This window comes from Tenrec ecaudatus, chromosome 8 (assembly GCF_050624435.1).
Source record: "Tenrec ecaudatus isolate mTenEca1 chromosome 8, mTenEca1.hap1, whole genome shotgun sequence".
Lineage (NCBI taxonomy): Eukaryota > Metazoa > Chordata > Mammalia > Afrosoricida > Tenrecidae > Tenrec > Tenrec ecaudatus.
The window spans coordinates 8,288,579-8,541,586 of NC_134537.1; the positions used below are offsets into that span (position 1 = coordinate 8,288,579).

Below are 253,008 nucleotides of genomic sequence, written 5' to 3' on the forward strand. Positions count from 1 at the left end.
CGGGAAGACCTGTATTAAGATGGACTGAGGCATTGGCTGCGCCCAGGGACGTCAACAGAGCAAGAGCTGTGCGGGTGCCACAGGACCGAGCACCCGTTGCCCTGGATTAGAGCGGACATTCTGAGCACCCAGCTTGCAGGTGTCTATGGATGACGGTGGAAAACCAACATCCAGTGTGCAGAGACCCCACGTAGATTAAGCCTACACTCAAGTCCTTTTGATTGTTAACCCAAAGCGGGAGATAGTCTGGCCCCCACACAGAACACATTACAAAGTGGATTCATTCCACTCTCTCGCCAGCCAACCCAGAAAGGGGTGATCTCTCTCAGGGGCTGGCTTGGGATCACTGCTTGTTGAGATGATTGTACTGGGACAGTACTGGGGTCACCTAGGCTTGAGTCATCCAGTCATGCCCTGACTGCCTTGGTCAGAAGGCCCTGAACCAATCTTGTAAGCTCTCTTTGGAAATCCTATAGGACAGTCTGCTCTACGTAAGAATGAAGTGCTCAGCGGATAGAAGGCCCTGGACGAATCTTGGTGCTTCACAATATTCTTCAACAACATCCTAATTCAAATGCATCAATTCTTCTATGGCATTTCTTGTTCATTTTCAGCTTACAAAGTGTGTTAGTCTGGGTAGACTAGAGAAACAAATTCATAGACACTCATGTGTATAAGAAAGAGCTTTATATAAAAGAGCAATTGAACATTGAAAAAGCATCCCAGCCCAGTTCAGATCAAGTCCAAAAGTCCGATATTAGCCCATATGTCCGATACCCATCTATAAAGTCCTCTTCGGGCTCACAAAACACATGCAATAATGCCAAATGCAGGAAGATCACAGGCCAGTGGGTGCAACGTCTGGTGGATCCAGTGGTGGTACAACCATCTCAGCGCTGGCAGGGGTCTCCACGTGGCTCCTCCAGTTCCCAGGGCACAGGGTCTGTCAGGGTAGTACCATGTGTCTTGTCAGTAGAGCGTGTCTCAGGCAGTGAGCAGAGAAAGAATGTCTCCCACCTCCAAGGAGGAAATCCAGAGTTCCCAGAATCCTCAGGAGAAGCCTATGTCCATACAGAGACCTCATTGACTATGACCTGATTGGCAGGCTAAACTCCACCCCTTCACTCTTAAACCTCTCAAACTGACAAAGGATTACATAACTGCCACACAAGACCATTGAAAATACCATTGCTCTGGCCGGGCACACTGTGGCCCTCAAAGTGACATTATCTAATGTAATGTGCGTGTCCCCAACATGGTCCTGCTCCAGCTTCTGTCGTCCCGCCTGGACCTGTGATGTACTGATCAGCCACCAATCATGAATCTGTGACAGTTTCCTTTGTCCCGTGCTGTATTGAATTACTTTCCTGACTGTAAATCCTTGGCACCATTTTGGCTTCATGCTAATGGTCTTCCTCATCTTTGTTCTGTTTAAAACTTAATACCTGTTCTCCTTAAACTATATTTGAGAGCGAGGTTTCTTTTGTACCCTAAAACAATACATTACCAAAGCAAAACAAAGCTGACTGCCATTGAGTCGATGCTGACTCACAATGACACACACACACACACCCCCCATGGGTTTCCAAGACTGTCACTGTTTATGGGAGCAGAAAGCTGTCTTCCTTCCTTGGAGCTGCCAGTGGTCTTGAACGGCTGAGTGTACAGATTGCAGCTCACCACAAAAGCACTCACTATGAATGGAAGCTGATCCGATGGCACCTACCTCACATTATTTGGCTAACAGGTGACCTCCAAGAGTGACTTCGGTTTCAAGTTAAAAAGCTGTCTCAGGGCCAGAGTCTCCGCTATTCCAATAGTCCCTTTCAGAGCAGGAAGCCCAGTCTTTTCTCCCCCATACATCTTTAATCCATTCTCCCTGGACATTGGTCTTGGTCAGAGTGATATTTCTGGCTCCGGTTAGAGAGGACTGAGTGGGGTTCACGAGGGGCGGAAGTGCTTTGAGTTAACTGCTTCCTTCAGTCTTTATCGGTCTCCATTCTCCTTTTCTGCAGATGGAAAGGGACCAGTAGTTGCTTCCTGGATGGCAGTTCACTGGTGTTGAAGACCCCGGAAACTACCCACCCACGTGGGTACAGAACACTTCCCTCAGCAACTGTGTTTTGCCGATGGACCTCTGTGTTTGCTGAGCTCGTGGTCCGCGGCTTTCAAGTCCAGTGGTTCAGTCCTGATGGCGAAGTCATGTTTAGTCATGCCACCTGCGACCTACAGGCGTACACGTGCAGCACTCACAAACACGCGTCATACCTATCTATGAGGGGCTTCAAAAGTTCGTGTGAAAGGGCTAAAAGGATAATGGAATTTTTTTACAAACTCTCCCAAGCCCCTCAGACGTACTCAGTAATATTCCCACATGACCTTCCTCACCTACTTAGCGCATATATTTTCCCATGTGTCTACTGTTGCAAGATTGTGTACGTTACAGTATTTACCGTGGTGGTTGCTTAGGTTTGAATATTTCTCAGTGTCTTCTTTTGCCTTATTCATATTCTACTGACGTCTCCGAGATTGAGTAGGGCTTCTCCCTTCACCAGAATTAACCCTTGCCTATCTGGTTACTGCTTCTTCCTCCCTCGCCTTCCCCTCCCTGGCCACCAGAAATACGTGTGTGTGTGTGTGTGTGTGTGTGTGTGTAACTATATAGAATATATATGTCTGTGTAACTCTACCCTTGGCTTTTTATAGTAGTAGCCTCCTGTAGTACTTGTCCTTTTGTGCTTGACTTCGTTCACCCGGCGTACTGTCCTCCAGCTTTGGCTGTGGTAACATTCACTGTTGCACAGTATCCCATGGTGTACGTGTAACACAGTTTCCGCCGGTGCAGGTAATTCTGCAACGAGCATGGGTGTGCAGGTGTGTCCAGCTCTGAGTGCTGGCGTGTTGGGCATTCTTGTTTTAGCTTTCAAAGCAGTGCCGTTCGTTTCCCAGAGTGATGCCATTCTGTAGTCCCCTCGGAAGAAGGGCACTTAGAGGGGACAGGAAGAAAACCACGCTTTTTACAGATTACATGATTGCATATGTAGAAAACCCTAAACCATGTGTGTATGGTGGGGAGGATGGGGACAAACAGAAATGAGTTCAGCCTTGACTGTATGATATAAAATCAATTAACAAAAATCATGTCTATTTCTTTATACGGGAATGAGGATGCTGAAGATAAAATTAAGAAAATCAACTGTTTAGAATAGCATTAAAAAGATAGATACTTAAGGGCAAAATCAACAAATGAAGAACAAGACTTGTACTCTGAAAATTAGGAAACATCACGGAAGGGAGTAAGGAAGCACTAAATACATGGAAAGGCATCCTGGGTCCGTGGGTCGGGAAACCGTCTTGTGAGACGGCAATACTCCAGCATCGAGCTACTGATTCAATGCAGTTCCCATCACAGTTCCAGCTCGCAGACACGAACAAATGAATCCCATAATTCGTATGGAACTGCCAGGGACCCAGGATAGCTATTTTTTTTAAAGTTGTAGGACTCAACTCCCTGACTTCAAAGCTTACTGCAATGCTACACTAATCAAGACTGTGTACTACTGTCCTAAGACCCTATCAGCCATTGGTTCCCAAACTTATCTGGCCTGTTGTACCCTTTAAAAAATTACTCATCTCCCACTTAGAATTGTTTTAAAATTACACAATAGCCCATAATCCAGGACCAAGTGTCGGTATCTACTATTGTAACTCCCCTGCTGGTTCCAGTGGCCCAGGGGGTGGCATCACCCACTTTAGATAATACTCATGTAAACCAATAGAAGAGAATTAAGAGTCCAAAATTAAACCCATACTTGTACAGTCAATTCATTCTCAACATGAGTGTCAATGAGTAATCTTTCCAGGAAACAGCTCGGGGACAGTGGATTATCTACCAGCAGAAGCCTGACGTTGGATTTCCTACCTCACATCATATATGAAAATTAACTGAAAGTACCAAGGACAGAATGTTAAGGACTAAAACAATGAAATTCTTAGAAGAAATCACAGGTGTAAACCTCTGTGATCTTGGATCGGGCAATGGTTTCTTAGATATGACACCAGAAATTCAAGCAATAAAAGATGCAACATCTAAAATGGACTTGGTGAAAACTAAAAAGTGTTTGAACTTTAAAAGATACTATCGTGAAAGTGAAAAGACAACCCAAAGTATAAGAAAAACTATGTACAGCTATCTATAGATCTAAAACACCAATTTGTCTATTCTAGATACTAGTCTCTATAGCTACCTGCACATGGGTTTTTTTTATTTATAGACAAATCTGTCAGGGGAAGCCAGCCTGTAACACATCATTATGGGTCCGGTAGGCGCAATTGTACAGCAATAATAAGAAAAGATCATAGTAAAGTTATAGAGAGCATGAGAGATAGAAGTGAAGTATTGAAATAAATGGAGTCAGTCACGAGTCATGGTAGTATGCTCACCTCAGCTCCGCTGATGGTCCACGTGGAGGGAGAGAGTGATTTTTAATGCTAGCCCAGGCTTTTTATATTCTCCGGGGACGTGCAAGCCACCTATTTACAGGTGAGTACATACATCACAGGGAGGGGTTGTGCTATAGGTAATATAGTAATGAGAGGGGGTGATCTAGGGATATCCACGTAATAAGAAGAGGAGGGATTGGGGGCATACATGTGGCAAGATGGGCGGATGCTGGATTTAGGATGGCAACTTAACTTTGGATGTCACAGAGTCAGTTCGGCCTGTTCCCTGGCTCAACTGTTAGAGACCATCATTGGTAGGGTGTGAACCCTTGGTCGGCCTCAAGGAGAAATAGTTTATTGTCCCCACAGCAGGGAGAGAGACTTACCCTGCAGTCTGGTGACTAATTGCCCTCAGGGAGGATGTCTGTAAGAGTCTGACCTCCCCCCACACAAATCAATGAATTTCAACTGTGGTGTGGGAGAAGAATATTGAGGGTACCATGGCTGCTAAAAGGACAAACAGATCTGTACCAGAAGAAGGAAGGCCAGAGTGCTCCTTAGAGGCATTTCTAAAGGGTGAGTTTTAGGATATGCAAGTTAGATCAGAATTTTAAAAAGAAAAGAAAACTCATCTAAGTAATGGATACAGAATCTTGGTGTGATGCAATTAGTACACTATGTAGGATTAATTACTTTCATTTGATTGTTTACTGCAGTAATGAACAGAGCACACAACTCAATAGATCTCGGTCATTAATTCTGCAAATGTCTATGGCATCCTTGCCACCCTCTGCTGAGTGTCAGAGAGACCCAGACAGGCGTCTTTGAGAAGCGAATGATGAACAAGAGAGGCTGACACGGCGCCCAGGAGTAGAAACTTTAACAGGTCACGGGATGAAGTCATATCGTGAGCTCTCAGGTACTGCACCTAACTGCACTCACCTGTGCAGCAAGAGAGAGCAGATGAGGACCACCTTTGCCCCGAAGCAGAGAGCGAGGAATGGGAGGGTCTGGACAAGTCCCTGTCACTCTGACCTAGCTTAGAACAAATTCCTCTAGACCAGGGAGCCCAGGAAGCATGCTTGTGAAAAACAGAAAGATTTCTTCCAAGTTGTCTCCCCCAAATATATGCCAACCTTAGCTGCTTGCTACACATGGTAAATGACAATACACTTGGAGGTCAATGAAAAGTAGGCCAGGGGTTATTCTCTCTAAGGGTTATCAGTTATCTCCAGCAATCAGACTGTATAGTCTGTCCCACCCTAAGTAGGGCCCACTCCCTTCTGATAAGGATAGTAGATTGTTTCCTTGTAGGAGAGCCCAGAGAGGGCAAGCCCACTCACGGGTGACCAAAGTTAGGCCGAATTCATGAATCTAGGGTCCGCCCTTCTTGTCCTAAGTATGCCCTTAGTCCCTCCCCTTCCTGCTGCGTGCACACCCCTACCTAGCTCATCCCCTTCCTGTGACGTGTGTGGTTACCTGTAATCATGCCCCCTAAGTAGATATAAGCCTTGGTTAGCAATAAAGACAGGCTTTCACCTACACTCCCCACCTCGCCTCACCCTCCTGTTCTCGGCCCACGCTGTGCACGGTCCTGGCGGGTAAGATCATGGCCATCCAGGAGGTGAGCATGCTACCATGCAATGTGGCTGACTTCTTTACTTGACTCTCCCATTTCTCTATGACTTTATTATAATCTTTACATATATCTCAACCATATAATCGCGCCCATCGAACCCGCGATTAGTTGTGGGGGCTGGCCTTTCCCCCACAGATGCTGAAAGAAGCGGAAGGAAAAACTTCAAGCAGCAGGCCAGACGAGGCGGCACACGGGAGATGTGGCCACGATTTTGAAAAGCAGAGAGGGACAATAGGACTTTTCAAAGTGCAGCCTGAGAGAGAGGGACGGTTCTTCCCCCACTGGAGCAAAGTGAACAGGAAGAGGAGAGACAGACAGACAGCACCAGTGGGGCCTAGGGATGGCAGTGGTGAGAACTACCAATTTTCCAAGATTCACGTTTGACGCATTCCACATTCCAATTAGTAATAGATGCCTGCAGCTGTTTCTTCTCTTATGGAGCCAGGCCCATCAGCAAATGAAGGTCCCGAAAACGCTGCCCCATCCAGCCCTTTGAGGAGGCAGCTCTTTGGTTGGTTGGGAAGTGGGGGGGCCAGGCTCTCCTACCTAGCTTGTTAGTAGTCTGGAAACTCTGCAGAACCCTGTCTACCATGAGTGACACTGCTGGTATTTGACCCCAAAAGTGCCACAGCTTCCAGGGTGACAGCCGCAGGCAAGCCAGCACAGTGTGATGAACTGACAGGCACACTCAGCCTGTCTCCAACGTGACGGAAAAACTCCAGCTTCCGGTTGCAATACGGAAGAATTCTACAGTCGTACGGAAGAACTTGGGAAAGCATCTGAGGATGATGGAAGGAATATAGAGAGACAATGGACCAGCGTTCCACGACTTCAAGAGGTAGCATATGATCATGGTGCTTCACCTGGAAGCTACACTCAGGTATCGGCGAAACGCGGTTCCAGGAATTGACAGCATCACAACGGAAATATTTCAACAACTACATAAAGCACTGGAAGCACTCACTTGTCCAGGTCAAGAAATTTGGAAGATGCTGTGGTTTGAATTGGGGGGGGGGCAGCCCCCACCACTAATCACAGGTTCAGTAAGCACAATTGTATGGTTGAGACATATAAATATTATATTAAAGTCATCCAGAGCATGAGAGATAGAAGAGTCCAATAATGGGGTCAGACACATTTCATGGTAGCAATGCTCACCTCAGCCCCGCTTGGTGGTCCACGTGGAGAGAGGGGGAAGGGAAGGAGGACAAGGGAAAAGGGAACAGGGGAGCGAGGAGGAGAGGAGGGACCAACGAGGGGAGCCAGAGCGAGCTCTTTATTGCTAACCAAGGTCTATATACCTTTGGCGGGGAGTGCAAGCCCACTAATTACAGGTAAAGACATATGTCACAGGAAGGGGTTGCACTATAGGTTATACAGCAATGAGAGGGGGACAATCTAGGGACATACACACAACAGGAAGAGGAGGGATTGGGGGTATACATGTGATAAGATGGGCAGATCCTAGATTTAGGGTGGCAGGTTAACTTTGACCTGTTCTCTGGATCTCCATAGGAACCATTATCAGTAGGGTGTGAACTCCACCTACAGGAACCAAATGGATGACTGCAGGCCTGTCCATTGTCCTTAACAGCAGGGAGGGGGGCCCACTGCAGTCTGGCAATTGATCCTTCTCAGGGAGGATGCCTGCAAGCTTCTGACCTCCCAGTCCTTCACCCCCAAGACAGTTACCTGGCCAACCAACTGGGAGAGAGAGAGACATCCATATTCATGCCCATTCCAAAGAGAGGTGACCCAAAAGAGTGTGGAAATAATCTAAGGTGGTGTTGCCTAGTGGTGACGAATTGGGCTGCCAACCACAAGTTCAGCAGTTCAAAGCCACCAGCTGCTCTGCTGGAGAGAGATGAGGCTTTCTACTCCCATAAAGAGTTACAAGCTTGGAAACTCACCGGCCCAGTGTAATAATGGAACAAAACACTTGCTGAAGCCACGCCATCCCCACAATTGTTCCTATGCTGTAGCCGCTGTGCCAATCCATTTTGTCAAGGGCCTTCCTCTTGTTTGCTGCCCCTCTACTTTACCAACCAAGGGACTGGTTTCTTCTGGTAATATGTCCAAAATGCACGAGATGAAGCCTTGCCGTCCTTGTCTCTATGGAGCACTCTGGCTGTACTTCTTCTCAGATCTGTTTGTCCTTTTACTAGCCCATGGTATTCTCACTATTCTTCTCCAGCACCACAATTCAAATGCACCAGTTCTTCTTCGGTCTTTCTTATTCGATGTCCAACTTTCACACGCAGAGGAGGCGATTGAAAATATCATGGCTTCAGTCTGGTGCACCTTCGTCCTCAAAGCCACCTGCTTGCTTTTCAATGCTTTAAAGTGGTCTTGTGCAGCAGATTTACCTAATGCAATGTGTCATTTGATTTCTTTCTCTTTTTAATTAATCATTTTATTGGGGGCTCTTACAAGTCTTATAACAATCCATCATTCAGTTGTATTAAGCACCCTTGTACATATGTGGCCATAAACATTTCCAAAACAATGGCTTTCTACTTGAGCCCTTCGTTTGATCTCTTGACCGCAGCTTCCATGTGCATTGATTGTGGATCCTTGAACAAATTCCATTTATTTTCCCTGTCGATCATGTTAGTGATTGGTCCATTTGCGAAGGCTCATTTTCTTTACACTGAGTTGTAGTCCATACTGAAGACTGTAAGCCTTGATCTTTACTAGCAAGTGCTTTGAGCCCTCATCTCTTTTAGCAAAGTTATATCAACTGTACAAGCCACCAAAAGTAGAAGCATCGACCACCAGAGGTGCTTAGCTGCTATATTTGACTAACTATACAAAGGCATTCAGCTACACGGATCATGACAAACAAGGGATCACACTGGGAAGAATGGGAATTCCAGACGCCTCATTGTACTCATTTAGAACCTGTCCATACACCAAGAGGCCGTCATTCAAACAGAACAAAGTAGTACTACCTGGTTTAAAATCCATAACGGTGTGCATCAAGGTTGTATCTTCTCGGCATACATATTCAATCCGTATGATGAATAAATAATTTGAGAAGCTGGACTGTATGAAGAAGCATACAGTGGGGAAGCGGGGAAGGAGGGGGGGGGGAAAGAGGACCTGATGCAAAGAGCTTAAGTGGAGAGCAAATGCTTTGAAAATGATGAGGGCAAAGAATGTACAGATGTGCTTTACACAATTGATGTATGTATGAATTGTGATAAGAGTTGTATGAGTCCCTAATAAAATATTTGGGGGAAAAAAGAATAAAATAAAAAGAAACATACAGCATCAGGACTGAGGAAAGACCCATTAACAACCTGCAATGTGTAGATGATACAACCTTGCCCTTACTAATGAATTTCAAATATGGATTACACCACAGCATGAAGTTTTTCAAATTCTCACAATTGGGGCAATAAGCAATATCATGAGAAATGATTGAAGTTGACAAGGATGTCATTTTGCTGGAATCCAGATTTCATTTCATTTGAGCCCATAATCAATACTCAAGGAAGCAGCAGCTAGGAAATCAAGGAGGATATTACATTGGACGATCTGTACCAAAGATCCCTTTAAGGTACTCAAAAGCAAAGATGTCATTCCAAAGACCAAGACCTGACTGAAGCCATATTTTCCAATTGCCTCCTATGCATGATGGAAGATTGACAGAACTGATGCATTTGAATTATATCGATCAAGAACATTAAATGTCCCGTGGGCTGTCAGAAGAACGAACAGGCCCGCATCGGAAGAAACACAGCCAGGATGCCCCTTAAGAGGTGAGGATGGCGAGACTTTGTCTCGTGCGCTTTGGATATGCTGATAGGAGGGTCCCGTCCCTGGAGAAGGACGCCATGCTCAGTAAACTAGAAAGGCAGCCAAAAAAGTGGAAGGACCTTGTGTGAGGCCAGGTTGACTAGAGAAACCATTCCAGTGACGCTCATAGATGTGTGAGAAAGAGCTTTATATCAAGACGTGAATCATTTATCAGGAAACCATCCCAGCCCAGTCCAATAAAAGTCCTTAAGTCTAGAAGTCATAAGTCACAAAATCTAGTCCATAAGTCATGAAGCCGCAAGCATGATGCCGAGTGCAGGTATCACCAGCCTGTAGGTACAAAGTCCCATGGACCCAATGGCAGTGGCTCTGGCAGGTCTCAGAATGACTTGCCAGCAAGAAGGTGAAGCTAGAGAGCAGGTAGGGGCGGGGGGGGCGGGGGGGGCGGGTGTGTGTGTGTGTGTGTGTGTGTGTGTAGGTTCCAAGGGCCACACCCACAAGGAGGCACCATCTATGGCCTGACTGACAGGCTAGACTCCACCCCTCCCCGTTTATGTCTCTTCAAGTTGGCATGAGATTATGTAACTACAACCAAGCTCCTGCTTTGTGGTACAACATGGATTGACAACTGCATGGATTATCACACTGGCTACAACGACGGGCTCAAACACAGGACAGACAGTGAGGAAGGCACGGGGTTGGGCCGTAGGCTGCTCTTGGGCACAGTGTCCCTGTAAGCCACAGGAGAGCTTCAGCGGCTGGCACCTGGCTGCTGAGTCCCTGAAGAAGCCTAGGCAGGGAAGGCAGCAAAGCTTACAGCTTCCTGAGCCCGAACAAAAGCCACAGCACCAGGAGAGGCTCTCGAAACACCCATTTAGGTGAAGTGTCTGTTTGCCTAATCTATTTTTCTCCCAGGAGTGCAGCAGGAAAAGTAATTGTCCATCCATCTCTGGCCACGGAGGCCATTACACTGTCATTACTGCGGCTGCAATCTCATTGAGATGTCAGCTGCATCTGTGAGCCCTCAATTCATTAAGCCATCAAGAGCAGCAGGCAGTGCCCTGTAATGAGTGTAGAGCTTGAAGAGATTAGTCAATAAAAACCTATTTGCAGCCTCATTGAGGGTGGCAGGGCGACTCGCAGAAGATGCATCTCTTTCTCAGAGAATTAGAAGGCTGGAAAAATAGCTCTAAGTGATGAGGCGTGACAGAGTCAGGAATCATGGTGGCAAATCTGTATCCTATCCGAGGAAATGGGAAGGAGAAGGCCCTGAAAGGGAAGCTGTGTAAATAATGGGGGAACATGGGGTTCACGCAGCCCCTGAAGCCTCATAAAAAAGGCAGGGTGATCTGCTTCCTACAGGACAGTCTTGGGGTGTCCTGTGGAGTGCCTGCCATTCCTCTCTGCAGGAGCGGGATCATCACAGTCAGGGTCAAGAGTCACAGGTCCTGTTTTGTCTCCTTTGGTTGTTATGGAGATGGGGAAGGGGCTTAGGGAGGGTTGGCCCTGCTTCTGCAGGCCCAGTCGCTGGGATGCAATTGGCCTCACTGATGCCAAGTGCTCACCTCAGCAGGCACAGCCTCGAGGCCCTACAACCAGTATCTAACGAAGGCTTCCTATGTGCAGGACACCTCAAAGAGCAACCCCAAGATGAACACAACACAGGTTCTGCAGTCAGAAGCCTGTAACCCCACACTCACACATGACCATGGGATCCAACACAAAATCAAGGAGCAGCGAGCGCGCGGGCAGAAAGTCAGAAGTTTATCCTAAAAAACAGCTGCTCCCACTGATCAATGCTCTTTTCGTGTAATCTATAAACACGTGTCATAAAAATAAGTCTGTCTTTTAGATCATGCCTACATCCTATCAGATGTCAAGATCTCAAACCAGGATATGACACATCCAAGCAGAATATTAAGAGGATCGAATGCTGCCTCAAGGGCAGCTGCAATAACAAGCTACAGGTGGCATTAAATTATGGAAGGTTTTAAGTAGAGATAGCTGCGTTGTTCATTCTAAATCCAAATGTTTTCAAAACCAGGAAAAGGAGACAGCCAAGTCGGGGACATTTCCTGCCCACTGCCCCACCAGCCCAACTCCCCACCCCACTCCGAACTAGGAACACGGAGCCGCTGCCGAAAATCCAAGATCCACATATTCAGTGACAGTCCCGTAGCTTTAAATATACACATTTCAAATGTTAGAAAATAAAGATACTAATATTAAATATATTTAGCATATTTTATAGATTAAAAAGATAAGAATTTAAATCTATATGAAAATATATTAATTTATTAAAATATTAATATCATGGACATATCTATAAATCCTGTGCCATGCCTAAAATGATGCAAATGTCTTTCCTTGTTTCATTTGCTTCCGTGCTTGCCATGCAAATGAGCTTCTACCGTAGGTACGCCCAAGAATTAGGCAAAGCTGGGCCTGAGTAGGAGAAAGAGGTGACGGGGAGACTGTGTGTGCTGTCTGACAGCAACGTCGTGGGACGGGGCTGGAGAATTGAAATAGGACCAATGAATTACACCCGAACTACTGAAGGAGATTCAGTGAGGTGCTAGGAATAAATAGGAGCCAGGAGATTGGTGTCCCAGCAGGAAGATGTGGAGGCAATACATACAATGTTCTTCCCTTAAGTTTGACAAGGGGTGGGGACATGGGGGGTCCTCAATACTCGAACAGGTCCTCAGGAGTGACTTTGCGATTGTGGAAAATACGACAGACAGACAGCAGGGCACAGGGGCTCCTTGTCCCTATGTCAGGACCGAGAGAGGGAATGTAGTTTACAATGAGTACATGTAATGGGCTTCCAGATCTTTCAAAAGGCATGCACATCATTCAGCAAACATATTACATGGTCAACGGACCATATCCTACGCAGGTAGCAGAATTAACCATCAATGAGGTGAGTCAACTTGACCTAGTACTAGTTGTCTTCGAACACCCCTGAGCCTTGGTTTAAATATGCATTTGCAGTTTGCCGGCCACTTCCCATAGACTAGATGTGGACAGCTATTTGGAGCATGAGAAATGTCAGAGGGTTTTTGAAGAGGCCAACTTGCAAAGCCGACAGGTACTACTTGTGCTGCCTTTCTTTCTATAAACTACAGGTGGGGGATTACATATTTGAGAATCCAAATCGTTGAGCTTCCCCGTCTGCACCCCCTCCCCCCAGTCTTCTGCATCACTGTGCTGGTATCAGTCTGAAGTATACTTCAAAATGATTTTTTTTAATGAAAAGGGGATAATATACATATATGGTATCAATTATGTGTTATAAAAGGTAATAATATATCACACCTCACTTATCGATATGGTTAGGTTCCAAAGACCAAGTCGTTATTTGAAAATCGGCCTTATGCAAAGATGGAGGGTGAACATATCAGATCACAAAATCTCGGGTGACTGTAGCATTCCTTAGCTGCCAGATTACATGGCATAACTAAGACATCTCATCATCACTTAACTGCCAAATCAGACCACTGTCAGGCCACTGGGTACCAGGACCCAGGCAAGGAACCACCTAACCTTAATCATCGCAGTCTGGGTACTCTCCCCACCCCACTATTTCATCACTATTTACAGTATGGCTGTAAATGCCCAAGCCAGAGATTTTATTATTGTATAGACACAAAATGTCAGATGAGAGAATCAAATCAGTGAGGAGTGAGCCTAATAGTTTGTCGATGGTCACTGTTGTTTTCTTATAACATGACATGAAGCAGAATCTCCGTTTCTGGTTTTCTACATTATTTTAGTATCTTCTGGATATTTTCCACTCATTTACTAAGATTGTGCACTCTTGGTGCTAATCTGAAAGAGTACTTTTTCATATTAAAATTAAAAAATTAGGGATCCTGAGTCCCAGATTAACCCTACATTATTTCTAAGTCTCCAACCCCTGCAGCAGGTTTCTCTTGATTTAATATTACAGATACCAAGGTGACTCAAACTATGCGCTTCCAAGTAGCAGAAAGCAAATCACATCATCAATGTATGGGGCTTTTCATTTACCATGCATAGCACGAACGCTTTCTACGTGCTTTATTTTTTTCATTTTTAATCATACTTTTATTTCTTTTTAATCATTTTATTAGGGGCTCATACAACTCTTTTCACAATCCGTACATACATCATTTGTGAGCAACACATTCGTATGTATGTTGCCATCATCATTCTCAAAACACTTGCTTTCTACTTGAGCCCTTGGTATCAGCTCATTTTCCCCTCCCTCCCCGCTCCCCCCCCCCCACGTGCTTCTTTATTCAATGTTGAAATAAAGTTTAAGCAATGTCAAGCTCTTATCAAGTTCTTACCTGTACAATAGCGCCCTACGAAATCTGCCATGTTTAAGATACTCCAATTTAGTCACAGATACTTGTATGCTGGGTAGGGCACAGCTCTCCTCGCCTTCCACCAATTCAATTTGTTACATAGCTACTGATTAGGTGGTGCCTGGGATTCAAAACGAACAAAATAGGGGTTCTGTCCCCCGAAGTTTACTGCCTTCTTGGAGAAGTCCCTCCCAGCCTCAGTGAAGGTCTTTTGCGGACCTCGGGGATTGTAAAGAACCGTTATCCTCGCCCCCTAAAGGGTAAGTTCCACGTAGATCCCGTGGCGGAAAAGCACCAGCAAACAGCAGAGAACAGATAGAGGCCCCCGTCGCCGCCCCCCGGGGGGGGTGCAGGCTCCCAGCGGGGGGCCACTACTGGAAACCCTCGTCCCGGGTACGCCCAGATGCGGCCCTGGGGGCACCGCCCGACCGGCAAGTCCAAGAGCAGTCAGCACCGCCAGGCCAAGAGCCAAGGGCACTGGGGCATCCTCGCGCGAACCCGGGGGGCCAGAACCCTCAACGTTCGACGACGTCCGTACTCCAGGGGAGACGCTGAACCACGCCTCCACGCACGCACGCACCGTTCCAACCAATCCAAGACGTGCTCTGAGCTGCCCCGCCCAGCGCGCACACGCACGCACGCACTCACCTGATTCGGTGGAATCAGGTGCCACCGCCCACTTACCAGTTCCTGGGTTCTGATTGGCTGGATCCGGGTGTGGGCGGGGCAGAGAGAAGGCAGCCGGGAAAGGAGAGAGGGCAGGGGACAGAAGCCGGTGAGAGTTAACGCGCTCCTCACCGTTGTGGTAAGTGGAGCATGAAGGGACCATCAGGAGCGGAAGGCTACCGACTACTGATCGCAATGAAGCGAGGGAACGCTCGGCGGGACCTCGGGCGGGTTGGGGCTGCGGCTGCGGGGCTAGACGTGGGGCGATGCTCTACTAAAGGGTCGGGGTCTGGAGTTTGGCGGGACCAGAGCGGGCCACGAGGATCAAGAGAGCGTAGGGGCCTGAGGACGAGGGGTGGGGGGTGGGGGTGGGTGGAGAGAGCACCCCGAGTCCTCCGGACGGCGCAGCACCGTCTCTCAGGGCTGTGTCCTGCCGCCCGGGCGCGGCCTGCCCGATGGAGGAGCCGGGAGAGACGGGCGAAGGCAGGCTGGGGCCGACGCGGGGAGCTGGGGCCCCGGACGCCCCTGTGCCTGCCCTGGAGAGCCGAGGCCGAGCGACGGGACAGGCCCGGGGCACTCTGGCCTTGGCGTCCTGACAAGGTCACCGGCTGCGAGAGAGGTTGGGGGAGGTTGCGAGATGGAGAGGAGCACGGAAATCGAGAGGGCTTTTTACCCATCCACCGCCTGGGGTTCGCAGGTGCTGGGCGCCCCGACTCTCCCCGTGACGGTCCCGGGTGCTGGGGGATGCATCTGTGACGGAACTCGAATTTCTTGAGAACGGACTGTGTACCAAGCGGGGTGTGAGTTTAGAATCGGGAGCAGCTCGGAATGATTCAGCAGTATTTAACTCGCCTCCCTTTCTGGGGTACGATGCAGCTTTCTACCTGTTCGGGATGATTCCTGCTTGTGCTTTCCGGAAGCCACCCAGGCACGTTGGTTTCCGCCCAGTTTGAATGAGAAGTTCTCTCTGCTCCAGAATCACCCGATTCCTCCGGCCCGGCTTAGACCTTCTTCAGGGTGGGGCTTGGGCATCTAGTTTAAACAAGTTTAACGAGTGCTTGATGCAAATCGAGGTGGTAGACTATGCTCTTTAGAGTCGTTCCTGGTCTGTCCCACGGCTTCCAGGTGCCCATGCATTGGGAATATCTCAGTAGTCATCGAGGAAGCTTATTGCTAACTCCTTTTCTCCAAACCGACCTGGAATATCTGGCGATTGGTGTCTCTTTTGGAACCTGCCCAGAGATCTGGGGCGATGGCAGCAGGTGAACCAGATAGTGACAGATTAAGGAAAATCTAGCAGAGATGCTAGTGACAGGGTATTTTCCAATCACCATCAATATTGCTGGGTAATTTTATGCTGATTAACTTTAGGCAGGAGCACATTTTTTCTTTTTTGTCAGTTCAGAAAGGGAGATGTGGGCTTCAGTTAAGAAATGGAATTTTAATGTTTGTTAGATTACATTGTTCAAAAGTCATATGGTTTGTTCCAAAAATCGTAACACGGATAGTTTGGCAACATGCGGTCAGGGCTGAATATCAAGAGAACTAGGTTTTAATCCTCTTCTGCCAGGGATGTAATTCTGCTGTAGAGATTCAAATGTAGGTAACCTTTCCGAACTCGTTTTCCCTATTTGTAAAATGATGCGATCGACTTAGATTAATTGGCTGGGTCGGCGCTTCTCAAATTATGAGACTTCTCTGTATCACCATAATAATTTAAAAGCTAATCATTTTCCATTTAAGTAGCTGTAATTTGTGAACGCATAGGAAACTTTAGGCAGTAATAAGGCAGTTATTAAAATCTTCTATCCATAGTTTACATATATACAGGAAGGCTTCAAAAAAAGTTCATGGGACAATAGAATGAAAAGATAGTGGATTTTTTTCCATGGACTTTTTGAAGTACCCATTTTGATATATACTATACAAGAAATTATATGATGGCATAAATACATCATTTGAGCTCCAGACTAACAAATAACTGATGGAGGTGTTGGACTTTGAATATTCTTCTTTATTAATATCCTAAATGTTTACATGAGGTATTCTGGATCATTACTCACTTAAAGCAAATTCTGACCACATGGTTCCCCACACTGATTCTGAAAGCCAGGTCAAATCTCCTTTCTGTACAGACTTGAGAGTCGTAGTAGGTGAGGGATTGAGAACAATGGATGGATGTTCTCCTGATGGATGCTCTCCTGATCTCCCTTCATACACAGAAAAGAGATGGGGGTTTCTTTCAGAAAGGGAAGAGGGGGGTCTCTTTGGCTCCATCGAGGCAAGATGGAAAGGATCCTGGGTAATCAGCTTAACCTTTTTGGATGTCGAAGCACCCTGCCTAGTGTCCAGATAAACGCTAGCCCCAGCTTTTACATTTTGAGATGTCTCCAGGGCTGGAGCTTCATGCTTTTGCCTTCAGCCATTCTTAAGGCTTACAATCAGGGCCAAATTTGGTCTGTGACTATTTGGCTTTCTCAGATCAGAGCAATTTAAATAAATTACTACAGATCTCATTCCCATGGCATGATATGATCTGAGTTGAACTGAATGTTTCTAGAGGAAGCTAAAGCAAATAATCGAGATTGTCTGCATTTCCTTCTTACACAGGCTTTTCACGGGAATACTGAGAAAATCAGAGCAGTTTTATTCCCGGACAAGAATTTAAATAAGTACATGTTGTATTCAGACATGGGAATAGGTAATAGGAAGAAGCCCTGGTGACTGCCAGCCAAAAGGTTGGCAATTCAAACCCACCTGTCAGTCTGGGAGAATGACATGACAGACTGAATCCAGAGTGCAGCCTTGGAAACCTGGGGGGTGGGGCAGTTTTATTCCATTCTATAGAGTCCCTGTGAGCTAGAATCTGCTCCTCGGCAGTGGGTTTCATAGGTAATAAAAATCCACCAGAATGTTGAGCCAAAAACAAAGGTATTTATTTAAGGCTGCATGTTGTGCAAACTTTTTTGTTTTAATTTTTCTGCCTATTAAGGTGCCAGTAACTAGGTATGATAGTCTGAGTAGACTAGAGAAACAAATCCATAGAAACTCATGTAGATAAGAGAAAGTTTTATATAAAGAGTAATTGTACATTAAGAAAGCATCCCCTCCCCCCAAAAAAGGAAAGCATCCCAACACAGTCCAGCTCCAGCCATAAGTCTGATATTAGCCCTTATGTCTGATAACAATCTATAAAGCCCTCTTCAGACTCAGGAAACACATTCAATGATGCCGAATGCAGGATGATCACAAGCCAGTGGGTAGAAAGTCTTTGGATCCAGTGCCGTTGTGAGCATCTCAGTTCTGTCAGGAGTCTCCATGTGGAGTCTCCAGGTCCAGAGTTCTCTGCATCAGGGTTGGTCCATGTAGCTTCTCAGGGATGTCTCACAGGGAGTCAGCCTGGTCAGTAGAGAGTCTCCAAGGAAGAAATAGTAAGAGAGAGGTGTCTCCCTCCAAAGAGGAAATACGGGATTTCCCACAATTCTCAGGAGAAGGCCAGGCCCACACAGAGGCCTCATTGGCTATGACCCTATTGACAGACTAGACTCCACCCCTTCGCTCTTAATCCTCTCAAGCCCCAGATTGACATCTGATGTAACTACCACACTGGAGTGGAGGTCTAATTAAGATCTGCAGCTGTCTGGAGGGGGTGTCCCCTTAACTCTGCTGAGGGAGGAAAGGCAAAGCTCCGAGATCGGTCAAAGTAGCCGCATCCCTGAAGGGAAGGACCAGAGAGGTCATAGACAGTCTCGGCTGGTTTTTAAATCTCTAGCAGTAGTAATGCGGCTTCAGAACTGGTTATATGTTACCAAACCAAATTTATTGCCATCCGGTCAGTTCCGGTTGGCAGTCAGAATCAGTATTAACATTCTTCTTTTAAAGAGAATTCCCAATTGATTTCTTACTTTAGGAAAAAGTGGAGCCAAAGAGGAAAACATACCTTTATATCTATAGAAGAAGTTGCTACTTTAAAAAAGTGGGTTATTATGTTTTGTTTCAGGGAGGCAAAAGAACTACCCTGGTGGTTGTATCTTCTCACAAATAGAATAGAAACAGTAGAAGGAACTACTGTATATACTCGGGTGTAATCTGACCCTCCGAATAGCACCCAAGGCACCCAATTGTACCACAAAATCTGCATTAAAAATGTGCTGGAAAAACTCAGCTTATACATGAGTATACATGGTAAATACATACATACATACATAAGTTTAGTATTTTTCTTACTGCTTAAACTCTCCAAATAGGTGTAGTTATTATTTTTCACTTAAGTAATACTTAAAGCATACTGCAGTGTACTTACTGCCTGCAAGACATCACAGCAGGCAAAGGAGACCGAGAGGACCAAGGAGGAGATGTAGGCCCCTGACTTCCAGGATCCCAGCCAGAGGCCAGGCAATGAAACTGGGTGGTAACAGACAGGACAGGGCCTGTTGTTGTTCGCTGCTAGCAAGCTGGGCCCTGACTTGTCAGAAGCATGCTTACTGAACAGAATGTTTCCTGGGCTTACTCCACCTCCATGATCCATTGTGGACTAAACTGTTTGGCTGGTTGTTGGATGTGCGTCTACAGGCCTTCCTTCTTGGTCTGTTCTAGTCTGGACTTGACACTGAAGCCTGTTGAGCATCAAAGGAACACACGTGTCTTCGCTGACAGTGGGTAGTGGCTGAGCGTTGGCCAGGCCCTTACACAGTAGCTGAGAATTCTACCGCTGCACTGCCAATGGCCACAAAGGGCCCCGTGACGCTACTGGGCCAGAGTACTTAGACATGTAGAGAGTCGAGGAAGATCAGTTAAAGGGGCAGAGTTGTCGAGAGCTTCGAAAGGTTTAGTGTGGGTAGGGCATATGATGGAGAGGAATGGAGATAGGAAAAGGCTTTGTGATCAACAGTTAGGTCTTTGAGGAGCTTATGACTTGATATGAAGGCAACTCATAAACATGTTGCCCTAAATGCAATACTCATCTCCATTTGGTCAGTCAGTGTACACAGATTCTTCGGGGCGAGTGTTACTGTTTTTCTTTTAAACCATCACTCCTTCGAAAATCAGTTCTAATGATCTCTGTTACTCTATTGACGATTCATCATACTCTGTCATCTTTTTAAAAATAATGTTTTATACCTCATTGCAGAGTTTATACTTCAGCTCCTCAACAGGAGGGACCTTAAAAAGTTTGTGGAAAAATTCCATTCTCCTTTCATGCCATTTTCCCACTAATTTTCAAAACCTTTCATTGTGAATTTGGTGAAGGTTTACAGAGCAGAACATCAGTTTTACATTCAACAATTCATACACATTTTGGGTTGCTCATTCATGGAAATCCCATCAATATAGGATGCTGTGCCCACTTCTGCCCTGTCTGCTGTTTCCGCTCCTCTTCCTCTCCTTTCATTCCTCCGAACTTTGCCCTCGGGTGGTAAATGTCCTCCTTTGGAGGTCACACAGTGGGTTATGTTAAGGTACGTGCCTCACTCGTGTTCCTGTTCGCCTATAGACCAACTGTGTGGCTGAGCCAGTTCCAGACCCGAAGGGCGTTCAAGGGCCTCCATTTCCGGGGTCCCGCCAATCTCTGTCATAAGCCTTGAGTTTTGGTCCACATTTTTCTTCCACTCTCTCCAGAACCTTCTAATGTGAACCCTTTCGTAGCCATTGGTAGTGGTGGCTTGCAACCATCTAGTTCTTCTGGCCTCCATATTGTTTTCCACACAAACTGTTTGAAACTCTTTCACATGTGTGAACTCCCTGAAGTTTCCTCCCTGGCCTCCTTGTCTCTTAAGAGCTCACGAAGTAGGAGCTGGATCAGCGGGGAGGAAATGGAGCAGAAAGGTCTAGTTCTGATTGTCGTTGGCGTTCTAGCTATGCGATACTGCTCAGCTACCCTGTGCTAAGGTTTTCTCTTCCGTCAGATGACAGGATTGAATCACTTCTCCATGGAGGTCCCAGGGAGTTAGAAAGATGACTTCACTTTCCAAATTAAGCACACACCCTTTACCCCTGAGTTTCTGCAACTTGGGGGGAAGCCTTAACCACACTAATGGCCACCCCCACCCCCTTGGATTGCAAGGTGTGGAAGCGCTATTACTGAGGGGGGTGTGATGCACGTGGGAAACCCCGAAGTAAAGGGTTTTATGAGCACAGTGGAACAGAAGTTGACAGTAATTGGGGACACGTGCAGTGATAAACGGTGGTTGCCTCCCTTATTTTATCAGTGGGTAAGGTTTACAGGCAGTTCAAATCAGTTCAGTTAAATATGACGTACATACAGTGTTACTATGACTAATGTGAAATTATATTTACATTAGCCTCCTTGTGACCGAATGCCTGCTAGCTTCCTGTATGAATGAAGATAACAGAAAAGGCACAAGGAGCTAAATCTTTTTTTTAACTGTCTCCTTCCTTATTAGTGTTTCTCCTTTGTGAGTCCACTTAAAGGAATGTGATAAAAAAAAAGGTGCAGGGAGATCACTGTCCACTATGGAGCCAGGAGCCTATAAGACATGTAAAAGAAGGCGCTGTTGAGTGGCTCCCCTTCACGGCGACCCAGGGTTGCATGCGACAGAACCCCATGCTGCCCAGGCCTGTGCCATCCTCACCCCTGTAAAGCCTGAGCCCATTGCCCCGTCACTGGGTCAGTCCTCTCTCACTGACCTTCCACGAAGCCTGACGCCTTCCAGTCCCTCCTGGTCACAGGTCCGAAATACACGAGCGAGTTCTCAATTAAGCGCCATCGTAGAAGATATTCATCAGAAAGGTCCTGCGGGGGTGTCCGTTTTCTCACACAGTAATGTCTAAAATTATAACGCCAAGTCAGGAGATAGAATAATATCATGCACTTCTAGTAACCATCCTTAAAATCCAAACTTGTTCATAAAAGGACTAAGTGAAGAGCTAGGGTGAAATTTTGACTACTCACAGTTGACTGCTCTTCCCCAAAGACGACCGCTATCAATAATAAAGCTTAGTTTAAGAATAATGAAAGTAAAGCTTAGCGTAATGCTTTGGGAATATGAGTGTTAAGAGTTGAGACCATGTAGCTTGGTGGAGCAAAGGGGTCAAAGCAATTGAGACTGTAGTACTGCACTGAAGTGCTTAGGATTTCCAACGTGGGAGCAATAAGGAATATCAATTTGGTCAGAATAAAGTTGCCAATATCGAAGTTGATTAAATATGAAGAAATCCAGAAAACTAATAGCTATTGTAATTGATAATAATTATTATTTAACAATATGGTTCTAAAAAGGAACGGGCTTTATGGGATGAACCTCAGAACTTTAGGGAGAATAAATGCATAAGATTCTCCCTCAGTGGTAGTCAAACCCCACTGCTATCAAGTTGATTCCGACTCTTAGCGACCCTACAGGACAGAGTAGAACTGTGCCTGAAGGTTTCCTGGACTGTAAGTCTTGATGGGCACAGAGAGCCTCACCTTTAGCTTGAGGAGCGATTGGTGGATTTGAACTGCTGAACCTAACAGTTATCAGCACAAAGTATAACTCACTATGCCACTAGGGTTCTTTCCTTGAGGTAATAAAATGTGTGTGTGTGTGTGTGTGTGTATGTGCATCCAGTGATGCCAGGTTTTACATAGAAACTAGGATTTTTAAATACAGCCAGACACTACATTATGTTCTAGATCACAGATTGCCAAACTTACTTGATCTACTGTTCCTTTTGCAGGGGGGCACCCCAAACTACTCACCATACCTCTAAAAGCTATACCCTATCCAGTATAAAGTGTAGCTTTCTGCTTTTGCCACCCCCACGAAGTGTGCTAGAGCCACCCGGGGGGTGGTACCCCCCCATTTTGCAAAACACTGTTGCAGATGCTTGTACTTACAAAACCTTATGAAAATTGTCTTTCAGGAAATTCTTCAATCTCGGAAAGATTCTTACCAACAGCTATGTCATCCAACACAGATCTTTCTCTTTCTTCATATGATGAAGACCAGGGATCCAAACTCATCAGAAAAGCTAAAGAGTCCCCATTTGTCCCCATTGGTAAGCTTACCTTTAACGTTCTACTAATGTGTGATAAGCCTGAATATAGTGGACATGGTGGTCAACTTGTTCACCAGCACATCCTGAAAGCATTTACTTCCAAGTATGTTTTCCCTTATTGTTGAAGTACGCTGAGATGGTTATGACGTAAATCTAACTGCGGGGTTCTGTGTTCATCCAGACTTACTTTGTTGATTCTTATTTCGTTGAGTGGGTAGCGAAGTGAAAAGAACACTGGCGTAAGCATCAGAAGCCCGAGTGTGGTCCTGGATCCGCTGTCGACTCTGAAACTTGCTTATGGTTGCAGAGCAGCTCACGAAAATGGAAGGAAAATGATTAGGAATTTTCAAAGGTCGCCTAGAAAGACACAGTCACATACGATGATGAAATGTGCAAAGACCTGAAGTTAGGAAACCAAATGGAAGCTCCTGGCCCGCGTATCTTAAGCTAAGAGAACTGAAGGGGCAATTGAGCCTCATTGCTGTATTGAAAGATTGTATTGGGAAAATACTGAAAGGTGATGAATGGAGTACCCAGGCACCGCCCCGAACGAGCTGGTGGACACTCAGCCAGTTTAAGAGACAGCGTGTGGTTAAGAGCCAGGTTTATTGTGCTAAATGCACTGCCTTCAGGACAGGACTGAACTACTGGATTGCCTCACGTGTTCATTACAGCTCAAGAAGAAAAACAAAGAGCCAAGGGTATTGAAGGGAAAAGTCCAAGCTGCCCTGAAGACATGTTCTTACCATGGAGTTCACCTTCTATTCATGACAACTTGGCCTTCGCTTATTCTATTGCTGTATTGGGCTACTTAGTGATTCATGAAACCTATGTAAGATGTGACTGGCTTTACTGTTCACCATCTTCTCTCACATGTTTATCGATCCATTTTTCACTTGATCGGGCTACTTCGTTGTCGTTCAGTGCTGTGGAGTTGATTTCAGCTCGTACTGTCTCGATTGACAGAGTCGGGTGCCCCTCGGGGTTTCCTGGGTTGGAATCTGTCTCTGGGCATCAAGCCACCAGGTCTTCCCCCAGGAAGAACGCCCGAGTAAGACGGCATCGCCGGGGCGGCAACAACGGGCACGTGCACGGAAGCAGTTGGGCGCACGGCCCGGGACCGGGCACTTTTTCACTGTGCCTACTGAGGGTCTCCAAGAGTCGGAACCCACTCGAGCCCACCCAACAGCAGTGGCGACAGTCTCCATGGGAGCCCATCACGAGGAGCCCCGCGTGGCTTCAAACACACAACCTTCGGGTTAGGAACCAAGTGCTCAATTACTGGACCACTGCAGCTCCTTTGCTTCCTCTAGTTTTTCAAGCATCCTGAGCACGTGGATGATGGCTCTGAAAACCTGCAGGCCATATCCTGAGTGGTTGGTCCTCACAGTGAAGGCGAGTGCAGCGAGGTAGGGTTCTAGGTCACGACGCCCTCATCTCAGAGCCCTCGCCCTGAGCTCTCAGTTTCCCCTGTGACATTTTTGCTTGCAGTCTGTAGTGCCTTATCTCAAAGGTGACGTTACAGACAGACCCACGCCTCTGTTTCTCAGTAATGGTGAGGTGTCGGGTCTTCTGGGCGGTTTTAACTGGAGGCTCTTCCGGAAGGGAGGGAGGGAGGGAGAGTGCTTCTGGTATTCTTAGCAAGTGGCGCACACGTTCACATTTCAAAGATAATCTGCTTCTTTAGGATATAGTACTATTTACCACCAATTATGGATTATTGGTTCTGAGAGAGGACATTAAGGGATTCGGTTTGTTTGTTTTGTTTTGACATGTCTGAAATGGTCTTTATTGTGCCATTATGTTTGAGTGCGATGCACGTCTGGGTATTCTCTATTGAAAATACCTTTCCTCCAGAGTTTTGAGGGGATTTTTGTCATAATTTTTTAGCTCCTAGATTATACCTGAAAAGTTCAACGTCATTCTGATCCATCAATCTGTTCTTCATAAGTGCAGTCCTCTCTTAACTCTCCAAAGATACCTATTCCTGTTGTTTCCCTGTGTTCTTTTTCTTTTAAAAATCATTGTACTGGGGGCTCGTACAGCTCTTCTCACGATCCATCCATCCGTCCATTGTGTCGAGCACATTTGTGCATTTGTTGCCCTCATGATCTTCAGAACAGTTTCTTTCTACGTGAGCCCTTGGTATCAGCTCTCCCTTCCCCCCCCCCCCCCCCCGGACTCAGTTTTTTGATAGCCGTTTGATTAATGGCCTGATAAAATAGTGGCGCGCAGACTGATGGATGGTGCAGCGTCTTCATCCCGCATCTGTTCCACAGGAATCGCGGGCTGTGCAGCAATCGTGGCGTACGGCTTGTACAAGCTGAAGAGCCGGGGAGACACCAAGATGTCCGTCCACCTGATCCACATGCGTGTGGCAGCACAAGGCTTTGTCGTGGGAGCCATGACTGTTGGTAGGTCTCTAGAGGAGCTTTTTCAACTGTGGTCACCTGTCAGTACATTTCTTTGCAAATTAAACATGGAGACATGTTGAGTTGGCAATTTGCAAATAGGTATATTCATTTTTTTAGCCATCGTTTTTCTTTTTGCGAATTGGGGTATTGTTATAGAGCAGAGCCATCTTCCATTCAGTAATGTGGACACATTTTGTTTCATCTCATTGACTGCAAGCCCCGCTGTGAATACCCCTTCTCCTTGTGTTTCCCGTCTCCATCCCTCTCTGAACCTTTCTGAGCTTTGTCCTTGGGCAGCTGCTGTCATTTTGATCTCAGATGGCTGATTTTTCTAAGGTGTGTGTCCCTCACCAGTATTATCGCTCCCCATACGGACTTAGTTGTCTATTGTTTGAGCTGACCATTGAGCCGTGGCGGTGAGTTCCTTTCTAAGCCTAAAGGATGGTTAAGGGCCATAGTGTTGGGGTTCCACAGGTCTCCCTCCTACCAGCGTGCCTGGGTTTTTGTTAGGTTTCTGGGTTCAGTTCCACTTTTTTCTCCCACTCTCTCCAGGACCACCTCTGTGGGCCCTTTTAGAGCCGTTGGTAGTGCCTACTGGGCACCATCTAGCTCTTCTGGTCTCACGCTTAGTCTCTGATACAGTGGACCGGCGTTTGCGAGGAAGAAGGGGATCATTCCAGTCACCACTGAGTTTACAGTGTCACTGCAGAGTCCACTCACAAATAGAGTCGGTGACCAGTGTCTGTGAGCACCGTGTGATTGCTCCTTCCCCGCGGTTTTGGAAAGTGTGGGCTAGTCTGTTAGCCATGAGCTCCTTGGGGAAGTATACATCAGACATTCCAGAAATTTAAATAATTAAATCTGCAAGAGCGTGACTAGGGTTGCTCTTTGTCTCTGTCCAAATAGCCTTTGCTAGCAAGGGTGCTGCGTTTAGCTGTTTTATGAACGGTTTTTCTTAAGACTGAAGCGTGTGCTTGAGTGTTTAACTCCCGTCCTTTCTCCTCAGGTATGGTCTATTCCATGTATCGGGAATACTGGGCCAAGCCTAAGCCGTAGAAGAAGAGATGCGGTCTCCTCCGTCTTGTCGGCGCTGCTGGAGGAGACACATCCTTTTGCGGTTCTGTGTTTATGTTGGAGATAAATGATTTACATGAGTTCACTGTTCTGAAGATAGGCTTTCTCTTTTGCAGGCTTGACTACCCCGGTGGCCAGATTACTCGTGTCTAGATCATGAATGAGGCCATTCCGGGGAGTCCAGTCTGCAAACAGAGGCAGGCCACCCAAATTCACTGGATAGTGATAAGATGCCCACATTCTTAAACTCTTGGGATGCAGCTAGTTCTAAAGCAGACGGTTGGCCAAGGCTGAAGGACGCCCAGCTGCTGCAGAAGGCCTTCTTCTTTGGGTGCTGTGCAGCGTGTTGTGGGCCCCAGTGGACTGGCTTTACTTTCTGCTTGCCTCGTGGACCGGCCGGATCCTTCCATTCCTAGGGCAAGTCTGCTCTCAAAGAACTGCAGAAAAATGGGTGGAATCTAACCTACAGCTGAAAACATGTGTGTTCAAATTAAACCTGAAAAGTGAACAAAAGCTGCTTAGATAACTTATTTTAGAATCATTCTTGTCCGCATGAGAATAACCTAATTATGGATTCCTGTTTAGCCCTTTTGTAATTGCAGAGTTATATTTTTGCTGCTGTCATGTTAGAATAATTTCTAATTGTCATTCTCAAGTAAGAATTGTGTATTTTAATTGCTAATCCAAGAGTAAAGAGCACTTTTTAAAGGTGTACAGTGTTTTTATTTTTTTCTGTTTCAAAGCATGAGTGTTGAAGCAAACACTTTGCCTGTACTGGAGGTAAAATGATCATGAGCTAACTTAACTGGTTTGGTCAGACATCGTACACAGATTTTGAAATCCTATACACTATACTTGTGAAATTCTCTTGTCTAAATTTACGTTCATGGTAATAACATGGTACATGTTATTAAAAGTAAATGTAACACATCTGATGTTTTGTGTTTATTTCCGTTTGACCAAAAGGAAAAATAAGTCATTCTTCAAATTAGCACAAAATTAGCACTTAATTTAGTTCCAGAAAAAGTGATGAAAGGTTTAGTGTTTTTGGTGGATACCACTGTTAAAAGGTACTTACCAAACAGAAGCTGTTGTTTACTGAGTACTTGCTATGTGCTCAATACACTCTGCTCTAGGCACCTTTCCTATGGAGTGTCACTGAAGCTCCCCGACCTCCTAGCAGGTAACGACTGTCCAACCCTCTCTTCACAGGGGATGAGCCATGGGCAGGTGAAGTCGCTTGCCCAGGTCAATAGCTCAAGAAGGCGGGAGGATTGGGGACTGGAACCCCAGCCGTGGGACTGAGCATCTAGGTAACAAGTCACAGTGACATCTGGTGGTGAGAGTTCTAAGTGCACTGAGCTGCTGCGCCCAAAGGCAGCAGGCTGAGTGAGTTAGGTCCGCCTGTTGCCTCACACATGAACTGCCCTGCTGAGAAGGTGAAGGACTTGATTTGGGGCTCTTTCACCATATACATCCACAACTAGTCACACATTTACCGGCCACAGCTGAACGGATGGCCATAATAAGGTATTTCTAACTTCTCATGTATCAAATACCGGAACTGCTGTTTGGAAGTGCATCCTGTAGAACGGGGACATGACAGGCGCCCCTCTTAGGCTGACTGCCTTACTGCATTAAATTCACTGTATTAAAAGGCACGGGGGCCCAGCCAGCCCTGTTTGATTCTCGGGGAGCCTACCCTCTCCACATCCACTGGATGGAGATGCAAAGAACGTGTTTCAGAAAGGCACGCACGTTCGGAGGTTCCGCCCAGTGCCATCGTGGTGGATGGCTCCAGAGGGTGGACCTGTGTCTACTCAGAGAAGCCACAGAGCGACCTGCTTTACAGTATCCCGGGGTGCTTAGTCCTCCTCTTGTCCCAGGGTCATTCAGAAGTGCGCCAAAGCAATGAGATGCTAACAGTGTGAAGGGGGAGTCCTTGGGACCACCTGAGTCTGTTACTGCCTACAACCAGATTTATTGTCTCCCCCATTGGTGTCCCTTCTGAACTCACATGTCTGCCTCCTGCCCCCAAACCCTCAGCTTTCCTCGCTCTGTGGGCTTGAAGCTCCGCTGCTGCTGCACCTCTGGTGCAAAGGCTGTCTCCTGGTTCCAGGAGGTTCGAGTACAGGAATCTTGGGGTCCAAAGGACACGCTCCACTCCTGGCAAGTCCCTCTTGCTGGTAGTGAGGTCTTCCCTCCCCAGCCCTCCCTTCGTGTTTCTGACATGGCTCATTTTATACCCAGCAGGATGCCAACCACGACCCCATTAACAAGCCTGACACTGGAATCCCATCAGTAGCTTCCCTACCTTCTTACCCAGACCCATCAGGAAAGAGGAGAGTCACAGGGACGATGGCCAGGAGAGTCACATTAAATAATTCACAGCCCCGCCCCTCCCCACTCTTGTCGACTAATGACCCAGCCCCCTTTCTACTCTCCGTAAAGCTTCCAGTTGCAATGAACAGCTTCTCTTGTTCATCATCTGGTATTTGAATTTTAGACAAAGGTAGGATATTAGTTTGCTCTTGTGCTTTGCTGCGTTTACAATGCTTTGATACTCACGAGCAGCCAACCCCCTCATGGGACTGGATCCTTGGTTTGGATATTCAAGGCCATGGTTCCAGGAGACATCCCAGTTCATCAGCCCACCTCCTAGTCTCATTGTATTGCAGTCACCCAAGGCACCAGTTGGTCTCTACTCACCTGCATGAGCAGAGGAAGAAGGGGATTCAGGGTTGGGAGGAGGAGGTGGACTAACGGCCTCATGAACACCTGCTTTCCTTACCACGAGACCAGAAGAGCTGCATGGTGTCTGGCTACCTTTACTCAACCTTCAATCAAGGATTTCATAGAAGAGTCCTAATCAAATGGGATTGGAAATTTTAATGGACTCTAGACTTCTTGGATCCAAGAATAGTGGATGAACCCCTAAAACTATTGCCCTTTAAACTTGAACCCTTTCTGACCCGTGGGACATCATCCATCGATAGGTTCAGCCTCTCAGATTTCTTAAGAGGCTGCTCTCCCAATTGTAGTGCATGCTATCACCCGACAGGGGCCTGTAAAATTGTGGGTCTGAGAAACCAGGCTTCATCCTACCAATTCTGCTACCAGAGTCCACCAGGGACTTAGGTGCCCTACATCATTGCATCCAAATCCATTTTGCCTGCATTTTCCCCTTGAAGTAAGCATGACTGAGGACACATGGTATGAACAAAACATTCAATGCAGACAATTATGTGGCCATGGGAGGAGTCAACCAAAAAACACCCTCCAAAGTCATCTTCCAATCAAACCCTGGGTAGCTTAATTAGTAAAACAAGGTCTGCCTTGAGCATTGTGCTTGTTAAAGAACTCTCTGCGAGATGAGATTGACAAGAGCAACTCGAAAGCTGTGACAGGACCCCCGGGGCACCGCGTTGATGCTCACAGGAAAGAAGAGCTCAGAAAAGGGGGAGAGTGTGCACACCGCTTAAGAGTCACGACTGTCACTGAATCGAACCGTCGAAGTAGAGTTCAGTTTAGCTGTGTTTAGTCTCAACAACAAAATAAGTTCAGGGGGAGATGCTGGAATATTTCTCTCATTGATGCCTTGAAAAAGGCCGTGGTTGACTCCTGCTTGTCCAACCACAAAAAGCAGAGCTGGGATGCAAACCCAGAACATGAGACTCTTGGTGCCATTGAGAGGATGCGAGACGGAAGAGAATCAAAAGCCAACCCCACTGGCGTCAAGTTAGCTTACTCAGAGCGACCTTCTTTGCACAGGTCCAGGAAGTCATGCTTGGACTTCTTTTTCCTTCACTTCCATCTTCCACTACACACACACAAACCTCCTCACTCTTTATCCAGGCCTCTAGTCCAATATTTCATCCCAATATAGCATAGCTACTTTGCCTCACATTTATATATACATGAAAATTCCCCCATCGGTATCTGCTTTGGTTTTTATAAGGATGTAACTGAAGAGACCCCTACATTCAAATGGTCTTTACTGTAGAGGGGGAAAATGAAATACTAGTAAGTGCCCATGTTGAAGGAAGACGTAGCTTCACTGAAAGCATTTGCTAAAAGCCCAGGATCCGGATGGAATACCAATTGAAATGTTTCAACAGACTGACGAAGCCCTGGAAGCACCTACTTGTCTATTACAGGAAATTTGGAAGACAGCTACCTGGCCAACTGATCGGTAGAGAACCATATTTGTACCCCATTCAAAAGAAAAGTGACCCAACAGTTTGTTCAAATTATTGAACGAAGTCATTGATATCACATGCAAGTAAAATTTTACTGAAGATCATCCAAAAATGGTTGCAGCAGTGCCTTGAGACAGGGAGCTGTCTTGAGGTTCGGGCCAGATTCAAAGGAGGACGTGGACCAAGGGATATCACCCCTGGTGTCAGATGGATCTGGGCTCAAAGAAGAGAACGCCACAGGGATGTTTACTTGTGTTTTATTGACTATGCCAAGGCACTGGACTATAGCTCATAGCAAATGCGGATAACCTTTGGAAGCATGGGAATTCAACACTTCATTATGCTCATTTTGAACTTGAACATAGACCAAGGGGCAGTTGTGTGAGCAGAACAAAGGAATCCTGAATGGTTTAGAATCAGAAAAGGTGTGCCTCAGGGTAGTATTCTCTCACTATACTCGGTCACTCTGTCTGCAGAGCCAGTCATCAGAGAAGCTGGGTTATATGGAGAAGAACATGGCATCAGGATTGGAGGAAAGCTTATTAACAACCTCCGATATGCAGATGACCCAACCTTGCTTGCTGAAGGTGAGGAGGACTTGAACCACTTGCTGACAAAGATCAAGGATTGCAGTCTTCAGTGTGGACTACAACTCAATGTAAAAAAGACCCAAATCCTCGCCACTGGACCACGAGGTGACATCCCGATAAATGAAGAAAAGACAACATGTCGAGGATTTTGTCTGGCTTGGATCCACAATCAATGCTCATGGAAGCAGTAGTGAAGAGATCAAAAGACAAGGTAAATCTGCTACACAAGACCTCTTTAAACTATTGAAAGGCAAAGATGGAACTTTGCGGACTAAGGTGCACCTGACCAAAGTCATGGTCTTTTCAATGGCCTCACATGCATGGGAAAGATGGGCATGAGGGAAGGAAACCGAAGAAGAATTGATGCATTTGAAGTGGGCGCTGGAGAGGAATATTGAAAGTGCCATAGACTGCTTAAAGAAGAAACCTATCTGTCTTGGAAGAAGTAAGGCCAGAGTGTTTCTTAGAGACAAGGATGGAAAGACCTTGTCTTACACACTTTGGAGATGCTGTCAGGAGAGACTAGTTCCTGGAGAAGGGCATCCTGCTGGGGAAAGTAGAGGGGCAGCAAAAAAGAGGCAGAGACTCCAGGGGATGGCAGGACACAGGGGCTGCAACAATGGGCTCAAACATAGGAGCAATTGTGAGGATGGCACAGAATGGGCAGTGTTTCATTCTGTTGTGCAGAAGGTCATAATGGGTCGGAACCAACTCAATGTCACAGAACAACAACAACAAAGTCCCCGTGTCTTTGGGGACTAAACCACAGAGCAGGAAACTAGTAATGACTGGGACCAGATAACCGTCACTGAGGGTTATGGGAAATCACGATTGAGCGGGGAAGCCCCAATACTACAGTCATCATCCATTTTCCCAATGACCCAGCACTCCAGACACTGTCAGTATGATGTCAGGCGTCTGTGTGAGTGTAGTTCCACCTTGCGCCACAGCCCACAAGTGTTGGTCCTGCACAGTTCAATCTCTCATTCGATTGGGCTCTGTAGACCCTAAGCATGGGGGTGAAGACAGTGGGGGTCTTCCTGGACCAGCTCCCCAAGTGTAGATCCCTGTTCAACAGATCCCAACCTCGGCCCAAACTTTTAAACACAATCGTTATCACTTCCATGAACACCTTCCTGAGAGATTGTTAATGATCACAGTGCAATCGACTTAGACCCCGGGGTGGGAGTGGGGACGGTGATTGACCATGCTGTACTTTTTTTATTTATGTGGAATTTTGCTTTCCTGCTTGTAGCTTGCTGTTTTGAGTCCTTGTTTTCCTTTTGGGGAGTGTGTGTTCTGTTTGTCTGGTTGCTGACTGGCTTATGGCTCTATGGATGCATTGATCTTACAGGGTGGGGATATTACAACCGCCAAAGAGATTCTTTACATCTTCATTAAACCAACCACTTGCCATCCGGTGGATTCCGACCCCCGGAGAGCCCCTGTCTGTCCACATAGAACTGAGCTCCGTAGGACTTCCAGCAGCTGGTTTGGGGAGAAGTAGACCATCAGGTCTCTCTCCCAAGAGGCTCTCAAACCTCCAAAGTTTCACTTAACAGTCCAACACCTTAATCATGTGCACCACCCAGGGGCTCTGAACCGGCGGCTGATAAGTCAATTCCAGCAGCTTAGAACAACTCTTTTAAGGATTTGCTAATAGGTATTACTTTCCATAAGTAATTCATTAATAATGACTTATATTAAACTGCTCCTATTTTTTAAAGGTAACTTCCTGAAATCTCTTTAAGAGCAGGGATACTTGACCTACTACGACTACCCTATCTGCTTCTTCATGAGCAATCCATGAGCACGCACTGAGGAATGAGCGCGTGGACTCTTCTGTACAGAGGCTGTCCCAGTTTGACTAGGAATTCTGCCTGAACTCTTCACGGGGCATTTATGAATGGTTGTACCCAAGGAGTAATTCCCAAAGGAGAGAAATAAGAGTCTCTCACTTGGACGGGAACAACTGCCACAGTCATTGGGGCCAAGGTGGCCAGGGGTCAGAAGGTGAAGTTCACTGGACAGGCAACTGGAGAACAGGAAAGGCCCTCCTTCCTTTATCAGCAAACGATGGGTTTATACCAGTAGTGCAGATGGCAAGCAGAGTGCCGTAGTCATGTATGTAGTCACGTATGTCTATACATGATACCTTAAAAGGAGAAAAAAAACACCTGAAGTTTACAGTAAAGGCCTGAATAAACTTGAATCACATTCTAGAATGCTATCAGTTTGGTAAGTTCTTCTTACCTCTTCTGCTCTGTGGTCATTATATAATTGTTTGTCAAGTTAAGAGGCTTAAGAGTGAAGGGGTGGAGTCTAGTCTGTCAATCAGGTCATAGCCAATGAGGCCTCTGTGTAGACATGGTCTTCTCCTGAGGATTCTGGGAAATCCTGTCTTCCTCCTTGGAGGTAGGAGACACACTCTCTCTCTCTGCTCACTCCCTGAGAGACATTGCAGCTAACAAGACACATGGAACTATCTAGTGTCCTGAGCTGGAGAAGCCACATGGAGACCTCTGCCAGCGCTGAGTTGCTTACGACTGGATCCAAAAACTTCCCACCACTGGTCTATGTGTTGCGTGAGTCTTCAGAAGACTTTATAGATTGGTATCGGACATATGGACTAATATCGGACTTATGGACTTGATCTGGACTGGGTTGGGATGTTTTCTTAATGTACCATTACTCTTTATATAAAACTCTTTCTTATTTACATATGAGTGTCTGAATATGTTTCTCTAGTCAACCAGACTAGCACACAGACTAACACATGCTCATTCGGTTTTCTTCTCTCTGCAGTGCCACCCCACTACACACACACACACACACACACACACACACACACACAGCATAAGCTGGGCTCCACCCTTCCTTGAATCTCCATTCATAGAAATGTGCCTCGATCCTCCATCAACTGCCTTCAGAGAGCACTGAAGCACAATAATGACAGGTTTCATTTCTTAACATCGAAGTGTTCTCCTTTATGGACATAAAGCACATTCATGGTTTTTTTTAATACTGCAAAGGCAAAATTAGAAATACAGCATTTCAATCTCACCAACCCAATGTAAATTTTTATTGTAGTGTCTCAATGTACTTCCTCCCAGTCTTGTTTCTGAGCCTAATTGTTTAACAACTATTTCGTGTCTTTTTTTTCATGTGCCACTGGACAAGCTTGCCGTAGTTTTCCATTTTTCAACGACAAACTCAATGTTCTCATTAAATCTCATGGCAGGAATGTTCACTTTCCCACATCTATGTGCAAAACTATATATATATATATATATATATATATATAAAACATTGGGTTACCCCCCAAAACTGGATGTGATCATATGTGAGGGAAATAGTACACTTGGAGTTCATTCCACCAGGTCAGACTGTTAATTTAGAGGTTCTTTAAAGATCGTGTAACAGTGTGATTTGTGGTAGACTGCGGACTGGTTTTGCCACCACGACAATGCACCTGCTCACGCTGCCATATCAGTGCACCAGTTTGAGGCAAAAACAGCATGCCTCTCTTGCCCCACATGCCTGACCTCCCTGCTTGCAACTTCTTTTTGTTTCCGATTTGACGACGTAGAACGGGAGAAGAAAAAAATGAGAGAGGTACTAACAGCTATCCAAACAGACGGGTTTGAGAAATGTTCCCAAGAACGGAATCGCAGATTTGACAAATGTATTAAGTGTCATGGAGAGTCCTTTGAAGGTGACAAGGTTGTTTTGCAAAATAATTTCAACACATAGCTTTGGGCAGGGGGGAACCCCCTTTTTTGGTATGTAAATAAAGCCTATACATATCTATACACATCTATATCCCAGAAGGGAACTACTGGGACATGTTCCAGGCTCGGCGCGAAGGCAGCCTGGGCACGAGCCGGTCTCCCCTGAGCCTCCCCGGCCTCCGTAGAAACGTGATGTCATCACGCTGCCGGCGGCGGCGTGGCTGGTTTCCTTAGCGACGGTTGCCTGGGTAGCGCGTGCTGGCGTCCCCAAAGGGTGACCGAGCCGGGGGCCTGGGCAGGTAGGCGCTGAGCGACGCTGCTGGTGCAGGGAGGGTCGAGGGGCCTTGGGCGAGGACGGGCGCCTGCAGCCGCTGGGCAGGCGGGCACGGGGCACGGGGCGCACCATCGCGGGGCGCGGTCTCTGCCCGGCGGCGGACACTCTTCCCCAGAAGCAAGACTTCCTTTCCTCCACGCCCCGGGGTCGCCAGGCGCGGGGTTGCGTGCCCTCCACGCGGTGGCACGGTGAGGGGCTAGCAGGCCTGTGACCGTGGACGGAAGGGTTCAGCAAGGGGACAAGGGAGGGCGGGCGGACCTGCCCTCCCTCCACCTCTCCGGCCCCATTCTTTATCCAATAGGCCTTGCTGGTCCGGAGAGATGGTTTGTCCGCGAACATTCGCATGTTAAAAGGGGGATTTGGCAGCAAGGGTGGCGGCGGTGGGGGGTGGAGAGGTGATGGGGCTGGGGTGTGTGCTGTTATATCTTTATTCGACCATTGCACGCACACTAATTTAGCTCCAACTGCACAACTGGGTGTGCCTGTACTGGCAGAAACACACTTCAGAAACCACCGGGGCAGTTCCTGCTTTCTGAGTAGTTGGAAGGCGGCCCAATGTCTCCCAGTCACTCCTCCAGACTCCCCTAAATGCAAATGACAGCCGCATCTGTGTGCCTGCCCCCTCCCACCCCCTCCCAGTGTGTCCCACGTTATCATGGAGGTGTCAGGAGCCAGGTGAGGGCCCCGGTGCATTTTGAAACCTATGAACTTTAGGGTCATCGTTTATGTACGCTTCCAAAGCAAAGCTCTCCATTACAATTCTTGGGAATCAGCAGCCTCTGAGCTGAGTTGCATGTTGACCTTGGCCAAAGGTCAAGCTTGCCCTTTCATAACACTTTGAAAGGGGGCGGAACCTGGTCCGGAATTATCTCAGAAGGATGCTCAGCCTCTACTGCCCTTGCCTGCAGCTCTGTGCCTCTGCGACCTCTGCCCCCTGTCGCTTCTGCGCAGAGACCCCTGCTCTTCCTCTCTTACATCTCCTCACCTTTATCGACTCCTGCCCACCCCTTCTCCCGCCTGGCCTTCCCCTTCCTTCCCTCCCTCCCCTCCTCCCACCTTATCACTAGGCACCTGCTCCCCCCCCCCTACTTTCCCTTGGCTGGTTGGTCACTTGTGTATCTTCTTTAGGGGGAAATGTCTATTCAAGGTCTTTGCCCATTTATAATTAGGTGGTGTGTTAGTCTGGATTGACTAGAGAAACAAATCCATCGACATTCATATGTGTATAAGAAAGAGCTTGATATAAAGAGTAATTAATTGTACATTAAGAAAACCTCACAGCCCCAGTCCAGATCAAGTCCATCAGTCCACAGGTCCGATACCAGTCTATAAATTCCTCTTCAGATCACAGAACGCATGCAATGATGCCGATTGCAGGAAGATCACAGGCCAGTGGGTGGAAAGTCTTGTGGATCCAGCGGTGATAGAAATATCTCAGCGCTTGTGTGGTTCGTCACGTGGCTCTTCCAGCGCCAGGGCTCTAGAAGCTCCATGTGTCTTGTCAGCAGGAAGCCACACCAGAGAGCTTGTCAGTATCTGGCCTCCAGTGAGCTGTATATTTCCAGGGCATCTCCAAATGAGGTCATCAGGCTGCGACCTGATTGACAAACTAGACTCCGCCACTTTGCAAGTTGACAGATTATGTAAATGCCATGCGCCCACGTGTATACACACACACAGAGAACAAGCGCATTGCCCTGGGGTTGAGTCCAGTGACCTTCCAACTATATGAGGGCCAGGAAGGATACATGGCAAAGGTGACACCTGAGCAGAGAGCCCTGGGAAATGAGGAAGCCAGCAAAGCAGACTTCCAGGACAGGGAGCCCCAGGGAGGGGGAGCACCATCCCACGTGTGAATGTTATTTCTGTGAAATACAAAACAGATGAAATTCTAGAACAGAGGAAGAAAATTTTTTTTAACTTAAAAAAATTTTTCCATGGGCAAAAAAATAAAATAGGAGAAGTTGCTTCACAAAACCAAACCAAAGTGGAGAAAGAAAACAAAACAAAATGAGCCAAACGGCCTTTCAGCACGTGGGAAGATGGTCGAAGTACTTACAGTCATCAAGGGAAATGCAAGTTTAAACCGCAGCTGAGATACGCCAACAGACCCACCCAAACCCCAAACTCACAGCAGTTGAGTCGACTCCTGGAAGGACTGACATTTAGACGGTGGACACGCACTGAGGGATGCAGAACACCCACAAAGAAAACAACCCCATGGCCATGGAGCTGACTCCAAGGCTGTCCGTAGTTATGGCCACTGATGCTTCCAACTTCCTGCTAGTGGGCTTGAACCACTTACTTGGCAGTCAGCAGCCCAGCTGGACCACCAGGGATCCTATGTGAGAGCCACTCTGAAAACCATGTTGCTGTGTTTGTGGTGACACCACGTGGTTGTGCAGCACCGCCCTGTGGGACTTCCTGCGCCGTCATCTCCACGAGCCAGTCACCACGTACTTCAGGTACAGAGCCTCCAGCCTGCTGCTTAGCAGCCTCATCATTCGCCACGGCTCACAGTTTCTCCTAAAACCATGGAAATGTGGGAGCCTGGTGCTAAACCATTCGTGGATAACCAGCGTCAGGGTCGGGGTTCCCCACAAAGCAGAGCAGTTTCCTCGCTGAGATCTGTTGAAAGTCAGTTCTCGACACAGGGTGTGAGATGCAAACCCAAAACCCTGCATGTAAACGTAACGTAGTCCAGGCTTCTTTCTAGGCAGCGGTTCTCAGCCTTCCTCAGGCCATGACCCTGTCACACAGCTCCTCGTGGTGGTGACCCCCAACCAGAACATTATTTTCGCTGCTACTTCATCACTGTCATTTTGCCACTGTGATGAATTGTCATGTAAATCTCTGATAGACCGGATGTATTTTCATGGTTACAAATGGAACACCACGAAAGCATAGTGATTCATTACAAAAGCAATATGTCATTATATAGTGTGAAATATTTATTTCTAATGACAAATCGATGACATTTTGTCTCGAGCCATGGTGGAGCATGGGTCACAGACTTCGTGCTGGGTACTCATTTGTGGGCGTATCTGCATGTGGGCGGACCCGCCTGGAGACGGATAGAGGAGTGGTGTCCCAGTTCCTACACACATTTCTGATGGTCATAGGTGACCCCTGTGAAAAGGTCGTTCAACCCCCCAAAGGGGTCTCAGCCCACAGGTTACCTGAGAGCAATAACTAGACAGGCTCGCCCAAAGACTAGCTTATACAGCTGCTTGCTTCATACCAAGTCCAGACCAGAACCACTGTCGGAGTTCAGTAGCAAGCGAGCGGAGAAGCTAACTAATGGCTGGTTGGCGGGAACTTCAGTGAAATAGTCACCAACAAACAAGATTGAAGGATACCCAACGGTGCGGACTCATCTCAAAAGGGCAGTGCCGGTGAAAGAAACCAGACTCAACCATTCCCAGTAGCCTCTGCTCACCGCCCCCCCCCTCCCCCGCCCCGGGAAAAACTAAAGTTGAGCAGAGGAGGCCTGTGGTTTGGTGGGCGGAGGATTGACTGTAAAGGATGTGTGGGAAACTCACACTGGGGGAAATAGGACGAGGACCAAATCCCCTAACTTATCACAGAGGGACTCTGGGAAGCTGGTGTTCCATGGTAGGAAAACCTCCACTTTGGTAAGTTAGAGGCAAAGTCCAAGTACATGATCCGACTTTAAATATCATTCCCACAGTTTCTTCCCTAACAGCTGTGCTGCCTTAAAGTGAGCGCGTGGTTGATTCTATCTCCCTGTAGATTAAGCAGACATTCTTTTGTTATCTCCTCCCTCCGAGGCACCCAGCCCCCCCTCACGCCTTCCCCCAATTCAGGTAATTGGGTTTCTTCACCTGTGAGCTCAGGGACCTGACTGGGTTACCACCCACCTTGTGGCGCATGTAACTACTGATATGCATGTCTTGTGGTCACCTATAACTATCCCAAGATAGTAAAGACTTCCTCTCTCTTCTCCCACCTCCATGTGGACCACTAAGAGGGGCTGAGGGGAGCATGCTACCATGAAAGGTGTCTGACTCCTTTATTTTACTCTCTCTCCTATCCTAGCTTGTATGGTTTTACTATAACCTCTATATATTATTGCCACGCAATTGCGCCTGCGGACCTCGGTTATTAGAGACTGGTTTCCTCCAACAGGGAGAAAAAGAAGTTTGTTGGGGTGGTGGAACTATTCTGTTGTAACATGATGGCTATATATCTGTCGGAACTCATCTGCACGCATAAATACAATCAGGGTACACATGAGTAACAGGCGGCTCTAGTTCCTTGCATGTACATTGCACTTCAGCACCTCTGACGAGAAGAAACAGAAGCAGCACCTTCTCTTCAATGGTGGAGGTCTCAGAATGGCGGCTGCTGTAGAAGACAGTTGACTGGACGTGGGGGAGCGTGCGGTAGCCTGCTCCGGGACTCCAGATGGTCCGCTCCCCTCTTCTGGGTGGTCACTCTACGGGTAGCATGCATGGAGTCACGGAGTTGCACATTCAGGCCGTATGCACTTTGTGTGAATGATTCCTCAATTTTAAAAGGAGAAAAATGGATATCAGCAGTGCCTGGGCTGGGCTGCGCTCCTGGAAAGTGAGATTTCGTTGTTGCCAGCAAGGGTCCGGCTACTCTGTCTTAGGAGAGTCTAGTGCTCAGCCCAGGCGAGGGCCGCTGAGGCCAGGGGCAGGGAAGGATCGAAGCAGGTCCGGGGCTCAGGGAGGATGCTCGGTTCCCCTTTGAGATGCAGGAGGAGGAGAGGGGGAGTGAAGCCGTAGACTCCAGGGTTGGGGTTCACGCCTCCTTTGTGACTAATTCCCAGGGCAAGATGGCAGCTGATGAGGGTGCCCAGGACACCTTGAGGCTCCAGTTCAAGGCACTGCAGGAGATGCAGCACCAGAGGCTCCAGCAGCAGATGGAGAAAAGGAAGGAGAGAGAGCTGAGCTCGCGGAGCAAGGCCAGCGACCAGAAGGAAGCCCCGCAGGTCCCCGACCGCTTCCGCTCCCCCCATGGAGGGATGCCACTGGCCAAGGGCAGCTTTGAAAAGAGGTAATATGTGAACACACCCCACCCCCGCTGCAGCATTGCCGTGAGGTGGGGAGAAGCGGGGAGAGATGTTGGTGGATGAGGTTCAGCCCATGACTGTTGACAGGTTGAGCCACGGAGCTTATTATTGAAGGCCCTGCTAGCGGATGGAAAACATGTGCTCTGGTGGGACGTGCCTGGGTGTGACATGGCTCCCAAGGCACGGCTTAAAGTTAAATGGGAAATTGGGAAGGTGTCTCCCCACACCCATTGAAAATGAAATTGGGGAATGCCCCAAGGTGTCACTGAGTCCCTGGAGTTTCCGAGGCCCTGGCCACAGGCTGTCCCTGCGCCCAGTCTCTGCTGAGGCCATTGGCCCAGGCTGGTTCCCCTCCTGTGGGACCCTGGACCTTTCACGGGTGGTGACCAAGGCAGGGGTGCCCATGGTCCTCTGCAGACGGACGGTGATTTGTGCGAGCCAACATCTGAAAAGGGTACGGATGCTCTTTAAAAAGCCAAGCGTTTCTTCACGAACCCTTGGCTTCCGCTGTCACCGGAATCAACACCCCCCCATCTTTCACGCTCTGCTTTTTCATGGTCGCGGCACAAAGGGTCAAAACCTGTCGGACTTCATGGGGGTGGGGTCCACGGGAATGGAGATCAGCCCCCGGGGCTGATGCCTGTGGAGTGCAGGCCTGCCACCTCCCCACCCGCCAGCCTTTCCTAAACCAACTCCCACAAGAGCTGCCCTCCCACCCCTGGCCACTCCTCTTCCGGAGTTGCTCATCCTTGTCCATACAGGTCGCGTGGGCAGTTAAGGGGTTCCTTCAGGAAGTGACGGAATACAACCCCAGATCACAGTCGTTGAAGTAGAGAAACCAGCAAGTCAGTGCGGTCTCACAGCTGCCCAGTGCCCACCGACACCAAACCCCGCCCAGCTGCAACTCTTTGGAATAGTCTTCTCTGTGGGGGCAGCTCCCTTTGCCCTGCTCACAGCCACCGTCTCCCCGGGGACAGGCTCCCCCGGCCCTGCATCCGTCGCTGCCCACCCCGTCACTGGGCCCCTTCTGGGCCTGTTGGACCTGTGACCTACTGCTCTTCTAGGTGGCTCCTGCCCTTTTCTTCTCACTCGTTCTCTAGTCCTTCTACTGCTTTTTCTTGCGTCTTTCTGGGGTTGGCTGTTCACATACAAACCTCCTTGAAGAGTCTAAGGCTCGCCCTCTGAGCTGGGCCCTTGAACAGCGTGTTAAAACCTGCTCATCGAAGTTGTCGGAATTTCCCCTTCCTGTTTTGTACCGATCTCATACAATTATTACCATTAAAAGATCATTTTACTGGGGGCTCTTATAACAATCCATACATCCATGGTGTCAAGCATATTCGTACCTAGGTTGCCATCATCATTTCCAAAACATTTACATTCTCTTTGAGCTTCTCCTTTTAGCCTCCCTCCCCACTCCCACCCTCCTGACCCCTTGATGAATTATAAATTATTATTATTATTTTCATATCTTACACCGACTGCGGTCTGTCTCCCTTCCCTCACAGTTTCAGCTGTATCTCCCCCTGGGGGTGGCAGGGGTGGTCATGTGTCAATCACTGTGACCAATTCCCTCTTCCTCTCCCCACCTTCCCCCTACGGTACAGACCTAGTCTTACACAAAGCTTTGTGCTCCCGTGAAGAGCAACGCACGGTCTCGGAAACCCAGGGAGGCAGTTAGTTCTACCCTGTCCTGCGGAATCCTTCTGGGTCAGAATGGACTCAGTAGCAGAGTGGCTCTTCATGCCACCTTGTACCAAGCCTGGCACAACCAGCCTGCCTGGGAGTCCCTGTGCCTTGAGTCCATTCTGGCTCTCAGAGGCTGGACAGGGCAGGGTAGAGTTGTCCCTGTGGGTGTCGAGACTGCAGCTCTTTATGGGAGTTGAAAGCCCTGTCTTTTCCCCCTGAAGCAGCTGCCCTCGAGGCTGGCAGCCCACCCTGTCGCCCCCTGTGCCCTCTGCCTCGCAGGGTGCTGGAAGATGAGATCGCACAGCTCCGAGAGCAGCTCCGAGAAACGGTGGATGAGAACGGGAGGCTGTACAAGCTGCTGAAGGAGCGGGAGTTTGAGATCAAGCACCTCAAAAAGAAAATCGAGGAGGACACACTGGCCTTCACAGGTAGCTGCCCGGCTGACCCGTTCCCCGGCCCGGGAGGCCAGCACGCTCACCAGCTACCCAGAAGTCTGCCGGGTGGGACTCACAGCGAGAATGCCAGGGGTCTGCTGTGGTCAGGTGTGTCCACAAGTCCTGAACTTGAGGGCAGGCTAGAGGAAGGGAGCCAGCCCGTGGGATGGGAGCGCAGAGGCAGCGGGGCAGCGGGCAAGCACCCTCAGTGATGCTGGGGACCCGCTGTGGCTCACCACACACTGGCTGGGCCTACAGGCTCTGTGCCATCTTGGTGCTTGACGCGGGCATTGTGTCACCGGGGTAACCAGCCCTGCAGAGGTGGTGCTTTCTCTACAGCACTGGTCATTGTGGCTGCAGAGAGGCGGACAAGGCAGGGAGGCTGGCTGTTCCAGGAGGACTTTCTAGGACCCCGCCCCCTTCCTCCGGATCGGAGCTGGACCTTGACCCTGTAGTCCTAGTCTGGACCTTGGCTTTGTGCATCTGGGGGGACCTGGGCTCTGCAGCTACACTGGATGTTGGCTCTTGTGTGCTAGCCCTTTGGTGTCTGCTGGGGACTGTGGCCCTTTTTAAATGGGCTCTTCTCCGTGTGTTCCCTTTGGCCAGAACTAGATTCTCTGCTGAATTTTCATTCATTCAACCGCTGGGGTGGCTGACCCTCCCAGTGATCTGATCATCTCCCATGTCACCTACTGAGGAACCAGGGAGCCACATGCCACCTCTGTGCCCAACGAAGCCTGACCCTCTCGATACCCCAGCACCCTGGAGCCTTTGGGGCCTTTCTCTCCCCGCATGCCTCTCCTCTTTGGCAGATGCGCAGTTGCCAAGGGCAGCCCGATCCTTGCCGCACACCTTGCTGCCCGGCTGGGGAGGCGTCAGCCAGTGCTGTGCCTACGCACCAGCAGACAGGGCTTTGATGACTGCAAGGAGGGGTTCAGGGGTGGGGGCAGAAGCAGGGCAGGTTGTTGGGGAGAGAGGGGACGTCAAAGAATCACACACCTGGAGGGCTTACCAAGGTATTGCTGCAAGATGGGCCACATCAATATCTGCTAATTAAAGTCAACAGAGGAAGGAAGATGGCATTGAAATGGACTGGGGGTGCCTGGTGACAAACAAGATCATCTCAAACCAAACAGGGAATGGCCAGAAGGGAGTGTGCAGTGTCTTTGCTCAGTCACCCACCCCCTGGTCTCGCCCTTCCTCTTGTTCAGGGATGCAGGGCACCCAGGTGATGTTGCAAAAGAAGACAGGGACTGCAGTGCCTGTGATAGGCAGGGTTCTCCAGAGAAACAGAATCAGGACACCTATGATTATGTACTTATAAAACTATCGTTTATACAGCGAGAAGGCATATAACAGCCCATGAGTCCACACAGCAGTACAGAGGGCTCAGATCAATTCACTTTCATGGGATGGTTAATATACAGGAAGTCCTTCAACTCACGTGGGCTGCCAGGTCCAAGGTCAAGGAAGCAGACAGCGGAGTCTTCCCTCCAGCAAGGCAGGCAGAGTCTGCCCCCAGGCAGCAGGGTGGGTCAGCAAGGGTCAGGAGCTGGGGAGTTTAGGGAAGCAGGCCCTGATAGGATCTGGGACTGAAGCACAGTGGCACAGGATCCACCAGCCTCAAACTCAAGCGGTGTTCACACCAGCACACCAGCAGCATGGCCAAGCAGGTCTCGAAGGAGCCTCACACTCTAGCGACAGGACCCACAGGTTGGCTTGGCCCACAGGTAGTGTAGCTCACAGAGGTAGATAAGGGGGTTCAAAAAGTTCATGGGGAGATGAAGATAAATGATTGTGGACTTCTTCCATGAACCCTTTGAAGCCCCTCCGTTTATTTGTTTTTATTTGGGATGCTCCCTATCCCCCGCCACTAGAATTAAAACAAACAAACAAAAAAACCCAAACTCACTGCCATCAAGTAGATGCCAACTCAGACTGACCCTGGGGGTCAGGGCAGAGCTGCCCCGAGGGTTTCTAAGGCTGAGAATGTGTGTGGGAGCAGAAAGCCCCCGTCTTTCTCGCATGGAGCAGCTGACGGTTTCGAACTGCTGGCCTTGTGGGTCGCAACCCAGTCCATCCCCAGGATGCCACCAGAGCACAGGGGCATGAAGATTTACATTCTCGAGGTGAAGGTCAACTGCATGCGTCTCATTCATTCCCCATTGAAAATCTGACCCCTACGGTACCCGACACCCTAGAGAGCCACAATGATTCACACTGGTGAGGCGTTACCACAAAGCCACCCCCAAAGGGACTGGACCCCGGCTCTTGGGAGCATTCAGCAGTAGGCATTCACTTGGTGCCAGCGTCTGGGAGCTGGCTGGGGATCAGCCCATGTGGTCAAGCCTGGCCACCAGGTTGGCCAGTGCGGGTTGGCTGTTCCCTACCTCTCCCACCCTCTTGGCTGGGCTAGCTGGCCGACTGCTCTTGGAGGTGCATCCGCAGTGGTTTTCAAGCCTTGCTTGGTATCAGGCTGCGCCCAGAGGCAGGCACAGAGGGGCCCGGGCTGCACCCTGCTCACCACCAGGGAGCAAACTGCTCCCCTCAGATGGAGAACCCTGTTGGGTGATGTCACAGGAGCTGGGTCTCCGGTCGCTGGGCATGTGGTGTGGCGACTCCCCTGGGAGCACCCGCCCGACACGGCCCTCGCTGCTGCTGGTGGGATGGCGGGCGTGCAGGGAGCAGGCCTGCAGTGTGAACTGGCCTCGCCGTGTCCCCTGTTCCAGGGACAACCGGCATGGCCGGGGACATGGTCGCCACCAGGATCGTGGAGCTGTCCAAGAAGAACCGGGTGCTGATGGCGGAGTCGGAGGGCGCCAAGACCAGAGTGAAGCAGCTGGAGCGGGAAGTGAGCTCCCCCGCGTCCCCCCCACCCCCAGGCCAGGGCTCAGAGAGAGGGTGCCAGGGAGATGCCCCGGGGGCTTCCTCAGCCTCAGGCATGTGGCGAGAGGGGCCCCCGTGTCAGGCAGGAGTCCCTGAGAGAGAGCCGACCACGTGATTCCAGAGCCGGCTCCTGGAGCCCGTCTGTGAGGTGTGGGCTTGGTCACCCTGGTGATCCCATTTGTAGTACTCACCTCAAGGGCTGGTGCGGTTCAGTGACCGGAAGCTGTGGACCCTTAGCTCCTAAGTCAATGGCGAGAGGCCCTTTGCTACTGCAGCTAAGGGAAGTGGCCACAGAGAAGGAACAAGGGGCATTGCTTACCTGCAGCCAGGTGCAGGACTACTGCCCTGCCCTGCCTGCCCTCCACCTATCCTTTGGGGGCTATAGCTCTCCCATGGTGGGCACAGGCCCCTCCAGGCACAGGCACAGCCAGACACAGCCACAGTCATAGCCAAACACAGGCACAGCCAGGCACAGGCACAGCCAGGCACACGCACAGCCAGGCACACGCACAGCCAGACACAGCCACAGCCAGACACAGCCACAGCTACAGCCAGGCACAACCAGAGCCAGGAACAGCCAAAGCCACAGGCACAGGCACAGCCAGGCACAGGCACAGCCAGACACAGCCACAGCCAGACACAGGCACAGCCAGGAACAGGCATAGCTACAGCCAGGCACAACCAGAGCCAGGAACAGCCAAAGCCACAGCCACAGCCAGGCACAGCCACAGACACAGACACAGGCACAGACAGCCAGGCATAGGCACAGCCACAGCCAGGAACAGGCACAGCCAGGCACAGCTACAGTCAGGAATAGCCACAGGCAGGCACAAACAGGAGGAGCCAGGATGACGAGAAAGGAGCAGGGGTGGTCAGAGCTGGAGGACCGGGCGCACCAGGTCTTTATGTGAGGAGCATTCAAGTGACTCAGGTCCAGTGGGTGGTCCATGCCCGCCCCCAGCAGGCCAGGAGCCCGAGGGGCAGTTCTACATGGTCTCGGCTCTCTCGGGGCTGCCGTAGGGCACCGGGAGGCAGACTGGAGGGGCTACAGCATGACTGTTGATTGGCAAGTGACCAGGGTGGGGTGGGGGAACCCAGTAGCCAGAGACATCCCCGCTCGCCCATGGCTGAGCAGTCAGTGTGAAACAGAGAGTCCATCCAGAGACAGCCCTAAAGCCGCTGAGACCAACCCCAAGATGAGTGACCGCAGGCCTAGTGCCCTGCTCTCTGGGGCTGCGTGGAATGACATGGCCGCCCAGGCAGAATCAAGTACTAAGTGCAGGGGCTTGCTTTTGTTTCAGCTGCAGAAGGCCGCGGCCAGGCTGCCAGCCCAGGCGGCCACAGAAGCAGGAGCCAGGCCTCTGAGGTCCCATCAGGGAGACCGAGCCGCGGTATGACATCTCTTCCGTCCCGGGGCCTCTGCAAGGCAGTGAGCTCCCGAGTCCCCAGCTAGGTGCGTGTCCGCCCACGTCGCAGCATCCTCAGAGCAGAACTCCAGGGAGCAGGGACAGAGCTGCTGCCCAAGGCAAGGGAGGCTGGGGAGGGCCTGGCTCGAGGACCCTGGAGCCCCAGAACCTCAGGACTAGGAGAGGAGGCCTGACCTAAATGGGGGTCCTCCTCCAAGCCTCTGCCACCCTCCCCAGCAGGGAGTTTTCTCACAGAGCCCAAAATTGACTCAACGTCAAAAGGGCTCCAATGCCACGTTCCTGAGCCCGAGGGCGAACCCAGGAAACAGGAAGCTCCACTCCATGAAGCCGGGCAGGACAGCAGGCATACGGGGCTCACACCATACAGAAAACTCGCACTGGAGTCTCCAGGATGCCTCCTTGGGGAGCTGAAGGAAGGAGCCAGGCCATGGGGCTCCCAGAGCAGGGCTCTCCCTTGCCCACCTCTGCTGCTCCCCCACCTCAAGTCAGGTGGCCTTGGGTGCACTGCCTGGGTGTGCAGGTCTCAGTCCACTGGGTCCTCTCTGTCTGCCACATGTGAACTGGGATCCTCCCCCAGGGGCCCCTCACCGGGCCCCAGCTGGACCAAGTCTTTTGCAGGGCATCCTCTGCTGACTCAGAGATACTAAGAAGATGCCCCTGTTATCCCAGACCATTCAGTGCCTCCCTGTCCCTCAGGCTGCTCTGGACAGAGTTGCTGGCTCTGTCAGTCTAGATCGAGTCCCCGAGCCTTGTGGCAGAGGGAGTCAGACAGGCCTGTGTCCAAAGGCCAAGATGCAAGATGAGTAGCCATTTGGAAGGAAGGATGTGGTGGGGGGCCTTGAGAGAGGGCTCTGGGTTCACCCTCCAGGTAAGGCAGCAGAGAGCTGATGGAGGAGGGGGCCTTCCTGCACAAGGGTTCAGAGACGGGAGTGCCTCATACGTGTCCTGTGCCTTGTCCAGTTTGCTTCACGGGGTGTCAGCTGGCAGCCCAGGTCCCAGGGTGGGGAAGGCGAGGGAGCCAGCCACAAAACTGGGAGGATGCCCTGGGGGAGGGGGGGGCCTGGCATGCAGCTGGGGCAGGGGTGCCAGCCCCCATGGAGGATTTTGATCAGATGGGCTGCAAGCGTGAGCTCATCAGCTCCTGCAGGGAGAGCGCTTGGGAAGCACCCCCACCCCCACCCTTGTTAGACAGCCTGCCCTCAGCACGGGCTCCAGCAGGCTCTGCCTTCACCCTGCAGACTGATAACAACCTGAACGTGAAGGGAGCGTGCGTGTGATCCTGCACCCCAGTCTCCCACGAGGCCTGCGGGATTTCACTCTGGCAGAGACATGGTTAGCATAGCGGGAGGGGGGTGGCCAGCTGATGCAGAGAGCAGAGGGCAGAGGGCAGCGTAGCAGGGGTGGCTCTACCTGACAGCGGTGCCTGGGGTCCACGGGAGGGAGGAAAGAGCTGGTGCAGAGTGGCTGATCCCAACTCCTACGGCCCCGCGTGCGTCAGACTGGAACTGCCGTCCCGAGGGTTCCCATGACTGGGAAGTAGATCGTCGCATCGTTTGTCCAAGGTGTGTGCTGGGTGGTTGTGTTAGGCCGGGTTGACTGGAGAAACAAATCCAGAGACACTCATATATGAGAGAATACTCCCCCCAAACGGGCTGTTTTTCAGAGCTATGTATTTACTATAATTTTTTATTTTTAACAAAACAACCTTGTCACCTTCAAAGGACTCTCCATGACACTTAATGCATTTGTCAAAGCTGCGATTCCATCCTTGGAAACATTTTTCAAACATCTGTTTGGACGGCTGACAGCCCCTCCCTCATTTTTTTCTTCACCTCTTCTACGTCACCAAATCACTGTCCTTTCATGTCCCTCTGCATTCGCAGAAACCAAAAGAAGTCGCACAGAGTGAGGTCAGATGAGCCAGGTGCATGGGGCAGGAGAGGTATGCCATTTTTTGCCAACAACTGGTGCACTGAGACGGCTGTCTGAGCAGGTGCATTGTCGTGATGGCAAAAGCAGTCCCCGTCTGCCACCAATCAGGCCTTTTTTATTGTACACTCTTAATGCAATCTTTTCAGAACCTATACATGGAAAGCTTGAGTAACACTCTGGTGGAATGAACTCAAAATGCACTAGGAGTCCACTCTTTTGCTGACTTTTTGTCAGGGAAGTTGGCAGACATCCAGAACAAGGTTCGTCATCAATCGACGTTTCACTTTATTTGAAATGAGAAAACCACTCGTACACCTGAGTTTTTCCCCTAACGCTGTCCTTGTAGGCTGTGCTAAACATCACAACAGTTTCTGTGGCATTTTTCCTGAGCAGGAAACAAAATTTCACAGCCCCATGCTGCTCTTGTAAGTTGGCCTTCACTATAAATGAGGTTCAAGCAAAACTGCTTTTATGAAAACATTCGCTGTGACCAGAGAGAACCTTCCCAAGTGATGTCACTGGGTGCACTAACTCAGAGCGAGTAGCTTGATGCTCGCCTAGTGGGAAAATGTGTACTGTGAAAGCCCTGCCCAACAGGTCTTTTTCTGGGGTTTTTTTTAGGGGAGGGGGTACCCCTTCATTTGTATAAGAGAGAGTTTTGTATCAGAGTCATTGTATATTAAGAGAACATCCCAGCCAAGTCCATATGTCCAATACTAGTCCATAAGTCTGATACTAGTTAATAAATCCTTCTATAGACTTACATAGCACATCCAATGATGCAAAATGCAAAAAGATCACAGGCTAGTAGGTGTGGTCTTGTGGATCCAGTGTCTGTGGAAGCATCTCCAGGACTCTCACAGATCTTAGCAAGCCTCCGTGTGGCTTGTCAGCAGGAAGACCAAGGCAGAGAGCTAGAGGAAGTTCCCAGAATCTTCATGAGAAGGTCACACTCACCAGGAGGCATCATCAGGCTGTGCCCTGATTGACAGGCTAGACTCCACCCCTCCTCTTATTTACCAAGTTCACGTGAAATTACACAACGGCCACAGCACACGTGCATTTTCAACCTGTCAATAAACAACCAAATGCGTCAATCGTTGTTCCCACCCCCAGGACTCAGACTGGCATTTCATGGGGCCCTACCACCATTTTACAGAAGAGGAAACAGAGGCTTGGAGGGGGGCCTCACTTGTCTGGGTTCTAACGCCTGTTCGACTGCACCCCTTGCACTTCCTGAGCGGATGGGAGAGATACTGCGGGTTCCAGGTTCCAGAGGGGAGCTCGCCCACCCCCACGGCTCACCTCGTGAGCCCATGCACACAGCCAGCAGGACTCCCTGCTCTGCATGACCACAGACAATCAGAGAGCTGGGGCCCGCAGTGATCAGGGAGCGCAGGCAGCTAGGCAGAGAGAGATAAAACCAGGCTATGCAAAAAGGATGCAGCCTTAAAAATGGTTAATATTAAGCTTTCTCTTTGCCAAGCTCGGTGCACTGGTACCCTACTTTATCTCATGGAAGGAAGGCAGCTGGAGAGGGGAGCATTTTTATGCCCGTTTCCCCAATGAGGACACCAGATCAAGCCAAGGCTTCTGGCCCACGTGTCCAGGCCTGGCTTCCTGGACCAGTGGTTTCCATCTGGTCTACCCAGAGCTCCTGAAACATCCAGCCACCCTCTACTGGGCTCTCTCCACATGAAGAGGCAACTGCTCAGCAAAGACCCAGGAAGCCAATGCACTGCCCACCCGCTTCCCACAGGAGCCAGTGTCTCAATACCACTGTCCAGCAAGATGCTCAGCCCACGCTGCTGCGGCTGTGTTGGTGTGACGGGCCTGAAGACACCGGTGCCCACTGCACCTACAGCTTCTCTCCTCCAGCCGCAAGGCGCTGGCACCCTCCTGCAAGCCCACGCCTAGACACAGGCGCTGCGGGAAATCGGCTCCCGAGGGTGCTTTCTGAAGGGCAGGCACAGAGTTCTCATGGGCAGCGGGTTCTAGCAGTTGCAAGGTCTCAGGCCACAGAGGGGTGATCTGGGGGAGAGACCAAGGTCTTGTTTCTGTTTGGTGGCCCACTGCCGGGAAAGGGAGGTGGGGGCCTGAGAAGGGGCAGCCCCCAGGGAGGGCCTCTGAGTGAGTTCCTCCTTTGCCCCGGGTGAAGGATTTAGTGTGATGGTGGTCTCCGAGCCCAGGAGAGGGAGCCCACCCTCGGGAAGTGGTGGGGAGGGAGGGGCCTGCAAGCCTCTGGACGCTCCATGTCAGTGGTGTCTGCATGCAGGCATGCACACGTGTGCGTGTGTGCGTGTGCGCGCGCCACATTAAGGTCAGACCCCAGAGCTTAGCCGGCAGGATTCAAATCTGCTCTCCGCCCATACCAACCAGGTGCCACGCTCCAGGTGCACCGTGGCCCCAGGGCCTCTGTACAGTGGGGCCGACAGTAGGAGGGGTCTCTCCAGGACAAGCCCTTTAGCACAGGGCCATGCTTGGACCCCTGGAGCCTGTGGTGGCCAGCCCTTTGAAATTAGCAGCCGTGCCCAGAGATAAGGGGGAAGCGTTTCACTTCTGTGAGCGTGCCAGTCTGGGAAACCCACAGGGGGCAGTTCTGCCCCATCCTAGAGGGTCAGCTGGCCCCGGGGACAGCACATGGGGGCCCAGCTTGGTGGCAGCGATGGCCCAGCAGGAACGCCAGTGACTGCTCTCCTTCCCCGCCAGCCAGAGCACCCAGAAGTGAAGGCCCTGCAGGACAGGCTGGCGGCCACCAACCTGAAGATGAGCGACCTCCGCAACCAGGTGCAGGCCGTGAAGCAGGAGCTCAAGGTGGCCCAGAAGGTACTCCCAGGCGGGGCCGGGCTGGGCACAGTGGGCTCCATCCAAGGGCAGAGGTGCGGGCTCAAGAGCGTCCTTTGGCTTGCTCCGCTTCGCCCCAGGCTCCGGGGCCGGTCAGCTCTTCCCACCGCCTCCTAGTACAGACCCACTTGGTGGGCAGGGTGGGCCGCTTGCCACTGAAGGACCCCCAACTACATGGCCTCTGTGTCCCCAGTCTTACCCCAGGCAAGGCCTTCACCTTCCCTGTGTTGCCCGCACCCCAGTAGACCCCAGGTCACCTGTAAGAAGACACCTGGCCTTAGGGAACCCGCTGGCACCTGCCTGCTGCCCTCGGCAGTGACATTGGAAGACAAAGAGGTTGTCTGTTTATGAAAGGCCCCTTCCAAGGCGGCTGTGCAGCCCAGGGGGATGCAGGCCCAGGTGGCCACTTCTGCACCTGTGTTTACCTAGTGAATTCTCTGGCATTTGTCTCCCCTGCTGGAACCTCTCAGGCCGGCCACGGTTTCCGTCCCAGACAGTGCTCCATTGTGGGAACAAGCGCCAGAGACTTGGCCCTCGGGATCGGGTGTCCCTGGCAGGCTCCGGGGCCCATGTCACACGCTGAAGCCTCTTGTTTCCGCCTCAAAGCCTGAAGGTAGGACCTGAGGGCTGGGCCCTGGGCAGCCACAGAGCTGGACCCTTCTGGGACCACACACCTCCCCGCCTCCCCCGGCTGACCTTCAGGAGTCCTCTCTGCTGCACCCTGTGGGTGGCCTTTTGCAGCGGGCCACCCCCCACCCCACTCCCCGTAACCATCCAGGATGAGCAGGGTACTCAGTGATTGACCTGTAGGTCCAGGAAATGGGGGTCGGTCTGCCTGTGGCTCACTGGATCCCCCTGATATTTGTAGGCTGCTCTGAGCACGTCCAGGGACCTCCTGGGGAGGAGGGTTTACACCTTTCCCAGGCAGGGCTGGTCAGTCGTGGTGGACCATCCACCCACTGAAGCAGGTGGGAGGGGATGGAGACAGGCCCCTCTGGGGAGCTCCAGGCACCTGGACTGAGGGTCACGTGAAGGGGGTGCCTGGGAGGTCCCCTGTGCAGGCCAGACTGAAGGCCTGACCTCGTTGTAGGTGTTGGCCAGCGAGGTCGGGGAGGACGTGAACATCCAGCAGCTCCTGTCCACCCCCGGGACCTGGAGGGGCCGGGCACAACAGATCCTGGTGCTGCAGAGCAAGGTGAGTGAGGGGCAGCCTGAGCCTGGCCCCACGGAGAGACACACGTGACAGGTGGGCCCTAGAGAGGTCTGCTGGTCAACATCCCCCAGATACACGCACACACACACACGCACACACACACATGCACACACACACACACACACACACACCAGCCTGGTTTTAATTTGTCATTTCAAAATAAGCCCTTGCATAACACCACAGGCCCAGCACTGCTCTACGGGGCTCACTCGGCCAACGCCAAGGCCTCTGGGTAGACTTAGCCCCTTAGTCACACGGATGTCCGGGCTTGCTCTTGGAGACCATGTGTGACTGTCCTAATTGGAGACTTCTTCCAAACAAGTCGATCCAGATGCTCGCTGTCTCTGGAAAGTTCCTGCGACTCCATAAAAAGCCGTAGCCTGCCATCTTCTCTATGGTCTGCACCTCTGGGAGCCGGGCAACTTAGCCCAGACCCCAGCGCGCAGCCTGGCTGCCTTGGGGTGTGGGGTGAGCAGATGCACCTCCCTGGGCCTCAGTGCTCCCCTCTGTGTAGAAGCTCACAGGGGGGGTAGGGGGGTGGGACGGGAAGGGTCAGTGTGTGTCAGGTGCTTGGCGCGGTGATGTAGGTCCGCCGGGATTCTTTGTCCCTCTCTTTCTTTCTCGCTGAGAAGCACGAGGAAAGCTGTGACTCCCACTATTTGCCAAGAGTGTCCCCTGCATCCTGGGGGCCTTTCACCGCTCTCCGTTCTGGGGTCGCTTGTGCACCCCATGGGGTTCTGCAAGGCCACAGAAAGCGGCGGGGGAACTTCAAAAGGCTGACGAATCCCAAGTCCGAATCTGGCCTCCACCACCATTCCTAAGTGCTGTGCCCTGGGGCGGAGGACCTCATCGTTCCGTGCCTCAGTTTCCTCTCCTGTAAAACGGAGGTGGCAATGCCTTGCTCAGAGGACTGTTGGGACATGAAGGGCAGTAATATGCGGAAAAGACCCGGCCATCGTAAGCCCTCAGGACATTAGCTATTATTGTTACTGCTGTCAAGTTGTAGAACTAAATCACTAAAATCTCATGTCCCTCCACATTTCAAGGGACCCCGATGTGTAGTGGATTGTACGTTGGGCTGCGAGGCCCACAAGGTCAGCAGTTCGAAACCACTGCCCTCCCTGCAGGAGAAAGATGAGGCTTTCAACTCCTCTAAAAGGTCACAATCTCAGAAGCCCACTGAGGCAGTTGGGACCTGTCTGTGTGAGTTCGGGTAGACGAGAGAAACAGATCCAGAGACTCATACATGTGTAATAGAGAACTTTATATCAAAGAGTCATTGTATATTAAGAAAGCATCCCAACCCAGTCCAGATCAAGTCCATAAGTCTCATATTAGCTCCTGTGTTCAATACTAGTGTATAAATTCCTCTTCAGACTCATGCAACACATGCAATGACGCCGAATGCAGGAAGATCACAGGCCAGTGGATATAAAGTCTAGTGGATCCAATGGCGGCAGAAACATCTCAGTGTTGGCGTGGGTCTCCACGTGGCTCCTCCAGCTCCAGGGTTCTGGCTCCATCAGTGTAGTTCCACGTGGCTTGTCAACAGGAAAATGAAGCAGAGAGAGAGTTTATCTGGTCTCCAGCGAGCTCTTTATTTCCCTAGCACCTCCAAATGAGGCCATCAAGCTGCAACCTGATTGACAGACTAGACTCCACCCCTTCGCTCTTCATAGTCTCGCGCTGACACCAGATGAAGTACCTGCCACGCTCTCCTACAGGATGGCCATGTGTCCGAATCCAAGCAGTGGAGGTGAACTTGGCTTTGAAGAAGCACTTCAGTGGAGTTACCACACGAGGGTGCTGGCACTTGCTTTCCCAACAGTGCCACGGCCTTTGCTGCCGACGGACACTGGCCGGCCTTGCCTCCTTTGCAGGCCCAGGTGGACTGGACAGAATTTACCTGCTACATGCCCGCACGTGGGCCCAGCCTTTCACAAAGTTACCTAATCCCAAACATGATCCCCAGGGCGTATTAGCCACCGGGCCACTAACCGCAGGTCCGTTGTCCAAACCCACCAGCTGCGCCTCAGGAGGAGGACAGAGCTGACTGCTCCTGTGGAGAGGCGCACGTATTGGAAACCCAAAGGGACAACTCTGTGCTGTCCTACAGGGTGTCCACGAGTCAGAGTGGGCCGATGGCAGCCAGGCGAGAGCTTTCCAGAACAGCTGGCTGTGCCCTTCCCCCAGGTCCCCGGTGGGTTGGCCCCGGGCAGCCACCAACGCGCTTCATCTTGGAAGTATTCTTACCCAGGGTTCCCAGGCACAGGCCGATTCAGGGTTGCCTGCCTTAACTCACGAGGTTCCCACCACCGCCTTGCAGAGTGCGTCACCCCTCGGGCCCATTTTACAGCCGAGAGAACGGAGATTCAGAGACGTGCCCAACCACATGGCTGAGGGAGGCTTTGAGGCCATCTCTCAGCTTCCAGATCATTCCCTTTGTTGGCACCTCCATCCAGTGAACAGGAGCCTACTGCCCCCCATGAGCCAGCCCACCCAGGCTACGGAAGTCCTGGTACTGAGACCTCCTGCCACCCCCACCTAGATTCCCAAGGGCCACGCTTCTGAGTCCCAGCCTCAAACAGCCTTTCAGAGATTCTCATCTGCCTCGAAGCCCTGGTGATATGGGCTACAAGTGAGCTGCTGACCCCAGGTCCTCGGTTTGGAACCACCAGCTACTCCAAGGGAGAAAGAGGAGGCGTTGTGCTCCTGTAAAGAGGGACAGACCCAGAACCCCCCAGGGGCGGTTCTACCCTGTCCTGTAGGGTCTCTGAGTCAGCATCAACCAGGTGGCAGTGAATTTGTTTTATTTGACCTTGAAGTTTCGTTCTGCTAAACCTCATCCCCGTCTCTCTGATGTCCTCCTGGTTTTGTACAAAGCCTCAGGGCTTGATTCCCAGTCTAGTGGGGTCTCCCCTCAGCTCAGGGCAGCCCCGTGGGGGGCAAGCTATGACAGGCTGCGGGATGGGACTCACCGCCCTCAGGTCCGAGAGCTGGAGAAACAGCTGGGACAGGCCCGGAGTCGGTCAGCGGGGACAGCCAGAGACGACCTGCCCGCCGTCTACTCGGACCCAAGGAAGCTATCGGCGCAGGAAAAACACTTTCTGCGGCTCCGAGTCCTGGAAAGGGAGAAACAGGAGGGCTGGGAGGTAAGGTGGGTCTGCTTCCCGGGCACCCAGGACAGGGGACAGGGTTGAGAGAGTCCCAGAGGCCTGGGTAGCACACCAGTCTGCAGTGCATCCTCGTCCAGAGCTGGGTGGTGCGTGGGGCCTGTGTGGAGGAGGTGGGAGAGAGACAGAGCAGGCAGGGGCCTGCAGCCCATCCTAGCAGTCCTGGGATGCGGTGCCGGTGCTGTGTCTCAACTGGAACCCAAGACTGTGCCCGTCAGAAGAAAGTGGCTTTTCCTTCCCTGGCTCAGGATGCACGGAGGGCGGGGACAGCGTGCTCTCTGGGGGGACACGGGCCCAGCTGGCCCACAGGTTTCCTTTCCTGTGTGCTGGGCCTGCTGAAAGGAGTGCCACCATCCATTAGCAATGTCTGCTGTGGGCGAGGGCAAGGAGGGAGGGAGGCTGCAGGCCGCCTGGCACTGCTGAGCATCCCTGGGCTGAGGGGTCCCACGCTGGAAGTCTTCTGACCTTCTCTGTGATGTCAGCAAGTGCCCCTCCTGTTCTGGGCCCCACCAGCTACTGAGAGCATGGCAAGGTGGGACAGGACAGGAAGGCAGAGGTGGCAGAGGCCCCATTGAGCCCCGCTGCGCGTGACTGTGCTTCTCCGGGAACAGAAGCTGGCCAGCGAGCGGGATGCGCTTCAGCAAGAGCTGGAGGAGCAGAAGAAGAAGGGTGAGGCGGTGAAGTCCCGGAACAAGGTGCTGGCCAGCGAGGTGAAGACCCTGCGGAGTCAGATGGGCACCCTAGCGGAGAAGGGCAGGCATGACGACGAGCTCATCGACGCCCTCATGGTATGGCAGGCCACGCGGCCCCCAGCACACTGGGCAGGGCAGGGGCTACAGCCAGCCTCCAGCCAGGAGCGGCCCAGAGATGGCTGCAGAGCTGGGGGTGCCTGGCAGCGGCCACCAGGCAGCTGAGTCCAGTGAAGGGCAGATGTGGGAAGGGGCTGGGGGCCTGGAGGAGGGTCAGCTGAGGGGCCAAGCCGGTTATTGTCTGCATAAGAGAGCCCCGTCCATTGGGAGCCCGGAGAGGGCGATTTTAAAGGTTAAGCCCAAGACCACCCCCAGGGACATCTGTTATCACCCCCTTCCACAGATGGGGGGAGCTAAGTTATGGGACTCATCTAAGGACACACACACACACACAGCCAAACCCACTATGTTCACGTCAATGTCGACTCCCAGTGAGCCTGTAGGGCAGGGTGGAACCGTTTCTTAACTTTTTCTTTTTTCTTGCATGGATGTGTATATATATATATATCTTTCTATCACCCCCCAAATATTTCTTCTCCCCCTGAATCAGATGGCAAATATACCATTCTGAGAACAGACCTCAATTGTTCAAATTAAACCCTTGAGAGTGAGGGGTCTTTGAGCATAGTCCATTTGTTTTGTGATTTTTAATTATTAGTATTAAAAGATCATTTTATTGGGGACTCTTACAGTTCTTATAATGATCCATATATCAATTGTATCAAGCACATTTGCACATAGGTTGCCGTCATCATTTTCTAAACATTTACTTTCTACTTGAGCCCTTGGTATCAGCTCCTCTTTTTGCTCTTGTGACCCCTTGATAAATTACAAATTATGGGAGGTGTGGTTATGTGTCGACCATGGTGATCGGTTTCCCCTTCCTCCCCATCTTCATCTTCCTCCTACCCTCCTATATAGCCATTCCTATTCCTGTGAGACTATTAACTCTTTCCAGGAGTAGAAAGTCTCTTCTTTCTCCCAAGGAGCAGCTGGTAGTCTTCAACTGCTGACCTTGCGGTCATAACCACTAAGACACCAGGGCTCCTCAGCTGGGTTGAACCCGGGCTTCTCTGACTAAAAGCCCTCCATGACCAGCAGACCACACAGCCTTGCAGATTCAACAGCCAGGGCCTTCCTCCAGGGGACACTGATGCCCACATGCCAGGGGTGCCCCAGCCCCAGGGGCATCGTGCCTGCCTTGGTGGGGAGGCCTGGGGGCATGGTGCTGGCTCGGGCCCTCACAGTGAGTCAGTAAGAATTCCACAAGTCAGGGCAGCAGCCACACATCCAGACCTACCCTTCCTCACCGCATGGCCGTGGTCCCCTCTGGGCCTCATCGCCCTGTGCTTTAATGAGAGGCATGGGGTAGGGTGTGTGCTGAGGTCCCTATGCAGCCACCAGTCTCATCACAGTGTGGCAGAAGGGGGTCTGCAAACCAGCCCTCCCACCATGCACTCTGTGTCCTCCGCTCTCTGGCCCTCTGACTCCCTGCCAGTGCAATGGGGACAGCAGTCCCACTGGCCTGAATCACTGGCGTGGCCCTTCCTGCAGGCCCCAAGCAGGAAGGCCTCTGCCCTGGCCATTGCCTTGTGTTATCTCCCAGGGATGAGCCTCAGTCCCGGGCTGACCTCTCAGGCTGCACGCTCCCTGTCTCGGAGGGGTCTCCCCGCACAGCGGACCCAGGTTTCTGTTCACACAAGTCTCTCCCCGCCAGTTAAAGTGAGCTCTTCTCTGTGGTCTCAGAGAGCCTCTTGGATGTCCTTCATGGACCCAGGCTCAGGGAGAAGGAAGTTGGGAAAGGCAGGACCGAGGGCTGGCCAGAAAGGGGTGTCTCCTGGGAGCCAGTGGGTGAAGGGAGGTGGCCTGGCCTGGCTCCCTCTTCTTCCCAGGGGCCTGGTCGACCCACACCCCTCTCCCGCCGGCCCTCCAGGACCAGCTGAAGCAGCTGCAGGAGATCCTGGGCAGCCTGAGCCTCCAGGAGGAGCAGACGCGGGTGTCCCAACACCGCCGGGACCAGCAGCTCCATAGTGAGGCTCAGCGGAGCAGCAGCCTGGTGGCCCAGCTGCGGGCCATGGTGGCCGAGCGAGAGGCCAAGGTGCGGCAGCTGGAGCTGGAGGTCGGGCAGCTCAGCTCGCAGGTGAGGGGGGCCCTGGCACCTGCTCCCACCCCCAGCCTCGGTGAGTCCACCCGGTGGCACCCAGGAAACCCTCAGCTCTTCTCCCCTCCTCTCCTTTCCCCGACATAGCTCAGGCCGCACCAGGTCCTGCCACACCTGTCTCCTGCCACCCTCAGCTGGTTCCACACGCACCTCTCCTTCCTGAACTCACTGTCCCCGCTCTGCTTAGAGCCTCGTCACACTGCCCTCCGGGCCCCATCCCTCGAGGGGTAGGCCCCTTCCAGCTGGCCGGTCCCATCCCCCACCTCGTCCTCATGGTCAAAGCTGGCTAAGGGCATCCATATTCAGGAGGGGCAAACTTCTTTCTGTCTGTGTTTTCCAGGGGAGGGTGGGCGAGGAAGGAGACTATGCAGTGGGGAGCAGCCCCCCTCACCGTGGTGTTGTGGGACTGCCCGAGTAGAAGCGGTTGGAGTGGGGTGTGGCCCCTTGTGCTTATCTCCAGCCACATCGAGCCCTCAAAGCCCGTGGGCTCCCTGTGTGTGTAACACCATGGTGAGGGCCCAGCTTCCTCCTTGGCCTCTCCAGACTACGTGCCCAGCTCTTGCTGCCAGCACTCCTCCCCCCTCACACACAGGTGCCATTTAGCACCCCCAAGGGTGCTCTGTCTCCTCACCCCAGGCCTGAGCATGCACCCCCTCTCCCCCAGGACCTCTGCCTGGCCAGATGCCCCTGCGCTTTAGGCCCTACTGAGCCCCAAGCTCTTCCAGAGACTCCCCCCTCAAGGGCTCTCTCTGGGGGCGCAGCGGGTACAGGATGCATGCTTCCTCACTGGGCAGACAGTATGAAACCACCGGCCGCTCTGCTGGGGAAAGAAGGGCTTTCTACTCCAGAAAAGAGTTGACAGGGTCAGAAGCCCGCAGGGACGATTCTCCCCTGTCCCAGAGGGTTGCCTGGGTCCCACAGACTTGAGGGCAGTGAGTTTTGGGGGTTTTTTTTTTTTGTTTGTTTTCTTGTAAGCTTGGGCGCTTGCGTCATGGTGAGCCCCTGAAGATGCTGTGTCCGGACAGGCGTTTTGAAGGTGCAGTGCAGGGCTGTGTAGAGCTGGGCCCCTTTGGCCCACTGCACCTCTCCTTGTGGTGGTGATGGAAGGGGGTCTGTGGTGGTCTCTGGACAAGGAGCAGCCTCACAGAGCAGCCTTGTCCCTGGGGCCCTGTCCCAGCTGTGGGAGCCCAGGAGCCCCTTGTCCCAGCCTCAGCCTGGCTTCTCCTGCAGAGGCCTGGGCAGCCTGGGATTGCAGGGTGGGTAGGGGAGTGCAAGGCCATGGAACAGAGCTCGTGGGTACTGGCAGGGGCATCACCCTGTCATCCTCGGCCTGCTGCCCCCACAGGATCACTTCCCTTGCTACGGGTGCATGGGAGGGGGCCAGCCCTGACCTCAGAGGTCACCAGTCAGCTGAGCAAGCCTCACCCACCAGTCCAGTTAGCCTCTGTGGGAGCCATGGGCAGAGGGCTGGTGGCATGGAAGCCCTTAGGGGCTCACACTAGCTGTGACCCCATTGAAAGGACCTGCCACCTGCAAGGATGGGAAAGGGGGGCTCAGAAAACTTCTCCAGCCTGGGCCCACCCAACAGGCAGCCAGAAGACATCCAGGAGAGGAACAACTCAGGGGGTGGGCCCAGAAACCAGCCTGTGTGGAAGCTGGTTTCTGGAGTGGGCAGGCAGTACCTCGGTTCTTGGCTTCGCACGCTGAAAGCATCCGCGCCAAAGCACGCGGCGTGATCCCACTGAGTTCTTACGAAGGAACGGAGATGTGGCAGGTTGTGCAGTCTCAAAAGGGGACATGCTGCTTCTGGAAAGCATGTCAAGCCGTGTGGAAGCCGTGCTGGGGTTCACAACTGAGCACGGAAAGCCGCGTGGAGAAGAACATCCACACGTGCGGAACTGGGGAGTCCCCAGGGTCCAAGATGCCAAGCGCCCGTGGGCGCTAGTAGGCCTGGAGTGGGCTCTAAAGGGGCACGCATGCTAGAGACCCCCCCTTACATCATGCCCCTGAGCTAGGGCAGAGCAAAAGAGACTGGCGGCAGACCAAGAGGGCAAGTGAGCAAGGGGGAAAGAGAATGTGGAGGGGCATGCCCCTGCCTTTGTTCTAGGCCGCCCCTGGCTGGAGAGGCATGGTTGAAGGTGTTGGTTAGCCCCATTAGTTGAGTTCAGCCCACCTGTGTTGTACCTTAGGCAGGTGTGCCCCAGGTATTGGTTTTACCTGGGCCCATGGGACTTATGTCTGTGCATGCTCAGTTTGGGGTCTTATAGGTGTCTAGTGGCCGCCTGACTTCTTTCCATCCTCCTCTAAGGGAGCCTTTGCAGGCATGGGAGGGACCACCCCCCTATCCCTAAGCTAGCCACCTAACAGTGCCTCAGTGTGGGGGTAGGGTAGCCCCCGGGAGAGAGTCGCCTCTCACCTGCCTCAGCTGGCAGGGCTGTGCCACTCTCTCCCTCTGGGCCCTGACTGTCCCGCCCTCTGTGGCTTCCCTCTGAAAAGAGGCATTATGGGGCAGCACTGTCATGCAAGCAGTCCCTCCCTCCCCCTGTCCCCCCCCCCACCAAACAGATCTCCCTTCTCTTTCCGACAAAGAAGGCCCTTTTCATGGTCCCTGAGAGACAGGAGATCAAGCTAGCCCTCCCCCAATCCCTTTGCCAAGCTCAAATGTGGGGGGTCAGACCCACGTCCCTTCCCCCCCACCCCCCACAGTATCTTCAGAATAAAGGCCTGGGCGAGGCCCCCAGCAGGCCTGAGGTCAACCACACCCCCACCAAGGGCTCAGAGGAGCGGAGCCTGACCAGGTCCCCAGCCTCCGCGGGCGACCACACCACCAGGCTCGGATCTTCTCGGTAAGAAAGGACAGACCGGGATGGGGATGGCAGGTGGGAGCGCGAGAAACAGATGTTCTGCAGAGACCTGGTTCCTGCCCCAGAGGCAGTGTTCAGGGCCCTGCCCTTTGCATCGGCTGGCACTGACAGCCTGCGGGTTCGAGACCTGGAAAAGGCGCCTCGCCCAGACCTGTGTCTGACCCTCACAGGCTCTGCCCTCTCTCATGGTTCTGTCTTGGCCCGGGTTCTGCAAAGGAGGCCTGCCAATTTGCAGGGTTGCCCAGCAGGGGAGCTGGCAGAGGCCACCTACCCGGGCTCCTGGGTGCTCCCCTCCCAGCTGAGCAGACCCCGGGGGTGAGGTCCAGCCTGCCTTCCCGCCATGACGGGCCCCTTCCACCTTCGTGCAGCTCCGTGACCAGCCTGGGCCACACGCTGGTGGAATCTGCTCGCACGCGGCCCTCCCTGCCCAGTCCTCACGGGGCCTCACCCAGGTATGCAACCAGGAGACCCTCAGACCCTCACGGCCTGCCCACCAGCCTTCCCTGCTCTGCTGACACTGGCATCCACTGAAAAGGAAGGAAACTGGGCCAGCCATGGTCCAGGGACTCTCCCCAGGTGGCAGAAGGACACTGAGGGAGGGTCAGGAAGGCCTTGGCCCAGTGGGGGGAGCACAGGCAGGCTTCAGGGCCAGGCTTGTCTGTCCTCCTGCAGAGTGCGACCATGGGAACCTTCCAGGGCCTGTCCGCAGTACCTCCCCTCAAGAGGGTCAGTCTCCGGGGGGCAAGTGTCATGTCATGTGGGCCCCCCACCCCACCCCCACTGGAAGTCACTGATATCCCCTCAGCTCCCCAGCCGGCCCTTCTTTGTTGATAGAATCAAGCCTCAGGCTTAAATGGGTCCCTTGTTCTTCCTGCCAGCCCCCAGACAAAAGAGGGTTTTGTCCTGCTTCTGAGTCCCACCTCCTGCCCTGCCACTGTCCATTGGAGCCAGGCTCCCGTGGTCAGGTCAGCTCAGGCTCCGGCCAGGCAAGGCCTCTGAGGGGCCCCAGCACCGCCTGGGACCTGCTGTGCAGCTCTGGGCTCTGGGCATCATGGCTTCCTCTCTGAGCTGTTCTCTCCCACGGAGCGCTTTCCACTCCCCCGCCTGGCTCCCAGCCACTTAGAGGCCTCGGGGCCCTGTACAGGGCAGAGGGTGGGCTCCCTCTGTACCACCAGACACTCAGGGAGGGGGCCAATCCCACTGGCAGTGGGGGCGGGTGGGCCCTGCCTCTGAGCTTCTCTGCACAAGTGGGAAAGAGGCCAGTTGGCCCCTCAAGCCCCCTCTCACAGGTGCAGGAGTCAGCAAGCTCCATAGATGGTCCTGGGGGGCTTCCAGTGCCCCTCCCCCAGGGACAGGCCGGAGAGCTCCCAGCGCAGGGCTGTCAAGTCAGCTGTCTGAGAATGGAGGTGACCGGGGCCTCCAGCCACAGGAACCAGCCCCCTGTGTTCAGAGAGGGAAAGAAATCCACCCCATGCTTGAGCCAGGCCTTTGGGCCGCCCCCACCCTAAGCCCCATGGTTCCTTCTGAATGCACCTGGGCTCTCACAGGGGAGGTGCAGGGCATAGCAGAGAGCAGCTCCTGGCCCACACTGGGCCCTGAGGCAGAGCTCACTTTCTGTCCTGGGCCCAGACTACAGGGAGGGTAGAGCGGGGCAGGCTAGTGGGTGGCAGGGAAGTGGGGGACGGGGAATGCTGGGCCAACACTGGAGAAAATTGGCCAAGTCACAAGGCCAAGGATGCCTAGGCTCCAGGACAACAGGCCAGGCATGGGGCCAGGCTGGAACTACAGGAGGACCTGAGTGGGTAGGTAGGGAGACCAGACCCCAGAGCACACACAAGGGCACCTCCAGACCCCAGAGCCAGTATCATAGCCGACAGACAGAGCCCAGGCCCCTGGGGGTGGTGCTCAGGTTGCCTGTGCAGCTCTAGGGACCCTCACCCCCAGCACACACACACACACACACACACACACACACACACACACACACACACACACAGACTGTACTGCCTGGTCTGCCTATGGAGTCGCTCAGTGGGGCCTTGGGCACATTGGCCAGACCAGGAAGAGGTCCGGGCAGGAGGGGCTGGGCTGCCAGCTTTCTCTCTGGGGGCCCTTGGATGTCTTTTCCAATCCCTCCTCCCACTACCGGAGCCCCTGGCGAGCGTGTCTTCAGGCCACCCTCCAGATGACCGCTGCCCTCTGTCCCTGACTCCTGCCCCAGGCTCTCGGACTCCTCAGACCAGAAAAGCTGGCAGGCCCAGGCCGCCGAGTTCAAGGCCCTGTGGCAAGCGGCGGAGGTGGAGCGTGACCGGCTGGCCGAGTTTGTGACCGTGCTGCAGAAACGGTAACACTGGCCCCACTGACCCCACGGATGGTGCGAGCTTCCTGGGAGGAGGGGGCGGGGGCACCTCACCTGAGGGCTTGGCTCCCAAAGCCTTGGTCTAGGGCAGTGGTTTTCAACCTTCCTAATGCCGCGACCCTTGAATACAGTTCCTCATGTTGCGGTGACCCCCCCCCAACCTTAAAATTATTTTCATTTTTACTTACTTCATCACTGAAATTTTGCTACTGTTATGAAATCGGGTAGCCCTTGTGAAAGAGTCGTTCGACCCCCAAAGGGGTCATGACCCACAGGTTAAGAACCGCTGGTCTAGGGTGTTTCCATCCATGACTCGTGTGCTCACCTACGTGCCCCACAACTTCGGGCCCCAGGTGCCAGCAACAGCCCTCTCGTGCATGGGCTCAGACGGGGGCTCTCGGGGAGCGCCTCTGCCACCCTTTAGTTCAGGGCTGGGATGAGCCCGGCATTCTGCTTGGTGGCAGCACAGGGATGGTGTAAAGCAAGAGCAGGTGAGGGGGGTTTCTCCAGGGTGGAGAGCTAAGGCAGTGGGCCCGGAGACCCGGACAGATCAGTCAGGATCCCTTGCTCACGTGACCGTCCTGTGCGGGCCATCACATGCCCCAACCACGTGACCTCCACACCGGCCAACACAAAGGACAGCGCCGAGTGTCTGCCCTCGCAGTCAGAGCTCTCGGACGGCTGGCAAGGGAAACCAGGTCTGACTTAATTCAGCGAAGACGCCAGGCTGCAGGGCCAGAGAGGTGCCCAGAAAGCCCAGGCTTTTTCTGAGCCAGCCGCATAGCACAGACCCAGGGGCTTCGGAGTCTCATGCCCGTGGGCCCTGGGAGGGAAGGAGGGTCAGCCAGCCTGGTGTCGCTGGCCCGTCCCGAGGAGAAAGCTGGGCACCCTGGCCAGAGTGACCTTCAGGAGGTTGGAGGAGCATCACTGTCCTCATTGGAAGACAGGGCCACGGTGACCAGGGAAGGGCAAAGGCAAACCCCCAATGTGTCCCTTACGTAACGAGTGGTCGGCTCGCTTTCGTTCTGTTCCGATGGTCCATCCAGGAGGAATGGAGCTCGGGCCTGTTCAGGAGTGAGAGGCGAGTCCCCTTGGGTTTCTACCGCTGCGCCCTAACGGGCCCGGCCGCCCCGACGGCAGGCAGACGCACTCAGTTCAAGCTCTCTCTCCCCCTCCGCTTGCATTGCCCCAAGTCTGGAGGGGCAGAGAGGAGTTGGGGTTCAGTCTGTGGACGCAGGTGGACTAGTTATCTGTTGAAGTCTAACAAACTCCAGCACACTGGTCGGCCTCAAACACAGCGGTGCTCCTGCCCGCAGGGGTCGACGATGAAATTCTCGCTTAGCTTCATGTAATGTCACAGCGGGTCACTCAGGGCGCCGATGTGGCTGCACCCCTGGCTGGTGTACCCCAGTTCTCCTCCACGTGGCCCCTGTCTGCACGCAGGACCTTCTAGCCTTCGATTAGGGTTGGGGAAAGCAAGCAGGGCACCCAGGGCATGCAATGTAAGGCGGCCGACACGCTTGTGAGTCTGCGGGTGGGTGCCTCCTTCCTGCCTGTTTCCAGCGCCCTGCCCCTACCTACCCCCTCTCTGCAGCAAGGTAGCCCGCCCTTCCTGACAGCGTGCTTTCTGACGCAACCTTCAGTAGCATGAAAGGGCTCTCCCAACTGCTGCGGATGGCTCCACTCACTCCCATTGGCCAAAGGTCTATCCCAGAGCTGGTGGGGGTGGGGACTGCACAAAGGGAGAGCACAGTCTCCACCTCCGCCACGTCGCCTGGGGCTTTCTGTGTTTTACCAACAGAGTAAGCTCCATTGCCACATATTGTCAAGTTTGGATTCTTTGTTTCCTTCCCCAATCTGTTTTCTATTTACTGCTGGTTTTCTTTGCCCTTTTTGTATATTTTGATCGAGTTTTCTTTAATTTTTGGTTTTCTATAACAAGTTTGGAAGTAGTTCATGCATTGGGCTGCGAGCCAAAAGGTGGGCAGTTCAAAACCACCGGCCACTCCCAGGGAGAAAGATGAAGCTTTCTACTCCCAGAGAGACTCACAGCCTCAAAACGCCCACAAAGGCAGTTCCGCCCTGCCCTACTCTAGGGCCACCCACCTAGAGTCGGCAACAGTGGGCTCAAACGCAGGACAATTGTAAGGATGGCACAGGACCGGGCAGGAGAACCCAATCCACAACAGCATGAGCTGGCATCGACTCAGTGGCAGTGAGACTTTGGAGTCCGGCAGGTGCACATCCTGTCTCCGTGCTTTCAGTGGCTTCTCTCCGCTGCTCCACCCGTACAGCGCCCACGAGTGTTTGCATTGCCGCTCAGGCCATAGAACGAACCTCTGTTTTCATTCTGATGTTCCCAGCGGGACTTTGATTACTGTGCCCAAGTGTTTGCATTTCATATTAGCTTTGGATAAATTTATTCTTAGTTGGGAGTTAACACACATCCTACCACTCCACACACAGTTCAGTCACGTCAAGCAGAATGGCACAATTGCTACCACAATCAGGTTCCACACATTCTTTTTCTTCCTGGTCATATTCTTTTAATAAATCATTTTATTGGGGGCTCTTGAGCTCTGATAACAATCCACACATCAGTTGTGTCAAGCACATTTGTACATATGTCGCCATCATTTTCAAAACATCTTTCTTTTTGAGCCCTTGGTATAAAATAGGCTATCAGCTCCTCTTTTTAACCTCCCTCCCGGCCCTCCCACCCGAGCAACCCCTTGATAAATTATTATTATTTTCATATCCTACACCTTAAAGGCCTGAAATTAAACCCTCCAAATTGAAATTTTTGATCATTGATTTTTTTCACTGTTGCCAACATGTTTTTTTACGACTTTCAGCTTTAAAAAAATTTTAATGTAATTTTATTTTATTGCTGTTGTTGAGAATATACACAGCAAAACATGCACGGTTTCACTCGTCCACATGCACCATTCCATGGCATTGAAGTGTGAACACGTCTAGGGTCTCATGTCTGTGAACGTCTTCACGCAGAGTTGCTTCCTGCCTCAGCCTTCCTCTGGCTTCAGTTCCTTGGGTCTGAAGTCCATCCTGTATTTCAGCGAAGGCTAAGACCCGAGTCTTCTTTTTCATCTTTAGAAGTCCTTACATACCAAACCCAAACCAACTGCTGCCATTACGCTGATCCCGACCCACCACTCCCAAGAGAAGGTTTTTGAGACTGTGGATCTTCACAGAAGCAGACAGCTAGTCTTGCTCCGGGGGAGCGACCGGTGGGTTCAATCTGCTGGAGTTGACCAGCGCTTAACCCACCGAGCCACCAGGGCCCCCCATTTATCTTTCGACACACGGGTATGTTTGTCGCAGCAATTCAAGGCTATTATTCCATTGTATTGTCCTTTCACATCTAGGTTGCTAAGAAAAGTGGGGCCCAGTGTCCTGTCAGCTCCAGTCCAGGGACCCTGTGTCTTAACAGGACACACTGCCTGGTCTGGCTCCATCTCAGGGCTGTTAATGCATGAACCCGCCATTGCAGCCATTGGGCCTGTCCACCTCGTGGGTAAACCCGCACCCCTAAACAAAAGGGCGGTGCCTCAGACCCCCCTTTTGGAAACCTGGTCCAGTTCTGCTCCGCCTGCCGCGTGGCTCAGAGTGGGAACCAGTGTGAGGGCAGCTGGTCCTTGGATTGGGTGGCTGAGAGCTCTTTATTGGTTTGAACGTCAGTCCTCTCTCAATAATGGTCTTTCTCTCCCGGGAAGCTTTTTCACGTGGTTTCTGCGTCTGGATGTTTCGACCTTTCGCTAGGATGTGTTTCCATAGAGATTTTCTTTCCTTTTCCCTGCTCGGGAATGAGTGTATTTTTCAACCCCTTTTTCACTTAATACTCCTAATGAAAAAAAGTAACTGAATAAACTAAACCCAGTGCCATTGAGTTATGCCAACTCATGGCGACCCTACGGGGCAGCATACAATTGCCCTGTGGATTTCTGAGACGAACTCTTTTTTTAAATCATTTTATTGGGGGCTCGCACATTACTTTGTCATGTCTTACACTGTCCGGCATCTCCCTTCACCCACTTTTCCCTTCACCCACTTTTCTGTTGTCTGTCCCCCAGAGAGGAGGTTATATATAGATCCTTATAATCAGTTACCCCTTTCCACCCTACTTTCCCTCCACTCTCCAGGTATCACCACTCTCACCACTGGTCCTTAGGGGTTCATCTGTCCTGGATTCCCTGTTTCCAGCTCCTATCTGTACCAGTGTACATCCTCTGGTCTAGCCAGATTTGTAAGGTCGAATTGGGATTGTGATAGTGGAGGGGAGGAAGCATTTCAGAACTAGAGGAAAGTTGTGTTTCATCATTGCTACACTGCACCCTGATTGGCTTATCTCCTCCCTGCGACCCTTCTGTAAGGGGATGTCCAGTTGCCTACAGATGGGCTTTGGGTCCCTGAGACTGTAATTCTTCACAGGAGTAGAAAGCACCGCTTTCCCCTGCAGAAGGTCTGGTGGTTTGGAACAGCTGGTCAATTTATATGAGCTCTTCGTACTCTTTCTGCTGCAGTACTTAATCCCTCTTAATATTTTGGGCTGATTTCTGGGTAGGATTTTGAAATCTGTTTTCTAGCTCCCTAAATCTCTGGTTTGCACTTCACCAGCCGTGAAATCTTTCAATAACAACAATTTTCATCTCTAATATAAGCCTCCTGTACTCTTTCTTAGGGAGCCCTCGTGGTGTAGTGGTAGGGCATTGGGCTGCGACCCGCATGGTCAGCAGTTCTGAACCACCAGCAGCTCCGAGAGAGAAACCCTGTGGGGGTGGGGGCCACTATGTGTCAGCATTGACCCGATGGCAGTGAGTTTGTTCTTTTGTTGTTATGTGTAAGCCCATTGTTGCAGCCACGGGGTCAGCCCATCCCGTTGAAGGCCTGCCTCTCTTTCCTCAAACCTCCACTTGACCAAGCATGATGACGTTCTCCAGGGACTGGTCCCTCCTGTGAGACGAGGTTCTGTCACCCTCACTTCTAACGCGCATCTGCCAAGACAGGTTTGCTTGTGCTTCTGGCTGTCTGCATCACACGGGACCCTAAGCAGAGCTGTGCGAGCCCCTCGTGGGGACTCAGTTCCCACGTGCCGGTGGGTGTTGTGCTGTGTCTGTGGGCTGCTTTCCCAGCGGGAGGGAGTCTGAGCGGCGGGGCTGTGAATGTGCCCTCACAGAGCAGTTCTGCTCTTGTTTCCACGGCCTTGGGGCTTTCGGGGGTCTCTAGTTGGGACTTTGTGCTCATCTGGTGGTTTAGGGTTTCCTGAACATGCCATGCCTGCTTTGTGCTTGCATTTCTCACGCATGGCTTTTTATGTCCACACACACACACACACACACACACACGGATGACGCGCTTTCTCACCACTTCCTTGGCCTTGAGGATGGATCGTGTTCAGCCTTGAACGACAAGGAGGCACTCTTTCGGGGCTTCCAGGTTTGCGTGGGAAGCCCAGGTGCAGCTTGCTGCTTTGTATGAATCCAGGTTTATGTCTTCTGCCCTCCCGTGGGCTTTAAACTAAACCCCTCCTTCTGCTAGGAGATTTTGTATTAGTCCTTCTGTCCCCAATGTAATACTTGGACTTTTAAAAATAAAACACTTCCTTTCTCAGCCCCTAATTTCTCACTCTTCAAAGATAAAGAACTGTTCCCAGTTCCCCCCTCTTTACATCCATTCAGGCACACATCCTGCGGAATTCTTTTAAACTAGACGTGCACCAAGCACGTCTTGTGGGAGTATTGATGTATCACCAATTCCTGGGAAGTGCAATGAGTGAGTCCAAGAAGACACACATGTAAAACGTTCGCAATAACGTGGGCAAACTGCCCTGCTGAAATGAATCCGCTCAAATTCCTACCAGTACCTTGAACTGTGGGCCATGTCCCCACATCCTCCCCAGCAGTATCTCGTCATTTCGATGTGCTCCGCTCCGGCCGGAAGAGGATAAGCTTACTTTTAGCACGTTCATAGCCTGCTCCGTGCTTTTTCCTGTTAAATGCCTGCTTATGCCAGTGCACAGTTTTGGAGAGCTGTTGCTAACCAGAAGGCTGGCGGTTCGAACCCACAGCTGCTTCTATAAAGATGTACAGCTTCGGAAACCCCTATGGGGCAGTCTGACTCTGTCCTGTGTAGCTGCTCTGAGTTAGATCGACTCGAGGGCAGGTTTTCATTTGGGGGTATATAAGTGCTACGTAATATTGTGAATGCTTACCTTTGTGACGTTTTAGGGGGAAAATTTTAGAGTAGTAAATTTTAGGTCTCCAACCCTTTTTAACAGATTTTGTTTCATCGCATTGGTTGGAAGCCCTTCCTTGTCAAAGGACTCCCCCTCTTCCTTGAGTCCCTCATTTCCATCCATTGTCCTTTCCTGCCTTCTGGGGCCAGTGACTGCCCTTGTGGTCTCACCTGCAGTTGACTGTTCAGCTTATAGGCCTGTCCTGGTTTGGCTGCAAGGTGGTCCTCAGGTGGGCTTCATTCCCCACGTGAAGGTGTCTAAGGGCCAGTCTGGATGGGCCCCTCCTACCTCTGTCTAACCAGCTCTTCATGATCTTGAATTTTGTTCTGCATTTTTATTCCCTGTTGTCCACCACTTTCCATGGACCCTCTCAGTAATCGATGATGGTAGTTGGGTACTATACGAGGGGGTAACCCCCCCCCCAAAAGAAGGAATTGCGCTGGATGGAGTGGAGCTTTCATAGTGCACATTTCCCCCCACTAGGTGAGCACGGAGCAACTCGCTCTGAGTCAGTGCACCTAGTGGTGTCACCCGGGAAGGTTCTCTCTGGTCACAGAGAATTTTCTCATCAAAGCAGTTTCGCTCGAACCCTGTTCTTTTGTGATGGCTGATTTAAGAGAATAATGTGCGAATGTTGAATGCTTTTCCTGCTCAGAAAAAAGTGCTGCAGAAATCGCTGGGCTATTGAACACAGCACAGCTTACAAGGACAGCGCTATAGGGGGAAACTGTACGAGTGATTTTCTTCTTCCGAAAAAGGCGAAATGTCGATTGATGACAAACCTCGTTCTGGACGTCCATCAATGTCCCGAACAGATGAAAAAGTGGACTTGTAGTGCATTTGGAGTTTGTTCTTCCGGGTCAAACTGTTGATCAAGCTTTCTGTTTAGAAGTTCTGAAAAGATTGCATAACAGTGTGTGACTAAAAAAGGCCTGATTTGTGGCAGACTGGTTTTGTGTGGGGACTGGTTTTGCCACCACGACAATGCACCTGCTCACGCTGCCATCTCAGTGCACCAGTTTTGGGCAAAAAACAGCATGCCTCTCTTGCCCCACACACCTTACCCACCTGACCTCACTCAGCGCAACTTCTTTTTGTGTCTGCGAATGAAGAGGGGCATGAAAGGACAGCAATTTGATGATGTAAAAGAGGTGAAGAAACGAGCAGGTGCTGTCAGCCATCCAAACAGATGAGTTTGAGAAATGTTTCCAAGAACGGAATCGCCAATTTGGCAAATGCATTAAGTGTCATGATGAGTCCTTTGAAGGTGTTAAGGTTGTTTTGTAAAAGAAAATTTAAATACATAGCTGTGATAAAGGAAGTGCTGGGATTGTTTTTTTTTTGTTTCGTACCCGCTCCTATAGTTCTTCTGTCTCGGGGTAGTGGCGGCTATGTTTGCATGATCTATTAGCCCTCTGGAAGAGTCCTTACTTGGACTCTTTGGTGTTATACTCTTTTTCCTCAAGATGGGGAGACTCTGTCGCTGCACCTCCGATGGCCACGCCCCAGCACCCGAGACCTCAGTCCCTGCTCACCCCAGCAGGATGCAGAACTTACTTCCTCTTTGTGGACTGCACTTTGCTGGTTGACTTAGCTGTCCCCCAAGACTGTGGTTTCATCCCCCAAGTCCAGGGACCCACTCCCTGAAGGTGTTTGCTCGTGGCTAAGACGTTTTTCGATAGCATTGCCCCGATCTGCGCCCGTGGACCCGTGGATATGATTACCACAGGGCTTCGTCAGTGTGTTGAATTGACCTCAGGGCTCGGGGACCCCAACAGCCGAGCATCTCTTGCGAGCAGCCCACTTGAGAACAGAAAAGCCTTCTGGAGTGATCTGCCCACTTCATGGTCTGGACCCCAGCCTTGGGCCGCACTGGTCGGCTGCTGGAAAGTATCTTCACGCAGTGGGAATCCGTTACGTAAGGGAACGGGCAAGTCCGTCGGAGCGTTTGGAATTTGGGGAAGTTAGTGTCCATGGGGTGAAGCCCTCCCAAAGCCACTGGCAGGTAACAAGGCAGACCAGCCATCAAGCGAAGGGGAGAGACTCGGCGAGGACGACGACAGGTCGAAATAGAACCCTCTGAATGCCAAAGTTACTGGGGGGCCCGGAGCGGAGCCTGTGTGTGTGGAGGCCTGGCTTGAGGCCCCTGCCCGGGTTTGGGGGCGAGGGAAAGAGGACGAAGGAGCTTCGGGGCAGAGCAGGGGTGGAGGGGAGGAAACAGGTGTGGGGGCAAAGCAGCAAGGAGGAGGAGACCAGATGACTCGCAGGCCTCGGGCCAAGCAAGGACGTGAGCAACAGTGATGTTTTTGGGAGGCAGGCAGAGGAAAGAACTGGGCAATCCAAAGTTCAGTGGCTCCTCACTCTTGTGGGAATTTTGTAACATCCCTGATGATTTTACATGGTTTAGCTGTTGGCGTCTTTTATGATGTCTCCCACAACAAATATACCCAAAGACAAAGTTAAGCAAAACACGAACATTACTGAACAACACAGTAAAGGGAAAGCTCTGTCCCCCCCTCCTGGATCCCCCTACCCCAATCAGATAAATTAGTCAGTAGCTCTGGCCTGTTCCTCTTGCCATCTTCACGGAAGCTGTGGGATTCTATTCGCATTGACTTGTTCATTTAAGAGGCAGCCTGGTAGCACAGTGCTTAGTGCTCCTGCTGCTACGTGAAAGGTGGAGGTGCAGACCCAGCAGCCACTCCAGGGGCCAGAAAGCCGTGGCAGCCGCCTCACAAAAGCCCAGAGCCTTGGAAACCCTAAGGGTCATGCCCAACAGCACCCCGTGGGCTGAAGCAGGAACAGGCTCCCCAGCAACGGGCTGTTTTGAATGTTTCATTGGTTATCCCTCCTTTCACGTTCGATCGTCATATCTTATGCACCTGCTTCGGCTGCTCAATTGACTCTGTGGTATATCCCAGACACCCCCCCCCCCCTTTACCTGGGATGGATGCTGTCCACCGCCCCAGAGTCCTCTGTTGGGTGCATCCGCTCTGGTGACTGATTGGCCATGCCTCAGCTGGTGGGTTCCTGGCTGCTGAGACTAAAATAGGTGACTGCATTACGATGGTTCATGTGACTCGGGCTTTTGTTTTTGTGTGTGTTGTTCTCATCAGCAGTGGCTAGTGATTCTTACCAAATGCATCCTCTGGAAGGATCCTCAAGGTTTTGGTCCTAATGGTCATCGCAGAGTTCCGGTGCTGAATGAACTCTGTATTCCTAGATCGGTGTTGTGCGATTTCATTCTTTTACAAAGGAGCCCTGGTGGCAGAGTGGTTACCAGGTGGGCTGTGATCCACAAGGCCAGCAGTTCAAAACCACCTGCCACTCCTCAGGAGAAAGATGAGGCTCTCTGCTCCCGAAAAGAGTCATGATCTCGGAAACCCACAGAGGCAGTTCTACCCCGTCCCACAGGGCCGCATTGACAGCGACATGAGGGCCGTGGGCTTGGTTTGGGTTTCTTAGTTCTCCCACAGTGCCACTGCATCTTCTCTTCTTTCTCGTCCTCCCGTGTTTCCACTGCGGTGGGCAGAATTCTCAAACAACCCCCAAGAGTCCCACCCCCTGGAGTCCAGGCCTGGAGCCCACCCTCCCCCTCAGCGCGGGCAGAACACATGACTGGGATGGGGTAGCCTTCTTGTGATCATCTTCATTTACATGGCCGGGGGCATTTTGCAGCGATATACAGGGCAGTCCCTGTGTAAGGTGGCCATCGGCCAGAGAAGGAAACACAAGCACTTTGCACGCAACGACTTGACAGTGCGCGAGGAAAGTGCCCATGTCTGTGTCTGACCTCCTTGGTGCCCGGGGTCAGCAGGCCACAAAGCAGAGGCCAGAGAGGCCTCCCTCCCTTTCACCCTATTCTCACACCAGCCGCCTCTCTCCGGACTCCTACTTCAGTGGCAGAGTTCAGTAACCCACTGCACAGGGCTCACAGATGAGCCCCCGACTCATGGGGCTTCTTAGAGACGCGAACAGCGCGCAATTGGGGTGGGAAACACTAAGGTCATCGCTGCTCAGTTTTTGGACAGTTCCTTCTCTTCTCTGCCCACAGGCAGGCCTGTCTCTGGCCCTCAGCCCTGCCCACCTGTTAGCACCGTCTTTTAGAGCTGCCAATTAACACCCCAAGGTCAGGCCACTCCACTCAACCCACAGGCACTTGTCTCCCGCTCTGGGAGTCAGCAAGCCCAGCGCCTCCAGTTAAGTTCCCAGAGGCACCCTACTTCACAAGCCACATCCCCAGGGGCCCACGGCCCTTGGATGTGCCTGCTCTGCCTCAGGCTCTGCGCAGGCTCCTGGCTCCGCTGCGGTGGCTGCTTGTTCTGCCGCCTAGATCAAGGGGGTTCACTGCACAGGCCCACGGGGGTGCATGCCACTCCGGGCTGTTCTCTCTTTGCTGGTAATGAGATCCCTGCTCCCTGTGCTGCTGGGGTGACTGTTGGGATATCCAGTCGGCTGGCACTCACAGCAGTGACTCTGTTAACAGTCAATCCCTCACAGCCAGTCATATAAGGCATCCGGTATCTCCGCCCACCTTCCTGCCCAGACACCACCCCTCCCCCGCCCCACGAAAGCAAAGACCATTTGGTGGGAGAGTCATCTTCAGTAACTCACTGCACTGCAGATAGGGACGTGCTAAGCCTGCACCTCGCCGAGGTTCCAGAAAGACTTGGCGAGGCGGCCCGTGGAGTAGTAGCTCTCACAGGTTGTCCTGGGCACTTGTCAGATGACTCTGGGTCAGCCCAAAGGGGAAACTCCTGGAGTGGGCCTGACCTAACCCCAAAGTCCCACGCCCACACCCTCCTCCTCTGAGTCAGGGTAGACCTGGGAGAGGGTTTCCCAGACTGGAAATCTCTATGGCGGCCAACTGCCTCATCTTCTTCCTGCGCAGCGGCTGGTGGCTTTGAACTGTAGACCTCGTCGCAGAAGCCCTTTAAATGAGCATGTAGAGGTCAGAGATGGAGTGAGAGGGTCGTGGCAGCAGAAAGAGTCTCCTGGTGCCCTCGATGGAGCCAACTACGGCTAGAGCCACATGGCAGTGGGCGAGGGGGTTGGAGGCAGTGGGACCACAGTGTCACTTCCACAGGGAGCTGCACTCTGCCAACCACCCAGACCCTGAGGAGCTTGGAAGAGGACTCCCAGCCAGAGAGGAGGTCGGAGAAGTCACCCTTCCTGACACTTTGAATCCGGCCCTGTGACACCCCAGGCAGAAAATTCCAGAGCCAAGCCTAGACGGCTGGCTCACAGCGGCTGTCAGGAAATGAGCTGGGTTCTTTTAAGTCTCTGGGTCTGGGGCAGTTTGTCCTGCATCAGTAGCTGGGCCACTGACCGTGAGGTCGTACTCTAAGCCATTTGCCCTCTCTCTGCTGTGCACTAGCCTGGTCAGCAAGAATGATCCATCCTCTTGAGAGCTGGTCCTGGCCTCACATCTTTGTCAGCAGGACCGCGCTGCCAACCTGGTTCTAAGTCCAGGTGTTCCTGCTGCCTCTTGTAGTCTGTACACACACACACACACACACACACACACACACACACACACACACACGAGGTCTTAACACAGCACCTGGCTCTCAAGAAATACCCGACAACACAATGTTAGGAGGCTGTCAGGTGGGCACCTGCCCTGGAGTACAGGAAGAGCACCAATTGTGTCCCATGGTGTCAGGGTTTGCCATCCTGCTAGATGCGGTGAGCTTTTTCACCCCTGTTGCGTCCCTGCTTCTTCCTTTAAAAAAAAATCATTTTACCTGGGGCTCTTACAGCACTTATCACAATCTATCTATCCATCCATCCATGGTGTCAAGCACATTTGTACATAGGTAGCTGTCATCCTTTTCAAAAGTTTCTACTTGAGCCCTTGGTATCAGTTCATTTTCCCCTCCCACCCTCATGAACCCTTGATAAAGTATAAATTATTATTTTTTCATGTCTTACACAGACCGATCTCTCCCTTCACCCACTTTTCTGTGGTCCATCCCCCTGGGCGGGCATTACATGTCAATCCTTGTGATTGGTTCCCCCGTTCTCCCCCACCTTCCCTCCACCCTCCTGGAGTGGCTACTGCTTTCCCTTTCTCACTGGGGGACCCCAGTCCTCATGGGCCTTCTCTCCTCACAAGCAGTGGCCACTTCATGTCCCGGGACCAGTCCCCCAGGGGCCAGGTCCTTCTTCAGTACCGCCCGCCCGGGAGCATTAAGCTCAGACAGGCTTGTTGTCATTTCGGAGAGCTGTGCGTCGCTGTATTTTTTTTTTTTTCAGGAACTCCCTGGTGTGTTTCTAAGCCTCCCTCCCCTGCTGCCTCTGCTGCATCCGGAGGGGCCGTGAGAGGCGCGGGGCGGGTGGGGTGTGTGTGAGGTGGGGGCTGCTAACCACAAGGTTGGCAGGTTGTTCTTGCTCACCAGCCACTCAGAGGGAGAACGAGATGCATCATCTCAGAAGCCCTTGTGGGCAGCTCGCCCTGCCCCGTGGGGTCACTAGTGGCCAGTTGGAGTTGACTCAGCAGCAGTGCGTGAGCTACATGTGTGTGGGCAGAAGGGGCACCTGAGTGGCTGGGTTTGCCACCCTGGACATGCCCATGCCCATGCAGTTCCCATCGAAAGTAGGAAGACTGAACTACCACCACCCTGTGCCAACGTCCCCCACCCCCCCACCAGTGGGAGGCCTGCCCACGTCCCCCAGAGCTGGAGCAGGTGCTCTGGGACCTGCCCCCCACCGTGCAGCAGGGGTGCGGCAGCAGCTGGTCTCTGGCCTCCAGGGTGGAGGAGAGCAACCGGAAGCTGCTGGAGTCGGAGCGGAGGCTGCAGGAGGAGCGGCAGCGCCAGGTGCAGCTGGAGCAGCACCTGGAGAAGATGCAGCTGCAGCCCGGGCGGGCGCCTGGCTCACAGAAGGCAGGCCCCAGAAGCAACGCAGGTAGAGCGGGGCTAGAGGCGGGCAGTAAGCGGGGTGGTGGGCAGCCCTGTTGCTTGTGGTGGAGCCCCCCACCCCCCGGGCAGCTCCATCCTAGCCCCACTGGGGAGAGCGTGGGAAGCAGGAGCACCTACCATGGCAGGATGCTGGGTACCCACGTCTGCCGGCACGCTCACCAGAACCAGGAAGTCCAAGGCTACTAGGGCCCAGCTCATCTGAAAGCCTCAGGGCCTCTGCTGATTGCCCTCTGCGCCCCCTGCCCTCCCCCCCCCCACACATACACAGACCTGCCCTTGGGACCCCAGCCTTCAGCCCTCTGTCCTGACACTAGACTGCATCCAGTGTTGATCGTGGCCCATCGTTGGTCTGAGACAGGAAGGAGGCCCTCTCTGGCTCCTCCAGCCGTCCAGCTGAGCAGGCCAGCAAGGGGTCACACAAGGGCCCCTGCTGGCGCCCTCCCCTAGCGGGGCCAGAGCTTGACAGGGATCTGCAGGAAGCACTGAGGGTCCCAGCTGGGACTCAGCCCAGCTGGCCCACCAGACTGGGTGCGTCCACGCTTCGGGCACCCAACCAGGCAGAGCTGAGCCACACAATTTTCTGAGAATGCCACTCTGGTCTTATCCAGGCAGTTGGGGACCGTGCCCATGTAGCCTCTGCCACCTGCCGGCTGGTGTCCTGGGCCTGGCTCCACCTCTGGAGATGATGGAGCCAGACTGTCAGAGGGAAGTTAAGAGTCCCATCTCTGCCTGTCCCAGTGGGCTGGGGCTGAGGAAGCAGCTGTTGGTACTGGGTGGCAAATGGGGGTCTCCTTGAAGAACTGCGGGCAGAGAGGGTGCCTCCTTGCCAGGAGCCTGGCTGGGACCTGCAGGGACAGCTTGGGAAGGGAGGGGAGAGTGAGGTCAGGTCACAGAGGTCCCCAGTGCCCAGGAGAGCAGCCAGCTCGAGTGTCCCACGAACTCACTAGGGGGCCACAGGAGGAGAAGCAGGCAGGGAAACCCAGGTGGGCACCCGGAGGAGGCCGCAACACAGAGTGATGCTGCGCCCACAGGTGCCTGGGCCTCGACCACCAAGCACAGCCCCAACACCAGCAGCAGGAAGGACGAGGCCTCCGGCCAGCTCTCCGACGTGCCCATGGAGTCCCAAGTGGAGGAGCTGACCACCAGGTGCTCTCCTGCCCACAGTCCTGAAGGGGGCTGGTTGCCGGGATGGAGGTGCTTCCATGGGTAGATAGTTAGGGGGGGCACTTTGTCCCTTCAGCTTCCATTTGCTTACAAGGCCAACCCAGGGCTCTAGCCTGCGATTTAGGACCTGGCCATCCTGCAGAACCCCGTGACCCCAGGCAAGGGCTGCCCAGTCCACTCTCCTCAGTCTGTCCTCAGTTAAGCGCAGTGATGGGGAAGGGAGTAGGGGGAGGGACCGCTGGTGGTGATAGTGCATCCCTTGTGAGCCCAGTGTTTGCTGGAGCTGCCAGCCCAGAGAGGGATCCTGCCCAGTCATCCCCCAGGATGGGTGGGGGCAGGGCAGTGAGGTACCCTGAGCTGAGGAGTGGCCTTGCTGGATGCCTCACCCCAGCCAGGGGCCTCTCTCTCTCTCTCTCTCTCTCTCTCTCTCTCTCTCTCTCTTTCACACACACACACACACACACACACACACACACACACACACGGGCCCCTTCTCTCTCGCACACAATTCAGGCCAAGCTGGAGTGGAGGCTTCATTCCCAGGGGCCTCTTTACACACACACACACACACACACACACACACACACACACATGCCGTGCTGAGCCCCATCTCCCTGTGGTCCAGGCTGACCATCCAGGTGGAGGAGAACGAGCTGCTCAAGGCTGCCCTGGGCAGTGCCCTGCGGGGGAAAGAGGAGGACTTCCGCATGTACCATGAGACCCTGGACCAGGTGAAGGGCATCTTCCTGCAAGCCCTGCGGCAGCAGAAGGCAAACAGGCATTAGGCAGGGGGCCCCTCCCCCCATGTCAGCCTGTCCAAACAGTGCAGCCTTGGGTCCCAGAAGCCCAGTTCTGTCTGACTCCAGCCACCCCCCGGAAGCCAGTCCGGGCAGCCAGCCCAGCCGCTGCTCACAGCAGAGGCCCCTCAAGGATTCTTAAAGCCAAGGGCCCAGGCCAAGAGGACAAGGAGAGGCCCTGGAGGGGCCTGCAGAGCGGCCACAGGACAGCTGGAGATCCACCGGCACGTGCTCATCGCTGTTGTCCTAGTTGCGGATCCTTGTGCCCCACTCTGTCACACACAGGAGGTCCCCCGGTGCTCTGGGCTAGGTGCACCCTCCAGCCTGCACTGCCGGTGAGCCCCATGCATGCCCCACGCTCCATCTTTGCTACCCCACCCTCTGTCACCACATGGTGAGCCCCCTCCCAGACCCTCGGATGTGTAGTGATGGTGATTTTCATTATTATATGATATATTGTTGTACACTATGGTGCAGTCTTCATGATTCTCTCCGTGTACCATCATTCTGTAATCTACAGTCACGGCAGTGCCCAGTGACGGAGCTCAGCCCCTGGGAATCTGGCCCTGTCTTGTCCTCCCAGAAGCCCCAGGGGGGTTGTCAGCTGATTGTGCACGTGAAGAAACTGGGGCACACCAAGCAGGTCTAATATCTATCCCTGGCCTGTCTGACTGCCGCAGCCAGAGTCGTCCGGCTAAGCCGCTTGCCCAGGGCAGGCCAGCCTGCCAACAGCCAGGCAGCCCTGCTCTGAGGCATGCCCTCAGTGCTGCGGCTGGTGGACACTGTGGGGAGGGCAGGGGCTTTGGCCAGCCTGGGTGGAGGGCTTCATGCACCGCCCTCACCCTGGCACAGGTAAGCTAGGAGGGTGACTGGAGGGGCCCAGGAGCTCCCAGACCCCTCCATGACTGTCACGGTGTCACCTCCAATCAACTCTGGGGAGGGGCTGGCCCCACGGAGGGTCACACAGAGCCACACACCAATTCTGATCACCATGTCCATGGCCACACGTGTACACCTGCAGGCCCACAGATGCACACACACAGGGCGCATGTTAGAGCCACCTGGCTGGCTGCATGCACAGCACAGCCCACTGAGGCCTGCAGACACATCTGCAGACACACCTCCCACACAGGTAAGCACGTGCACTATCGCCTGTGGACTGCATAGGCAGCCTCGAGAGCCCAGCTGTGCTGCTGTGGGCAGGGCCCTTGCTCCACCTACCGGCTCCATGAGCCCAGGTGGGCTCCGGCCCCTCACCATTCTCTCCAGATTCAAGGGATGGCTCCGTAAGGCATGGCTCTCGGTCCATGCACACACGGGGGACATCTTCCCTGCCCCAGGTGTGGGTGCCGAGGTGAGTCAGACACAGCCCCTGCTCCCCAGGAACTGGGGAGGCAGAGCTGTCACCAGGCACCATCCGCAGGGCCATCAGTCAGGTCACAGCATGGGCTGTGCAGGGACGGAGGTGACGTTGGGAGCTCTTGGTCCAGCCTGAGGCACAAGCAACGGCCCTGAAGTTGGAGGAAAGCCCCAGAGCCTCCCACCCACCTCTGTGAAGCCCCTAGACTGAGGGCTGGCCCGGCGTGGGTGGGGCCGTTGGGAAGCCCTCTGCCTGGGATTGCGGGTGAAGGAAAGCCCGGAGAAGGGCTTTCATGGAAAGGAGGGGTGCTAAGGAGTGGGGCCCTGAGGGGGTCTGACTGAGGCGGGCCAAGTCTGGTCTGCCCAGGTCAGTGCCCCGGTCCTCCTGGGCATCACCACCTGCTTCTGGGCCCAAGGTGACCTCCTCATTCCTCAGCAGGCTGGCTGCTCACAGAGAAGAACATGGAGGTCCCTGCTCAAAGGCACAAGGGCAGAGTGGGGGTGGTGGTGGTGGTGGTGTGTGTGTGCGTGTGTGTTCCGGCTGAGTGTGTGTGTGTGCCGGCTGAGGGTGTGTGTGTGTGTGTGTGTGTGTGTGTGTGTGTGTGTGTGTGTGTGTGTGTGTAGAGCAGGAGAGACCTCGCTGCAGTTTTAGGTGCTCAGGTTCCAGCACCGGCAGGTAAGGGCTGGCTGAGCTGTGGGCCGCTGCAGCTGAGCAAGGTCACGGCCTGCCTTAGGCTGAGCCCCAAACACATTGTTGCCACCGGCCCCTCCCTTGCGCCCAGGAGTCCAGAGCAGGGATGCTTGCAGCTGGGGCGCTCCTTAGGGTCCCCCCACCTCCAATGCGCTGAACTGGGCTCCCCACCCAAGCAGCTCCCACCAGCCCTTCACACAGGAAGTCTGCCTGCCCGCCTCCCACCCACCCCGCCCCCTTCAAGGTGCTGCCCCCACACACGATCTCCTAAGACTGAGCCCCGTCCACACCAACACCCAGAGGAGTCGGCACAGCAGAACATATTGACACGCACACAGCAGACACTAAATGCAGTCGTCCGTGCCCGCGCACGCGCACACAGGGCACTTTGACCACCAAAGAGACCTGGTCCCCCACTGCCCCCCTGCAATGTAGCATACAGAAGCCTGACTGCCCCTCATCATGGTCCCAGCCCATCACAGCTCCCCTCCCGCCCCCTCCCCGTTCTGTGAGCTGGCCATGTCACAGCCCCACTTCCCTCCCACTTCCCTCCCCCACAGTGAGCTGACCCCAGGCCTCCATACTAGCTGCCCTGCCCATGTGCCCCACTCCCCACTGGGCCTGCTGTGGGGCGGAGGTCACCCCTGTGCGTGGGGCGCTGGTGAGGGGGGCTCTGGGGATCCCTCACAGCCTCTTCACTAGCAGTTCTTTGAGTGAGTCCAGCTCTTGTCATGTAGTAAGTCCACTGAGTCAACCCGCAGGGGCCCAGTGAGGTGAGGCCAGCACTGTGCACCCTGACAAGTGAGCCTGAGGCCTGGGGACAGGAACTCAAAACACCAAGCTCCCTGCCTGTGAGAGGCTGGCTCAGAGTGACCCTGCAGGCAGTATAGACCGATCCCAGGGGGTTGTGGAACGGTAACTGTTTGCAAGAATCAAAAGCACCCCTGGCCCTGCCTGTCTTTCTCCCGAGGAGCTGTTGGTGCATTCCGAAGGCAAACCTTGTGGGGGGCAGCCCAAATGGCAACCACTAGCCCCCCAGAGCTTCTCAGCAGGGCGAGGGGGCAGAAACAGTGGGCTGAACTACCACTCCTAACCCTGAGGCCACACCCAGGCCCGCCTCGCCCCTCAGCCAGACCAGGCACCAGCTAGAGAGCAGGTGGGGCTCAGGTAACACCCGTGTAGATGGACGGGGCAGGGGGGGCCCTTCACCCTGCTGAGTAGTTGTTCCTGGAGCTTAAGGGACCGGCCCAAGTACTTGGTACTCCTCCTGTGTCAGTATCCTTTCCTACAGATGTTGGGGAGCGGGGAGTGAGGATGGCAAGGCAGTTAATGGTAACAGCCACCCCAGAGGATGTGGTGACAGTGACCCACAGACAGCCTGAGAAGTGGCTACTGTTAGGAGTTTATTCTAACCATGGGGGCTCCACCTTCAGAGCCACTCAACTGTCTCTCCCTGCAAGAACTTCCCTAGAGCACGGCTGGAGCCCCTGTCTCCCACCCTGACCTCTAGTGCCTGCAACTGCAGCCCCGGCCCAGCCCCCACCCAGTGCTGCAGTGCCCACTTGCTCCTCCTCAGGGTCAGGGGCCAGAGGCCCTCCCAGGTGGAGAGGAGTCCCAGGTGTGTGCCTGGGCTCTTCCCTCCTCCCCCCCCCCCCGCACCCTACCCCCGGCTGAGTCCTGCCTGCAGCTCCCTGCGGCCAGCAGCTCTGCAGGGCTCTGCTCCACTCCGCTCAGCTCCGGGAAGGACACCTCCTCCCTCTCCTCCCCCGCCCCCCCCTGCACCGGCTGTCACCACTCACCGCTCATAGCCTCAAGGGGGTGGGGACCCCAGTGCTGGACACAACTTACCGTGGCCCCAGAGCCCAGCCAGTCGGACAGACTCACAGTCGGACGCAGACCCTTGGAGCCTCAGGTGGGCAGGGTGCCAGGGCCCCTCAGAGGTGCATCAAGGTCAGTGCCAGCTGGGGAAGCGGCCCCTCCACTCAGGGGGGGCCTGAGACTGGTGGGGCCCACCCCAGACCACAAGCCCCAAAGTGGGCTTTACCCAGGGGCACCTGGGGTGGCAGTGGAGGGGGCAGCCCTGGGTCTGCAGGTCAGCCCAGGCCTTGGGGGGGTGGTCTATGGGGGTGGGGGAGCCTTCAGACCAGAGACTAGCTTTGGCCAGACCCACCGAGGTCCTGCTGGGGACACCCCGCACCGGCCATGGGGAGCTAAAATTGGAAAGTGGCGAGTGGGAGGCAGCTGACAAAGCTATTTCACGGGCTCTTCACTGTGCTCCGGTTTCAAGCTCCTGCTCCATTAACCTGATCCCCGGGGCTCCCTGCCCCCCACCCAGCCAGGAGAGGCACCTCCACTTGTCAGCAGGAACCAGGTCTGACCAGCGGTCCCCCCCACTGATGGGAGAGGTGGCGGGGCATTACCCTCCCTCTGGGACATCATCCTGAGGAGAGGCGGAGCTGTGTGACCTTCGAGGGTCCTTGTGCCTCTCTGGTTCCCACCCTCCATCTGTGTAATGGGGAGACCACGAGGATGATGAGGGAGAGGAGCTGTGGTGGACGTCCCCTCCACACTGGCCACCTCTGCACTTAGCCGAGCCCAAGAGGGGGGCTCTAGCCATGCTCCTCCCTTTCATCCAAGCCCTGACTCCAGCAGTCTGCACCCCAGACAGGGCACCTGGGGAGGCTTCATCCCATAGCGGGTGCAATCGGAAGCCCCCCCCTGGGGGGGGTAGCCTGGCCGGGCAGGCCTAGGGATTAGCTATGCCCTGGCAGGAGAGAGCCAAGCTCACCCCAGGGCCTGATACCAGTCAGCACCTTGGACAGCGGCCAGTGCCCTCCTGGCGCCCGCCTAGCCCTGCCTGGCCCCACACCCTCCACGCCAGGGTGCCTCCTCAAATAACACCGGCTCTGACCGGCCTCCAAGACCTGAAGGCAAGGTCTCTGCGGCCACAAACAGGCACAGCCTTGGACGCAGCAGACTGAGCACAGGGTCTTGTGGGGGGCCATGGGGGTCAGGGAGAAGCGGGGGGCGGGGCAGGACCTGGAAGAGTCACGGGGCCTCGGGGAAGGAAGGGCAGCTCAGGGAGTTGGAGGTCCAAAGAGGGGCCTTTGGCGAGGGTCACCAAACAGATGGGGACCCTGGGGACCAGGAATGCAGGAGGTGATGCATGCAGGTAGTCACGGGGGTCCAGGCACCAGGTGTGGAGGAGTGGATGCAGGTGAGGAACAGGGGAGAGGTGTGAGCTCAGAGGACCATTGACATGGGGCCCTGGGCACAGTGGAACCACTAGGAATGCAGGGGATAGACAATGGCACCGGCCCCCAAAGGGCAGCAGGGGATGTCTCGTCTGAGTGGGACCGGCACCATCTCAGTCAGGGATCCCACTCGGGGGTTGGTGGCTGGGTCTCCTTACAGCCTGTCTCTCCCAGCCCCCTCCTGGCTATGGGTATCAAGACAGCATTGCCTGCGGCTGAGCTGGGCCTCTACTCCCTGGTGCTGAGTGGGGCCCTGGCTTACGCTGGCCGGGACCTCCTCGAGGCATCACAAGGTAACTGACCACCCCCACCCCAGGGGCCCTGGGGCAGGGAATTTCAGGGCTTCATCAGACAAGGCAGGGTCAGCAACCCAGGCTACGCCCCAGGTCCTGCGGGTTGGGCTGAGCCAGGTGCAGAGAGACCTGGTCAGAGCCACCAAGAGACCCTCATTCAGAGCTGACGTCAGCGGCTGGACTCAGACACACAGAGAGACCCCGAGAGACTGTGACCCAGGGACAAACCAAGCCTGATAGCCTCCCTCAGGGTGGGGCCCTAAGGGTGGGGCGGGGAGGTGAGGGGGCCTCCCTCTGAGGCCACACTCTGTCCTCAGATGGGGCCCACAGGAAGACATTCCGGGAGTCTGTGCGGCCGGGCTGGGAGTACATTGGTCGAAAGATGGTAGGTCCCTGAGAGACTGGAAAGCCTCCTTAGGGCCCTTGACGCTTGGCACATCTTTTCCACTCTAAACTCTGCCCCCAGTCTTCCCCATGATCAACGTGCCCATGTAACAGAACGCAACGCTGAGGCTCGAATGTGTGTGTGTGTGTGTGTGTGTGTGTGTGTGTGTGTTGGTGGGAAGGGGGTCCCCTGGCTTCAGCTTCTCCTTAGCACACTTGGGGCAACCTCAGCTTGAGCTCTGCTTCCCTGCCCCCCGGTGCCCCACCATCAGACCCTTCTCCTAAAAGAGATGCATCAGCCTTTGCAGGGGCAGCAGGATCAGGGTGGTGTGCCAGCCGCACAGTGCCCTCAGTCCTCTGCTTCTATGCTGATGCTGCTCCCTCCCAATGCAGAACACGGGGGTCAGGCGCAAGCCTGCCCTGAGCCTTTCCCCACGTGCCCCTCTCTTCCCCCTCCTCCCCCAGGATGTGGCTGACTTCGAGTGGGTGATGTGGTTCACGTCCTTCCGTAACGTCATCCTCTTCGCCCTCTCCGGACACGTGCTGTTTGCTAAACTCTGCACGATGATAGCCCCCCAGGTGAGCCAGCTTGGGCCTCCCCAGCTGCCCACCCCGCTCCCCTCGCTCCTCCTCGGGCACCAGGGTTGGGTCCTGTCCCATTTGGGGTCCAGCCCCTGACCAGAGCTGCCTGCCTCCCTCCCCCAGTTCCGCTCCTGGATGTACATGGTATACGGTGTCCTGGCTGTGGCTGGCACGATGGGCCCCGGGTACCTGCTGCTCTTGCTTGGCCACTGTGTGGGCCTCTACGTGGTTTCCCTCTCAGGTCAGCCCTGGCTCTGTCTCGGCCTGGGCCTGGCCGGCCTGGCCTCCTTCAAGCTGGAGCCTCTCATCTCCTGGCAGGTGTGTACTGGGGCAGGGCACGGCGAGGGGTGTGGGGTGACAGGCCCCCCAGCTTCTCGTCTGTCCACAAAGGCTCCCCATCCAAGCACCCAAGGGTTCCCTCGCTGTTCCCACGCCTCTCCAAGCCTGCAGGGCGGCGTCTTGTTCATTCCCAGCCATTGAAACGGCCTTCGACACCCATGTTGACTGGCCCTAGCCAGGCTGGGTTCCTGCAGGAAGCTGGGTGGGCTTCCCGGAGACAGAGGCCCCCCTGGTGAGCTGGCGGCTCCCTGTTCTCTCCCCTCCAGAGCGGGTTTGTAACGGGCACTTTTGATCTCCAAGAGGTGCTGTTTCACGGGGGCAGCGGCTTCACGGTGCTGCGCTGTACCAGCTTTGCGCTGGAGAGGTGTGCCCACCCCGACCACCGCTACTCCCTGGCCGACCTGCTCAAGTACAACTTCTACCTGCCCTTCTTCTTCTTCGGGCCCATCATGACTTTTGACCGCTTCCACGACCAGGTGAGTGGACATCCTGGGGGCCTGGAGGACAGGGTGGAGTTTCTCCCTCCCCCACCTCTGCACGACAGTAGGGAGCGCCCAGAAAGGGAGGTGGGGTCTCCCTGGGCAGGCTGCGGAACCCCCTGGTGGGGTGGAGGGGAGGGTTATGGGCTGGGTTGCTAACCCCAAGGTCAGCAGTTTGAAACCACTAGGGGAAAAGACAGGGCTTTCTACTCCCATAAAGAGTCCCAGTCTGGGATGCCCTTTCTTCCTCAGGCCCCAGCAGGAGGAACCACATGCCCCTCCCTAAGAGGTCCTGGGGTGTGGGTGTTCCCCTCCTGCTCAAAGGATCCCCAAGGCTGGAAGAGCACCCCCCACTAGGACTCCAGTCACTCTCAGATCCCCCTCCTCTCACAAACACGCTCCGCCTCACCCCAGGTGAGCCAGGTGGAGCCGGTGAGGCCGGAGGGCGAGCTGTGGCGCATCCGGGCTCAGGCAGGCCTCAGCGTAGCCACAGTCATGGCGGTGGACATCTTCTTTCACTTCTTTTACATCCTCACCATCCCCAGCGACCTCAAATTCGTGGGCCGCCTCACGGACAGTGCTCTCGGTGAGTGCGCTCATGCTCGCTGTGGGGGCGCAGAATCAGCCACCAGGCACTTACCCGAGAACAGGAGAGCGGTTGGATCCCTTGAAATTTGAGGGGCTTGGGGTTAGCTTTGCCCCTTAAGAGGAACGGCGTTATCTGACAGAGCCCACCTCATTACATGGGGGCCTCGAGCCGTATCCCATAACCCTGGATGGGACCCCTGTGGAGCAGATTGGACATCTCCCCGGAACTGGTCGCCCTGGGACAGGACCAGCTCCAGCACCACCCCTGGGACAAGGTGGAGGGAGGGGCCTAGCGCCTCTGGGAAGAAGTGGGCGGGGCCTCCATGGGGGCGGGCCCAGTTTTAAGACCTCCCCCAGGACAAGGTGGAAGGAGGGGCCTATGCTCCCTGGGAAGTAGCGGGCGAGGCCTCCATGGGGGCTGGCCGCGAGAAGAACCTCCACCAGACGCTCAGAAAGTCTCCGCTGATGGGCGACCCCAAAGCCTCCTGTGAGGGTTGGGGGGCCCAGGAAGGGAAGATTGGCTGTGCCCCCAAGCCCTGGCTGCGCCCTTTCCCCAGCCCTCCTGGCTTACTCCAACCTGGTGTATGACTGGGTGAAGGCGGCAGTCCTGTTTGGTGTCGTCAACACGGTGGCGCGCCTTGACCACCTGGACCCTCCCCAGGCGCCCAAGTGCATCACGGCGCTCTACGTCTTCGGAGAAACGTGAGTACCAGGCCAGGGTGGCACCTGGATGCCTGCCTGCCTGCCTGCCCTCCAAAGCGGTGTCCCCGCAGCCTGGCTCACGGCCGCCTTTCTGTGCCCTTTCCCAGGCACTTTGATCGAGGCATCAACGACTGGCTTTGCAGGTGAGCTGGGCGACGTTGGCCAGGTGGGGCCAGGGGCGGGCGGGCCAGCAGGCGCATGTGCCCTTCCAGGAGTCTGAGCAGCAGTGCCCAGGGATCACCCCAGACCAGACCAGAGGAGGGCAGGCCGGCTGTCGTTGCCCAAGTCAAACTGGACGACTTCACATGCTTGGACGTGGAAGGGGGCCTGGAGGCAGAGAGAAGTGGTCTGAGTAGACAGACCCAGCAGGCTGAGTGAACAGGGCTTGTCCACAGATTGGGGGTGGGGTGGGAATGGATAGCCCAGATTCTACTGTCCGGGACTATGCAGGTGTGGTTTCCATAAATGGGTTTTGGGGGTCCCTAGGTTGGGATCTGGAGACATAGAGGTGCATGGTCATGGTTGGGGCTCAGTGTCTGCAGTTAAGGGAAGTCTCGAGACCCAAGGGACTCTAAGCATTGTCAGCATGTGGGGTGGTGCTTAGGCCATGGGAGTGGGTGAGTCCTCATGGTAGAGATTGTTGGGGACCAGAAGGGAAGGCTGACCTTGGGTCTGGAAGGATTCTGGTTGAGGGCAGAGGGAAGAGCCAGCAGGAGGACTGAGAGGGGTGGTCAGGGGAGCAGTAGAAAGCTCAAGGCCCTACAACATTCTGGAAACCAGGGAAGACCATCTTACAGGGGCAGCGGGTCCGAAGTGGCCGAGGGTCAGGGAAGCTGGAGACTGAGCTCCAGTGTTGGTGATATGGTGGTCTCAGTCTTCTACTGGAGAGGCAGGGACAGGCGAGGAGCCATAGGGAACTGGGACGCAGTCGGGGAGTGTGTGGGCGACTCCAGGGAGAAGCTTGGTACCAACCCGGAGAGAGGTGGAGGGACTAGTGGGGTGTTTTACAGTTGGGAGACATGGGAGGGAAATTACTCAGTAGGGGAAGCTAGTGATGGCAGATAAAGGGGGTGGTTGGTAGAGTGAGGTGCCGGGGCGGTGCCCAAGGTGGCTGGTTGGTGGGGTAAGATGAAGGATCCCACCAGAAGGCTCCAGGTTCTCCATGAAGGAGGAGGCAGGGTCAACAGCTAAGGGATCAGAGTTGGAGGCTTGGAGGAGGCAATGTCTGTGCCTTCCCTCCTCTCTGCTCTGCCCGGATCTACTACCACACCACCCGTGCCCAAAGGAGCAAGGGAGCCACTGCCTGGAGGAACATTGGCACTGAGAGCCCAGGTGGGGCCTGGGGAATGGCATTATGGGCACCACTATATGAAGGCACGAGAGCCCACTCCATCAGGGTGTAGCTGCTCGGGGGCAGATAAGGAGGAAGAGGTGGGTACATGAATTGCCACGTTATTTCTAATAAGGGCCCGTGGGCTATGAGCCGGCGAAGCTAAGAGAGGCGAGTCTGGGAGGCAGGGTGGCCGTGGCGAAGGGGGTGGGCCCGTGGAAGTGGGCGGTTGAGGTGGAGTCGAGTGGCTGAGGAAGAGAGAAACCACTCAATGGGTCTCGCACTGAGGTCGCTTAACAACTCTTGATAGAGCACCTACTGTGTGCCGGGCACTATTCTAGGCAATGGGCATAACAGCCGTGAACATGGCAAAGACCCTGAAAACTCACGGAGCTCACATTCTAGTGGGGAGAAACAGACTGTACCCAGGTAAACAACTACCTACCTAAGATCACCGTGAAGAGCGGTAGTGTTAAGAAGAAAACAAAGCTGTGTACGGGACAGAGCCCACTCCAGGGTGGATACTTTTGTTAGCTGGGAGAGAGGCGTCTGGGCAAGCCCCTCTGAGGGGGTGATATTGGAGCTCAGACCTCAGTGGTGAGGAGATCTGGGAAAGAGAATTCCAAGTAGAAGGAACAGATTCAAAGGCCTTAACCACAGTCAGCTGTGTGTTTCGGAGCCAAAAGAACCGATCCATGAGGCCAGAGCACAGTGAGTTGGTGGGGTGGGGGTGGCGATGAGGACAGGGAGTCCTCTAGGCTGGGGCCTCGGAGCTACAGTGAGGCTGTTGGTCTTACTCTACTTACATTGGGAATCTGTTGGGGGACTTCAACACAGAAGCAATGGGATCTGACTCACCTGGGCCGCTGTGTGTGACAGGGACACGAGGGGAGGGGCGAAGGCTTCACCCAGGAGACCGCCTAGCAAGGAAGCTCTTGCACCTGACTGTGAGCGAAGCGATGGTTGCCGGGACTGGGGTGGGGTCTTGGAGATGGCCAGCAAAGACAAGGATGGTGTGGAGCAGACGGGATGTGTCAAAATCAGACATGGATGGTGAGAGACATCGAAAATCCAAGATGGCGCCATTCAAGATGGCGCCGAGGCTTCTGGCTAAGCCAGGGACTAGGCGGTGTGCGTGGCTGAGATGAGAGGAGGGGTGCAACGCTGGTCTGAGCAGGGCAGGGAAATATCGATCCTTTGAGCGGTTGAGGTGCAGTAGCCGGTATGTATACTGCCAAAGACACAAAGGGGTGTGTGTGTGTGTGTGTGTGTGTGTGTGTGTGTGTCGGGGGCAGTCACTCGCAGAGACAATATTGAATCGTAGGTCCAATGAGATCATTTGTCCAATGAGTGAATGGTCACAAAGGAGTGAGAAAGCCCACAGGCCGAACCCTCCCCAAGGAGAAGGTGGGCAGAGGGGGAGCGGTCCCCAAGGACCATCAGCATGTTCAGTATGCCCAGGGTGACAGGGGTTGAGGGGCGCTGTGTATGCCCTACCCGTCTGGTATTGGTCTTTTCCCACACTCCCGTCGCCCCATTTCCCCGGCAGGTATGTGTACAACCGCATTGGTGGAGAGCACACTGAAGTGGTCCCAGAGCTGGTGGCCTCAGTGGCTACGTTCGCCATCACCACCCTGTGGCTGGGGCCCTGTGACATTGTCTACTTGTGGTCACTCCTTAACTGCTTTGGGCTCAACTTTGAACTCTGGGTGCAGAAGCTGGCAGAGTGGGGGATCCTAGCGAGAATTGAGGTGAGCAGGGACAGGGAGGGGGGGCTGGGTTCATTGGGTCACTAGAGGGGGCAGCTGTGCCCCTCCCAAGTCACCCCGCTCCTCTCAGTGCCCTGCCCAGAACCCAGATGTTCTTTCCACCACCTTCTGGGCTGTCAGGCCGAAGACTCAACCTGCGAGTGTGTCCCTTCCTGCCCTCTGGCCCCTAGCTCTAGGCCACACTTCAACTGTGGGGTGGGGGCCAGCAGGTCCTGCCCTCTCTCTGCCCCTCTTTTTGAACCAGGGGAGAGAGCCGGCTGGCCAGGGAACTCAGGCATAGCCCAGGGACCTGAGCAGCCACATGAAAAGGGCACTGACAATTGAGCTCTCTTTCTTCTGGGCCTCTGGTCCCTCTGCCCACGATCCTGTGGACGGACGGAGCAGGCCTCCCTGTCAGAACAGATGTCCCGCAGGGTCCGGGCCCTCTTCGGGGCTATGAACTTCTGGGCCATCATTATGTACAACCTCGTGAGCCTCAACAGCGTGCCGTTCACCGAGCTGGTTGCCCGGCGTCTGCTGCTCACAGGTAAGGGTCGGGGGGCAGGGGGCAGGGAGAGGAAGATGGAGGCTGGGCCAGGCATCTGCTTTGAAAGGGATTACCCGCCCCCCCCCCCCAGTTCCTCCTCCCTGAAGAACTCAGCTGGGCAGGTTGCGGGGAGGGCAGCCTAGTGGGGCGAGGGCTGGGAAGGGAACAAGGTCTGCAGGACAGGACAGAGGCTGGCCCTGGCATGCAGGCCCTCTCCTCGCATCCCCCCCCCCTCCCAGGCTTCCCTCAGACCACCCTGGCTGTCCTGCTTGTCACCTACTGTGGAGTCCAGCTGGTCAAAGAGCGCGAGAGGACCCTGGCGCTGGAGGAGGAGAAGCTGGACAAAGAGAAGGCCGAGTAGGGGGCGAGGAGGAGGACCCAGCTTCGCTCAGCTAGGTCTGGGCCCCAGACTTGGGCCAGGCTGACGGGGCCTGGCCCACTGTGGAATAAAAGACTTTTCTACCACAGCCTGGCTTTTCCCTGCCCCTTCCCCCCAGCAGCCTCCAAACGCCTTGTCCATAATGACTAAGGGGCTGGAGGGGTAGGGGGGCCAGCTCTTGGAGCCCACAGAGTTTGCAGGGCAGAGAGCACCCACCTGAAGCCCCCATCTCGGGACCACTGCCCCAGTACAGCCTCTCGAAGGCCCTGAGCCCAGACTCTGAACCGGTTGCTTGGAAGACACTTTATTCTTCTTCAAGGAGACTCACCCACGCTGTATGCCCAGTGGGGGCACACACCTCCACCCACCCCACCCCACCCCTGTGACAGCGAGGGAGGGCACTGGGTCCTATTTCACAGTGTGCTCAGCACACCCAGCCAGATGGGGGCAGGGCCATGGCAGAACCCCGACAGCCCCCTACAGTTCCAGCTCATGACCCAGGAAGGCCCGGTGGGGGTTGGGGGACGCTATGGAGACACAGGGGGCAGCCTGGAAGTTCTCAGCTGTGCTTGATGGCCGCCAGCTGGCCGCTGTTTTGCTTTCCCGCAGCGTGGTCACTTAGGCAACACGGCAAGTCCAGGTGGGCTCTGGCCCTTGCAGACACCCTGCCTGGAGGCCAGCCCCATGAGGCTGTGGGACAAGGATGCACTTCGCTTGGGCACTCGGCTGTCACATCTTGGTCAGGCGCAGCACATTCAGCCGGACAGGGAGGAAGGTGGCACCAGCCGCATAGGCGATCTCCCGCAGGACTCCCTCCCACTTTCGTTCCTCTTCATTGTACCTGGGGGTTGGAGATGGGGGTGGGACCCGGCTGAGAGGTGGGGGCAGGAGGTGCTGGGTGCACCCCTAACCCCAGGCCTGTCCCAGGATCATCTGCTCTAGGAGAATCCCAGACCCAGGGCCTTCCCCCCAGGAAACACCTACCCCTTAAGCCACCCACCTCATATTCCAGGAAGCCCAACCCCCACAACAGGGCACCTCCCTCAAGAATCCCTGCAAGCCTCTTGGCTGGCTTCCCTCCAGAAAGGGCTGTGTTCCCCGCCCTGCATTCCAGCCCCAGAAGCGTCCTGCGCCAGCCCCCTGCCCCGAGGGGTACCCCCAAGTTCCACTTGCCCAGTGGTTCAGGGGGCACCCAGCTGACCCAAGTAATTTCTCCCAGCACCCTTGAAGGGTCAGCCATGAAAGCAGGGCCTGAGAAGCTGAGGCCCGGCTGCTTCCCAGCCCTGACTTAGCTCTCCCCTCCAGACCCTGCATCCAGGAGGGCGGAGGAGGAAAGGCCCGGCTGCCTTCCCACGACTCCCTTTGCTCCCTGGGCAGTGTATCTGGGGCTCTGGGCCCTTAAATGTGGGGTCAGCTCCCGTGAAACTTGGCCCTTCGCTGTGGGGGTGAGGGTGGCACGGGTGTCAGGTCAGGCTTGGCAACCAGACTAGTGTGGGTGCTTGCTGCCCCTCCCCATGGCACCCTGGATGAGGATTTGGCGGGAGGCCCGGATGACCTGCTTTGTGTCCCGTGCCCAGCCATGGGGTTGGCCGGTGGGGATCTGCGCCGCCCCCCCCCCCCACTCCCCGTCCTACTCCAGTGCCTACTTGAGGCTGGGCTCACCTCCAGATGTCATTGAGCTCCGTGGGGACCAGCTCCCCAGACTCGGTCTCCAGCGTGGCAAAGCCACCGAGGGCATAGAGGGCACCCCCCAGGCTGACGAGGCTGAGGGAGCTGCGCTCCTGCGGGAAGGCCTCAAAGGGCGTCCACCTGGAGGAGGTGGGGAGAGGCATCACCCAGGGTGCCTCCCCAGGGCTCTCAGCCCCTGCGGCGCCAGTGCCCACAGCACCCCAGCACCCCTCTGAAAATTGAGACCCAGGCTCTTGCCCACACTCCCAGGACAACTCCCTTCACCCACTCTGGAGAGCTGCCGCCCACCCGTCTGGGTCTCAGAGCAAGGCTGTCCCCTCTGGTCTCCACTCCTTCCCCTTTCCTGTGTAGCCCCTTGTCCTGCCACCCCGCCCGCCCAGTGACGTCCACCATGAGTGGCCTGAGTGGCCCTCCTTCTGTCCTGAAGGAACTCCTGCTCACTAACTCACCCCCCTTAGGGGGAAACACCTTCCCCCTCCACCCAGTCCATCTCTGTTGTTTCACCTTCTCTCCCGCCACAGCCCACCAGCTCCTGGTGTCCGGCAGGCCTGCCTCACTCCCCCAGCACCTGCCACCCCTCCAACCACACCTTCGCAAAGTCCTCCCTGTCCCTCAGGATCTAGGCCTGGGCTGGGCCCTCTGTCCCCTCTCCCCCAGGGAGCATGTGCTGCCCTTCCCAGCTCTCCGTCTGGCTCACCCCTCCCGGCTGCAGGCCTCTGCCCCACGGGCTCCTCCTAGATACCCCACCCCAGCACCAGGTTCCTTGTGTCCTAGTTGGACCCTCACTTTTAGGGAGCCCAGGGTTCTCCAGTACATGGTTCCCCACCCACTCAGAAGCACCCGCTTCTCCCTTTCTCTGAGTCCCCAGCATCTAATCATGTGCCCAGCCCTGCTTGTTAGAGGTGCAGCCTCTCACGCATCAGCATCTGCATCTCGACAACACCCTCAGGAGACTCAGGTGGCCAGGACAGTGTGGGAGGCCCTGGGCTATGTCTCTCTCCTGCCCTGTTCCCCCTGCACCCCAGCTCCAGGCCACCCATCTGGTCTCCTTGCCTCCTAGAAAGTCTCTAAGCTGGCCCCTCAGTCAGCTGCCATGCAGGGTCTCAGTAAAACCCAGGCAGGAGCCTACAGCCCTTTGCAGGCATTTCACTGCCCTCGGGAGAGCCCCTCCGTCGCCAGCCCCAGGACCCAGCAATCCACCCTCCCTCACCTTACACGCCACCCCACCCAGCTTGTCCCCTAATAGGTTCTGTTTTCCCCTAACTGCTGGGGCACCACCTCCCACTCTCCCTCAACCCTCCTGCAGGCAGAGCCCACCGGGTTCCCTCTCCTGCTGCCACCCACCTAACCCGGGACAGGGCAGCTTCTGCCCAGGTCACCCCTTCCCACCCAAGGAGCTCCCTCTAGCAGACCACATGGGACACGCCTTGGCCCCACCTGTGGGGGAAGCTGTTTCCCTGCCAACTGCCAGGTCAGAGGAGAGGGTCTGCTGCTGGGCCAGTGTCTGGGGGCGGCTCCCACACTCCACCCTCCCACCCCCACCCCCACAGACAGGATACTAAGGCCCCTGGCTATCCAGCCGCTCTGGAGCGGCAGGTGGGGCATCAGCATACTTGTTGTCCGCGATGCTGTACACCTCGGTGGAACCGGTCAGCCCAGTGTCGGTCACCCCAGCAGCCACAAAAATCCGGCCATCGTGGACCGTGGCCCCGAATAGTGAGCGTGCAGTCTGCATGGGCGCCAGCTCCTTCCACTCAAACTTCTTGGGGTCGTAGACGCACATCTTGTTTAGGCACTTCCTGGGGGAGGGGAGAGTGGGAGAGGGGAGAGGGCAGGTGGACTGGGGGTCGGACCATGGCTCCTTTCAATCAATGCCTACTCGCCCTCCCCCCCTTGCCCCCCTGCAGCCTGGGAAGCTGGCCAGCCCGGGAGGTGGTGATGCTGCTCCAACCCCAAGTCCTGCGGCCTCACCTGTCACTGCCTTTGCCACCGATGACGTAGACTAGGTCCATGTGGGATAGCACTGAGTGGCCGTACACGGCATAGGGCAGCGGGTCGGACTCACCCCATTTGAACGACCTGGAGGAGACGGGAGATGACGAAGCCAGCGCAAAGCTGGTCTCTTCGTCACCCATCCACGCACCCAGCGCGTGCATGGAGGCTTCAAAAACGGCATGGGGATATTCCGTATCTTTTAAATTTCCATTTGCCCCCACCTCACCTTTTTTCCCCTTTCTCTAAGTCCCCGCGTCTTCCAACCCAAACTCACTACCATTGAGTGATGCCAACTCACAGTGACCCAATAGGAAAGGACAGAACCGCGTCCTAGTCGATTTCCAAGACTAACTCTTGAAGAGAGTAGAAAGCCCCTTCTGTCTCCCGAGGACTGACTGGTGGTTTCGAACTGCGGGCTTTGAGGATCGCATCCCAGCACGCAACCCCTACACCAGCAGGGTCCCACCCCTCATATTCCAAGATATATTGCAGGAAGTCCCAGACCTCTGTTTCTGCTCCCCCTGCCCCATACACACCCATGCCCATCCCCAGCCGAGGTCCCAGGCCCTCACTCACAGCCGGTCGTAGCACATGACCGAGTCCAGGCTGAGCTCGCCGTCCTTCAACTCCCGGCCGCCGACCACGTAGATGGAGTTCAGAGCCTCCCCCAGGCCAAAGAGGCAGCGTGGCGAGGGCAGCGGCGGCATCCCCAGCCACTCGGAGTCCAAGTGGTCGAACTGTGTGGGCCAGCCGGGGGGCATCAATCAATTACAGCCCCCACATGCCATCCCTGCCCCCCTCCTCTGTAGCCCCCCAGGACTCCAGGGAGGGCCAACGCAGCCTGGAAGCATACACTGCCAGGGGGTGGTGTGATAAGATAGACGGTCAGCAAACAAACTCCTGGCCATCAGTCCATCTGACAAGACCCCAGTGGGTTTCTGAGATTGTCTTCATACTCCTAAAATTCCTCATCTCCCCCTCCCCAGCAGCTGGTGGTTGGGGGGGGGGGCTTCTCCACCAATGCCCAGAGACCACCATGATAGCAGTATGACATGGCACAGATTTGAAGGCCACGTCTGTAGCCTTAACACTAGCACCAAGCTGCCCCTCACCCCTCTAGCAACTGCCCCAGCCTCAGGCCCGGCCCACCCCAGACTCCTCACTGATGTTAGCCCTTCCTTGCTCACACCATCTCCCCCTGACCTGCCCCCTCCAGCGAACACCAGCCTCCCGACAAGGCTCAAACTGGTCTCCAGGAACCTGCCCCCTGCACTCTGAGCTGGCCCTAGTTTTACCATCTGTACAATGGGAGGGTCCCTGCCCTGGGCCCGCTCCTCCTTCAAGGTGTCTGCCCCCAGCCCATGTTCAGAGCCCAGACTTTCAACCACAACACCCCAGGGGCAGGGGGTGGAGTGGGGGGCTGCCATTCAACTGTCCATCAACCACCCTGGACCACATCTTGTCCTAGGCCAAGCGCCACCTCTCCAAGTACGCACAGCCTGCTCTCCTCCTCCCCCACCCCTCCACCTTCATGCTGTTCCCAGATCCCAGACCCCGGTGCTGGCCGCCCCCATCCGGGCTCCCAGCACCTGCAGGAAGTAGGCGCTCATAGGATCCTCCTTATTGTCTTCGTTGTAGAAGAGACCCCCGGCCACGAAGACCTGGTTCTCCTTGGTGACCAGGCTGACGTGGTTCTTGGGGATCTGCGTGGACAGGGATGCGCAGTAGCATTCATTGGCGGCCGGGTCATAGGCCACTGCGCCCCCCTCGCTGATCATGAAGATGAGCTCGTGCAGGAACATGCCGAAGCGCAGCGTGTCGTTGAGGATGCCGGGAAGGATGCGCTCGCCCTCCTCCTCCTCAGCGGTCTCTTTCTCAGACTCGCCCTTGCCCTTGGCCGTGCCCTGATCCTTTGCCTTGGGCCCGGAGGCTTCCTTCTCCTTCTTCTTCTTGCGCAGCACGGTGATGCGGCCCTCGTGCGCGTCCTTCACCATCTGCACCTTGCGCAGCAGCTCGGGCTGGGCGCGCACCAGCGGGTGCCGCTCCACGCGGCTCTCCAGGAAGGAGCGCGGCAGCAGGCGGCAGCGCACACTCTCGAAGACCGTGGGCAGCGCGCGCTGGCGCTCCGCTTGCGCCTCCGCGTCTCCGCCGCCGCCCGCCCACCGCATCACCGCCTCGAACACCACCTCCTCCTTCTCAACGTTGAGGCCGTCGCTGGAGATGATGGCGATGAGCTCGTCGGCCGAGAGCCCCAGGAAGTCGGCGTCGCGCGCCAGGAGCGCGAAGCGCGCGCAGATGAAGTCGCGCGCGGCCACGGCGAGGCGCGCGCAGTCAAGCAGGAGGCCGAGGCGGAAGACGGCGAGGCAGTTGGCGAGGCACAGACGCTTCTGCAGGAAGGACACGCAGATGGTGAAGATGGACGGGATCTGGAAGCGATGCGCCGCGGCGAACAGCTCCTGCACGCTCGCCTCGTCCAGCGCGATCTCCGAGGTGTACAGGTAGTGCAGCACCTGGGCCACCACGTCGGGGGACACCTCCTCCAGGCGCAGCTCGCCCGCCTGCTCGGGCTCCGCTAGGAAGCGCGCCCTGAAGTAGGGGCTGCAGGCGGCCAGCACCAGGCGGTGGCACGGGAACTCTCTCTCCCCGGCGCGCACCACGCAGTCCAAGAACTTGCCGTGGTCCAGCATGTCCTTGAGCCCGTCCTGCAGGAGGGTCTGCTGGTACAAGCGCTGCTCCTCGACCTGCTCCAGGCCCAGCGCCATGGTGGGTGGCTTAGCCGATGGGGACCGGACTGGGACACACACAAGCCCTTGGGGCGCTGCGCCTCCGCCCTCCTTCTGGGGCACACTTGGTCTGCGCAGCTGTCTTTGCCCAGCTATATATAGCGGTAAGGCGAGTAGCCGGACCGCCTGCGGTGACGTGGAGGAGACAGCTGTGTAGAGGTCCTCTCCCCCAGGCGACTTTGACTCAGGAGCTCATGGGACAGGGGCGAGAGGAGTGGAGAAATTTCTGGACCCTCCCTGCAAAGGCAGGCTGCACTTGACCGCGTTTCTAAATTGAGCACAGCAAGACCTGTCCGAGATGCCCCTGGGTGGGCAAGCTCTGACCCTCAGCCCCGGGGAGGGCGTAACACTGGTGCCCCTCTCCCAGGATCCCTCTTCTAACATGTCTCTCCAGCCTTCGTGCCCAGGTGTTTGTCTTCCTCGCTCTTTTATCCTACTCCAATGCCCTGGACACTGCTGTGAACTTGGCCCTGACATTCACCAGGTAGGGGCCTGGTTGTCCCACCTTTAAAAATGAGAACAGCCCCACCTCTGGCCCCTACCACTTGGTGCCCAGTTCTGAGGGCCTCTGGAGGACAAGAAGGTGCCTCCCGGAAACAAACTCAGCACTTTCCCATGGGGTCTGGGGCAAATCAGACAGGTCTAACTTGGTTATGCCAAGGCGGTGGGCAGTGAAGCTCAGAGGGCCTCTGCTGCAGTTCAGATGCTCTGAGGTTCTGTGTCCCTGTTCCAGGACGTTGACATCATATGTTGGATATGCTAGAAAATTAATGTCTCAGGTGTCTAATCTCGTAGTGGTTTAAAGGCCCAGAGTGAAGACTTACTTGTTAGGTTGCTAACTGCCAAGGCAGCAGTTCAAACCCACTAGCCGCTCCAAGGGAGAAAGATGAGGCTTCCTGCTCCCGTCATGAGTTACTGTCTCAGGAACCCCTAAGGACAGTTCTCTGTCCTAGAGGGTCCCTGGGAGTCAAATGGACTCTGTAGCAGTGAGTTTGGTTTTTGTGGGGGGTCTACTTATTTATTTATGAGGGGGGGTGACTTTCTGGATTCTCCTGTTCACAGACTAACATTCTTTAAGAGTTTGATACTTTTAATAATCCAGGACTTTGTCAGTACTCATTGTTCTTGGCAGTGCTGGGCATGATCCAAGCCAACTCAGAAAGGACCCCATGCCCAGGACAGAGACACTGGCACAGCCATACCTGCCTCAGGCTCTGGCCGACTGTCTATGGTCCGAAGAGTCGAGATGGATGGAGACTGTGGACCACCAATCCCAAAGTCCATCCTGCCCCAAATCCTGACATGCACCCTGCTCCTCCAACACACACACACACACACACACACACACACACACACACACACACACACACACATTGGCCTCAGCCAACAAGATTAACTCATTTCCAAAGTGCCAGAGACTACAGCTGTGGGTTAAATTTAGCCCCTGGGCACTGCTTTGGGGCACTCCCCCATCATCCCTCTGAGTCACTTGTTTATAACTCAGATTTTGGGGGGAGGCGGGGAGATGGGGTGGGGAATGTCAGGCTAGTGCAGGACTGAGTCACCTCCCCTTTGTGATCTCAGTGATGTCACGACCTGTCCCTCCCAAGCAGGTGCTTCACTCATCTCTAGTTCACTCCACCCATTGGTCCCTGGAGTCAACCAGATCTGTCACTCCACCCATAGGTCCCTGGAGTCAACCAAATCTGTCACTCCACCCATAGGTTCCCTGGAGTCAACCAGATCTGTCCACGTCCATAACCCACGAGGATCCCTCCCTGCCTGGATACTCCCCTCCCGACAAATTGTCCAAAATGCCAATCGAATTCTCATTTTACAACGACCAGGGCAGGAGGTACTGACTGAACAATTCATTTAGATTTATCAAATGACTCAATGAGTTATTTTTAGATGATGATGAATCCCACGGGGCTCAGGTCCTACCATGGAGGCCACTCAAGTATTTATATGCTGTCCATTCACTCCTGGAGAACCTACTGTGTGCTGGTCGGAGTGGTGGAGATTCCTCAGGGAATGAATCAGGCAGGAATCCCTGGCTTTGTGGAGCTTACACTGGAGGGAACAGGAGGAGACAGCGATAAGTAAATAGTTACACTGGATTCAGACGGTAGTAACTTGGGAGAAGAGGAAGGGGTCATGGAAAGTGATAAGTAACATTGGTAAACCTTTTAAACTGAACAGGCTGGGTGGATTCACTGAGAAAGAAGGTCACGTTCAAGCAGCTCCAAGCCCCCTAAGAGGAGGATTCCAGGCAGGGCAAAAGCCTTGAGGCAGAAGAATGATTGGCATGTACCAGAACTTCACAGAGCTCAGTGGGCCGCAAAGGTGACTGTTTGGACTTTAGTTTCTCCCGTGAGTGGAATGGAGAGCCATTGTTGGATTGCTTCCCCTCTTGATTCTGGAAAATTCCAACGTGTACAGAAGCAGAACAGGTAGTGGGATGGCCCTTGATCACCCTCTCCAGAAACACTCAGGTCATCAAGTCTCTTATTTCTACCTCAACTCACTTCACTAATCATCCCGGGAGAGGGGCTGCCCGGGGATGGGACGAGAGTGGGGGAGACAGAGAGGAGAAAGAATGACCCCAGGCTTTTTTTTTTTTAATTTGGAGACATGACGGTATTTATTCAGTCCAGGTGGGCACATATACAATTAGGGAATGCTCCTGCTGCTCAGGCACATGGAATTTGCCCAAGTTTGTCCCAATGGACCTGCACTAAACCAAGCTGCTCACTGCAGCCCTCCCTCCCTCATAGATCCACTCAGGTTGGAAGGAACCTCCCTCCCCTCCCCTACTTCCCACAGCTGCTCCACGGGTCCCGCAGCTGCTTGTTTGGGGTGCTTCTTGGGCATTTTAGGTGGGTCTGGACAGGAGGATTCCCACATGCAGGACTGACAGCCAACCTGGTGGTTTGTTTTCCTGGTAGTTATGGGCACTGTTAGTAGAGATGGGGGTCACAGAAAGAGGGAAGGACTGGAAATGGAAAAAAAGCACAATATTGACATTGCTACTTAATTCAAGCTCATTTAAGTTTTCTGAGTGCAGGGCAGTTCATTGTCCATCGAAGGGTTGTCTCTGGCTGTGAAGCTCAAGCACTGGGAGTGTTTTCTTTTATGGAACACAGAAAAACACCCCCCGGCTTGAAATCACAGCCAGAGTTTCTTCCACAAATTCAGGAAAACCACACTCAAGGCTAATCCACATTTACCAAGAGGTATGTATGAAGCATTCAAGCTGGTATTTCTATAAATTAAGCACTATAAAGAGGTACAACAGTGTGCATGCTTAAAAACCTTCTCACTAAAAGTTGAACTTCAATCCACTGGCAAACTCTTGAGACAGAAGTTCTGATCGAAGGCCTTGTGGCCTAGAAATGTAGCCTATGTCAGCAGAGCTCCTTGATCCTTTGACTTTAGGTGAAAAACCAGTGTATGAAAAGCCAGGATTGATGAAGAACCTTTCCCAAGTGTGATCCAGATGGGGGTCTCAGGCCGGAGCTTCCCAAAACTGGGAGCACTTTCCCAGCAGGTCATGAAGAGTGCCCCAGTGTTGAGAACCCCAGACAGAGTTACTGAGTCTCTGGCAACTTCCTGTGCTGTTGACATCTTGAGCTTGGGACAGCACCGATGACACCACACCATTGTCCGATTTCTCGAGACCAGGATGGTAGATGTTGTCTGTCGATGTTCTGGTGGCAGGAACACAGGGTAGGCATCAGGTGGGCATCTTCAGGACCGACCAGAGAACAGCTTGAGAGTGGATGTCCTTCCTAAGACCACAAAGGGTGACAAGGAGAATGGGTGAAGCTTTCTCGGTAAGAGGAGCCAGCTTCTGGGCCAAGCTAGAAGTTAGGAGTCTGGAGGGAAGCAAGTACTTCCCTTGGGAACTCAGATCCTCAGGCAGAGAGCTGACCCCAGGCTTTTAGTGGACTCACTCACCCTCTTCATTTTCCCCGCACTTAATCTTCACATCCCAAAGGCAACTGAAATTGAGACGAGAGCAGACAAGGACTAGTCCAATGAGGACTCTACAACAGGAGAGCAGCTTGTCCTTGTTAGGTGCTGTCCGGCCCAGTCGGGCTCACAGCTGCCTCAAGCATCACGGAAGGAAGCGCCATCCTGCAGCCGTTAGGTCAATCTATCTCCTTGCAGGGCCCCCTCGTTTGGACTGACCGCCTGCTTTGCCAGCTGTGGCAGTTACATCATCTCCTGTCAACTTGCGAAGGGGTGGAGTCCAGCCTGTTAATCAGGTCGCAGCTTGATGACCTCGTTTGGAGGCGCCACGGAGGTGAATAGCTCACTGGACACCAGATACACACTTTCACTCTCTGCTCCAGCTTCCTGCGGACAAGCCACACAGAGCTATGCTACAGGTCTAGAGCTGAAGGAGCCACGTGGAGACCCCACCAGCACTGAGATGCTTTCACCACCACTGGATCCATAAGACCTTCCACCCACTGGCTTGTGATCTTCCTGCTTCAACGTCATTGCGTGTGTTGCATTGAGTCTGAAGGGGAGTTTATAGATTGGCCTCAGACATATGGGCTGATATTGGACTTACGGACTTGATCTGGACTGGACTGGGGTGTTTCTCAATATACAATTACTCTTTGATATAAAGCTTTCTCTTATATATGAGTGTCCTGGATTTATTTCTCTAGTCACCTATGTTGTACGTTGGAGAGACAGGAACGACTCAACTCAAAAAGTCAATGCAATAGAAGTTTATTGGATGCCTGCGCAGGGACCAACTCTCCTGGCACGGAGCGGCCCAGAACCGTATGAGCAATTTTCTTTTATACCTTTATACAAGGAAGCGCTCTTTAGCTGTGCAAGCAAGCCGAGACAGAAGCAATGTTTGCGGTTCGCCTCGAGTCTTCTTTCCTCTGCAAGGGCCTGTTTGTGGTCAGCTTATTCTTTAACCCTTCCTCCTTATTTTTCCCGGATCTTTATCAGGAATCTTATATTTGCATATCCCACCCCCCGAGTTCTTTTCGAGAACTAGATTTTGCCTGCTCCTGCTTCTCTGAATGCAAAATGGCTTCTTTGGGGCTATGTTCCACACCTAGACCAACACACCAAGCATGCCAGGCCTCTCCGATGATGGGACCCTCCTCCCGAGGTGTCCAAAGCACGTGATCGGGCACTCTGGTGGCATCTCTCTGCAGACACGTGCACATTCTTGGGGCCCTATGTGGACCGTGCAACATTCTTCATCAACACCACGACACTACTGCGTCAGTTCGTCTCCCGGCTCCTTGTGTCAGTTCGTCTCCCGGCTCCTTGTGTCAGTCTGGGTGCTTCAGAGAAATAAATCCACAGAAATTCATGTACAAGAGAGAGGTTTATATAAAAGTTAAGTACACATCAAGAAAACATCCCAACCCAGTGCTGCCCAAGCCCACAAGTCCAACATTAACCCATTAACCCATGTGTCCGACACCAGTCCACAAAGTCTTCCTCCATCTCACAAAACAGACACAATGACACTGACGGCAGGAAGAAAGCCAAGTCAGTGAATGTGTAAGCATCTCAGCATTAACAAGGGTCTCCACATGGCTGCTCCAGCACCCAGGGCTGCATCGGGGTAGGTCCATGTGGTTTTTCCTCGGGGATGTCTTGCAGGAAGTGAGCTTTTCCAGCTGAAGCAGGGAACTGGCTAAGGCAGCTGCACCCTGGTCCGACCATCACAAAGCAAGAGACCTGAGAACTAGAAAGGCGAGGCTCACCGAGCCATTTATCTCTCCACCCTTCAATTAACCCCACATGTGTTTATCAGCTAGGTCGGCACAACAAACTAAGAGTTTCACTTCATCCTCTTTTCCTTTCCCAGCTGTCATTGGGCATGGCTGGCATGTGCTAAGCTGCATGTCTAAAGTGTACCATTGGACGTCCCCTCACAGAAGGGTCACAAGGAAGAGACGAGTCAGCCAGGGTGCAGTAAAGCAACGACAAAACACACAACACTCCTCTTGTTCTTTAATGTTTCTCGTCCCCTCCCCCATCACCACCCCAGTTCTACCTTACAAACCCGGCTAGACCAGAGCACATACACTGGTACAGATAAGAGCTCGCAACACATGAAATCCAGGACAGATAAATCCCTCAGGGACAGTAAGGGGAGTAGCGATAACATGAGGGTGTGGGGAAAGTGGGGGAGGGAGAGGGAGAAACAGGGAACTGATCACAATGATTCACATATAACCTCCCCCCACCCCCCTTCGAGGGGGATGAATAACAGAAACCGTGGGGGAGGAGAGACAGTGGACAGTGTAAGATATAAAAATAATAATTTATCAAGGGTTCATGAGGGTGGGGGAGGAAGGAAAAAAAGAGGAGCTGATACCAACGGCTCAAGTAGAAAGAAAATGTCTTGAAAAGGATGATGGCAACCAATGTACAAATGTGCTTGAGACCATGGAAGCGTGGATTGTGATAAGAGCTGTGTGAGCCCCCAGTGAAATGATTCATGAAAATAAATACATAAATAGAATAAAGTTTCCCGTCTGGTCATTCGGGGAGGCCAAGGTGGTCAACTCGTGGAGCCACCGCAGCAAGACGAGGGAGCATGCGCCCATCACGCGCACAAGCCTGCACGCACCCTTTCCTAGCCTCCCCCTCCACCCGCGTTCACCCAAGACCATCATGGACCTGCTTTCTGTCACTCTCATCCGCTCGTCGGGTGCTTTATACACAGACTCTCCTGGGCGGACGCTTCTCTAGGTCTGGCTTCTTTCACACAGTGGAGTTCTCTATGCTTCACCCTGCTGGTTCACACAGGTGTTTCACCAACAGTTTCTGCCTTTGGTAAGAGTCTCCCGCACGGATGGATGGATGGATGGATGGACGGACGGGGTCATTTAAGAGACGGCACGTGAAGCTCTAGAGTGAGCTTGCGCTCATTTTACCGGGCTCGGGGAATCCCTTGCTGATGGATGGTCCAGGAAACTCAACAAAGTCGCACCCCTCGTTGTGTGGGGGCCCCTGTGGCAGCAGACCAGCATGCCATCAGAGATGTCATGACCATAGATGGCTAGACTGTGCCACACACGTGGGGGTCTCCCACGCCTTCTAAATGGCCTTCTTACATTGGGCGGTTGTGTTGGTCCGGGTTGACTAGGGAAACAAATTGATAGAAACTCGTATATGTATATAAAAAGAGCTTTATATAAAGAGTGGTTGTGTATTGAGGAAACATCCCAGCCCAGTCCAGATCGAGTCCATACGTCTGATATCAGCTCATATGTTCAATACCAGTCTATACATTTCTTCTCAGACTCAGCCATTCAATGACACTGAATGCAGGAAGATCACAGGCCAGTGGGTGGAAAGTCTTGCAGATCCAGTGGTGATATAAGCATCTCAGCACTGGCAGGGGTCTCTACGTGGCTCCTCCAGCTCCAGGGCTGTCGTGTAGCTCCATGTGCCTTTTCAGCAGTAAGACAGCAGAGAGTGAGTGTATCTGACCTCCAGTGAGCTATTTATCTCCATGGTGCCACCAAATGAGGTCATCCAGCTGCGACCTGATTGACAGGCTAGACTCCACCCCTTCGCAAGTTGACAGGAGATGAGGTAACTGTCACACAGTGGAAGACCTCCAGGGTCCCCTGCCTTTCAAGAGCACGGGTTTCAGGCTCATTCTTCCAAGTGCATCCCAGTTGTCAGGGTTACCAGCCCTTAACACATCATCACAGGTCCGGTAGGTGCAATTGTACCGTGATAATAAGTAAAGATTATATTAAAGTGACAGAGAGCATGAAATAATGGAGTCAGGCACATTTCATGGTCGCATGCTCACCTCAGCCTCACTTGGTGGTCCACGTGGAGAAAGATCTTTATTGCTAACCAAGGCTTTTATATTTTCTAGGGACATGCAAGCCCCCTAATTATAGGTGAAGACATATGTCACAGGAAAGGGTTGTGCTATAGGTATCTATGTAATAGGGAAAATGAGGGATTGTGACAAGATGGGCGGATCCTAGATTCAGGATGGCAGCCTACCTTTGGATATCACTGAGCTGGTTTGACCTGTTCCCCGGCTCACTATAGACCATTATCAGTAGGGTGTAAACCCACCCTACAGGGACTGCAAGCCTTTAGGGAGACGTAGCCCATCGTCCTCAACAGCAGGGAGCGGGGCCTACCTGTGGTGGGACCAGACAGTAGTCTGGCAACTGACTGCCTTCAAGGAGAATACTTGACAATCATTTAGCATTAGTTGCCAGCAGTGTCCAAAGTCTAACATATATTTGGGGGAGACGACTTGGGAGAAATCTTTCTGTTTCCCACACCCAGTGACCATCACAGTGCTGGCCAAGGGCAGGGGACATGTGGAGCAGGGTGTGAAGAAGTTGTTCACCTCTGCTCCCACAAGCAGAGGCTGAGTGAGGCCAGTAACATCTCCCATATTGCCTTCCTTTCAGGTCCGCTGTCTGTATGTGCTTTACCTGATCATCTTCCCACTGTTACCAAGGATCAGGCTGGAGACGGTCACCTGTACATGCAGTGCAGATGTTCCGAGTGCCCAAGGGTCACAGCGCAACCAAACTAGGGTGGGGTGGGGTGGGGTGGTGCCGATTCTGCAGTGGGTGAAAAGAGGCTATCCCCGTTTGGGAAGATGAGGAGTTGTCAGTGGAGGCTGTTAGCAGGGAGCCCTTCCTTGCTCGCGAAGTGTGTGGGTGTGTGTGTGTGTCCGCGTACACACACGCACATGCAGTGCTATGAGATTGGGGTGTGTCCCTGTTATATTTAGTGACCACCCGGGGTGTGGGGACTTCCTGTGATTGAAGAGTCAATGTCACGGTGAGCCCTACCTGCCCAAAGTGGATGATGGGCCATGCTCTCCCAGCCCTCCCTTGCAGCTGGGGCACAAACAAGTGACCGAATGTATCAACTGGACACGTCTCGCCAAGGTTTTGACTCTGGGGAGCCGGCAAGCAAGGGCAGAAAGCATGCAGATCCTGCCTGGCTTGGTGAGGAACAGAGTGGGTTTCAGCACTCAGGAGGGTCAGTGGGGACTCGGTTTCCTGTGTCCTGCTCTTAGGCCCATTAGGACCCAGCTAAGGTGGCACTCACACTTCCCCTGGGGCACAGTCTAGCCGGGTGGTTTTGATATTGTCCTGATTACTCCAGAGCCCCAGGGTCCGGTTCTCTCAAGGGTTAGACTAACATCATTTGTCAGATAATTTCCCCCTGCATAAATTAGCTAGAGAAGGATCAGCCAATCCTGCTGGTTCACCAGTGTGGCAGTTACATCATCTGTTGTCAACTGGAGACCAGTGAAGGGATGGAGTTCACCTGTCAATCAGGTTGCAGATTGATGACATCATTTGGAGGTGCCAAGCAGATAAATAGCTTGCTGGAGACAGGACACCCACTCATTTTCTGCAGGACATTCCTGCTAACAAGCCACATGGAGGCACGCCTAAGCCCTGGAGCTGGAGGAGCCACATGGAGTTCCACACTAGCACTGAGATGCTTCCGGTGCCACTGGATCCACAAGACTTCCCGCCCACTGACCTGTGATCTTTCTTCCTGCATTCAGTGTCATTGCATGTGTTGCATGAGTCTGAAGAGGACTTCATAGATTGGTATCGGATGCAGAGGGACCAAGCAGGGGGCTGGGGACATGACTTGGGAATTGCACGGGCTCAGGTTCAGATCCTGCCTCCGTGGCTCTCTGGTCATGTCTACAAGTTGCTTTCTTTCAGGTTATGAGAGCCGCCTCAGGTTATGGGGTGAGGCTTGACTGTCAAGGGTTTGTTGTGGTGAGACCTGTGGTCTGAGGACAGGGCCCATGGTCTTATGGGGTCTTAGTTTAGGCTGGGCTGCAGAATTTCTCAAATTCCTCTCTTGTCAAAATGGGACAGGAATGAGGGGAAAGAAGTTGAAGGTGGGGTCATACAGCTTCTTTTCCTTCAGTGAAGTTTTTTGGTTTTGTTTTTCCTTTTGATTGCAACTTGGGAGAAGGTTTATCGAACAAATCTGTTTTCCACGAACAACTCACAGACACTGTGAGTCTCGTCCCTGAGGGCAATCCCCAAAGTCCAATGTCCCTTCTACCCTCTATTTCCTAGCTGTGACTCCTCCTCCTCCCTCGCCCCTCCTGCCTGCTAAGCCCCGTCCTTGGGCAAAGGCTTCTCTTGTGATCTGGAATGGTCAGTTCTTCGGCGGTCTTAGCTCCCTGGAGGTGCCGCCCCTTCTAAACTCCCTGCCAAGGAGTTGATCCCGACCCAGGGTGACCCTACAGGGCAGAGCAGAACTTCCCCTGTGGGCTTCTGAGGATGTGAGCCTTCCAAGGAACAGACCTCGTCTTCCTTCTGCAGGGCTGTGGCGTGGTTCAAACTCCTGATCTCCTGGTGAAGACAGCAACCCAGCACACAACCCACTACGGCCTCCCTTTATAGAAGCAAGGCTGAGAACTGAATGAACATTGAGCCGTGGCTGTAAGTTCACCTCCAGGTCTGAGGGTCCTTCCTTCAGGTTTGTGAACCCCAGGCTGGATCTCACCCTCCACTAGCCCCAAAGTTGCCAGCAAATCGGGGGAACCCAGCACGACTCCCCTCACTGAGCCGGACTGCAGTCTGGGCCTCCATCATAGTTCCATTCCGTGGCAGGTCCTCCAGGCGGGGAAAGGCAGCTCTGCGGGCTGGGCTCCCAGCAGCCTGGCCTCCAAGGGCCCCAATAGAGAGGGGACCCAAGCTGTCCACCCACACTCCACTCGGCCATGTCCCCATGCAGTCACACCTGTCCTAGACTTGCTGTGGATAGGGAACTAGAGACAAGACGGCAGTGTCACTTCTGGGCAGCAGCACTGAAGAGCTGGCGTCCCATCCTCTGCTCTCTCTTCTCCAACTCCGGGGTGGCTTTGCAGGCGCCCCCCTTTGTGGGGCCCTGAGATCAAAGCAGCCCCAGCTCTAAGCCACTGCATGGAGAATGGCTGCCGCCCACAGAGCGCTGCCCACAGCCCCTGAGGTGATCTGACTGCAGCACAGCCAGCCTGTCTTAGTCTCCACTGTGGGTGGCACAGGGAACAGGTCACAGGCACCCCAACCCAGCCCAGCCTTCTCCTGGAGAGCTGTGCTGCTCTGCCCTGCTCCACTCCAGGAAGGGGAGACTAGGAGGGGGGGCATAGTGAACGATTGGTCCCAAAGACCAAGCCTGGGAGGAGGCAAGAGCTCTACCCTCTGCATTGTGGACCCCGGTGCCTGCTCAGGCCAGTTAAGGAGCTCCCCCCAAAGCCTCATCTCTGGAACTCACAGCCATCAGGACGGCAGGGGCCCCTGTGAGTACCACCTTGGGGAGCTTGGTCTCAGCAGCGCCGCGACCTCCCCTCCATCCGGCTAACACCTCACCCAGTCTCAGACCAGCCTCCAAGGGAAGACGGCACCAGGATGCTCCAGGCACCGGTGCTCAGTGTCCTTGTTCAGCCGTGTGCTGGCCCCAGTCTTTCTGGCGAGTCGCTGGGGTGGGCCGGCAGTGAAGGGACCCCCTTCATCCTTCTATCTCCCTCACCCACCTGTGGTCGCCACTGACTCTAGGCAGAGAGCCACGCGTCCCACAGTCACCACTACTGAGCCCCTGCGAGGGGCAGTGCGGGGACCAGAGGGTCTCCGGTGGGAGCAATAGCCCTGACACTCCCACCACAACACCAAACATCCAGGAACTTGTCAGTTTCCAAAATTACAAAGGTCCTGTGGAAACCTGGTGGAAAAAACTCAGGTCCCTGTTCACCCTGGGGCTGTTGTAGAGGGTCCCACCCCACCCCACCCCACTCTAGTTGCTTCAAAGTTCCGTGCTTTGGCGGAAAAGTGCTTGCTTGAAGCTACGCTGGCTCAGCACCACTGGGCACAGAACCCCTGTCCCTGAGCGAGCGGGGGGCCTCCCCCACCCCACCCCAACAGTCCCCGGGACTCATGCTCCCCACAACAGGCCCGCCCACTGCTGTCTGGGACCCTCTCCTGCACTCAGAGGGGAAGGGGACAAGAGCAGGAAACCTCACGCTGGGATCTTGCCACCAGCCCCGCCCACACCCATCTTCAGTCTATGTGCTGTGATGTGGCCTGTGGTCAGTGGCCCCTGGGGGCCGGCAATGGAGGCTGGGAGTCCGGGCGGATTCAGGCTTCAAGTGCACTGGGAAAGATGGATTTTTCTTCATAAGCCAGCTCTGAAGAGCTGGCAAGCACTGGGGCCAATAGGTTAGAAAAAACCAGGGGGACCCTGAGGATGTCCTAGAAGCCTAGAGATCCGGGTGCAGGGAAGGCACAGTGACAGTAATGTGGGGACCTCAGAACTCAGCGCTGGCTTCACAAGTGGCTGGAGCCACCCCTGGGGGCTGAGCTTGGAGCGTGGGCAACGCCCAGCCCTCTTGGCAAAGGACGGCAGGGGCCCACAGGGTGAGACTTGCCGGCTCTGGGGTCTCCCACCCCTGCCTTCAGTTTCACAGTTAGCCCCAGTGCAGGGCATGCCTGCCAGAGCCTCCTTCCATGCCCAGAGATCCAGGTTGGCACGGACTGGATCATAAACCCTCCACTCATGCAGGCGCCTCAGGCCTGCCCACATCCGTACAGAATAAAGTGCTTCGTTTATTGATGATTAAGATGTCCCCTTGCCCCAGCGCCACAGGCCTCACAGGGAGGTCAGCAGGGCTCCGGACCCCTCCGCTCTCAGGCTGATGGGACCCAGCGCCCTCCCCCATCCCCATCCCCATCAGCCCCTTGGGCTCAGGCCCCTTCCTGCGGCCACGCTGGGAAGGTGGTGGTAAAGGTAGGGTCGTCGTAGGGGTTTAAGGTGCAGAGTATTACAAACAAAAACCGTATAAACTCCATCGGGAAAGGCTTAACTAGGGAAAAAATAGCTTATGGAGTCTTAACCCCTCCTCTCAGAGGCAGGAGAGAAGACATTAAATGACAACAAAAAAGCTGTCCGATTCGTGCCCAGCCTCACGGGGGCAGCAAGCACTTGGCAGCCCAGCCCCAACCCAGGGGCCCGGCTGTGCAGGCTCCCATGACCACAGTGGCCCAGGAGGGACAAGGACGCTGGAGACCAGCCAAGAGTGACTTGTGTGCAGGACCTCCGTGAAGATGAGGTCTGGGCTGGCCTCCGGGAGCAGAGACAGGGGGACACACACAAAAAAAATCTCCTGGTGTGGGAGTCCGGGCCAGGGCGGCTGCTGAGGGGCAGGGTCCCCATGAACAGCAGCTCTGGTCCCGCCCCACTGATAGCACCTGGAAACCCTGAAACATTCACTGATCCTGCTCCGGGGCTCCTGCCCCTCCAGGGGACCCCTGGTGGCAGTCCTGCGGGGAGCCTGCCTGGGCCTGACCCAGAGAGCACCAGTGGCTTCTGGGGATGTTCTTCCCAAGGCTTGGGCCCTCCATGCAGCCGGCACAGGCCGGATACCCTGTGCTGGGCAGCAGGGTCAGCTTGCAAAAAGCAAGGCCCTGGAGCCCAGCCCCTGTCTGCCCCCTCCACAGGCACAGAGCCAGGACGCTGGTCTTCGCACCCTGCGGCACCCCCAGCACACGCAAACATTCGGCTTCAAGCCAAGCCTCCGTGTGGAAGCCCTCTGATGGAGCCCCCACCTTGTCCAAGTGGGGATGGTGGTAGCCCCCCAACTTCTCTCCATGCCCTCCAAGATATAGGCCAAGTTAGGGGGTGCAGGGCAGGTGGGAGGAGGCACTGAAGCTGTCCCAGGCTCAACTGCCCAGGTGGACCCCATGGCCCCACTGCACCTACCACCACCAGCAGCCGCCCACCTGGAGGGGGGCTACAAAACCCTTCCTCTCTGTCCCTTGCCACTGGAGAAAAAAGGTCTAAGGAGTCTCTGAATGGGGAGCTCTCAGGATGGAGGCATCCCCCACCAGCTGGGGGCGGCTAGTCTGCGCGCCCCTCTCTCCCCGAACCCCCGGGAGCAGGGGCTTCCCCCCTAGACCGCCGGGGTGTGCACCGCTGTGTGGTGTGGCAGTTAGTTGTCCGTGTGCATCCTCCCCGGGGCGGCGGTGGCGTTGGCAGGGGTGGGGAAGAGTGGGGGCGGGGGCGGCAGGTGGGGTGGGGGCGGCAGGGTCTGGGGCAGGCCAGCGAGCAGGGGCAGCGCGTGGGCGGGCGGCAGGCCCGGGGCAGTGGGCGCGCTGTCGGCGGCCAGCGGGTGGCTGACGCGGAAGCACTTCTCCTTGTGCGCCTTGAGCATGTTGGAGAAGCGGAATCGCTGGCCGCAGACGTCGCAAGGGTAGGGCTTCTCGCCCGTGTGCGTGCGCCGGTGCCGCTTCATGTTGGGCCGGCTGGTGAAGCTCTTACCGCAGATCTCGCAGATGTAGGGCTTCTCCCCTGGGTGGGGGTGAGCGGACAAGGGGTCACCCGTGAGGCTCAGCCTGGCCACCGGCCCTCCCCAGCCTCTAGGCGTCCTGGGCCGGGGCCCGCACCTGCCCACCGCACCTGTGTGGGTCTTCATGTGCTCGTCAAAGTACTGCTTCATGTTGAAGTCCTTGCCGCACCACTGACACATGAACTGCTTGTGGCCGATGTGGATGCTCATGTGGGAACGCAGCTGGTACTTGTACTGGAAGCGTTCGTTGCAGTTCTTGGGGGATGGTGGTGCGGGCGGAGAGGAGGCAGGATCAGGAAGGCCCGTGGCTCCTCCCTTTTCCCATCACACCCCACCCCGGTTCCACCTCTCCGTAGAGCCTGCTCCCCACTAACGCCTGGCAGGGCCCCCTTCCATGCCCATAATGCAGGGTAGTGCAGGTTGGATCACAAACCCACTAACACCTGCAAGAGCAGAGGGTGGGGCAGGGGCAGGCCGGAAGGTGAAGGATAGGGCCCCACCCCCATTCTGCAGCTGCAAGCCATCGTCCTTCCATCCCCAGGCCCAGGGCTGGGAGGCAGCAGCTGCTGGCCTTGCCCCCCCACCCCGACCTCCTCTCAGTGGTCCCGGGCAGGAGCACTGGGCACTCACCTCACACCTGAAGGGCTTCTCTCCTGAATGCTGCAGGGAGTGCACCTTGAGAGACATGCTGCGCTTGAAGGACTTCCCGCAGGTCTCGCAGGTGAAGGGCATGTCCTTGGTGTGGGCTACAAGGCGGTCGCCATGGTCATCATGTTGGAGGGTGGAATCCCCATGGTGCCTCACAGGGGAACCCAGCCTGAGCCCCCCCTCCTATTGGGACCTGAACGTCACCTCCTGGCATGGCCCTATGGCCAACGCCTCCCCAAGGGCCTAACCTGGTAGCCTTTCTCCCAGCACTGACAACGGTCAACCCTAAGTCAGTCACCCCTAACGCTGGTGGTCTGCTCCTGGATTGGTCGACAAGCCCTTGCTCTCCGGGAGCTAGGTCTCCCTCTGGGCCCTGGAGGTGCCAGGAGGCCCTCCTGCATCTTCAGCACCTGCTCAGAGGAACAGCCGAGGGGGAGACTGAAGGAGCCCAATGTATGAGTGGATTCAGCATACTCTGACTCCCAGGTGGCCGCTGGCCTCCGCATGCTTCTCTGCACTGGGCTAACACCAACTGCACTGACATGTCAAAGGTGGGTGGGCTTCACAGGGATGGCTGGTAACGGCCCAGCCCCCCGGAACCCAAGGATGAGCGAGGGAGGGGCAACCAGAGATAGGGACCCTCCTCACCCCCACGCTGAGCTGGGAGCAGAGCAGGACCCTACACCCAGTGCATGGCTGAACCTAGGCTGGATCCCGGCTCCTGGTCAGCTCCCCTGGAGGTCCTCCCCTGAGGCTAGTCTCTAGTGGAGAATGGAGGGACAGAGCCTGGCTGAAGGCCCAATGTCCACCCCGGTTACCCCAGAATTCACGTTCATTTTTAGAAAGGTGCTCCTGGTGGGGAGCCGACAGAACCTCACACCAGTTCACAGAGCCTGGCACCAGCCTGGATACCGGCCTGGGCATCTCTGTACATAGTATGCGACCCGCTCCACTGTGCTGGGAAGTACTGGCCCCAGAGCCTATCCATACCCCACCTGTCACTGCCACCAGCCTCCCCAGGCCTCCCAGCACAGCAGGGTCTCCTGCCCACTCTAAGTCCTGGGCAGGATGGAGCCCATCATGGCAGAGACACCCCGTGCTACCCCACCAACCCCATGCTACCCCCCCACCCCAACTCACCGACCATGTGCTTGCGCACGTGGGCCATTGTGTGGAACTTCTTCTCACAGATCTCGCACGAGAACTTCTTCTCTGCGTAGCCGTGCACGATCTTGTTGTGTTCATGCAGGGACCAGAGCTTTTTGAAGGCTTTGCCGCATGTGACGCACTGCGGGATGAGAAGCCTGGGTCGGGACTGTGTGAGGTGGGCCCTCAGTTGCCTACCTGAGACAGGCTGCTGAACAGACTGCCGGCCCGAATGTTGTGGGAGTGGGACAGGGGGACTCCCTGAACATCGGCCACCCACCCAGTGCCCTGGGGCTCTCTCCCTCCACCTCTGGAGGCCCAGGGGTCCCCGTGCTTACTCAACACGCCTGCCCAGAGCACACACACATCCGGCTGCAGGGGGTCACCCCACAGGTGACAGCTTCCAGAAGGGGGGGTCTTTCTCTGATGCCTTGCCCTGCTGGATCCTATACTGACTACACAGGCACATGAGGGGTTGGCTGGGGGCCACAGGAGGGGCTGGGTCCCAGCAGGCAGGGGAGGGGCATGGGAAGCAGAGGGACCACACCCGCATCCCTGCCTATGGCCCCTGGACTGTGGCCAAGGGTTCCTGGTTGATTCGTGTCCCTGCAGGACACCCATAGAGGGCTAGAGACGAGGCCAGGGTTCAAGAAAGAGCGTGGGCCAGGGGACACGATGGGTAGGGAGCACAGCTTTCTGCCCCCTCAGAAGGTGGCTCAGGTGTTTGGTAGGGCAAGCAAGTGGGAACAGGTGCACAAGGACAGGGCAGGTTACCAGGTAACCCTGGTGATGCTTTCTCCGCCAGGCACCGCAATTAGTTCAGGCAATTAGCACCCGCCTACCTGAACACCCCCCCTCCCCCAGCTCCTGGGTCAGGCAAAGTAAAACCTGCCCATGGGAGTTTGGCTGGTGCCTGCCCCCTGCCTCCCCCTGCCTCCCCCTGCCCAGCCCAGCTCCCCAGCCGGCCCTTCTCCTCCTACATTCTCATCCAGGGCCCAGCCTGCCCACATCGCCAAAGAAGTGAGTGTGTGGGGTGGGCGGAGGGGAAGACAGGAGGAGACAGGGGGAGACAGGCCCGAGGGTGCCCTGCTCTACACCTCACCCTGGGGAAAGTGGCACACGGCGGTCCCTCCATGCCAGCCCCTCCCTGCATGCATGCTTTTGCGCAGTGCACAGCCTGCACAAGGACACAGGCTGTCCTGCTGGCGTCCTGCAGTCCAGACGTCTCTGCTCACCTCTGCCTTTCCCACCCAGGGGTCTGTTTATTCCAGTCTGCTCCACGTGCCCAAGCCAAGCTCGGTCCACCTCTCCCGAGAAGCCTCCCCTGCACCCCTTCCCGAGAAGCTTGGCGGCTGGACTGTCAGGTTGGGGCGGGGCGGGGCCGGGTGGGCGACAGGTGAGGCCCACCTGGATGTTGCGCTCGCAGTCCGTCTGCCGGTGCAACAGCAGCTCACTCTCCAGCAGGAATCGCTTGCCGCACTGGTCGCAGATCTGCATGCGGCTGTGGGTCACGTTCATGTGCTTCTCCAGGTACCAGCGGTTGTTGAAGACTCGCGGGCACTTCTGGCACGGGTGGTGCTGCTTCTCCTCCAGCTTCACCTTGGCCCCCAGCCCGTCCGACGCGGGCGACCCTCGTGCCGGTGCAGGGCCTGAGCCTGGGGGTGCCTTTGGCCGCTTCCCACCCCGCTGCCCCGCCTCCTCGGGCTCGGGGGTGCCTCTGCGCCGCGCATTTTCCCGGGATCGTGTGGCCATGCGGCTGTGGGGAGGTGGGTCCACCTGGCTGCCTCGAGGTCCCCCCGGCCCTGCGGGTACCTGCCTGCTTCCGGCCTCCCCCTCCTCTTCGGAGCTTTCTGGATCCTGCTCACTGTGTCCTTCCTCCTCCTCTTCCTCCTCCTGCTCACTGTGCCCTTCCTCCTCCTCCTCCTCTTCTTCCTCCTCTTCCTGACTGCCACCCTCCTCCTCCTCCTCCCCCTCCTCCTCTTCTTCCTCCTCCACTCCACTGCCACCAGCCTCCTCCTCTTCCTCTTCTTCCTCCTCTTCCTCCTCCTCTTCCTCCTCCGAGTGTCTCTGCAGGCCATCCTCTTGTCCCAGCACCATGGTGGCCGGGCCAGTCCCTGTGCTGCCCGGGGTCCCCTCAGGCCCCGTGGACACGTGTAACGTCTGGTTGTTGAGGTTCACCTCCACGATGATCTGGGACTGCTCCCGGCGGCTGTAGGTGCCAGCTGCCCCGAGCTCCTGCTCCAGCTTACACAGGGCCGCGGAGGGCCTGCCAGCCTCCTCCACGCCACCCTCCTTCTCCTCCTTGAAGAAGGGTGGTGCCGGCCCGATGGCCGCAGGCACTGTGGCCCCCGAGGCCCCCACTCCGTCCTCCACCCTCACTGAGTACGGGTCAGGGCCCTCTCGGGCGTAGATCTTGGGCAGGCCGGGGGCGTCGGCTTCCTGCTTGATGTCGCAGTAGTAGGGAGGTGCAGTCGGGGTGGTGCTGCCACCGCTGGAGACCTGGGTCAGGGTCACGGTGCTGGAGGCCGGGGGGCCCAGAGAGCGGGCGTCCAGCAGCTCCTGGCAGGACGTGGCGATGTCGGCCATCTGCAGCAGCGAGGCAGCACTGAGCACCTCGTGGACGTTGGCGGCGTTGACCAGCAGCTTGGACGTGTAGATGAAGTTGAGGATCTGCTGCAGGCCGCCAGGCGCCAGTGCCTCCAGGGACAGCTCCACGCGCTGCAGCTGCTTGTTCTGGGTGAAGAGCGAGTGGAAGAACTGGCTGTAGGCGGCCAGCACGCCCTTATGTGCTGGGAAGACGCTGCGCTGGGGCACCAGCACCAGGTCCACGTCACACAGGTCAGGCTGGAAGAGGCGCTGCTCGTTCAGGCGGCCCATCAAGCAGGCGAAGTGCAGAGCCACGTCCTCCACCAGCGAGAACTCGGCCGCCGGAGAGTCTGTCGTCTTCTCAACCAGCAACTGTGGGGGTGGAGGGCATAGGAGCAGGGTTAAGGCCGGACAGCGGGGAGGGGGGCTGCCCTCCCCCTGCGGCCCACCATCCCTCCCAACCTCCCGGCAGTGCCCACCATCACTCCTGGCCATGAGCAGAAGAGCAAGAACCCCTCCAGGAACTGGGGAGTGGAGCCCCGTGGAGTGTGGACCACACTGCCCAGGCCGGCGCCTTCTGCAGCTGGAGGTCAGCTCCTGGCCTAGTCAGCTAACTTTTCTATGCCTCCAGCTCTTCCCCTGTGAAATGGGAAATGTTTATCTGGGAAAGGGCGAAGAAGAGCGCCGGGAGAACCAGCCATCTCACCCTGCCCAGGACGGAGGGGCTTCCCAGGATCTGGGGCTTTCGGGGCTCCACCCAGAATGGGCCTGGATAAACCAGGGATGGTCGGTCACAGGGCCTGGGCATTCCTCCAGCATCTCCCGAGCTCCCATGAGCCTCTGCCACACACTCCCTCACACTCACACGAGGCTGCCTGTTTCAGACACTGCAGCACACACATCAGGCCCCCACCTCACCAACGGGGGGTGGTGGCGGGGGTGGTTCTCAGGGACGAGACCTGGCTCGGGCCCACGCCAGTGGACACTTTTGTGATGTGTCCCCAGCCTGGTCCTGCTGCTCTATCCAAGGTGGCCCTCACTCACCATCACATCTTGGGCAGGGCGGGTAACCTCCTTCCCCCACAGGCCTGACTCCAGGCAGGTCCTGTTCTCAGATAGGGGGTTCTGTGGGACACCCAGTTATGTTAGCTGCCCACCACAGTCAAGCCAAGAGGTCCCTGGGCACCATCCCAGTCCCTTCTCCCACCAAGGTTCTGGGATACTCCCATCTTGGGGCTCACACGACTTGAGGCCCCCTGGAGTCGGATGGGTCAAATTGTTAGGCTCCCCAGGCCACGTCTGACTAGCTCAGCATGGGGCACACACAGCTCACTCAACCCCGGTTCCTCCATAGCCTCTCCCCCAAAGTGAGCCCCACAGCCAGGCAGCCTGCCCCAGCACAGGTTCAACAGCAGCTGGCCCACAATTCTACCTACCCACCCAAGCCCAAGCCTTCCAGGCTTGGCCCCCTCAGCAGCCTGCACTCGAGGGCACCTTGCGCCACTGAACAAAACCATCATCCCCACCCCAGCCCAGCCTCCCTGGAGGCGCTGAGCTAGAACCAGCCCTGGTCAGCCACAGCCCACCCCCACGTCCTGCTATCTCCCAGGCAGCAGGTGGGTGGTAGTGTCTGAATGGGAACCTACCAGGGCCATGTCCTCCATGCCTGGCCAGCATCCATCCTGTGCACCCAGACCCCAGCTTGGCCAGCCCCGTGAAGACGGTTGCCCTCTTCCTTGAATTCTTCTACCCCCCTCTCCCCTCTCCCCCCCCCCACCATCAGCCAAGAGACCACCCATCTGCCCCTGTCTTTTAGAGTTGCTGGCCGGTCCAGGCTTGGTCAATCTAAGCCGTGGATGGAGCCCCAGGCCCTACCCATTTTCCTTCTCTGACTCGCTCTGATTCATCCTCTGGGACTAACCCTCTACGGAAAAGATGGGGAAACTGAGGCTCGGCATGGGAAGCAGCCCAGGGAGCAGCAGCTGCCTGGCTCCTCTGGATCAGACACCCCATCCAAGTGGCTGGGGCACAGCTCACTTGACCCCGGTTCCCCCATAGCATCTCCCCCAAAGTGCACCCCACAGACAGGGAGCCTGCCCCTGGATGAAAAGTACCCAGAGACACCCTCCCATCTGTGGGAGACCTGCTGGGCTTCCCGGGATCCCAGCACTACCGCGGATGACCCAGCCTCCTCCCCAGGGACCCTGGCACTGGGAAGGGTCTGAGTTCAACTTGAGCTGTAACGGTATACAGGCCTGTCAGGGACCTCCGAACCCACCGCCACGGAGTCCCTGACACCTCCTAGACTCCCTGAATCTTCACGGGAGCAGCCTGCCTCATCTTTCATCCGAGGAGCAGCTGGTGGATTTGAACAGCCCAACCTCTCAGCAGGAGAGCACTTAACCGCTGTGCTGCCGAGGCTTCTTGGGGGCTCTCCGGGGTCAGAAAAGGACAGAGTAAGTGACCCTAATAAAGGCTCCCGAAAGTCAGGTCTGACAAGGGAAGAAGGCCCTAGTAGGCCCCTGGGCGCTAGTCCACCTTCCTGCTGGGTGGAACACCCTTCAGTGCCCACCTGATTGGGTGACAGGGCAGTGTCCAACTTTCCCAAGGCCTCTATGCTGCCCGCCCCAGGCTATCTCCCTTCAGGGGGCAGAGGGGAAAAGCCTAGGGGATGATGTCATTGTCAAGGCTCCCATGTCCAAGGCAGACAGGGGAAGCCAGCACTGCCTGGGTCCTTGAGGGGCCAGGGACCCCGGCTGAACTTGGTGGCAGGGCACACTAAGTGGCGGCCTCAAGCAGAGCAGAGCTGCCCCTTTGCCTGGCCCCTCCAGGGCGGTGCTCCTCAGCTGTAGCAGTCTGTCCGGCCAGATGCGGCAGCTTTCTGCAGCTGTGGCTGCCAGCCCCAGATGGATCTGCAGAATGCAGCGCACACCCTCTCTCCACCCGAGTGCCAGCAGCCCCAGGCTAGCTAGATGCAGGCCACGGTGGGCCTCCAGGCTGCCCTTATCCCAGGGTGTTTGTGTCCTCAAAAGATCTCCCCTAAGCCGGGCAGGGGCTGCCCCAGCGTGGGAGACTACTACAGCCTCCTCTTCTGTACCTGGGCCTTCGTACTTGGTCCCATGCCTCCCGAGCATTTCCCTGGAGGCTCCGGGATGAAAACCCCTGGTCCGAGGCGTGCCGCCCCAGCCCCACGCCCTCCCACTACACCTTCCAGGGCCCTGGCAGCAATGGGTGGGCGCAGACGGGGCTAGGACCTCCAGTCCCAGACCTGCGGGCTCTTGCTCCCGGAGAGATGGAGTCTCTGCCTGCCTCCTCCCCCTTCTATGCCCCTTGCCCCAAACCCCGCCCTGGGAAGCAGCCCAGAGAGGGCGGGAGACCAACCCAAGGTCACACAGGAGTTTGGAAGCGAGGTGCGGAAGCCCCCCTTATCCTTGCCCAGGCTGCCCCAAGCCCCATGCACGGCGGCTCAGGCTCCCACGTGGACAGAGGCCCAGGCGGGAATCCGATCACCACCACACCAAACGCCCCCAACACTCAGCATGAGGACAGCGCCATCTGGACTCAGATAAGTGGCCCCCTCGGCTCCGTGCCAAAAGGGACCTCAGTCTTCCGCGCAGGCACCCCCAACCCTAGGAATTTAACCCCGTTTCTGCTTAGGGCCTCGCAGTAGCGCCGCTGCATTCCTGGCCGCCTTGGCGGGAGGGGGGACTCGGGGGACACCCAGGCGATGGGGGCGGGGAGACCACGGGGCGGGGAGGATCCCGCCACCCCGAGCCCCCAGGCGGGGCACTCCCCCGGGCAGAGCGAGCGCCGCCGGTGGGCGGATAAGCGGGGGGACAGGCAGGGCCCTGCGTACCATGGTGCCGTGGCGCTGGGGGCTCACCGGGCCCCTCGCGATCGCGCTGCCCCCGGCGGCCGGGCCCGGGCCGCCCCATGAAGCGCGGCGCTGGGGGCCGCCCCCGCGCAGGGCCCCGCGACCATGGCCCCGGGGGCGCGGCCGGCGGGCGGAGGCGCAGGGCCGCTGCGAGTCGGGCCGCCCAGCAGCTGCGGCCCGGAGCCTCGGGCGCGGCGGGCGGGGGGCGGGGGGCGCGGGGCGCCGATTGGAGCCGGCGCGTCAGCTGGGGCCGCCGTCTGGACGCTTAAAGGGCCAGCCGCCCGGCGCGCCGGCGGGGCGCGCGGACACGCGTGGCGCGCGCCGCCCGCCGTGCTGAGCGTTCCTGGGGGCGCCCGCCACCCCGCCGTGGCTCGCGAGGGAGGGCGTGGATCCCGGCCTCCCTTCCGCGCAGCGCACCTTGTCCCGCCGGGAGGAAAGTTCGTCCGGGAGTCTAACCTTCAGCGGCCTTCCCTGAAGTCCGGAAGCTGGGCGCATCGGGGCCCCCCAAACCGGCTCACAAAGGTGTGCTCCCCTGACCCATGCAGAGTAATGTAGGGTACTCATCCCCCACCACACGGATCCAACCTCACAGCCTCAGCCTGACCTGCTGGGACCCGAAGGTGGGTGTGCGGTGCCCAAGGGGCCCCCCACCCCAGGGCTCACTGCTCTGCTGCCGCCAGGACTTGATTGCAGCCGGGCCATCCCTACCTGGTGGCATCCTGTGAATGGGGCTTCTGAGGACTGACTCAGGGCAGCAGTGGCCACAGGACCCTTACGGTAACTGGCCCAGGGCCAGGAAACAGCCTTCTTAAGGCAGTGGGGCCAGAGCCCTTGGTCCTGCTTAGCCTTCCTCTCCCCGTGGCCTGATCACTGCTGCGTGGCCCTCCCGCTAAGCCTAGGAGGCTGGGGAGACTCAAGCACGCCTGCGGAATGCTGCTCTGGCATGGATGCCCGTGGGGGCAGGGGCTGGCCGTGCTGGCAGGAGGCTGCTGAGGAACACTGCCAGGCTGAGCCGGGGCCAGAGTGGGGACCAGGAGGCTCAGGACCTGCTAGGGCCACATTGTGGAGTCGTGAGGTAGGGGAAGGTGGGGGGTGCTTCTGTGGACCTCAGATACTCTCTGCTTCCAAGCCTCCATGATGGGTGCTTCCCACTAATGCTGGCTGCCCCCCCCCATCTTGGCAGGACCATATAGAACCTGTGTTCACCCCTCCTTATACACATGCCCATGTGTTGGCAGGGAGGTGCATGCCCAGCTGTACCAGTGTCATCCATGAGTGAGCAGGAACTTGGGACCAGGGAGAAAACATCTCACGGGGACAGAGATGGGGGTGAGCAGAGAGTGCCAAGAGGCAGAAGGAATGTGCACAAATAGAGTGGAGACCTCGGAGGACAAAGAACTGGGGGCCGGTGAAGAAGGGGCACAGGAAGGGCATGGCCAGGCTCAAGCGAGGAGTGGAGAGCGGGGGCAGCTCCTGGCAGCCGCTGTGGGCCTTCTGCACCTGTGTGGTGAACAGATGCCCATCTGGGGCTCATAGAAGCTAGCAAGGCCACAGCTAGCCCGCATGCTTCTGGCCAGCCAGTCACCTTGGGCGGGACTGACCTCTGTTCCTCCCTCCCTCCCTCTCTCAACCCATTGTGGAACATAGCCCAAGAGAAGCCATTTTGTATTCAGAGAAGCAGGAGCAGGCAAAATCTAGTTCTCGAAAAGAACTCGGGGGTGGGGTGGGGGTGGGATACGCGAATATACAGTTGCTCAACCCTGATAAAGATCCGGGAAAAATAAGGAGGAAAGGTTAAAGAATAAGCAGACCACAAACAGGCCCTTGCAGAGGAAAGAAGACTCGAGGCGAACCGCAAACATTGCTTCTGTCTCGGCTTGCTTGCACAGCTAAAGAGCGCTTCCTTGTATAAAGGTATAAAAGAAAATTGCTCATACGGTTCTGGGCCGCTCCGTGCCAGGAGAGTTGGTCCCTGCGCAGGCATCCAATAAACTTCTATTGCATTGACTTTTTGAGTTGAGTCGTTCCTGTCTCTCCAACGTACAGCACCACTTCTTCATCTGACTGCACCAGCCTGGGGGCGTGGCAGGGGAGGCAGTGTGTCCCCACTGGTCAGATAAGGACACTGAGCCTCAGAGAGGAACAGGCCACAGAGCCAGGCACCAGGGTCAGGAGAAGCTGGGAGGAGCTTGGCAGACCAGGCTGGGTAGAGGGTGTGGCCAGCCTGACCCAGGTGGGGATGCTGGACTTTGAGGATAGGCCTTAGCTGTAAGCCAGGTGTGTGTTTGTGGGGGGATGCATCTCAGCCTCCCCTTGCTTCTCTGCCCTGTTCCTCGCCTGCTGACGGGGTGGGAGTGGGGTGCCGGGCTCTGTGGGAGGCTGTTGGCCGCTAGTAACCTGGGTTACTAGACCTGGCAAGAAGGAGCTGTTTGAGGAGTTTCATCTGTTCGCACAGGGCTGCGCAGAGCTGAGGCCTCCACATTGAGTCAGCGTGAACTGGAGCTTAGAGGGTGAGGACAGCACCTACAAGGCTGGGGAGCAGAGCTGTTTGGCACCTGCAAGGAACGGGCAGACTTGGGTGTCCTGGCATCCTGGTGGGAGAGGCTGGGCAGAGAGAAGTGGTCCTGTCTGGGCCTTGGGAGGGAGCTGGGAAGAGCATCGCCCAGACCCCTTGCTAACCTGGGTGTTGGCCCTCAAGCTGGGCCAGCACAGGAGAACCCCAGCACAGGTCAGCTGGGCCAGCACAGAGGGGAACCCCAGTTGGAGTAGACTTCCTGGATGGAGGTAAGGTGGGTCTGGTTTGGGAGTCTCGGTGCTCAGGTGAGCCTGTGCCTTGGCAGGAGTTTGTGGAGACAGATTCTCGTGACAGAGCTGAGCTCAGCAATAGGATTGGGGCGGAGGGAGGGGGCGCCTAGAAAGCTTCGCAGAACCGTGCCCCTACCTCTTGTCAGTCCAGCTCACAGGTATCCTTGCCACCTCACCTCCTTCTGTCATGGGCCCCGCCCCAAGCTTCTGCCCCGACTGTGCCGGGAGTCCTGGGACGGGCTTGGGAAGACTATCCTGGCCCTGTGTCTGGGGATGTGCGGGTGGGGGTGGGGGGCAGTGCCAGGCTCAGCCCGGACCGGGTTGCAGCTGTGCATAGCTGAGAGGGAAGGAGGGGGGGCAGAGTGGGCAGCTCAGAGAACAGAGGGTGCCCCTGACTCACACATCGTGGGGTCATGGGGGTGGCAGGGTTCAAGTTAGCACTGGGGTGCTGACACAGAGCCCTCCTGTGGGGGGGGGGACAGGGGGGAGCTGGGTGTGGCGTTCAGGGGTCGGGAGTGTGTGTGGGGGGGGTGTGTTGCTCTTTCTTTGGGCTCAGCTGAGCCCTGCACTAATAGGATGCAGCTGCCTGGGGGTGGGGCCCTAATGAAAACCAGAGGCTGCCCTGTTCCCTCATGCAGCGTAGGCATCCTGGCCTTGGCAATTCCAGACTCCTTGGCAGCTGCCAGGCATCTCTCCTGCTGATTGGTTCCAGGGCCCTTGGGTCTCTCACTAGGGATCCTGGCCCTTCACAGCAACCTCCGTGGGACTCCTTCCCGCTGCGTGGGGGGAGGTCTGGGTGCCACTTGGGCCTGTGCTGGGATCTACGCACTTGGTCCTCACCCGCAGTCCTAGGATGAGAGTGGCTCATATCTGAGTTTTCCGGGTGAGAAGCTGAATTCCAGGGAGCTCACACAATGTATCAAAGCCGCTCAGCTAGGAAGTGCTTGCACAGGCCTTGAACTCCTGCCCTCTACTGCAGAGCGGTTCCTTTGAGAGTCAGATTAAGCCAGGGGCACTGCTGCGGAGGTCAGTCACTTGGGGTTTCTCTGGGGATCAGCCTGTTGAGGTGCTGGCTCCCTCCCGGGAGGTGCTGGGGGAGGGGGAGGCACTGTGAAGGGCCAGCCCAGGCCCTCCATTGTGGGCAGGGGATGAGCACCATGGTGGCTCTGCCAGCCTCTGGTCTCTGGTCTCAGGTCACAGCATGCAGGTGTGTGGCCACAGATCCCAGGTCAGTGCTGTGGGCCTGTGGAGAAGCAGCACTCTCCGGTCGCCTGAGCTGCAGCTCAGTCTGTGGGGCTGGAGCTGCAGCTGGAGTTACCACAGACAGCAGAGGGGCCAGGCTCTCCGAGGCAGCTGTGCTTGTCCTCGTTTTTTTCAGCTTGGCACGGGTCCAGCCACAGCCTCCCCCACCCCCGTGGGCTCTCCTTGCCCCAGAGCTTCCCAGGCCGTCCAGAGGCAAGCTGTTTTAGGACTACCCAACCCTCCTCGCCTGTTGCCCTTACAGTGTCACACTCAAGCCTCAAGCGAGTCCCTCTCCCCGCTCACTACTGCGGCTGCCGATTCCCTTTCAAAGACCAGGGCCCTGTAAGCTTGACTGGAATTGTGAACCTTGGTCAGCTGATCCCTGCTCTGATGCGGGCTAGACCTGATCTGATGGTCAAGGTTTTCTGTATTTTGGTTCATATTAGAGGGCATCTCACAGGTGTACGTCATCGGGGGTCACCCTCTTGAGTTGTGTTTCGGTGTGAGACCCAGGATTGAGGAACCTACAGGACGATTAGAGTAAGGGATTGGGGGCAGACGATGTCAAGGTGTCCGAGTCCAGGAAGAAAAAGAATGGAAACTGTGGTGGCAATTGTAGACTTCTGCTTGCTGGGGTTGAACTATGGAGTGATATATTTATTAACTCCCCATTTATCTTTTAAAAATAATTTTATAGGGGCTCATCCAGCTCTTATCGCAATCCATACATACATCCATTGTATAGAACACATTTGTACATTCGTTGCCATCATCATTCTCAAAACATTTGCTTTCCAAGTAAGCCCCTGGCATCAGCTCATTTCCCTCCCTCCCTCCCCGCTCCCCATGAACCCTTGATAATTTACAAGTTATTTTGTCATACCTTACACTGTCCGACGTCTCACTTCACCCACTTTTCTGCTGTCCATCCTCCAGGGAGGAGGTTGTAGATAGATCCTTGTCATCACTTCCCCTTCTACCTTACCCTCCCGGTATGGCCACTCTCACCACTGGTCAAGAAGGGATTGTCTGTCCTGGATTCCCTGTGTTTCCAGTTCCTATCTGTACCAGTGTACATCCTCTGGTCTAGCTGGATTTGTACAGAACTGGGGATCATGATAGTGAGGTGGGGGGAGGAAGCATTTAGGAACTAGAGGAAAGCTGTATGTTTCATTGTTGCTACACTGTACCCTGCCCATTAATCTTAAAAGCAAAGAGCTCTCTGGCAATCTGTCTTGCCTAGTTCTTTCCCACCTTTCCTGGCCAACCAGTCTTCAGCCTCCCCTCTCAAGGTTACACTCACCAGTGGGCTTCTTTCTCACAGGGAGGCCCCCACCCCCACTCCACCAGATTTGATGACACGATCAATGGCTGGTGAATTCCCAACAGGAGTGTGTGCTTACCACAGACATGCAGCAGGGGGACCAGAACCTTCGTCAGAGGGCTACTCCCACAGTGCTCAGGCGCTGCTGTGTTTTCTCTATCTTCCAGATCAACGCACCCCAACTGGTCGGGCAAATCTGTTGTCCAGCGTGGAGGTGCACTACTGGCTTAGAAAACTGACCGTCTCTAACAGTAACCATGGGAAGTTTTGTTGCGCGCCCGAAAGAAATACAAATTCTTTTTTTTCTTTTTTAATCATTTTATTGGAGGCTCATACAACTCTTATCACAATCCATACATACATCAATTGTGTAAAGCACATCTGTACATTCATTGCCCTCGTCATTCTCAAGCCATCTGCTCTCCACTTAAGCCCTTGGCATCAGCTCATTTTCCCCCTCCCTCGTGAACCCTTGATAATTTATAAATTATTATTTGTCATATCTTGCCCTGTCTGACGTCTCCCTTCACCCACTTTTCTGTTGTCTGTTCCCCAGGGAGGAGAGGTCACATGTAGATCTTTGTAATCGGTTCCCCATTTCCAACCCACTCTCCTCTCCCTTTATGCTCCCAGTATCGCCACTCACACCACTGGTCCTGAAGGGATCATCTGCCCTGAATTCCCTGTTTCCAGTTCCTATCTGTACCAGTGTCCATCCTCTGGTCTAGCCAGACTTGCAAGGTAGAATTGGGATCATGATAGTGGCGGGGGGAAGGTAGCATTTAGGAACTAGAGCTAAGTTGTATTTTTCATTGTTGCTATATTGCACCCTGACTGGCTCGTTTCCTCCCTAAGACCCCTCTGCCAGGGGGTCTCCAGTGGCCTACAAATGGGTTTTGGGTCTCTACTCCGCACTCCCCACCTCATTCACTATGGTAAAATTTTTATTCTGATGATGCCTGATACCTGATCCCTTTGACACCTTGTAATCGCACAGGCTGATGTGCTTCTTCCATGTGGGCTTTGCTGCTTCTCAGTTAGATGGCTGCTTACTTACCTTCAAGCCTTTAAGACCCCAGATGCTTTATCTTTTGATAGCCGGGCACCACCCGCTTTCTTCACATTTGCTTATGCACCCATTTGTCTTCAGCGATCGTATCAGGGAGGTGAGCACACAATGATTTTTCTTTCTTTGATGCCTGATAACTGATCCCTTTGGCACCTCGTGATCACACAGGCTGGTGTGCTTCTTCCGTGTGGGCTTTGTTGCTTCTCAGCTAGATGGCCGCTTGTTTACCTTCAAGCTTTTAAGACCCCAGACGCTATATCTTTTGACTCAACCCAGTGCTCCAAGATGTGAATGCAACATGCCAGCATGGAGTAGGAAACCAGTGGAGAGGTCTGGGGGGCCGGCCCCAATCCCAACTACTAAGTGGACACCTGCCCTCCCCCCAGAAGAATTTATTTCAAAAGATGGCATTGAATCTGCAGCTCCGGGAGAGGGACATATCTGATTGGAGCACAAAGGAACAGATGAAGGGGGAGGAGAGTGGAGCACATCCTGGTGCACCAGACCATGAGGACGATGACCCCAATTAGAGCAGCCAGTCCACAGAGGACCACATGGCCAGCCCCACTATGATCCATGACACCCCTCGCTGACCCATCGCTCTACAGGGGATAACACTGGAGACACAGAGTGGGAATTGCACCCGATCTGATCCCGTCGCACTGAGGCAAAACACTAAGGGGGTACCACAGAATAGCAAGGGAATGGAACGGCGAGGTCCTCAAGGGGATGCTAAAGGTGGACTTTGGGGCCAGGGCATAGTGCCCCAACAGAATGGACTGGAAAACACTCCTAAAGCCCAACAAATAATCCTTGAACTAACTACAAGCTTTTCTTTCTTGTTGTGTTTTGTTATTGGTTTGTTGTATTGCTACTTGGTTTTTCTGTATCTTTTTTGTGTGTATGTTATTACCTCCACAGGTCTATCTAAATAAGATAGGCTGGATGAACAATCTGGAGGCGAAAACAACAGGACTGAGTTCCGGGGGGGACATCAAAGGGGGGGCGGGGGGGGGGGGGAGGAAGTGGTGTTAAACCCAGGGACAACGGAACAAGTGATTCAAATTGGTGGTTAGGAGGGTGTGGGAGACCTGGTAGGGCATGATCAAGGGTAATGTAACCAAGAGGAATTGCTGAAACCCTGGTGGAGACTGAGTATGAAGGTGGGAAGGGAAATAGAGGAAAGAGCTGGGAGGCAAAGGACATTTATAGAGGTCTAGATAAAGACATGTACATATGCAAATATACTCATGTATGAGGATGGGGAAATAGATCTATGTGCATATATTTATAGGTTTAGTATTAAGGTAGCAGAAGGACATTGGGCCTCCACTCAAGTACTCCCTCAATGCAAGAATACTTTCTTCTATTAAATTGGCATTCCATGATACTCACCTTCCTGACGACCGCTGAAGACAAAGCAGGTGACTAAGTAAATGTGAAGAAAGCTGATGGTGCCCGGCAAACAAATTTCTTTGAGTTGTGAGAAAACTATAACTTGTTGGACTTTCCCTGCTTGGAGTGTGGGATCCTGGAGGCTGAAGGCGGTTCAGCAGGTAAAGGACCTGCCCTGAGGCAGACCTACAGAGGAGACGGGACACACTCGCTGCCAAGCAAAGCTCTCGACGCAGGTCGCTTCAGCTGGGTGATGGCACTATAACCTGGGAGACAGCGGGAGTTTCCAGAAGAGAGGATTGAGCGAGGCTTAGGTGATCCTCTGGCTCCACCTCCTTCCTGCCCCGCCACCCCAGAGAACAGCACAGGAGGCTGCAGAGAGAGGGAGCCCCTTCCATGGCTGGGCCAGCAGGAAGCCTCCACATTTCCTCTTTCAGAAAGGCTAATAATGTCTGGGCGGGTAAAGGGATCAAACATGCACAGGCTCAGAGCTTAGACCAAGTATATATTTTAATCTCTACAAGTTCCCCCTTCCAACTTGTGGGCAGACTTTAATTGGCGTGTATACAAATTAGACATTGGCAGTATGTACAAAAGTCTTTTCTACAGTTTTGAACACGACCAGCTATCATTTTCCATTTGCAGCAGACAGGACATTACAAAAGCAGCCCAAGAATGTACTTTCTATTAAGCACAATACACACATAATTCAGCCTTATTAAAAATAATTTCAAAATACAGGAACCATCCACTTTAGGAAGAAAAGCGCTCTCTGTAGTTCACGTCGGTAAACACACAAGTGGTGTGCTGTGTCCAGGGCTGTCACGTTCCCGAGATGACAGGAGAGACGTTGGCAGCCCTGTTCAGGCCACAGTGACAGGCCGGAGCCGAGACAGGCAGAGTCACTGCTTGAAGGAGACAGAATTCACAAATGTACCTCCTTTTCAGTTCCACCCACACGTGCCTGGAGCCCGCGATGGTTGAGGAGACAGCACTCCTGTGATCGAGATCACGTTGTTACACGGCTCCCAGCAGACCTTAAAGTTAAGATTTTGGGGGTGGGTTTGATCTAACCCCATGAACCCATAAAACAAAGTAGAAAATTTCCAAAAGTGTGAGAACAAGAAGGGCTTGACCGGCCACCGGTGTCTTGAAGATGGAGAGGACCAGGAGGAAAGGAAAGGGGTGGCCTTGAGGACCTGAGCGAAGCCCCCAGCTGACAGCCAGGAAGGACCGGGACCTCAGTCCTGCAGCCTCCAGAAACAGCTCTGCCAGGACCGGAGTGAGCACACGCAGGTTCTGCCCTCGAGCCTCTCTGCAAGGAATGCTGCCCTTGGCTGCAGCCTGGTGAGACCCTCCCAGCAGGGAATCAGCCAGAACAGGGCTTACTTTTAAAAGTTTCTAAGTTGCTAAGTGTTACACAGCAACAGCAAACTCACACGCTGCCCACGGGCAGGTACCGTTTCTTAAGCTAGCTAACCGTGGCACTTTCTGCTGGGTTCTGCACGAGCCCCCAGTGTCAGTGAGCGCAGTGTTCTTCTTCGCAGGTAACTTTGAGACCTGTCAGAGGAGTGACACTGCATTCCGTCTGACTGTACTGTTTACTAACGTCCTGCTTTCCAAAGTACTTTTGCTTATCAACTGGGTTCCACCCTGTTAGCGTGCACTTCTCATGGATGATGGCAGCTTCAGCACATCCCAAACCACCTCCTTCTTCCACAAAGGCTGGGCGTCCAATGCCCCCACCAGAGGGCGCCTTCCCACTTCCCCAGCACACAGGCAGGCTCCTGAGGTAGGACAGCACCAAGCTCCACACCAAACAGCCTTACGAATTTCTTTAGTCTAAGTGGATTCCAACTGGCACTAAGGTGATTAAGTACACTTGGGGGCAAAACCAAATCAAAGATTAAAATCATGAAACAAGTCTTTATAGCTCAAATTGCTTTTAGAGGAACCGCCCAAAGCTTTGCAAATGCAAGTCATCTTACTACCCCGTGGGTGCCTCCTGCTGCCCGGTGCCCCGGGCCTCCCTGTGCCATCTGAGCAGGGCTTCGTGGCGCCAGGGTGGGTTGGCAAAGGGGCTGCTAGCAGCATGCTGGTGCTCAGAACAGCCCAACTGTGGTGGTGGAATGCCCCTGACTGAGAAGCCGCCAGAGGTCCCCAGGACGGTGGTAGTGAAGACTTGGACGCCACTTCCTCAGCGTGCTCCTCGAACTGACGCTGGTGTCCATCCTGCCTGCTCCAGGGAATCCCACCCACGTCTGTGCGGGGAGAAGCTCCCCCAGTCTCAAAAGTGAACATATTCCTTATTGGGGAACGAAAATATTTCGTTTCTCTCTCTTGTGGGATTCTAACGGATAAGCTCTAAGAACAAGGCTTAAAGAGGCACCAAGAGGTACCAAGCACCAAAGCATGAATGGGAATCAGATGTTTTTTTTTACAACCTGAAACTTCTGACACTGTTAAAGCACACACATAAACGTGTAATAAGTCTTTAGAGGGAGTGCAGGCATTCAGAATTCAGGTGGATTTATTCCTCTTTACCTGGCGTGGCTTCCAAGACCACTTTCTCGATTCTAAGAGCCAAGAAGCCAGGGACGAGTTCAGAAGCGCAGAGGCACTGCCTTCTGGTCCTGGCTGTGACTGCCCCAGACCCTGAGGTGCTGCCTCGCACAGCCCTATGCTGCTGAGCAGCACAGATGCTCAAACCTGAAAAATGGGGAGTGGGTCGGGGGAGACATAAGAGCTGGCAAGAGAAATAGTCTAAAATAATATTGTAAATTACACATAGATACATTTCATGATTTCTTGATTCAAGAAAGTGAAATTGGTTTCCATAGTTGGCTACTATAAAATGTGGCACAAGGATATTGCTAGGACACATTTCTGTAGATTTTAAATACTTCTGCACAAACATGAATGAACAAGTAACCAGGAATGCTGGTCACTGAAATTCACTTTGAATATCAAAAACAGAACAATAGACTGCCATGAATGTTTTTAAGTTTTAAATCATCAGATATTTACAAGTTAAGATATATTTGTATAAGGGGGGGCACTTTCAACTGTATGCGCTGCTCTCGCTCAGGCTCCGGTGATGAGAGTAGCTCCCGTCACTGTCACTGTCAGAGCCGTAAGACCTACAACAAAACACAGAGCCCGTTCACTGGGTGCCCCGCTGCAATCCTGTGAGAAGCTGGCCCACACTTGATGTGGCGTGACGCAGTGGGTGGGCGGGTGGGGCACGGACAGTGGCGACCCGATCAGCTTTTCAAAGACGTTTGAAATAACGAATGGCAGTGCCCTATCAAGCTCGGGGTAAAAGACCGAACCACCGCATCTTGAGAAGTGGTCTGAAACGCAGTCACGCCGAAGAAAATCACCCTCCCTTCTTCTAAGTTAGTGTTCACACTTGCATGGTCTGAGGGAGGGAGGGAGGGAGGGAGGGAGGGAGGGAAGGGCAAAGAGACTGGGCAGGTTCCTTCTGGAAAGGGTTGGGCATGGACTGGGCCGCAGTGACAGGGAGAGTCACAAGAACCTGGTCGTGGTCACACCATGCAGATTCTGAAACATATTCACGAAGAGCCAATCGTTTGCTAGAGGCTGTGGGCACACACACACACCAAAACACAGGGCAGCTCCCAGGACTTGGGGACCGGCAGAACAGAGGGCCAGACGAGGATGGTTAGGAGAGACCTGGGCGGAGGGGCTGCTGTGGAAGTGGCATTTCAGGAAGTCACAATAAAACCTTTGTAGCACTACCCAACTCCACCCAGATACACATGTCTAACTAAAGAGCTGAAAAAGTCCATCTCAATCCTAGGTCTGAGACACATCATGATGACATTTCAGATTGGCTCTGCTGTGTTCAACAGCAACCCCTCTGTAAGGAAATGGGCTGTGGCTTGGTGGGCTTCTCTCTTTACCTCTTCCAAAAGAAATGTTTGTCCAAGAATGTACAGCTATTTAAAGACGTATTTCAGATGAACAAGCACTGCCCAGAAACCCTCAGCGCAAAGGCCACTCTCAGGAGCAGCCTCTGGGTCGCCAGCCTTCAAGAAGATCAGGAAGGACCCCATGGCCGCTGGCCATGCGCTTCCTTCAAGCAGTTGCTCTCCCCACCCCACCCCCCACCCGATCCCAGCACCAAGCGACCCACCTGGACCTCCGATGATACCGACGGCGGTGGTGGTGGTGGTGGTGGTGGTGGCGGCGGGGGCGGTGGTGGTGGTGGCGGTGGCGGCCTCCTCGCGGGTAGCTGTCGCTCCTCTGGCCCCAGCTCCGGCTCCGGCTCCGGCTGCAGTAGCTGTCGTAGGTGTAGGACCTGCTGTAACACAACAGCAAACACTCACTTCTCCTGTCCCACACTTGGACGTCCCCACCCCTTGCTGGGGTCTCAAGCGTGTTCCGGCGTAGAACAGGGGCACGGTGTGGTAGCATGCGCCTAACGAAACTGGAAATAGTTACCATTTAAGCCAAGTTTTTTCCGGCACATTTTAATGCAGTCTTTGTGCTAAAATTAGGTGCCTCGATGGTTTTTCGGGTCGGCTTATACTCAAGTGCATACGGTAACTATTCCAAATCAGACACCACGTTAAACAGAAAAATGTCCATTGCTTTCTGCATTGCAAAAATATCACACTAATTCACAGAGTTAGTTTGCTGGGCTGGTGGACACAATTATGCCATTACAATTCGATAAGCTGTCACTTTTGACATCTGAGTAGCCCCCACAAAAACCATCACATAGATAGAGCTCCTTTCATGAAACAAAGAGTCATGTTCACGTCATTTAATAAGAAGGAACACGAAACGGCTTACTGAACAAATCTCACAAATCTGCCCCCACGGGTGCAGAATTAAACCAACCCAAGGCCTGTGCATACCTGGACCGACTGTGTGGGTACGAGCTGCTCCGGGACCGGCTCCTGCTGGAGGTCCTAGGATCAACCACACGAGAAAGCCCATCATCCTGAGGCCCACGGGAAGCAAAACTCGAGACAGGGATTTGCCCTTACAAGTGAAATCCACCACCTAGATTTACTGTGCTGCCCAATCCAACAGGTCCTGGCCTCGTTAGTATTGGACTTCACGGAAGAGTCCCTTTGCTACAAGTCTCTGAGGCATACAGTGGCTGGGAAGGTTTGCCCTGGCTGGGAGGAGGGCAGGGCAGGGCGACACTGGTCAGGAAGCTGAGGCTGTGACAGTGAGCCCCTCAGAGGCCAAGGAGGATGAAGCAGGGAATTAGAAAGCTGACCACTTCTTGCCCCATTTCTGCCTTCTGGTCAAGCCTCTCTCTAGATGTTCTTGTCCCAATCTCTAAGTCAGGAGGGGCTACCCAAGTGAAGTTAGGGTCAGGAAGACACACCGACAGCTTCTCGTGCTGACTCTCATAGGACTACATCCTGGGTAGAGCCAGGACAAGTCCCAGGTGGTCTTCACAGCTCGGCGAGAACGCAGGCCAGGCCGGGTGGGCCGCAGGCTCACCTGTGGCTTTTGTAACTGCGGTAGGAACTGCTCGGACTCCGTGTGCGGCCTCTGCTGTACCGTCCTCTGCTCCGGCTTCTCGAGTAGCTTCTTGATCTGTGCGAACAGTGGAGGTGGGGGAGAATCACTAACGCGCCAAGCAGTGACAGCCCGACAGTGGGACTCCTGGGGCACTCCCAAATGAACCAGGGTTCCAGCCCAACAGACTGAAATGAGGAACCAGGAAGGGATGGTGCAGGTACGCTGGTCGGCAAAAAGAAAGTCATGACTCTTACTCAAGGTAAAGTGCAAGTGATGACAATCTGGCATGGATAGGGGTAATCAAGAGGTTGAGGAAAAACCAAGAAATGCAGAACAGGGATAAAAATAACTCCCTGTGCACTCCCTCAGTGCATGAATACTTTCTTTTATTAAATTAGCATTCTACGATGCTCACCCTCCTGACACAACTGCTGAAGCCAAAGCGGGTGAACAAGTAAATGTGGTGAAGAAAGCTGATGGTGCCCGGCTATCAAAAGAGATAGTGTCTGGTGTCTTAAAGGCTTGAAGATAAACAAGCGGCCATCTAGCTCAGAAGCAATAAAGCCCACATGGAAGAAGCACACCAGCCTGTGCAATCATGAGGTGCCAAAGGGACCAGGTATAAGGCATCATGCAAAAAAAAATTATATATATATCATAGTGAATGAAGGGGGAAGTGCAGAGTGGAGACCCAAGGCCCAAGTGTCGGCCAATGGAGATCCCCTCACAGAGGGGTTTAGGAGAGGAGATGGGTCACTCAGGGTGCGATGTAATACTGATGAAGAACACAGCTTTCCCCCAGATCCTGGATGCTTCCTCCCACCAACTACCATGATCCGGATTCTTCCTTGCAGGACTGGATAGGGCAAAGGTTGCACACTGGTGCATATGGGAGCTGGAGGCACAGGGAATCCAGGGTGGATGATACCTTCAGGACCAGGGGTGTGAGGGGCGATACTGGGAGAGTAGAGGGTTGGAAAGGGGGAACTGATTACAAGGATCCACATGTGACCTCCTCCCTTTGACAGGGACGGCAGAGAAGGGGGGTAAGGGAGACTCCGGATAGGGCAAGATATGACAAAATAACAAATCTATAAAATATCAAGGGCTCATGAGGGAGTGGGGAGCGGGGAGGGAGGGGGGGGGGAAAGAGGACCTGATGCAAAGGGCTTAAGTGGAGAGCAAATGCTTTGAAAATGATTAGGGCAAAGAATGTACGGATGTGCTTTATACAATTGATGTATGTATATGTATGGATTGTGATAAGAGTTGTATGAGCCCCTAATAAAATGTAAAAAAAAAAAAATAACTCCCTGTCACCATCACCGTTTTACTTCCAAATTCTCATTCTCTGCACCAGGAGCCAGTCTGTGCCAGGGACATATGTGACATGTCCCCTGGGCCACCCTTCTGACCCACCACAATAGAGACGGCCATTGTGGCCATTTTCTTTCCTCCAAAAAGGCCCACCGGACGCATGCACTTGGCAAGGAGTCCGTGGAAGACTGAGGGAGGGTTGAGCCCCAGTTTCCACTCCTGCTGAAGTCCACTTCAGCTCCCCAACAGAGGGCACAGCCTCCTCCGGCCTGCAGACAGGGCGGGGCCCCGGCCACCTGTCCTGGCAGCTCGTCCCTACCACCGGAGCTCTGAGTTCAGCTGGTTATATTCCCAGAACATCCCTCTGCCCAGGTCCGGAAGGTACTCCCTGGTCACACTACGGACCCACCAAATATTTGGGAATGGTGATCCTGTGCCTGGCACGGATGCTCTTCCCTAAGAACAGACGTTAGCCCAACTCTGCGGGTACCAACGGGGATATGCTCACCGGTACGACGACGTGGAACTTGGGGACCGACTTCTTGAGTGACTGGAGGAGACAGACCTCGTTCGGTGTCTTGATTTGGTTTCAGATTTACTCCGAGATCGACTTGGACTCCGAGACTGGCTATCGCCATCCCGACTAGGCGTCTGCTCATCACTGGAACTCTCCTCTTGATTCCGCGGCCTCTGGTTTAAGCGCGCTGTCTTCCTCACCTCATCAAAGAGGGATCCAGGCCGGACCTTGCTTTTGCTCTTAATTTCTATCCTCAAGCCCTGCGGTTTGGTTTCCGGCGCAGAAGTTGGCGCCTTGACCCCCACCTCACTGGAGGCAGTCATTGCGGGTGGGGCCAGGTGGCCCACGCCTTGCAGGGGCTTCCACTTGGTATCCACCGGCGCCTCCCACTGGACAGCACCTTCCCCAGCACCTGCCATGCTGGCAGCGCCACTGTCCTGCTGCCCCACCTCCCCTGCACCTGTGCTTTCCAGTGTCACCCTCTGCGGCTCAGGCTGCTCCAGTGGCGGCCCGTCCTGCTGCAGAGCGATGCCGACGTCCAGGGTGGGGAGCCGTGGCTGGCTGGGAGGGGACGCTGCCTCTACCTTGTTAGGGGGGCTCCGCTCTGGAGTGCAAATCTCCATGTTATCATCAGCTGGAAGTACGTCTTCTGCTCCGCACGGGGCGCTCTCTTCAGCGTGCGGGGGACATGGGGACGAGCTGGCTGCATTCTCCAAAGTGTGGGCACCAGCCTCTTCCGTGAGCTGCTTGAGACCGGAGGGCGCGGTAGCTGCGTGCTGTTCCAGCGCCTCGGGGCCATCTGCACGGGGCATTTCCACTTGCTCAGCACGATCTTGCAGGGCGTCCCCATTGTGTGCAGCTGGCTGTTTCTCTTTGGACTCCTGGGCATTTTGCTTTTCCGGGACCTCCTCCTCCTCCTCCTCCTCCTCCTCCCCAAATTCGAGCGGAGGCTGCCAGTGGAAGGCTTGCTTTCGTTTGGGAGCCTTGTCTTTTTTGTCTTTTCTCCCTTTCGGCTTCTCTTTCATCTTTTTGGCGTGCTGCTCCTTTTTAAGACTTTCCCTGGAGCTGTGTCTGTGTTTTGGGGGCCGTCCTCGGTTGGTCTCTGAATGTGAGTGGGACCCCCCGGAACCTGAGGGTGAGGGCGAGGGCCGTGGCTTTCTAGGTTTCCAGACCCCGTTGCCAGCAGGCAGGGAAGTGTGTGCTGAGGACCTGGTTGTGGGTTTGGCTTTGGCGTGGGGGTCACCGGACTCTGACTCGGACTCTGACGTGGCCTCCCCTTCCTCCTTGTCCGAGGGCAGCCTCGGGTCCTTCTTAGGGTTCTTAGTTGCATCTCGTTCTGAGTTTGACTCAGAGTCCCACTTGCTCCCTGCATAATTCTTCCTCTTGGACTTATTGACCTTTCTGAAGTGATCTGAAAGCTTCTCTTTCAAAGTTCTTTTTTTAGGATGAGGGCCTTCCTGTTCAGGCTTGGACTTCTCTCCCCTTCTCGCTCTCTCTTGTTTTTTAGTGACCGTGTCCGCTCGGCGGGACTTCTCTTTATCCTGGGCTGCCCGCACACCTGACTGTCCGCTGTCTGAAGAAGCAGCGTCCAGTGACGACCTGCTTTCACTCTCCTTCCTCGGCGAGGAAGCCCTGTCTCTGCCTCTGAGGCGCGCCGTGCCACGTCTCTCTTCAGAGCCGCTGCTGTGTCTTTTGTTGGCGGTGCCACGTTTTTTCCCATTGGATCTCCGTTTCCTCCTGGCCCGCCTTCTCTCATCACTGCTGACGGAAGGGTACGAGGATGACCTGCTGTAGTGGGACTGATCCCTGTATTTATTTCGTGAGTGAGATCTAGAGGACGGCGTCCTAGACCTTGAACGCGAGCTTGCTGGACTCTGTGACCTGGTGTACGATCTGGAGTAAGATCGACTCCGAGAAGACCTGCTCCTTGAGCGGGGTGAACTCTCTGAACTTCTGTCGCTGTATTCTGAGTAAGGGCTGCGACCGCATTCTGAGCGCCTCACCCTCTTGTGGCAGGGTGCTGAACTGCCAGTCTCCTTCACACCTGCTGAGCTGTGAGTGCTCTGGGTGGGCAGCAAGTGCGGCGTCTTAGCTTTCATTTCCTGGATTCGCTCATAAGATGGCTTCCAAGGCTTCTGCCCAGGCTTCCACCTCGAAGGAGGGGGACTGTCACTCAGCGGTATGACAGGAATATTTTCTGCCACCACTGGCTGGACGACTATGTTTTCATTTTGTGGTACCGTAACTCTCACAGGCTCTGTGTTCATGGGTTTACTTTCACTTAACTGAGAGTCTATTCTTGGCGACTTCGGTGCGGTCCTTTGGTGCCCTGATTTGGAACTAGATCTGGACTTGGATCTACTTTGAGATGGTGATGAAGATCTGGATGCAGTCCTTGATCTTGAGCTTCCTCTGGAATAAGACCGGGAGCGAGTTTTCGATCTGTCAGAGTCTCTGCTGGAGTGGGTCGAGGAGCTTTGGTCATCTCTGTCAGATTTCGACCAGTCCCTCTTGGATGACGGGCGAGATGACAGCGAGGAGGAACGCAATCTCTCTTCTCTTTCAAAGAAAAGCTTCCTTCGTCGGGTGGCAGACTTCGAGGATTCTGAGTCAGGTGGTACAATGTCCCTTCTCTTCTTAGTCTGTTTATGTCTTCTGAAATGTTTCTGCTTTTTAGCCTTCTTTTTATGCTTAACCTTTTTCTCTTTTCTGTGCTTCCTATGGTGCCCGTCAGAGTGTCTTGCTGTACTAAGATCTGAATAATATCCATTATAAGACCATGATCTGGATCTCTGGGACAAGCTTCTTTCATCCCATCTGCTCGAACAGGGGTCACTTAGCCTTAAAAACAATAAATAAATAATAGGCATGTAATTACTGACAAGTGCTAAAGACATTTGCTGGCAATACTGGAGCAATGACAAAGGCTTGTTGACACTTTAAGGACCCGTAAGAGGGACGAACCAGTGACTGGTGGGCTGATCGTGGCCGAATCATTTCACAGACACACAGACAGGGGCACTTAGAAGTCGGTTTATTCACAGTTCAGCCAGGAGTTAAATTGGACACCCATTTTGAAAACCAAACTACAGGATCACAAGAGCGCCACTCGCGCACAGAGGTCATGGCTATTGTTGGCTCTAAACCCTCTGCCCCGGGAGTAATTTTTGAGGGGTTGTTGAACTGAATTCCCAAAGAATTTTGTTCCTTCTCTGCAGGTTCAGGATAGCTACTTGAATTTCAAGGACAGCCTCTTGTCTTTAAGAGGCTAGCATGACTACTTTATCTCAGTCTTGCCAGAGTCACCAGACATTCACCGAAGGTCAAAGTCCTGCCACCTTCTACAGCAATGGAGGCAGAAGTACATGGAGAACATGCACAAGACTTTGCGATCTGTGCAGATGTTAGGCTCCCAGCTGGGCACCCTCAGCCCGGCTACGTCCGAGCTTGCATGTCTCAATGCAGTGCACCCATGTCCCCGCCTTTCCCACTCTCAAAAAGACAGCACTCCTGTAAAGGGCGACACGGGTCCCCAGAGAACGGCCAGCTGCACTCCACCGGACATTCTCCTGAGTGGTGTCAGTGAGAGAGAGATAAGGGCTCACCTCTGAGGGAGGACGCATCAGGCCTGGGAGTAAAAAATGAACCGACACACAAGGTAACCCCTTTTCCTATCTATCAACTTACCCAGCAGCAAAGAAGAGACTTGGCTAGGAAAGTCTCCCTCAGGGAATCTTAAAAGATCTGGCTCATCACAAAATGGACTAAGAACTCTGTCTCAGAGTCAGGCGGCTTATGGTTTGGAGAGGGAGAACACGATTTTGAAAACAGCTCTCCCGAGAATGGGTCAGCCCTTTTCACTAATAGTCCTACCTTCACCAAGGAGGCGGCGGCTTCAAAAAGGTCAGGGGAAATTTCCCCATCTTTTAATTCCATCTTTCTATGAACATGGTGAAGCCCCCTCGTGTTCTAAAACGTGGCCCCTTTGTCCACAATCTGATTCTGATTGCCAGTCTTCTATGAAAGGTGTAAAAGTCTCTGTCCCCCACCCCCAAACAGCTACAACACAGCAGATGCCCGAGAGTGCTTCTGCTCAGAGCACTTACTTGTCTCCTTTGCTCCACTTCTCCCCGCTGGGCGGTCTATAGGCCCTTAACCTCTGCATTTCCTCTTTCCAGTGGGGAGGTGTTTCACTGCTGTCCTCATCATCTGATTCAGAACAGGATCTGGATTGTGGCGGTGTGTGGTAGCGCTTTAAAGACAAAGACGGAAGTAACTATTTTTAGCAACGCCTCTCTATGACAGTCTGCTCTAGGACAGAGTTAGGTATATAAGACCCAATCTCAGACACCACTAAAGGCAACAAATCAAGTACCAAAAGGATGGTCTGAAATTCTTCCAAGCTTAAGGGATGGAAAGCACATGGGAAAGGCCGAGACTCACCTGTAACCCCACGTGAAATTTTCCTCTTCAAAGTCCTACCGGTTACTGTCATTAGCCTAGATTACTTATTCAGCATACTAAGACTCCTTAGCACACCGACTGCTTCCCATGTCCATACCACACCTAATCACACCCACTCAAAACCAGCCATCCACAATAACAGGATCTTCTCATAATTGTGGAAAATACCACTAGCTCCTAGAACTGAGTTTGTATTAAATCTAAAATCAAAGTTAGGATTTGCCTGTAGGAAAAATATATTTTACTGCTTAGATAAATAATTTGAAAAAAGAAGTCTTAACACACATACAATTGTGCCCCTTCCTTTAATCTTCCGTCCAGACTTTGATACAGATGGTTTCTGATCACTTACAATGGGTGTAACATCAGGAATCTTCCTAGAAAAGATTGTGACGCAAATTAAAAATAAGCCAAAGGTAGGTAGGTTTTTTTCAATATTTAAATGCCAAATTTATGTCTCTTTAGAATACAAAACACTTCATCTATCCAACACTTTTGCAGTGTGGCCAAGTCTACATAAGCTAATTTTCCTAAGCAAACCCTTAAAGTGGCAAACCTTTAAAGGGGGTGGGGAGTAACCCAACGGGTGGACTATCTCTTTACTAGATGCTTCTTGTCGTCAAAATAGTAATGTCCTAAGGGAGCAGAGGTTCTTCTGACTCTGATGACCTGGCATCTTTTAGAGTTTGTCTGCCTAATGCTACGATAAAATGGCCACTCCTCCCTCATCAGTAATTGTCACCTGCTGCCTTATTTCCCAGATAATGCAGAGTCAGTTTTTGTGACAGAGCCCTCTGTGTGTGAGAGAGAGGTTCTTTCATATCATGGGTTATGTACAGCTGAGATTGTAAACATAACGGCAAACATTTATTGAGCTCTTATGTTAATGTGTATTTTAAAGACATTGTTTCATTTAATGCTGAAACAACACTAGGAGGCAGTTACTATTATCATCTCCATTGTAGAGATAACAAATTTTACAATTACAGATTAAAAATCCTTGAAAGAAATCCACAGAAAGAAGTGAAATTTGGCTAATCCCTGCTATCTGCACTCCAGGCTTTTCTAAGGTGCTAGGAATCTGGCCTTCAGTTCACGCAATGTTACTTGACCATATTATATGCTCTCAGATTTTCTCTATTCATAATGTGATTTGATTCTTATAATGAAGTCAAATAAGCACTCTTGGTAGGCAACTGTTGAAGTTTCTTTCATAAAGAAAATTGTCTAACAGTTGCCTACCAAGAATACTTATTTGACTTCATTGTAAGACCTTTTAGATCACTGATCTAACTCAAAACATCATGACTGTATTCAAGGTTTGGCCAGGACACTGGTATCCTTAAATGCGCACCAAATTATTCTACGGCACAGCCAAGGTTGAGGATGAGTGGACTCGACCAAGGGAAGTAACGAGGACAAGCATGTCGCCGTGGGGTTGATTCCAAGCCCATAGCAAGCCTGTAAGACAGCGTGCAACTAACTCCCTCGTAGGGTTCTGAAGGCAGATCAGCAGAACCCTCTTGCGGGCTTCAATCACCAGCCTCTCACTCAGCAGCAGAGCCGTCAGGCACTGTGCCCCTTCCGCTCCTTGAGAGGAAGTGCTGGTAAAACCGTCAAGTGCTTGTCCCTGAACGAGCCGTTAGGAAAGTACGATGAATATGGCTCCCAAACAAGCGATCAAAATCTCATGGCTTGTAATTGTTATTAGATCTGCTACCTATTTACAATACATGTAATTAACAGCTAATTATCACTTAAAATAATTTTGCACAAACTATTTTCCAAGTAAGTATTGATTCAAAATCATAGAAGCCTTTATTAAATATCAAAATATGAAATGATTACTCCTCAGCAGTTACTACTGCTTTTAGTTTTTCTTCTTTTATAAAAAGGATCACATCATTTACCTGACAGCACATCATTATCATCTACTGTTTGATAAATATCATCCTCAGTGTCATCACTGCCCACAAATAACAGGCCCACCCAGGTAAGACACACAGAGAGCACAGGAAACCAGTACACAAGGGGTTGGGTAGTTTGGGGGAACCACTTACACGTGTCATGTAAGTGCACAGCGGCTGTGATTTTAAAGTAGGAGCACGGTATTTTATAATATGGACTTGCCACCGTTCAAGTAGCCCCTGATAACTTTCAGTTTGTTTTGATTCCACTGGAAGCTATGCAGTGAATATGTGTAGCGATGCTTTTAATTTTCTAAGCCAAATTCTTAAGAGTGTAAACAATGGGTTAAACAATATGTGCAGTTGAAAGCTGGATAAAGCCGTATAACTTTCCCAGCATGCAGTCCTTTCTACCTCTTCCCGTGGTTTTGGGTGCACCCTTCATTCTCATCTAAGACTCTTGCCTGTCAGGTGGACAGGCACTGAGCTGCTTCATTGGCAATCTCCTGACTACTGGTGAACTTGAGCACCTCATCATGGAATTGTTTGCGATTTGTGTTTCTGCTTTTGTAAGTTGCTTCTTCGTATTCTTTGCCTGTTTTTTCTACTAGATCGATTACTTAGTGATCTGTAGGAACTTGGGGCATATTAGGATTGTTTACCTTTTTAAAAAAATCATTTTATTAGGGGCTCAGACAACTCTTATCACAATCCATACAAGGATTGTTATTTTTGATCTGTGTTAAAGGTATTTTTGTCCCAGACCTTTTGTCTTAAAAAAAAATCTATCTTTTGTCATGAATGCTTCAGACAGTTCTGTTATCTCTGTTCTTCTTTATGTCACCTAGTTTTAGCAGACAGGCACTGCTGCCTTTATTCTCCGTTATTTCAGTGTTGGCTGCTCATGCCAATGGCACTGGTTATTTTCCATTCCAACGAGGGACAGCTGACGCACAACAAAGCTCATGATTTGACTACACTTTGTGTCCAGACACCCACGATGCTTTCCAATGTCCAGACCTTTAGGTTCCCAGACCATCCGTCATGTTATCTTCACAAACAGAGAATTTTGTCTCTTTCCAGCACATTTTTAATAGCACAGTTAACCCGAGCTGCTATCAAAGGCATTATACCTTCTTAGGACTAAAACCCACGTCCTGTTGGGTGTCTGAGCTACAGGTGGAACCCCTGTTGCTAGGTACCACGTTCTTTGTATGACAGCCTCTTCTTAGCAGGAGCTGCTGGGATCAAAGGGCTTCCCAGCCCATAAGAGCAGGCAACTTCTGTTCTTTCATTGTGTCCAGACAACTTCTTTCCCAGTTAAGAGCCCTAGCTCTGCATCTACACGTCTACATGAGTAACCCCTCCCCACAAAAACACTGAATTTCCTATCTTCTGAAAGTCAAATAGATTTGATGAGTGAACATGAAGGTTTTGAGAAAAGATTCCACTAAAGATCCGGTTCCCATACTTATGTGGCCTACCCCTTTTCAGGGAAAAGAAAAATCCTCAATGCCCTTCTGCCAATGAAAAATGTTTGTACTGTAACCTGTAACCCAGGATAAAGTGTAGTTATCTGCATTTATAGGCTCCCTGCATCATTCCAGAGCCCCCAGGAGGCAGTATTATCAGCAACTCTGAGAAACACCGCATTAACGTTTACTCAGTCTGAATGTAAAAATATCAGCAAGGTTCCAAGAAAATATACCATTTTGTAATAGTTTATAATAAAACAAAATGAAGTTTCTAAAATATTTAATGAACTAAATGATAGCCTTATGTAGAAACCGGATTTTGAACAGAACATTTACATAACGTCTCAGCTTTTAAAATAACTCTTCATCCCTATGTAATTATTATCAACACCAGCTACATTACTGTGTCTGTTCATACAACAAATAGTTCCTTTATTAATTCTAAACTTCAGTCTAGTACCTAAAATACATCAAATATTTTTCTAGGCCATATTTAAAGCCATATATTAGCTTGTCAAACACAGAGAAATTATCACTGGGCAAGTTAACACAACATGTCCCTGATAATAAATTATGTATCCCCAATCAACTTGCAATGAATTTTGCTTTACTCAAATTCCAACACATTTTATCATTTGATTTGATTTAGAGGTCACCTAATGATCTATTCTGATAATCAAACTGACCCCTATAATGAGAGGGTAAAAGTAACACATTTAGTGATGACATTTTTCAGACCTCCAATGAGAACTTCTTGCTTGACCGACCAGTACACTCCCCTTTCCCTATCCAAAACTGCAATCCTACTGCCCTCGGGGCCCCTGCAGAGCAGCGCAGAAGTGGAACTGCTCGCAGGGTTTGTGTATGGACGCAGACTGCCTTCCTTAGCTTTGGTTTACAGAGCAGCTGGTGCACCAACTCCCTTCACTGCGGCGCCATCGGACTGCCTGCCTTCCCGACATCCCAGTAGGACGTAAATTCTGAAAGGCATGACCCACGCCAGTCACGGTGCTACCCTCCAGGAGCATCTTTCCCAGAGCTCCGTGCGTGAGCTGGGTTCCCAAGGGAGTGTGGGGCTGCAGTGAGTTCTGAATGGGCTGAAGGAAGCGCCTGGTGGAAGGATGACAACACCGAGGCAACCGTTCATCCTACTTACGGCTCAGGCTCCACAGCGATGACAGGCATGTCTCTCCTCAGCAAGAACCGGTTCTCAGGCACTGGAGGGATCTCTTCTGGGCGGACCACCGGCTTTTCCCTCTTAGCATTTGAGTCCACCGACTTTTTCTCATTGGTGCCACTCCGCTCAGAGTGACTGAGAGAGAACAAACCAAGCCACAAATTAAGAGATGTCACACTTAATTTCACATTAAAACAGCATATGTAACCAAACAGCAAAAGTACTGACAGATTATAACAAAGCCTCAGCCAAAAGGTCTGTAAATCGGTTTTTGGGGGCAGTTTTTTCAGAGAACCTATCAAACTGAAAATCATCAAATGGTCCTACTATCCTTTTCCCAGCACCAAGAGTTTCAGGGATCATTTCTATCAGCAAATACACGATCTTTGATATCAATTTCGTCTGCGCTACTCCTAGACTTGCCAGATTTCAATGTAAAGTTCCCAAAATGCAATCCCTTGACAACTAAACAGGGAAATAATTAAGTTTGTCGAGTTACAGACGTCTCCCGTTCTGTGGGAAGGTCTGTCTGTCCAGTCAGACAACCCCTGGGTCTTATGCTCACCGGGCTGGGCTCCCGGGGTGTTTGTTCCTTGGCTCTTCCGACCCGCTTGCTTCCTTCCGCCTCTTTTTTGAATGCTTCACTTTGGGCCGCCTCCTATGCTTCCTCCTCCGGCTCCTCTCACGCTCAAGTTCACTTTCTGAAGATGATTCAGAAGAGGACGAAGAATTGGAGGAAGAATCCGAGTCTTCTGAATGAATTGGTTTCTTCCTCTTTTTCTCAATAGCTTTTAAGAAAAACCGACAAAAATATTGATAATGAATTTCAGTGCCTACCTTGCAAGGTAGAAAAGGTTATCCCCAAGTGTCACAAAACACGCATTATACACAGCCAACTGAAAATGAAATCCAGATTAGCTTTCCTTCAAGCTGAAAATACAATCAGCTGGTAAGACAGTAGAATACCAAAGCCCTTGCCCTTATGAAAGCTATATTCTAGATGGGCCAACCAATAACAAAGCAAATCTATAACGACCCAATATGACAAGTAGTAAATGCTAAGGCAAGAAGAAGAAAGGAAGCAGGGCAACGGAACTCGGGAGAGCCGAGGATGTGGAAGTGGGGTACTGATAGAAATGTCTGCAGAGAATTAGAGGAAGCAATGAAAGAAGGCATGTGGAGATCTGAATGCAGAGCGTTCCAGGCCCTGAGTAAAGGCCAGCAAGGCTGGAAGGTGACAAGGAGGGGAAAGCGGTCTGACAGACAGCTGTGTGTGTATGTCTACAGCCGACTTCCACTTGACTGATTGAAGCAGCTCTTGTAGGGGTTTGAAGCAAAAAAGACAAGATTTAAGATTATTCTGGTTACTGTTACGATCCACCTGTAGAGCCAAGGGCTTAAGTAAAGAGACAAATTAGAAGCAGGCTACCCGTGAGAAGAAAAGAGTGCAGGAGACCAGGATCAGAAGCAGGGCGGATAGTGCAGTCACTGGGTCTGATGGTTAAAGCTAAGTGTCAACCTGGCTGGGCCATCAAGACTCTCAGTGGTTTGTCAGTTATGTAATGAAGTGCACTTGTAGTTAAGTGATACTGTAACTATATCCCATGACCCGCTCTGTGTGATTAGCCAATCCATTGTAAGGGAACTTCTCTGGCATGCAATATGTATAAATATGCTTATGTGCTTACTCTGGATACTGCATCCGGCTCATTAATGTGATCTCCAGTTCTTGGGATTCAACAGCCTATGCTGCCTAAGCCAGTACATTTCCTGTCACGTGACCTGCCGGTCTTGAATGTGTCCACCCATGCTTCCAACCTTAACACCTGATGCACAGACCCGGGACTCGTCAGCCTCTAAAACTGTGTGAGCCATTTCCTGGTCAGTCAGTCACTGCATGTGTTGTCTATGGGTACGTACGTACATACGTACATACACACACACCCCAGCCTAAGACACCTAGGTATGAGACAACGGTGGTGTGGAACTGCCCAATAGTGTCAAGGGAAGTTCAAAGAAGAGGTACGATATGATAACATAGCTGGTTGACTGGATAAAGGACGTAATCTATTGGTCTCAAAGGCTACTACTAAACCGCTTGTGTTAAGTTTCCCACTACTGAAATCCAAGAGGCGTCTCTGAGTTAGTCTTAACAATGCATCAATTTGTACACTAGCTCCCTCCACCCCAATGCAACACTTACCATCTTTTGTTGATTTTGTGGCAATCACGCCACAGTCAATAACTCGCACATCTGCATAAGGCCGGCTTGCGGCATCAGTTTTCAGATTTTCAATTTGTTCAATTACTTCAAAACCAGAAATAACTAGTCCAAAGACAACATGCACCCTGTCATGATATAAATGCAAAAAAAGAAAGAAAAGTTTTGCATTAAATAAATTAGTTTGGTAATACTTAAGTTCTGAGTAGTAGTCCAAGGGCCCTGGTGGTATGAGCTGGGCTACGATCCCAAGGTCAGCAGTTTGAACCCACCGGACGCACCTCAAGAGAGGAAGAGCTGCAGCCCAGGAAAGCCAGAGGCAGTTCTACTCTGTACGAGAGGGTTGCTGTGAGTCGGCGTGGCCTGAGTTTTGTGAGGAGGTATCAAGAGAATGGCTCTAATGACATGCCTACCTACGTAAGAACAAGGCCGGTGTCAAACGCAGGCGGCAGCTCGAAAGGAATTAGAGCTGGAGATCTCTTGATAACCAACAAAACCAGCACCTAATTCCTCAAACCAGGACTCAGTTCTCTGCCTTTAACAACAATGGTTCTGTACCAATGTAGGGAAATGGTATGATGATAGTCAGACCACATTCAACACTCAAATTGTTCTTACTCTCAGGGACACTCAAGTCTCTGTGGCTGAGAAGTGCACTCGTGGGCCCAGATCAAAGACCTCAATAGTGACATGTAAGTCAAGGGACCTCCAGACTACTAAACCCTGTGACCTTCAGTGAAGAACCTAGCTCTAAAGGTTAACCCAGAGATCAGAAGCACGTCCTTAAAGGTAGACCCACCGTCCAATCTGTTTCCACCCACACACTATCCCAAAGCCACAAGAATGGGGCTCTTACCCATCCAGGTGTGGTGCAGGCTTGGTGGTGCTGTGTCATAAGCAACAATAACACAAGGAAGGTGGCAAAACCAGGTGTTCAAGCGAAGAGCATGCAGAGGACACAGAGGTAAAGATAAAAAGGAAACATTAACCAGGATAGACATCCAACTTCAAAATCTTAAAAACAGCAATAGTGGTCATTTTACTGATTAAAAAAACCTCAAGATTATACCAAATTACAAAATCCTATCTATTTCTTCAATATCATGAAAACTCTACATGGCCATGTATATACATATAGGTGTGTGCATTCCTGAAGGCACATGTATGTAACAGGCTTGATTTGACTTATGGCTCTAAAAATTTATTAAAATCAAAGTTACTCTCCAATCCAAACCATCAACAAAAAACCCTCAAACCTAATCAAGATGATTAACAGAAATACAAAGCACCTATTCTCTGCCTCATGGAAAGAAGTGTGACCCCCCTCCCCCCATTGCAGTGGGTTTTCTTGGGTATTTCTTATACTGTATGAGTCTGTCTGCTTCTGTCAGGCAGGCCAAGGAGACAGGCCCCTGGAGCCCTCCTTGCCCCCTTTCCTTACTGCACCCAAGGTGATGGACGCTTCCATTCACAGTGACTCTGAGGATGCGGCACGGGGGTGGGGGGGTGGGGGGGGAATAAGCCCTGTAATCCACAACACCTCTGACAGCCAAGTGAGCAATGACGGATAAGATTAGAGACCTTTCAAACAGTCAGAAAGTCACTCTGGGGAAGACTACAGGGTCCATCACTGAACTTCAAGCTGGCTTCCCCAGGACATCTTCACACTGTGTGAACTGCAGTGGGAAAGATTCACAGCAGATAGCAAGATTCAGAACGATACACTACAACCAGCTTCCTATGTTGAAACGAGGACCAGACATCTGAGAGAAAGAAAAGGTCCTTGGATAACAGGCCTTATTATCAAGGCAGTCAACTGCATTATTGCTCTTGTGGACAGCTTGTGTGTTTTAAGACAATTGAAGAGACGTAGTCAGCAAAACAAGTTTAACATTCAAAACAACACTGAAAATTATTATTCTAAAAGGAATTGTAATGCTTATACTTACATTAAGAATACTTGGTCTGAAAGATTACTACAGAATTAAAATGCTAACTTTAAAAGTTTCAGATTTTAAAAGGAAATTTTAAGTTTTAAAACCACACATCTCAATTGCTCCTCTAGAAGGTGGGGAGTGAAGTTTCAAGTCAATGTAATAAAAAAAATCAATAAAAAAAAATCTAGGGAATAAGTGAACTATCAGTGTTTAATGACATTTGCAAACAGAAACCACCTTGGGTAAAAAATAACTTTCAAATAGAAATGTGCTTCGCATAATTTAAAACTCATCAAAGTACCTGAAAGATAGGAAGAACTAAATCCATAAACAAGACAGTGGTTCCACTAGAGGCAGAGTGAACTTTAAAAAAGGTAAACATGTTCTACACTATACGGGTTCGGTCTCTAGTCTGTCAGAGTGCAGCAATGAATGAGTTTTATTAGATAGATATCTCCTCCTTTCCTGATCCTTTTCCTCACAACCTTCCTAAGTCTGCTGATATTGGGAGGAATCTACAGTTTTCTAAACCACACAAAACCCAATTCATTTTGCCACCCTGGCTAATGGCTATAAAAACCACTAACTTCGTGGCAAGCATGCAGCCTGATCACAGTGGTGCAGCAACACAGGACTAGACGGTCCGAGTATGGGATTGCTATCGCACAGACAGCTGCAGTGTGGCTGCCAATTCAAAGTAAACCTGAACAACAAACAAACGAGTGCAGTCCTGCATTACATGCTGAAGACAATAAATGAAGCCAGGAGCACCGCTTTTCTCTCACAACCAACTCCCCGTTGGTCCTTTGAGGCTACTTTGATGGAAATTTTAAAAAGCCCATTATTTGCATCAGCAATTGAAGGGCAGAAATGCAAGGTTTCCTTTAAACTGGTCTACTGGCATACTAAGAATACGGAATGAAAGTATCTTAACAATGAAAAGCAGGCTTGCTTCACTGTCCCTGGCTGACAGCAGACAGGGGTGAATAGGGGACATTAACCAAATAGGGTGACAACAGTGAGGAGAGGGGTTTGATATGCTTAGTCCAAGCTCTTCAATTCTGCTAAAATGAGCAAAGAGACCTCATCCCATCAACTCTAAATTGTACAAAGCTTTTAAGACTACACAGTGCAATGGTGACATAAACTCAGTAAATGGGGCCCTCAGAAGGCCAGACACTAACATCAAATGTGTGATTTTTTTACATGCTCATGAAGTGATACTTAAGAAACAACCACAAAGAACATTTCAAATGATAAAAACTTTTCAGCATGTACACAATCTTCATTAGAAAAACCGGGTTTCCAGTCCCTCCCTCTCCTGCCCTCACTTCAAAAATATTTGCTCAAAGGATCCTTTAAATCTTGTTAACCCTAAAAGCTGAGAAGAGGTACCACTGTTACGCCAAATAGAAAAGGGACATCGAAATTTTATACCACAATTAAAGAAACTCTTCATCATATACAGAAATGATTAGCTCGTCACTGAAATGAGTTCCAAAGCCATCGCATAAAGGACCCTCCCCCCCCCCGCCCACCAGATGGTGTATAGAAACTTAAAATGGGGGAACAAGCCACGGCAATGAGATTCTGCCCCCCAGGAGTCAAGTGAGCAGTAAAACACACTGGTTTGACATGTATCGCTGTCATCCAGATCAAGCAGAAGAGCAGAGTTTTTCTTTTTTCTTAACATAATTCAATGCACATTAACAACAGGGTTAAAGAAAAGCAAAGACAGAAAAAGAGAGAGAGCCTTAGAGGAATGAGACATTACCTTTGGAGCGCACGGTGTAACACTCTTTCTGTAAATTTTACACAAAAATGGCAAGAAATAAATTGTAATACACTTTTAAGACAAGACTGAATCTATGTTTTAATATCAATATAACGTTGACATTAAGTATTTTTTCAAGTTTTATACGAAAACAAGAAAGCTTTATAAAATGGAGGGCTCTAAATTTTCTTTCCTGCTTGAGAAATAAAGCCCTGTGCGTGGAGTGGAACTCTGCTCAGAACCCTTGACTAGTCTGAGAGTGTCCTTTCACAAATCTCCAACATTAGTCAAGACAATTAGCATCTTTCAGAATCCTGAGTACTTACTTAAAACATGAATATCAGCCTGCGCCGTTGAGTAGATGTTAAAAAGAAAACCGTCAATAGAAAATATTGAGCTGAAGGGTTAAAACACACACAAAATTCCAGGGCTCTTTTTACTAATTCACTGCCAATAGTTAAAGAATCTGTTACATTTCTACATTTGCAACCTTTCTCTAGATCATGTATCACAACAGGTCCACACAGGAAAATAATCAAATGTCTGAACTGTAGTTATCAGTTGTCAGACTGCCATCCCGAAAGCAGTTGGTAGTCGTGAAGTCACTGCTAAGAGTTGGGTAATGCTAAGGCAGTAGGCGCAGTCATGATAAATAAGCAGCATCACTGTAAGTCAGAGGCTGTCTCAGAGAATGAAAAGGCTAGACAGGTGAGGTGGAAGAGTCAAAGCGTGCAGTCAAGCCCTGGCCACAATACACCTTCATATATCTCCTCTCTGATGACCCCTTCTATAAAGAGTATACAATGAGCAATGCTAACTACATTGATCCTTAAACATACGAATCATTACCCAGACACAAAACCATATACAGTGGGTACAATTCTTTATGAGGGTTGAGGACTTCCTAAAATTTTAAATATCCAAAGAAAAGCTTGAATTTTTATGGATTTACTATAAAAAATATGCTGTTTCACATAATTTGTACTTGTGTCCAAAATAGGTGACTTGAATAAAGTAGTATGGAAGAGGGAAATTTCAAATTCCTTCAAAATGGAAATTTCCCTAAGCCACTGAAACTACCACACACCACCATGGGAAAGGCAGCAAACTGTGCAGCTGTTGTTGGGGTAGTTGGTCTTATGGGGTTTTGATTTTGTCTTCATGCCCCTGCCAGAGTCACCCTGATTCATGCATATCCTAGGGACAAGCAGATGGACTCTGGGCTCCCACTGAATGCTAGCCCCAATCCAAGAACAGTGAGTTCAGTTCTTACAGCATGACCCTGCTCGACACTCGCCTTCATGGAAGGATCACTGAAGATCAGGGGGCCACAGCAAAGTGTGCTGAAGAAAACAGATGGCGCCCGGCTATCAATCAAAATAGTGTCTGGGATCTTACAGGCTTGTATTCAAACAAACAGCCATCTAAACAAGGAGTCAACTAAGTGCACATGCAAAAAGTACACCAGCTTGTGCGATCCAATGACAATAACAAATAAGACAAAGGGGAAAGTAGCAGAGCTTAAGTTGTGAAACCCAATTTGCAGACTACTAAAGAGGACAGTGGGAGCCCACGCCCCATCTGCAGAGTATCTAGTCAGATTAAGCCTTTGGCAGATCCCCTCTAGCCACAGGCAAGGGTCTCGAACAGCTTTAATAATGGAGAGAGATCACTGTAATTTAAATTCTGCTGGATTTAACTTGCTATTTGGACAGTTGGCACAACCAGAATTTGTTCGAGATGCAAGCATTTCTTCCTGGTTCCATGAAAACAATGTCTTCCCTGGCTTTGTGAATACTGATGGAGGTCTCTTCTTTCTTGCTCATTATTTGCATTTTACCTTTACATTATTATTGTATCCTTACCACTGTTTCTGTTGGGTTTTCTAGCTTGTGAAGCACAGAAGTGGATGATGCATAGATAATAACTGATGTAAGACTTTATAGGGGATGCAGGGGTAAGAGGGTGGGAGATAGGAAGGGTGAGGGGATTTGTGGAGCAAACAATGTGTGTGGGAGGGGGGAGGTAACACTAGAAATGAATGTGAATGAATGTTCTAAAATTGATTGTGGTAATGACTGTACAATTCTTCTTGACATGATTGAGCCACTGAATTTTTCATGTAATGTGGATTATGTGCCAAACTGTTAAAAAAAAGGCAACTGTACAGACCCAGACCGCGGGAAGGCAATGGAAGCAGCTGTCTGCACTACGTCACAATGCCCTGCCTGTGTGCCACAGGTCTACCCAAACAAAAAGGCTTCCTAAAATTCGTGCCAAACACTACCAGATACCAGTGTCATCCAGGTTACTAACACAGGCCACATACACTAACTCGTGTTAAAACTAGGTGCCAGAGAAGCAATCTGATATCCAGAACTGGCTCAAGGCGAGGCTCTAAGAACATCTGTATTTACAAAACAATCGTGCAGAGTATCATGGGAAGGTGTTGCCCCCACAAAAGGGAGGAATGAAGCGCCTGTTTCAGGTTAATTAAACCTGCTGGCATTTCTTCTCTTAGAAGTTTGTAAGTGGAAGGCAGAGGCATTCCTACCCACCTCTACTTTCACTCCCTGAAATGATGTGTGCCTTCGGCAATTCCTTGAAAAGGGTTAAGCCTCTCCCCAGTCTCTCGCAGCCCGACTCAAATGGCCACCCAAGTGAATAGCCACTTCCGAGTCTGACTCCTACGTGTCCTGCAACTTAATCGAAAACGTCTTGCCCCTCCAGTCTGATGACTTTTAAAATATAGCAAGTGCTTCTTTTGTAAAGTTCAACTTGACTTTTTGTATCATCTTTTCTTACACTTTTATGATTGCGATCCTTATGACCCATGACCATGGCCAGTGATAGGGACTGTCTCTGCTGCCTCTCTTTACTGCATGGGGGTGACCGAGGGTCTGCACAGACCAAGAGTCAAAGGGGAATGGGTGGGCTGCAACACCTGTGGTGAGTGGGCAAGCTGCACCCATGTTCTAACACCAGTTGAGGAAGAGACCAGGCTGCCCTGATTTGGTCAAACTGGGCCCAGTACTCCTGTGCAGCACCTTTCAGTCTGACCAAAATTATACAGTCAGATCTAGTCCCTTTAAGCAAGATGATGTTCACACAAAAATCCACACACATATCTAGAAATAGGATTGCCCTAAGGAATACTTTCCCCCTTTTGAGTTGGTATTTTCTCTCCAAAATATGATCTTTAAAAGTGGGGATAACCACAACAAACCAAACCAAACCTTCTGCTGCTGCTGAGTCCATTCAGACCCTGTAGGGCAGAACACAACTGCCAAATAGGGTTTCCAAGGTTGCAGACTGCTACACTGGTCTCCCCAAGAGCAGCTGGTGGGTTTTGACCATGACCTTTCAGTTAGTAGTGACTCAGTGAGGCACTATCCACCATGACAAAAGGGCTCCTGAGAAGGCAGAGACTGAGGGAGGGCACATAGGAAGCAAAGCTGAAACTAAGGCCTTCTTTGAGCCGGGTTAGTGCCCTGGACCGCACTATAGTTAATGCAAAGCTACCGAGTCTTTTCATGCACTATCTTTTAAAAAAAAGCTTTTTGATGACTATACCTGTCTGTGAAAACACTAGGGATTTAGGCCAGAATCAGTAAGCTATGATTACAAAGAGCTAAAAACAAAAATTCAAATACCACCCCCACCCCAACAATAGTAGTCTCTGCAATGGCTGATGCCTTTGACACTTCACTAATGCTGCTGCTGCACCTGGGGTGGCCAATTCACTTGCTACCTACCAGTTCTTCCAGCACAATGTCTACCTGCAGTCTTCACACTTTAAAAATTATCTTTGTATTAGTTGGGATTTAATATCTGTATCATTTCATATTTCAATCATGTCAAGTAGAATTGTACAATTGCTACCACAAGACACCCTTTTGTTTTATTATATTATCTAGAGAACACAAAATATAGAGTAGATGATCTCTTCATCCCTTTCCAAAAGGCTTTATAATTCTAAAGTCTTTGTTGTGGTTTCTGCCCAGATGCCGGCCTGAAATTTTTTTTTTTTTAAAGGACCAAACACTAAACCCTGATTAATTTGGAAATGTGGTCCCAGGGCTGTCAATCTTTGAGAGCTGCCTTCATGTGAACCAGCACCGTTCCTCAATGACGCTCTCTTCTTGCATGCTTCTTGAACTGCACTGCTTACAAGCACTGCTTCCTCCCCACACATGGGACAGATAACGCCCGAGACAGACACAATGGTAAGCATTACAAATAATTTCATGGAAGAAATGCTGAGTTTCATCATATGCACAATTATTCCTGCCCAAAGAAGCAGAATATATAAAATTTTAACTTTTACTAAAATGATGTCTGCCTTAGGGAAAGGTGGCTTTAACTGTGTAAATAATAAAGATAATGCCTAATGCATAAACTACAAGAAATTTGAGTTGCATTTTACAAATATCTCATACTAAAAACACCGACATTACACCTTAGATATTGCAGAACAAGAAATTTATTACAATATAAATACAAATTTGCAAAGATATATTAAAGTCCTTGCTAAGCCTATAAAGCAAGCACTAGAAAGGCAGTTCTTGGTATTTTCCATCCATTTCTAGTGTACTTTCATTTTTCAGATCCCAGAATGAGGCTGCTCCAGGTGCTTTATAAAGAATCATGCTCAAAGGCTAGCACGATTGCCTATGATTTATACACACAGCTGGGAAAGAACCCAGCACAATTTTCACTACTATTCAAGTCAAAACAATTGGGACTCATATGACAAAAATTTTCAAAGATTTCTCTTCGCTAGGCTATGAAGTCCTTTTTCCCTATCCTTCCTACAAAGTACCGTTCTGTTTAGGATGTAACCAGAGGAAATGTTCCTTTCAGCCAGCGTAAAGGCAGCAAGCACGCAGGCACAACAGTGAAAAACGGGAACAGGATCTTCAGTGTGCAAAGACGCTCAGTTACCTGCACTCTGCAGCAGTAAATCTCAAACTACAGGAACAACATTTTCCTTCCATCTTAAGTTCATAGTGATTTCAGTGTCAGCTATACCACCTAACTGTAACATGCGGAAAATGATACTGATCTGAAAAAGTCTCAGTCTTCTATTCCAAAACTGTCCTTTTGATGTACAGCGATGGCGCGCAGAAGGCAGCCAGGGCCTCCGTCTCGACACCTAGCAGTCCTGGAAGGATGCCAGCAAGTACTAAACAACATGAACGCCGATGACTCTAATTTTTTAAAGGGAGATTCTCATACACTGAATTATACTGAATGCATGTGGACACACTGGTTTGCTCTCTAACCTTCTGAAGAAAACAAGCCAATCCGTATGTGATATTTGTAAGTTACATATGTGCTGCAAGCAACACCAATTGCTAACTGGCAAATAAGTTTCTTAATGTACTTATGAAAGACAGGAAATCTAAAAGAAACTTTAGAGCCCTCAGATAGCTTCTTGACCAATGAAACATTTATCATGTTCACAGTTCAGATAAGCGTAAAAATGGAAATATACACTCTTAACCAAAGAGCAAGCAGCATCTACATAATTATAAAACGTTTCATTTCATTTCTCTTCATTTGACCTATTTTTTTAAGAATAGAAAGATAGTATAGCAAATATTCTATAGGACCAATGTGAGAGAGAGGAATTGTTCTAGGTCCTCCTTTTTTCCTGTGTAATGCAAGAAATTATCATCATCTATTATGCTTTCCATTTTTAGGACATTCCTAGGAACAGAATGCCCCTTATCTGAACTTTGTCAGATCAGGGTGGAAATCAATTTTTTTTCCAGACTAATTTAAAATACGAGACTTTTCAAATGTGAACAATTACTCCTTTTAAGACAGGGAAGCGCCATTCACACTAATCCACTCAGAAAGATGACAAATCTTTTTTTGGAATTAAATCGTCAATAAAACATTTCTTCATCAGATATAATACAACTATAGAGATTTACTTCTTATCAAAGCAGTATATGCCTCAGGCTGGACAATCATCTTTCCCACTGAAATCACGGGACTATGGTAAAATAGGTTTTTGAGTAGCTTTAAGTAAATACCTGAGGAAACATATGTCAAAACACTTATCCAGAATCTGCACGAGAAACAGTGATTTTTGGGGTAAGCATGCACATGTAGGTAAAGGAGCTTGTCTTTAAAAAGGAACTTTAGCATTCTAAAGCCTCCAGAGTGATCACCTCTTTAACTTGGGTGGAAATGATAGAATTTTGTTCATTCAATCATACATACAGAATGAGTTTTTAAAATGCTTCCGTAACAGTGAATCACATTATCTCCATCTATCTCAAGACATCTAAAATAAAGGTACTGCTCTCAATAAGGATTTTAAAGAGCAGAAAATGATCAAGCAGTGATTTACTCAACCAACTGCGTCCCATGCAGGAGTACATCTAATCCTATTTTATGAACAATGTTAAAATGTTCACCCATCTGTTCTAACTTAAGATTGATAGACTGAGCCCCCCAAATTTGGTGAGAGTCAAAGCTGATTTCTTAAGATGACAACACATTTGTATGTAACCCAGGTTATATTGTTTACATCCCAGTCTTCTCATCCAGGATCTATGCTGAATGCTAAAGACAGCTCTCTGCTAGAGCTTACCAATGATTGCAAAAATGAACAAGAATAATTATCCAGGTTGACATGCTAGCATTGAACGTGGCTAGCGGGACCACCTTTCTCATGAACAGCGCCTCTCTGTTGAAGAGAAGCTCTTAAATGATGCCTACTCACATGAAAAACTGGGAACCATTGGTATGCTTCCCTCGATTTGCCATTGACAAAAGGAACGCTCTGTCATGTTTGAGAATAAAGTTTTCATCTGTTTGAAGAAAAAACAAATTCGTCAGTCTCCAATTATGAGCTTCTTTTAAAGTGTAATGTTCACAGTAATAAACAGAAAGCAAAGGATGAAATTCCTCTTCTGGTCAGTACAGATATTTGACTGAATACATAGAAAAAAAATTAAGCTAATCAAATCACAAAAGCATAAAAGACCAAGAAATACTAAATAAAGCCTTGAGAGAAAGAGCACATGTGTAATTCTTTATACAAACAGCCTTAGAACAGTCACCTTTAGTAGTCACAAAGCTTAGTTCATTTACTCGATTAACTTTCGTGGATAACCAGAAAAGAAGTTTTTGAAAAATATAGTACAGCTCATCTCCTCCAAATTGCCAATTATCCTGCCTAATGTACTATACACACAGGAGAGGTTTACTAGTCCTCTTATGTGCTTAGTTGCTATAAGGAAAAAAAATCACTGCTTAATTATCTAGAGTTAGAGTATGAAAGTGAAAAATTACATAAATCAATTTGTAGGTTCATGGCTAAGCCAACAGAAATTTGTGGAGTCCCTTGAATCAACAGGGTATCAACATTACATAAGGAAGAAAGCGCTGTAAAAACAAGCATTTCAATGGCAAAGTATCATTGTAAGACACAGCGGTGTCTGCACAGGGAAGCAGCACATTCAGGAAGCCTGTAAGCATCAGCTTCCGCTCGCTACATGCTAATGGAGCCAGCTCCAGAGCTGGTCCCTACTAGCACAGATAAAGAAAAGGCTCTTCTCTAAGATCACATGGAAGAAATACCTTGAAAAATAATTAAATTTCCCTTTAACATCCAACAAACAAATCTTCCTTTAGAACAAACAGAAACAAAAAATTTTGAAGAAAAAAAAAACAATTACCTTGGGAACAGGCTTCTGAAAAAGAGTAGTAATCCAATTCCCCCCAAAACAAATATAAAAGACTATTATAACACTGAAGTTATTAGCGTGTTAAAATCTAATTGTGTGGGACCCCACAATAAATCTCTGCAACTGACTTTTCTAAGGCTTTTGGGGCAAGTGCAATGGTTAGAGCTAGGCCAATGCTACTGGTGTAGGAACAAAAGACCGTCATGTACGTCTAGAGAGCAAAGGAAAACATACAAACCTTTGAGAAAGGGCGGAACACCGACTTTTATTCAAACAATCTGCTTGATTTAGGGAAAAAAACAAAACACTCAACTACACTCTTTTCCCTGATGTGGAACTAATAACCCATTGGGAAAAGAAAAAAGAGATAGATGCATGGATGAAATAATAGACAGAACTTTTCCAAGTCTTCAAGCAATAGACATCCAGTCACAACCTGACCCAGGCTGTCCATAAGTTTATTAGGAAGGGTGCAAGGGGACAGAATTGGAATTTGTGTTACTGAGCTTTGTTCTCTTACCTTTTCATTTTGCAAAAGACCACATTCTCTATAAACAAAAGAATATGTTGACAGTTTTAGGCAGGAAGATAGGAGTTTTCATGTATATAGTTGCCTAACCTCCATGCTGAAAAGTCATGTTTAACCATAAAGTTAGCCTTAATTAATCTTGTCATTTAAAAGCTACATATTATAATTTATCCCCAAATTCATGCACATAAAAGTCTTTTCATGCAGCATTAGTTTCATGCAAAACAGTGAACTATAAGTACACCTCTTCTCATTACAGGTACATGATCAAGCTTGCTTTCATATCAGAACTGAAATGAAAGACCACACAATATTAAGCCTTACCTTTAAAATATCCACCATAAATTGATTCTCCACCTTTTCCATTACCTGCAAATAATGAGCTATGATCAGCCATAATGCCAACTGTAAACATGTTACATTAATTAAACTGGTCGCTACTATGGTTTTGGTTTGCTGCAGGAACTAACAATTTGTAATTGGGTCAGAGAGACAAAACCTAAAGAAGCCTCCATTAAAATGAGTATTTAAATGTAACACCACCAACAAAATTTTTTAAAAGTAACAACAATAACAACAACAAACCAGATTGTACTTTGGAGTTCAAAAGGAAATGTACCAAATAGTATTACTAAAATAAATTACATAAAAAGAATGTCTTAGCATTTTGGTTTTTCTTAAGTTCTTGGTCTACAATGTCAATTCATCCAACAACTAATCAATGATTACTTATAAGTTACATTGTATTTTGAGTGATATAGGGTTTACAGTGAAAAATAACAGACAGGAGTCTACAAACTGAAAGATGGGGGATTAGGAACATAACTTGTAGCTCTACCTTCACTGAAGTCCCCACCCTGAATCATAAAGTTTTTAACCACACGATGGAATGTAGAACCTTTATAACATAACTTCTTCCCAGTTGTTTTTCCAAGGCCTTTCTCCCCTGGAAAAAAAGAAATGAAGTTCAGCTAAAAACACATTCTTCTACAAACAGAACCAACAGACTTATCTTTTGTTAAATGTCTCCAGGGTGCTGGGCATGGTAAAAGACACACAAAGACAAAGTGACAGTTTCCCATGCCAGCATATGTTGCTACTACAATATAAAAGTTAAATCATATGGTATGCTCTGCACGGCACAAAGGAGCAAAAACGACTTTAAAAGCCATCTCTCTTTATTTTGGGCGTCCATTGAAGAAAGGAAGTTTTGCTGTTCGGGGGTTTTCTTTTGCTATTGAGTCAACTGTGATTCACAATGACCCTACAGGTCACAGCAGAGCTGTTCCACGGGCTCCCAAGGCTCTATCTTTATGAAAGGAGACCACAACGTCTTTCTCCTGCCGAGCAGCTAGGCTGGTCGTTTTGAACTACCAGTAGACATCAAGTCGCTGTGCCCGAAGGGATCCTCAAGAAAGATTATAGAGGCATATTGAAATACGAAAGAATATAAGGCTATGACTGTGTACATCCAAGTACAGCTTTAAAAAAGTTAACGTGCCACTGCAATTTCAAAAATGATTACACATATTTCCTTCTCATTCCCCCATCCCCTACATATTTAAAGGAGAATCCCCTACATATTTAAAGGCTGGTTTCATTGTTTTGCCTCTCTAACTCCACCTCTGAATGAAATCTGGAATCCGGAATTTGCTCACAGTACTGAAATTTATAAAATTCTAACAAGACAACTTTAAAAATAAGCAAACATGCTGTTAGTATATAAGCTGTAATCCTATCACATGATGAATTAACATTGAACAGTTCATTGTGCTCATGCAGAATTTGTAGATGGATCGAGTGTCAGAGAAAGGGTTACTGTGTGGGTTTAAAATTGGAAAACGTGTGTAGCGGGGTAGTAGCCTTTCACCTCACTTCATCTGTACACTCAACAACTAATTCAAGAAGCTTTCTCCCACGAGTGACCACTCTGAAAGAGATCACATTGTGAGGTCCTAGACAGAGCGGGAGAGAACATGGAACAAAACTTACAAGAATAAAAGCCCAGGCTACACATGGAAGAAGCATACCAGTCTGAGTGACCATGAGGTGTCGAAGGGATCAGCTACCAGGCATCAAAAAACAAAAATCGTACCATTGTAAATGAGGGTGAGTGCGGAGCGGAGACCCAAAGCCCATCTGCAGGCAACTGGACACCCCCTTACTGAAGGGTCGCAATGATGAAACATACAACTTTCCTCTACTTCTTAAATGCTTCCTCCCCACACTATCATGATCCCAATTCTACCTTACAAATCTGGCTAGACCAAAGAATGTACATTGGTACAGATAGGAACTGGAAACACAGGGCAGGTGGTGAGAATGACGATACCAGTAGGGTGGAGGGAAGGTCGGGAAGAAAGGGGGGGCCGATTACAAGAATCTACATATAACCTCCTCCCTGGAGGATGCACAACAAAAAAGCAGGTGAAGGGAGACATCGGACAGTATAAGATATGACAAAATAATAATTTATAAATTATCAAGGGTTCATGAGGGAGGGGGGAGCGGGAAAATGAGGAGCTGATATCAAGGGCTCAGGTAGAAAGCAAATGTTTTGAGAATGATGATGGCAACAAATGTACAAATGTGCTTGAAAAAATGGATGGATGTATGGACTGTGATAAAGCTGATGGTGCCCGGCTATCAAAAGAGATAGTGTCTGGGGTCTTAAAGGCTTGAAGGTGAACAAGCGGCCATCTAGCTCAGAAGCAAAAAAGCCCACATGGAAGAAGCATACCGGCCAGTGCGATCACGAGGTGCCAAGGGACCAGGTATAAGGCATCATGCAAAAAAACAACAACAACGATATAAGTGTGTGTATATATGTGTATATGTATATGTATATGTATATATATACCATATTAAATGAAGGGGGAAGTGCAGAGTGGAGACCCAAGGCCCAAGTGTCGGCCAAAGGAGAGCCCCTCATAGAGGCGTTTAGGAGAGGAGATGGGTTAATTAGGGTGCGAGGTAGTACCGATGGGGAACACAGCTTTCCCCCAGATCCTGGATGCTTCCTCCCCCCAACTACCATGATCCGAATTCTACCTTGCAGGACTGGATAGGACAGAGGCTGTACACTGGTGCATATGAGGGCTGGAGGTACAGGGAATCCAGGGTGGATGATACCTTCAGGACCAAGGGTGTGAGGGACGATGCTGGGAGAGTGGAGGGTGAGTGGGTTGGAAGGGGGGAACTGATTGCAAGGATCCACATGTGACCTCTTCCCTGGGAGAGGGACAGCAGAGAAGGGGGGAAGGGAGACTCCGGATAGGGCAAGATATGACAAAATAACGAGGTATAAATTACCAAGGGCACATGAGGGAGGGGGGAAAGGGGAGGGAGGGAAAAAAAAAAGAGGACCTGATGCAAGGGGCTTAAGTGGAGAGCAAATGCCTTGAGAATGATTGGGGCAGGGAATGTATGGATGTGCTTTATACAATTGATGTATGTATATGTATGGATGATGATAAGAGTTGTATGAGTCCCTAATAAAATGTAAAAAAAGAAAAGAGGAGAAAAAATGATTAGGGCAAAGACTGTACAGATGTGCTTTATACAATTGATGTATGTATATGTATGAACTGTGATAAGAATTGTATGAGCCTCTAATAAATTGTTAAAATTAAAAAAAAAAAAGAATTGTACAACTCCCCCCCCCAATAAAATGATTTATAAGTAAATAAATAATAAAAGCTCAGGGTTGCTAGTCTGAATGACTGGTGGAACCCTTGGCATATGGCCCTTAGACATCCTTTGGACCCAGCACAACAGAACTCACTCGCAAGGCTCAACGTTCAGTCACCCAATGCACCTACCAGGTGAACACCACCATCAGGGAGGTGAGCCCTGTCTTTAGAATCACCAGTCACCTGGCCCCAAAGGGCAGCATCTGCCGGGGGAGAAAGCTTAGACGGTAGGCAGGATGGGAAAGGAGTTCAAATGGAAAGGGCAGCATGGAGAAGAAGGTGCAGGCAAGCTGTTAAACCAAAGGGGATGGTAATCAAGGTCACGAAAGAAGATGTGCGTGAATTTTTGAATAGAAAGCCAATTTGCTCTGTATAATTCACCAAAATCACAGTAAAAAGCTTAAAGAAAAAAAAACACCAAAAAAACAAGGACAAAGCTAGACTGCATGCAGAATAAAGCATCAGGATTGGAGGAAGGCTCGTGGTATGTGGCTGACACGTCCTTACTGGTCCAAAATGAAGGCAACATGAAGTACTTGTCTTCAGCACGAATATGAAGGAAATAAAATCCTTACAGCTGGCCCTGATAAATGACATAGTCAACTGAAGTGAGACGGCACTCTCAACAATCTCACGCTCCTTGAATCACCAATGCCCATGCTAACAGCTCTCAAGAAATCGATAGACATGCATATTGGGCAAATCTAGTGCACTAGAGTAAAGGTATCACTTTGATGACTAACGTCTACCTAACCCAAGCATGGTCTTTACAATGGTCTAATCATGCGTCTTACAGCTGAACAGTAAAAATGGACAATGGAAACATCGATATATTCAAACTGTGCTGTTGGCAGAGCAGTGTGAAAAGGCATACATAGCTCTCCCTTGATCCCCCGACTGACCAAGCCTGTGTACTATTGCATCGCCCAGCACTGCATCTTACCACCTTCACCAACTGGACATGCACAAGGTGGTCAACTGGCTAAACCTGCTCCTCCAAAGCCGAAGACTAGAGAGGTCCCTGCAAGAAGGAAGAGCTGGCACTCAAAAAGAACAAAGAGGATGGGCCAGCCCCATGGGAAATGGAGAAACTGAAACAGGCCAGACACAGAAAGCTGAAGGTGCTAGAGGAACCAGTCAAGTCACCAGTCAAGCTGAAGGTGCTAGAGGAACCAGTCACTTCTGAGAACTGCGTAATCGTGGGGACTGCCCAGTCTGAGAAACTTTAATGTAAGGAAATGCCTCTCCCTTATAATTCTGAGAAACTTCGTCTTGAGTCCCAGGAGGAGGGATCTCTTCACACTGACACACCTAACAGCCACCTGGCAGAAACATCTCGTGGTGTGTAAAACTAAAATTCACCTGTAAATTCTCAGGTCTTCTCCCTGCTTTCAGCATAGACCCGACCTCCCACAATTGGTCCCTAGTATGTCAGGCAATCTGGACTTTCCAGGGATGCTGTCTCAATGGCATCCCTCCCAGGAGCCGCAGCTCCTCGTCAGAATGCGGGTCTTCGCATGGATAGTTCCGCCATTCTCACTGCATTTTCTGAAAGTCAGGATGGCTCATGAAGAGGTACTAAACTTGCTAATTTTGAAATATCAAAGCTCATTCTAAACTTTTCCTCTGCAGAGTATCAAACAAAGACGTCACTGGGCTTTATGGGGGCTCAGATGGGCAGCTCATTGAAGAAGGGACTTTGAATGTTGCTGCATACAGTCAACTACTGTCTGCCCGTGTTCTACTGGAAGTACTATGACTGCTTCGAAAGGTGTCTTTAATAAAGCTGGTCACAGTTTCGCCTGGACAAACAAAATCCGTAATGGTGGTGAAGAATAATGAAAATATCTCATGGGTTGCCAGAAAACAACGTAGTGTTCAAAGAAATACAATCAGAATATTCTTTGGAAGCAAAGATAAAGAGACTTTGGCTAGCTTCCTGGGGGCACATTAAAAAAGGACGTGTTTGGTAGAGGGCCTAGTGAAGATAATGGGGTGACTGACGGAAATGGACCGGCAACAGACCAGCAATGGATTCAGGCACACAACCCTCATGAAGAGGACCAGAGGCACTGTTTCTATTATGCAGGAGTGCGAGCAGATTCTATGTCAAGTAACAATAGGAGATATAATGTACAGAGATTCCATTACAAAAAGTAGAGTCTCCCCTCCACCCCAATTTTTCTTGTTCCTCCTGTCAAGTAATGGTTCCTTGATTTCATACAGAAGCCAGTGAAAATTTATTCTTCTTAATTTGCAAAACTCATTTCAGAGCTCAGTATTTTTCAAGAAAATGTCTAAAGGTAAAACTGATACTCATGATTCATCACTGGAAATAATAATTCACGTACCTGAGCAGAGGCAAAGAAAGTTTTTGCAAGTCTTTGGACAAATGTCTGAGAAGAGCTGGAACATAATACGACCAACTGGAACGAAATACCAAATAAAAAAGTCAGTAAGCTGATTAAAAGTACCATATTGTACCTAACAGAAAAGTGTCCAGTATTAGTAGAAACAGCAAAGTGGAAGGTTCATTTTGTAATGTTATTATTTTTGCAAAAACCTTTTTGTTTTAATTAATAAATATTTTTATTGGAGCTCATACAACTCTTATCACAATCCATACATACATCAATTGAGCAAAGCACCCTTAAACATGTTGCCCTCGTCATTTTTTCTTTTTTTACATTTTATTAGGGACTCACACAACTCTTATCACAATCCATACATATACATACATCAATTGTATAAAGCACATCCATACATTCCCTGCCCCAATCATTCTCAAAGCATTTGCTCTCCACTTAAGCTCTTTGCATCAGGTCCTCTTTTTTTTTTCCCTCCCTCCCCTTTCCCCCCTCCCAATGTGCCCTTGGTAATTTATACATCATTATTTTGTCATATCTTGCCCTATCCAGAGTCTCCCTGCGCCCCCACCCCGCAAAAAACTTTTTAACTGGGCAATACGAACAGTAACATCACTCCTTTTGTTATAGTTAGAATTCACACACAGCTACAAATGGATCCTAAATTTGTAAAACTTTGTGTTTAAAAGGAACTTATACTATTAGATTCATTTTAATACATTCCCCTAACTGAACTATTAATCTTCTTTAGAAGTATCCTGAATAGCGGTTACTAACACCAAACCCACTGCCACGGAGCCCATTCTGAATCTTAGTAACCTGCTCCAAGCTTGTAAACCTTGGCAAGGGTGGACAGCTGCATCTTTCTCCCACACAGTGGCTAGGGGGTTTGAATCACCAACCTTGTGGTTAGCAGGCCAAGACCTAACCCAAGACCTAACCCAATGTGCCACGAGGGCTCATTTAAGAAACAGACAACAATTATTATTGCACCTGCAGGTAGATGCCCCAGTGATGCATACACATCATATCCTAAAACAGCATCTGCTAGTCCCACTACATGGATGTTCTCCTACCCGGCATTTCCAGTTCTCTTCCTTTACTCAGGACAGCTGAGCCCGTTTCCTGAATTGCATCATCCATGCATGTCACTTAACATTTATATTCTAATCTCAGAGAAAGCGGAGAGAGAAAACTACAGTGCCTCCAAAGCAGAGGTATTGAGAAGAAGCAAAAGCGCAACTTCAATTTAACTACACCAGTGATGTAGTTAGCAAACCTTTCAGTCGACGTACTCCTTTTACCTCTTAAAATCATTGCGTTTGTGTCTATACAAGTTAGAGCTACAGATGTTTATGTACTTGAAAATACAACTGGTTACTATTTCAAACACAAGATTATACCAGCATGTTTTTCATTAGCTGGACGGTATCCTGGACCGCGTCATCTCTACACAGTTCCACTGTACACTTAAGAATGGGAGTGGAAAGGCAAATGGGATCAGTGTAATTACAAAAAGGCTTTGACCTTGCAGACATCACAAAAGGATCTCAAAACACAAGAAGGAAGTTGTGATTCACAATCATATTCCTAAGCCTCCTTTCCTCATATTGTAGACTCCCCCCCAATGATGAACACTTTATTTACTTAAAAGAATTTATAGAACACATCAAAATTAAATGTGGGGCAAACAAAGCATGTGTAGTCAGATAATAAAACTACATTTGATATACCCTAACAATGCAAGGGTTTCCCTTATTCCTGGCTTCGTCAGCCATCCTTTGAGAACAAACCACCATACTGCGTTGTAGACCTCGGTAAGCTGAAGCACTGGACTGACAACTGCAAGGGTGGTAGTTCAACTCCACCAGCCACCCCGAGGGAGAAAGCTGAGGCTGTTTGTGCCCAAGAAGTTTTAAAGCCTCAGAACTCCTAAGTACGCAGTCACTATGAGTTGGAATCGACTGGATGGTAGTAATTTTAAGGGATAAAAAGTGGGACAATGGTATTTTATGGGAAAAACTTCCCGTGTCAGCACTTTGCCTTTAGCTTTAATAGAGTCAAATCTTAAAAAGAAATTCCAAACCTTCCTAATCAATTCTCGATACCTACAGGAATAAAGAAATCTGGGGAAAAGAAAAAAGACGCTTAGTAGGCAGTATTGTATGTGAAAGTGAACTCAGTTTTAAAAATGCCAATGACACCATTAGTATTGAATAGATGCCTTTGAATGAAGGAATAAGCTCTCAGGAAAACCCACTAATAATTTAGTGGGCTTTACTCATCTTTTATCTTCCACTGTTATTATAGAAATAATCTGGGTAGAAAAATGTCTTCCAAGGAATCATCACTATGCCAATAAATACACTGCTTTATCATGGTAACATTAAAACCTGAAACAAATTCATCTAAGAATAAGTTTGGGGCTTTTAGGGCAGAAAACAGGTAGCGAAAGGCAAGAGTGACACAGATCAAGACTGGCTTCCATACCTGAATATGTCAACTTGCAAATCATTAAAAATAACTACAAAAGGAAGCAATATTGAGATTAATCAACTAATGTCAAGTGTTTTTTGAAGAAAGATGAGGCTTTCCCATCCTGTAAAATGCTCCAGTCTTAGAAACTCGCAAGGGCAGTTCTACCCTGCTACAGGGTCACCATGAGTCAAAACTGACTTCATAACGGTGAGTTTGGTTTGGTTAAAGCTTTTTAAACTTTTGACTATAAAAAGCCAAGACATGCTTATGCTTTATTGTAAATCCTGACTTAGCCACCAGGTGGCAGGAATGAAATCAGTTGCTACCCAAATCTGGATAAATCCCCCAGTCACTTTCAGCAGTAATGTGGGGTGTTTTTTTCTTTTAATTCCCAGAACCAGCTGCACTGGAATTACAGGTTGCAACACTGAAATACTGGACATAAAATATAGAGTCAGTGGAAAATGAGCACTTGTTAAGGGAAAATATTGTAAGAACTGCTTCAGAGGACAAGAAATAGCACATAATCAAAAGTAAAAAGGGGAAAGGTAGGAACAGATCATATTGGGAGGCAGAGGGCAAAATCCAGGGGGTGCTTTAGAGACGGGAGCAGCATGCCAACAGGACATTGCTCCCCAGGGGTCAGCAGACCCAAGACTACAAGACACTCCCTGCCCAAGTTGCTGGAAGCTTACCTCTTGGCTGGGAAAGAGGTAAAGAGAGTCTTGGAAGGGTGTGTGTTGTCGTGCTGCTGAACTGCCCCCGGTGGACTAGGAAGAAAGGCTTAGCCATCTATTTTTCAAAGACCAGCCAGTGAAAACCCTATGAACACAGAGGTCCAGGCAGCACACTATCCCATACGGAAAGGGGTGGCCATATCGGATTCCAAGTAAAGTAGACATTATTTCCCCCTCCTTTGTTTGCTCAGCACGGGCTAGGTGCTCCTTGTTAACCCCCCACCAGTTTGACTGCCTGTCTTTTCCAGCCCTCTCACTGTTCATTGATCAGAGCCATGGGGGAGGGGTTGGGACTAGTTTTCCGTTGTTTCCTTAATTTTTATCTGCACTTCACTGACGGGAGTTTTGAGGAGACTGAAGAATCTTCAGCTTTCCAGCAGCTCCGTGGTTCAACCTGACCTCTTAGGAGAACATAAGCACTACACAGACATCTTTCTTACTCAGGGATGAGGTGGGGGCTGACTTGATGGCAGCAAAGTGATCTTCTCCTCAGATCCCTATAAAACCCCTGCCTCAAGGCCATCCAGTAGAGGTTGGTGCTATTATGGGGATTATCCAAGCCCTAAGGAAAAAACTCCTCATGCTTATAAATACCTGCAACATGATTTTCTTAAAATATAAGCAAAAAGGCTTAATCGAAAAGGCCTGTCTTAATATGAAAGTACTTTTGTATAAAAACAAATGCACTGCCATTGAGTCAATGCTGTGGGTTATGGGTGTAGAAAACCCAGTTTTTCTTCCCTCAGAGCTGCTGGTGGTTTCAAACGTCTAACCATGCAGCTTGAAACCCAATGTGTAACAATGACTACACTACCAGACTATGAAAGTCCCTTACTTAGCTCAGTACCTATGTTCATGGTCATGCAATAAATTAAAGCAATTTGCAAAACAAAACAAAACTAAGTCAGATGCTATGCTAGGTGCTTTACAAATTCAGGCTGCTCTGTCATAAGATGACAGAATTTTACGAGACAAGCATTATCAAATACCATGTATAGAAACTGTTTCCACGGGGAGATAGGGTAGTTAAAGGAACAAGAGAATGTCAAGTTGCAGTATTTTTTTCTTTATGAATATCACTAATAAGGGCATACCTTTAGTTCTAGGGGCATATTATAAAAACTGAACATCAAAGGAAATCGTACAATTGTTCACATCTTTCAATTGATCACAATGCCCAATGTTGTCATGAATACAGTCCTTGTGCCCTTTAACTGGCCACTAGGGCCGAAAAGCAGCAGTGCTGTCAATTACCCAGCCTGCCCATGCAACCAGCTTGCCACCTAGCTATCTGAGTTTGGTACTGCACAAACAGCAATCTGCTTAAAGTGTGGTCGTTAATTAATCCTATTACAGTAAATTCATATTCTAAAAGCACACTGCAATAAGACAGGTGGTTGAAGTAATCTCCCACACACTAGTAAGTATGCATTATTACAATGAAGACCTATTTTACTTATGAGCATATTAAAAGGGAGCATTGAGATCACGGGGTCTTTGCAGCCAGCCACTCGATGAGTAAGCTCATGACCCAAGGTGAAGCGGGAGATTGGCAGGGCCCACAGGACCCTCCAGAGATGAGCTATTCTGAGTGTGAGGGAAATGTATAGCATTAACTACTGATTTAGAAAAGAAAGGTCTCACATGGACAACCGAAGCTCCCACTTTAAGCAACTAGGACAAAAAGGAGACACAGTAAAACTTAAGCAAACAATGAACGAAAACAAAAATCAAGAGGGAGTGTGTGTGTGTGTGTGTGTGTGTGTGTGTGTGTGTGTGTGTTTGGGGGGGGTTGCTGAATGAAACCAAAAGCTTCTTTGAAAAGATAAATGATAAACCTCTAAGCCAGACTGAGGAACACAAAACAAAATTTTAAAATGACTCAAACTACCACTATCAAAAGTAATAGCGATCACTATAGAGTCCACATTTATTGCACGGATAAGAAAAATCCTGAAAATATCATATGATCCAGCAATCCCATTACTTGGTATATATCCTAGAACCTAAGAGCAGAGACACAAATAAACATATGCACACCTATCTTCACCACAGCATAAACTCCCCTAAATGCCCATGGATGGAGGCATGGCTACGCAGACTACATACACACAGAGCATGACATCCTGTGCACTGTTCACTAGCAATGACTCTGGATAGCACCTAAGGGCCTGCCCGAACCTGGAGGGCATTATGCTGAGGGAAACCAGTCTGTCACAGAAGGGCACATATATACAATCGCTATTATAAAGTCAATTGTGATGGACTGATTTATAATGTAGATGCAACTCTTTCTAAAGGTGCCTTAACCATGTAAACCAAGCAAATGTACGTTATGTGAACATTCACTCTATTAAGAAACCTACTGTAAAAAAGAAACCAAACTTGATCAACAGTTACCATGGTGAAGGAGAAAGAGTAGTTCTCAGGGGGCATGGAGTTTAGGTTAATGGTGGTGGAATAAACTAGAAAAAGGTATCAATAATGGTTGTACAACACAAAGACTATAATCAATGACAATGAATTATACATGCAGAAATTGTGGAATTAGAGAATATTTTGTTGTGTATAATTTTGCTAAAATTTAACAAATAATAACTCCATGAGTAACAATGGTGTAAGGAAGATGTAAATGTTCTAAATTGAATGTGGTGATAATTGTACAACTTTTTTTTGGGGGGGGGGTTAAGTATTTTTCAAAATCATTTTATTGGGGGATCCTACAACTCTTGTTATAAGCCATACAATTGTATCCAACATATTCGTACATATATTCCATCATTCTTCTCTAGACATTTACTTTCCATTGAGCCCTTGGGAACAGCTCCTCTCCCCCCCCCATGGTGATGTGACTGAATTATTGAATTGTACATCATATGGATGAAGTGCTAATAAAACTATTAAAAATTGTAAGGAATAGTCCTGTAATAATTATTTTTTAACCCAATCCTGCAATTATTTTAAATAAGAATCATATTACATTGCAAAGTTGAGCTCCAGAGGGTTTTCAATGGTTGTTTAGGAATTTTTCTTCTAAGGCACCTCAGGATCAACCTCTCTGTTACTGCACTACCTATCAGAGACTGACAACGCGTAACATACATACTGCCATCGAATCAATTCCCACTGATAGCAGCCCTACAGGACGGGATGGAACTGCCCGTGAGGGTTTCGGTGACTGTTAACTCTTTATGGGAGTAGAAAGCCTCACCTTTCTCCCTCAGAGCGGCTGGTGGTATCAAACCTGACCTTGTAGTTAGCAGCCCAAAGAGGAACCCTTATGCACCAGTGCTGTCTTAAGGCCATATATACGAATGGTTAAGTATTACAGGGTAAGACACTTCTCTTCAGACCACTAGAAACCACAACTGTTGCCACTGAGTTGATTCTAATTCATGGCAGGTGACCTTGTAGGGTGGGGAGAACTGCCCCATTGGGTTTCCAAGGCTGTAATCTTTGGGAACGCAAGAGCCACAGCTTTCTCCTCAGGAGACAGCTGGTTCAAAGTGCTGACCCATTGCTTAGCCATTGACCTGCTGGTGAGCTGCCACATATTAACCACTGTGCCACCAGGGCGGGCCCCTCTTTATACAACTGCAGTCATCTTGTATTTTAAAAAATCAAGTATTTATTACTTACATAATATACTCAAAAGTGTTGACAGAAGCATTACATGAGATCAAGCCATAGGAAATAGCCCATTATCAAGTCATTCAGCCTAACACAAAATAAGACTCGGTGTTCCCAAGAGTGTCCATCAACTCTGCCAGAACAGTTATAATAAACTGTATGGAAGGCAGGAACATTTACCAAGTATGTTCTGACCAGTTTGCACCAAAAAAGTTATTTGCAAATCTAGAATCTGAACACGTACAGTAATTAACATGATACAGAAACTTGGTGCACCTAATTTCTACTTTTCAGGGAACTATAATCTTTCCTTCTTCAAAGTCTGGCTATATAATAAAGGGTAAGAGCTGTCAAAGAGTGGAAAACAAATCTACAGAAAAAGTGCACACCATTTCTAGCTGACAGAGTGCAAGTCCTCACTCTGGCTGTCAAACCAGTCCCCACTATTCACTCCGAGCCTCTACTCCAGCCAGGAGTGCTCCTCCTGGCTGTTCCTCCAACATGACCAATCCCCACAGAGTCTTGTAATCAGCTTTCCTTCAACCGGGGAAGAGTGGCACACCTGATTAACTTTGGCCAAGAACCCAAAAGACTGTTGCTTTTAATCTCCCCGACGACCTAATTCTGAAAAATAACAGCTGTTGAAAACCCTCTGGGAGAACAGGTTTGCTCTGAAACACGTGAGCCGGACTAAGCTTGACAGCAACTGGCTACTAACAGGAATGTGTGCACATTGGTGATTCTGCAGAGATGGGCGCTTGCTTACTAGCGCCCACCAGTCACTAGAGGCTTGAGGGACACCATGGTGCTGAACAGATTTTCAGTGGAACTTCCAGACCAAGACAAATTAGAGAAATAAAGCCTGACAAGCTACTTACCAAAATCAGTCAGTGAAAACCCTGGGAACCCAGCAGTCCAATACACAACCCACCGTGGGGCAGGACCGCATCCAGAGCTGTTGGTTGTGCTGTGCACAAGGCTGCCACAAACTGGGGGGGCAACTCGGCAGCAAACCATAACCAGATGCTCAAAGGCATCAAGGGTACCCACGTGATTCACTTTCACGTCTTCCAGCTGTCTGCTTACAACGCCATCATCTCACAAAGTCTAAGTGACCTTCCCTGACCATCAATTAAAATGAGCACCTACTGAAAGCCACTTAGTGTGACATAGTTGTCTTCCCCAGTAGAAAATAATCTATCAAGAGGAGAGAACTTGGTTTTATTCACTGATATGTAAGAGCATAGCAGCCCCTCACTTGCAAAAATCTAAACAAGATGCTGCACACAGGCAGTAAGTATCTCTCCAATGAAAACTTGTCTTCTACTAGGGGCTTCAAAATGTTAACGGGAAAAAAATTAAATAACGAGAAACTGGATATTAATCTATAGTGGAATTCTCTCAGAAACTTTTGAAGCCCCCACGTATACCAAAGCAAAACAACCCCCCCCCCCAAAAAAAAAAACCCAAAACAACACATAAAGCTTCCTGGTTCCTTAGAATGAAATAACGAATTCTGTTTCGGAGGAAACATTTGGTTTTTGACCAAACATCCTTAGGAATGGCTAGATTCACTCACTAGAGGCCAACCACTCATGTGACGTATTCGCATACTGCCATTCTCCGGCCACGGAATTCTCTAGTTTATCACCAAGGGCGTTAGCTTAGCCGTTTCCCCACGAACCAAGACACTCTGGCTCGAGATTCTTAAGGGAAGTAGAGGTGCAGTTATCACCGTCGTGTTATCTTAGGATTATAAAGCATAAATGACAAGAGTCCAAACCTCAAAGTACAAACCAACCCCACCGCCCACGGGCCGATTCCGACTGATAGCGACCGTACAATCTTTATGGGAGCGGGTGGCCTCCCCTCTGTCCCGCTCAAAGTGCAAAGGGCAAGAGAAAAGAGCATGTGGGGGTCTGTCTCCTAGAGGCGCTGGGAGTGGGGGGCAGTTCCAAGAGGGCTGTCCCCTCTTGGTCGGTACCAGGCGGGATACGAGGATTCAGCCTGGGGGTACAAGGAAAGGGGCGTGTGGTTTCGGAGGATGCGGCCAAAACCCCCGGGAGGAGAGGGGGAAGGGGGTGACTCTTCTCTGTTAATATCCCCTCAGGAGAAGAAAGTTAGTTGACTGCGCCGCCCCGCGCCCTAAACGGCCTGAGGAGAGTTGGGGGTGGGGGGGACCCTTCCCCTCCGCTCTGGCAAGCCCAGGCCCCAGCAAGGTTCAGGTCTCCCGCTTACCCGGCTCCCGGTTGATCTCGATGTCGAAGTGACACTGTGGCCGGTCCTGCGCCCCCATCGCGACCCAGGCGGCGGCGAGGGCTAGGAGAGAGGAGGAGGGAAGCGGTCAAGAAGGGGGCTGAGGCCGAGCACGCGCCAGGTCGGCCGCCCGCGACTGAGGAGGCCGAGACGGGGGCTCCCTCCCGCCCCGGGCCTCCCGGGCCCCTTGCAGCGCGCGCACACCTGCAGGCGAGCTTTCACCTGGCTGGCCTCCAGCCTGAGTAGCTCCGTGTGAGCAGAGGGGAAAAAAAGCACTGCCACCTCAGTCAGAGCCCAACGCCACTAACGGACCCGCCACCCCCTCCCGGAGCCCAGCCTCCAGGTGCCACGCCAAATCCCGCGAGAGGGAGGCAAATACCGCGATAGCACAGGCTTGACGGGGTTGGTTAACTGAAGGGGGCCCAGGGGGCGTGGGCATGGGGGCGGGACCGGACGGGCTCCTACTGCCTAAAGCCCCGTGCGTCTGCGCCTGCGCTGGTAGTTTTGCCCCGTTCCCTTTCCGAACCAAGCGCGGAGCGCTCTCCTGCAGCTTGTCTTCTCCGGCCCTGCTTGTTACCGCACTTTGCGACATCGCGAGCTGTCTGGGCGGCAGCGACTTTGGCCTCCCCAGCATGCACACCCACGCAGAGTAGCTCCGAAAATGTCCTGAAATTAGTCTGCTGGCGGCCCCCAAAGGCAATTTTCTCTGTTTAGACTGAAGTGTCCTTCCACTTGGTTCACGCTTCCGTGCCAACATTCGTGGGAAAACAATTTCTGTCCCTATGCGTATTGACCATTCACGTCTTTTGTGAAGTAGTTTCCTGGGTTTTTTTCCCCATCATTGTGTTACTGAGTACTTTGGAGAAACAAATCCACAGAAACTCGTGCATAAGAGAGAGTTTTATACAAAAGGTAAGTGCACATCAAGAAAACATCCCAACTCAGCGTTGCCCAAACCCACAAGTCCAACATTAACCCATATGTCCAACATCAATCCACAAGACTTCCTCCATCTCACAAAACACACGCAATGATGGTGACTGCAGGAGGAAAGCCGAGTCACTGACCGTGCAAGCATCTCAGCGCTGGCAGGGGTCTCCACATGGCTGCTCCAACACCCTGGGCTGCATCAGGGTAGGTCCATGTGGCTTCACCTCAAAGATGTCTCACAGGAAGTGAGCCTTGCCAGCTGAAGCAGAGAACTGGCTAAGGCAGCTGCACCCTGGTCCGGCCATCACAAAGCAAGAGACCTGAGAACTAGAAAAGCGAGGCTCACCAAGCCATTTATCTCGCCGCCCTTCAATTAACCCCACATGTGTTTATTGGCCAGGTTGGTACAATAAAGAAACTACCTCAATCATGTTCTTTGCCTTCAAAATTCTTGTGTTTGGGATGCAAGTTTTGTATTAATATATGATTATGTGTAATATATGATTGTTAATACATGTATGAGCTATCTGTACATGTATGAGCCATCTTTACATCCCAAGCTGTTAAAAAGTCTCTAACCATGATGCCACTTCTTCATATAGCCCAGGATCTCTTATTATTTGCTCAGAATACAGATCTGATGCGTAAAGAATACAACCCTGATGCACACCTTTCCTGATTTTAAACCAAGCAGTATCCCTTTGTCCTGTGTTGAATGAAAACCAACCAAACTCGCTTCCATCAAGTCGAGTGTAACTCATAGCGACCCCAGAGGCCAAGATAAAACTGCCCCTATGGGTTTCCAGTGAAGCGGCGGCTGACCATTTTCAGAACTGCTCTGATCAGTGGTTAGCAGTCCAATGGGAACCCACAATAGACTGAATGTTCTACATTGAATGGTCTGTGTACAGATGCCCAGTGAACACAGTGAATGTTCTGGAATTCCCTTTCTTCTCAATGTTACCCATAATATGTTATTGCTTAGTCAATAAACACACAAAAACATCTTCTGGTAGTTTCTGCTTTCAGTAAAGATCCATCTGATGTCAGCAATGATAAGCATGTCCCACATCCTCTTCTGAATGGGACTCAAATCTCTGGCACTTTCTTTTGTTTTGGCTGCAACCACTTTGAATTCTCTTGAGCAGGATGTTACTTTCGTGTGCTATTCATGATGTTGCCTGGTAATGTCCACATTCTCTTGAGTCGCTTTTCTTTGGCATGGACTGGAACAGTTATCTCTTCCAGTCAGGTGGCCACGTAGCTGTCTTCCAAATTTCTGGGCACAAATTAGTGTGCTGTTGTTCTTTTTAGTAAACAGGAGTCACATCACTTCATCTGTTACAGCAAATGATACACGGTCTTTTTTTCTTTGTTTCAGAAGCAGAATTCATTCCAAACACATACATGCTGCTCCTCTTTACAGAATTGGTGGGGGTGGGGGAGAAAGGTCACAGTGGGGGATAGTTCAATAAAGCATTAACAGATAAGGTTCTTGGTTAGATTTCATAAAAATTGAGTGAAAAAGATGAAGAGACTTCAAAAGGTTCATGGAATTTTCCCACGCTTTTTGAAGCCCCAGCCCAATAAATACATTCTATATGTTAGAATATTTACTCAGTACTGCTCCTATACTTCTTTGGGCTGTTTCTTTGTCAGTTAATAAACCAGAGGGCCCACTGATGACAAATGGAACTACTTCTGTACATGCAGGCCTTCTTACACACATGCATGGGGTTTATTGTAGGGAAAGGTTAGAGAAATGGCTTCCAGAAAAGAATTAAGAGACACCAATCCCCTCAGCAAGGATCCACCTGACTTTTCCGCATCAAGAAGCTGATCTTTCGAGTCATTCCCACATTGTAGATCCTCCGGCAGGTCTCGTAGCTTTCCCGCTGTCCCCTGAGGCATGGCTTCTCATAATGCTGCCTTTGCTTACTGTCCTCAATGAGTCCGCCCATGGTCAGGATTCTGCAGTGGGGTCCTGTAGGCTCCTTCCACATTTCCCTCCTGTACCATCACTGTCCTAACAATAAACTTCAGATATTTTACCATGACCTTGGATTTAAAATTATCTCCACTGTCCCCAAGCACTCAGTGTCCCCATGACCCGGAGCCGTCCCACAACCAGAACTAAGGCGGTCTTTTTAATGACCTTTTGCGTTCTCTTTTTATGCCGGTGTCACATTTTCGCTTTGTAGTTTTATAGTATATGTCAATATCAGGTTTGCTTGGTTTCTAAAGTGTTTCTGTACCTGTGTAAAGCACAGTCTGACCTTTGGCCTTTCCATACCATCCCTTCCAGAGCTTTCCAGGACTGCCTCCTGAGAGACCAGTATCTACCAGAGAACAGCCTCCAGGATTTCAACGTGGAGCCCACATTGAATTGAGAAACCAGTGATGCTGGATGGTATTTGACTTATGATGTCACAGCTAATTCCTCCCCCCTGTTTTCTTTTCCATTTGCAGCCTAGCCAATCACAGCTCACAGAGGCCTCCCAGGTTGCAGGGTAGAACTGTTGTGTCGAAAATTTTTGAAACTGTGACTTTTCAGAAGTCTACCTGGCCTTTCTTCCTAGCTACCTCCAGGTGGGATCATAGTGGGTTCATCAGGGTAGTTGTTGGACCATGTCACCATTGCCACCACCCAGTGACTCCAGCACCATTTAAAGGATTAGGGTTAACTTTCTTTTTAATTGTGTGAAATTTGTATACTGAAATATTTGCCATTTCGGTCATTTTTCTAAGTTTTGAAATGGATTGGCAATGCTGCCTTCCATACCAGGACCAGTGAGGAAAGGGCAGGAACAAGTAACCAGCTTTGTAACTAATAGACTTCAGAGCTTAGGGATGAGATGGCATCTTTTGGGATGTACTTAAAGCACTTGACATTTAGACTTCATTCTTAACTGCATCCATCCAAAATCTCTTCCCTGCTTCCCGCCATTGGTTGTTACCTGGGGCAGACCACTTGGATCTTCTAAAGGTGTTTCCTTGTCAGGGGAAGCCATCCCCTAACACATCATTACAGGTCCGGTAGGTGCAATTGTACAGCGATAATAAGTAAAGATCATAGTAAAGTTATAGAGAGCATGAGAGATAGAAGTGAAGTATAGAGATAAATGGAGTCATATAACAATTCATGGTAGCATGCTCACCTCTGCCCCACTCAATGGTCCACGTGGAGGGAGAGAGTCCCTCTTTAATGTTAGCCCAGGCTTTTTATATTCTCCAGGGACATGCAAGCCCCCTAATTACAGGTGAGGACATACATCACAGGGAGGGGTTGTGCCATAGGTAATACAGTAATGAGAGGGGGTGGTCTAGGGACATACATGCAATACATGTCACAGAGTCAGTTTGGCCTGTTCCCTGACTTAGGTGATAGAGATCATTATTGGTAGGGTGAGAATACTTGGTCTCAGGCCTCAATGAGGAATGGTTTATTGTCCCCAGTAGCAGGGAGTGAGGCCTGCCATATAGTCTGGTGACTAACTACCCTCGGGGAGGATGTCTGTAAGCGTTTGACCTCTCCCCACCTTTCCTTAAATGTCAAATAAAACTCCAAACCACTCTCATGACCAGTGGTGAGAGAGGCAATAATGGAGGGTGGAGGGAAAGTGGGGTAGAAAGAGGGAACCGATTATAAGGATCTACATATAACCTCCTCCTTGGGGGATGGACAACAGAAATGTGGGTAAAGGGAAACAATGAACAGTGTAAGACATGAAAAAAATAATAATGTATAATTATCAAGGGTTCATGAGGGAGGGGGTAGTGGGGAGAGAGAGGGAAAAATGAGGAGCTGACACCAAGGGCTTAAGTGGAGAGCAAATGTTTTGAGAATGATGAGGGCAACGAATGTACAAATGTGCTTGACATAATTGATGTATATATGGATTGTGATGAGTTGTATGAGCCCTCAATAAAATGATTTAAAAAAAAACAACACCAAGCCAAATTCACTGCCATTGAGTTGATTCTGATTCTCAGCTGCCCTCTAGGGTAAAGTAGACCTGCCCTTATGAGTTTCCAAGATGGTAACTCTTTACTGGAGCAGAAAGCCTCATCTTTCTCCCAAGGAGCAGCTGGTGGTTTCAAACCACTGATCATGAGTTTAGCAGCCCAACTTGTAACCACTAGGCCACCCGGACTCTTCTCTGTAAAATAAGTACAATGAATACCTTCTAACGTCTCTTCTTACTCGAAGATTCTTTGAATCTGGCCTGTGAATTAAATTCTACTTCAGATCCCATTTAGGTAAGTTCGTGCGCTATGTGGTCAGTGGTGAAGGGAAGAAGCATGTGGAGCAGAGCTAGAGACCACAGGAAGGACTAGCATCTCCTCCCGCATCATCGCCATGAGCAACAGAGAACTGGAATCCAGGCTTGGGTCTGATTTGGTCATTGTTACAATGAAGGGAGCCCTGGGAGGGGCAGTGGTTGTTACATAATCTGTTGTCAATGTGAGAATGAAGAGTGAAGGGGTGGAGTCTGGCCTGTCCGTCGGGTTGCAGCTTCATTACCTCATTTGGAGGCCTTAAGGAGATAAATAGCTCACTGGAGGTGGGACACACATTCACTCCCTGCGAGACATTCCTGTTGAGAAGACACATGGAGCTACGCTACAGTCCTGGAGCTGGAGGAGCCACGTGGAGACCCCTGCCAGCGCTGAGATGATTCCACTGCCCCTGGATCCACAAGACTTCCCACCCACTGGCCTGTGAGATTCCGGCATTAGCCGTCATTCCATGTATTTCGTGATTCTGAAGAGGAATTTATAGATTGGTATCGGGACATATGGGCTAATATCAGACTTATGGACTTGATCTGGAGTGGGCTGAGATGTTTTCTCAATATTCAATTGCTCTCATATATAAAGCTCTTTCTTATACACGAGTGCCTATGAATTTATTTCTCTAGTCTACCCAGATTAGCACAGGGATTTCTGGGTAATGATTCAGGTGTTGAACCTTTATAGAAGGATTATTAATAACAACTGGGACTTCAGAGGATGGGACTTCGAATCAAGAAGGCTGGTGGGGAAATGTGTAGATGGAATCAATCATTTTTAATAAAAAGAGTTAACACAGTAGGCCCAAGACCACTATCCTTAGCGAGCACTGACGGAAGACTAGACTTTGGTTGGTGTCTGGGAACTTACCTAGCAAACAGTTCCCTCCATGAGCATAAATCTCTGACTAAAGGATAGGAGTGCTCACTGTGCCTACGTTGTATGTGTAAAATTATAGCTTTCAAGTGGAACACGGACTTTCCTCCCAGACTCTGGAATTTTGGTTATGTAGTAGGGGGAGTATGCCTACCAAGGGGGCAAAAAAACATTCATGGAAACAATCCCATAATCTTTTAACTCCAGTGTTCCACAGACTTTTTGAAGCTGCCTCATATGTGACCAGCTACTAATCCACACCTTGGGCATGGAGTCTCTACCAACCTTCCCTGGCGGACAACGACATTTTACACGTGTTGTAACAATCCGTGGCTGGAGGAATTCAAGGAAAATGTGTGGCATTAGTCAGGATGGGGGCAGCTGACAGCGCTGAAGGGCAGGGAACATGGCAGTGGCAGCCCGTGCATAGATCTGAGGACTAGGTAGAAACCTTTTTCCTGCCTGTCGCTGTTGGAAAGCACCTGGGAGGAAGTGATTGGCTTGATGAGGTGCATATGCCCATCTGTGGGTCACTCTGAGTGACCAGGGTCACGGACAGACTCTGATGGATCAGCGTAGTCAGTGCCAGTAACCATCCTAGAGAAACGTGACTGTGAGATAGCACGGAGATGGCCATTGAGGCGATGGCTGTCACCTCAACTGTAGATGCCCCGTCCTCTCCAGCCACGGACTTGTATTCAAGCAGAGGTTCTCAACCTTCCTAATGCTGCCACCCTTTCATACAGTTCCTCGTGTTGTGGTGACCCCCCCAACCATAACATTATTTTCATTGTTACTTCATTGCTGCCATTTTGCTGCTGTGATGAATCGGGTGACCCCTGTGAAAGGGTTGTTCGACCTCCAAAGGGGTCGCGACCCACAGGTTGAGAACCACTGTGTTAGAGCCTGGGTGTACTTGCGTGAGTTTGCTGCTGCCAAGTTTGCCTGAGGGCGCTTTGATCCCATCCAGCATGCATAAAGCCCATGCAACAGGTGCTTCCTGTCAGGTAGGGTCCTTGTTCACTGTATTTTAACTTGACTGGGTGACTGGCTTCTTCTCCACGTGGCTGAAAGGTGAAACTGTGCTCCTTTAAAGATGTGCAGTGTGGCCATTACATCATCTCCTGTCAACTTGAGCGAAGGGGTGGAGTCTAGCCTGTCAATCAGGTCATAACCAATGAGGCCTCTGTGTGGGCATGGCCTTCTCCTGAGGATTCTGGGGTTGTTTTCACAATCATATATTGAGAAAACATCCTAACTCAGTCCACATTAAGTCCCGAATGCTATTTGGGAGGAGAAATTCCATTCTGAGTGCCACACATCCTCTGACTGCCTTAAGGTTTGTGTGTGGGATGAGGAGGATGACATTACGTTGAGAGTAAAACAGTGGCTAAAACGGGAGGGAGTCAGATGATTTCTTGAAATTTGAACACTAAGTGGTAAAATGGACGTCTGGTACAATTTGGAGAATAGGCCAGACAAGTGAGCAGTCTCAGGGGCTATCCAACTACAAATCAATGTGGAGATCAAGGGGGAGGAGAGGTAGCTCCATATCATGTGCAGTAAACATGTCCCGTGAGAACCTTTTTTACCGCCTCACAGACATTCGGGGAAGTGGAGAAATCTGGATCCCCGAGGTGCAAGGAGATTATGCATGGAAGGTGTACTTGGATGAGACAGCTCAAGAAGTTGTGGATGAATTTGCTGTGCGCTATAGCATTGAGTTTGTATATCAGGCCAGGACGCATTTTGCATGTCTGTCCTCCAAATACATGTTCTTTTGTTTATAAGAAAGAGCTTTATATAAAGAGTAATTGTATATTGAGAAAACATCCCAGCCCAGTCCAGATCAAGTCCATCGGTCTAATATTAGCCCAGATGTCTGATACCAGTCTGTAATTTCCTCTTCAGAGTCGCACAACACATGCGATGACACAGGAAGAAAGATCACAGGCCAGTGGGTTTTGCAAAGTCTTGTGGATCCAGTGGCAGTGGAAGCCTCTCAGTGCTAATGTGGTCCTCCATGTAGCTCCTCCAGCTCCAGGGATCTGGTTCCATCAGGAGTCTCCATGTAGTTTGTCAGCAGGAAGACAAAGAGAATATCTGTGTGTATCTCTTTGGAGCCTCCATCACGCTGTGACCTGATTGACAGGCTAGACTCCACCCCTTCTCAAGTTGACAGCAGATTATGTAACTACAACAGGAAGTGATCTTGTGAAACTCCATTCAAGAAGTAGGGAGGTAAAACAAGAAAGGCAACCAATACATTGTGTGCTGTTGAGCAAACTGCCCAAGGGGGTGTCTGATGCCGGAGAAGTCTGTTGATTGATGCCAGTGCCAAAGAGACACCCCTGGGTGAGTTTGCCTTAGAAGAGAGGGAGCTAGGGTGTTCAGACACCCACTCCTGAGTCATTGGTTGAGGGCTGCTCTCAGGACTAGGAATTCCCAAGTGGTGTTGCAGTTATGCATTAGGCTGTTGACTGCAAGATCAGTAGTTTGAAACCACCAGCTGCTGTGTAAGAGAAAGATGAGGCTTTCTACTCCTGTAGAGTTACAGTTTTGGAAACCCGCAAGGGCAGTTCTACCCTGTCCTATAGGCTCATGCGGGTTGGAATAGACTCAGTGGTGGTGAGTTTTTGAGTTTCTTACCCACTGTGCCCAGGCGATGCCAACTCCCAGTTCTAGGGAGCACTTGCCAGGGTCAGAGAAACAGATCCACGCTGCTGGGATTCGCTTGACGCACATCAACTGTCAAGTTCTAAGAATGGTCGTGGGACACTGATCGCTTCTGCTACAATGGGCAAATTTATTTTTTGTTTGCAGACAAGGGGCAGCTCAGGCATTGCAAAGCATAGACCTTTTCTCTGTAATGTACTCACTCAAAACTCACGGCTACTCTGACTCAGAGACTCTATGGGACAGAGTAGAACTGCCCCTGTGGGTTTCCATGGCTGTAAAGCTTTACAGGGACAGAAAGCCTCATCCTTCTTTTGAGCAGCTGCTGGTGGTTTTGAACTTCTGATTGTGGTTAGCAGCCCAGCTCATTAACTCTGTCTGTAAGTACTTGATAAACTCCACAGGGAAAGCTTGCAGCCTCAGGACCTGGTCAATCGCTCAGGCATTCCGGGCCTTGGATGGGCTGTACCAGCGACTGCGTCCTTGTTCAGCTGGGTCTAGGAGCTCCCTGGGAGTCCGGTGCTAACACTCCGCCACTTTCTCAGCTGAGAGGAATCCAGTTACAATAATTAAAGCGATGTCTACATTGGTCAATGTTGTCTGTTGCCACTGCTTAGATTAGAAATCATGGCGACCCTTTGAATGAAGATCTTGTGTGTGCAAACGACTCCACAGTGCCTCATTCTGAGGGGCCCAAGAGGCTTCAAACACCAGCCTTGCGACTTGCAGTCCCCAGTGCTGAGCCCTTTGTACCGCCGCTTGGGAATTCCAAACCAAAATCCCAAACCCATGCCCTCCAGTCAATTCATAGTAACTGTATAGGCGAGGGTAGAACTTCCCCATAGGGGTTCAGAGACTATACGTTTACAGAAACAAACCGTGTCATCTTTTCTCTTGTGGATTGGCTGGTGGGTTTGATCTGCCAAGCCTGAGATTAGCTGTGGGGAGCAGAGGAAGGAAAGAGGGTGTCTATGGATGAATCCTTTAGTCTCATATATTGAGAAGCTGGCAGGCTGGGTTTCTGGGGTGAAGGGAGGTCTTCACCCTCGTGAGTTGGAGATGGGTCCCAATCCCATTCTCATAATTAGTGTTGTTCCCCACTATATCCTCCCATAGTAGTACTGTCTTAAAGTTGCCTCTTATAAGCATGGGGCTAGTTGCTGGTAGCCTGTAGATGTGTGCTACTGCTCTCTAGGCTCTGAAGTCAGCCACTCCCCCTTAGCTGCCTAGGGCACTATTGTCAGGTTACTACTACTATACACTCAGGGACCTTTAGGGCTAGGGTACATCCCACTTTGTTACATATGTGCTTACCTGTGATTAGGGGGCTTGCACGCCCCCGTGCATATAAGCTTGGTTGGAAATATATTCTCTCTGCGTGGAACTGGCTCCTGAAGTTATGGCAGTCCTGGAGGTGAGCCCTTGCATGCTTTATCTTGTCTGATGTCACTTTAATTTTACCCCTCAATTACACAACCACACCTTGGACTCGTTTGATTGTGGGGACTGGTACCCCATTAGCAATCCAATATTTAACTCACCAGGGCTCCTTCCGGGGAATCTCACACTGGTGACTAACCCAAAAAAACAAAGGTCTGGCCAGCAAGTCCATTGTGATTCACGGCCACCCTACAGGTCAGAAGAGAACTGCCTCAAAGGGTTACCAAGGCTGTCAATTTTTGCAGAAGCTGTCATTAATGGATGCGAGACCAATAGTGAGCAACAGCTGTGGAGACGCTGCCTTTGCATTGCTGTCGAGTGGTCCATCTTATTCTGATCTCAGCTGCAGCACTGCCTCTTTGTCTTCCGACTCAGGAACATAAAGAACCCACCCACACACTCCACCTCAGCCCACTCTCTGCTGAATACTTCCCATGCGATGCTTTTCCTCTTTGCCTGGTTCCCTGCAACAAGAATGCACGTTCTAGAACAGGGATGGTGTCTAGCTTCCCCACTGAAGTATCCTCAGCACACACGAAATGCTCAACCATTATTTTAATGAGCCAATTAATACAAATTATAAATACCTCCTCTTGGGTCCTGGGCTCTTGTTAAAGCTTTGGGAAGGAAGGTCGTAGAGTAGCGGTTCTCAACCTGTGGATGGCGACTGCTTTGGGGGTGTGTGTCGAATGACCCTTTTACAGGGGTTACCCGATTCATAACAGTAGCAAAATTACAATTATGAAATGGCAATGAAAACAATTTCCTGGTTGGGGGGGGGGGCTCCACAACATGAGGAACTGTATTAAAGGGTCAGGGCGTGAGGAAGGTTGAGAACCACGGGCTTAGACTCAAGAGAACATCTAGGTTGCAGTGTTAGGCATTGACTTGTGTCCCCTAAATGATGCTGTAAATCTGAGCCCCCAGCCCTAGTTAAGCAGGCTAAGCAGTGAGCTACAAGCAGTTCAAACCCACTGGCTGCTCGGATGAGGCACTCTGCTTCTGTAGGTAGTTGTAGTGGTTCAACTTTGCCACAGAGGGTCGCTATGAGGGAAGTGGTTTGGAGGCACCTTGCTGTAATCTTCATGAGACCTGTGGCTATCATCCCCCAAGGAGGAAGGCCCTCAAGGAGGTGGATTGACACCGTGCATGGCGGCAACTGGGCATGGCGCAGGACCGATGGGCAGGGTTTCGTGCTGTTGTGCTCAGGTGGCTGAGTCAGGGCTGACTCAGGGCGCCTAACAGCGTACTCCCATCTGGCGGTGAGTCTTCGTTGTCATGTTACGGAGACAGTGTTAGTGTAGGCTGGGCTTTAAATCCATCCCCTTTATAGCTATGAAGAGACCCAATTCAATGGCAACAGAGCCAGCAGCGATGGGAGGAGAGGTGCCCTGCGACAGGAAATCCCTAAGCTGGGAAGAGATCAGGACCCACGTCCCCCCACGCCCATGAGTCAACAAGGAGAGCTGTGGAGCTGATGCCCTGAATCTGGACTCTGAGCCTCCTAGGCAGTGATCAAGTTAATGTTAAAGTCACCCACTTGTGGAACCAGGGACCTCCGAGAGACTCTCAGAATGCCCCAGAATTATCCACCTGGCAGACGCTGGTTGGAAGCTGCCTCCAACAAGTTAGTTTCCCTACTGATTATAGCAGCACCAACAAACTAAGGCACAGAGCACATCTTTTGGATTCTCCATGGGAATGTGATGCAGTCTGTAAATGTGGTTTTTAAAAAAATTTAAATTGAAGATATTCAAAAAGAATATTTGAGTGAAGAACCCCACCCTAAAATGAAGCTTCTAAAAACAAACAACTAAGCTTCTGTGTGCTCTGTACAAAATGCGCTCAGGTCACCTTCAGAAATGCAGGCTGGGGAAAGGGTTCAAGGGCACATGCGGTAGCAGTAAGAGCCATCTCTTCCCTAGCCATGTGGTCACGATTGAAGCAGTTGCCTTTGAATGGATTCCGACTCCTGGAGCCCCCATGTGCCAGGGTAGAACTGTATTCCATAGGGTTTTCCGGGGCTCCTTTCCTGTGAGCAGACCACCAGCAGGCTTTACTGTGTCTCCGGGTGCTCTCTCTAACCTTCAACCCTTTGCGCCTCCCCAGGAACCTGTTCTCTCCATTCTCAGCGGGTACGACCCGTCCCTGGAGCAGAGCTTTTCTGTGTGTGTAAATCTAGTCAGGGGTGCTGTTCAAGTTTCTTTCCATGATCTTTGACAGCAATGTTGAGTTCTGAGTCCTGCAAGAGGGTCTGTTCGGCTTTCTCAGGACAGGAAGGGCTGGACCAGACCATGACCACTGCCAGCCCCATCAGCTGCTCTAGCAAGGCCACAGAAGGGGCCCTCTGGGGTTGGAAGGTTGGTTATGGCTGAAGCCGCCAGGGCCCCTTTCTGACATTCTTGATCAGCCCCCATTCAGCTGACTGGAGACAGCCAAGGGGACGTCACATAGCGGTCCTGGATGCTACATCCTCCAGCAGGGAGGCCTTTACCTTCAAGGCTTCCCCGCACACGGGAAGCTGCGTTTGCTGATTGGCTTGCTCCCTGAGCTCATGCTCCCCAGCAGTCTCATCCACCTCTCATGGGGGTCACAGATGGCAACAGACTAATGGGTCATACTCCCCTCATGCAGGGAATAAGCAGTCCACCTCTGGGGCCTGCTCTGTTTTCCTGCCTCCTCTGGGGATGTGGGGGGGGGGGGCACACTTGGCTTGTGTGCATTGGGGAACCAACTTGCTGGTGGCAACTCCCAACCAGGGTCGGCCACTTAGATCATTCTGGGACATTCATGTACGTCTCAAAGGTCGCTGGCAGAATGGTGCCCTCTATACCATTCCTGCTGCCCGAGAACGTCTACTTCCGGAGAAAGCACGGGTACCAGCACAAACAGCAGGGGAACAGAAACTAGGATGTGCTCGAGGCTTTTGAGAGACTGAGAGGCATAACCAAGAGCAACGCGTGGAAGCTGTCTGGATCCTGATCTGGAGAAAGACAACCGAAAGTTCTGACCACGTCGCCGTGATGACGAAGAACGACAGGGAAACTGCCGGGCGCAGGGACTGGACAGAAATGCCTTGTTTCGCCAGGTCTCAGGCTTTCTCCCTTTGACAGGGTCTTGCATGCTTGGTGGTAGAAAACACCGGTTTTCCTTCTGGGATAGGTTTTTGTCAGACACAGCCCCCTGCCCCTTCATTCTGTTAATTCTGAACTTGACAATCGTGCTGCATTATTATTTTATTTATTTCTTCTGGGCGGGACACTCACTCCACTGAAACGTGCTACACCTCCACATTGTCTCTGGTGGCTAAGCAGACTTTATATCAAAGCATGCTGAAGAGCGGCTCCAGGCACCACGACGACTGGCAGGAGGGGGTACCCAGCCACGGGGCCGTTTGGCAAGGTTCTGAGTCAGGAGTCTCCCCACTCCCTGCTGATCACCCAGTTATCCACACAGGTTCTCCCCCGCCCCGACTGACACAAAAACAGCAGGCTGGAGGGCACCCCCATGTTAGCACAGAGGTCACCTGCCTCAACATGGAATAAACCCACCCAATGTTGATGGCTAGCCACCCTGAAGCTCCGACTAGAACTGCCCCACAGGGTTTCCAAGGCTGTCATCTGTCCATGAGTGGGCGGCCTCATCTCTCTCCCTCCAAGCAGCTGGCGGGGATCAATCTCTGACCCTTTGGTTAGCAGCCCATGGCTTACACCACGGCACCGCCACCAGGTCAACACTGAGGGATCTGCGGCCTTAAATGCATGCACTGAGGAGAATGGTGACCTCCGAGCTTTCTTCGCATCGTCACAAACGTTGTCACAGAGGCTGCGTTCCCGTTTTCGGCAGCTAAGTTGGGAACGCCCCCGTCTCCATTCTGTCGGCGGAGGACTACTCCAGTGGTTTGGGAGGGCTGCTTGAGCTGGCGTCAGCAATGGTAGCCAAATAAATCAGATTTCGGTGTAGCACGTGCTGGTACCTGCAGAGGAAAAGCAGGAAAAATGAGCAGTTTGCCTTTGCTGCCTCCCCGGTGAACAGAAGGCGCTGGGTGGCACAGCAGTTAAGTGGCCGGCTCTCATGGAAGCGGCCGGTGGTCTCGATGGCCCGGAGGCCCCACTGAGGACAGGCCTGGGGAGCTACTTCTGAGCTATCAGCCCCGACTCGGACACAGAGATGGCCTCACATCAGAATCAACCTGACAGCAAATGCTTTGGTTCGGCTTTTTTGGTTCCGAGAGTTAAGACAGGGGAGCAAACTTGCCGGCTCTGGAAGGATGGCATCTGCCAGGTGAGGGCTACCAGCCGTCTTGTTCAATACACTCCAGCGAGCTGCCGGCAGTCGCCCTCAGTCTCACGTAGCGGCTCCTCAGCGGCCAAACCACTGTCATTTCCTGCCTGAACAATGTTAATGGTCCCCTGGCTCTGCCCTCCCGCTCCCCAGCAGTTGGCAAGATCCTTGTGCAGAATGCCAGGATATCTTCCTTGTGGTCAAAGCCCCCGATCGCCTCCACCTCAGTCAGAGTAAAACGAGCCACCCAACAAGCTGTGTGGGACCAGGGCCTCCAGCTCCTCTCACTGCCCTCTCCTGGTCACAGCGGTCCCCAGCTGTGACATGAGGTCATCCTCTCCGCTCTGCATCGGGTGTGGTGCAGGGAGATTCCTTCATATGGTTCTTCCACCCATGTCTCTAACTCCCACCAGATGGCTGGGTGAGACGACGCAAACAGGGCCATGTGGCACACTAGTCAAGGGATTTGGCCTTTTTCTGCCAGCCCCCTGGCTGTAAGGATGAGCCACCTGGAACCATTTTGGAAAAGCACTTCCAAGATCTCTGTGTGAAGTGACACAGAGCAACAGCACTGAGACCAGGGAACTGTGGGGCAGTGACAGGCAGGCTGGCTCATGGCCCATATATAGCAAAAATCCAAACTCACTGCCATGAGACTCATAGCAACCCGACCTGACAGGGTAGAACTGCCCTGTGGTTTGAGATTATAACTCTTTATGGGAGTAGAAAGTCCAGTCTTTCTTCTGCAGATCAGCTTGCTGTTTCAAACTGCAGACCTTGTGGCTGGCGGCCCAAGGTGTAACCATTACATTATATAGGCAGAGGCCATGAGGCCATGGAGTTGGAAAACTGAGGACTTGAGAGACTTGGCTATCATGTGGCTGAAAAGCTGAGAAGAGAGAGGCACCTGACTGCTGCCTGAGACCAATGACTGTATCCTGATTGCTGATCCTGACTTGTGGTGGCCTATTAACTTCCCAAATAAACTCCCTCACCATGAGTATTGTCTGAGAATTTTGTGTGGTTACTGGAATGAATTCTCGAACCCAGGATGGATGTAGAGTGGTGTGGGAGGCACAGCAAGTGCGGTAGTTACATTATCTGTCAACTTGAGCAAAGGGTGGAGTCTAGCCAGTCAATCAGGTCGCAGCTTGATGATCTCATTTGGAGGCGCTAAGGAGAAAAATAGCTCGCTGGAGGCTAGACCATCCTCCCTGCCTTCCCTTTCCTGCCGTTGAGACACTCAGAGCTGAAGGAGGCATGTGGAGACCCGCACCACTGCTGAGTGAGAATTATGGACTAGTATCAGACATAGGGGCTAATATGTGACTTACGAACTTGATCTGGATGTTTTATCACTATACAATTGCCCTTTTACATAAAGCTCTTTCTTACACTCTTGCGTGTCAATGAATTTGCTTCCCTAGTCAACCTGGACTAACACAGTTGGGCACGAGAGATGAAGTGTGGATGCAAGTCTGACTCTTGCCTATGGCAACGGAACCAGAGGCGGTCAGCATGGCCACCTCCATGTTGTTCATTCCTGCAGACATCATCCACGAGATAGCCACCCCTCACCTTCTTGGCTTTACTTTTTTTTTAATTAATCATTTTATTGGGGGCTTGTACAACTCTTATCACAATCCATACATGCATTCATTGTGTCAAGCACATTTGTTGCCATCATCATTCTCAAAACATTTGCTTTCTACTTGAGCCCTTGGTAACCAACCGCGCCTTGACTTTACTCTTAGCCCTAGCACGTATCATTAGCATTTCCTTGAGTTTCTGCAGTTTAGAGCTACCAGGCTTGGCCAGATTCCTCAGGACCGGACACAGGAACTGGCCCTCGGCTGTATTTATGAAGTATCTGCTGAAAAAACTTAAGGGGCCAGATACTGCCAGTGATCAATGTGACCCTATGCAGTGGTTCTCAACCGAGGAAAATCAGAGTAGCTGCCAGAGAGAGAGAGAGAGAGAGAGAGAGAGAGAGAGCGAGCATGGATGTGAATGTGTTTATGTCACGAAAGGCAGGATTACTGTATTCCAGTAGAGCTGCAACACCGTTTTCAAAAACATCTCTTCAGCTGTTCTTGTATGTTGTCAATTCCGTGCAGATCCATAGCAACCTCACAGGGCAGAATGGAATTTCCCCCGACTGTCCTAGGTAGAAATAATTCCAGAAGCAGATTGCGGCCCCCAGCAAAAAATTAAAAAGAAAATGACGATGGCGATATATGTACAAATGTGCCTGACACAACAGATGACCTCCGAGGCTTCAGAAGTCAGGAATCCGTGAAAATTTGAACTGCTGTTCTGCATGTCCTTTTTGATCAAGATTCAATAGAAAATTGATTAAAATATTCCTTTTAAAAAACCATTTTAGGGGGCTGGGGATTAAAAAATCATTTTATTGGTGGTTCATATCATTCTTATCACAATCCATACATACAATCCATTATGTCAAGCACATTTGTACATTTCTTGTCATCATTCTCAAAACATTTTATTTCTACTTTAGCCCTTCATATCAGCTCATTTCCCCCCTCCCTCATCAATCCTTGCTAATTTATAAATTATTATTTTGTCATATCTTACTGTCCGACGTCTCCCTTCACCCGTTTTTCTGTTGTCCGTTCCCCAGGGAGGAAGTAATATGTAGATCCTTGTACTCAGTTCCCCCTTTCTACCTCATCTTCCCTCCACCCACCAGGTATTGCCACTCTCACCACTGGTCCTGAGGGGTTCATCTGTCCTGGATTCCGTGTTTTCAGTGCCTATCTGTACCAATGTACATCCTCTGATCTAGCCAGATTTGTAAGGTTGAATTGGGATCATGATAGTGCAGGGAGAGGAAGCATTTAGAAGCTACAGGAAAGTTGTATGTTCCATCGTTGCTACCCTGCACTGACTGGCTCGTTTCCTCCCCGTGACCCTTCTGTAAGGGGGTGTCCAGTTACCTACAGATGGGCTTTGGGTCTCCACTCTACACTCACCCTCACTTACAATATGGTCACACAGGCTGGTGTGTTTCTTCCATGTGGGCTTTGTTACTTCTGAGCTAGATGGTCACTTGTTTATCTTCAAGCCTTTAAGACCCCAGACGCTCTATCTTTTGGCAGCTGGGTATCATCAGCTTGCTTCACCATATTTGCTTATGCACACATTTATCTTCAGTGATTGTGTTGGAAGGTGTGCATCATAGAATGCCAATTTAATAGAACAAAGTGTTCTTGCATTGAGTGAGTACTTGAGTGGAGGTCCAATGTCCATCTGGTGCCTTAATACTAACCTATAAATATATGCATGTAGCTCTATTTCCCCACCATCCTATATAAATATATTTACATATGTACATCCCTGTATTTAGAACTCTATAAATACCCTTTGCCTCCTAGTTCTTTCCTCTATTTCCTTTCACTTTCCTCTTGTCCCACTATCATGCTCAGCCTTCATTTGGGTTTCAGTAATTTCTCTCGGTTACATTGCCCTTGCTGAATCCCTACCAGGCCTCTCTCTCACACCCTCCTTGCCACTAATTTTGGATCACTTGTTTCTCCCCTGTCCCTGGGTTGGTCAACACCACCTCCTTTCCCCCACCGCTCCCCCTCTTATGTCTCCCCAGAACCCTGGGTCCCCTTATTTTCTCCTCCAGACTATTCATCCAGCCTATTTTATCTAGATCGATCTGCAGAGATAATAATATGCACCAAAAAACAAGACACAGCAAGACAAAGCAACAAGAGAACACAACTATGACAACAGAAAAACTAATGACCCAGAGAAGAATAAATTAATTAAAAGAAAATAAGTTTTAAAAAGAAAAACCTGTAAATAGATCAAGGTCTGATTTTTGACCTCTAGGCGTGTCCTCCAGATAAGTCCGATGGGGTGCTACGCTCTGGCCCCAAAGCCTATCCTTTGCAGTTCCTCGGAGCTCCCTGCTCTGCTGCATGCCTTTAGTGTTTTACCTCGGTGTTGCAGGGCCAGACCGGGCCAATCCTGACACCGAGTCTCCAGTGTTGTCCCCAGTAGGGCCATGGGTCAGCGAGAAAATATTCCTTAGCGGCAGTCAGGCATCCTTTCAGATCTTCAGGGCTCATGGCAAAGGAGGCAGTTGTTTAAGAAGGCAACTGGCCGACTCGTTCCATACTCTGCTTCTATTCCCGACTCTCCTTACTAGTGCCCCAAGTGAGTAGGAACCAACTGCGTGCCTTGGATGACCACTCGAAAACTCTTAAGACCCCAGGCACTAAGTAGAGTAGAAGCACTAGACATATGTTATTTGGCCAATTAACTGGGATGTCCCATGAAAGTATAGCCCTAAATCTTCACACCCAGGAATCAAATGCCATGAGGCTTTGGGCTGTACGCAAGCAGCCTCGGCAGCTACCCTTTCTTCTTTTCTTTTGGTCCTTGTTAAAATATGCTTATCGTCCAACTTTCACCAAGTCAATTTTTCATAGATACAACTAATTGACAGCAGTTTCTAACCAGCAGTTGTGCAATCCTACCCTTAATCAATGGGATTTTCTCATCAGCTTTCACCTCCCTCTCACAAATACTTTGTTCTCTATATGTTTGTTTTTTCCTCTTTTTACTAGTGAGGTCATACCCTATCTATCCCTTTGTGACTGACTTCTCTCACTCAGCATGTCTCCCCGCTCCAGCCATTAGATGGCACACATCAAGGCGTCATTTTCCCTAGTGGCTGAGTAGTATTCCATTGTATGTATGTGTCATAATTTACTTCTCCATTAGTCTGTGGATGGATGTGTGCTTCTTTTTACATCCATCTTATTTAATATACGCTGCCAATTTCTTTAAACTCACAGCCAACAGCACTATGCTCATGTCTGAACAAAGCTTATTTAACACAGGTAGTGTCTACAACACAGCACAATCTTTGAGCACTTTCGTGCTTGTTGCTTGGTGCTGTGAAAGCGTTGACTCTTCGAGACCTTATGCACAAAATTAAACATTGTCCAGTGCTGCGTGCGCTATCCTCACACTTTTTTAAGGTTTGAGCCTATTGTTGTAATCAAGGTGTCAATCCATCTTTTTGGTCTTCCTCTTTTTTGCTGCTCCTCCACTTTATCCTTTTCCAGGGACCGGTCTCTCCCAGTAACATGTTCTACGTACACAAGGGGAAGTCTTGCCAACCTCCTCCTAGGGCATTGATGATGCACTTCTTCCAAGCTAGAGTTGTTTGTTCCTCTGGCCGTCTAGGCTACCTGCCGCCATAAAACGCTTCAGAGCATGATGCACGGGGGCCATTTTGAGTAATGAAATAACCAACTAAAAGAACAAAAATACAAAAGAAGTGGTACTGCATAGACTGTGGAATGGGCACATTTATAGCATGAAACGTCAAGCAAGAAGGCAGAGCGTCATCACCTGTTTAACCCCACTGGGAATGTGCGCATGCCAGGTGACTCAATTTTACTACTGACTGAGCATTAAACCAGGGATCCCTGGTGGCTTAGCAAGTTACACGTTGGGCTGTTAACCCCAAGGTCCGCAGTTCAAAACCACCAACCAGCCTAATGCTGAGGAAAGATGAGGTTTTCTGCTCCTGTGAAGATTTCGTCTCAGAAACCCACAAGGGCAGTTCTGTACTTAGTTAATGAGTCAAACATGAAGCCAGATGGTGGCAACCGGCTAGCAACTGCAGGGGCAGAAGAACATTTTATACTGTTATAAAGCCAAGCAGAACCAATCCATTTCCATACATGTTCCAAAGACAAATTCCAATGGCGACCCCACCAGCACTTGCTTTTATCCAAAGAAGAACCCTTTTGTAGAGACAGCCAAAGCTGGCTCCAGTTTCCACAATATGTGCTGGGCAGGTAAGAAATTCTCTGTGCTCTCCGCTCGTCCACGGTACAATGAGCTTCAACTAAGCTTAGTCAGGGTCTTTCCGTGGTGGCGTCGTGGTGACCAGTTGGGCTGCAATGGCAGTTTGAAACTGTCAGGGGCACCGCGGGAGAAAGGTGAGTTACGGTCCTCGAAACGCCACAGGGGCAGTTCGACCCTGTCCTTCAGGGTCGCCATGAGTCGGCACCACACGATGGCAGCGAGTTTGGTTGGTTTGGGAGGGCATTCCCTGCACCCAGGTGCAGGGGCGCGAGTACTTACTGGACGCACTCGTTGGCCCGGCCCTTGTTCTGATACTCCACGATACAGCGAATCAGCTGGTCATTCTCCTCCAGGAGCTGAAGGGGCAGAAAAAGCGTCAGGACGGCGGGGTGACCGCACGCCCCAGGCCGGGCTGTCTGCTCCCGGCGGCGGGACAGACGACGGCCCCCACACATCCCGTCTGCAGCCCTGCCGGTCAAATCCTACCACTTCAAGAAGCTTCCCGAAGCTCGCAGCTCCCGGACTAAGGAACGCCTCCCCGAAGCCTCCATACTTACCCTCTGGATAGTCTCCTGATTCACTTTCGCTTTGCCCCGCAGCCAGTCCGGTACAAAGGCCACAGACATCCCGGGAAGCCTGGACAGTACTCGCAGCCCACTCGGCCGGAAGCCCAAGCGCCGCGGGAACCCACCGTAGAGAGGAGTAACGCTCTCGACGTTGATTGGATTCTCCCGCCAAGGAGGCGGCGACGGGAAGTGACGTCATCCACGCGCACGCGCGATAACGTTGCGTAGCGTTCTCCTCGGACCAAGCCCCCTAGTGGCTCAGCCGCAGCAGGAACACTTTGCGCCTGCGCACCCCGGGCTGCTCCGGTGGGGGCGGGGTCGGGACAGCAGGCTCACCTGCCGGCGCTGCTGGTAGCGTTTCAGTTGCCGAGATGAGTAGCATTTCGGAGGCAGCCTGCCCCGGCTCACGTCCGAGTCGTCGCTGGCGCGCCGGTTTCCAAGTTCACTGCACTCTTAGCATCATTCCGGTGCCTCCAGATCGGCAGCTGGAGTCCGCACTCTGGGCGCTGCACTGGGAGGAAGTGGGATTAGGGATGCTTCCCGGGGTCCTGATTGGGGCGACTGAGAGGCGTGAGTTATCATTTCTTGAGATAGGGAGCAGTAGGGTACAACAGCTGGGCTGGAGGTGAGGGCGATCAATTGAGGCACGTGGTGGCCAGGTGCTTGGATGTGGAACTCTGGGCTGGAAGTACAGCTTGGAGAGGCCTCGCTTGTGGAAGCTAATTGCAAGCGTGCACTGGTACCTGAGGAGAATGCTGGCTCCGCGCCAGGCAGTGGGCAGGAGGCTGAGAGGAGAAGGGGGGCGGGGACCGTGGGCGGGAGAGGATTTAAGGGACCAGAGATAACCTGAGGGTAAGTAAAACTATGTTACTACAAAATCTTAAAAATCTTTCTTGAACAAAATCATAAAACTGCGACACTATTGTTTCTCAATGACATGATAATAAGTCTTTACACTTCTGATTCAGGAGAAAGTGGGCTTTTTGCTTCCACAGAGAGTTGGTCTTGGAAGCTAACCGAGGCAGTTCTACCTTGTCCTATGGGGTTACTATGAGTCGTGTGTTTTGAGGTTTTTGTTGTTTTTTAAAATACACTTCTGAAAATGGTGTTTCCATCTCTCTAACTCTTCCCCCAAACAATTCTGCTTTCTTGGGTTTACACCACGTGGAAACAGCAGTTTGAACATCCCTGAGTCACTCACATCACGCCCCCTCTTCCATGTTCTTTGAGTTTGGAGAACAAAACGAACCCAAATGGACATGAGCTGGTGTAGGGTGGATGGGCTAAGTGTCCCCAGTGAAATTCCCTTAGGACAGCTGTTGCTACCTTCCAAGAATAAGCAGGTGCAATGATCATAGGGAAAAGTCCTCAGCACTACCTTGCTTGCCTTTTTCTCACCGACACAGTTTTCTGCTTTCTTAAAACTTTTCCCTAATAAGTTCCCATGTTTGTCTTGTGTTCTTCAAGGAAATCTATCAAGATGACCACTTTGGAATCCTCAGTAGCGTTGCCATAACCTTCTGGCCTGGTCTCTGTGCCTGAATTGACTTGATCCAGTAGATCCCCTCTGAAGTCACTGTCTCAATTGGACTTTATTTTTTAATGCACCCTAAGAAGATGAAGACAAATATATCCCTACGAGAACTTGTCCGCAGCCATCCACTGGCCACAGACACACATCTAAACACATTTTATTTGGAGCAGAGCCCCTGCGTGTATGAAGTGGAACACCAGTCCCAATATTTTTTTTGACTTAGTCTCGCAAAAGGAAAACCAGAAAAGTGTGTGTTCATAAAATTTTTTTTTAATTACAGAGAAGGAAAGTTAGGGCAGACATGACATGAAAGTCAAGGGAGCGAGTCTTCTCACAGATCTGTGGTGATACAGAGATCTAGGCTGTTGCTGCTGATCTACAGCAGTGTCGGGGTAGCTGGCGATCCTGTAAGATAAAACTTCTGAAGACACTTGCGAACCTGGAGCCAACATGACTAGTGATGGAAGCAGAGGGCCTCATGACATAGTCTAGCCAGATGGAGCAAGACCCTATTCTAAAGCATTGGCACCTGAAGTTTGAGAGGTCAAGTCTCCGCACTTGAGAGCTCTAGGCTTTTATAGGTCTGGTCCCATTTAGGTCAGATCCGTTGATTTGGCCACCTCTAGTGTGAAGCACACTTAAGAGTGTGAGTGTACTTGGGGAATTCCAGTCCTTTCCCAGCATAGACTGCAGGATTTCCCATCTCCTTACCAACCTCAAAGGAGTTCTGGTAGCTTGGTTACATTTGGGGCTGCTAACCACAAGGTCTTTGGTTTGAAACCACCAGCCACTCTATAGGATAAAGATGGGGCTTTCAACTCCTGTAAAGAGTTACAGGTTTTTGTGTGGGTGGTGGTAAAAGGGAGATGATGTTCAGGAGTCCAGGAAGGAAAAGGATGTTTGGAAACTGATTGTGGTAACAATTGTACAGCACAGCTTGATGTGATTGAACAATGGAATGTTCTATGTATGAACTCATAATTATTAAGAAAATTTTAAGAACATTTTATTGGGACGCATACAACTCTTCTCACAATCCACACATACATCAGTTGTGTAAAGCACACTTATGCATTCGTTGCCCTCATCATTCTCAAAACTCGCTTTCTGCTTGGGTTCCTGGAATCAGCTCATTTTCCTTTCCCCCCCTCCCCTTCCTGTTCCTCCCTCCTTCATGAGCCCTTGATAATTTATAAATTATTATTTTATCTTACACTGCCCGGTGTCTCCCTTCACCCACTTTTCTGTTGCCCATCCCCGAGGGAGGAGGTTATATGTAGATTCTTGTGATCGGTTACCCCTTTCTACACCCCCTTCCCTCCCAGTATCGCCACTCTCACCATTGGTCCTGAGGGGTTCCTCTGTCCTGGATTCCCTGTGTTTCCAGTTCCCATCAGTACCATTGTGCATCCTCTGGTCTAACCAGGTTTGCAAGGTAGAATTGGGATAATGATAGTTGGGGGAGGAAGTATTTAAGAACTAGAGGAAGGTTGTGAGTTTCATTATTGCTACACTGAAGCCTAAGTGACTCATCTCCCCACTATCCCTATGCAAGGGATGTCCAGTTGTCTACAGATGGACATTGGGTCCCCATCACGCACTCCCCTCATTCATGATATGATTTTTCTCCCCACCTTTGGTGCTTGATACCTGGTCACCTCGGCCCTTCATGATCACACATGTTGGTGTGCTGTTTCCTTGTGGACTTTGTTGCTTCTTGGCTAAATGGCTGCTTGTTTACTTTCAAGACTTTAAGACCCCAGACACTATATCTCTCGATAGCCAGGCACCATCAGCCTTCTTTACCACACTTACTTATGCACACATTCGTCTTCAGTGTTTATGTGGGGAAGGTGATCACATATTGATGGTTTTTGTTCTTTGGTGTCTGCTACCTGATCCTTTCAGCACCTCATGTTCACATAGGCTTGTGTGCTTCTTCTCTGTGGGCTTTGTTGCTTCTGAGCTAGATGGCCACTTATTATTTGCCTTCAAGCCTTTAAGACCTCAGACGCTATATCTTTTTGATAGCTGGGCACCATCAGCTTTCTCCACCACGTTTGCTTACTCACACGTCTGTCTTCAGCGATCATGTCGGAAAGGTGGATATCATGGAATGACTGTTTAGCTGAGCAAGGTGCTCTGGTATTGAGGGAATGCGCGCGAGGAGGCCCAATGTCCACCTGCTACCCTACTACTGAACCTATAAATATATGCACATAGGTCTATTTCCCCCATAATCACAAATATATTTACATATGTGCATGTCTGTATTTAGGCCTCTATGTATGCCCTCCTACTCCTTTCCTCTATTTCCTTACACTTTCCTCCTGTCCCACTACCATGTTCAGCCTTCATTCTGGTTTCAGTAATTTCTCTCAGTAACCTTGCCCTTGGCCACTCCGTACCAGTCCTCCCATCCCCTCCCTGCCACTAATAAAAATTTTTAAAAAAGTTACAGCCTTGGAAACTCACAGGGACCATGTTACCCTGTCTTATAGAGTCACTACGAGTTGGCATCAACTCTATGGCAGTGAGTTGTTGTGGTTTTTTTTTTTATCAACCCCAAGTATCCTAGTAATTTTCCTTCCTTGTGTTACCTGCAGGCTCTTCCTTCCCTCCCAAGTAATGTGGGGAGATTTTCAAGGTTTATTGGTAGGCTCTCGTGTTAATTAATTACTGCCATGTAACAAGTCAACCTCAAACCCCAGTAGCTTAATTAGGAGAAATTTGGACAGTTCTGGCTCGGTTACTCATGAGGTTGCAGCCAGATGTTCGCTGCAGCTGACTGAGGCCTCGAGTGGCGCTGGATGATCCACTTCTAGGGTGGCTCACTCACATCACTGGCAAGTTGGAACTGGCTACCAAGAGGCGGAGATCTGTTTCTCTCCACGAGCCCTCTCTGTAGAGGTGCATGTGCTTCTTCAGGGCCAAGCAGCCAGCATTCCCTGAAGTAAGCAACCCGAGAGTCCAAAGCAGTGTCTTTTATAGCCTAGCCTCATTGTCACTTCCATAGCATTCTGGCCAGCCTGGACTCCACAGGGGAGGGGACTTCACAGGGGGTCAAGGCCAGGAGGTGAGGATCCTTGGCGACATCTTGGATTCTGTAACAGTTCTCTTTTCAGTTCTGTAGTGTTTCTTTGGCCATGAAAGCCCAGCCCTTAGCTTCAGTTTCCTGCCATATGCCAAGGATTGTCAAAAGGCTATGAGGATATGTCCAGTCCAGATCTTTGCAGTGACCTCATCCTGTACATCTGATTACCTATGTTGGTAACCCAGCCAGAAGTCTCCAAACCCAACTCAACCCAACCCACCCCACTGCCATTGAATTGATTCTGACTCATAGCAACCTTACAAGGCAGATTAGCATTGCCCCAAAGGGTTCTCAGACGAATTGCCTCATCTTTCAGTGTTGAAACTCTGACATCCTGGTTAGCAACCTGCTGCTTAGTCCACTGCACCACCAGGGCTCCTTTGAACACTCACCCCCCCACCCCTGCCGCCCAGAAAACCTTCCAATTCACTGCCATCAAGTCAATTCTGACTCATGGAGACCCTAGGGCAGAGTGGACTGTGGGTTTCCCAAACTGTAACTCTTTACTGGAGTCCAGGGCCTCAACCGTCTCCCAAGGAAAAGCTAGTAGTTTCCAAATACTAACCTCATGGTTAGCGGCCCAATGCTTAGTAACCTACTACTACATCAAGTTTCTTTTAGAAGTCTCATACACACCTTGAATTCAACTCGTCTTCAGATGGAACCACTGATCATGCTTTCCCGAATCAGATCCTCTTCTCTTTATTCCTCAGAACAGTGGCGTTAACCTTCACTGCTTCTTCCTCACGCCTTCATGTCCCATTCAGCACCAACTCTGGTTGTTTTTGTTGCGACATCTCTCTGCAGCCTGCCCACTTCTCTTCCTTTTCTTCGCCATCTTGTTCCCAACATCCTCACTTGCCCAGGAAAATTGGCTTCTGGGCGGGTCTCCCTACACCTACTGTGAGCCTTCTCCAATTTGATCCTCACTCCCTCAACCAAAGTGATCTCTAAAAGATGCACATTTGATCAGCCAAGCCCTGTCCCAAACTTCCCTTCCTCCTATCATATACTCCATGGTCTTGTCCCTTTGATTCTGCTCAGTGATGCTCCGCCCCCCCCCCCCCCGTTCCTTTGATCTCTAAAGTCTGTTTTCTTTTAATCTCTCAATAGAACCCCGTTGAGCCCCCCAGTTCCAGGCCAGAAGCTGCTGCAAATGCCTTCCAAAATCCCGTTCCTGGCTGGGAAGCGTGTATCTGTTTCTATGTAGACACGTGTTTGTGTAACTGATAGGTGTTCTTGGCACTGTCGTTTTCTCTTAACGTGACTTTTTGTGTCAGGAATCCCCCACGGTCCTCATTGTACCTGGCACAGTGCCCCGCCCATAGGCAGTGTTCGGTACCCGTTGAATGACTAAAAAGAAATTCTGTCTCTTCATCGTCCGCCAAGAGCCAGCAATCTGTGGGCGCCTCCACCTCCAGCCTGGGGCGTGATCCCTCGGGGGTCGGACTTTGGCTCCCCGTCCAGGTTGGCAGAACGTTGTGCGACTTTGGCTTCACTATCGCTGACCTCCAGCCCAGCCTTTCGGACCGCGGCACCCACGCCCCGGGCGTGTCTTACTGCCACCCCGCGCCCACCCGCCCCTGAACACCAGCCCAGCTCGCTGCACCAGCAGGCATCGCGATTAGGTTACGAAATCTCCCAGCACTTCCAGAGGCGGGACTGGCAGCCCCGCCGGGGAGAGCCGGGGATCCGGGAGACAAAGGGCGGGAGTGGGTGAGGGCGCCCCCAGCCACTCCCCTGGACTTTGGGGTCGCAGCCCTTTAAGAGCCAAGCGACTTGCGACCCTGCGCATTCTGATTGGTCGGCTCGGGAGTGGGTGTCTCTTGGCAGCAGCCAATGGCGTCGTCAGACTTGCGCCTGCGCACCACCGCCCACCTGCGCCCGGGCCGCCGGTGACCTGAGCCGGGTCTGCCCGGGAGGGGGGGCCGTGGTTGCCGGGGAGGCGGCGGGGAGAGCGCGCGGCGCGGCGCGGCGGCCGGCGGGCCCCGACCCCCAGAAGCCGCCGTGGGAGCGAGGTGAGGGCTGGCTCCCCGAGGCGGGCGCCCGGGCCCGTTAGCCGGGAGCGGGCGGGGTCGGGTGGGGCGGGGGGCGGGCCTGTGCCCCCCCCCGCGTCTGCTCTAGGCTGAGGTGCGGTGGGGGTCGGGGGGCGCGATCCGCGTGCGTTCACGGCGCCCTCGCCCCTTTTCCTCCTGCGGCTGTTCCCGATGCCGGCGACGCCGGGCGCGCGCTTGGCGGACCCCGGGCTGACAGATACGCCCGCAGCGCGGCCCCGGGGGCGGAGACTGGGTGTGTGCCGGAGCCGAGACCGCCGCGGGTCTTCGTTAATGCTGGATGTTGTGGGAGCCGTCCCGGCGGGCGTTCCGCGCCAGATGGTGATCGAGCGGTGGTCCAGCCGATCCACGGAGTTGGTTCGACGTGAGACAGTCCGCTTCCGTTAAGGGTGGCAGCCTGGCGAGCCCGAGGGGGCCGTCCCACCTGCCCGATGGGGTCGCTGTGAGGCAGGAGGGACTCCGCCGCGGGGAGTTGGAGCTTCCCTTAGATGCACTGCACGGACGGACTTTAATGACCATCAGCTGTAGGAGGGATGAGTGGACAATTGAGTCCGCTCTAGATTTACTCCAGACCGTCAGTCAGAAGACTAGATAGAGCCTTTGGGCAAACTATTAGGTTTGTAGACATCAAAGCCACCGAAGAACATGCCCACTGGAGGGAAGTAATAGGGTGAATCTTCCTTAAATCTTATACCGAAACGAATTGATTCTGATAAAGGCAATTGTAAAATGGAAGCAATTGGACATGACTTAACAGTGCTATTAAATGGACTTCGTATTTGATCCAGAAAGTTTAATTGAAACAGTTGACGCAGTTCTGATTTAAAGGCATGCCTTACAACACAGAGGACCTAGTGTTTTTGATTCTTAGAAGGAGCCTCAGTAATCATCTACTGCATCCAACAAGTTACTACTGAGAGAAAACAGATTGAGTCCAAGTAACCGAGTGGGTGAACCCGACCTAGGCTTGGGTTTCTTCCTCTCCGAGCAGACCTCTGATTAGTTTTGTGTATAAATCACATGATGAATTCAGAAATTCCTAGCATAGTGCCTGGCACAACCGAGGGGGCGGGGAGGTGGGGGGGAGCTTCAAAAAGTTCGTGGGAAAGTCCCATTTATCTTTTAACTCAGTTTTTCCATGAATTTTTTGAAGTCCTGTATTAGTTTCCACCAAGGTTAATCCCCCGTGCTTCTCAGCTTTTATCAAAGGACAAGTTGACTTTGCCCTCCTCACCCTGTGCCCAAGCTGTGTGGCACAAGGAGCCTCCATGACCCACAGAGTGAGGTGATCAGTTTCCAAGCCCTGGGACTGAAGGGGAGTTGCGTGAGGCTGGTGTACTTCTGTTTCGTCTTCTGCGTTTTGTGTCTTAGGGGTCAGCAGTATGCTTGTGTAAACATGTGTCCTTGCATGTTCATATTCGAGATTGCACTGATTTCGTGCAAGATCTGGTCATGTAATGGCGATCTCTGAGCTGCACAAATGTTTTGGACTTGACCACTAGTGTCAAGGTTGGCTGTGGGAGCCCACCTGCTGGCTTTCAGGGAGAGGACCACAAAAGCTCAGTGATAGGCTTTTGCTCTCTAACGCCTGGCCCTGAGTAAGAATGGACATGGTGGCCACACGTTTGGGTTTTGGCCTGGCCTGTTAATGCTATTTCCTCTCTCACTTCCTCTCTCTTTTTGGATGGAGAAAAAGTGGCACCTGCAGTGTGAGTCGGGGAGAGCATTTGTAACAACGGAAGGAAAACACAGCAAGAATGAGGTTGCTGAAGCATCGGCAGCAAGTCTGAGCTGGTAGAGTAGGGATCATCTTTAACTTAAGCAGGCTATAAGTAGATGCTGCTCGGCAGAGGATTTAGGAACTAGGGTAAGGGTTGGGGCAGATGAAACGATATTTTCTAAACTCTGGTAACACTGGTGCTGTTTTAGATCGCTGGTTCACATCCTACTTTAAAAGTCTCATCTAAAGGGTTGTGCTCCCACTAAATGGTCCATTCTCCAATGGTTACCAGGGACCAGAGGGGAAAGGAGAGGAGGCCATTGTCTAGAACACTGGTTCTCAACCTGTGGGTTCACAGAGGTCACCCGATTCCTAACAGTAGCAAAATGATAGTGATGAAGTAGCAACACAAATAATTTGATGGTTGGGAGGGAGTGTCACCACAACATGAGGAACTGTATGAAAGGGTTGTGGCATCAGGAAGGTTGAGAACCACTGGTCTAGCGGGTAGGTCAATGTTAACTTGGGTGAAGCGGAAGGCGATAGACAATGAGACAGGCTGGCAAAAGTGGTGGCGGCCGGGGAAGACACTGGGTCAAAGGGTCAAAGGCAGCAGAGGCAAATGTTGTCATACACACAATCTTGTGGTAGCAGATTGAGGAGTAGCTGCTTGAACCAGTAGACCTGTAAACTGAAGAGGTGTGGCAGGAGAGTGGGGTGTACCCCTGAATGTGTACAGGCTTGCCGGGATGTTCGTATCTGTGTATTTCGTCACCTTTGCCACAAATAGACAGATGAAGGTGGTGGAGCATGCAGGGGACAAAGTTATGAAAACTTTAATCTAACCAATCTCCTGAGGAAGTGAGGAGCTGTGTCTGGGGGGCTGAAACCATTCTCTCAGGGGACACTAAGGCCACTTTAAATCAGAAGGGAAAAAACAAACACAAAATCCCTTTTCCTCTCCAAGTCGAGATTTATTGTGGAAAGATCATCAAAATATTGATCAAGAATGATCAAGGCAAGGGATCTAGAAAGCCGCGTTTCTTGTTTCCGTGAGCAACCCTTGGGACATTCATTCATTCTGTGGCATGTCCTTGCATGGGGCTAGGTGACTAAGTCCACTGGCACGTGGAGGGTGCTGGGGAGCCCTGGAGACTGAACAGTGCCCCGCTGTGGGAGCACTCTCAGGCTGCCTTTGTCCTTGTGAAATTAATCATATCTCCCCCCCCCAATAAATATGACATAAACGCTCAGCTAGATAGTACTGGCTTCCTTTTTCAAACGGAACACTGGCATCTGCCAGTAACTTCATTCTAGTGAGCCCTGGGACTAGAGTGCCTTCCGGTTGCAACTGTCGCATGGCTGTGGGGGGTGGCGGGGTGCGTACCATGTAGCGGTCATTCATCAGTCATCCCGCTACTCAATAGGCCGCCCCTTCTTATTGCCAAGCGCTGTCCCATAGTACGGATGTGTCACAAGTTGTTTTGTCATCCACTCTTTGTAGTTTGTTTTGGGATTGTGCTAAGATTTCCGTGAGCAACTGGGCAGCTGCTTTTGCTGGACGCGGTTTTGGTTTCCCTGGGCTCGGTGCCCAGGAAGGCATTCTGTGTGACTGCCTGTGGTAAGTGCCCGTGAAGTTCTTGAAGAAACTGTCTGGCTGTTTTTCATAGTAGCTGTACCGCTTTACATTCTCACCGGGAATGTTTTAGACGTGCAATTTCTCGACAGACTTAGCAACATTTGATATTGTCACGGTTTGTCATTTTAGCTAGGCTCATTAATAACCAAAAACTGCTGCCATTGAGTTGATTCTGACTCACTGTGACCCAATATCGACAGTATCTTTGTCATATCTTAATGTGATCTTCATTCGCATTAAGCTCATGATACGGAGCATCTTTTCATTGGCTCATTTGCCTCATATCTTCTCTCTGTCAAATCTCTTTTTGTGCCTTTTGCCTGTTTTCTGATTGGATCATTTTCGGTTTTTTTTTTGGGGGGGGTGATTTTTGAAATTTCCTTTAAATTTTAAGTGAGTCCTTCCCAAGTATGTTGCTAGCAATTAATTTCTTCCACTTTGCATTTCTATCCGTGTCCCGTGGACTGTTGCGAAGCCATAGTTTTCCGTTGTAAGGAGGCCTGATGTGCGGGTTGTTTTTTCTCGTATGGCTTATGCTTTTGGTGTCGTCTCTGAGAACTCTTCACCAAGCACCTGGTCCTGAAGATTTTCCCTTAGGTTCTCTGCTGAAAGAATTAGAATTTTACTTTCTACATTTAAATCCAGCGTGCATTTTGTGTTAGGTGTGAGATATGAGATTTGGGACTAGTCTTTTTTTTTTTTTGGTCTATGTACGACCGGTTTTACCAGCACCATTTATTAAAAACCAAACAAAAAATCGTCTTCCTTCTTTGATTGCATTTGCAGTTTTGCCAAAAGACAGTTGGGTGTACTTATGTAAGTCCATGTTGGGTTCTCGATTCTGTTCCATTGATCTATGTGTCTATCCCTCTGCCGTTACCACATAAGGGAGTGCTGTACCTGTAGAAGCCTTGCAATTGGATAGAGTGATTCTTCCTTCTATTATTGTTGTGAAAGATGGCTTTAGCTGTTTAGCTTCCTTTGCTTTTCCATACAACTTTTATAAAATCACGTCTCGAGCTGCAAAATATCTTCTAGGTATTTTTTATAGGAACGGCATTAAACAATTCGGGGAGAATTAACATCTTTTATTGTGCTGAGCCTTCCAATCCATGAATATATTTCCTTAGTTTCCAGGTCCTTGATTGCGTTCATCAATGGTTTAATGTTTTCATGATACAGATTGTATAGAATTGCGTTAGATTTGTATTCGAGTATTTAATTTTTAGATGAATTACAGCTTTTTTTGACATCATCTGAAAAAGCACCCCCCATGTTCATCGCTAGCTAGACATAGAATTGATTTTTTGGGGGGGTCTTTTAATCTTGCTTTTCATTGGCTTTTTTCCACTCACTGGTTCGTCTGGAAGGTCTTTGGTAGACCTTCCACGTTGGTATTATCTCTGTAGACAATCATGTCACCTGACAGCGGGAGCAGTGTTCATTCTTCCTTTCCTGTCGGTGTGCCTCCCCTCCCCGCTTTTCTTGCCTGACTAAACTGACCAGTGTAAGAACTCTGGTGTGGTATACTCAAGGAGCATTAGTGAAACGACGACGTCTTTGTGTGGCTCTCTGTTTTAGAGGGAAAACAGTCTTTCCTTCTTCAGGATACTGTTAGCTGTAGACTTTTTGTAAATGCTCTTTTTCTAGTTGTGGAAGGTCCCCTCTGTCCCCGTTCTGAGAAGTGTTTGTTTTCTAATTACTTTAAGAAATCAAAATTGGGCGTTGAATCTTCTCAAAGGAATTTTCCACATCAAATGATGTGATTTTTCTTTGGGGGGCCTATTAACACTGTGGGTTATATTACTTCATTTTTGAGATTGGTCTTTCCCCTGTGGAATAAGTTCCACTTGGTCGTAGTGGCTAGTTCTTTTTACTGTACTGCTGGATTTTGATGGCTAGTAATGAAATCTTCTCGCATGTACGTTCATGAATGCTGTGGAGACACGGTTTTCTTTTTTTCTCACATGGTCTTTATCTGGTTTTCATGTCAGGACACTAGCTTCCTTCTCTTCTCCTAGTACCCGAAAGAGATGATGTCAAGTTGGGGTACATTCTTTTAAAAAAATGTGTGATAGAAGCAGCTGAAATGGCTCAGTTGGGAGGCAGTTAGACTGAAGATCTAAAGGTCCCTGGTTCAATCCCAGGTTTCGACCGTAGGATTTAACTTTGTAAAGTTTATGAAGCTCTTCTTGCTGCCATCCTCATCAGTATAGTGGTGAGTATCCCTGCCTGTCATGCTGGAGACTGGGGTTCGAGTCCCTAAAAAGGAGGAACATGCCCTTTTCAGAGAAGATCATGGCGCTGACTCTACCGCGAGAAGACACAATGCCCCCTCACTGGCCCACAGTGCTACAGGGGACAGCACTGGAGACACAGTGTGGGAACTGTGCCCGGTATGACTTCACACACACCCCTGCCCCCACCAGAGCAAAAGACGGATGGAGTGCAGCAGAATAACGGGGGGGCAAAGTAATGAAGTACCCTGAAATAGACTTTGGAATCAGTGGGCAGGGCTTGGCACTTCACCAGATCCGATTGGAAAACATTCAGAAGGGTCAGCAGACAGACCTGAAACTATTTATAGGTCCCCCCCCCTGCCCCTTTTCTCATGTCTATCCATATCGGATAGGCAGTATAATCAATCCCGAGGAGAAAACAATGGGGCCAACATCTCTGGGGGGGCATGGGAGAGGAGGGGGAGGAGAAAGGGAGGGTGGAGCCAACAAACCAAGGACAAGGGAACAACAGGAGATGTGAAATGGACGACGAGGAGGGCATAGAATGAATGCCTGGTGGGGTTTGATCAAGAACTGTGTAGCCAAGAGAAAGTACTGAGAGTTGAGTGAAAGTCGAACATGACAGTGGGACAGGAGGAAAGTAAAAAGATAGGAAAGAACTAGGAGGTAAAAGACACTTATAGAGGTATAAATAAAGGCATGCATACATGTAAGTATATTAATATATAACAATAGGGATATAGGTCTATGCACATCTATTCAAATGTTAAGTATTAAGGTAGCAGATGGGCATTGGGTCTCCTCTCAAGTACTCCCTCAATGCAAGAACACTTAGTACTAATAACCTGGCATTCTGTGATGCTCACCTTCCCGACATGATCTCTGAAGACAAAATGGGTACATAAGCAAATGTGAAGAAAGCTGATGGTGCCCGGCTACTAGAAGATATAGTGTCTGGGGGTCTCAAAGGCTTGACGGTAAACAAGCAGCTCTCTTAGCAGGGAAGCAACAAAACCCACACAGAAGAAGCACACCAACCCGTGTGATCATGAGGTGTCCACAGGATCAGATATTAGGCATCAGAAGACCCAAAACAAACAAATTAATCAAGGAAAATATTAGGGATTTGAGTGGAGACCAAAAGCCCATCTGTAGACAATTGGACATGCCCTCACAGAAGGGTCACAGCCAGGGTACAGCCTAGCACTGACGGAACACACAACATTCCTCTAGTTCTTTAATGCTTCCTCCCCACCACTGTCAAGACCCCAATTCTACCTTACAAATCCGGCTAGACTGGAGCATCTATACTGGTACAGATCAGCGCTCTCCACATAGAAACCAGGGCAGATAAACTCCCCAGGAACAGTAATGGGAGTAGTAACACCATGAGGGAAGGGGTAAGGAAGATGGGGGGGGGGAAGAAGGGAGAAAGGGGGAATCGATCACAGTGATTGACATCTTTCAGGGATGAACAACAGTAACGTGGGCAAAGAGAGACAGCGGATGGTGTAAGATATGAAAATAATAATAATTTATAACTTATCAGGTGTCCACGAGAGTGGGAGGGTGGGAGAGGGAGGGGAAAAAAAAGAGGAGCTGATACCAGGAGCTCAAGCGGAAAGAAAATGCTTTGAAAATGATTATGACAACAAATGTGCTTGATAAAATTGATGTATGGATTATTGTTAAGAGCTGTAAGAGCCAGGAGGGTGGAGGGAAGGTTGGGTGGAGTGGGGACTGATTACAGGGATCTACCTGTGGCCTCCTCCCTGTAGGACAGACGGCGGAGGAGTGGGTGAAGGGAGACGTCGGGCAGTGTAAGATATGACAAAAAAAGTAATGATTTGTAGATTGTTGGGGGTTCCTGGGGGAGGGGAGAGCGGGGAGGAAGGGGAAAAAGTGAGGGGCTAATGCCAGGGGCTCAGGTGGAGAGCAAATGTTTTGAGAATGATGAAGGCAACAGATGTGCAGGTGTGCTTGACACAGTGGGTGTGTGTGTGGATTGTGAAGGGAGTTGTACGAGCCCCCAATAAAATGATTTAACAAAAAACAACTGTAGGAGCCTCCAATAAAATGATTTATTTAAAAAAAAGTGTGTGATAGATTTCTCCAGCGAGACCACGTGGGCTGGAGACTTCCCTTGCAGAAGTTTTTAAGTTATGAAATTTAGTTCATAATTAAGGAAATTTAGTTATAGAAGATTGTTTAAATTAATATTGTTTACTTAATATTAGGTGATTTGTAGTTCAAGTTACCAGTTAACACTATAGAGTCATCTTCAGCTAAGCATCAACATTTTCTTTCCATTTAATTTCACATTAATGAATGGCAATGAATTGTTGCAGAATTCCCCTACTTTAGACGTAATTCTGCAAATCAGCATTTGTTATTTCCTAATTTCCCTGGACAGTCAGTCTTTTTAAACTTGAACAAAGATACCTAGAGGACCAGTCATATACAGAAATTCAGACTTAGCACAGCATTTTTAAAACCGGGCCAGCCTGGGGACACATGCATGGTCTGAGTAGAGCGGACGTTTAGTGGGCTTCCCAAGTGTGCAGTGCTAGTAACCTGACGGACGTCGGGTAGTAGGTTGTACTTGACCTGGGTGTGAAGTCTTGAAGAAAAGCAGGGCGCATGGATGAAGGGGAGCCAGGAGAGTGGCAGAACTGGTTCTGACAACGACTGTCACCCGGAAGCTGTATGGGCTGCCTTGTACTGGTTTAGTTCACTGCTGGGCATATGAGAGACGCTCCATCGAGACTGAATGAGATTCGCGTGCTCCCTTCAGGTTGCCAGCCAGTGGGACATGTTTTGGAGTTGACACTTGTACTAAGTGCATTCTGCCTACCTGTCGAAGAGTGTACACTACACTCAGGCCCTCCCCGCTTCCTTTATCCTTCCCTTCAGTCCCCCCTTTTACTCAGTCTCCAATTCTCTGATATATCCCCGATTCATTGTCATTTTCCTTTGGCCGTATCGCCTGGCTCATGCCTGTGGTGTGGCTGAAGGCTCTTGCTGACGTCACTGCCTGGGCCTCAAGCCCTGGTCTCATAGTGACCTTGTAGTCAGTCTCCACTGTCTGTCAGGACTTTGTCCCCTGCAACTGTGAAAAAGGTTCTTTTCAAATGATTTCTTTAGAAAGTTACAAGGTTGTGAAGGCCTTGCTGTTGCCGCCACTACCCCCCACCTGGTTCCCTTTCTGGTACTAGACGGCCCCCGTGGGACGGCTGGCTGGTCCACAGCCGGCAGTGCCTCGGGAAACTGACCTGGCCCTGCCCATGGAGCTTGGAACTTGGCAGTCACTGTGTGTGGATGTGTGCCCATAAGGGAGAGGCAGGGCTTTTAAGTAGGGTGGGAGGCACGTTCTGTGAGGAAGACCCGAAGGGATGTGCATCCGGGAGTCCAGAAGTCAGGCCACTAGTGCGGGTCTGGTTGGAACCCACCCAGTTTTTCCCAGGAGGAAAAGCGCTGTTGAGCCGCTGCAGGAAAGGTTACAGCCTGGGAAACCTGCTGGGACGGTCCTGTGCCCTGCAGGGTACCTGTGAGTCCGAACCGACTGGATGCCACCTAGCAGTAACAACAACTTCTGGAAGCAACTCGAGTAGCCAAGTCCCCCTTCAGCACATCTTCAGAGTACGGCGGGGATAGAAACTGGTCTTGTCTGTTACTTATTTGGCGTGCAAGAACCCTGGAAGCCCAGTGGTCAAGCCTTTGGCTGCACACTCAAGGTCGGCAGTGCAAACCCACCAGCTGCTCCACAGCCGAAAGCTGTGGCATCTCTCGGTGAAGACCCACAGCCTTGTCAATCTGATGGAGCAGGACTCCTCTGTCCGGTCGGGTCATTGTGAGTGGGATCGGACTCACTCGGCAGCAGTGAGGAAAGGGGTGGGGAGGGGAGGGGACATTGTGTGTTGACCCTCCCACTTACAGTTGCCAAGACATGAACATAGAGCGGAGTTGGAACCCCACCACATGCCTAGCACTGTACCGAGTGCCAGGACACAAAGTGATGTGCAGGGTCCCAGGCCTCGCGGAGTATCAGGTCACCAAAGGTATCCTGGTGGCATGGCCGGTATGTGTGGGGCTGCCGACCTCAAGGCCAGCCATTCAAATCCATCTGCTTTCTGCTCCCTGAAAAGTTACACTCTCAGGAAATCCATAGGGGCAGTTCTGCCCTGTCCTGCAGGGTCAATGGCAGGGAGCTTGCGTTTTGAGTTTGAACGAGACAGACACAGATGAGTCATTGTCACATGTCCCAGAACAGCCATGCCAGGCCTTTGAACAAGTATGACTCCAGGCATGGCACGGAGGGGCATAGTCTCTGAGGTGTGTGGCAGTTACACAATTCTGTGTCAACTTCAATATGCAGAAGTGTAGGGGTGGCATCTAGCCTGTCAATCAGGTCACAGTCTGATGGTGGCTCCTTGTGGGCGTGGCCTTCTCATAAGGAGGGTCCTGGGAACCTCCCCTCCCTCTCTGTCTTTACCTTCCTGCCGGCAAGGCCTACTGGCCCCTGACAGAACCCTGGAGATGTACACTACCATTGATGGGATCCACACGGGCTTTTGCACCCACCGCCTGTGATCTTCCTGCATTCTGCATCATTGTATGTGAAGAACTTGTGCACGATGTCGGGCTAGTGGACAATGTCGGGCTAGTGGACAATGCCGGGCTAGTGGACAATATCGGGCTAGTGGACAATGTCGGGCTAGTGGTCAATGCCGGGCTTGTGGACTTGAGGTAGACTGGCCTGGTATGTTTTCCTGATATGTGAAGCATCTTGATATAAAGCTCTTTCTCATACATATGTGAGTATCTCTGGATTTGTTTCGCTAGTCAACTCGGCCCAACACAGAGCAACCATTGAGCTGCCTCTCAAAGGGTCCTGGAGGAGCAGCCTGCCCTGGAGCATCTCGAAGGTTCCAGGAAGATGTAAAATGAAGGGAAATTGGAATGTGTGATCTGGAAAATGGCCTTCAGACTTCTCAATCCCCTCTATTCATTAGACAGTTTTAAACATAGGTCATATCATCCTTTGGGTGGCTGGAGTATCATGGCCTTGGAAATGGGAATGACAATGTTTAGGAAAGCCTTTTCTGGTTATTAAGAGTTCTGGAAATGAGGCATCGTTGGGACAGGCAGGGTTCTGTATTTCCTTCGGTTTTTTTGTCTCTCCCTCCCCCCCAATTTTACTCCCTTAAAAAAGGCGTGTATTTGGGGGAGAGGTGGCGAGGGGACAAATGGACCGTGTGGGGTCTGCTGGCTGGTAGATGAAGTTTTCTTTTTGCCTTCACTGCACTGTTTCTACATGTGCCGCGTGGGAACCGGCATTCATTCATTTATCTCAGGTAAGCTGTTATGATCAGGACTTACACATAGGTAGCAGGCAGATGTAATCCGTAAATTAGAGAACCGAGAGACAGATTTTCTGGGAATTTGAAGGATGGAGACAGTACTTCAGCTGGGCAGGCTGGGAAGCTGTCTTGGAGAGGGGGAGCTTGAGACAGGCCCTGCAGGACAGATCGGTTTGGATGTGGGAGGCTGGAGGGGCTGGCATTGCAGGCAGAGATTAAGACACAGGGGTGGCAGAGATGAGGAGAGCAGGGTGTGCCTGGGGTCCACCCTTTCCCATGGCTCTGAAGAGTGGGGAGGCAGGATGAAGACCCTACCCTCTAGTTCTGTGAAACAGAGGTCCACCAGTGAGCATGATGGTCAGACGACCAGCATCCTCTAGGACAGTGGTTCTCGACCTTTCTCATGCTGTGGCCCTTTAGTACAGTTCCTCATGTTGTGCTGACTCCTCAACCATAAAGTTATTTTCGTGGAGGGAGAGTGGGTTGGAAAGGCGGAACCCATTACAAGAATCTACATATAACTTCCTCCTTGGGGGGCAGACAACAGAAAAGTGGGTGAAGGGAGAGGTCGGATAGTGTAAGATATGACAAAATAATAATTTATAAATTGTCAGGGGTTCATGAGGGAGGAAGGAGTGGGGAAGGAGGGGGAAAATGAGGAGCTGATGCCAGGGGCTTAAGTGGAGAGCAAATGTTTTGAGAATGATGAGGGCAATGAATGTACAAATGTGCTTTCCACATTGATGTATGTATGGATTGTGATAAGATTTGTATGTGCCCCTAATAAAATGATCTAAAAAAACTATTTTCATTGCTACTTCGTAACTAATTTTGCTACTGTTATGAAGCATCATGTAAATATCTGATAGGGATGTGCTTTCATTGTTATAAATTAAAGCATAGTGATTAATCACAAAACCATATATAATTATGTATTGTGAAATACGTGTTTTCTGATGGTCTTTGGCGACCCCTGTGAGAGGGTTGTTCGACCCCTAAAGGGGTTGTGACCCACAGGTTGAGAACTGCTGCTCTAGGACAGCAGGGGTCGCCCGAGACCATCAGAAAACTAATAGTTCCATAGGAACTGAGACACCGCTCCTCTATCATCTCCCGCCCACATGCAGATACGCCCACATTGAGGACCCAGTGTGAAGACTGTGACCCATGCTACACTGCAAGACAACATTTCATTGATTTGTCATTAGAAATAACTATTTCACAATATAGAATTACCTATTGTTTTGGTGATGAATCACTGTGCTTTAATTATGTTCAATTTGTAACAATGAAAACATGTCCTGCATATCAGATGTTTACATGACGATTCATCACAGTAGTAAAATGACGGTGATGAAGTAGCAACGGAAATAATTTTATGGTTGGGGGGGGCTTTCCACAACACAAGGAACGGTATGAAAGGATCGCGGCATGAGGAAGGTTGAGAACCGCTGGTCTAGAATAGAGGAAGAAATGAGTGGGGACACATGGACAGACCCATCAGAGAGGAAAAGGGCCACTGTCCTAAACCGCGGTCACAGGGAGCCCTGTACGGAGGTGCAGGTTGTGCCCCGCACAAGCACCCAGCGGGGTTGACACATGGGACACACACCCAGCCGCTGCTCTGCCCGTGAGCCCCGCGGGCTGTGTTGATGCAGAGAGGAGGCCCGTTGTTTCGTTCCCAGGGTCTCTCGGGCCTCGGTTTGTTTTCCTAACGGTACTCCCATCGTGTGGCCAGCTATTTCATCTCTTCTGGTCACGGCGTTTGCTGCACGGCTTCCTCTGGCCGTCAGTGGGAAGGCAGTCTTTCTTTTGAAGACAGGCTCAGTGTCAAACGTGCAGGCATCTAGGAGGACATCCCCTCGCCGCTCCATCTCTGCCTCTGCTCTGCTCGCGGCCAGTGTTCAGTCAATGTTCTGCTCGCTGAGAGAGACAGGCACGAATGCCTCACAATCAGCCAGTAAGGATAGAGCCAGCAGGGGCCTGTGACAGAGAGGGACATGGAGTACCAGAGCACATGGAGGTGGGTTAAAGGTTTCTCCTTCCTTCTGTCAGCCAGCACGAGGCCACCAAACCACCCCATCTCCCTGCGTGATCTGCGGTGTTAGGCCGGGTTGACTAGAGAAACAAATCCAGGGACATTCAGATATGTATAAGAGAGAGCTTTATGTCAAAGAGCAATGGTGTATTGAGAAAACGTCCCAGTCCAGATCAAGTCCATCAGTCTGATATTAGTCCATAAATCCCTCTTTTTTTTCTTTCATAAATCCCTCTTTAGACTCACGCAGCCACATACAATGATGCAGAATTCAGGAAGGTCATGGGTCAGTAGGTGAGAAGTCTTGTGGATCCAGTGGTGGTGGAAGCATCACAGGGCTGCCTCCCCAGGCCTCCGCTGACTCGCTCAGATCTCAGAATAGCTTCACATGGCTGGTCCACAGGGAGATGAAGCAGGGAGAGAGTGCATCCCACCTCCAGGGAGGAAGAGAGGAAGTTCCCAGCACCCTCAGGAGAAGGCCACACCCACAGGGAAGCATCCTCAGGGTGTGTCCTGTTTGACAGGCTAGACTCCGCCCCTTCACTCTAGCTATCAAATTGACACGGGATTTTATGGCTGTCACACCTGGAAGGTACAGGGCCTTGCTTCCAGCTCCCATGTCAGGTGCATCCTGTGCCCCTCGGCTCTGTGACTGCTGTTGCTCCTGCGTCCTTAGGGCCCTGTCCCCATGCTTCTTGCTCTTTTTCTCTCGCATCTCGCTTGGCTCAATTCCGGACAGAGCACGTCACCAGAGAGGAGAGAAGAGACCATTAGGGAAGATAACACCAGCCAAAGCCAGAGCCAGTGCTGTCAGGTTGACTCCGACTCACGGCGCCCCTGCACAGAGTTTCTGGGCTGTAGCTCATGATGGAAGCAGGCAGCCTCGCCTTCTTCCCATAGAGCCGCTGATGGGCTTGAACCGCCGACCGTGCTGTTAGCAGGGTAACGCTCACCCGCCAACACCAGTAGGTCTCCAAGGTAGAGGTGGGAGTGGCATGGCGGTGGGACAGGGAAATGAAACTACAAGTGGCGTTTGCGTTGTCGTCGGAATGACCCGGGCTGGGCTGCCTGTGCCCTTGGTGACAAGGTGTCTTTCTTTCCCTCAGGTGCCCTCATGACGTCTCTCGTGGACCATGTCCATGATCTTTTTTGCATGTGTGGTACGGGTGCGGGATGGACTGCCCCTCTCGGCCTCCACGGACTTCTATCACACCCAGGACTTCCTGCAATGCAAGCAGCGGCTCAAGGCGCTGGCCGGGCGCCTGGCCCAGTATCCCGGTCGCGGCTCTGCCGAAGGACGTGACCTCAGCGTGCAGTAAGCAAGCGTCTTCCCTTTTCCCAAGCACTTGCCGCATCGGCGCTCCTTTTAACCACTAGTGGTGGCACACCCTGCCGGTCATGTGGAGGCGCTTTTAGAAGTAGACAAGGCGTCTGACAGGCCCCCCGGGCTGTGGGTAGGAAGTGGGTCTCCCAGGCCTCGCCTCGCCAGCCCTTGCCTGTCAGCCTCCAGAGACCCACGTTCAGCCAGCATGGCGCCTTTGCTCCTGTGGTGGTCCCCGCGCCTGGGAAGGAGGAAAACATTGAGAGGAGGTTATCCTACCGGGAAAGGAAAGGAAATGGGGAAGAAAAACGAAACCCAAACAGACCCCATACCCAGCCCTAATTCAGTTAGAGGTGGCCACACCCTGCTCAGCCTCTGGTCTCCCTGCGTGACTTGGAAAGGGGAGGTGGCTGGACGCCGCATGGTTTTTGCTTCGTAGTTTTTTTTGTTTTTCTAGCGTTTTCGTTTTTTTGGGGAGCCGTGCAGTGAAAAAAAAAACAACACGGGGCTAGCTCACTCCTCTCAAAGAAACAAAAACCTAGTGCAGAAACAAGGGACATGCAATACCTGAATGTAACCCAATCAGAAACGTGCTCCCATCAAGTAGTCGCATAGCCCCGGGCATAATGGCTCATCCCCCCCCCCCCTCCTAGGGGCGCTGTTCTGAGTGTTTTCTGTAGGTTGTGAAGGTGAGTGACTGACCTCCGATCAGACGCAGCCAAGATTTGCATGCAGGTCATCATCAGGCCCCAAGATCTGTGTGCCATCCTTTCCTGTTCTCAGATAACTCCGAGTCAGAAGCAGCGTCTTCTCGGGCAGGGTTCAGTGAGGCAGGCCTGGAAGTTCCACAGCGGCTGGCTCGTCAAGAGATGGTCAGTCTGCTTCATTCCAGGGCCTCAGCCCCCATTGCGTTTCAAAGTCCATTAGCTTTTGCTTTTTATTGGAGGGCACGGATCTCAGGGCCAAGTGCGGCACATACAACTACAAATCTTTTTTTTTTTCTTCCGGGGACGGGAGGGAAGCTGTGAAAAAAAATCGATGTGCGCCCACTTTATTTCTGCCGTCCCGACTTGAGGATTGGCCACAGAGTTCTGCTCCCACACTGGCCCTTCCCGATGGCGGCTGTCCACTTTCTCAGACCAGCATGGCCCTTACAAGGCAAGGCCTGGAGGGATGGTGGTACCCGGAGGCTTGGAGAGCATCTGCTTGCAGGCAAGCCTGGGCCCTGGCCTCAGGTGGCATGGAGAAATTCCCCATGAAGCCCGATGGGCAAACCTCACAGCCTCTGAGGACCCGAATGGATAGACGTTTCCAAAGACTCCTGTATTATTCTTAAAGGTCCGCTCCCGGCTCCCGCCTGCCCTGAGGCAGAGGGGCACCACCTGGTCTGAATGCCTGATTGCCAGCCTTGGAGGCATGCTGCAAGCAGACAGATGTGGGCGCTTTCCCAGGGGGACACCATGGGAGAAGGCCCAAGCTGGTCTGCATAGGAGAGGGGACGGGAGAGGAGAAAATGCCAGGAGACCAAAGGAAAGATTAACAACTCCAAACAAGAAGCTTACCACACACCACAACAAGATTCCCACCCCCTCCCCAACCTGCTGGACTTGGGAGGACACCAGGCCCTCTGGCTGGAAATAGTCCTGAAGGGCCCTGCCTGCTCATCATCACCATCACCAATCATCTCTCACACACACACACACACACACACACACGTTGGAAAGAAGCAACCCGCCAAAGAGGTGTGCTTTGTCAAGAGAGAGCAGCTCCAAGGAATTGTGGGTGGAGCGTGCCAGTGGGCTCAGAGGCTGGCACTCAGCCCCATTTACCACACCTCTCCCTTGGGTGGCCTGCACAGTGGAGGCACCGTTGACCAATCAGTTGGCGTCGCTTTTAAGGGAGTCAACCTCAGACTCAAAAACAGAAAGGAGAAGCTGAGGCCAGATACCAGGCTCCCCAGCCTTGCCCGATGAGCTGGGCCATGGCCTCATGCTGAGTGGGCACTGGGCACTTGGAAGCCATGCTAAGCTGCCTCCTCTGGGGCACTGAATCCATGCTCCTCGACGTCCCCTTCTTCCCTGTGGCAAGACTGACTGGCGTTTTGTTTTGTTTGTTTTTTTTGGGGGGGGAGTTGTGCTGCATCTCCAGTAGGAAACCTCTGTCACAGAACAGCTGCTCTGCTCGTTTGTATTTTGCATCAAGTGCTCACGAGCATTTGTACAGAGGGCGTGAGGTTCCCAATTCACAGCCCCGCAGCTTGCTGTATAGTGAGGGACTTCTCTCCTGTTATGGCACCGCTGTGTCCTAGAGAGATGCAGAGCCTTCTGGAAGCTGCTCTTTACATGAAGGTGGTGGAATCCGCCTTTAAAAATTTTTATTCCCATCGAAGCAGTTTTTCTGTACAAACTTTCTAGTTAACAGAAAATATGGTAGATTGGCCTAACCTGAAAACCTTCCTACCAGAAACACCCAGAAGTTAGGTAAAATATATATCAAAAACTAATTTTTATGGGTTCTCAAGCAAATGTGAAGAAAGCTGATGGTGCCTGGCTATCAAAAGAGATAGATCTGGGTTCTTAGAGGCTTGAAGATAAACAAGCAGCTGTCTAGCTGAGAAGCAACAAGCGCACATGGAAGAAGCACACCAGTCTGTGAGATCATATGAGAATGAGGGGGGTCAGAGCAGAGACCCCAAACCCATCTGTAGGCAATGGGACATCCCCTCACAGGAGGGTCACAAGGAAGGGATATGTCAACCAGGGCACAATATATCACCGATGAAACACACACTATTCCTCTGGTTCCTTGAAGCTTCCTCACCCCCCACTAGCATGACCCAGTCCTGCCTTTCAGTTCTGGCTAGACTGGAGAACATACCCTGGTACAGATAAGAGCTCAGGACACACGGAATCCAGGTCAGATAAACCCCTCAGGAACAGAAATGGGAGTAGCAATACCACGAGGGTACGGGACAAGAGGAGGAAGAGGGAACTGATCTCAATGAACCACACATAATCCCCCCTTGGAGGTGGGGGTGGACAAAGAATAGAAACCATGGGGGAAGGGAGACGGTGGTTAGTGTAAGATATGGAAATAATAATAATTTATCATGGGTTCACGAGGGTGGGGGGAGGAGGAGACAAAAATGCTAATACCAAGGGTTCAAATAGAAAGTAAATGTTCAGAAAATAATGATGGCAACGTATGGATTGTCATGAGGAGCTGTAAGCACCCTCAAGAAAATGATCTTTAAAACAAAAAAAATAACCGTAACGTCCACGTGCGTAAGCTGCACTTGCAAGAGGGAAACCCCCAGGTGCCAGCCATGAAGGGGGAGCAGAAGATCGAGAGAGCTACGGTGGGGCCGGGGTTCCATCCTAGCTGGCTTGGGGTGTGAGTCTCAGAACCCACGAGAAGAGAGGCCCTGGGGTCTCAGCAGGATGTGGTGTGCGGGAACTCAGACCCAGCAACAAGCCCAGTGAACTGATGAGAAAGGGGGTAGGCTGGGGGAGGGCGTCTACCTACCGACTCAGGTCACTCCTATCGAAGTGGCTTTGGATGGTGAGGGAAAACCGAGCCCCACCTGGTGAAATGAAAGCCTTGCTCCTGTGTCTCGCACTGGGTTGGTTCGAGTTTTGAGTCTAGGGTTTCCCAGCCTCTGTACTGGCCCTGCCTGTGACCCTGCGGGGGGGTGGTTGGCCCGAGTAAATGCAGGCTTGCGGTGGAAGAAACAAACGTGCCACGAAGCAGGCCTTGAGGGTGCCTGTCGGCTGTGAAGATGCCGGGCAGTGTTGGACTCACGGTGACAGCTGACAAACACAGGAAACAACAGCCCACAGTGAGTGGGCGTCTGCAGACACCGCCAACCAAGGAGCTAGAGCCTCGCAGTCTGAGAAGGAGTGGTTACCAGAGAAGATGCCCGTGTTCCTTTCCTCAGACCGGACTCACCTTCGTCCCTCTGCCAGGTGATGGCAGTGAGGAAGGGGACCGCTTCTGCCTGTCTTTCTTGGCTCAGGTGCAGAGCTTCTGGCTAAAACATTAGCAACCGAGTCCCGTGGCCATCAAGTGCATGCATGTGTGTAAACTCACAGCCCCAAAGAGCTGACCTTTCAGGGTGCCAGGCCTAATGTCACAGTGGAAACTCTGCAGACCTTGATTCCAGAGGAAAGACCTTTCGCTCAAAGGGTGCGTAGAAGCTCATCTTCCCTAAATGTAGTGTGCGTCCCTCCGCCAGGGACCAATCAGAGTAACTGTTGTGTACTGGCAGTGGCTGATGTTGCGAGACTCTGTAGAAGCTGCCCAGTGTCACGAGCAGGCTAGCTGAAGGGACCGTCTACCGGAATATGCATCCAACGACGGCAGGCTCTTGTCTGGGCGCGGGTCTACTTCCCAGGAGGAGCCCCAGGTGGCACGTGGACCATTCAGCGGGCAGCCACTAGCGGAGATGTTGGCGGTTCAGACCTGGCAGGCAGGCGCGGCGCTCTGCTTTCATCGGGCTCTGGGGGCAGCTGTGCGCTGCAGCATGTGCGGAGGTTGTGGGTTCGGGTCTGCAGCGTAACTCGGTTCTGGTTCGCAGTAACGTGGGTGTCCCCCTTTTGTTCCAGCTTCTCTTCTTCGGGTGACGTGGCCTGCATGGCTATCTGCTCCCACCAGTGTCCACCTGCCATGGCCTTCTGTTTCCTGGAGACCCTGTGGTGGGAATTCACTGCCTCCTACGACACCACCTGCATCGGCTTAGCCTCCAGGCCTTACGCCTTTCTCGAATTTGGTTGGTACCCCTCTTTCAGACTCTCCTTCTCTCCTCCAGCCTGGTGTAGGTCAAGGCTGGACTTTGGACCTGAAGACAGAGCAAGGGGGGGCGGTCCAACAAGGGGTCTCTGAAGAACAGCCTTGGGCTGTGAGGTTTCACAGGGCTCAGAGTGGCCTGGAAAGCTTCGAGGCTCAGCACCCTGGCGTTCCTCCCCTCCAGGGGATGGGGGCAGGGCAGAGGGCTGGGTGAACCCATGTGGACTGTTCACTGGAGCCCTCTGAAGTGGGGGTCACCATGGGCCACTTGCCCACTCCCGTAAGTAACGCGAAACCCCACCACACAACTTCTCTTAGCTGCTGTCTGCAGCTGCAGGGGCTCTGCAGTGACAGGGCTGGGTCGGGGTGACAGCTGTCCCGCAGGCCCCAAATTGTCCCAATCTGGCACCTAAGAAGCATGGGCAGACACCCGCTCTAGACCAAGCACGACTCAGAGCAGTCTGTGAGCATGCCCTTCCTCTGGACGCCAAGGGCCGAGAGTGCGAGTCAGTGCACAGAAAGTCTCCCAGCAAGCGGCCATCGTGGTGGTGCTGCTGCTGCTTGCCTTTTACGTAGGCATCAGCCGGCCACAGTGTGGCAACGAGAGAGACTGTCTCCCCGCATGTTGAGGTTTGAGCAGCACTGCTCTCGGAGCCTGGGGTACCCCCGGTCGTGAGGAGAGCCCTCGTCACATGCACTCAGGGCCTTTGGGTTACCGCTTTTCCGGCCGCAGTGTGCCCCGTGTGCTTCAGTGGGATTTAGACCACTTGGAGCTCCTGGGGGAATGGTGGTAGAAGCCGTAATTGGGGGACATTCTGTGTAAATGGCCTCCACCTCTGCGGTGCTCTTGAGTGAGGGGCAGCAGCACCTGGCACATGGTCAAGTACAGGGCCAGCCTGGAACTGTCCCACACTTGCTTCCTAACACCTCTGTGTTCGTCTGGGCTGACTAGAGAAACAAGTCCAGAGACACTCATATGTGAGTTTAGGAAAGAGCTTTATATAATGAGTAATTGTATATGAAGAAAACATCCCAGCCCAGTCCAGATCAAGTAGATAAGTAATATTAGTCCATGTGTCTGATACCAGTCCGTAAACTCCGCTTCAGATTCAGGCAACACATGCAATGACGCTAAATGCAGGAAGGTCACAGGCCAGTGGGTGGAAAGTCTTGTGGATCCAGTGGTGGAAGCATCTCAGAACTGGCGTGGGTCTCCACGTGGCTCCTCCAGCTCCAGGGCTCTGGCTCCATCAGTGTAGCTCCATGTGGCTTGTCAGCAGGAATATCGAACAGGGAGAGCGTGTATCTGGTCTCCAGTGAGCTATTTATCTCCTTAGCGCCTCCAAATGAGGTCATCACACTGCGACCTGATTGACAGGCTAGACTCCACCCCTCCACTCTTGGTAGTCTCAAGTTGAAACTTGTAACAACCACACCCTCCCTCGGTAGCCTTCAGATGCCTTCTGGTCTGCCACCTGGCCCATCGTGTGAATCCCCTCGTTCCTCTGACTCTTCATTGTGAGCCAGTGAACGTTTGCCGAGCCGCGCGGTGTCACGCTCAGCAGTCCATACGTGTGGCGTCTCAGTTCCCTCACTGCAGTCCCCTCCGTGGACCGTTACTCCTTCCGCTGCGCCCGCCCTTCCCGTTTCCCGGCCCTCCCAATGAACTTTGGGCCTTTACGTGGTCAATTATTCTAGCACAGGGGTGAGTTCACATCCAGACCTGAAGGCACTAGGGGACTGCCCTGGGACCCAGGCCGGAGCCTGGGAGAGCTGGGATATAGTTCAGGTCTGCCCTGCCTCCTTGTGAGGCCATGAGCCAACCGCTGCCCTTAGCCCACTCCTCCTGTGAAGAGGGCCTGCTGCCCCGGTGGGGCTGGGGGGTTGGGAGGGCCCAGCCACAGCATCTCTCCGCTCTGTTCATTTGGAGTCGGCTGGGCTTATGCCTGTCTCTCCCCTCACCTCTGCCAGGGTCTTCCTCCCAGAGCAGCGTGCGCTTGCTCTGATGGGTGCCCGCCCCCGGCCGCCTGCTTCCTCGTCTGTGAGTGGGAGGAGAAGGTGCGTAAAAGCACCTGGATGTTAGAATTACACATGACTCCACTCGGCCAGCCAATAGGGGTGAGACTTCCAGTACTTGGGAAGCATGGCCGTGGGCTAAAACTAAGAATGCAGAGTAAGAACCAGTCCTGTCCAATGTGTAGCCTCAGTTTGCACACAAAACTTGCATTCATTTGCGATCCCTCCTCCCCCCATTCACAAACCCCTTTTGAGAGAAGCAGGTCCAAATTAACTGTCCCCAGGACCATGCTATCAGAAGGGACTGAGCTAAAACTTAAGCCCCTGTCGCTCTTCCAGAAAACCCGAACTCATTGTTAACACTTGGATCCCAGCTCCCAGCGACCAGCCCTCTAGGACAGGGTCGGGCTGCCCTGTGGGTCTGTCTCCAAGGCTGCCACCCTTCAGCCTCGCCTTTCTCCCAAGGAGCAGCTGGTGGTCCACAAACTGCTGGCCTTGTGGCTAGCAGCGCCACAAGAAACCACCACGCCACCAGGCTCCAGTTCCTCCCTCCCTGCTCCTGCACTTGTGGCGGTCCACCACCCAGAAAATAGTCACCAACTCGGTAATGTCCACGTCCGATTCGGTAACGCTGGCGACGTGCTTCACGCCCTGCCACCCTTGTCACCCCTTGTTCTCCAGACGATCCCAGCAGTGCTGACATCACCCAGCACCTTCTGCAGAAAGCCCGCCCCCCTGTCGTCGTCACCGATAGTCTGTGGTTTGTGCAGTGGCTTATTTCACATGTCTTCCCGGAACATCCATTACTGTGGCATGCTCCAGGACTTGATTTCCCTGTGTGGCCGCGTGCCCTCCCAGTGCATGTCCTTCCTCGACACCAGATCTCTGACGCATCCGTGATGTCGCCAGAGAAGGACTGTCACGGCTTGAGCGGTTGAGCCCACCATGGTTGGAGTGCACCAACCCCCCGACCTCTGAGCCTCACCCGACACTGCAGAATCTAGCTCACGTTAGCTTTCTGAGAAAGGCCAACTTCCTCGTGCCCCATGTGCACGTGCGGGCCCTTGCCCCGTGGAAACGCTCACCCGCTCTCTCTTTGCAGACAGTGTCATTCAGAAAGTGAAGTGGCACTTTAACCACGTGAAGTCCTCCCAGCTGGAGAGCAGCTTTGAGAAACTGCGGGAGGACCTCGAGTTCCAGCCGCCCTTCGCTCTCACGGTGGAGGACGCGGACGCGGCCAATGGCGTGGTGCACGGGCACCCGCAGCTGCAGCACGGTAGGTCGCCGCTGCTCGCTTGCATGCGGGGGAGATGAGGCACGTGAGGCCTTTCAAAGGGGCATTTTCTTGGGGAGCGGTGGGGATGGCCTGCCATGAACCAAACTGCAGCCCCACTGAGAACAAGCATCCATTTGACCAGAGACCGGATTTGCATCCCTGTCTACATGCCCCACATTTTGTGGGGTGCCGTGAGTGAACCCTCACTTCTCTGCTTGGGGAGGTCTGATCTCGAGGGTGTGAAGTCTGGGCACCCTCTGCGGGCTCCCTGCCTGTTGAGTCGTTGTGGGTTTGGTTGACTGGTTTCCTAGGACCCTGGGCTGCTCTTTGCGTGGCTAGATTCAGGAATTAAAGAGTGACTGGCAGGTGATTTTCTTAACCAGAACCAAGGCTTAGAAGTTTAGACACCAGTCAATTCTAAGAGAGAGAGAGAGAGAGAGAGAGAGGCAGACAGACAGACGGACAGACATGGGGCTTTCTGCTCCCATAAAGAGCGACATTCTCAGAAACCCACAGGGACAGTTGGACACGAGTGAGCGCGTTCCCACAGCTCAACCACTCATATTTCCAGCTCCATCTAATGCGTTCCCACCCTCGGCGACCCCGCACAGCAGCAGGAGACACTGCCCGTGGGTCTGGCACCGGCCTCACCAGTACTGCTATTCTGAGCCCATTGTTGCAGCCACTGTGGATATTTATAGTCCGGAGAATTCTGAAATGGTTTAAGAGCCAAGTCCTGACTACATCATTCCAAAGAAGAGTACCCCTCTCAGCTTTCCAAGGCTGCCATCTGTGTAGCCGGCTGCTACATCTCTCCCCCAGGAGTGGCTGGGCCTTCCAGGCGGGACTCTCCCACGGGACACCAGGGCTCCCTCTGACTGCGCTGTAACACCATCTTGGTTTCTTTTAACCTGTCTCTGGAGCTCATTGAGCTTTTTAAAGTGGCGTGTGAAAGTTTGGGCTTGATCTGCTTCTACCAGAAAATTCCTGTGTTGGCTCCCCGTTGTCCTAATTCACACTCGCTTTGGTGGAAGGAAGAGTGAGGAAGGAAAGACGGAGCAGGGGCAGCTGTTGGTGGTCAAGTACTGAGACAAGAGGAGAAGGCCCAGGAAGGGTGAGCCTGCGCATCTCCTAGGACAGACATCGCTCTGTGGTTTAACTCTCCGGGGTGGCCTCTTACACAGGCAGCATCTTCCGCTCGAGTGGGAGCTGTGGGCGGCTCTGTGGAAGCTCTCTCACACACGCTCCCTGCTCACTGCCATTCAGTGGCTGCATAGCAACCTCCTCTGGGTTTCTGAGAGTAGAAAGGCCGGTCTTTCTCCAATGGAGCAACTGGTGGTTTAGAACTGCTGACCGTGCAGATCGCAGCCCGACACTTAACCACGACACCCCCAGAGCTCTATTCTACCAGTAGGCAAAGTTGGATTGTGGCTGGGCACGAGTGTGCGCGCGCATGTGTGTGTGTGTCCGCACTCGCACTTGCGCGATCTAAGGATAGGAAAGGATGGTTGAAAAAGATCAGGGCGGCAAAGTGGGGTGAGGCACTAGTTAACTCTGGGACCCAGAATTCATTCCATCAGTTATCTTTAAGGAGCGAGTGATCGTTTGTTGGAACTGTAGTGCTAGAAACAGCCTGTAGCTTGTCACCCCTTTCCGCCTCTTCCAAAGTACTGCATATATTTGAGTATAAGCCGACCCGAATATCTGCCGAGGCACCTAATTTACCACAAAAACCGCATTAAAATGTGCTGAAAAACTCGGCTTGTACTCGAGAATACGCGATATGCATTCTAGAATCTAAAAAGGTAATAAAATTTGCGTTTGCTGTGACTTGCTTTGGAAGCACACGGCCCTGCGTGCCGCCCTTGTCCGAGAGGTGGGTTTGACCAGCTGAGGGCTGGAGTGTCGGGGGAGGAAGCGCCTTCAGAATGTGACACAGTCTGTGCACAAAGCCACGCCCCTGTGGTAGCCGGAGACAGTGCGTGGAGGCTGAGTTTCTCAGCCAGTGCCCTGCCAACACTGGGCTGGCCTGGGTCCTGTAGGAGACACTGCTGCGTGCCTGGCCTCTACCGGCCACATGCCAGCAGGGCCCCCTGGCTTTCCGCTTGTGACACCAAAAAGTCCTCCCGACATTATCTCGTCGTATTCCAAATTGCTCCTGATTGGGAGCCTCCACTTTGGATAAACATAATGCACCACTGAAAAGCCTTGCCCAAAGGTGGGGACAGGGTTGGGGGGGGCAAGGAGGAGGGCGGTGGTGGAGGGGGGACTCCATGTGGCAGAAACTCCCCCTCGGCCTCCCTAGTTCCTTTCCTTTGTTGGGCTCTATTCCCCTGTGTCAGTCTGGGTAGACTAGAGAAACAAATTCATAGACACATGTGCATGAGAAAGAGGTGTATATACAAGAGTAATGGAATACTGAGAAGACAGCCCGGTCCAGATCAAGCCCATAAGTCTGATATTAGCCCATATGTCTGATACCAATCTATAAAGCCCTCTTCGTACTCATACAACACATGCAATGACGCCAAATGCAGGACAATCACAGGCCAGTGGATTGGAAGTCTTGGGAATCCAGTGGTGTTGTAAGCATCTCAGTGTTGGCAGGGGTCTCCATATGGCTTCTCCAGTTCCCAGGAGTCGGGGTGTTGTCAGTAGAGCATCTCTCAGGGAGTGAGTCTTGTCAGTAGAGAGTCTCCAAGGGAATGAGTAGAGAGAAGAGATTGTGTCTCCTGCCTCCAAGGAGGAATTTATAGGAGTTCCCAGAATCCTCAGGGGAAGGCCATGCCCACACAGGTTTCATTGGTTATATGCAATGATTGGCAGGCTAGACTCCACCCCTTCACTCATAATCCTCTCAAACTACCAACAGATTATATAACTACCACCCCCCCCTTAACCTCTGCTCCTGTTTCAACAACCCACTGGGTGTTTAACATTAACCCCTCTATTTTTAGTGGGGGTGCAATGATTGCTTCTGCCGGTGTCACCCTTCTGGATCGATGTTGTTTTCACTAGACCCGTGTTTCCTTCTTTGTTTTCCCTTGCGAAGTGCGCCACTTCCGGATGGAGCCCGTGACGGCCCTGGGCATCCTCTCCCTGGTGCTCAACATCCTGTGTGCTGCGCTGAACCTCGTGCGCGGCATTCACCTTGCGGAGCACTCCCTGCAGGTAACCCCGCCTTTCGTGAGGGAAGAGCTCGCCGGGAGTCGTTTGACTCCTAAGACGGTGATGGCGCCAAGGTCTAAAAATAATCCTGATTCAAGTGCAATGGTTATTGTCACTCATCGTCAGCTGAGCAAATCCAGAATCTGCTCTTTTTGTGTCCCTTGTCCTAGGTAGACAGGTCTCTGCTGGGGTATTGGTGAGACATGGACCTCAAGCTGACAGCGTGGCAGACTGCCCCAGGCCCCTTGGCACCCAGGGCTCCTTCCAGGGCCTGAGCAGCTCACCCAAGGGCAAAGGTTGATCCTGACTTTAAAATTCAGGTTCTTTTTTTGCTTTGGGACAAGAGTGTCTCATTAGCTGACTTCTATATTATTGCTGTGGTAGGTTTACGATGTGCATCCTACTATATGCAGATTGTATATAGTACGGACACGTGGACACACATGTTTTCATTGTGTCTTTGTCAGATAACTGCATCACTGAGAAGTTTCATTTCCTGGCCTGCTCATCTCAAAGCAATTTTCCATTTCAATTATCTTTTAAAAAACAGCTTCTTAAAATGTTGTGAAGTATTTCAAACAGAGAACTATTGTAAGGGTAATTAGCTGCTGTTAAGGGTAATTAGCTGCTGTCTTTGAAGATAGAGTCCCACTGCTCGCTCACATACAGGAGGCTAGAGCCCAAAGCTCGGCTAATGCTGAGCCTCGGGGGGCTCGTGTAGACTGGCCTGTGTGGAGAGTGGCCACTGGCCTGTGTTATAAGCGTGGGAACTGCCTGCTACCTCATCTCGTCTTAGGCCAATGTGTGGTTTCCACTCCTTGTTTCCAGCCATTCGGTAGCTGCTTCACCAGTTACCTACCGTGTTAGGCTGAGTTGTCTAGAGAATCCAAACCAGTAACTCTCGTCTGCGTATGAGAAAGAACTCTATGTCAAGTCCGACTCAAGCCCAGTGCTGGCCGGAGCCCTCTGCAGACTCAGCAGCTGCAGGCCGATGTGCAGAAAGGTCAGGTGGGAAGCAAGGAGTCTGTGGATGCGAGACTCAGAGCCTCAAAGCCTTGTGGGTGCAAGGTCGGTGGGACCCTGGCAGGGCCCCGCACAGAATCCAAACAAGCAGGAGGGCGAAGGGCAAGAGGAAGAAGTTCTCCGGGTCTCTCCATGTCGCCAACACCACACCTTAGTACCTTTACTAAGGCGGCTTCACTGGACTACCACCTGGTGGACAGGTTGGACTCCATCCCTCCTACTTTGGCCCAGGTTCAAGTTGACATAAAACCTAAGTTCCACACCTACCAAGTGTCCATTTATACCCCCAAAGCAAGGACCTGGACAACAATGTGGTTAAGATGAGTCCCCTGCCTCAGGAACTCTCGGGAGCTAAGCAGAGCAAGGTAGAGGCACTAAGGAGCGAGCAGTGCCTGGGCGTGTGGGGTAGAGGTCAGGAAAACTTGGTCTTGAAAGAACAGCAGGATTTTGAGAGGTGGTTGAATTGAGGGCATTGCATAGATACATGGAGTGTCCAGACATTGACACAGTGGTAGCGTGCCAGCCCCTGGTCTGGCACATGGAAGGGACTTAGCCAGCCAGGGATTTTGCACTGTCAGCCATCGCAGACTTGATGAGAGACGTGCCGTAGTTCGTGTCCTGGCGTGTCCCTCCCTCTCACCGCCCTCTCCTGTGCTGTCCTACCTGTTGCAGATTACCCAGGAGGAAGTCGGAAACATTCTCGCTTTCCTCATTCCTTTTGCAGCCTGCATTTCCCAGGTGAGTGGAACACTGCTCCTCTGGCGGCCGTGGCGGCAGGTTTCTGGGCCTGCTTTTGTTCTGCCCACGCCTCGGCTCAAATCACGGCCAGTCTCAAGCCCTTAGTGGAAGGGGACCCTGCCCAGACCTCTCATTTTACAAAGGACGCGCTTTGAGTTCAGAAAAGGAAAACTGCTGACTCCTTAGCACAGGGCTGCTGGCCGCAGCCGAACAGAAACCAGGATTTTGGGACTTTGGATTTGACTCATAAGGAAAAGGGATGTGTGTGTATGTTTGTGATGTTGGTGGTAAAGTGAATTGAGCAATGGGTTGCTAACTGCAAGAGCGGTGCTTCAAGCCCACCAGCTGTTTCCGTGGGAGAAAGCGGCTTCATGGTCTCGGAAACACATGAGGGCAGTTGTACTTGGCCCTGTGGGCTGGCTACTGTTGGAATTGACTTGATAGCAGTGGCTTTGGACTTTGGCTTTTCATAAGGAAAGTGAATGAGACGAGACTGTTGTGGGGATTGGCCTGGTTCTGGCTAGGATGAGGCAGGGGTGGCCCGAGCGCCAAGTACGGGAAGGAGTGTCCCGTGCGTATGTGCATGCTTCAGCACCAGACTAGGTCCCGTGGAAATGTTGCTGTTTTAATAGTGATACCCTCTGCATTAAGTCTGCCCTCGGGAAATGAAACAGAAATGAGAACATTAGCTGCAAGTTTTCGGTGATTAGTTGTTTTCAAATAACCTTTATCCTCAATGAGTGGGATAGAGCCCATCTTTTGAATCCTCTGAATTGACTCGATGGCTGGGGGTTGGTTGGTTGGTTTTTTTGTCCTGTTGATTCATTAATAAATGGTGAGCTGATAGCCCACGGTACTGTAACTCATGCCTGAACGAAGCTTGTAGCATCGGCCATCACACCCTTAGGACCCTCGGGCAGCCTTTCAGGTCTATGTGTGGGGCCCGTTTTCAACAGTGGAATTACCAACAAAAATGTGGAAAACGTGGCATTTAACAGACTGCTGAAAGGACACTTGTTCATGAGAACTGAGACAAGACAGAGGGTCTCCTTGTTCAACCTCAGCTGGGAATGGGCATGCCCCTCTGTGCAGCCCGTCCCCAAATGACCCCAGAAGTGACATGAGCATTGACTTGCTGGGCTCACAAATACGTGTGTGTGTGTGCGTGTAGGTAACTTTGCAGATACAGAATCCACAAATAACCAAGACCAAGGAAGGGTATGTCCCAGGGCCGTTGGTTCTCAAGGATGGCCGACAGTGTCCCCTGAAGATGGGCAGTTTGCTCCTTTGGAGAAGGCGAGGCTCCCATACCCTCGGGGTGGCCCATGGGAGTTCCCCTGTGCATCTTAAGAAACGTAGGGCTGCAGGAATCTCACCTCTCTAACCTTTGTGCCATCCACACCTTTCCCCGTTCGGTGTGCTGTTGATCTTTTGCTGTGGATGGTTGTGTGCCACGGTGCTGATTCCGACTCATAGCCGCGCTTGCGCACACATGCACGCACATACACGCACACCGTACTGGTAGAACCGCCCATCGGGCTTTCTAGGCTGTAATCGTCTCAGAAAGCCCATCTCCAAGGCCTTTGTCTTACGTGGCTGCTGGGTAGGTTAGCCAAGCACTAACCTGGGTAGGTTAGCAGCCACCACTACCCGCCCCCCCCACCTCTGGGATCGCCCTACACACAGACACCCAAGTCATGCACCTTCTGTGAGCCCCTTCCCGGGCCCGGCTGCCCGCCCCTCACCCACAGCCTGGGCATTCTCGCCTGTGTGAGAGTGGGGTCCCCTGCTTCCTCTTCCAGGCCTCCAGCTGTGTCTTGTCCAGTGACCCACAGCCACCCCTCCAGGGGGCCCAGAGACTGGCACTGGGTGGCGGGTGTGGGCGGAAAGTCTCACACCTGCCCCGAGGGTGGGAGGCGCCCTGCCTGACCACCTCTGATGGGCTCCGTCCCTGGTGCCCTGAGCAGAGACTGGCACTGGGTGGTGGATGTGGTCAGGAAGTCTCGCGCCTGCCCCGAGGGTTGGGGGCGCCCTGCCTGACCACCTCTGATGGGCTCCGTCCCGGGTGTACTTTCAGTGTTACCTGTACCTGTTCTACAGTCCGACCCGCACGGCGAAGGTGCTGCTGCTGCTGCTCTCCATCTGCCTGGGCAACCTGTACCTGCACGGGCTGAGGACCCTCTGGCAGATCCTCTTCCACGTCGGGGTGGCGCTTCTGTCCTCGCACCAGATACTGACCAGGCAGCTGCAGGAGAAGCACGCTGACTGCGGAGTGTGAGGCCTCCGATGAGGATGCCGCCACGGGCGCAGGGACCCCCGGAACTCCTTGGGGAGATCAGCCGTCCCCCTTCCTACTTCCTCGCTTTGTCACTCCCAGGCAAGGGCCGGGAGCGAGGATGGGGCTGAAGGAGGCCCTGCCCCGCAGCCCCGGTTCAGTGCGTGCAGAGCCGAGGCCCACACAGGACTTGAGCGGCCAGGGCCTGGACCCCGCAGGGAGAGCGTGGCAGGAAGAGCACGTGGGAATCCTTTCGGCCTTTGACAGGGACCGATGCAATAAACCACTGGGTTCGATTTCACTCGGATTGGTAATTGGCAGTTGTCCCCTCACACCAGGATCCCGAGCCAGCTCCTCAGTTGAGATGTGGCTGATTTGTGTTTTAAAAGAAGGCCAGTACAGGGGGACCTAAAGACCCAACCATTGTGGTTTGTAAATAGAAGGTAGGTGGATTTTTTTTACATTCTGGGGGTAACTTCCGTCCAGTATGTGCTCTTTGGAATATTTAAATCTATTTTGAATATAAATTGAACGTTCCTTCGTGTAGGTCGAGGACAAATGGAGCTGGGGAAGCGGCTGTGAGATTTCAGCGCAGTTTCCTGAATTCGCACCCAGCCTTCTGTGGTGGCTGGAATGCGTATTAAAGATAGTGGGGATGGACATGTTTGGTATTTACTTGTAGGGTGTATGTGAAAGCTTAAGAATTAATTTCACTAGGGAGCGGGTGAAAAATGAATTGAGGAACTAGCTCTGCTGGGTCATAAAATTATAAGGATGAGCAGGAGTTTTTTTGCAAATTCCTTGCAGTTGGCCACACAGGAGTGGGAATGGGAGTGGACGCCAGCCCAGGAGCGTGCACGCACGCACCGACTCTGCCCGTGGCCGAGGGCCTGGGTCATTCCACGATGGTGAATACTAACCCCGGGCCCTGTGCCCAGAGGCTGCCCGAATTAATGATCCCTCTTTGCACAGCCTTTGCCAGTCACCCTAATTAAATCAAGGGCTGCTGCTTTTTAAAGAAATCATGAGTCAGGATGCAACAGGTGTTCACATTTCATTGCTTCAGTTTTAGAGCAGCGTCTGGAACCTTGTGCTCCGGAAGTTGCTTTTCTTTCTTGTCACAACCTGCCTTCCAAGATGGGCGGGCACCTGAACAAGGCCCCTCGGGGCTCCAGACCGCTCAGCCTGGTCTGCCCGCTACGTGGGTCCCCTTTCAGGAGTGTGTCCTTCGGATTCAACTCCGGGGAAGTGCGGAATCTGAATCGCTCTACCACTATTGCACGGGATACATTGGGTTGAGTTACATTGTGGTGTCAATACATAAAGGAAAACATCTTAGTTTGCTAGTTCCTCAAAAGTTGAAGAAAACCATTGCAAAGAGCTCTTGAGTTGGTGGGGAAAGCAGGAGCGGAGCTGTGGGATGTGTGGTTGTACTTGACTTTTTCCTGCTGGGGTATTGCCATTGCCTTCCTGCTCTGCTGTTCACACATGCACACACGCACGCACACACACACACACACACTCCTGCTCTGCTATTAACACACACACACACACACCACCCTACACACACACACCACCCTACACACACACACATACACCACCCTACACACACACACACACCACCCTACACACACACACCACCCTACAAACACACACACCACCCTACACACACACACACACCACCCTACACACACACACACACCACCCTACACACACACAACACCCTACACACACACACACCACCCTACACACACACACACACCACCCTACACACACACACACACACACCACCCTACACACACACACCACCCTACACACACACGCACACCACCCTACACACACACACGCACACCACCCTACACACACACACACCACCCTACACACACACACACACCACCCTACACACACACACACCACCCTACACACACACACACACACACCACCCTACACACACACACACACACACGACTGTGTTGGGAGAGCATGGCCATCGTAATTTTACCTCCTTATGATAAAACAGTCTATTTTCAATCACACGGGCAGTGTCTCCGCACGGAGCTTAGATGGGCTGCATCCTCAGGTGTGAACATCTCCGTTGGTTTCACATTTGTGTAATTTTCTGCCGCAGGTGAATTTGAAGTCCTTCTGGGAGGTAATTTTGCTCCGTGGTAAATTGAATAGAGAATCCAAAGATAACAACAAGCCCTTTTAAATTGGAAGTACTCACACACACAGAATAATTCTCCCCAAATGGGACATCCTATTTAAAAAGCTTGACCAGAACAGCTTTTACAAAAGAACAGGGTCATTTTCCTCTCAGGCCCGTGTGGTGTTGGTTTTGCTGGGCTGGCCCAGGAGCCCCGGTGCTCTGGGACCAGACTCCTCCATCCACGTTCAGCCAGCTATAAAGAGCAGACCACTTCCTGCCCCGACGGAGGCCCCGAGGCTAATTGAGATTCCATTCACTGACAACTCTGTTGGATGTGTGAGAATCCTTTTTGTCAAAGGAAACACTCTGTGTTAGAAAAAGTACCACATGAGGTCTGCAAACACCTTGTTCAACCTCAACCCTGATAGACGGGAGGGACCCCAACCAAGCAGAGGAAGAGACCAGTGATGAGGGAGACATCTTAAAGACTTGGCCCAAGGGAATCCCAGGTGCATGAGGGACTTGGTCTAGACTTGGGGGCTTGGAGCCCCCATTCTCAATGTTGCAAAGCCGCCCGCCCCTGGCTCTTGCTATTCTAGCCCCTCCACTTTCTGGAAGGGGGGTGGGGAGGGCGCGAGTGCCACCTGCCCTCAGGGCCAGATCTGGGAATAAAATCATGTTGAAAATAAACCCCCCAAGTGCCTTGTGGTGTCCACTGCTGCACTATCCAGAGCATGCACGTCGGCATCCCTCTTGTACTCCCCATTGGTGGGGTTCAGCTCTGGCCCAGCGCAGCCTTTTCCAGCCAGCCCACTCCCAGCGTTTCCCATCCTCAGGGGGCACACACGATCTCTAGTCCCCAGGCCAGCCTTACAGTGGCAGGGCCCGTCCTGGGTGCCTGAGACCACAGGGCCACACCTGAGGCCGTGGCCCTCAGTGCTGTGGAGGGAGGAGTGTGAGCCAGTTATCGGGTGTGCCCTCCTGTTAACCTGAGACTTGCACCTGGCGACTCAGGGCCCAGCACTTTGGGGCTTTTCCAGAGGTGGGCACAGGGTGTGAGCACAGGTGGAGCACTGGGCTGCACACATGCCTTCACCTCTTCTCCCAGCCCCCAGTGGGATTCGCTTCTCTCCTAGGTGCCCCTGTGCCCCAGGTCTCCCCTACCTCCCCACCTCTGTTCCACATGCTCCAGCCCCAAGGACGGTGGGGAACGACCTGGTGGTGGTGGGTGGGGCATGGTAAAACCTCCTTGTGTTGCAGGTGATAGGCTAGGGGTGGGGTGGAGATCTCCTGGTGTGCACCTGTCAGGGGGAGGATGTCATCTGGCAGCAAGGCTGGCTTTTGGGGCCCAGGAAGTAGCGGTCAGGTGGGAGGCAGGGCTGGACTCTGGCTGCTGGGAGGCAGCTGCCCCCTGGCCCGTGGGCTGCCTGCTAGACCTTTAGCTGGGGCTGCTGTTACTGTTCCTCCGTGCAGGCGACTGCTCATTGTAAGGTGGCCTTACGAGGCCTTGCTGTTTGCCCCGGCAGCTCACAGGGGACCGGGCAGAGGTAGGAGTGTTTCTGGCACCCGGTTATGCCCAGCAAATCCCTTCTCCACCACTGCTTACATCCAACCAGTCCCTCCGGAGCCCCGCTCCTTCCTGTGGTTCTCTGTGGTGGTGGTGGTGATGGCAGGAGGAGAGAGGGCAGCGGTGTCCCCCAGGAGACACGGGCACTGACTCTGGTCAGCCTGTCAGAAGGTGCCTGAACTCTTTGACTCAGTCCTGTGTGATGGGTGGTCAGGGTCACTGCCCATCGGCCTCTGTGTCTTCACGTGGGAAGCAGGGCTAAGCCTGACCTGCTCCCGGGCCGGTTGTGCTGAGGGGGGGCCCAAGGTTTCTGTAAGCTTCAGATTCCCCTGGGCTTGTTGAAAATAGGCGTTTTATGACGTTGAAAGGAGCCCTAGTGGCTAGTCTCAGCCAGGCACTCTGGGAGAAAGTGAGGCTCTCCGCTTCTGTAAAGCTCTCTAAGCTTGGAAACCCTATGGGGCAGGTGGATTAGGGTCCCATTGTTGACAGCCATCAGTCTGCAGCGACCCATGTGACACTAGAACCTCCCGCGGTGCGTTTTCCTGGAAGCAGATCTCCACACAGCAAGGTCAGCGGCCTCATCATTCCATTCCAGAAGGTCGCTCACCTTCCCTTCCTCCGCCTGGGCCTGCCTCCCTCCTCCCAGGCCTAGAGCCCTTGGCGCCATTGTGTTTGAGAGCCAAGTTTTACTGCGAGGACCCGGCCCCTTCCCTGACCAAGGGGCGAGCTCTGCTTGGCCCGCCTGGGAGCAGTGGGGACAGCTCCTTGTCAGGGGACTGGAGACCTTGGGAAGCATCTGCCGTGTGCGTGCCGATGGCAGAGCGTTGCCCGCCAGCGCCTTCTTATTTAGGGGTACAAATGATCAAATCCATGCTAGTCATCCAGCCTGTGCTTGGTCCAGGGATCGCCCTTGACCCATATGCGACCTGACTCTGGGGTCGCTTTAAACATGGTACTCACTGGGCCGGGCCCCAAAGTTCTGTTTTGCTCAGTGGACTTCGCTTACTGAGAGCGAGAAAAGCCCGAGGTCGACTGACCTTGCCCCGTGAAACCATCCATTCCCCGTGTTCGTCCGAATACCCGTGTGGGGTACGTACGCTTCCTATTTTTCACGTTATGACAAAGAGCTAACGTGCTGGGTACGTTTTCACCTGGCAGCGAAACCGGAACTTGTGCTGATGTGTGTGGACATCGTTGTTGGGTGGCCATTTGTATACTGTGTATATGTGAGATGAATGAGCTGGCTTCCGAAGTTGGGGGGAGAATAAACTGGAGGTGTTTATTAACTTGTCTGTTTATGGACTTGTGTGGAAAATTCTCGGCCACGGGTCCCCCCTGTTCTAGACCTTGTGTCATAGGCTCGGTGTGCCGGGGGTGGAGGTATACAGAGGCAGGAAAGCAAGTCCTCTTGTCCACAAAGTTTAGCTCAATGCAAGGGCTCAAATGTTCTCTAACAGTAACCTGCCCCGCACCCACCCTCCCTCCCAGGCTGGAATTACAATCATGGGTCCCAGAAAGAAAGACAAAAGATCTTGGAAAAGCCCAGTGGGAGAGTCACAGTATAGCCATACTGCGGGGGACTGGGAAGCCTGCCATCCCCTAGGACCTGCCCCTTCCCCACTGTGTCCACTACCACTCCCCAGCCTCCTCACAGCTCGTGTGTTCTCTGGGCATGACCAGAGTGGGCACCAGGGGGCGCAGTCGCCGACTACATGGCCCCTTTCTCAGCCCAGGAGGAGGTGCCCCTCCGCAGAGACTATGCCCACGGCAGCTGGTAAGATTCCCAGAAAAGAAACAAACACACCAGCCCCTCCTGACGGCCCTCTCACCCACCAGGGAGCGAGCTCCCCGAGCATCTGGACACCATCTGCCCCCAAGTCAGAAACCTTTGTGAGGCAGGCAGGGATTTCCACAGTAAGCATTCAAATGACTGCCTTCTGGTGGGATTGGGGAGTCGGCAGAGCCACAAACACCATCTGATTCAGTCTCCTACTGGCTCCCATGAAGAAACATGCCGGTGCCAGGAGACAGTGACAGCAGCCTGGTTCAGCCATCTGCCCGGACACCACCACTTGGCAGCCCCGCAGAGCAAGTTCCCCAGGCTCAGGAAGGCCAGGAGGGCTGAGTGAGATGTTTAGGCTGAAGAGTTACTGTGTTAGTCTGGGCAGACTAGAGAAACAAAACTCACAGACAGTTATATATAAGAAAGAACTTTATGTACAAGAGCAGTTAATTATTGAGAAAACATCCTAATCCCAGCCCAGTCCAGATCAAGTCCATAAGTCGGATATTAGCCCATATGTCCGATACCAATCTATAAAGTCCTCTTCAGACTCGCGCAGCACATGCAATGACGCCGAATGCAGGAAGATCACAGGCCACTGTGTGGGAAGTCTTGTGGATCCAGTGGCGTTGTAAGCATCTCAGCGCTGGCAGGGGTCTCTACATGGCTCCTTCAGCTCTGGGGCTCTGCATCAGGGTAGCTTCATGTGACTTCAGAAACGGCTCGGCGGGAGTGAGCATGCGTCCCACCTCCAGTGAGCTGTTTATCTCTTTACTGCCTCCAAATGAGGTCATCAAGCTGCAACCCGATTGACAGGTAAACCCAACCCCTTCACTCGAAAGTCTCAATTTGACAACAGATTATGTAACCACCATAGTTAGCCTTCTTTGTTTTTAGAGCTTCCCTCCTGCAGGAAGTCCCCGGGTGATTGCAAACAGTTAAGAACACAGCAACTCACTGAAAGATGGCGAGTTGGAAGAAAGGCCTGGTGGTCTCCTTCAGAAAGGCCCCAGCCTTGCAAACCCTCTGCAGTGCATGTGCATTGGAATCGACATGATGGTGTTTGGAACCAGACACCCCTTCCCTGTGGGAAACAGATTTCTCCCAAGTCGTCTCCCCCAAATATGTGTTAGACTTAGGACACTGCTTGCAGCTAATGATAAATGATTGTCAAGTTTCCTCCCTGAAGGCAGTCAGTTTCCAGACTACTGTGTGGCCCCACCACAGGTAGGCCCCGCTCCCTGCTGTTAAGGAAGATGGGCTACTTCTCCCTAAAGGCTTGTCCCTGTATCAGTCTGGTCCCTGTAGATGAGGTTTACACCCTACTGATAATGGTCTATAGTGAGCCAGAGAACAGGTCAAACCTGCTCAGTGACATCCAAAGTTAGGCTGCCATTCCTGAATCTAGGGTCTGCCCATCTTGTCACATGTGTACTCTTTATTTCCTCTTCCAATAGCATATGAACCCCTAGACCACCCCCTCCCATTACTGTATTATCTATAGCACAACTCCTTCCTGTGACGTATGTCTTCACCTGTAATTAGCGGGCTTGCATGTCCCCAGAGAATATATAAGCTTTGGCTAGCCATAAGTCTCTCCATATGGACCACTAGGTGAGGCTGAGGTGAGCATGCTACCATGGTATGTGTCTGACTCCTTTATTTCAATCTCTCTTCTATCTCTCATGCTCTGTGACTTTAATCTTTACTTACGATCGCTGTACAATTGAGCCTACCGGCCCTGTGATGATGTGTTAGGGGCTAGTTTCCCTCACACCACCCCACGTCCATATGAACAGCACCAGTCTCCCAGCATCCATGGAAGGCTGGGGCTTCCAGAGGAAGGGGTTTTGTTCACCGAGAAACTCTGTGAACTGGGAGAGAGTGAGGGGCAAGTCTTAAAAACGGCACAAGCACAGCCTTCAGGCAGAATGATTAGTTTGACACCTGAAAATGCAAATCAGAGTTCAAGGGCAAGGGTTAAAGAATAAGGAAATATTTGTAATGTCTGAAACCAATAAAACCAAACTCGGTGCCATTGTGTCCATTCTAATTCAGTGACGTTATAGGTCAGGGGAGAACTGTCCCTGTGGGTTCCCGAGACAGGACTACATAGCCTCGTCTTTCTCCAGTGGAGCGAAGAGTGGTTTTGAACTGCTGCCCTTGTGGTTCACAGCCCAACGTGTAACCACTAGGGATTACTATGTAACCAATTCCTGCAAACCAGCAAGACAGACGACAATCCCAGGAGCGAAACGAACGGGCCATTCACAGAAGAGAAAGGTCCCAAAGCAAACAGGGATGAAGCGCCTTAAAATCATTAGAAATACCGAGGAATTCGTATTAAAACCTTAGTGTGATGTCACCATATCGCCTGTTGGTTTGGCACAGCTCGGGAAGCTGATGGCTGCAGGTGTCTGGGGGCGCGTGGGGATCCAGGAGGGGCTCACAGATGGGAAGCTGAACAAGCGCAGCCCATTTGGAGAGAGAGGCTCCTTGCCCCCGGGACCTGTGGGCACACCTAGGACCCAGGGACTTCACTCGGCATGTCCCAGGGCAGTTCTTCACACAGGTCCTCACGGAGACAAGCGTGAAGGTAGGTGTCCCCGACGCCGTTGTGTCGGTGAAGAGCTGACTGCCGCGTCCCGGGGGACATCAGAGCACCATACAGCAGACACAAGTCCCAGTTGCAGGACACGCTGGGTCTTCCAAGCAGGGCACAGTGTGCGGAGTGACATTTAACCCACGAGTCTGCCTCACCGCAACCCTGCATGGGATTTCCAAGGCTGTAGCTCTTTACGAGAGCAGACCCAAGCCCAACTCACTGCCATCGAGGCGAGTCTGACTCCCAGGGACCCTGTCGGACAGGGTAGGACTGCCCTTTGCATTGCTGGGGCAGGAGCAGAAAGCCTCATCTTTCACTCTCAGAGTGGCTGGTGGGTTCAAACTGCTGACCTTCTGGTAGCTACCCGTGGGTGGCCCCCTAAGGGTTCCTTATGGGAGCAGAGAGCTGCATCTTTCTCTTGCGGAGTGTCGGGGGAAGGGGGTCAACTGCCAGCCATGTAGTTGGCTGTTTTATGCTTATCCGAAAGAACACACGCATGATGAAAGATACACAATAAAATGTTTTGGAAGAGCGATGACCTCCTGGGATGGGCAGGACCGTGGTGGATAGGCGCAGGGCCAATAAGACCAGTTGTCATCGTCAGACGACTCGCGACGAGGCCCTGCGTACCAGAGCACAACTGTCCGCCATCGGGTTCCCTTTTTGTCCCTTAATGTTTGAAATTCAGGTGCATTTATTTATATTGAAGACCCATTCCAAAAACTATTAAAAAGTTAAGACTTTTTATTAGGAAATGTTTAAAGAGCGTTTTCACGTAAGGCAGAAGTATTCATTTCTAGGCTAATGAGCAGATTTGACTTTGGACTGTATTTTTCTAAACAGTAGAGGGAGGAAAGGAAAGCAGGCCATTTACAGCAGCTATTATTTCCATGTGTACTCGGGAACGGGTTTGGGGACAAACACGGGAAGTCCTTGCTGGCATCTCAGAAGCGGCTCTCGGTGAGTTTCATTTTCTTGGATTTTAAGAGTGCCTACGATCCTGCTTCATCCACGATCTTGGGCACGGAAGGGTACGTTAAGCGTGTCAAACCCACTGCTTTGAGTTGGTCTAGGCTCCCAGTCACTGTGAATAGGGCTTCCCAGGCCACACAGCTTTATGGGAGCCAGCAAGCCTCACCTTTCCCCAGAGGAGCTGGTGGGGGGGTTGTACCGTGTGGTTAGCAGCCCATCGGGAACACCAGCGGCACCCCTGGACTCCTTCCCGTGCCCCGTATCAACAAAGTTATACTCAACAGCAAGCGGGGCATCTTCAGACTGAGTTCCTCTGGTGGAGAGAGTGGAAACGAAATCAGGTGCTGAAGTGACAAAGGTCTCCATCCCCGTTCATCTCCATGGTGACAGAACGCTTCCTCTTTCTGGGCATTGCAAGTGGTCCTGGACTATGAGTGGATGACATAGAAGTTAAATCAGATCTCCAGATATGCTGGAGCAGGTGCATACGATTCCCATTTAGCCTGACTGGTGCGGACTCAGGAGAAAGACAGGCTTTCTGCTCCCGGAAAGAGCCAGTCTCAGGAACCCACCGAGGCAGTTCTACCCTGGCCTAAAGGGTTGCTGTGAGTTGGCATCGACTCTAAGGCAGGAGTTTGGTTTGGTTTAAGTGCAAGGAAGTTGCCCTGGTGTGTAGTGGGTATGCATGGGACGGCTAACTGCAGGGTCAGCAGTTCAAACCCACCAGCTGCTCCTTGAGAGAAAGATGGGGGATTTTCTGCTCCTGTAATGAGTTACCTTCTCGGAAACTCGCAGGGGAAGTTCAAGCTGCCCTACGGGGTCACGGTGCATCATCATTGGTGTGTTGGCAGTGAGTTGGGGTTTGTTTGGGTTGAGTTGGCGCAAGAAAGGAGCCCTGTGTTTGGAGTGGGTCATACACTGGGCTGCTCACCGTGGGGTCATCCGTTCAACACCACCACGATTCAAAACCACCAGCTTCCCTGCAGGAGAAAGATGAGGCTTTCTACTCCCGTGAAGAGCTACAGCCTAGGAGCCCACAAGGGCCATTCTGCTTTGTCCTCTGGGGTGGCTGTGTGTTGGCATGGACTGGATGGCGGTGAGTTTCAGTGCAGGGAAAGGCTAACCGCAGTCTGGGCAGCAGGTGACAGCGATGGTGGTGGCGAGTGGGCATGGTTTTTAGAGTGACGGCAAATGTTGCCATGGCGAGGTACCATCGAGTGGGTCCTAAGAGGGAAACACTGCCCGGCACCCCGCCATCCTCCCAATCGTCCCGATGCCTGAGTCCATTGCCGCAGCCGCTGTGTCCATCCATCTCCTCAAGGGTCCTCCTCTTCTCAGGGACTGGTCCCTCGACAGCACGTCTGGTGTACATGAGACGACGTCTCACCACCCCTGCCTCGAAGGGAGAGCCAGGTACAAGTTGCCAATGAGGGGGACATTCGTAACCCGGGCACTGAACCGGACTTGTCGGTTGACACGTGACTGTTTCCATTGCTGCATTCTCCACCGGCAAACGCTTCACTTGGCGTGGCTGTCTCGACTGACAGGTGCACATTCACCTGAAAGCAGCTGGACCGCCACTCTGCCCCGCTCCTGTCGAGCGTTCCAAGCCCCGGGACCCCCAGTCCACCAGCTTTGCTTCCTAGACTGAGGGCTTCTCGCAGTTTGGTGCTTCAGATGCGAGTGCAAGGGTGGCGTCATGATCTCCAGCCCATGGGGGCCTGATGTCTTCACTGCGGGCACAGTTGAGTCTGGTGGAGTTCACTGCCATGGCCCGGTTTGGGTCGCTGCTCTCAAAGCCCTCAGAGTGTGGGAGCTTCCTGCCTGTCCACCGGGTGTCCCCACAGCCTCCCCAGGGGGTCCTTGAGCTCCTAGAGCTTTCTTCTGGTTGGAGCCCTGGACCAGGCGGCCCTGGTGGCCCTGGAACCAGGGGCCGGAGTCACCACAAAGCAGCTCAGGATCAGGGCAAGCAGCTGAGACAGTGGGTGGAGGACCCTGGGCACCCTGCTGCCGCCGCCCTTTAATCACCAGAGTTCTGGGGCTGATTTGGTGGGGAGTCAAATGCCAGGTGGCTCGGGGTGGACTCAGTCCTCCAAGTTTTCAGTTCACACCCCAACAAGTCCAAGAACACACACTCGAACCACCCAGGGACTCCATACAGATAACAAGGCGTGAAGCCAAGTGAAGGAGCTGACTAATAAAAGTCAAGGGAGATGGAGGAAAGAGCTAGGAGTCAAAGGGCATTTATAGAGGTCTAGACAAAGACATGTACATGCAAATATATATATATATGTATATATATATATATATATAAATGGATGGGGAAATAGATCTATGTGTCTATATTTATAGGTTTAGTATTAAGGTGGCGGAAGGACCTTAGGCCTCTACTCAAGCACTCCCTCAATACACGAATACTTTCTTTTACTAAATTGGCACTCTACGATGCTCACCCTCCCGACACAACTGCTGAAGCCAAAGCGGGTGAACAAGTAAATGTGGTGAAGAAAGCTGATGGTGCCCGGCTATCAAAAGAGATAGTGTCTGGGGTCTTAAAGGCTTGAAGATAAACAAGCGGCCATCTAGCTCAGAAGCAACAAAACCCACATGGAAGAACACACCAGCCTGTGTGATCGCGTGGTCCCGAAGGGATCAGTTATCAGGTATCAAAGAAAAAAAATCATATCATTGGCTGTACACCTCCAGGATAGGATCGCCGAAGACAAACGGGTGCATAAGCAAATGTGGCGAAGAAAGCTGATGGTGCTCGGCTATCGAATGAGATAGTGTCTGGGGTCTTAAAGGCTTGAAGGTGAACAAGCGGCCATCTAGCTCAGAAGCAACAAAGCCCACATGGATGAAGCACACCAGCCTGTGCGATCATGAGGTGCCAAAGGGACCAGGTATAAGGCATCATCCAAAAAAAAAAAAACCATAGTGAATGAAGGGGGAAGTGCAGAGTGGAGACCCAAAGCCCATTTGTCGGCCACTGGAGATCCCCTCACAGAGGGGTTTAGGGGAGGAGATGAGTCAGTCAGGGTGCAATGTAGTACCGATGAAGAATACAGCTTTCCCCCAGATCCTGGATGCTTCCTCCCCCCAACTACCATGATCCGAATTCTACCTTGCAAGACTGGATAGGGCAGAGATTGTACACTGGTACATATAGGAACTGGAGGCACAGGGAATCCAGGGCGGATGATACCTTCAGGACCAGGGGTGTGAGGGGTAATACTGGGAGAGTAGAGGGTGAGTGGGTTGGAAAGGGGGAACTGATTACAAGGATCTACATGAGACCTCCTCCCTGTGAGACGGACAGCAGAGAAGGGGGTGTAGGGAGACTCCAGATAGGGCAAGATATGACAAAATAATAATCCATAAATTATCAAGGGCTTATGAGGGAGGGGGGGAGCGGGGAGGGAGGGGGAAAAACAAAGGACCTGATCCAAAGGGCTTAAGTGGAGAGCAAATGCTTTGAAAATGATTAGGGCAAAGAATGTACAGATGTGCATTACACAACTGATGTATATTGTGTTAAGAGTTGTATGAGCTCCTAATGTGTTTTTTTTTATAAAAAGCCTTGCTAGAGGCAGCGGTCAGGCCTGAGTCCTGGGGGAGCCCCACTCGAGGGTCCAGTCTGGGCAGGTCGGCCTTCAGGGTGCTCTGAAGTCCTCCCTTACCCCCCCCGCTGCAGGTGTGTTGGGCTGCCATGTAGTGAGGTCTTCTGGGTGTTGGGGGCTCAGAGAAGAGCACCCCAAAGGGCAAGGTGGGAACACAGATGGAGCCAGGGCTGGCCTCTCTCTAGGCGCTCTTTCCCAAATTCGGCTGTCTGACCAGTACTTTCCTGGCAGGGACTCTTCCAACCCAAGGGACTCAGCTGCCGGAGGATGAGGAACACAGCTGTGTGAGTATGGGGGGTGGGGGGTGCCCCCAAGGCAAGTGCTTCCTCCTACCCAGAAATAGCCCCTTCTGGTGGCTGAATGTGAGCCTGAGGAAGTGAAGCGGGGTGGGGAGTGGGAGGGAGAAGGGGCCAGCAGTGCCATCGCCCCGAGGGCTTGTCCAGGCATGTTTCCTGCCCCCAGGGGATCAGAGCAAGGACCGGCTGAAGGCAAGGGACGGGGCCAGTGTGAGTGTGACCTCTCTCACAGCCCTGTCCAGCAGAAGGATGTGGTAGTGAGAGCCTCACCATGAAGGTGTGCGGGCACCAAGAGGCGAGGTGGGGGATGTCCCCACCTCACAGACCCGGATCCCGCCTGGGGACTGGCATCTGCAGGGGGCATTTGCTGATCTCTCCGAGTTGCCTCCTGCTGTACCCATCCCATGGGGGCAAGGGACGCTGCCACAGGAAGCAGGCTGTGTCAGCTCCCATCCGAAGAGTAAATATTAGTCTTGTCCAGAGCTGCCTGTTCTCTGCCTCTGGGCACCGAGCACACTGAGCTGGCGGAGGGAGGTGGGGGCGGCCGGGTGGGGAGGGCCTCCGGGTCCACACACTCAGATGGAGTCCATGGGCCTGAGAAGCACGCTTCCATTCTAGCAGAGCCAGGGGTCCCCCGCCCACCCAATCCCTCCTCTCAGTTGACACTGCACCCCTCCGCAATGGAGGTGCAAGGCTGCTTTAGCAGTCAACGTCTCTGGGTCCCCAACCAGACACACTGGGCTTCATGTCTTCCTCTCCTGGTGGAAACAGGAGAACAGCTCACTTTTGCACAAGCGTCCTCCCCTTAGGGGGGCTTTCTCTGACCCCCTACACCCAGCTAGAGTTTCTTACACGATCTTTCTCCTTCATGATCTGCCTCCGCCCTGCGATGGGGCAGCACCCTGGAGGCAGGAGCTGTGCCGGCTCCCAGCTGTGTCCTCAGTGCCCACCACTGTGCCTGGCACACACCCATACCACACAAAACTCACGGCCGACTCACAGCCATCCTAGAGGACAGGGCTGAACTGTCCCTGTGGGTTTGTGAGACTGTGGCTCCTCAGGGGAGCAGAGAGCCCCATCTTTCTTCCTGCCGGTGGTTTCACGCTGCCAACCTTGCAGTTAGCAGCCCCACAAGGGACCACGCTGTCGCCAGGGCGCCTCTGCCCGGCACGCAGAACCCTGAACTACTCAGCCCACTGACGTTGGGTCAGCTCCAATGCTGCAACCCTAAGTAGGATTTGTAAGACTGTAGATCTTGATAGAGCAGACGGCCTGGTCCTCTGCTTTGTCCCTCAGGGAAGATGGGGGTTAGCTACCCATCCTAGCCCACAGCATCGCAGGGGCTTGCTGGGAGAACATGTCCGTGCTCTGGAACTATGACCTGCAGCCACGCTCCTCCCCTCCTCTGTGACATTTTGTTCCTCAGAAGCCAGTTAGAGTACCTGACTGCTAACTGAAAAGTGATGTTTTAAAATTTTATTTTATTTTTTGATTGTTTTTAAAAAAATCATTTTATTGGGGGCTCTTACAGCTCTATAACAATCCATACATCAATTGTATCAAGCACATTTGTGCTTATGCTGCCATCATAATTTTCTTTTCTTTTTTTAATTGATCATTTTATCAGGGGGAGGCTCTTACAAATCTTATGACAATCCATCATTAAATGGTATGAAGCATACTTGTATGTAGGTTGCTATAATCATTTCCAAAGCATTCTTTCTACGACCCTTGGCATCAGCTCCTCGTTTTCCCCTCCCCCCCCACCGCCCAAAAGGGATGCTTAAAAATTTTTTTTCATTTTATTGGGAGCTCATGCTGCTCTTACCACAATCCATCCATCCATCCATCCATCCATCCATCCATCCATCCATCCATCCATCCATCCATTGCATCAAGCACATTTGTACATTTGTTGTCATCATCATTTTCAAAACATGTGCTTTCTACTTGAACCCTTGGTATCACCTCATTTCCCCCCTCCCTCACAAACCCTTGTTCATTTATAAATTGTTATTATTTTTTAATGTTTTACTCCAATGGATGTCTCCCTTCACCCACCAAAAATGAAGGTTGAAACTCCTGCTCTGCAGGAAAAAGAGGTGGCTCTCGGCTTCCAGACCGTATTCCCAGGCTCAGAAGTCTTGGATGTATGGCCTTGGGAACCTGGTGTGTGTGTGTGGGGCGGGAGCACATCTCCTCAGCCTATGAATAGAAATGGACTCACTCCTCTGCAGTGGTGTTTTGGAAGAGATATCACACTGTCCCTAGGGGAGGCAGGCAGGAGAGGGTAGAAGGGAGGGAGGGGAGTGACAGGAGGGAAGCCCTCTGTTAGTCTGGGTTGACTAGAGAAACAAACCCAGGGAGACTCAAGTGCATCAGAGAGAGTTTTATATCAAAGAGCAATTGTATATTGAGAAAACATCCCAGCATAGTCCAGATCGAGTCCATAAGTCTGATACTAGTCTGTAAATTTCTCTTCAGACTCACACAACACATGCAATGACACTGAATGCAGGAAGACCACAGGCTAGTGGGTGGAAGGTCTTGTGGATCCAATGGCAGTGGAAGCATCTCAGTACTGGTGTGGGTCTCCACATGGCTCCTCCAGCTCCAGGGCTCTGACTCTATCAGCATAGCTCCATGTGTCTTGTCAGCAGGAAGATGAAGCAGAGAGGGGGTGGGTCTGACCTCCAGTGAGCTATTTAGCTCTGTCGTGCCTCCAGATGAGGTCATCAAGGTACGATCTGATTGGAAGGCTAGACTCCACCCCTTCACTCTTCGTAGTCTCAAGTTGACACCACATGATGTAAACTACCACAGCCTCCCTTGGTGAATATGTGGTGGACAGGAGAAGGGGAAGACTCTTTTGGACTGACTATGCGGTTGGTGCTATGCTCTAGGATGAACTCCCGAGGGGACCAGTGGGAAGCTGGTAACAGAGTCAGGCATGCGTCCCTCTCTGCGTTTGAAAGACAACCTCCCAGGTGATCTGTGCCTGCTGTGCCCTGCTGGTCCAGACAGTGGCACTAGGGATTTGAGGGCAGGAGGCCTGAGGGGGCACCCCAAGTCTCCCTCTGCTCCCAGAGGTCTGGGAGAGATTTAGAAGCTCCCATGTGCCCTCCGGGGCATGAAGAAGGTGCAACCTGGACTGATTGGTCTGCTGTGGCCCTGCTGCGGTGAATGGTGAGGGAGCCCATCACAGAAACCTTGGTGAAGGCAGCACCCAACCCATCCAGGGTTGGTTAGTCTGGACAGACTAGAGAAACAAATCCATCAACATGCATATAGACAAGAGCAATTGAATATTGAGAAAACAGCCCAGCCCAGTCCAGATCAAGTCCATAAGTCTGATATTAACCCATATTTCTGATATCAATCTGTACACTCCTCTTCAGATTCATGAGCCACATGCAATGATGCCGAATGCAGGATGACCACAGGCCAGTGGGTGGTAAGTCTTGTGGATCCAGTGGCAGTAGAAGCATCAGCACTGGCAGGACTTCTCTGTGGCTTCTTCCACGTGGCTCCTCCGGCTCCAGAGGTCTGGCTCCATCAGCCTCTCTCCATGTGACTTCTCCACAGGGGTGTCTCACAGGGAGTGAGCAGAGAGAGAGAGCATGTCTCCTGCCTCCAAGGAGGAAGACAGGAGTTCCCAGAATCCTCAGGAGAAGGCCATGCCCACACAGAGGGCCTCCTTGACTATATCCTGATTGACAGGCTAGACTCCACTGCTATACTTTTCATCCTCAAATTGATAGTCAGAAGCATGATTGAAACCCGAGGGGGCTGGGGGTGGGGATAGGGGAGCAGACTTTATTGAACCCAGATCGCTCACTGCCCCCACTTCTCTGAGATCCGTGTCGCCTGTGGGTACCCTCTTGACACCCATGTATGCCCAAGCCTGCAAGTCTGAGGAAGCTGACTCCGGAACCCCTGGAGCTTCCGGTTGGGGGTGGGAACCAGCCGTCTGCACTCCCCTCTTGGATAGCTCTGAGACCAGCTCCTCAGACGGCCCAGGTGCAAACAAGTCCCTGTTGTTACACCAGGGCCCGCCTCCTTAAAGCCCTTCTACTGGCTTTCCCAGCTTCCTGTTTCCCACTTCCCTGTTCCCCATTGCTGTTTCCTGATCGCCGGTTCTGCTTGCCTGTAGACTTGGGCCTCTGTGGCACGCAAGGGCTCATGTCAGAAATGATCTCTTGGTGTTCAGGGCTCAGGCCCCTTCCTCGGTCTTCAGCGTTACAGGGACCGAAGGCTAATGAGTATCCTTCCAGACTCTCTTACTGTGAAGCATCTGAATGAGCCACAAGACCAGGAAGGTGACGCTGACAACGGCGTGGTGGCTGCTGGGTGGGACTTGGCGACATGGGTTTTTGCAGCAGCCAAGACATGCCATCCCTCCTGCTCTCCTGTCACCAGTCCAAAGGGGACGGTGTGACCGAGATGCCCACAATCATTTCCTGCAGGGATCAAAGCTTCAGGGGGGTGACTGTAAAGGGGGGACAGGGGGTCCTTACCTCCAGTCCTCCAAGGCTTCCCACGCACATTCTGTAGGAAGCACCTGGAGTTACTTGTTTCTTGTACTGAACCATGACTTAGGTGAGTAAACTCCCTCTACTGCCCCTCCCCCCTCCCCCCACCAAGTGCTGCATCCACAGGCTGGGGGCAGGGAACCAGGAAGACCACATATGCCCCCAGAGAGGCTGGAGTGGGACTCCGTTGATTGCTCCCTCAGCAACCATCCCTCCTTCCCTCTGGGAGCCTGACCTCTCTTGAAGCTGGGGCTTAGGCATGCGACCTAATCCTGGCCAGGGACCCAGAGGGGAGACTGCCGGGAGCCACCCCAGGGGAAATCCTCCCTCTTGAAGTGGGTGGGGTTCCGTGAGAACATGACTTTGTGTGTGGTGGTGGGGGAGGTGATGGTAGCTATCTTGCAGTCATGAGGAGGTAAGTTTGAGGGACAAATCCAGCAAACGAAGGCTTGCAGAGCAGACTGTGGGAAGCAGAGAAAGGGAGGAGTGTATGCGGATGAATCCTTTATCTGATCGATTAAGAAGCCTGGCTGGCTGGGTGGAGGGAGTCCTTCACCCTTGTGAGTTGGAGGTGAGTCCCAATCACATTCTCATAATTAATGTTGTTCCCCACTATATCCTCCCATAGTAGTGCTACCTTCAAGTTACCTCTTATAAACACATGGCTGATGGGTATATAGCCGGCAGCCCCCATCCCCACCCCAGTGTATATAAGCTTGGTTGGAAACATATTCTCTCTCTGCAGACCTGGCTCCTAAAGTCATGGTGGTCCCAGAGTGAGCCCTTTATCTTGCCTGATGTCTCTTTCATTTCACCCCTCAATTACACAACCGCCCCTTGGACCATTCGATTGTGGGTTACCTCACAGTGGACAGGTGGAAAACATCTAGGCCTAGGATGACTTTATTGAGCTGCCAAATTAACCTGGAAGCTGCCTGTTTCTAAAGGGCAAGATCCCGTTTCCCGAGAGGAACATGGAGGCTGGCCCCGAGTTCTCCAATTCTTTCCTGTCCCAGGATCAGGGACTCAGTGGGGCTGGAGCCCTGGAGGAGCAGACACTGGGATGCAGGAAATCCCAGGTGAGCTGTAATCAGGCTGTGGTGTGACACGGAAAAGCACAGCAGAAAACATGGCCATTGAGATAAATACTATTTTAATACAATGTTGTTTTTTTGAAAAATCCAAATAAATGCAAAAATACACGATAAATGAACAAAATACCAAATATTTAAATCTTATGGAAACATGCTACAACAGGGGTGAACTTTGAAGACATTATGCTATGTGAAAGGGCCAGACGCAGGAGGTCCTGTATTGTGCGGCCCGTGAATATGAAACACCCAGATGGGAAACCCAGAGACAGCAGGCCGGCTGGCAGTTGCTGGGTGTGCGAATGGGAGCACTGCTTTCCACAGGCCCCGGGGTTGTGACAAAGCCTTGGAGCTGGACAGAGGTGACAGTACCGCTGAGCCATGTATGAAATGCCACTGACTTGTTAACTCGCCAAAACAGTTAACTTTCATGAGACGTGAATTTCACCTCCATGTTAACAAAGAATGAACCAGAGACAAGCCCAGTGTGCCCGACTGACTCTGCTCCTCTTGTGTCCATTCCCTCGACACAGGGCACACTCACCTGTGACCACTCCTGTGCTGGCAGAAGTCAGGTGGGGAGTGGGGGTGGGAGTGTTTGGAGAATGGGGCCCCAGGCTGTGTTCTGGCCAGTGACTTCTCGGAGACCCTGAGCAAGCCCACCCCTTCCTTCTCTGGACACTGCTTTCTCTCCCTGGCCTGTGAGGCGTCTGGGGCATTTCCAGGATGGTGACCTGACTTGTCCGCTCCATCCCCACGGCCTGCCGTGGTTACTGCCCCGCTTCCTGGGAGGCTGTGTCTCCAGGGCCATTGACTCCTGGCTATTAATAGTCTGTCTCCCACCCCACCCGTCTCATCAGGGTGTTTAATGACTGCCAGCTGTGGCTCCAGCACTCCCCCCCACCCCCGGGAGATAAGGTTAGTTCCTGTTCCCACATTTGGTTGTGGGGGGGGGGCGGGAATGGCCATAAGGGGAGGCTGGGTCATTGCTCATTAAAACAGGCCCTGGTAAGGATGGGAATGGAGCGGCTGACACCTACCACTCACCCCCCTTCCCCGCCCAGCATGGCAGCTCGAGGTGCCTGGGCCTATAGATCTCCTGTACACCCCCCCCCACTCCCACCCTGGGCTCTTTGGTCCCTGCCTGAGACCTGCCACTTTCCATGACAATTCCGACAGCCTGGGGGCAGAGAGGGACAACTTCAGATGTCCTCAAAGACAGGGATTCAACATGTCTGAAAACCAGGCCACCTCTCCCAGGGCCTATCTCAGAGCCCACCCCTTTCAGCCTCATTTAGGAAGCCTGCCATGTCCACTGCACCCCCTGTCCCCTCACCCACCGGGCATGGTTCACCAGGATCTGGGTCTCAGAGCACCCGAAGGTCGCCTCTGCCAGCAGAGCTGCATCCTTTCCTGACTGCGGACAGAGAGGCCGTCCTCCTTGGACACAGCAAGGTAGCAGTCACCCACATGGGAGTGGGGGGACTCATTTTGCCTTGCCTAGAAGTCCCCCACACCCTGCCCAAGTTAAATTTTGTCCTCCGGGTCAGGAACCTCTGGGTTTAGTCAGGGGCTGTTTCGATCCGAACAAAAGCCACCGCCTAGCCTGTGTCTCCCCAGAGGCAGCCAGCCCCTGATGGGGCCACAGCCAGCCTGATGCAGGATCAGGGCTGTGGACTGAGGCTAAGGCCCTGGGCTTCCTTACCCCCTGCTGAACCGAGCCTGGCCACCTCCCACTTGTCTGACTGCCGCACAGCCTGCCCTGCGTCCCTTACTCTCCTGGGCAAAGGCCTGCAACCCTAGGGTCCATCTCCGAGGGGGCAGTGGTTAGGAGTCAGGCTGTTGACCACGGTGCGGTGCGGGACCACCAGCTGCTCCTGAGCCACACAGAGGTGCTCTATCCCCGCAGTTACAGTCTCAGACACCCACTGGGGTGGCTTTACTGTCTCAGTTGACTTGATGGCAGTGAATCTGAGTTTGGGCCACCTTGACGAAGTCCTCAAAGCACCACCAGATGGCTAGCGAGATAAACTGACCTGAACGCCCCGCTGGGCAGAAAAGGGTCCAGGGTCGGAAGCTAGGGCCTGAGACAGGGAGGGGATGGAGAAGTCCCAAGTCTCCCCCCAGCAGCTTGCGTAGAACATCTGCCCACAGCCTTTGTGGTCGGGTCTGGGCTTTGGCTTCACTGGTCTTTCACCTTCTGCCGCCTCCCTGGTCAGAGGGCCCGGCAGGTCTTCCCTCTGGTGCCTGTGTCTTGAGTCCCTCTGCTTTTTATTTCTGCTACACTTTCCAGGCTGGAGACTCTGCTCTCCACGCTAAGGCTCCCTGCCTTACCCTGGAGCCGGGCATAGCAGGGCATGCTGGTGGTGGGGTCTCGGGTACCTGGTGGGTGGGCCAGCCAGGGGCAGCTTAGTCTGGGTGGGGTGGGGTCAGGGGCAAGGATAGCAGGCAGCCTGTGAGGCTCCTGATCCGAATGGCAGGAGGCTGTTTTTCCTTTCTTCAGATCCTGTTTCTAGCAGCTGTTGGTTCCTCTGGTTTCTGCTTTTCTCCCTGACCGCCCCTTCAGCCCAGCTTTGGAGGAGCCCCTCCACATGGCTTGGGTGCCCAGATGATTGGGGATTCCCTAAGCTGGTCTCCTTCCCTGAGCTCAGAGGCCGTAGGGCAGGCCTTTTCTTGTCAGCCATCCAAGCCTTAGAGGGGAGGGTTGTGGAGAACTCCCCACTCAACACTCTCCTCTTTAGTTCAACTGGAGAAACTGAGGTCCAGAGGTCACAACCTGCGCATGATCTCAGA

The 253,008-nt window shown here is 51.8% G+C and overlaps 8 protein-coding genes and 1 pseudogene across 12 annotated transcripts; 4 read left to right on the forward strand and 5 right to left on the reverse strand.

The window, feature by feature from the left end:
• The first annotated feature begins 14,919 nt into the window (after positions 1-14,919).
• HIGD1A (HIG1 hypoxia inducible domain family member 1A) lies at positions 14,920-27,278 on the forward strand. The gene is made up of 4 exons (XM_075555991.1): positions 14,920-15,001; positions 22,726-22,860; positions 25,140-25,274; positions 26,281-27,278. The coding sequence occupies exons 2-4, from the start codon at positions 22,764-22,766 to the stop codon at positions 26,328-26,330; spliced, it is 282 nt and encodes a 93-aa protein (XP_075412106.1). The 5' UTR covers positions 14,920-15,001; positions 22,726-22,763; the 3' UTR covers positions 26,331-27,278.
• A 7,784-nt stretch (positions 27,279-35,062) lies between these two features.
• On the forward strand, positions 35,063-79,598 carry CCDC13 (coiled-coil domain containing 13). Its single transcript, XM_075555571.1, has 16 exons — positions 35,063-35,167; positions 40,019-40,245; positions 42,230-42,378; positions 45,114-45,235; positions 46,572-46,661; positions 51,339-51,455; positions 52,564-52,668; positions 55,674-55,838; positions 56,471-56,647; positions 58,542-58,748; positions 61,476-61,615; positions 62,002-62,085; positions 63,855-63,977; positions 77,000-77,154; positions 78,200-78,314; positions 78,958-79,598. The coding sequence occupies exons 2-16, from the start codon at positions 40,025-40,027 to the stop codon at positions 79,115-79,117; spliced, it is 2,130 nt and encodes a 709-aa protein (XP_075411686.1). The 5' UTR covers positions 35,063-35,167; positions 40,019-40,024; the 3' UTR covers positions 79,118-79,598.
• A 5,022-nt stretch (positions 79,599-84,620) lies between these two features.
• On the forward strand, positions 84,621-91,786 carry HHATL (hedgehog acyltransferase like). Its single transcript, XM_075555572.1, has 11 exons — positions 84,621-84,726; positions 85,044-85,111; positions 85,576-85,689; positions 85,816-86,010; positions 86,298-86,507; positions 86,925-87,096; positions 87,656-87,800; positions 87,908-87,943; positions 90,680-90,881; positions 91,284-91,425; positions 91,665-91,786. The coding sequence occupies exons 1-11, from the start codon at positions 84,621-84,623 to the stop codon at positions 91,784-91,786; spliced, it is 1,512 nt and encodes a 503-aa protein (XP_075411687.1).
• A 747-nt stretch (positions 91,787-92,533) lies between these two features.
• On the reverse strand, positions 92,534-98,250 carry KLHL40 (kelch like family member 40). The gene is made up of 6 exons (XM_075555573.1): positions 97,078-98,250; positions 96,065-96,225; positions 95,465-95,572; positions 95,107-95,292; positions 93,467-93,613; positions 92,534-92,645 (listed from the first exon to the last, which is right to left on the reverse strand). The coding sequence occupies exons 1-6, from the start codon at positions 98,248-98,250 to the stop codon at positions 92,534-92,536; spliced, it is 1,887 nt and encodes a 628-aa protein (XP_075411688.1).
• A 12,606-nt stretch (positions 98,251-110,856) lies between these two features.
• ZBTB47 (zinc finger and BTB domain containing 47) lies at positions 110,857-121,733 on the reverse strand. 2 transcript variants are annotated; one of them, XM_075555994.1, is made up of 6 exons: positions 121,578-121,733; positions 115,817-117,367; positions 114,404-114,551; positions 113,246-113,361; positions 112,726-112,870; positions 110,857-112,617 (listed from the first exon to the last, which is right to left on the reverse strand). In XM_075555994.1, the coding sequence occupies exons 2-6, from the start codon at positions 117,284-117,286 to the stop codon at positions 112,259-112,261; spliced, it is 2,238 nt and encodes a 745-aa protein (XP_075412109.1). In that variant the 5' UTR covers positions 117,287-117,367; positions 121,578-121,733; the 3' UTR covers positions 110,857-112,258. The 2 variants fall into 2 exon arrangements, with proteins under 2 accessions (XP_075412109.1, XP_075412108.1); XM_075555993.1 differs by lacking the exon at positions 121,578-121,733 and adding an exon at positions 120,852-121,053.
• A 7,442-nt stretch (positions 121,734-129,175) lies between these two features.
• Positions 129,176-174,741, reverse strand: NKTR (natural killer cell triggering receptor). 4 transcript variants are annotated; one of them, XM_075555996.1, is made up of 17 exons: positions 174,618-174,741; positions 174,378-174,458; positions 165,280-165,354; positions 160,075-160,182; positions 159,561-159,605; positions 157,741-157,828; positions 148,147-148,176; positions 147,273-147,418; positions 145,635-145,857; positions 145,049-145,204; positions 140,800-140,887; positions 140,153-140,298; positions 136,038-138,887; positions 134,192-134,287; positions 133,591-133,644; positions 132,864-133,031; positions 129,177-131,844 (listed from the first exon to the last, which is right to left on the reverse strand). In XM_075555996.1, exons 2-17 carry the CDS (start codon positions 174,433-174,435, stop codon positions 131,766-131,768), a joined length of 4,410 nt encoding a protein of 1,469 aa, XP_075412111.1. In that variant the 5' UTR covers positions 174,436-174,458; positions 174,618-174,741; the 3' UTR covers positions 129,177-131,765. The 4 variants fall into 4 exon arrangements, with proteins under 4 accessions (XP_075412113.1, XP_075412111.1, XP_075412112.1 ...); XM_075555997.1 differs by having other exon boundaries at positions 132,864-133,028; positions 174,600-174,739; XM_075555995.1 differs by having other exon boundaries at positions 174,600-174,739.
• Positions 174,742-177,124: 2,383 nt separating this feature from the next.
• LOC142454640 (small ribosomal subunit protein bS21m pseudogene) lies at positions 177,125-177,380 on the reverse strand (annotated as a pseudogene).
• A 7,953-nt stretch (positions 177,381-185,333) lies between these two features.
• Positions 185,334-195,508, reverse strand: SS18L2 (SS18 like 2). Its single transcript, XM_075555999.1, has 3 exons — positions 195,311-195,508; positions 195,033-195,109; positions 185,334-188,586 (listed from the first exon to the last, which is right to left on the reverse strand). Exons 1-3 carry the CDS (start codon positions 195,377-195,379, stop codon positions 188,499-188,501), a joined length of 234 nt encoding a protein of 77 aa, XP_075412114.1. The 5' UTR covers positions 195,380-195,508; the 3' UTR covers positions 185,334-188,498.
• A 6,322-nt stretch (positions 195,509-201,830) lies between these two features.
• SEC22C (SEC22 homolog C, vesicle trafficking protein) lies at positions 201,831-236,697 on the forward strand. Its single transcript, XM_075556000.1, has 7 exons — positions 201,831-201,965; positions 216,105-216,313; positions 220,924-221,087; positions 224,223-224,396; positions 227,449-227,567; positions 229,260-229,325; positions 231,403-236,697. The coding sequence occupies exons 2-7, from the start codon at positions 216,132-216,134 to the stop codon at positions 231,601-231,603; spliced, it is 906 nt and encodes a 301-aa protein (XP_075412115.1). The 5' UTR covers positions 201,831-201,965; positions 216,105-216,131; the 3' UTR covers positions 231,604-236,697.
• The last annotated feature ends 16,311 nt before the right edge of the window (positions 236,698-253,008 follow it).

What these genes read in the sequence shown, in the direction of transcription:
- HHATL (XM_075555572.1), top strand. Translation starts at nt 84,621, where the DNA reads ATGGGTATCAAGACAGCATTGCCTGCGGCTGAGCTGGGCCTCTACTCC. An exon ending in CCTCCTCGAGGCATCACAAG is followed by an intron (nt 84,727 to 85,043) that starts GTAACTGACCAC and finishes CTCTGTCCTCAG; the next exon opens with ATGGGGCCCACAGGAAGACA. An exon ending in AGCCTCTCATCTCCTGGCAG is followed by an intron (nt 86,011 to 86,297) that starts GTGTGTACTGGG and finishes TCTCCCCTCCAG; the next exon opens with AGCGGGTTTGTAACGGGCAC.
- KLHL40 (XM_075555573.1), bottom strand. Translation starts at nt 98,250, where the DNA reads ATGGCGCTGGGCCTGGAGCAGGTCGAGGAGCAGCGCTTGTACCAGCAG. An exon ending in TACAGCATCGCGGACAACAA is followed by an intron (nt 93,614 to 95,106) that starts GTATGCTGATGC and finishes CACCTCCTCCAG; the next exon opens with GTGGACGCCCTTTGAGGCCT. An exon ending in GAGCTCAATGACATCTGGAG is followed by an intron (nt 92,646 to 93,466) that starts GTGAGCCCAGCC and finishes TCCAACCCCCAG; the next exon opens with GTACAATGAAGAGGAACGAA.
- CCDC13 (XM_075555571.1), top strand. Translation starts at nt 40,025, where the DNA reads ATGGCAGCTGATGAGGGTGCCCAGGACACCTTGAGGCTCCAGTTCAAG. An exon ending in TCCTGGTGCTGCAGAGCAAG is followed by an intron (nt 52,669 to 55,673) that starts GTGAGTGAGGGG and finishes CACCGCCCTCAG; the next exon opens with GTCCGAGAGCTGGAGAAACA. An exon ending in GTGGAGGAGCTGACCACCAG is followed by an intron (nt 78,315 to 78,957) that starts GTGCTCTCCTGC and finishes CCTGTGGTCCAG; the next exon opens with GCTGACCATCCAGGTGGAGG.
- ZBTB47 (XM_075555993.1), bottom strand. An exon ending in ACTGCGAGCGCAACATCCAG is followed by an intron (nt 114,552 to 115,816) that starts GTGGGCCTCACC and finishes CTCATCCCGCAG; the next exon opens with TGCGTCACATGCGGCAAAGC. An exon ending in CGTGCGCAAGCACATGGTCG is followed by an intron (nt 113,362 to 114,403) that starts GTGAGTTGGGGT and finishes ACCGCCTTGTAG; the next exon opens with CCCACACCAAGGACATGCCC.
- SS18L2 (XM_075555999.1), bottom strand. Translation starts at nt 195,379, where the DNA reads ATGTCTGTGGCCTTTGTACCGGACTGGCTGCGGGGCAAAGCGAAAGTG. An exon ending in ATCAGGAGACTATCCAGAGG is followed by an intron (nt 195,110 to 195,310) that starts GTAAGTATGGAG and finishes CTGCCCCTTCAG; the next exon opens with CTCCTGGAGGAGAATGACCA. An exon ending in CGGGCCAACGAGTGCGTCCA is followed by an intron (nt 188,587 to 195,032) that starts GTAAGTACTCGC and finishes TTTCCTCTGCAG; the next exon opens with GTACCAGCACGTGCTACACC.
- NKTR (XM_075555996.1), bottom strand. Translation starts at nt 174,435, where the DNA reads ATGGGGGCGCAGGACCGGCCACAGTGTCACTTCGACATCGAGATCAAC. An exon ending in CACAAAATCAACAAAAGATG is followed by an intron (nt 145,858 to 147,272) that starts GTAAGTGTTGCA and finishes TTTTCTTAAAAG; the next exon opens with CTATTGAGAAAAAGAGGAAG. An exon ending in CGCAGTTACAAAAGCCACAG is followed by an intron (nt 133,645 to 134,191) that starts GTGAGCCTGCGG and finishes GGTTGATCCTAG; the next exon opens with GACCTCCAGCAGGAGCCGGT.
- SEC22C (XM_075556000.1), top strand. Translation starts at nt 216,132, where the DNA reads ATGTCCATGATCTTTTTTGCATGTGTGGTACGGGTGCGGGATGGACTG. An exon ending in TTACGCCTTTCTCGAATTTG is followed by an intron (nt 221,088 to 224,222) that starts GTTGGTACCCCT and finishes CTCTCTTTGCAG; the next exon opens with ACAGTGTCATTCAGAAAGTG. An exon ending in TTGCAGCCTGCATTTCCCAG is followed by an intron (nt 229,326 to 231,402) that starts GTGAGTGGAACA and finishes GTGTACTTTCAG; the next exon opens with TGTTACCTGTACCTGTTCTA.
- HIGD1A (XM_075555991.1), top strand. Translation starts at nt 22,764, where the DNA reads ATGTCATCCAACACAGATCTTTCTCTTTCTTCATATGATGAAGACCAG. An exon ending in GTCCCCATTTGTCCCCATTG is followed by an intron (nt 22,861 to 25,139) that starts GTAAGCTTACCT and finishes TCTGTTCCACAG; the next exon opens with GAATCGCGGGCTGTGCAGCA. An exon ending in CGTGGGAGCCATGACTGTTG is followed by an intron (nt 25,275 to 26,280) that starts GTAGGTCTCTAG and finishes CTTTCTCCTCAG; the next exon opens with GTATGGTCTATTCCATGTAT.